Source organism: Hippoglossus stenolepis, chromosome 5 (assembly GCF_022539355.2).
Source record: "Hippoglossus stenolepis isolate QCI-W04-F060 chromosome 5, HSTE1.2, whole genome shotgun sequence".
NCBI lineage: Eukaryota > Metazoa > Chordata > Actinopteri > Pleuronectiformes > Pleuronectidae > Hippoglossus > Hippoglossus stenolepis.
In genome coordinates this window covers 6,267,123-6,555,480 of record NC_061487.1, presented here as the reverse complement: position 1 = coordinate 6,555,480, position 288,358 = coordinate 6,267,123, and the positions used below count along the sequence as shown (strand labels likewise).

The 288,358-nt window shown below is 40.9% G+C and overlaps 8 protein-coding genes across 22 annotated transcripts; 6 read left to right on the top strand and 2 right to left on the bottom strand.

Moving 5' to 3' along the window:
* The first annotated feature begins 1,952 nt into the window (after positions 1-1,952).
* On the top strand, positions 1,953-7,402 carry LOC118109622 (toll-like receptor 1). The gene is made up of 3 exons (XM_047339778.1): positions 1,953-2,857; positions 4,270-5,893; positions 6,830-7,402. The coding sequence occupies exon 3, from the start codon at positions 6,845-6,847 to the stop codon at positions 7,400-7,402; it is 558 nt and encodes a 185-aa protein (XP_047195734.1). The 5' UTR covers positions 1,953-2,857; positions 4,270-5,893; positions 6,830-6,844.
* A 26,862-nt stretch (positions 7,403-34,264) lies between these two features.
* avpr1aa (arginine vasopressin receptor 1Aa) lies at positions 34,265-36,644 on the top strand. The gene is made up of 2 exons (XM_035157678.2): positions 34,265-35,373; positions 36,034-36,644. Exons 1-2 carry the CDS (start codon positions 34,503-34,505, stop codon positions 36,315-36,317), a joined length of 1,155 nt encoding a protein of 384 aa, XP_035013569.1. The 5' UTR covers positions 34,265-34,502; the 3' UTR covers positions 36,318-36,644.
* Positions 36,645-56,997: 20,353 nt separating this feature from the next.
* ppm1h (protein phosphatase, Mg2+/Mn2+ dependent, 1H) lies at positions 56,998-91,815 on the top strand. 2 transcript variants are annotated; one of them, XM_035157667.2, is made up of 11 exons: positions 56,998-57,539; positions 66,280-66,445; positions 67,524-67,571; positions 69,193-69,549; positions 78,086-78,198; positions 78,388-78,472; positions 78,687-78,805; positions 85,878-85,941; positions 87,674-87,781; positions 89,404-89,555; positions 89,881-91,815. In XM_035157667.2, exons 1-11 carry the CDS (start codon positions 57,298-57,300, stop codon positions 90,026-90,028), a joined length of 1,602 nt encoding a protein of 533 aa, XP_035013558.1. In that variant the 5' UTR covers positions 56,998-57,297; the 3' UTR covers positions 90,029-91,815. The 2 variants fall into 2 exon arrangements, with proteins under 2 accessions (XP_035013558.1, XP_035013560.1); XM_035157669.2 differs by lacking the exon at positions 67,524-67,571 and having other exon boundaries at positions 57,000-57,539.
* Positions 91,816-101,327: 9,512 nt separating this feature from the next.
* On the bottom strand, positions 101,328-140,856 carry mon2 (MON2 homolog, regulator of endosome-to-Golgi trafficking). Of its 6 annotated transcripts, none has more exons than XM_035156079.2 (36): positions 140,344-140,856; positions 132,409-132,472; positions 130,041-130,168; positions 126,667-126,798; positions 126,329-126,458; positions 125,362-125,459; positions 124,842-124,967; positions 124,377-124,571; positions 123,834-123,958; positions 123,042-123,181; positions 122,431-122,584; positions 121,302-121,492; positions 120,484-120,565; positions 119,957-120,138; positions 118,869-118,981; positions 118,626-118,730; positions 117,760-117,840; positions 117,578-117,651; positions 117,177-117,267; positions 116,815-116,916; positions 115,612-115,614; positions 114,673-114,795; positions 113,829-114,004; positions 113,498-113,660; positions 112,734-113,027; positions 112,201-112,399; positions 110,235-110,878; positions 109,248-109,391; positions 108,345-108,362; positions 107,677-107,805; positions 105,066-105,256; positions 104,897-104,957; positions 104,353-104,476; positions 103,863-104,070; positions 102,418-102,500; positions 101,328-102,004 (listed from the first exon to the last, which is right to left on the bottom strand). In XM_035156079.2, exons 1-36 carry the CDS (start codon positions 140,449-140,451, stop codon positions 101,841-101,843), a joined length of 5,145 nt encoding a protein of 1,714 aa, XP_035011970.1. In that variant the 5' UTR covers positions 140,452-140,856; the 3' UTR covers positions 101,328-101,840. The 6 variants fall into 6 exon arrangements, with proteins under 6 accessions (XP_035011970.1, XP_035011972.1, XP_035011974.1 ...); XM_035156081.2 differs by having other exon boundaries at positions 114,685-114,795; XM_035156083.2 differs by lacking the exon at positions 108,345-108,362.
* A 2,890-nt stretch (positions 140,857-143,746) lies between these two features.
* On the top strand, positions 143,747-148,158 carry LOC118109206 (5-hydroxyisourate hydrolase). Its single transcript, XM_035156124.2, has 4 exons — positions 143,747-143,820; positions 144,900-145,036; positions 145,845-145,980; positions 146,569-148,158. Exons 2-4 carry the CDS (start codon positions 144,903-144,905, stop codon positions 146,656-146,658), a joined length of 360 nt encoding a protein of 119 aa, XP_035012015.1. The 5' UTR covers positions 143,747-143,820; positions 144,900-144,902; the 3' UTR covers positions 146,659-148,158.
* Positions 148,159-148,224: 66 nt separating this feature from the next.
* LOC118109203 (AFG3-like protein 1) lies at positions 148,225-165,152 on the top strand. The gene is made up of 16 exons (XM_035156116.2): positions 148,225-148,502; positions 152,123-152,207; positions 153,429-153,517; positions 154,322-154,471; positions 154,739-154,810; positions 155,241-155,365; positions 155,846-156,116; positions 156,659-156,796; positions 157,289-157,442; positions 157,532-157,639; positions 158,657-158,782; positions 159,125-159,235; positions 159,384-159,499; positions 161,303-161,503; positions 161,618-161,812; positions 162,837-165,152. The coding sequence occupies exons 1-16, from the start codon at positions 148,371-148,373 to the stop codon at positions 163,062-163,064; spliced, it is 2,301 nt and encodes a 766-aa protein (XP_035012007.1). The 5' UTR covers positions 148,225-148,370; the 3' UTR covers positions 163,065-165,152.
* Positions 165,153-166,015: 863 nt separating this feature from the next.
* On the bottom strand, positions 166,016-234,984 carry cacna2d4b (calcium channel, voltage-dependent, alpha 2/delta subunit 4b). 4 transcript variants are annotated; one of them, XM_035156113.2, is made up of 40 exons: positions 234,242-234,983; positions 227,841-227,922; positions 224,276-224,392; positions 221,782-221,841; positions 220,281-220,443; positions 219,801-219,932; positions 218,959-219,019; positions 216,485-216,635; positions 216,244-216,318; positions 215,265-215,354; positions 215,023-215,136; positions 213,602-213,680; positions 213,351-213,484; positions 213,089-213,106; positions 212,370-212,447; positions 212,178-212,258; positions 211,496-211,570; positions 211,213-211,299; positions 210,104-210,175; positions 209,217-209,278; positions 208,102-208,169; positions 207,902-207,947; positions 207,394-207,491; positions 207,056-207,146; positions 206,241-206,333; positions 205,640-205,761; positions 205,458-205,526; positions 185,083-185,144; positions 181,889-181,903; positions 181,416-181,460; positions 181,252-181,314; positions 172,502-172,572; positions 171,574-171,649; positions 171,307-171,359; positions 170,612-170,667; positions 170,280-170,300; positions 169,480-169,597; positions 168,490-168,605; positions 168,070-168,152; positions 166,016-167,302 (listed from the first exon to the last, which is right to left on the bottom strand). In XM_035156113.2, the coding sequence occupies exons 1-40, from the start codon at positions 234,325-234,327 to the stop codon at positions 167,201-167,203; spliced, it is 3,285 nt and encodes a 1,094-aa protein (XP_035012004.1). In that variant the 5' UTR covers positions 234,328-234,983; the 3' UTR covers positions 166,016-167,200. The 4 variants fall into 4 exon arrangements, with proteins under 4 accessions (XP_035012004.1, XP_035012006.1, XP_035012005.1 ...); XM_035156115.2 differs by lacking the exon at positions 170,280-170,300 and having other exon boundaries at positions 234,242-234,984; XM_035156114.2 differs by lacking the exon at positions 213,089-213,106.
* On the top strand, positions 194,726-204,446 carry LOC118109204 (leucine-rich repeat and transmembrane domain-containing protein 2). Of its 6 annotated transcripts, none has more exons than XM_035156121.2 (6): positions 194,726-195,189; positions 195,801-195,904; positions 197,866-197,904; positions 201,633-201,790; positions 202,061-202,741; positions 203,072-204,446. In XM_035156121.2, the coding sequence occupies exons 4-6, from the start codon at positions 201,706-201,708 to the stop codon at positions 203,551-203,553; spliced, it is 1,248 nt and encodes a 415-aa protein (XP_035012012.2). In that variant the 5' UTR covers positions 194,726-195,189; positions 195,801-195,904; positions 197,866-197,904; positions 201,633-201,705; the 3' UTR covers positions 203,554-204,446. The 6 variants fall into 6 exon arrangements, with proteins under 6 accessions (XP_035012012.2, XP_035012011.2, XP_035012010.2 ...); XM_035156119.2 differs by having other exon boundaries at positions 194,727-195,189; positions 201,628-201,790; XM_035156120.2 differs by lacking the exon at positions 195,801-195,904.
* Positions 234,985-288,358: the final 53,374 nt, after the last annotated feature.

The following is a 288,358-nucleotide window of genomic DNA, read 5'->3' as shown; positions in this document are numbered from 1 at the left end:
TCAACTCGGTTGTCTCTCCAGCGTTGAAACCCCTTACCGATTTTCACATGGGTCTTCACCCTTTTGTTATTTTGTAACTTTCAAAAGTAAATCGCTTACCCCACCTTAAATGTAAAGTGGTTTTAAAAATATCACATCGTTACCGAGGCTTCAGGTCTCTGCAGCGGCCCAGGTTCCATTCCGGCTTGGGGCCTTTTGCTGCATGTCACCCTCCATCCTATCAAAAAAAAAGGCCAAAAAGCACCACAAAAATATATACATTCATACATAATGTCACAAATCAACATCTGTGAAAACAATGTTCATACCTCACATTTGAATTTTCTTCTTTGTATATTCATCCTTATCACATTTCGTCGCATTACAGATTCTCTTCTGTCTCTCTTTGCCTGCGAACGTTGCTGCTCATCAGTTGTTGCGTAGTTGCACTTTTTCACAGCATGCCTTTTCAGACAAATGCACTACCCACCTCCACTGAAGACGTCTACTCAGTAGACTCTACTGTACGTATGTGTCAGTATGTTGGTTGTGAAAATGTCAACATAAATCCGTGTGTGTCAACCGCAATGAAGTGGTTCTCATTCTGTGAGCCTTTAGAGGTGTAGGTGCTCTACACTGTGTTTGGGTCGAGTGAAAGGTGTTAAAGCGTTCAGCATCCTCTCCGCTCAGTGCTCCTGATGATGGTTCTAGATTACAGCTACATTACATCGTTAGAGCTGCTTTCCTCTTCACCCTGAGGCAGTCTGTTCCCAAAAGATTAGCAGGGGTCTGTGTGTGAGAACACTGAAACTGAACAGAAATATGATTTTTCCTCCCTTGATGGCCAGAGCGTTTATATTTTCAGTTTTTTATCTGAGTGTAATGATTTGAAGAGCCTCTTTTCAGAGGGGAGATGGCAGTTTTATTTCCTCTGCTCTAAATTGTTCTTTAATGTCAGATGGGATAGGAAAGCCGTTTTAATGAATGAGATTCCGGTCAGTATCTCACTGATATTAAAATGGCCCTGGGTCATTGGCAGAGACAGCCAGTACTTATTATATATATATATATATATATATATACATATATATATATGTATATGTATCTTTATTGGGTCACTTCTCTTGATGACGGAAGACCCCCAGAGGAGAGTGTGAACCTTGAAGTTTTTATTTATTTTTTCTGCAGCTGTTTGGTCAATATACAGCGATCATACTGTCATTCAACAATGACCTCATACAAAACAGAAACAGTGAGCATTGAGCATTGAGTCAAATAAAAACACTGCCAAAATGTATCACTGCTGCATCGAAAACCTAGGCGCTCTCTCACCTCACCTCCCACCATGTAATTTGACCCATATTGAATGCTGATTGTGTTCATTCCCACTGCAGACAAAAGCCCAATGTAAGCGGGTGTTGTTTTCTTTTTGACCAGTGGACAAGTTCATTTTTAAAACTTGTTGATCAGCAGTGTTGTTACAGAGGGACCATGAGTGTTTTTTCTCACTGGTTCCCGGTCCAATGGCTTGGCTGAGTGCAGGTGAATCACCTTCACCTTTTCTCCGTCCCACTGCACAGGAAGTAACCCTGTTCCGATGCCACAACTGATGCACTAGATTCAACTGGACATGTTGAAGCACACAAACCCGACTAACAGGCTGAAACATGCAGGGTGATGTGAAGGTCACATGACTTTACAATTGTTGTCATTAAAGGTGCAGTCATTGTATTGGTTTTACTCATGTTACAAAGCCATTGGGCAAAGACAATATAATGTGCACTATGCCTTTAAAAGAACTCCAAGCAGTGCTCCATTTTACTTTTTATTTTCCTACTTCCGTGTGTTGCTGCTGACGACTCGTTGCTGCTCTGGTTAATGTTTATTATCTAAAGGTATGAATATACTTTACGATTTTTCCTGCTTTACCTTTGTGAAACGACTGATTTTAGCAAAAACAACTGCAGGACAATGATTTAAATTAAAGAATGACTAAAAGCATATATGATTTCTGATATTTACTTTTGTTAACACTGTTTTAGAGAGGTCTGGATCAAAGTACTTTTTTGTAGGATGTAGTTTATGGTCCTTTGTTTGTTCATATATACAGTATATTTCTGAATTTGTTTATATTTACATATATGGTTAAACAAGCTATACAAAAGTGATTGTCATAAGCTGATTTATTCAAGCACATTGTTTTAGCCTCAGTTGGCAATGGAGTACACACATACAGTGCTGTGAAAAAGTATTTGCCCCCTTCCTGGTTTCTTATTTTTTTGCATATTTGTCACACTTAAATGTTTCAGATCATCAAACAAATTTTAATATTAGACAAAGATAGCCCAAGTAAATACAAAATGCAGTTTTTAAATGATGATTTCATTTATTAAGAGAAAAAAGCTATCCAAACCTACCTGGCCCTATGTGAAAAAGTAATTGCCCCCCCTTGATAAATCATGAATGAACTGTGATTAACCCAATTTTTTGGAAAGCTGAGTTCAATTTCACTTGCCACACCCAGGCCTGATTACTGCCTAACCTGTTTAATCAAGAAATCACTTAAATATAACTTGTCTGACAAAGTGAAGTAGGCTAAAAGATCTCAAAAAGCAACACATCATGCCGCGATCTAAAGAAATTCAAAAACAGATGAGAAACAAAGTAATTGACATGTATCAGTCTGGAAAGGGTTACAAAGCCATTTCTAAGGCTTTGGGACTTCAGCGAACCACGGTGAGAGCCATTATCCACAAATGGAGAAGACTTGGAACAGTGGTGAACCTTCCCAGGAGCGCATCGACGACTCATCCAGGAGGTCATAAAAGACCCCAGGACAACATCTAAAGAACTGCAGGCCTCACTTGCCTCAGTTAAGGTCAGTGTTCATGATTCAACAATAAGAAAGAGACTGGGCAAAAATGGCATCCATGGGAGAGTTCCAAGGCGTAAGCCACTGCTGACCAAAAAGAACACAAAGGCTCGTCTCACATTTGCCAAAAAACATCTTGATGATCCCCAAGACCTTTGGGCAAATATTCGTGTGCGTCCCCTTACATCTGGCGTAAAACTAACACAGCATTTCATAAAAACAACATCATACCAACAGTCAAACATGGTGGTGGTAGTGTGATGGTCTGGGGCTGCTTTGCAGCTTCAGGACCTGGACGACTTGCCATAATTGATGGAACCATGAATTCTGCTCTACCAGAAAATCCTGAAGGAGAATGTCCGGCCATCAGTTCGTGACCTCAAGCTCAAGCGCACTTGGGTTATGCAGCAGGACAATGATCCGAAACACACGTCCACCTCTGAATGGCTAAAAAAAACAAAAAAAGAGGGTTTTGAAGTGGCCTAGTCAAAGTCCGGACTTAAATCCGATTGAGATGCTGTGGCATGACCTTAAACAAGCCATTTATGCTCGAAAACCATCCAATGTGGCTGAATTAAAACAATTCTGCAAAGAAGAGTGGGCCAAAATTCCTCCACAGCGATGTGAAAGACTCATTGCCAGTTATCGCAAACGCTTGATTGCAGTTGTTGCCGCACAACCAGTTATTAGGTTTAGGGGGCAATTACTTTTTCACATAGGGCCAAGTAGGTTTGGATAGCTTTTTTCCCTTAATAAATGAAATCATCATTTAAAAACTGCATTTTGTATTTACTCGGGTTATCTTTGTCTAATATTAAAATCTGTTTGATGATCTGAATCATTTAAAAAATCAGGAAGGGGGCAAATACTTTTTCACAGCACTGTATATGTATGTGTACTCCATTGCCAACTGAGGCTAAATATATATATATATGTATCTTGAAATTAGTTGCTACTTGTCCTATATCCAAACGATATTTAGAAGACAGTGAACGGACTTTGTTGGAAATACATGATAACATTTAATCTAAAGCAAATTTTTGAAGCTGTCTGGCACCAAAGCTAAAACAAATACCATACCATATATAAGGTGATGCATTACTACAACATTGCAGTGAAAATTACGATTATTTTGAATAAACATCTCTCTGACAAAGATTAGGATTTACATGTGTTTACGGTGTTGTATCCAACCCCAAAATTAATGAATTTAAATTTAAATCTCTCTTCCATACTCTCAGGTAGGGTCAACATGAATATGTATCTCAAAGAAACGTTAACTGCTGAGACACTGGGCCCTTTCTCCCATCTTCCTCACACACAGTTAAAGCAAATGCCTTTTATTAGCTGTTATTCATAAAGTATCCAGGGTTTTATAGTAGATGCTGATGATGTTCTGAATTCTGTCTTCTCTTTAGATCATGGAGCCAATGAGTTCACAGGAGACAGCAGACAGTCAGCCACATTCTGCTGTCTCACTGTCTCCCAATGTTCCTCCTGCACTGAGAGGTGCTGAGAGTTACCATGTCTTCATTAGCTACAGCAGCTCTGACCACCAATGGACCCACTCCATCATCAGCCAGCTGGAGTCCTGTGGCCTGTACGTCTGCTACCACGAGCGTGACTTCACTCCCGGCCGCACCGTGCTGGAGAACATGTCCCAGTGCATCCAGGAGAGCCAGAAGGTGCTGCTGGTTCTCAGCCCAGAGTTTGTGAGGAGCCGCTGGTGTCTCCTGGAGGCCAACATGTCTCTGTTCAGAGACTGTCTGGAGAGGAAGCCCATCATCCCAGTGCTGCTGCAGCCGGGAGTCTCGGTTCCTCTCCACCTCTGCCACCTCACCTACCTGGAGGCCAACGACCCCGACTTAATGAGTAAGCTGCTCAAAGTGCTGTGCACCCCAAACCAGCAGCTTCAAAGCTCCACTGTGATGCCCTTCCAGCCTCCCTCTATCTACAATGGGAAGGCCCTGCAGCCTTTGATAGCTGCCAATGATGAGGGACTCAATAAATGGGATTGTGGTCAGTTCAGTGACATGGAGGTGCCAGACCAACTGCGTCTGATCATTGAGGACCAGGAGAAGTACCGAGAAGCTTTGAGGATCATCAACAGCATCTCTCAAAATAAAGTGTGGCTCCGCCCACTCTGGCTTAGAGCAGTGATGTACATTATTGGTGTACTAGTGTTTACAGGCCTCATAGCTAATTTTGTATACATGATAGGAAATAATTGTTTCCTAAACCAAGAACCAGATGCATTTTGTTTTGTCAGTATCTCCAGTTTCATCAGTGTTCCTTTGGGGCTGATTATTCAGCTCTGTCTCTGGATGAAGGATGATGAAAAGTACATTGTGAGAGAGTTGCAGAAAGCTGTGGGTCAGGCAAACACAATCCTCGGTGAAGAGAAGCTGTTAATGGGCTGTCGGTCCAATTCAAAAATCTACCTGGTGTATGTTTCTCTAGATGGTTGCAAAGATGAGTTTGCAGAAACCTTTTCTGAGCAGGTTGGTGCTGAGGACATGTTTCACAGAGCTATGACCTTCTTCTCATCAGGTTACGCCTGCTGCCTCGCTAAAAGACACTTTCCTTTTCCTCATCCCAGCTCCACTGGTCACCTGGAGGGAGGGGTGTGTTTCTGTCAGTACGTCTCCCAGCAGCTCAGCAGGGGAGAATGGACATAGGGAGTAAGAATTTACAAAGATATCAACATGCATTAATTGTCCAATATATGTCAGGTAAATTGTCTCAAAAAATCACATTACTATTTAACACCAATTATCATGCACTCCCTCCATAATCCTGATACACCGGCAACCTGGTGACTTGCAGAGTGAGTGGAGTCAGATGAGCCACTGAGAGCTGTTAAAGGTGAAGTGACCTAAGTTATGTAAGAAGCCCTTGGCACAGTAGAACTGATTCGGTCCCTTTAACTACACCGAAAGCAGAACAGGTGCAAATTTTCTTTATCTGCACTTCCTGAGTTTAAGTTCCATTTGTTTCTCATCCACACAGTGCGACTACTCTTCATCGCTGTATCATCAATTGGTATGATTGTTCTTTACTCTGTACTGTGGGCTGTGTTTTTATTGTGTTTATAGTTTTTAGTCTCCAAAATATTTGTGGGAAAGTATTGTTTTCTTTTTTGTTCATTAGTTTTTTCAGTAAAATCAGTTGAAGCCTGAAAGCTGAGATGTCCCAGAGAAGTTATGACATGAATTTGCTTCAGTGATAAAAGTTTCATGTCTGTTTGTGTTTTTTGGACTTTGTAGTTCTCAATAACGTTTCACATTAGTTGATTTGATTACAGGATAACAGCCACACATCTTTTTGCATTTCTGGCTACTTACTGTATGTTTAGCCTCACTGAATTGCCTGAGTACTTTTTATTCTGCAGCAGGCGACATCACATTTTACTTTAAAGATTTTGAAATGTATTAATTTACTTGAAATTAAATGACCAAACTTGTTGTCTGTGTTTTGTTCTTCAATATATTGTGTTATGTGTAACCATCATTTTAATGACAAAAGTCACGTTTGCCATGAAGCTTCACTCTATTTGAGAATCTTTTGTACCGTGTTACATGAGGAACTAACAGAATGACTTTGTACCGTGATACTTGTGTCTGATTTATATCTGTTTCTAAGTGATTTGGATATTACTCTGTTTCATGATATTTACAATCTGTTTATACCAAAATCCAAAACACCATGAGCTTTGACACAACAGTGCATTCTTAACAGACCACATCTTTTACACAGCTCTTATTTCCACTTCAATTCATTATTTAATGTAAAACTTAGCTGTAACTTACAGACAATTAAACTTGAAGTAACTTCATTGCTGAGCAGCATGATCACTGAGCATCTTGAAATCAGTACTTTGTACTCTTGGAGTTACTCATATAAGACAACATGATATAAGAAATATTGCAAAAGATGTATTACATTTCATTTCTAACTTAACTTTTCTTCTGACTTTAGAGTTTTCCATAGATCATGGAGCCAATGAGTTCACTGGAGACAGCAGACAGTCAGCCACATTCTGCTGTCTCACTGTCTCCCAATGTTCCTCCTGCACTGAGAGGTGCTGAGAGTTACCATGTCTTCATTAGCTACAGCAGCTCTGACCACCAATGGACCCACTCCATCATCAGCCAGCTGGAGTCCTGTGGCCTGTACGTCTGCTACCACGAGCGTGACTTCACTCCCGGCCGCACCGTGCTGGAGAACATGTCCCAGTGCATCCAGGAGAGCCAGAAGGTGCTGCTGGTTCTCAGCCCAGAGTTTGTGAGGAGCCGCTGGTGTCTCCTGGAGGCCAACATGTCTCTGTTCAGAGACTGTCTGGAGAGGAAGCCCATCATCCCAGTGCTGCTGCAGCCGGGAGTCTCGGTTCCTCTCCACCTCTGCCACCTCACCTACCTGGAGGCCAACGACCCAGACTTAATGAGTAAGCTGCTCAAAGTGCTGTGCACCCCAAACCAGCAGCTTCAAAGCTCCACTGTGATGCCCTTCCAGCCTCCTCTATCTACAATGGGAAGGCCCTGCAGCCTTTGATAGCTGCCAATGATGAGGACTCAATAAATGGGATTGTGGTCAGTTCAGTGACATGGAGGTGCCAGACCAACTGCGTCTGATCATTGAGGACCAGGAGAAGTACCGAGAAGCTTTGAGGATCATCAACAGCGTCTCTCAAAATAAAGTGTGGCTCCGCCCACTCTGGCTTAGAGCAGTGATGTACATTATTGGTGTAATAGTGTTTTTAGGCCTCCTAGGTAATGTAGCATACATGGCAGCAGTTTTATTTAGTCATAATTTTATGAAAACCCAGGCCCAGCTGGATTATGTTTTGTCAGTATCTTTAGTTTCATCAGTGTTCCATTGGGGCTGATTATTCAGCTCGGTCTCTGGAAGAAGGATGATGAAAAGTACATTGTGAGAGAGTTGCAGAAAGCTGTGGGTCAGGCAAACACAATCCTCTGTGAAGAGAAGCTGTTAATGGGCTGTCGGTCCAATTCAAAATCTACCTGGTGTATGTTTCTCTAGATGGTTGCAAAGATGAGTTTGCAGAAACCTTTTCTGAGCAGGTTGGTGCTGAGGACATGTTTCACAGAGCTATGACCTTCTTCTCATCAGGTTACGCCTGCTGCCTCGCTAAAAGACACTTTCCTTTTCCTCAGCCCAGCTCCACTGGTCACCTGGAGGAGGGGGTGTGTTTTTGTCAGTACGTCTCCCAGCAGCTCAGCAGGGAGAATGGACATAGGGAGTAAGAATTTACAAAGATATCAACATGCATTAATTGTCCAATATATGTCAGGTAAATTGTCTCAAAAATCTCATTACTATTTAACACCAATTATCATGCACTCCTCCATAATCCTGATACACCGGCAACCTGGCGACTTGCAGAGTGAGTGGAGTCAGATGAGCCACTGAGAGCTGTTAAAGGTGAAGTGACCTAAGTTATGTAAGAAGCCCTTGGCACAGTAGAACTGATTCGGTCCTTTTAACTACACCAAAGCAGAACAGGTGCAAATTTTCTTTTCTGCACTTCCTGAGTTTAAGTTCCATTTGTTTCTCATCCACCAGAGCGACTACTCTTCATCGCTGTATCATCAATTGGTATGATTGTTCTTTACTCTGTACTGTGGGCTGTGTTTTTATTGTGTTTATAGTTTTTAGTCTCTAAAAGGATTTGTGGGAAAGTATTGTTTTCTTTTTTTGTTCATTAGTTTTTTCAGTAAAATCAGTTGAAGCCTGAAAGCTGAGATGTCCCAGAGAAGTTATGACATGAATTTGCTTCAGTGATAAAAGTTTCATGTCTGTTTGTGTTTTTTGGACTTTGTAGTTCTCAATAACGTTTCACATTAGTTGATTTGATTACAGGATAACAGCCACACATCTTTTTGCATTTCTGGCTACTTACTGTATGTTTAGCCTCACTGAATTGCCTGAGTACTTTTTATTCTGCAGCAGGCGACATCACATTTTACTTTAAAGATTTTGAAATGTATTAATTTACTTGAAATTAAATGACCAAACTTGTTGTCTGTGTTTTGTTCTTCAATATATTGTGTTATGTGTAACCATCATTTTAATGACAAAAGTCACGCTTGCCATGAAGCTTCACTCTATTTGAGAATCTTTTGTACCGTGTTACATGAGGAACTAACAGAATGACTTTGTACCGTGATACTTGTGTCTGATTTATATCTGTTTCTAAGTGATTTAGATATTACTCTGTTTCATGATATTTACAATCTGTTTATACCAAAATCCAAAACACCATGAGCTTTGACACAACAGTGCATTCTTAACAGACAACATCTTTTACACAGCTCTTATTTCCACTTCAATTCATTATTTAATGTAAAACTTAGCTGTAACTTACGGACAATTAAACTTGAAGTAACTTCATTGCTGAGCATCATGATCACTGAGCATCTTGAAATGAGTACTTTGTACTCTTGGAGTTACTCATATAAGACAACATGATATAAGAAATATTGCAAAAGATGTATTACATTTCATTTCTAACTTAACTTTTCTTCTTACTTTAGAGTTTTCCATAGATCATGGAGCCAATGAGTTCACTGGAGACAGCAGACAGTCAGCCACATTCTGCTGTCTCACTGTCTCCCAATGTTCCTCCTGCACTGAGAGGTGCTGAGAGTTACCATGTCTTCATTAGCTACAGCAGCTCTGACCACCAATGGACCCACTCCATCATCAGCCAGCTGGAGTCCTGTGGCCTGTACGTCTGCTACCACGAGCGTGACTTCACTCCCGCACCGCCCGTGCTGGAGAACATGTCCCAGTGCATCCAGGAGAGCCAGAAGGTGCTGCTGGTTCTCAGCCCAGAGTTTGTGAGGAGCCGCTGGTGTCTCCTGGAGGCCAACATGTCTCTGTTCAGAGACTGTCTGGAGAGGAAGCCCATCATCCCAGTGCTGCTGCAGCCGGGAGTCTCGGTTCCTCTCCACCTCTGCCACCTCACCTACCTGGAGGCCAACGCACCCGACTTAATGAGTAAGCTGCTCAAAGTGCTGTGCACCCCAAACCAGCAGCTTCAAAGCTCCACTGTGATGCCCTTCCAGCCTCCCTCTATCTACAATGGGAAGGCCCTGCAGCCTTTGATAGCTGCCAATGATGAGGACTCAATAAATGGGATTGTGGTCAGTTCAGTGACATGGAGGTGCCAGACCAACTGCGTCTGATCATTGAGGACCAGGAGAAGTACCGAGAAGCTTTGAGGATCATCAACAGCGTCTCTCAAAATAAAGTGTGGCTCCGCCCACTCTGGCTTAGAGCAGTGATGTACATTATTGGTGTAATAGTGTTTTTAGGCCTCCTAGGTAATGTAGCATACATGTCAACAGTTTTATTTATATATGATTTTATCAGAAACCCAGGCCCAGCTGGATTATGTTTTGTCAGTATCTTTAGTTTCATCAGTGTTCCATTGGGGCTGATTATTCAGCTCGGTCTCTGGAAGAAGGATGATGAAAAGTACATTGTGAGAGAGTTGCAGAAAGCTGTGGGTCAGGCAAACACAATCCTCTGTGAAGAGAAGCTGTTAATGGGCTGTCGGTCCAATTCAAAAATCTACCTGGTGTATGTTTCTCTAGATGGTTGCAAAGATGAGTTTGCAGAAACCTTTTCTGAGCAGGTTGGTGCTGAGGACATGTTTCACAGAGCTATGACCTTCTTCTCATCAGGTTACGCCTGCTGCCTCGCTAAAAGACACTTTCCTTTTCCTCAGCCCAGCTCCACTGGTCACCTGGAGGGAGGGGTGTGTTTCTGTCAGTACGTCTCCCAGCAGCTCAGCAGGGGAGAATGGACATAGGGAGTAAGAATTTACAAAGATATCAACATGCATTAATTGTCCAATATATGTCAGGTAAATTGTCTCAAAAAATCACATTACTATTTAACACCAATTATCATGCACTCCCTCCATAATCCTGATACACCGGCAACCTGGCGACTTGCAGAGTGAGTACAGTCAGATGAGCCACTGAGAGCTGTTAAAGGTGAAGTGACCTAAGTTATGTAAGAAGCCCTTGGCACAGTAGAACTGATTCGGTCCCTTTAACTACACCGAAAGCAGAACAGGTGCAAATTTTCTTTATCTGCACTTCCTGAGTTTAAGTTCCATTTGTTTCTCATCCACACAGTGCGACTACTCTTCATCGCTGTATCATCAATTGGTATGATTGTTCTTTACTCTGTACTGTGGGCTGTGTTTTTATTGTGTTTATAGTTTTTAGTCTCTAAAAGGATTTGTGGGAAAGTATTGTTTTCTTTTTTTGTTCATTAGTTTTTTCAGTAAAATCAGTTGAAGCCTGAAAGCTGAGATGTCCCAGAGAAGTTATGACATGAATTTGCTTCAGTGATAAAAGTTTCATGTCTGTTTGTGTTTTTTGGACTTTGTAGTTCTCAATAACGTTTCACATTAGTTGATTTGATTACAGGATAACAGCCACACATCTTTTTGCATTTCTGGCTACTTACTGTATGTTTAGCCTCACTGAATTGCCTGAGTACTTTTTATTCTGCAGCAGGCGACATCACATTTTACTTTAAAGATTTTGAAATGTATTAATTTACTTGAAATTAAATGACCAAACTTGTTGTCTGTGTTTTGTTCTTCAATATATTGTGTTATGTGTAACCATCATTTTAATGACAAAAGTCACGTTTGCCATGAAGCTTCACTCTATTTGAGAATCTTTTGTACCGTGTTACATGAGGAACTAACAGAATGACTTTGTACCGTGATACTTGTGTCTGATTTATATCTGTTTCTAAGTGATTTGGATATTACTCTGTTTCATGATATTTACAATCTGTTTATACCAAAATCCAAAACACCATGAGCTTTGACACAACAGTGCATTCTTAACAGACCACATCTTTTACACAGCTCTTATTTCCACTTCAATTCATTATTTAATGTAAAACTTAGCTGTAACTTACAGCCAATTCAACTTGAAGTAACTTCATTGCTGAGCATCATGATCACTGAGCATCTTGAAATGAGTACTTTGTACTCTTGGAGTTACTCATATAAGACAACATGATATAAGAAATATTGCAAAAGATGTATTACATTTCATTTCTAACTTAACTTTTCTTCTGACTTTAGAGTTTTCCATAGATCATGGAGCCAATGAGTTCACAGGAGACAGCAGACAGTCAGCCACATTCTGCTGTCTCACTGTCTCTCAATGTTCCTCCTGCACTGAGAGGTGCTGAGAGTTACCATGTCTTCATTAGCTACAGCAGCTCTGACCACCAATGGACCCACTCCATCATCAGCCAGTTGGAGTCCTGTGGCCTGTACGTCTGCTACCACGAGCGTGACTTCACTCCCGGCCGCACCGTGCTGGAGAACATGTCCCAGTGCATCCAGGAGAGCCAGAAGGTGCTGCTGGTTCTCAGCCCAGAGTTTGTGAGGAGCCGCTGGTGTCTCCTGGAGGCCAACATGTCTCTGTTCAGAGACTGTCTGGAGAGGAAGCCCATCATCCCAGTGCTGCTGCAGCCGGGAGTCTCGGTTCCTCTCCACCTCTGCCACCTCACCTACCTGGAGGCCAACGACCCAGACTTAATGAGTAAGCTGCTCAAAGTGCTGTGCACCCCAAACCAGCAGCTTCAAAGCTCCACTGTGATGCCCTTCCAGCCTCCCTCTATCTACAATGGGAAGGCCCTGCAGCCTTTGATAGCTGCCAATGATGAGGGACTCAATAAATGGGATTGTGGTCAGTTCAGTGACATGGAGGTGCCAGACCAACTGCGTCTGATCATTGAGGACCAGGAGAAGTACCGAGAAGCTTTGAGGATCATCAACAGCGTCTCTCAAAATAAAGTGTGGCTCCGCCCACTCTGGCTTAGAGCAGTGATGTACATTATTGGTGTAGTAGTGTTTTTAGGCCTCCTAGGTAATGTAGCATACATGGCAGCAGTTTTATTTAGTCATAATTTTATGAAAAACCAAGGCCCAGCTCCATTTTGTTTTGTCAGTTACTTTAGTTTCCTCAGTGTTCCATTGGGGCTGATTATTCAGCTCGGTCTCTGGAAGAAGGATGATGAAAAGTACATTGTGAGAGAGTTGCAGAAAGCTGTGGGTCAGGCAAACACAATCCTCTGTGAAGAGAAGCTGTTAATGGGCTGTCGGTCCAATTCAAAAATCTACCTGGTGTATGTTTCTCTAGATGGTTGCAAAGATGAGTTTGCAGAAACCTTTTCTGAGCAGGTTGGTGCTGAGGACATGTTTCACAGAGCTATGACCTTCTTCTCATCAGGTTACGCCTGCTGCCTCGCTAAAAGACACTTTCCTTTTCCTCAGCCCAGCTCCACTGGTCACCTGGAGGGAGGGGTGTGTTTCTGTCAGTACGTCTCCCAGCAGCTCAGCAGGGGAGAATGGACATAGGGAGTAAGAATTTACAAAGAAGTTTAGGCTTCCTATGTATTCGAATATCTATCAGAGTTTAACCTGCTTGGCACAAGTGTTACCAAGTTGCAGGTATATCTAAATATCTAGACTCACATGCAATGAAGCAGTTGAGTACACAATAACATTATTGAACCAGTCCGTCCCTTAATAATTCACACTAACACAGAGTTACCTTTTGGTTTAACTGTAGTGTTTTATTGTGTCTTTTTCCTTCCTTTATTTGTTACAAATTTTAAGTTATAACAATAAATACACATATATTGTGTCATATCCAACACTTCCTTCATTTTTGTTACAGGAATCACTGAATTTGGACACCTACTGGACATGAACAGAATTACACCCACAATCAGGACAATTTACTTAAAGTATTCCACACAATTCCTATCATTATCAAATTTGGCAATGAAATATCAGGAAAAGACTCATATGATTAACCAAATTGTGCAATATGCCAAACAAATTTAGCAGGGCAATGAGGTTCAGACCCAGTGTATTTCAACTGCAATTTTTAAATGTTGTAATCCATTATGAACACCCTGTTTTCGATTGGGGCTGATTGTTCAGCTCGGACTCTCGAAGAATGATGATGAAAAGTACATTGTGAGAGAGTTGCAGAAAGCTGTGGGTCAGGCAAACACAATCCTCTGTGAAGAGAAGCTGTTAATGGGCTGTCAGTCCAATTCTAAAATCTGCCTGCTGTATGTTTCTCTAGATGGTTGCAAAGATGAGTTTGCAGAAATCTTTTCTGAGCAGGTTGGTGCTGAGGACATGTTTCACAGAGCTATGACCTTCTTCTCCGTACAGCTGAGCAGGGGAGAATGGACATGTCAAATATGAGTCTGAAATAAAAAGCTATTAACTCCCCAATATACTGTACGTGAGGTAAATTCTCTGTAATGTGTTGGTTATATTATAAAGTACCTATTGATACCAATAACTCTTAAGCAAGCACTTTATAATTCTACATTTAGCCTGTAATATCTTGACTTATCGGTGCGATTAAAAGCCCAGTGACTTAATTTGTGTTGTAAGCTCTTCGCATAGCAGAACGCTGACTGTTCCTTTAACCAACTTAAAAGTGATGATAAGTTACAGTTTCTACTTCCTGATTTTATTTTTGTTTCATGCTCATCCACAGTGGTCTCACTCTCCAATAGATTTGCTTGACTTTCATGTATCACGAACATTGCTGTGTACAGTATGTTGTCCTTTTACTGTCATTTTTTTTCCATTTGTACAAAGTACAGACCTGTGTTTCTCTCAATATGTCTCCCAGCAGCAGAGAACATTGCATTGTAGTTATGTAAATAAAGGGTACTTACAAGAACTTTTGGAATAAAAGTTTTTTTTTTTACCAATATAATACTGAAAGTGTCAGCATTACACGTTTTGCTGAATGAGAAGTCCCAAGCTTGTGTCTTGTGAAACTGAGAGTGAGAGAGAGGAGTTTGGATTTTACTGAGAGAAACAATTATCTGTGTCGATGAAACCTTGACCGACTGATCAAAGAGCTTTTACCCCACTTTAAAGGAAAAATAACTAATTTCTGTGATTCAATTGATCCTGAACAGCTCAAACAAATCTCTGGAAAACCCTGGATAGATGCAAAAAGCAGCAAATCTGACTTTTCAGAAAACTTTAATGACACGTCACTATTTAGGACAAAAAACATGGACTCTGTGTGCAAAGACCTTTAGTCATGGGTCAGCATGTGCAGTACAGTGATTAGCACTCTCTCTCGACCTGTGCCTTTTCATTACCCACAATCCCAGACACTGGAACTTTACTCCATCGACCATTTTCTTCACCTGTGTCTGGGAACAAAGGCTAATATGAAATGCTGATTTATTTGTACATATGTATTCAATATACCCACAAGTCAATTTCATGTTGCTTTCTAATAGACAGTTTACTGTCCATCTGTCTGTACTGGTGTCATTTACAGATTCCCAAGATATGATGTCTTTTGAGCCATATAGCAAGTTTGACTGCATATACAGTACAGTGTAAACGTTATTATGGCAATACCCCATTAAATCAAACTGAATTAGGCCTTTGACAAGTAAGAATTAACAGCTGAAACCCAACGGCTCTGTTGTAGTATTTTGTCCTCTTGGTTACATGGTTTCTCGACAGTTACACAAGAGAAAGGTACATACTTTGAGTATTTTTTGGTGGGATTTAAAATAATAATGACTTTATTAAGAATGTATCATTGCAAGTGCACAATTCCTTTGCCTTTACAATGTTTACTTAACTGAGTGGGCAGAAGAATGAGTGGAATCCTTGAGGGGAGGGAATCAGGGAGGAGGGTATATCAGCAGCAAGGCAATCTCTCAAAGATATAATAATAAATAATAAAATAAGATATTAATCCTGACCTTTCTTTTAAAAAATACCACAATAATTGATTTAATAATTCAATATATCATTTGAAGGTATGGGTGATTAAAAACAAAAATCGCTCAGAAATCCAGCAAGCATTTTCTGGGCTACAGAGCATGTGTCATTTCAAGACTTCTTTTGTTTAACAACAACCAATAAGGTATTTATGAAAGCCTGATTTTGCTATGACTATATTATTAAGCTGAATAACACATAAGCTATCAGAAGGAGAAGAGTCTTCAGTCCTCATTAAATCCTATTCTCAGTCAGCGACACTGTAAATCTGACTTGTTATATAATGTTTCAATCTAAGCCAGGGCTGGGGTTGACAAAAGCCTGAGGCACGAGATTCTCTTCATCTATTGCTCTTTTGACAAAATGTAGTTAACCTTTTCCATCCATGACGTCTTATCTGAAGCAATGACCCGTTCGAGATGTGGCTGCTGCCGTGTACCACACAAGGAAGATCAATATTTGCTGTTCTTTATGACATTCACTTGCGGGATTCAGGATATGAAACAGAGGCATGACACTGTTGCCTGAGGGGGGTATGTGGCAACAAATCCTAACAAACAGTAAAAAGACACTGCTGGGAATATCAATCAGACCAAGATTACACATCAGTGGGGTGATTCCTGGGTCACACTGTACACATTCGATTCTCAGTGTGCCTGATGAGAGGTGGAAATGTGCTCTGAGTGCCGCAGCTCCATTAAAACTGAATTAGGATGGATTAAGTGTACATGTCTTAGGTTAAAGGGGGAAAAAACATATAATTACATAGTGTGCATGCATGCTGAAAGTGTAGCGTGGCAGGAGAAGCAGCAGTCATAACAAGCATGATCTGTATAATTCTCAACAATGTCACGCTGATTAAAACTCCAATTGCCTCCACTTGTGTCACATTTATTCAAGCTTTATCTCTTCCGTATTACTGCAGGTGTGTGTGTCCGTGTGCATGTGCAGGTGTGCTTGAGATGTGAAGATATTTCCTGCAGTCCGCAAGCGCCTTTACTTTGTTCAAATCACAGCATTGTAAAAGGCTCTGCTCCTATGTGCAAAGGGCCCTCAGTGGTGAAAATTGTATATTGCCCTAAATTAGCTCTTAGATGAGAGACGCACTTCGAATTTCAATAGAGTAAATCAGAACATTCCCCTGGTGTGAGGTTTAGTATGGAGATGTGAAAGAAAGATAGAATTAATGAAGATGATTTACACAAGAAAATATGTTTATTGATTTTCTTTTTAGCCTCAAATATTCACAGAGTGAACTAGAGAAGTGGCTAATAAAAGTTTGCGGCATCCTCCTTTATAGAACCCAAATTCTAACAGTAATAATTTTTTTCTTTTTACTATTTTCACCTTCTGTAAGTTGGCAGGTAACGCGCCGTCAATTGACAAACCTGGCTAAATTCAAATTCACTGGGATGGAACAGGGACAAAAAGACGTTTATGTCTTTCTATATTAAATTAATTCAAGATATACTGCACACTTAAATGTGCTATTATGACTGTTCTTTCATGAAATACATTAATTCTGGTTTTAAAATCACATATATTACCAAATTTATAAAAAAACGACATCTATGTGTTGAGTATCGCACATAACCCCCACCTAGTGTTTCAAACCATCTTGGACTTTGCAGGGCCAATTCTTAAATGAAGTCAACTGTTTGGGATGTCTCTACTTATTAAGATATTAATATATATGTAGATATATTTGACAAAAGTGACCTCTTCTCTGCAGCAGTTGAAACGGCTGGAGACGACTGTGGTCTTGGCCACCAGGGGACTCCGGAGGTAAGAATCCTCTCCTTCATACGACAAAAGCTACTGAACACGTGTTCTTACGGCCCTCGGCATTTTCCTTGTCACCGAGTAAGATGTGGGGGAGTTGCTCTTATTTTCCCACAGGTGAAGCACTCCTCCACCCTACGCACCTCCAGGGGATTCCTCCTGGAGCACCGCCCTGCACCGCCCACAGGCCATGAACCAAGTGATCCCCTGTTGTAGCTGGCTCCTCCTCCAATTACGCCAGCTAATCCGGTTCTCTTGTCCTCGTCGGCAAGGGTACAAAAAACCCTGTGTGATGTTGCCAGTGGCGGCTGAGATTTCAATTGATCAGTTCGCCTATGTGCGCTGTGAGTTAACCAGTGTGCTTTTTGTAAACGAGTATTGCTTTGCTTTGGGAACGATAATTTGTGAGGCAATAAGTGTTTGTTTGGTGGGCTATAATTTGTTATTTTCCTTATTTCATGGTACACGTCACTTTAGACTCCTTTTTGTTAATTCACTAGGTCTTATGGGTGGCAGCTTGTATGTATTTTGTGATTATATGAAAGATAGATAGTTTAGTTTAGTTGGTCAGACAGCTTGCATTTGTTTTATTGTGTGACACCATCCAGTTAGGGAAGTAAGACCAGGATTTAGGAAGAGGGCTTGTCTTTTGTCCACTGTTCACTGTTGTCAATGCAAAGCACTTGTAGCACTGTGACGATAAAAGGCTGCCTTGCCAGACACGCTGTGTTACTCCCCTTCCTCCTAGACAAAAACTGGGGCGTAACACGTGTGATGAAGCTTCTCACGTGAGTCGAATTCAGGAAATCACTTTTGGTGCTCTGCTTTTTTTTTTACAGGTTAAACAAAAGAGATATAATTAAGTAGTTACCATGGTTGATTTTTCCAAGGTTTTACTTCGAACATGTGTCTAACCAATCATGTTGAATACTTGTTGTTGTCACATTCAAACGAGCACAGCTCTGTTGACAACAGGACTGTCCCCAGAGTACTTACTTTCACTTCTTCAAACTTGGTGCCAGCTGTTGAAGAACTTCTTTAAACTGAAACTGAAATGTCCTGGATTTTTTTGTCTGTTGAACCAAGCAGTGAAATTCACCAATTTCTCCTTCTCTGTTGATTCCAGTTTTCTTTTCTCAAATTTTTTTTGTCATTCACCAAATGTGAATATTAAGGCACATTAAAATCATTTTTGTCTTTTGCTATGATAAGCTTATAGGTCTCTTCAAATTTCCATGGAAAGCAATGAGAGTACAATCAAACCTTTCTGCTAACTCTCTAAAATAAATGATTACCTCTTCCTTTTAAAGTGATCCGATATTCTTAAGAAACTGATACTGTTTCTCGCTGTTTTTGCCAATTAGTCCACCTCTTACTCAAAGTATCTGGCATTTACAAACACACATAATCAACGCTTCAAAATTATTCTTAATGCATCAGGCAAATTATATCATTAATTTATTTAATTTAATACTGAAAGATGCATTGAATGACTAAGGGTGCAGCATTGGTATGATGTGTTTTAAACATACTGACAGACCAAGTACATCAAGTAAACACACAAGGGTAAATATTTGTCATATCAAAAATTAATTTAAGCTCAAATAACTGTGGTTAAATGCTAATTAATAATGTATGATGTAATTAGATAGCAATGTAAGGAAATAGATGTTACGCCACTGTTTCAAGTAACCAAGTCAATCTTTCGATGAACTCCTGCATCAATCATTTGTTTCGTTCAGGATTTTTGTCCCGGGAATTTTGCAGACAGCCATGAGGCGTGTGGAGGCGTATATATATCAATGTGATGGACAAGAGCTTTTTTTGTTAGTCCAACATAAAACTAACAGCCACATGTCATGTGCACTGATAGCTGGTGAGACCAGAGGGTGGTTTATTTCCACTGGAACTCAGTCATAATGACTCCCTACACCTGAACTGTAATAGCAATCAAATAATGACAGGACTTTTGTGAGTAATTTGGGAATATTACAATGAAAAAAGAGTGTTTTTGCTGGGAAAACAGATCAGATCAGCTGCAAAGGCGAGACACAGTTAACTCGTCTGACCTTTGATTAAGTGTGGAATGTGATCCTTGAAGTATAAACACACTGGAATCAAAATGTCAGTGTTTTATTGATTTCCACTGGAGGCAACAAACTTTGTGTGAGCATGATATCAGTGCACAGAACAATATCAGCGAGGGCAAAACCATACTCGTGAGGAAGCATCTCTACTCTGCATCGCACATAAAAGTGTCCGTTAGCAGAGAGGCATATTCATGAGGAAGCATTTCTGCTCCAATCAGAGACTGGCTTGGGACGGGAGTGTTCGAAGTGACCAATCGAAGGATGAGAGCATCAGCCACTGTCCCCGTCTACAAAGTCTCAAGGTTCAACTTGACCAGCAAGCTACTGGTGGGCATTGTTGAGCAGTTGCGAATTTTGAGACTTAATAAATGCCATAAGAAACTGCTTGAATGTAGCAAGTAAAAGCTGGTTATTATTATCCGGAGTGGCTTTGGAGGGAAAAAAGTCAAAGTTTCACCATATAAACTTCCTTTAAACTGGAACCAAAAAGTTTAAAATAAATGGGTGTTCACCCCATAGACAGTGCATAAAGATGGACGACATGACGGCTCCCCAAAAATTAAGCCAAATCCCCTTGATCACCCCCTGGTGGCTGGCTGCAGGATAGGTCATAAACCCTGCCTCATAAACTGATGTTTTTCAAGTGCTAGTTTGGTTTTAGTTTGTTATTTGATGCTATAAAAAACAACTGAAATGTCTTGATTGACGGCTGAGACTGACTTGTGATTGGACAAGCGCGTGTATCGGTGGGACTTTGATACCACAGCTCCACTCCACGATCACTACTGTCCAGATTCTTGCTCTAAATTATGTCAAAAGCCCAAAATGTGTCTGGGATATATTGGCTTGGAGAAACCTCATCCAATCTATATATAACATCTGTGGTTTATTAAGGAGTGTCCATTGTTTTTCCAACCCACTTAACATGAGACCACGCCCTCCACCCTGCGAAAACCTCGACCGAACAACTTTAACCTGAATCCTATAACCCTAACTCCACAGAGAAGAGAGTGGTGTCTCATCTAAACTGGTTTGGAAAAAATATACTATCTAGCCATCAGGTAGGATTAAAAAAAATCCACTTGGATAGTTGGAAATATTTATGAGGGGAGCTAGAAGCAACACTAGATACTATGGAATAATTTAAAACGGACTTTCAACCACTGTGTGTGCCTGTGAAAATAGAGGTACGCCTCCACAATTTACAGCGTAATTAGTTCTGCCTCCACGCCATGTTGTTCGAGACTGGAAGATCAAGACAAACACGCTTCAGGAAACATAGCCTGTCCACTTAGGCACTTCAGCTGCCTGTGTCGGCATGAGAGGCACAGGAGGAAGATTAGTGGCAGAGGTTGGTTTTGAATTGCATACTTATTTCAAACCACTGAAATATTGTAATAATTATGCAGCAGAGCATTTTCCTTGCTGAATCTATAACTGTGATATTGCCTGTGGGTAAAGAGGCCGCTGAGGGGGGTGTATTGACTGTGCATTCATGTGTAAAGTTACCGAGGTCAGGTTGTGTGAAGACTTTGTTTTTTATCTACAACGTGACCATCAGCATTACATAAATCTTCATCATCGTCATTGTATATAATCAGCGCTGTGACAACAAACTGAGGTTAATATCACGCCTGATACTGAGCCAAGGTTTGACCACATATAAGATAAATAGACAAACTAAATCTCCCCCTCCCCCCCTTTAAAAAAATAAACCTCTTATCAGCTTGTGGCAAGACCCTGAAAGAGAACCACCCTGAGTCCAGTCCAGACCCTGCAGTGAACACTGGGGAGCCGCTCTGTGCACTGACACATTCAGTCCACACTATGGCAGTGACCCAATGCAACAGCTCCCCTTGTATTGCTCAGTGAGCGCTGATGTCAATCCTGAATCAATGGGCACCTTTCAGCGTTTGCCAGAAATCCACGTAGCACACGTCAAACACACAAGTCCGAATGGTTCATTTATTTATTTTCTAGCTCAGAAAATGACACGATACCAAAATGTTAGACTTTGATACAATACTGGTATTAACTTACAATACCTGATATCCCTTTCAATACCAGAATCAAAAAAAAAAGTACTGTTATTCCTCTTAATCCATAGTGAAGATAATTATTTTTATTATTATTATTAGTCCTATACAAAATAGTAAAAAATGTTGTTTCACTTCAACAAGGAAGATAATGCATGACTAATACTAATCTAATGATATAATACTATATCTGTCAGGAGGCATTTTTCTGCATAGCTGAGTACCTTTATATTTAATATTGAATGTACATCTCCCTGACTATGCATGCAGTGTTGTCTTTACTTTTACTTGTTGAAAACGTAGTGTTTTTACAGTGGGGTATTAGTACTTTTACTGACTCCCTCCCCCCTGTGCTGTAAACAAAATATGTGCAGTGGAAAAGATATACGTTACATCCTGCCTCTGCCTGCTGCACCCCCCCTCACCTGAACACTTCACCGATTTTTGTGTTGTTGTGAATGCGTCTGACCGTAGAATCTCTCGCTGAGAAAGTCCCAATTCTGCGGACATCCTCTGGAGTTCATGTTTAAAAATGGCTTGAGACTAGACTGAGCCAACATTAGACGTGCATCAGGGTTAAAAGGTCAAATTAATGATAGTTAATGTTTAAGTTACAGTATATTCTTCATTGTTAAAGCTTTCATATACTGTATATACAATCGAGATTAAAAAAATATGCAGGATGAGGTGATAACATCACTTCCTTGGCTTCTTGCTCATGTTCTAGTGCCTTAAATCTATTTGATTTATTATTATTCCACCTAAAGGAAAATGAGCATGCATAACTTACAGGTCTGAACTTATGTTGCTGTCTCATAGTGTCTCTGACAGACTCTGTTTGGGAAATGCTAAGATAAAGAGGGACACCGTTTTTGCAATATCTCAAAAAACTCAATGACACCTGTGATTCAGAAGATACAGTATACATCAATAGTGAAATCTGAATCTAAGCTATTCACATTGTTGGAGCCAAATTTAACAGCACCTAATAAAAACGTTTTTATGGCCTTAAAATAAGCCGAGTAAATCTCACAGAATCTCAGGTTTCAAGTAAAGTTGTTATTTCAGAGATTAAAGGTGAGTTTTATGGGTCTGTAGCTAAAAGGTCTAAAAAGAAATGGCAACTGTCTGGCACTGAAACACAGAAGGATCAGCAGCCGCATAGACAGAAAAGGTCAGAGAAAAACATGTTTCTTATAATGATTAGCCATTATTTTAAAAGTACTCCAACCACAGAGTAATCAAAACTTTATTAGCCATTGTTGCTCTTTTCCTCCATGAGATCTCCCACAAGATCAAGTCTTCGCATGGTCCCACAGAACAGCTTTCCATTTGGCATGGCACGCATCTCATCTGCTTTCCACTTCCATTTGTTGGGGAAGATACAGTCACACAATGTCAAGGGGCCAAATGGCAGCCATGGCTCACAGGCTCCGATCTGCAGGAAATGGTTTGGCAACGACTAGAGACAGAATTGATCCAGTGGTGAAACAGAGAGAGTTTTTGTAACTCCCCTAATAAATACTGACAGGCCTACTGGTGGCTACTGGTTGGCTTCTAGTGCATGTTTGTGTATTTTGGGGGCATTGTGACGAGAGGGTCGATGGGAGGGGTTAGTTATCAGTATGGCCTGCTCTTCTTAGCTTTTCCAACTCCAGCTTTAACTGCACTGAGATAGTGTTACCCTGTCCTCTACACACATATTAACTGCTTGTTCTCCCTGATTACATGTTGTAATCATATAAGGAAAAATTTGCCCGTTCAACGTGACCGTCACAACCCAACCTGAATATCATGGCAGGCTGGGGTCGGGTATCCACGCTAAAATTACCATTATGTTCTGCTATGATTTGTGTTTGGTGTTAATTAGCAAATGTTAGCATGGTAACGCATGTTGGTTCTTATTAAAATTCAGCATAAGTCCTTATTAGCATATTACCATGCTGACTTTAGCATTTAGGTCAAACAATATGATTTCATAGTGAAAAGTACAGTACGAGGGAATCCTCATGGAGCGGCTAGTCTGGTCTATACTCGTGTTATCCCAGAGATTATTCCTCCATCTCAAGAAGATGATGAAATTCCCTCATTGTGTGTGAGGGGGCTTTTTATTTCCCTCTGAGGACGACGTGGAGTGTGAGTCCTGAGCTGTTTCCTCTGTGAACCGGATCTCTGGGTCATCTTTGACAGAAAGCAGAGTCACCAGGGGCAAAGTGGCTGCTTTTCCATTCACTGCGACCATGCAGCCTGGGTTCAGTCAACCTCTCCAGCATTTTTACAATTTCACAAATCACTTTCTGCTACCTAGTCTTGTGTACTGTGCTGACGTGACTGGTCAGGAGCACCGTGTGGGCTGAAGACTGAAGTCTTTGGTTCAATCACTGAATGACACAGATGGGTGAGATACATTGTTTTTACATTTAAAACTTGAAATCCTAGAATCAGAATCTGAACCAGTGAATTCAAACATCTCAACAAGCTCTAACAGAATCAGTAATCAAAAGCCCTCTTTATACATCTGTTGAACAGATGTATAAAGACCAAACGAGACAAACATCCTCAATGGATTGTGTCTTTTTCCTTGCACTAGACTGTAGAAAAATATAAACATATAGGGTCTGTCAGATTTTGGGCATAGAGACGAGTGGATTGGAAATAAGATGACAACAGCAGAGATCTCTGTGGGATGTAATAGGATGATATAACTGTCAATTTCGCATTTCACATCTTACTAACTCCATAAGACAATTCAAAGGAATAGTTCAGCATTTCGTGAAGTATAATTTTACTTTGGTACTAATTCTTTCTCGTGTTTACAAGTCTACAGTGAGCAGCAAGTTAATTTAGCTTAGCATAAATTTCTTTCAGACATTCAGTGAACTCTAATCTCCTGAAATCATCCAGAGGTGCTGTATGTGAGAATACACAGGTTCCAGACATTCTCAGAGCTTCTCCTGACAGCCCACTAGTAAAAAGTGCAGATAAGGGGGAGGCCATCAACTCGTAAAGACAACGGAATTCAAGAGCTTTTTTTGGTGATTAGGGCCAATGTCAATGTTCTGTAAACAAAAACATGTGTTCTCCTCTGCAGCATTTATATGGCATGTCCTTCCTGCTGTGCCACCCCTTGTCTGAATGCTTCAGAGATTTTTCTATTGCTATGATCGCATCCGACCAGAGAATATGCTGTGTTCTTCATATGTGAAAGGCAAACACATTTTCCAGAGTTCTTGTCTGAGAATGGCTATAAAGACCAGAAACACTTCTTTTTAACCATTTCCAGTCGGCACAAACACCACAGCTACCGTGGCTTGCATGAATGGGCCGCAGCGGACAACACAGCGAGTCAATCATACTCAATGATAAGAGCTAGACGGAAAGAGTAGGAGGACCGTAATTGGGTAAAAGGCCAAGCTGGAGTACTTTGTGTGCCATTATCAGAAAGGTGGCCCCAAACAAGCAGACACGTCTATTTCTGTTTGCCCTTCAGCTCTCTCAATAGGGGAGGGCAAGTCGCCATGCAGCACCTTTTGATTCTGCGTAACACGGAAATGAAGCAGAAACTTCAAGAATATAAAGAAAAGGCTCCACTGTTTGTATAATTGTCTTTAACCTCTGCGTCAGAGAGGAATTCCTGGCATCCTGTTTTGCAGAGCAGGGTCAATGATGAATACAACATGTAGCTGAGGCCAACCACTAAATTTAGCCATATACTACAAGTTGTGTGTTGTGGTCACATGTTGGTGTGTTATACTGCTGCTGTTCTTTTAATGTATAGAAAACAGGGTGCCCAGAGATTTATTTCAGCTCCGGGCTATTTTGTTGTGTCCTGGCCTCTACCCAACATGTTGCTGGTTTCCCCTCTGAGCTGCTGCAGACAGCAAGCTGCTGCATGTCACTGGAGGGAGAGGAAATTCAGTGCTCCCTGTTGAGCAACCGGCAGAAAATCTAGATTGAAGCTGAAGTCACTTACTGCTAACATGTGTTGCTTCTTTGGAGGCTGGCAAATATAAATGTTACAATAATGATATCACTGGTATTGCTCAAATAATTTAAAGTCCCCCAATTCCCTGTGGTTGGATTAAAAGACAATTGAAACCATGACTTGTTGGCTGCATGGGTGGCTGCACACAAACAGCATGTGCTTGTGTGGGTGTGTGTGTGCCATGTCTGATGCATGGACCATCTGTATGCTAAAGATAGTGATGGTGAGAATGTAAACAAAACCAGGGATGTTTAACGATGCTCCATTTTACATTTTTGTGTAAACATACTCACATTTAGGCCAAAAACCTGGTTTTGTATTTTTACTCTAATGTTTATTTTAACTGTAAATTATTTACACTAACTATTGGCAAACACTTGGAAGGACATTATTCCTAGAAATCCTGCGAGTCATGCAATTTTTCAAAAATAAATCTACACCAGAGTCCACTGACCTTCTCGCCAAATTAATGGATGGGATCAGAGCAGGGCCTTGATTCTCCCTCCGAGACCTGATATTATTGTGGATTCAAAGAACCGACAGCATGAATATAACCGTCCACTTTCCTGATAGATTACAAGTCGTGCCGATGCCTCACAGTTTCCCATGAGCTCTGATTGCACGACACACATGCACACACAGGAACAACTGAACGCATATGTACATCTGCATCAATAAAGTCGCCCACGCACCCAGCCTGTATGTAATTTCCTCCTTAATCTGTCATCATATAAATAACTCAGCTTAATGTTTGCTGTTTATGTTGGGACTTTCTCATCAGTGGTGTCAGTGCATTCTTTTTCAAAGATCTCCCTTCATTTCTGACACGCCATGCTGTGAGTGACTGCAAAATTATGTGATGGGGAACCAGAGATTGGCGAAATCATTTATTTCTCACATTGAGGATTACAAATCAAGATTTCTTCCTGTTTGGAGGATGTCAGAGTCTCTTTACTCAACAACAAAGCTTTTCTGACTGATACTGACAACGGCAGTGGTTTCAAAGCATTTTTCTTGAGAGAAATAGGGTGTCAGTTTTATTCACGCGGAGAAGAACATGATCGCACCTCAAAACAGATGTTTCTGCGGCTAAAGTGCAAATGACTTGATCGCAGAGCTACACAGCAGAGAATGTTGCTCTTATACTGACTGGTGTATTATCTGTTGCAGTGGGTGAAGTTCAATAAATCAGACGATTCATCAGGCGCACTTGAAATTGCAGTCAATCTAGATTACTGATGTATTTCCTGTTACAGTAAATCAGGTTAAGTATTTAAGTTTACCACATGGTGGATGCCCTTGTGAACCCTCTGACATAAGATCCATTCTTTGTAGGGATGGAGGTGTGACGGACTTGAAATGTGAACGCACAGCTCAGTTTATTCCAAACCAAAATAACAAATGTGAAAAGGGCCTCGGACCAACAGACCAAATTTTTATCCGAGTAAAAGAGGTGGTCTCAGTCCAGATTAAGTGTTTGTATTGTTTACAGTGTGAAAAAAGCTTTTTAGGGTAGTTCAGACTTCTGACCTTGCAGGAAGTTAAGACAGCGTCAAACAATACAAAAAGAAAAAGAAATGGAATCCTTGCTGGTCTCTTTAGAAAGCGAGTGGTGCAGGTTTGCAGGATTGCTTGCAGTCTACACCTCGGACAATATATATAACGTTTGACAAGGACAAGGACACTCATTTGTTGCATTCAAACTTGTGTAAAGTACCATAATGATATTACCGGTTCATTCAGTTTCTCCACTCAAATGGAAATACTACTTTTATATGCGCTTTACTGTGAATAGTAATAATAGTAACAGCCAAATTGACAATAATCTCTGTCTAGTAAAGGTGATGACGTAGTACATGTATCATACAGAACTCTTCAGTACTCCCGCTAAATATCAACGTTAAACCAAAACTAACCGCATCAAATGTAACAAAGTCATGAACTGTGGTTTGGACTTTCAGGTGTGAGGAGAAGCCTGTAAATGTGAGGCTAATGGCCCAGTGATCATGCCAGAGCAGAGAAGCCATTCATTACACAGAGAGTGGATGTGAAGTCCACCTCCAGCTGAGGAAACGCTTGCAAACCTCTGAATCACTGAGAATGTCCGGACCATTAGGTGGAGCCCGGCTACTCGTGTATGAAAAGATTATCTCTAAGACAGTGAGATATTGAAAAACAGGTCATTTGATATCAAAGCAACAATATTACCATTTACAATAATGTGATAAGACCTGCTGAAAGGTTCCTGTCATTTCTCCAGAGTCGTTGCATAGTTGGACGACGAAAAAGCTGGAAAAACAAAATGAGGATAATCCTTGAAGCCCATAATCATGTTATGAGACCACAGAAAAAATGATTTGTATTTTCAGCAGCCACTGCACAATTGTAGTAAAATGACTTGTATTCAAAAGATCACAACTCAACTCTGTGAGATCCTGCTACACCGTCCAGGGTGTAGCCCACCTCTCCACCAAGTCCTTAAGAGGAGAATGGATGGATGTTTTAACCCTGACAAGACAGAGTGGTGGAGAAATTGGTGTCCCTTGGCTTTTGCTATATAACACATTTTAGGCAAAAGATTTTTTTTCTATTCCATACTCATTCAATTTCTGTTTCTCTTTGAGTGGGAAAATGTTAATTCTGCTTAATGTAGCAGATACAGCTAATTGGCATTTCTCGATGGCTCACCTATTCACCCTTTATGAATGAGTCACAGTTGTGTGCAGTGCTCCATTAAGTCCATTTGTTGGCCTCTGCTTCTTTCACTTCAAACATGCAACAGGCAAGAAACGCAAAAGCAGCTGCACTGATGTTCGTTACGTACGTAGCTCCAGGTTGCATAATGTGTGCTTGGTATGGATTTTCACAGATGTACACCTGAGCGCTGTGTTTACTTAAGCGGTGATTTATCATCACGCTGATGCCAAAGGAGGGAATGTAAACCGACACATAAACTTACATAATGGATGTGTTGGCCTCCGCAGAGCTACACTATTCATTGCCATAACGTTAGCCATAAAGCGGACACATAATTAAATGTTTAAACATGCAGGAGACAAACAGGGTTTATGAATGCTGTAAAGAAAAACTGGAGATAACTCTGGCTGCAGCAAGAGGTGCAGGCCACTGGCTGTTACACTGTAATAATGAAAACTTGAAATTGCCAATGATTATTAAATATAAAGAACAAGCAATATTAAATGGTTTCGTAAACTTAGCAAAGTATTTGCTTCAACTAACTACATTAAGTTTGGGATTTCTGCAGGGGTTTCACATGCTATAAGCTCTTCTCTTATTGCTCTTCAAGGAAAATGTTACGTCATGATTGTGAGTGATTTGGTTGAATATTGTTTTTAATTTGGATTATGCATTGGTGCTGTGGATCAGGAGATAGAGTGGGTCGGCCACTAAACACAAGGTCAGTGGTTCAATTCCCAGCTCCTCCAGTCGGCACGCTGAAGTCTCCTTGAACCCTAAACCGCTGTTCCGACATGTGTGATAGAAAAAGTGCTGCGTGTAGAAGCACTGTATGAATGTGTGTGTGAATGGGAGAATGTGACTCGTACAGAGAAGTGCTCTGAGTGGTCATTACGACTAGAAAGTGCTAGATAAATGCAGTCCATCCACCATTTTACAAGGTTTCATTCGGAAAAAATACAGTCATTGTTAATGATGAGTGACAAATTTCATCTACAATATATAATACAATATGCTGCAAATCCCCTGGATCCTGGTGATCAGTGACACTGACATTAACAATAACAAGAGTTTGATGATGTTGTGCAGCAGCATGGGATCATTGGAGTTGCTTTAACCACCATTTCCATTGCAAGTCTCTCTGAGATAAAACACTGGATGGCGAACAGCTTTCTCCAAATGAACCTCTCCAAATCCGATGTGATTGTCTTTGGTCTCACGTTCTGCAGGAATGATATCACGGCCAACCTTGGTGAACTTACACCCAAGTCCTCAGCTAGAAATCTGAGTGTAGTCCTTCACCAAAACCTGAGCTTTAACCAAACATTAAGAAGCTTGTGCAATGTGTTTTTATCATTTAAGACACATAGCCAAGGTTAAATATTTGATCTCACAAACAGACCTGGAAAAACTCATTCACGCCTTTATGTCCTCTCGCCTCGATTACTGTGACTCCCTTTATAGTGGTCTTACTCAGAAATCAATCCACCTTACAGTGGGTCCAGAATGCTCAGCTTTTAAAACAATCCAAAAAATGAAATTATATTACCCTTGTTTTAGCATCCATCGTTTCTTTTAGAATAGATTTTTTAATTATTTCAGTTAAAGCCAGGCACGGGCTGGCCCCTCCCTATATTTCAGACCTTGTATCTCCTTACGAGCCAGGACGCAGTCTGAGATCCTCCGCTAGCCATTCCAAAGTCTAGGCTGAAAATCTAAGAAGATAGTCTTTGCTGTGAGGGCCCCTACACTTTGGTACAATCTGCCCGAAGAGATTAGACTAGCAGAATCAGTTACCTGATTTATTTCTCTTCTTAAGACACATCTCTATAAAAAGCTTTTTCGCATGATGTCTCTGACTTTTATTATCTGTATGTTTACTTTTTTTGTATATTTTTTTTTTAACTCTGTGTGTTTGTGCTTTACTGGGAGAGTGCAAACAGCAGTGAATGATTGTGACCCATTACGAGTGACCAACACAGTTATAACACAGCCACAGTTAAAGAGGATATGACAATTAAAAGACGACCAAGATAAAACATCCTGTTACCTCGAATGACATTGGGAGTTTAAACATCGTTTAAACATTTTAGATGTTGAAAGTACACAAGTCAACCAAATATAACAAAGGTCTAGTTGTCTTGACATTTTAATTAAGAATTGAAAGATATTATATCTTTTACTTTTGACAACTATTATCAGAATTAAACATAAGTTGTTAGCAAAATTGATTTTCGTCAAAACTTAGGAGATTGAGTTGGGCTAAAAATGTAAAAGTTTTGTGCAGTGTGCATTTTGAGTTTTCCTAACCTTTTCATTTTAATAATAAACAATTCTTCTTTTATTTTTGGACTTTTATTCAATTTTTCCACAAACAGGTTTATCTGGTACAGCACAGCATATGTTATATAGCGTGAAAGATGAACTGAGGGGGGATATCACAGTCCATGAGGTGTTGAGGACATATGCCAGACAGAACAAGGGAAGCATGTATTTAGTTTGTTAAGAGTGGACATTCTTCTCGTGCATTAGGTGCCTTATACTGTAGCAGCGACATAAACAATTTATAATTCCTCAGAAGTAAAGTTCACCTTTTAGTAAAGCTCTGTTTTGTAATCACACACAACATCAAACTAGAAGAATTAGAACATGTGGTAATGAGGAAAAAAAGTTCAGTTTACCCCTTTGTGCCGACACAGTCACTTAAAAATGTGAGAAATGTGAGGAAAATTATGAATTCACTTCTGAATGCTGAAACATGTTTGACGGCCACAAAGCTTTCTAATAACAAATTTAAATCAAAGAGGAAAGACTTTCCGCTTTATAAAAGATGTTGACAAGATTTTACATTCCCAAAGGACAAAAGAGAAAATCCATCAATATTCTCAGTCTGTGCAGCAACAACAAAACCCTTAAGCTCAGGAGAAAAAGAGAAACATCAGAGACATTGTTCCAGTTGACTTCTTTGGCTATACTGGAGACAGTCTATGCATTATCATGATTCCCGTGCCCAGACGCATGATCCGCAGTTGAGGATGGCAGATAGGGTCTTGTTGTTCTGAAGCCGCTGGGACAAACCAACCCTGGAGCTGTAATAACAACACAGGACGTCTCCGGCAAGAGCGTCTTCAAAAACAGGAGATGAGGGTTAACGTGGTTCAGTCCAGTGAGAAGCGAGACATCCGCTCGACTGTCCTTGAACCCCGGGGATAAGACAAGACAGTAACACAGTGGATGGGAGAGGACAAAGCACACAATAGGGTTCCCATGGGAAGAGGCTGGTTTGCTGGTCAACAGAGGCCCACAGCAGCAGCAGAGGTTTCCCTTAGCTGTGGTTCTGATTGGAGGATTAACAGACATGGAAACAGGGATAATTGAGGGAAACTTCATTACTCCCCTAAGCCAGTTCAACTGGCCAGCAGGAAATGTAAGGTTGCACCACTTAATACAAGTACTATCGGAAATGAAAGAGAGCAGATCTGGACGGCGAATGCAAAGAGAACGCAATAAAGATAACTATCCTCACTATCAGCACATGGATCAGAAGAGCTGAATAGCTGCCAGTAGCCGCAGCCGGCCGGCAATCATGTGCTTTCACAATGGAAACTGTATCATTGTTATGGGTCACTTAGAAACTGAGGCGGCGGCGCTGAAGATGCTGAAGTGTGCGAGGGCGTGGAGCGGAGGGGACGCTCCGGCCAGGGACCATGAGAGAGACTAGGATGCAGATTAGCTGGTAATGTCAAGTTAAAATGTGAATGTCGTCCTCCACACAGAAATGGGCTTTACTTTGATTACTTATCGAAACTCTCACTGATGTATCGTCTTTAATCTGAGTTTGAGATGTGCATATGAGTTTGAGCCATTTGTCGTCCACCACAATAAACACAGGGGCCATGTGGAAATCTGAAATCTCTCTCAAATTCACACTGACTTTTGAGTGAACTGTTATTTCCAGGCATCCACAAGGACGCTGGCAGTAGAAGGGCTGCAGGGGCTCATTGGTGAGAGGCTGTAACTACAAAGAAAAAGTTTAATATAATACAATTTTCGTAGATAACATTTTTAGAGTGTTAGGTCAAACGCCCACCCATTATTGGTTTTTCATTCAGTGTATTTTCTGTGTTGCTCGACTTCAGTTGAAGAGTAATCCTGCATTTCAAGTGTGAACTGTCTATCGCTTAATATGGTACAATATTGTTTTAACATTCAAAGACTGGTGTCAAATCTTGGCCATTCATATTAATACAAAAATCCCACATATTGCACTGCTTTACTGCATTTAATATGACATCATTACATAAAGGTTCTCTCAGCACCCCCAACTGTGACTTCCAGTCCACGTAGATTCAGTTTTTTTTTTTTATGTGGAGTCACTTCTAATGATATCAGGCCATGCAGATAGTTCAGGTTTTATATTTAGGATTTTAGGTACAATAATTGCCTCTTCAGCTTTTTGCTCCAAAGCCAATATGTTCAGAGTGAATGGAATTTTGTTTGTGACACTCGAAGCACCGACAATATGACAATAGTTCACAGAAAACCCTGTGAAGGGCAGCTTTTATATGGACTCTTTCTTCATTTGGAGGCAGCTCCAATTAAAACTGTTAACTGAGGTCTGAGGATTACCCACAATAACTGAGACATCGTGTTTTAGAAAGACATGTTACTGAAGAGAATTTGAAATGCTGTGCTCATGGCTGTTAACGCCTCGGACTATAGGTGAGCGGATGATGAAATCTCAGAGATAAATCTGAAATCTGATCAGAAAGACTTTACTGCAAACAACATTAGAAATATACACATACTTAAACTGACAATAAATAGAATTGTAACATATAAATAAGAGGTATGTAAAAGAAATAAGACGTGATTGCAAATATGAGCATTTGTGCATTATACTTGAATACATGTATATCCAACATACTATAATACAGTTTATAACAACAGCTAAGTGGTTGTTGTAGATACATTAGAATAAATGATGGTCTAAATCCAGGGCCAGTCTATTGACTCACACTATCTGACACTCAATAGTCTGACTCCTAGTTAAGTCAAAGGTCAAGTCATCACCAACACTGCATGTAAATAAGTAAAAATAATCCTGTAAACAATCATTTGTTTAAATATTTTTGTTGGTTGTAAAGACTTTGTAGTTCAATACAATTTTATGCTAAAAGGGAATCTGGTTACTGATTGAATTAAAAGGTTCATCAGAGGCAGAACAACATGTTGGCACACAAACAAAAGAGCACCTTATGTAACACCTCATTTAAACGTTATTGCTAATTACAACTAGTTCCTTGCAGCTTAACCATTCAGTTTGAACTGTAACTGTAAATAGGAAACACTGAACTTGAATAAATCAGACCCGTTGGTTCCTCCAGCAAAAGCCACTTAAGATAAACCATTTAAACAAAATCTTCACTTGCTTTTCAAGGGTGATGGCAAACAGCCTTCCTGTGAGTTGATCAATGAATTCCTCATGAAGTAAATGCACTTTAAAGTTCAGGAGCCACATTAGAAATGTGTTATATTTCTAATGGAGATCATGATAACCATAAAGCAGGGACACTAAATTGACCCAACACTGTAAAATATGACTAATGCTCCTCATTATAAATATTTATGAGTTGGTCGTTTTAACTGTGGTTATCTCGGGAATTATGCAATTGTGTCTTGAGTGAATTATCAATGGGATGTAAAGACTGCAAACACAATGGGGAGGGCTTTAATGCGCACTGCAAAAATAATATTACCCAAGGTTCCACTGTGAATCGAGACTGTGCATCTTCAAACAAATCTGTGCGCACTGGAAACTTGGGGGAAAAAAGTTGTCAATGTATTTAAATGTTCATTATGTGTCTCATAGTTGTTGGTTTAAGGAGAAATCTATATCAGGATTCATCACCCCAAGTAACTGTGTGAGGTGCGTCATTTTTTTGCAGTGCGTCCTCTTTAGGCACGCGGTGGCTGAAATTTGATTCGAGTTTAAAAGGCGCAGACAGCAGCCGCAAGTCAGAGAGCAGCGTTTCCTCCCAGTGAGAGGCAGGTGGCACCTTATAGGGATTGGAGAGGCACCACACAGCCCCTCTAGCTCTGTATCTGCTCGGGCGCACAGAGGGGCAGTGCCATGCCCACTCCTGCTTAGGCGCTGCTCCTGAGCGGAGGGAACCAGTCTTTGGATTTCACTCCCACCGATGACCAAACGATGGAGATGCCTGGAAACATCACCCTCCACCCGAACGGCTCCGATCCGTTTGCGAGGAACGAGGAGCTGGCCCAGATCGAGATCATGGTGCTGAGCATCACCTTCGTGGTCGCCGTGATCGGAAACGTGAGCGTCCTGCTGGCGATGTACAACACCAAGAAGAAGATGTCGCGCATGCACCTCTTCATCAAACACCTGACCCTGGCTGACCTGGTGGTCGCCTTCTTCCAGGTGCTGCCGCAGCTCTGCTGGGATCTCACGTACCGCTTCTATGGTCCGGACTACCTCTGCAGGATCGTGAAGCACCTCCAGGTGACGGGGATGTTTGCCTCCACCTACATGATGGTGATGATGACCCTTGACCGCTACATCGCCATCTGCCACCCGCTGAAAACCCTCCAGCAGCCCACTCAGCGCTCCTACATCATGATCGTCTCCACGTGGATGTGCAGCCTGGTGTTCAGCACGCCGCAGTACTTCATCTTCTCCCTGAGCGAGATCAAGAACGGCTCGACGGTCAAGGACTGCTGGGCGAACTTCATCGAGCCCTGGGGCGCCAGGGCGTACATCACCTGGATCACCGGCGGGATCTTCCTGGTGCCCGTGGTCATTCTTGTGATGTGCTACGGCTTCATCTGCCACAGCATATGGAAAAATATCAAATACAAGAAAAGGAAAACGATGCCTGGCGCTGCGAGTAAGAACGGCCTGATTGGGAAGAATTCAGTCAGCAGCGTCACGACCATATCGAGAGCCAAGCTGCGGACTGTTAAGATGACTTTTGTGATAGTTTTGGCTTACATCATTTGCTGGGCGCCGTTTTTCACCGTGCAGATGTGGTCTGTGTGGGACGAAAACTTCCAGTATGCTGGTGAGTGCCGAATAAGTAACATTGTTAATCATTGTGGAGCTTGATTTAAAACTCTCTAGGAATCCTGTGATATACAGCCAGCGCGCGCCACCACAAATCCAAGAGCGCACAGCCTTTTACGCACGGGTTTGTTTGGAATACTAAAACAAATACATGCGTAAAGTTGCTATGAATGAAAACTATAAAACTAAAATAGTCAAACCAAGTACAGCGTTCACTCCACATAAGCAGAGTGCACTGTGTTGAGGCTTCAAAATTATACATTCACCGCAGGAACCCTCATGTAAAAAGTCCATTTGAGATGAAAGTAAGACTTGGGTATATATGACTTTATAATCTTTATAAAATGTAAATAAATTGGTCACCTCAGTCTCCTCAGCTGAGGGCTCTTGTGAACCAACACCTGTCACTCCATGTCAAGTTTAATCTTGTTTTTTAAAACGTATCTTTCACATGCAAATTACTTTCATCATATAAAGAAAATTACACTTGATTCAAAATATCAAAAAATACGTTTCATTTGCTACAGAAACTAACGAATTTTTATATTTCAACTTCACGTGAGCCATGCAGCTTCCACAGGCATTTCTGCAGCCTCGCTTGCACCAGATGTTTTTTGAATCCATCATCCTCTCCCTCTCTCCTCTCTCTGCCCTGTAGATTCTGAGAACACAGCGGTGACTATTTCTGCGCTCCTTGCCAGTCTCAACAGCTGCTGCAACCCGTGGATATACATGATCTTCAGCGGCCACCTCCTGCAGGATTTCATGAACTGCTTCTCCTGGTGCCGCAGAGCAAACGCAGACTTCAAGAAGGAGGACTCGGACAGCAGCATCCGCAGGACGACACTGCTGACTAAGATGACCAACCGCAGCCCCACGGGCAGCACTGGCAACTGGAGAGATCTGGACAACTCTCCCAAGACCTCCATTCAGATGGAGTAACAGCTGGGAAGATAAATGTTCACCGGGGGTGGGAATGAACACATGTGTTGCAGCGGCACAGAGGTACACTCACAGTATCAGCTCGTCTTAGCTGCAGACATGACAGACAGTGATGTAAATGTCCCTCACACCCCAGAGCCGTCATTCAGAGAGGAGAGATAGATTGAGAAGACATTTGGAAATGTCAACTTTTGCTTCTTCATGAGTTCTTGTTGCTTCACATAATCTCTGAAACAATATAAGAAAAATATTTGAAAAAGGTGTCATTCATTATGTTGGTAAATGCCATCTGTGCTTACAGTTGTGTTTTGCATAATACTCAAAAATCCAAAAGCCTCAACATGATTTCCTCTTTTCATGCTTTTGCGAGAAAGCAGTTTTCCAGGAATACGGGTGTTTTTACGGTGGTTATCCCTCCCTGCACTACCGCCGCAGAGGACCCTTTCCTGTCAAGGTGTTTGCAGAGATAAAACTTGCACAGCAGCCAAGTGGTGGTGAAAACGATAATTCCAGAACACAGGTCTCCAAGTAACTGAGGCTCATCCTTTGTGGTTAGCTTTCCATTTTGTTATTATTTCGCTCTGAGCCAGATTTTAGAGGGTTATATACAAAACACACCTTTACACCAACTTTTCCTTTGGCCTTTTACAGAAAAGACATTTTAATGCTTGAGGGATTTTGGCTGCATTTACCCACTGAGCCTTTTTCGTGCATCCACATATTTGTAATGGATTTGTTTCATGTTAAAGCAGGCAGCCCTAAAGTATAGCTTTCATTTCTGTTCAGCGTAGGCAGATGGAACATAGAGGGACATTCACTTCACACTCACACACTCACACACACACACACACACACACACACACACACACACACACACACACTTGGGTGCGAAGGGGGTGGCGGTGGTTTTGATTGGCCACAGTCTGCCTACCGACCCACAGACCCCTCCCACTGTTTACACAAAATGTTGGGGAGAAGCTCAAACATTCCACTAACACAACGTCAACACACTTCCTGATTTTTTTGGGACATCCTGCACTTCTGAGGGTTGTATGTTGGGGGGGTGGGGGGGGGGGGGGGGGGGGTGTCTGTGTTTTCGCTCCGTTTTTTCACGGCAGGCACAAACAATTCCCTGCACACATCTGTTATGTACAGCACCACTATGTCGCTCAGATCAGCCTGAGAACACCAGGAGGAGACGGACATTGTAATGTAGCCATTTTTATTCCTTTATTTGTACATAGAAGTCACTTGAATATCTGTAAATAAGGGAGGAGGCTAATATATGTAAATCTTGTTCCATGTGGATTCTATTTGTCTGTAAAATCTTGTGCACAAGATAATCAAAATATTCAATAAATATATGTTGAAATATACATATCGATGTACTGGATGTTAAGGCGTTTGTGTCCTGTTTTCAGAGCTTCGACACAGACGACGTCACTGCCGCTTCGTGCAGCTGCTGCACGACCATAGCAACCTCAGGCACTATTTTCCCTGAAAACTGGGCAAGTTACCGGTTATATATGCAGCCAATCTAAGAGCTAAAACCCTGAAAAACTCTAGGATTATGCAACATTTCAGCTTTGTTAATGAGAAGCTTCTGGTCATTAAGCTGTCCTCCCCCAGAATTTATAACATATTAGCAGCTGCTCTTATCGTGTCTCATGAAATAAAAATCCCTTTAATTTGCAAACGTGACACATGAAAGTTTCCCAAATTACCAAATGTTTTCTCTTCTTATTTTTCTTACAGCTATTGAGCCAAGGACAGTCTTTGATTTTGTATTTTTGTATAAGAATATATGGCTGCTGGCTGAAGAGTCATATTTACCAGTGAAAAATAAGTAAAAAAGGCCAAACTATTTTGGCAGCAGCAGCAACCGAGACGATCCACAGAGAGCACAGTCAACACTTTTCACAGGGTCAGAGAAAGTAGATCCAAAGAAAAGTGGTTACAAATCTGAATAAATTCAGGGAACATTGACAGTTTTACTGGAAAGGAGCTTTGCTGGTTTAAAAAAAAAAACCATTAAAATTTTTGTTTTACTCTCAGCACCACAGACAAAACGCAGTTCTACTCCATTTGTTTGAGAAGGGGCTATAAACGAACCACGACATCTGAATGGTGAGAAAATCAACAGACTGATACTTGAACTGTCTATTTAATGCTGATGGAGTCCATCACTTAATTTGAAAATAGAATTATGAAATATTCTCAAATAGTTATATTATCAGACTGGGTCATCACAATCTTCGGCTTCATTCAAAAAAATGTCACGCCTCCATACAATAGTAGGCCTACTTGCAGTAGTTGTTATTGATCATTGATTAACTTACTCTGTGCCATTATTAATTATCAAATAATACAAACTGATACTGAGAGGAATCATTTTTCAATGTCCTCTTAATAGTGACAGCTCCAATCCTCCACAGCTCAGTGTATAGTCCTGGGAATCATATCACACATGTATAGAGGGGGAAGTCCGACAGGAAGTTATGACTACTTCAGATAGGACCTGCCATAAAAGATGGATGTGGTCATTGTCAGCAATAAACAAAGAGAATAAAACAAGAATCCAGCAAATCGCTCCTGGCATCAACAGGGATTGTACAGCTATATACTTAGTGCCGATTGGTGGGATTACGCTGCATGTCTGATGTACATGAGGTCATCTGTCAGAGTCTAGACTGAGAAAACACTCGAGAAGGCAGCGATCCAGTTTCTCCTGACAGTTAGTATGATTACTCTAACGGGGCAGGCAGACAACAGACAGACGAAATGATCATAAAACGAGGAGCATTAGAAGAAGCTCTTGGTACCTGAAGTCTCTGCTCATTGAAACAGACACATTCCTCTCATTCAGTTCATAGTGTTGCTTTATTTCCTGTGGATATTTCTTTAATGCAATGACACTGGAGAACAATCTGTTTAATGATACGTGTGCGGTGCCTGTTCATCTGCCTGTTCTCCTGTCCTGTGTTAATGCTCCAGAGCTACTTCAGAATTATTCTGTCATCCGTGAGTCCTCCGCAAAGAGTTCTACAATAAACTGTCACTTTTTATTGTTTGCAGAGAATTTTCGGAAAAAGAAACTAAAATTGCGTAATTTTTTTTAAATTGTGTGGTTTATGAATACGTTTGAAAGATTTACTTAACATATTTTTTCAGACATTGCATATTGGCTATTTCAGAAATCTGTTAAGCAACTGACACAATCTTCAGACTCAAGTTCACAACTTTTCAAATTAGAATATGTGTAATTTAGCTCCATATAAAGCAGTATAGCAACAACACCAACGTTGTGCTTCTACTTTGAAGACAACTTGCTACAGAGGAAGTGATTCTATGAATATTGTTGCTATGACAGAGATCAGCACCTGTGAAATTCTGTGTCAGTGCAACAAGGTGAAATGAACATTTTAAAATTTAAAATAATCTGGTGATAATATATACCACCAGATCATAATATATCATCAGGTATTATTGGCCACAGCCTGCCAGTTGCTGACCACTTCTGTAGTTTACCTGAGGACATAGAGTAAAACATGTTCAACTTGATACATAAACTGAAGGCTGAGGTCCCGTCGCTTGTTCATTCAACTTTCTTTTGTATTGAACGTATCGCTATGGATGAAGAATGGAGGAAGAAACCTAACAGGTCTGTGAAGGGCGACAGCAGCAAAGAACTTCACATCCTTCAGTCCCCTTCCTGTGATGTATGCATCGACACTTTAGGGCATAAAAACACAGGCGGAGGGAAACCACTGAGGGGTCCGACACAGTAAGCGGAGACATGAGCTGCATGTATATGAAGGTCATTGTTCCCCTGCACACATCTGAGCCCTCGCTTCACACATACTTCACTCTGTCGTCTCTCGGGCATTGAACATGACTTCAGGCATCAGGCTGCTGTTTCCTGACAAAGGTTTAAAAGTCGAAAACGATCCTGGAGGCATGACTGCTTAATGGTGCTCTCCCTCTCTAGACAGGGAGATATTTAGATTGTGCATCATGTGGGACTAATGCCAAGAATATCCTCACTTCCTTACGCAGTAAACAACCTCCACCGGGCTTTCCTCACAGGAAACAAGTCCTGTTTTCTGTTACTCTCATTTGTGTCTCGTGTCACTCCCCCCACCACCTGACACCCTGGCCTTTTCCTTACGCTGTGTAGAAACTGTTATTGGCAGGTCAGCATGAACAAAACAGTGTAAACTAAAAAAAAAGCCAAGTTGCTATTCCAACAGCAATGTTGCCTTTTAACAAACTGAGATGTGCAGTTTTTTTTGGGTTTTTTTATTACACTACTCTCAGTTCTTAGTTGCTTAGACAGCAATAAGATTTAAATACAGGAAGTTCTCCTTAAACTTTATAATCAGAGGGGGTCATATGGGACGAGCCTCCCTTAGCGTCTTGCTGCATCTCCCTCAGATGCATATGGCCTCCCTCTTCCTGCTCCATTGTTCTCATTCAAATCGTCCTTGAAAATAACACATTTCTATCCAGCATTGTGTGGTTTTAATCTATTCCCAGAAGTCATTCACTGCATGCAAACAAGCAGGCCTGAACACACAAGTACACAAAATCTGGAAGTCGACATGTGTCACGTCCTGGCATCACGAAGGCATGAGTCAGAACACGCTGCAGATTTAAGGAAGCTTAGAAGATTAACAAAAAAAACGAAAAAAGACAAATAGCTGCATGTCCCGTCCCCCCCCCCTCTCCTTAGAAGAAAATGAGGTTTGCTGCTGCATGCTTTCTTAGACATCTCAGCTGATCCACTGGAGGTCTGCCTAACATAACATTTTTTAACTTGGTCATTACATTGTCAACAAAAGTGTTTTGTTTTGCAGAGTGCGTACAGCTGAATGTCTATTGTCTACTTTGAGTCTGAACTGTCAGCATATTTCTGGGGTCAGGTCAGTGTCTGTAAAGGATTGTTTCCTTCTAGCAAAGGGTTTCTGAGCTCCTCGAAAGGGGAAGGAGAGAATCTGAATCTGAAATAAGATCATTGAAGCTAAGGCACATTGTTAACTGTTTTCTTTGCGAATATTTCAATGGGAAAAAATCCTTTATGTTATATGATGATAGTAATTTGTTGCATTTTTCTAAATGTCCACTGTACAGAGGAGCTAAGGTGGAAGTGACTGACACGTTTACATGGACAACAATATTCTAATATTGACCTGAATAAAACCTGGTATTTTGTGATTACCTTAACCTGAATAAGATCATATACTCAGAATAAACAATAAACAAATTAGAACATGTGGAGTATTCTGACCTTAGTCACATTATGTACATATGTATACTTCTTACTCACAACATAATGTTGTTGTTGGAGTTTTCACTGAATTCTGCGTCATCGACATTGAAGCTTTTGCTAATTTTGGAAGAAAATATTCAAATGAGTAAATAGTAGCATTGTGCATTCAACTCTTTAAGGTTGAGGACTCATAATCAGTCTTTCCTCTATAACATGAAGCAGAAAGATGAATGGAATATTATATCAGCCAGTCCTGTAGACATAATGTGAATAATGTCTCCACAGAATAAGGTCAATAATCTGAATATTGCCATCTATGTAAATGTAGTCAATGTGACCGGCCACATCTGAAAGGCCTGAGGACCCGAGCGGTGAAAGGCCTGACGTTACAGGGAGAGGCAATCAGCAATATAGTCCTCCAGATATAAAGATGAGGGCATAAACATTCAAACAAGGACAGACCCTAGTTAACATGAATGCAGAAGCTTAATTTAATGTCGACTTTGGTGTTGACTCTGTCAATCCCAGAGCTGTATAGGGACGGAGCTCTGTAAATAGCAGCCAATCGCAGGTTGCCAGACGCCAGAAGCCAGACGGGGCCTTGACACTGTTGACAGTGTGGTGGTGGAGGGGTGAATCAGCAGAGACTGCAACGACAGCAGAATCAGACCAAGGTAAATGTTGTGCTGCTGGATGACAGGAGAACCCCCTTTTAGAGAGTGACTCAGTGAAATCACCTGATAATCACAATGAATGATCACAGAGAAACAACACACTTTAATATAAATAGCGGGGACAATTGTGTAGGCAGCGTACTTACCCCGGGGAGATTCTATTTCAAACCTCAATAGACTCCACCACGTTAGCACACTGCTCACTACCACTGCAACTCACACTGAGAGGACAAACAACAGTGTTCAAGTGACCACCACCCTTCAGGCCTACCACACTGCGGTCAAAGTGGTGTTCATCCCACGACTACTCCCCGCAGCTCGTCCAGCTGCCTTAAACAAGGAGAAGACTGAGATTCAGTTGGTGCAGGGTCACAATAAAAAAAACAAAACAAAAACAATCAATACAGTTATTAAAGGTCGAACAGTCCATCAGGAATGTGATGCATGAGACTTCGGAACAACATTATAAAACCAACTCAGAAACCAGTGGCCAGACCACACTGGTAAAGGCAAAGCAACAGCCTGGCACTTGATCTGCAAAGAGGGGGAGGCAACATCAGTCTTTAAACTGCAACCAAATACATTGGAGGGGATCACCCTGTACGTTGCTATTGAACGTTACCTTGCTCAATATGGGGCCCTACTCTACAGCGACAATGGACGGCTGACTCTGTGCTGTGGATCAAACAGGGAGAGGCAATCAGCAATATAGTCATCCAGATATAAAGATGAGGGCATAAGCATTCAAACAATCTCTCCTCAAACAAGGACAGACACCAGTTAACATGATGCATAAGCTTAACTTGACGTCAACTTTGGTGTTGATCCTGTCAATCCCAGAGCTGTATAGGGACGGAGCTCTATATATAGCAGCCAATCGCAGGTTCCCCCCTTGGAAGCCAGACGGGGCCTTGACACTGTTGACAGTGTGGTGGTGGAGGGGCGAATCAGCAGAGACTGCAACGACAGCAGAATCAGACCAAGGTAAATAATCACAATGATAATTGTGACAATGAAAATAGTTGACGGTTGTTTTCTTGTTCAACAGGGGCATCTGTGACAAAGTGGGGGAGATTGCTCTACTCACCATTGATCCCTGGCATCTTTTGACCACACGACAAAGTCCACTCATTAGTTTCTTTCTGTGACCCAACACCGTGTTTAGACGGACACATTTGTCTTTAAAACAGCATATGGGTCGTACTAGACCCCAATGACCTCAGTGTGCAGAGACACAATTAATAATGAGAGGACTGGAATGGAGGTCCTGAAAAAGGAAAAAAGATTTAGATGATTATAAGTAAAAACATTTATTTCCTAATGTTTATAAAAGCTAAAATAACTGAATTGCTGAGACCACAGAGAGACAACACACTTTAACATAAATAGCGGGGACAGTTATGTAGGCAGCATACTTACCACAATGAGATTCTATCCAAACCCCAATAGACACCAACGTGGGCAGTGGGCATGGACCCAATCAAACTTTTCCAAGAGTTTAAGAAGAGCAGGAGACGTGCATTCAGTTCACAATTAAATCTTTGCAACCAAATACATTAGAGGGGATCACCCCCTTTACGTTGCTATTGAATGTTACCTTGCTCAATATGGGGCCCTACTTTACAGCGACAGTGGATGGCTGACTCTGTGCTGTGGCTCAAACAGGGGAGAAGCGAAACCGGACTCTTCTACTCTCGAGCATTCAGTTGTGAGACAAAGCCACACAACTGAATGTACAAGATTTCAAGCAGAAAAATAAAACCCATCTCTTTCTCTCAGTCTCCCTTAGTAACTGTCCTTACAAAGACAGGGAGCGCTCCAATCCCACCTACCAGGGCAGTGCTCTATCTCCTAGCTGTCAGCCCTCACATAAATGTTCATTTTGTTATTATTTACCACTGCTTTAATACCATATATTGTAGCATCCCCGGCTGAATGATGGTCTGATTCTTTAACTGATGGTTCACATCCTTTTATTTCCATTTCCATACATGCTGTGATATATGAACACACCGTAAGAACTAGGAGGAAAACAAAACAAATATGACTTCCTTACAAACTCCATATCATATTATCATAAGCATAACGACAAATTACTAGTTTGAATGATTCAGTTTCAGTTTGAGCATACTTTGCCCCACATTGTAAATTTAACACAGACACACACACACACACACACACGTGTCCTTACACTTCTTACAAAGACATTTAGATTTAAGCCTATAATAATAACAACAACTAGGGCTACGTTGTAGCACTAACGGGCCCGAGCACAGGCATTTTCAAGCCTGTTGCGGTTAGTGAAGAGAGCGATCATTGAACAAGCAAACGTGTCCGCGTTGCATGCGTTTTGCGCACTGCGGCAAGGATAACCGCTTCACTTCCTGCGTCCGTTACGCGATGTCGATCCTTTCCTGCTTATTGCTCATTACGGTGCACGCTATCAATTGCAGATCACACTGTGAAAATTTGATGTAAATCGAATGATATTTGTAAAACAAAGCTTACTTCCTGTTGCCAGTAGGTGGCGCAATCACTATTATTACGTACAGACTAATATATCTGTTCAAGTAGGGGCTCTGATGTAGCGTGAGCAATTTTGTGTCAATTGGACAATGTTACAACAACTTAATTTTCACACTGATCAGTAGGTGGCGCTATGACCCTGAACTAATATTAATATATGGATGTGTTCAGGTCCGGATTGTGATCATAGGTCAGTAGTTCGGAGCCGGTTGGATAATGCAGAGTGCATTTACAAAGTACTTCCTGTTTCATGGCGAATCAGTAGGTGGCGCTATGACACTGAGGAAATATTGACACATAGAGCTGTTCAGGCTTGGACTCTAATCATATGACAGAAGTTTGGTAGTGATAGGACTATGCACACTGGAGTTATGACAACATCGTGTCCTTTGGCGAAGGATGATCCTTCGCCGCACCTCAATGTTTACACGGTTTGAGGAAATGTCACAATTCTGACCATGGTCCATTGACTTCTCTCAGCTCATTTGATCTCTATATTGTTAAGCAGCCAGGAGTAGTGCATCAAAGTATAAAACATGTCACTTCCTGTAGCCAGCAGGTGGCGCTGTGTTTTTAAGCCATGATTTCTGTGTAGATGTCATCAGGCCGGGACCCTTGTCTTACATGTCTAGTTTGGACTCGATTGGACACAATATGTCCGAGATACAGAACCTCATGTTTTGATGGCGTGTCATCAAAATGCTACGCCACGCCACGGTCACACCGTGTCATGAAATCAAATATACCGAGTCAGTTTATATCTCCATCTTGTTTAGATGACATTCCCAGAAGTTGAAGTTGATCTGATGAAAGCCCTGGGACAAGTACTTCAAAGTAAAAATGTGGAATATAGCCAAAATGGCCACTAAAGTCAAAATGGCAGGCTTCCTGTTTGGTCTAGCATATCTATCCAAGAGACTTATTTGTTTGTTATGAAAAGACACATGTCCCCATCGATTTTTGTACATGTCGGCCAATCGTGGTGCCGGGGCTGCCCTTTAGGGGGCGCTAGTCAGTTATTTTGCCACGCCCATTCCTTAAAACCATCTGAATATTTTCAGGGGGCGGGTGCTGATACACAAATGTAGTTTGAGGGAGGTTGAACCTCGAACACCGAAGTTATAGCAATTTCGTGTGTCACGGCGAGTTGGTGAACTTTGACGCCACGCCACTAATATGGCGTTTGACGAAAAGTCACAGTAATCTTATGCCTACATTATCAATATCTTGAGACCCATTTGCCACAGTTTGACATGGCTGCGGGCAGTGGCTGAGGAGGAATACATCCAAGTGGAAGACATGGAAAAAACAAGACATTTCCTGTTGCCACCAGGGGGCGCTGTGATTTTAAGTCACGATTTCTATGTAGATGTCATCAGGCCGGGACTCTTGTCTTACATGTGTAGTTTGGACTCGATTGGACCAAATATGTCCGAGATACAGAACCTCGTGTTTTGGTGGCGTGTAATCAAACTTTGACGCCACGCCACGGTCACACGGTGTGACGAAAAATTGAAATCCGAGGTAGTTTAGATCTCCATCTTGTTGTGATGACACTCATCTCAATTTGAAGTTGTTCTGATGAAGGCTTCCTGTTGTGTTTTTCATAATGCACTGAGAGACTTATTTGTGCATCTGGTCATGATACACCACTGTCCTCATTTTTGTTAGGATCGGTGAAAGCTAACTGAGGGGGCTTTCCGTAGGTGGCGCTGTTGAGCCATTTTGCCACGCCCATTTCAAATTACTCCAGAATGCAATTACTTTTTTGGGCTTTGTACTTCCTGCAAACTTTGGTCGGAATTTGAGCATGTCTAGGCCCTGAAAAAGCCCAAAATGGCAAATAATAATAATAAGAAAAATCCTTACAATTTCAATAGGGCCTCTCACCTTCGGTGCTCGGGCCCTAATAAACGAAATAATCACAAACCTTGTGCCTTTCTCAGCCAGGTGCTTAACAACTAATGGGAATACTTTTTCATGCAACAGCGAGGCACACCTGCCATTTAGCGATCTTTTCCGTTTTTCAGGAACTACCTTTCCAAAATAAAGTATAACATTTCTCCTTCCGTCTAAACCATTTCTAAATAAATGTATCAAAACCAATAGGGCATTAATAGGTCATTTACATATATCACTTACTATCCTGGGTTTGTTTGTGTTGGGCATGTGTTACAGTTCATATCTAAGCACATGAGTAAACACACAACCAGGAATTTGTTTAGTTACCTTTTAAGGAGGTTAAAAAAAATCATTTAATTGTGTTCAGGTTCAGACCCACCATACAGGGTACTGCTGCCCAGCACTTCCTGTTTGTTATACCCTTGGTCATGGATGACATCACTGGGGCAAACCAAGTGCAGGGGGTTTCTTTTGTACAGGAATGTCTGCTTTGGATTATCAGGTAGTATTAGTTATGCCTCGATAGGTGTAAAATAAGGTTAGAAGAGTGTCTGTGCCGGAACAAGACTGTGTCTATTTACCTGCTCATTATGGTTCAGACCAAAGGTGTGAAGCGAACACTATATATGTAGCTGAGTCGTGTCTTCCAGGGGACAAGAGGTGAAGAGATGTTGCCACTTGCCACCAGCTTTTGTTTGAGTATTATAGTTTGAAGTTAGGTAAGCACTGTAAATAAAACTATTCCCCTCTGAAGGAACAAGAAGTCTTTCTTTGACCCTTGAGCTAAGCTATCTCACAGCGTTGCAGCGCAGGCACAGCAGGGAACGGCCTGGGACTCCGAGAACTGATGGTGAGTTAGTTCACAGAAACGACACTAGTGTGAAACCCCCCAATGAGGCCCCATGTCACCAGCATTCTACATGTTTTAGAGGTTTGGTTGAAAACGTTCAATGAGGGGTTTGTTTTGGTTCAGTGTTGGGCCCCTTACAGGTCCCTTTTGACTGCGGCCCCCAAAGATTGCGAGAGAAATATTTCTCACCTCCCCAAATAAATGTGAATATGGGATTGTGTGTTTGAGAAAGATGAGAATTGTTTGACTTCCTCTCCAGCTTCAGAAAGGTGTTAGAGGAGGGGGTTTCAACTGGCACATACCGACACCTTTATGTAACATGACGTTTTCTCTGTCACCACCCTCAGGCCAAACCAGTGGTGAGGACAAAGACGAAAATACCATTGTCATCTCCACAAAACAATACCCAGTCATGAGATTACCAAAAACACACACCTAGGTAAAATGGAGGATAAATGGAGGAAACTATGGTGTGTTTACGATTTCTTTTCTGCTTTGCATAACACTTTCATGCAGCTATTAGTATATGCAGCTTGTTTGTCTCATTTCTCAAAGACCTGGAACTTATTAATCAAATATGTGCTTGAGCGTGCCAGAGGATCACAGCATGACATCATCATACCAGGGCTGCACACAGATAATAGACTCGCTCCGTGAATGTGCAAACCAGCTGGTAATCAAAGGCCGTGCGAGGCAGGTTTAGATGACAGGCTGCTGGAAATGTCATCGACTCCTTCCTCCAGTCTCTGTACACACAACACAAAACATGTGTGTAAGCACAAATACAGAGGTCACATAAAACACACACACGCTCAGTCACGTATTCAGTTTCTCTAATGTAATACATATATCCTAATAATGGATATGTGTTTATGTCACATAGCAATGTTGCGCTTCTTTATTTGAGAAACAAGTGACACACACACACACACACACACACACACACACACACACACACACACACACACACACACACACACACACACACACACACACACACACACACACACACACACACACACACACACACACACACAGCAACCACCAAAATATGTGATGTCTTCAAAGTGGAGTTGTTGCCTAGAAACCAGCAGCATGTCTGTGGCTCATACCTGCAGGTCAGGGGGAAAATGTACCCGCTGTAACTGTGAAAGCCGTAGTCACCAGCTCTTAATGCTCCTAATGCCTTCCTGTCTGGTTAGTGCTCCATGTTCCAGCCTCTCACCGGGACGATGCCTCCTCAGACACAAGCGCTGCATGCGACTCCTTTCAGCAGCCCTGCTCTGTGGGCAGTGTCGGGGAGTGAACGGGCAGACGTGGCTGAATGTCAAGTTCACAGCTACAAATTTGTAATGACCTTTACTGTGTCCCACGGAGAAGAGAGGAGTCACTCTGCAAATGTGCACATGTAAGATATGTCATGAGTCATCAGTTCAAACTGACTGAATCATCTATTGCAAACCAGGATGATAAGCTACTTCAAAACTTTCATCTCAGTTGAGGTATAAACTAGCTGACATACTGCTAAAGGTCTGCATGTAGCATTACATTGATTAAAATATCATTGTCAATATGAAAGATAGATAAATTCTTTATTACTTCTACTACTACAATATAATGATAATTATGGGCGGCATGGTGGTACAGCGGTAAGCACTGTCGCCCACAGCAATAAGCCCTCCTGTTTGAATCCCGGTTCCTCAGCCGGGTCTCTCTGTGTGAAGTTTAATGTGAGATGGTGGACCAAAACTTCTTGACAGTAGATTTTCCATAAACCTCTAATTAAAAAAAAATAATCTGTGCATTTGCTATAACTCGATCATTCCGTTTTTTCCCCTTTAATTTGTCACCTCTTTATAATTAGTTATCTTTAAGAGCGCTTTAAATGACATTTCAGTCAAAGTCAACTTTATTGTCATTTCTGCCATATGTACAGGACATGGACAGGATTTAAGAGTTAGAGATCTGTTGATGGTGGTAGTGGGGGGTGGGGGAATGGTACAGTCCTTGGAGGCGAGGGGAGAGTTCAGCGTCCTGACAGCCTGGTTGATGAAGCTGTTTTTTCAGTCTGGTGGAAGCTCCGGAATCATTTCCCAGATGGAAGGAGACTGAAGAGGGGGTGTGAGGGGTGGGTGGGGTCGCTCACAATGCTGGTGGCTAGGTGGGTGGTGAGGATGTCCAGGAGGGAGGGGAGTGAGGCGTGGGTGAGTTGGAGGCTCCTGCGGTTGGCGGCTGTGCAGCTACTCAACCACACAGTGTGGAGCTGGTCAGGAAGCTCTCGATGGTGCCTCGGTAGGAGGTGCACATGATTGGTGATGGTGCTGTTGTTGTTCATTTCTGCTCAGGATGCAGCTTTGCGGAAATGCAAAACCTTTTCCAAACGAAGCTGGAGCGATTCTCTGTAAATAAACATGGACTCCTAATACAATAATTTGTACCAGACTAAAAAATGAATCTCACAACTAATTGATACAATAATGTAAAAACGCCTCCTTAGACTTGCATTAGTAATGAATGTGAAGGCTTGTTATATTAATATATTTTATTTTACATGTTCAGGGAGTGTTTTTTCTTTCTCAATGCATTTTAGCCTTATAGAAAATAATCATAAGAGAGTTATAGATGTGACGTCCCCTTTCAATTGCTGTTTATGATCATCACACTTTACAATACATAACTGTCATAATTTTTTCCAGATATCCTGTGCCCCTTCATGACGTATATGGACACTCCACCATTCCCTCCAACACATTTTAATATCTAACTATGGTTTGTCTCTATGTTGTTATGAGTTTTTAGGGCAAGTAATATCCATAAAATACCCAACATGCAGTTTTTCTTCTTTTTTTCTCGATGTTTTGTTACGATGACTCACTATCTTTGATTGACTTCTGAAAGATACAAAGCACATCATTACTTCAGATGGCAGCAGCGTAACTCTGCTTTTTGTCTAAATTGCAAGAGGTGATTGTCAGATATGACTGTCTTATTTTAAATTGCATACAACAAACTAGCACGAACATAGCACTTATCATAATGGATTCTCTACTCGTTTTGTTTCATTTAGAAACATATAATCTTATAACTTGATAATTTGACCGACAGATGATCTTTTGTTGGCAAACTGCAACACAGCTAAAATAGTTATTTTTATAATGCCCATCTAAAATTATATTAGACCTGCACTTGATTGGTGAACATGTTCGAAATGCCTCCGAAAACAACACTTACAAGTTCAGAACCGCATCAACAACCCACCCTGTTCGTCTCCCTGTTTCCAGAGGCAGACCCCAGGTTTATCCTTTCAGGGGAAAGGCGTTGTTTACCAAAAAGTGAGAAAAGCAACAACAGAGACAAATGCTCAGAGCGGTCTCCCCTGGGGAGCGTCTGACCACCCCCAGCTTAAACTCTCAGAAGGAACAGAAATGAATCTTAGGGCCTGTTGACTCCCATAAATCCCTCACATTCACAGCTCAACTCTGCCACTGGCAGTTATGATGTGTGACCGACGTAATGTTATTTCTCACTGCGTCACACAAAAACAAACGAGAAGCATGTTTGGATGGGCATATAAGGCCATTTATTATTAATATTATTAATAATATAACACATGCTATTATATGCAAGTTTAAATGCATTTAAATGTAAATTCTGATGAGCTGCTCTGAGCAGAGTGAGTTGGAAGTTTTGGTGAAAGTCTGTAACAGACTTTTACAGCTCACATTTTGAACTTAATCATTCGAATGTATTTTTAACACTATAGCTTTTACTTCTTCTTTTATTACATAATGTGTCTCTCAGAGAAAATAGTGACACTTAATATCGTTCATGCTCAATTAGTACTAAACACGACCTGTTTCCTCAGTGCACTGGTGACATCTGCTGGTCAGAGACTAAAACACCTAAATATCAGGTTAAATTTAGCACTTCCTACCACTAGAGGGTGCAAAATATAGCATTGATAATTGATAACAAATAAAATGAATCAATGATAATTATTTCTCGAAAGTTCTATGTATGTGTTATATATATATTTAGTAAGAATATATATTATGCATTATGTGACTTCACATGTAAAACCAACAGTAATGAAAGTAAATCACAACAAATATCTACATCTACTTACTTTCAAATAACATATTATATTATATGGAAAAAGTCAAAGAAATCCAATTTTTTTAAATGCCATGATGTCTAGGTTTTATTCTGATTATATGGCTTTTTCATCTCCCTGTCTTTTTCCTACATGTCACTAATTAAAAGACAATAACACACAAAAGGGCAACTAATTTTCTGTATAATGTTTTCAAAATATGGTTACACAACATAGGTATAAGTTTAACAGTAGGAAAACCTGTGGAAGTAATAGGAACTAGTATTGCGTATTAGCAATAGTGTGGTAGGTATAGTGGTTCTAGATGTACAGTAATACTGGCAGTATACTACGTAGCAGTAGCTGCTGTAGTAATATCAGCACAACTAATATTTGTATAAATTGTTGAATCACAGGTGTTTTTCCTATCAGCTGAACACAAACAGTATAAGAACTGTCAGGTGTCAGTATTTCAGATAGAACCTGAAGTGAAAATACACATGTATGTTGTACTGACTGTCTCTCAGCTTCTCTGACAGATAAACTGAAGCCAGAGGCTTCACCACCTCCAGATTATCCTCTGCTACGGGTGTGTGTGGGCGGCTGTCTGTGTCCATCTGTGAGTCAGTCACCAGCTGGACGAGCAGACTGATTACACACACACACACACACACACACACACACACACACACACACACACACACACACACACACACACACACACACACACACACACACACACACACACACACACACAGCCTGGTATTACATTCTTTAAACCATCTTGACTCTGTCATCACGTCATTATCCTGCGATGAGTAAAACAGAGACAGCTGAGGAATAGAAACACCTTTCAGTAGAATTCATTACAGTAAATACTAATAATCTGCCATTATTGATTAATGCCAAAAAAATATATGTAACCTGTCAAATTGATTCATAAAAGAAATGCAGCTCAAAGAGCTTTACATGCAATATAGATAAAAATTAAAAACATGTTACAATGCAATTAACATAAGAAGAGAACAGACTTTAAGAAACATAAGAACAGGTTCAGATGATATTTAAAAGAAAATATAAAATAAAGGCTGAAGCAATGAGAAATGTTTAAAGTTTTCTTTTAAAGTCGTTCACTGAACTAGCTTGTCTCATCTCTTTATGAGAGAAACTAAAGTATGTAATTTCTTTTTAGCTGCTTCTCATTGTTTTCAAAATATTTTTCCCAGATAATATTAATGACTAACAGGTCAATGAATCCAACTCATTGTCTCCCCTTAATTGTTGCTTGTTCCAGAACGACAGTCTGTGGTGTTCACATCCTACAGCCCCCCCACTGGGGACCAGTCTTCTTTAATGATGAGAGGCAACACTCCTTCTGAAAAGGAGGTTGTTAAAAGGTTCAAAATGGATGAGCCGCACTGAGAAGGAGATGGAAGACTTACTGTCACTACACAGTAATATTAATTAGGAACTTCAGTTTCTCAGTATAAGAGAAGGTTTTCAGGTATTTTGGTCACTTAAAGATGACACTGGATAATTTGGTTTTATTTTAAAGAGATAAACAGTATGAATGGATGGACAGATGTCTCACAAAATGATTCATTTAAAGTTTTTGTTCAATTAAAGTACACAAAAGTTTGTAGACACAAAACAGTGTATGTGGACACCAAAGCTCAAATCACACTCATATGTGACGACTGATGAACATCTACTTTCAAATCCATGTACATCGATGTGCTCCAATAACAGCTGAATGTTTTCTACAGTACGTAAGAACCTGAGTGAGATCGGGACTTTCAGGTACAGATGCTGGGCTGCTAACCTCTGGCTCACAGCGAGTTTTCCATTCATTTAAAAGGTGTTAACTGGGGACTAGGTCAGGTCTCTCTGCAGGTCGGTCACGTCTTTCCACATCAAACTGGGAACATCCTTTCTTTATGGACTTTGCTTCTTGCAAAGAGGAGCAGTCATATTGAAACAGGAAGAGACTTTGCCCCAAACTGGCGCCACAACCGCAAATTCCCTTAAAAAGAGCTTCAGACTAAAAATACAGTCGGGTCCACACACTTCTGCTCAGATACGAATCATTTAAAAAAAATCATTAATGCGTTTCCTTTTCAAATTGTGCATGTCACCAGCAGGCTAAGGTCTAAAATGAATGACTCTAACGTATATTTATATTAACCCTTATACATCTAATATTATTGTATACTATATGTTTAATGTTGGTGACATGTGTATAGTATATCCATGTAAAATCTTGATTTCTGTATCGTAGAGCATGCACACATTCAGCTCCAGTCTCTGGATGTGTATCCTGAGGTAGAGTATATCACACCCTGCATCCAGACACACACACACACACACTGGCTGGTTGTGTTTGTAATTAGGTCGGTAGACTTCTCTTCTGGCAAATTCATGAATTATTGATCGGGTCCTGTCTGCCAATTTGGGGACTCCACTTACACTGCAGTTCATTTGTTTTCACTGACATTCTGTTTAATGACTGAGCTCACAGTTTTAATCATGTGTGTATGGTTGAAGATAATAAGGACTGAGTTGTAATTAGGGACTATGAGCTTGTATTCAGAAAGCCATGTTACACAGTATATTTATAGTAGGAAAAAATAATATATTTCAACTTTTATGATTAAGAATATGGACATTTTCTACTGATGAATAGAGTTCACACATGACAAAAATGCACATACTGTATATGTGCTCTCTCTTAGTCAAGTCAAAGTTTATTTATAAACAAAAAAATTGTAGAAAATACAACAGAAATAAAATGTTAAACATCATAAATAAAAAAAATCATAAATAATTCAGAATTTAAATATTGCACAATAACAGGTGAAATCAAGGTCTTGATTCGAATTGAAAGCCAGTGAGAAGAAGTGGGTCTTAAGCGAAGATTTAAACGTTACTAAGGTCAAGAGGTTCTGATATGAAGAGATAAACTGTTCCTGTTCTTAGTGATCCTCAGTATTTCACGCGCTTGGCTTTGAAATTCAAACAATTCGTTTTTGGACAGGTTTATGTGGACATGTGGAGATATTTCACTTTTACAGCCTGGTCTTATAAATTATATTATTATCGTTCTCTCCGGGAACACCTCCCTCCAAAGCAGGAAGCAGTTAAACATCATATCTCAGTGGAGAAGTGTAGATCTTTGGATGGGGGCATTAAACATTAAACATGGGTTTAGTCCTGTCTCCAACAAGTGTAAGATGACCACAAAAACCACATAGGGTTTTCAATATTGTGTCGGTATACTGATGACAAATAATAATCATGAATAGATATATATACAAGAGATACATCTATATTTATTATATTATTAGTGCTTATGATTATAATGCTAAACATGTGCTCTTCTGTCTGAAGGCTGATCAGACAGCTGCCAGCGCTCAGTACATTCAAACATGTTTTGATTTAGGTGTTGCTGATAGGAGGAGACAGTCCAAACGATTCCCTTTCCCCGTGAACTTTTCAACTAAATGATTTGAACGAATTTCCAGTCAAACAATGAATAATTTCTCAGAGTCCTGATTTTAGACTTCAGCTTTTAACAGGGGTATGAGTTCCTGGGAGTCTGATCTGTGAGCCGACTGATGTGCAGACTATTGAATAACAACACATCTTGTGAGGTGCACGTCTCCAAATGCAGCCATCGTAAGTTCACTAAGGTCTAGACACACACATCCTGACGGGCTGGCTGAACGCCCAGCTAATCAGATTTCAAGCAACTCCCAGGCCAGAACGAGCCGAAACAAGTTTATTTTTCATGAACTACTAAATAAAAATATAAAGTTACACGTGGTATTTCATCAAACTAACCAGATGTGTGGCATTTGCAATAACATCTCTTTTTAAGTCCCGTGAACTCACTTTGAGGAAATGCAGCTGTCCCAGTCAGTATAACATCTCAGACCTTTCCTTAAAATATACTTAAACATAATTATATTTATTGCTATGAGACAGATTATGCTTCATGTATATAAATTGCCTATTTGACCTCTGCTCAGTTCTTTGGCTGCCCGTTCCTCTTATTTACAATGACTGTTTTATCAGGTAGAGAGCATGCCAAAGTCAGCTGACTGCACTCACACTGTCTTCTCTGTCTGTTTGTGTGTGTGTGTGAGAGAGAGAGAGAGAGAGAGAGAGAGAGAGAGAGAGAGAGAGAGAGAGAGAGAGAGATCCTCTATCCTTTCTTATAGGGCAAATAAGCTGCATATATGAAGAATCCTTATTTTCAGTCTTGAAACAGTGATGAGGGATGGTAAACTCAGGATTATAGTATATCAAGTCTCTTTGGGAGGCAAAACGTGTCATGTTTGCTGGGCTCTGTTAAACAGCTGTTTGTTTTTATATTTGTGACATTTCTTCACATTTTCTTCATGTACAGTAATTGCTTGTATTTGCTTAAAACTGGTGACATGTTTCAGAAGTCTGATACATAAAATTATATTAAAATTACTTATGTTTGTGGTCTAAGGGCCCAGCTGGGGTTTCCACATTCTCTCTATATTTCATTTGTTTACGCAGCAGTATCCCCCCTAAATGCTAATTTCTTCTATATGAATTTCTGGCATTGGACTTCTCTGTTTTGTTCTTGGACCCCGAACATCAGTGATGTCACTATGTCTCTGTCAGACATATTCTTTTTGCATGAATACTTATATAAACACCTCTCCATTTCTGCTGGACACTGTCTTTTCTCATGAATGTTGTAAATATTGTCATTTAGTTGATGCTGCTTTACACAACATCTATTTTCACATCTTTTCTGTAGAAAGTGGCTTTTTGTCGTTTTTCCTCCCTCTCGTTGAGGGTTAATGTCAGAGGATGTCACATGTTGCACAGATTGTTAAACCCCATGAGGCAAGTTGTGATGTCTGAATATGGGCTATACAGATAAAAATGGATTGAGTGATCTAAAGATAACACTGAACATTCTGCGTATGACCTCTTGGTGAGCAAAAAGCCTGTAGTTTAGCCCACATAACATATAAATACATCTTTGTATCCTGTCATAACAATGTTTGGGGATTTTGTCACCTTCATCAAACCAGCAAGACAAGCCCAGTTTGTTGTACAGGGAATGGAAGTATAGCACCTGACCCTACATATGGCTCTTAATACAGAATCAGAATCAAATATGTATAGATGTCAACACAACAGAGATTGGTGATATTAGTATTGCAAGATGAATGAATGTGTGTGTTAGGTGAATGAGGGGTCCACTCCTCCGAACATGGGTCAGCACCCACTGCACCTTGCCCAGGGAGGGAGGCGTCTCTCTGGGATCCACTCACCTTTGACCTCCGGCAGTGTGAGTGGAACTAAGCTGCTCATCAGTGCGACGGAATCCACCAGCAGCGACCGGTTTGTCACATGACCAGCGAGCCTCCCTCCCTCTTTCCCTGTCTCTCTCCCTGTCTGTCTGTCTCTCTCTCTGTGTGTGTGTGTGTGTGAGTGTGTGTTTTAGTTCCGTGTTCACCGAGGGGCTGGATGAGTCTTCACGGCGTGTCTACCTTTTACGCCGCTGCAGGGATCGGTTGGGCGCGGGGAGCATCTTCCTCTTCCTCCTCCTCCTCCTCCTGCTCCTCCTGCTCCTCCTCCTCCTCCTCACGCAGTCGCTTCGCCGGGACCCACTCTGGACCATGCTCACGCGGGTGAAGTCTGCTGTGGCCAGCTTCATGGGAGGCGTGATGGCCGGGGGCACCAACGGAGAGCACCCAGGCGGCGGCGGAGGCTCGGACCTGCCGCTCCGGTTCCCGTACAGCCGACCGGAGTTCCTGGGACTCTCGCCCGACGAGATCGAGTGCTCGGCGGATCACATCGCGAGACCGATCCTCATCCTGAAGGAGACCAAGCGGCTGCCGTGGTCCACCGGCTACGCAGAGTGAGTAGACCTGTGTGCGTCCATGTTTTTCCACCGCATCCTTCCTGGACCAGAACCCAGTCATCAGGGCGTAAACACCAACACCAGCCGCTGTTTGTTCTCCTGTCTTCTTCCAGCAGGATCCATGCGGGGCCTAGATTACAGTAGAATCAAGCCAAGGTGCAGCAGATGGCCTGTGTATTCTACAACACAAACACCACTGTCTCCCATGGGGCCACAGCACATGATTAACCAGATAATCTATAATCTATAGTGGCCTCATCGGAGGACATCATTACCGTGGAAGCATAGCTGACGTCATTTGTTTATAATCAGGTCACTGGTGTTGACTCATTGTAGAATATGGAGTAAGATAGTGTTACATGATCAGATCAATAATAAACTACTCCATCCTAACCCAGACCTGTTACCAATATTTTACTTTAGGCTTTTCTTCAAATCTGCATGTGTCTGTAGAGCCAGTAAAACCGGATTACAGCCGTATAGACACATTGGATGGCAGCTTTTCTTCATTATTTGCTCAGTCAATGTTTGCCCTGTCACACACTGTTTTCCTCCTCCCACTGAATAGCTGAGTGCAGAGCTGCAGCCGGACCCATATGATTCACCTGTTGTGCTGTTGATATCACATATTGGAGAATCCATTGGGGTCCCTGGATCCTCCTGAATGCTATTTTAACACGTGGGCTTATAATCGTCAGAGGATATAATGCAGTGGCTCATGAAAAGTTGTTATGAACTGTGATGTTAGTGTGGCCTCTGCAAAAAATGGCTGAAATGAAGACTTGTATGGTTTATTTATTCATTTGATAGGGACAGAGCATGTTAATGAACATCAGTTTAAAAACACTCCATGTAAACATGCCAGATTCTAGCAAGAACGCTAATTTACATCTGTAGTCCCAAAGCAGGTAACAAACAAAGACAGACGCATCTCAAGCAACAACATACCAAAACAAACATAAACACCACACAAGTAAAAGAGGACAAAACACTGCCTGTTTTTAAACATGAACCCAAAAGTTAGATCTCGACATTTCCTGGACTTTGCCTTTCACATACAAGTCGGGAGATTGTGCGGTTAAGAGGCGTTCACAACAACAGGGATACGTCCGGCACCTGGGTAGAGCCTGCAGGGGGCAGAACAGTGGTGGTTCTAGGATAGTTCTAGATCAGGGGCCAGAAAGGGCCACAGAGGGGGCAATTATATGATCAACATCTGCGTTCAATTCCTCATTCAGTTAGGTGCACATTTTAAATCATATGATTGTGAATATCCTCAGATTTTTTTTGTGAAGGTCTCATGTCAGAAACGTCATCAACACATTTCTCACCTCACTGTCTCGCAGTGAATTTCCCAGACATTTTCCTGCTGCATTTTCACATGGACTCACTCAGACATTTTACTGATATTTTACTAGGGGGCTGGCATTTGCATACAGCTGAGAGAAGTATGCAAAGTCACTACACACAAACAAGAGTTTACTTTTCATGTCCGGGACATTCACCTTTGACAGGACACAACTTAGAAATATAATAAAGTCAATATATAATAAACTTTTTCTAGTTTTCTATCTTTTGCAATCTCCTGTGAATAATTTTCATCTGAAGACAGAAAAGAAAGGATGATAATTTGCTTCTTTGTTCAGAAACCATCTCCAACTCATATATGTTCTAAAGTGGGTTGAATGATGTTTGCTATCGTGTTCATATATATTTACCCGAGTTATTGTTGTTTTTGAATTTGAAGAACACACTGTGGTGTTTTTTCTTCTTCACATTTGCATATTGAAACAGGATATGGGATGAGTTGAACAACCGGACTTCATGAATGTGTGTGTGTGTGTGTGTGTGTGTGTGTGTGTGTGTGTGTGTGTGTGTGTGTGTGTGTGTGTGTGTGTGTGTGTGTGTGTGTGTGTGTGTGTGTGTGTGTGTGTGTGTGTGTGTGTGTGTGTGAGGGCGTGGCATCAGCCAGGACTATGACATGATCCATACAAATCCTCTCAGGACAGTTTAACATGGTCAGATACTGGATCACTCTGTAAAAAAGATAAATACTTGTAATGCATCTTGAGATCTTATGCTGGGTGGCAACTGTTTGCAGCTCTTCAGCCTGAAGGTAACAGAAAGTTATTCCACCCATCCATCCATGCCATGTATCCCTTTGTTGTTGAGGAGCTGGAGCCCACCCTAGCTGACATTGGGCGAGAGGTATAGGGCACACACTGGACAGACAGTAGATTGGTCCAGACGGTATTCATGTCTGACCAAATGACATAATATATGGTTTTAATTAATTCTTTGCACTGATGAAAAAATGGTTTGAGTGGAAAATATAAGTTGAGCACTGAAGGTGTGTGTATTCTGTCAGTTCTGGTAAAAATTGCAGTCATTCCCATAAAATTCTATGTGAGCAGTTACTTAGCACTGCTCTGCTAATGATGTGGCTCTAGGGGTGACAATTTAAGACCATCACTTGTCCACTACTTGCATGGACCGAAATATCTGTCAACTGCTGGATTGCTTTGGAATGCATACATACAGTATTTTCACGGTGCCCAGAGGATAAACCCTAATTTCTTTCGGGATCCCTGACTACGACTTGGCACACAAGCTTGTAAAGAAATTTGCGATTCCCAGACGATGCATCATTATGACTTCTCCTCTGGCACATATGCTGCCTGAAACTTAAGTTTCAGGCAGCCTAACACATTGGAGCCTAAACATTGTACTGGCTAAACATCACTGTTAGCTTGTTAGCATGCGGACATTAGAATCTAGCTCAAAACGCTGCTGTGCCTAAAGTCGCACAATCTCACAGAGCCTCTGACATGGCTTTAGTCCTGTTCATACCTGTTTGTTAGATGTAACATACAGTGATTAACATACAGTTTGTATCTAGTGACTTGAAAAAGAACAATACAAAATGGATGCTTCACAATCAGATCTTAGAAACCCTCACTTTTTGTTTTCCACCTTACACAAACATCCTGACTCTTTAACCCACGTGCTGAGACTGTGCACGATGAACTGCGTAGTCTCGTGCTTTCCTTCCCTCACACCCCTGTGTTTGTGTGAGCGGGCCTGTCTGAGCCTCAGGGTTATCCAGGGTCAGTGTGTTGCTCTCACTGACAGGAAGAGCAGCTCCGCTTCATGAGGAGGACTCCGATGCACAGTCTCTGTGAGTGGGCGCACTGTCAGGTCCAGTGAGCATGATCATTTGAATGGATCAGTGACGATTGCTCACTCTCACTTGCGTCACCCTTTCTTCTACTTTTACAGCGCACGTACAGGCCTCACTTCTGTAGACAGGCTACATTTACTGCAGCTGCCCTCTCCAGCACTGACCACTTACCGTGCTCTCTTTTGTTGCTTACTCTTTCTAAAAGTAGAGGGGATGCTGCCCTGGATGTCACCTTCACAGTATACACACAGGAAGTCTTTTCAGTTTTAGAGGGTTTCACCGAGGTGACCATGTCGACTCCCAATACATACCCAACTCTGCCATGAATATAAACTCCACGATATTTATAATATACTTTTTACGGTGGATTATTGATTCCGCCCACAGTCCAAAACCACGCAGCTTTGGTAAATTGCGGACTCTTGCCAGTAGGCGTGAATGGTTGAATGACTCGATAAACCCTGCATCCATCCTGAGTGAGTGATACAGTTGGACAGCGCTAAGTGCATGTGTGAGTGCACCCAAATGTATCCTCAATACGTCTATAGATCCGATCACACAGAACACAATCAGCCCTGCGATCGCTTGCGTCCTTTCAGGGGTGTGCCCTGCCCTTCACTCAATGTCAGCAGGGATTGGTTCCGGCTGGAGGGATGGATAGTACTTAGTTCTTTGTATGAGATCGGTGAACGTGGGACACAAAAAGCAACAATGGCCCCCATTTTATATCTATCTTCAGTTTAGATAAGAGTAGGTTTCAACACATTGTGCCCACAAGAATCAATCAAAGCAGACAGTTGGGATACAACACAAGCACAACTCCTTTGGTCCAGTCGTGCATGGGATGATAATGCCAAAGCTAATTCTTTTCTATAGTGTTCTGAAGAAGATGTTCACGGAGAAGCGTTAAATAATTTCAATTGTGATGATGGGAGCAAAAAACATGGTCCAAACACGCGTCGCCTTTTCTTCCTCAGCTGCTTCTTCCTCAACTAATCCAATTGCGTCTTGGCAGAGGGGAGTGGTGACACTGGGAGAGCACAGCAGAAGTTGTGACAAAGGTTTCCCACTGACTCGGTACCAATAACACATACCCCTCCAACCTCAGCAGCAATCCGATCAATGCCTAATCAATACGTCTGTGAGCGAAACACTCGCTCTGTGCACTGTGTGTTTTGGCTGCAGGTCAGCAGACATGATTGTGTTAGGGCACGTCGGTGCTGTGTCTGCATAGAAGGCAGCAAGGGGACATAGGTGGTGTGCAAGTCTGTGTGAAGGGAACAGAGACGAGGAGGGGAGATTTACAAGGTGTTTAACAGTGTGGTATCGGTGAAAGAATTCATGGAATGCATGTTTAACAAATCTAATCTAATTCCATGAACAGACCATGAATATGTGAGTTGTCCTTCTATATTTATACCTCTGCCAAGGAGGTAATTTTTTCACCCCTGCCTGTTTGATTGTAAGAAAGATTATGCAAAAACAACAACTTGGCGTATTATCATGGTGGAAGGGAGTGGTTTCCCGGGGAATAATTCATTGATCTTGATGAAATCTGACACATTAAGGGAACTGATATCTATGAGTGTGAAATTAGGCGCAACTTGATTGAATTTAAGGGGATTGTTGGTCCTTGGCGGAGGTATGTGCTCTGCTTAGTGTCATTCTACTGTAGTTAGAGTAGTTGGTCTTTTTCTCTAAGGTTCTAACATATTTTGTTCCATTGTAAAGGATCTTAATAAAGTTAGTGTTACCCTCAGCTGTGGAATGGAAGCACACGAGCGTCACTTCATTCATGCAAAGCTTCCCAGTGCTCAGTCACATGATGTAGCACATGTTCTCGAGTCGCTTCTGCTTCATCAACACAGAACCAACAGCATTCAGTGTGAGCTTTCTTATTGCACGGCTAAAGCAGTGTAACAATTTGTGCGCACCGCAATCTCTTTTTAGGATTATTTTAATCAATATCTTAAAATAACTCTTTTTTTGATCAAACAGTTTTTTTTTAAAGTGTAAAAACTCTATTATAGATAATGAAGTGATTCAATAGCTGGCATAAAAAGCTTTGAAAAATTACTGTTTTTTAGTAATTTCTTATGCTGTGAACAGTGTGTCTGTAGTAGTCATAGCCTTCGGGTCAGTTTATTTTTTTCAACAACTTGGTATTGCTCATGTTTGCTTTGGTTGCACAACAAGATGAATGAACCATTATCACTCTCTTACAAGTATTGTGTGTATATATATATATTACGTGGCATCTACTGCACTTCTGTCCGTCCTGGGAGAGGGATCCCTCACACGTGGCTCTCTCTGAGGTTTCTACCTTCTTTTTCCCCTGTTAAAAGAGTTTTTCTTGGTAGTTGTTTCTTACTCTTGTTGAGGGTTAGGGGAAAGGATGTCACACCCTGTTAAAGCCCTATGAGACAAATTGTGATTTGTGAATATGGGCTGTACAAATATAAAATTGGATTGATTGATTGATATAGGGCTACATTTCATGACTATTTCCATCACAGATAAAGCTTCTTATTATTTTTGCACAACTTGTTGTACAGAAGACAAAAAAAAAAAGCCCTTCATCATTTTGGAATAAAACCCGGGGATGGATCCAGAATATTTTTTTCAGTTTCATTACCATCTGTTCGGGGGACTGATATGTTGTGCAATTTGGTGCAGATTAACTTGGTGCGAAGTAAAAAAGTGATGAATGTGGTTACACAAGGGGACTGTTGGTGGAGGTATGCACTCTACCGAGTTCCCTTCTTGTTGCATTTTGAACTATTATGTCCGTATATGTAGGTTTATAATGTAATAATATCCCTAAAATGACCTGCGGGTTCCTGATTCTTTTGAAGCAGTGTTACTGAGGAAAAAAACAAAACAAAGCAAAGCAGGAGCACAGCGGACTCCAGCTCTGACAGGATAATTAAGGTCATGTGATGGTCTCGAATGTGAAGAAATGAAATGAGGTAACTGAATATGACAGCCCTGCTCTCAGATACAGCTCAGGCCTCGGGGATGTGGACGGCTTCTCGTCTCATATCAGAGTTGAAAAGCTTGAAAGCTCAACTGCTGTGAATCTTGTGATCTTCCAGGGTCAAACGGTCGTCATTCCCTGCAGTGCTCGGCCTCAGACACGCATTGTGGCGCATGAAGTTTATAGCCTCCTTTCGTAATATGAATTTCAGGAAAAGAGAAAGATCCCACAAACATACAGCGTGTACTTTACATCAGTGCTGACCATGTTTCAGACTGATTTTAAATGTTTTTTTTGTTTTTAAGCTTGTAGAAAAACTCTAACTGTATAAATAAGAGCTGGCAACTTTCTTTATGTAGGACTTGTCTCTCTGGCAACAAAGCCTGTGTAGTGATCTTATTCTCTAATACCAAACAGTGGAGATATTTTCTTTATCCTTCCATTACTTCACTGTAATAATAAAATCAACAATTAAGGCCAACTAAATGTTAACTGTGATAAATTATCCATCTTTATCAAATTATCAAATCTTTCCCATTTGATTACAAAAGTGAACTGAAACCAACGGTTACCTGGAAAGTTGGACATCTAAAAACATCTGTTGTGCTGTGGAACACATTCTGCAGTAAAGAACAATAAAACAGAAATACTTGGTTTTAAATATGAAGCAGGTTTGCTAATCTATTAATAAGCAACACCACAGTTAGATTTACAACTTGATTAACGGTGACATTTGAGTATGAAAGTTTATTCTTGACCCGGGAAATAATAGTGTTGCAGCAATAAATCTAAACTTAAGGTCGATTTATCTTTTGCTGGATTTTTTAACTACAGTGCATGGTCTGCATCACTGAATGCTGTGTGTATGGAGAAATGAATGCATGTAATGACAACAGAGCCATCTCCATTACAACTGAGCAGCCTCCACGTGTTGATGAAGACTTTGAGACGTGGTCAAAATCCCTAGAGAGAGATCGTAAGTGGACCTGAGAAATATGTAGCACGTGGACAGCTAGAACCTTTTCTGTCGAGCCCTGAAAAAAAGTCCAGACCAAAACCTGTTTTGTCTCATACACAAACACGGGGAGAACATGTAATCTCCACACAGAAAGACGCTGCTCGAACCAGGATTCAAACCGGGAACCTAACTGCTGCGAGATAACACTGCTAACCACAGCACCACCAACAACTTCACTGTGACGGGACGTGAAGCTCTTGCCTGGACTGTAATGAAAAGGACAACAGATATCCACAGTATCTGGGTTATAGCTGTGAGGGGAAAGCAAATGTTCCATTGAAACCTGTCTTACTGACACACTGTAGGGGAGTATGTTATTATTAGTCTTTAGCACGGGGGACGTGGAGAGCACGTTGTGTAACACACCAATCAAAATCAATCTTACTGAGTGAAGGCCTCCACAGTTAATATCCTGTGGTTTTGACGACCCAGTGTGTTTTCTTAGCTGTAGACGGACGATCTCTGCTCTGCGTGTTAGTCCCTGTGACCAATTAGGGCTATTTATATAGGATCCCCCATAGGGAAGTAATCATGACTGCCTCTCTGCAGACAATTAAGAATAGATGCAAATCTTGCTGTATTTCTGAAATTTCAATTGGTCTTTTGTGTCGTATAATTACAGAAGGAAAACAAGAAAAAATTGACCTAATTTCCACAAAGATACTTGTTTGTTTTTCACACTTCTTCCCGCATGCAGCTTGATTATTTAACTCCCCGTGCTCTAATTTCATAAGGTATTCTGTGCAGAGTTTTAAAAGGGCCACTGTGGAGTTAACATCTCCTGCGGTGTGGCTAAATTAAGAATGCCTGGAGTATTGTTAAGCAGCGTGTGCTTGTCCATGACTACAGCAGCTCGCAGCAGCGGTGCACCATCTGCCAGGTGTCGTATAATGCAGTATTCATGTGTCTTCCTGGCACTGGACTCAAATTGAATTGTGTGCGTTAGGTCAGTGTACATCTGCTGCCTTTCATTCACCGTATCTCACTTTATTCACTGCTGCCATGGAGGCAAACCCATCACATTTAGATGAAAGGTCATCTTCTATTGCCTGTAAATCTGCTGCATCAGCAGTCATGTGTCCAGCAGACGCGTTGAGCAAGAGTCCCGCAGCAGAGTGTCTGCGGGCGTCCCTCTGTCATCCCTCCACATTCAGGAGATTGTGTCTCTGCATTAATAAACACAGAGAGGCCCAGTAACCTTGTGAAAAGTTGAAATGAAGACGCAGCTGCTGCTGAACACTTTGTGATTCTGATGGAGGGCTGTACTTGAAGTGATGTGAGGGAAGATGACAGATGATGTCACAGAAATTGTTCGTCCCTCAGGGTCTCTTAGTTTTTGAACATATTAACTCACTTCCCTATTTATATCATGAATAGTACACACATAATGTCTGCTGGAATTATTGAAGGTATTGTAGCATTTTGATCTCATGACTCCAGTTTTTTAAATATTTTATTTGTTCATAATTCAAAGAGTTTTTGTTATCTCTTTATATCAGGTGAAGTGTTAAGATGAATCATGGCTTCAATATGTGTGTCCTGTTATCTTCTCTCCATCCAGAGTGATCAATGCAGGGAAGAGCACATTAAATGAGGACCAGGCCTGCTGTGAAGTGCTGATGGTGAAAAGGAGACCGGCAGGAAGCAGCACACCCAACCGGACCCCCCAGACCCGCAGGAGGTCCTCCCTGCCCAACGGAGAGGCCCCGGGTCCCCGGGAGAACCTGGTGAGTCAAATGAATGTGTCTGGATCCATTGGGAAGTAATCAACCATTCCACCTTATCCAACTTAACAACTCAAAAAATATAGGTTAACAAGTCGTATTATCCTTCAAGTACTTATAGTTATAGACAAAACATTTAAACAAGAACAAATAAGACCTCAGTTCTATACCTCAGCCTGAGAACTTAAAAGAACAGGGAACGAGTATTGGCTTGTTAATTCTGAGAATATGAGAATAAAATCGTAATATTATAAGAATTTAGTTGCACTTGATAAGACAGTTGTAATATTACAGGAATCTTTTCAAAAAAGAGCCAAAAGAAAATATATTGTTATTTGTGAAATCTATACTAAATGATAACTTCACAAGATGTTCCACATTCCTCATTTTAAAGCTTGCGACAGGCTGATCTTCTGATATTCCCCCTCTAACTTGACACTTATTATTATTATTACTTTATTTCCATAGATTTTCTACTATTTCTTGCAATAAAAAAACCTTATTTTGGTATTATTACTTTACTCGTTTAGTGTTTTCCCTTGAGTTGGCCCTGATACGTCGTAACCCTACGTTTTGATGACGTGTTAAAACTCTTCAAGAGCTTCTACATTTGAGCTCAGAGTGAATGTAAAGTCCTTGAATGTCCCTGGGGCCTGTTGTTGGGACCCACTGTCCCCTCATCCCGTCCCATCAGCAGTTTATTGGGGCATACAGTGACAGCCAAGGCAAACATGAGCACATTTACTCACTAAGAGGGAATTCAAGTTTACTTTGTGTTCTCGCACACAACACAAAATGTCATGCATGAAGGAAAACTACATGATTATAAAATGTGAAGCCACTTCTGTTTGTCTTGGGGAGCTGTGCACTTACACAGGATAATGACACACTTGGCTCAGTCACTGACTCTGTCGCTTTATACTGATGTGTATCTCACTTTGTCTTTCTGATTTTACAAGCGCACTGTGATTTATGTTTGCTCATTATATAGTTCTCTTAAAACACTTTGTAATTTGATTTGTAATATATTTAATTTCCTCATATCTATATAAGTAACACTGCTGCTAATGTTTACTCTCAGCCCCCCAGTACTTCACCAAGCCCTACCGAGAGCCTGCAGAAAACCCATGCAAGTACCTCATGACTCACTGCTGCAGTGATACTAGACCCATAAGAGTAGTGTCGAGCTGTTTCTAGTGCTCTTTGCTTCATAGCCTCACGCCATAGCTCCAGCATGCACTATATTTAGAAAATCTGAGCTTTAGTGTGTGCAGAAATAAGCAATGATCCACACTCAGTGACCAGAAAAATGCACTATACTGTGTAAACCCTGACCCTGCTGAACTCAGCCCCTCCCTTACATACTGTATGTTTCCAAGCACCTTCATGCACAGGGCTTAAGAGTTATTAGTATCGAAAGAATAAAAGCATGATCAGTGGTTGCAGGAGGGCGGAGGATGAGACAGTTGCGGCACTTTTTGAGGGCTCAAAGGCGTGTGATGAATGAACCACATCACAGGGGACTTTATGTATGACGTTATGTGGGAGGAGGCCTTGTGTAGATGGACTTTAGGAACATGCATGTCAGATCTATTAAAGCCTGTAGATTGAAGCATTGGTGCCAGAGGAAGCAGAATGAGTTCATCCATTCATGGACCTCTTGCACCACCAAGAGGAAGTACACGCTCAGATCCGAGGCTGTCATTGAAGTGACAGCTGCAGCCCCTGAAAGCGTTTCCACTGAACACCTACGGCAGTGGTCCTCAAATGGGAGTCTATGGACCCCCGCAAGACCATGAACAGTTTCCAGTTTCATCTTCTTAAATGATCATGATATCTGGGTTTTCTAGGTTGACATGGTGAAAATATTTTTAATAAAGTTTATCTCAAATTGTTATTCACGTAACTAAGTAGAATTGTAAAAAAAATAATGGCTGTCAAATGATTCCAAGGGACGTTAATTTGTCCTTGTGTTATCTTGAGTGAGGACCTTTGACCTATGGGACACATTTGGATACAGTTTCTGTAGAAAGGAGCTTTCACTCATTATTGTTGGGTAATGTGAAGCCCTGAAGTTGGCATGAATGTGCACCATGATGTGTGTGTGTGTTTTTGCATTCTGGTAACTGACAGTCTACACCTGTGGTTTCCGACCTGTTTGGCTTATGACGCTGTGACCTACTGCCACACACTGTGAACTGAATATAATGTGTTTGCAGTTCAGCCAGTGATGTCCTCCTCTCACATAGTTTCATTTAGGTTACAGTGGCCCAAAGAGGTCAAACTATCCAGTATTTCACAATGAAGCTAAGAAAAATAAGAAAAGAATATATTTTATAGATGAAATGTTTTTGTTTCCATTTCCTTTTTCAACCTGATGTTGACGCTCGTTAGTGGGTCCCAAGTCTCTGGGCCAGCTGTTCATCATATGACTGCAAGATAATTGTTTGTTTTTTTTTACACATAATAATGGATAAGTCATTAAACGTTATTGATCATTAATTATCCTGAATAATTGTAACTATCATGAGTCCCATTTGGAATAATTAACCTGCTGAAAACAACTTCTTAATAACTGTTGAGAAACCATTCTATATTTGAACCAAGGAAACTGCTTATGACCACAGAACGTTAAGCTACAGACAGAACTCCACTTAGATATTGTCAGATAAAACAGCTCAGAGATGAAAATGTTGACTCCTCTGATAACTGACACTGGGTTGGACTCTGTATCTGATGTCTGTATCCAGGACGGTTCTGAAGACCTGACCTTCCACTACTGGGCGTTGTTCGATGGCCACGCCGGCTCCGGGGCAGCTGTCATGGCCTCCCGCCGGCTCCATCACCACATCGCCCTGCACCTTCAGGAGGTGATGGAGATCCTCTGCACTCCGAACCTGCTGCCACCCACATGCCTGGGCGAGGAGCCCATCAATCACCATCTCACCCCCACATCCCAACGCGCCCTCACCAGGGCTGCGTCTCTCCGGGGCGCTGCAGGGGCTCCGGGGTCACCCAGCACGCCACCTACACGCTTCTTCACGGAGAAGAAAGTTTTGCACGAGAGCCTGGTGATCGGAGCCATCGAGAATGCCTTCAAAGACATGGTAAGAGACATGTCCTGGGTATAAAGGAGACATGTGATAAGGTCTTACATAAACTCCCCAATGTGAAATTCAAATACTACTCGCTCCATTCAAATGACAGAATATAAAAAACGTGTTCCTGTGGGACTGCTAAGCCTCTCGCACAAAGAAAACCAACAATTCAACTTCCGACAATCTTAAAAAACATTTAAGACATTTAGAGATTTGACAGAAGTGTTCTGCAGTACAGTGTGAACAGAAATCAGGGCAGCATGTTGGTGCAGTTTGTAGCACTGTTGCCTCACAGCGACCGGCTCCCTGTTTGAATCCCAGTTCGCCTGGGGACTTTCTGTTTGAAGTTTGAATGTTCCTCTTGTGTCTGTGTGGATTTTAGCTGGGAACACCAGCTTCCTCCCACAGGCCAAAGACATGTAGGTTGGGTTTGGTTCATTGGGGACTCTAAATTGACAGTATAGGTGTGAACATGAGTGTGAATGGTGATTTGTCTCTATATATAAGCCCTATGATTCGCTGGCGACCTGCCCAGGGTGTGTCCTGCCTCTCACCCAATGTCAACTTGGATTGGCTCCAGGTCTCACATGACACTAAAAGGATAGATCTCATTGATAATGGATAAATGGATTTGTTTTCTAATTTTTCATATCAAGGGTCAACACATATGGATAAGATATATTTAGTTTGCACTAATTTATTTCCTTTAGATTGGTTCCAATATTTGCTTGAAATTTCTAGATGATTATTGTCTTCTTTAATGTTTAAATTAAATAATTTGAAAGTCATTCATGTTGAAAGCAAATATTTCTACTTATGATCAGTTCACATGCCAACAGTATTCCCTTGACTGGCCTTTTTATACTATGCATCCTCCCTTTGGATATTTTGAATATATTTTACAGGGTAGTCCTTCACTAAACAGATTGTGGCAGAAAAAGAAAAATACAATAAGAAAAACAATTTTTTTTTGTAGCGAGAAGTTCCTACATTCTGTTAACCTTTAAATTTTCTATTTACCTTACCAACACAGCTTTAAATCATTTTCATGATGATAGAAACTTTTATATCTTTTATTAGCATTTAAACATTGACCAGTAACTGTGCACACATGGATCATTCAGTTTTACTTAACATCCATTCAACTAATTGCTTCCTAAGTCAATTTCTATTGATTCACTTTAATTAGAAGGACAAACTAAATGCACATAGACATCCCAGTGTCCTCTGATTGGTTATCAGATCAAACATGCTCAGTTAGACCTATACATGCAGAATACATAAAGTACACAACCTACACATGTAGTAATCATCATCATCACCATGTCCTAACCTGTTATGGAAATGGTATTTAAAATAACAGAGTTTCTGTATGTTGTGTATCAAACACTTATTATCTATAGGGGAGAGCTGTGGGTGTCGTTTTTTAAAATTGCAATTTGATTCAGATCCAAAAATAAATACAGATCTAGTGAATGTAAATGTGGTTTCATAAGGGGACGGTTGGGTCAGAGGTAATATGCACTCAAAGTGTAATTCTAGTTGTCTATACAGCCATCAAGCTAAAATTAGATGGGTAGTGTTGTATACATAAGGATTTGGGTGTCACCCTCCTCTGGCAGTCCTGGGTTTGTACCCTCATGGTTGAATGCACTTATTGTAAGTCGCTTTGTATAAAAGCTTCAGCTGAAATGAAATGTTATCTAATGAAATGTTAAGGTCGAAGGTGATGAGGTGCACCAGGGTGAAGTGTGGTCACACACATGAGACTGTACAAACACTCTGAGGACAGATACACACGTTCTTCTCTCACACTCCACCCTCTGCAAATTCATAATGTATGACTGTTTCTCTCAAGCTGGAAGCATGTAGTGTCAGTAAGTCAGCCAGCCAGCAAACAGCCAGGGGAAATGGTGCACTCTACCCCTTCCACACACACACATGCACATTCACACACACACACACACACACACACACACACACACACACACACACACACACACACACACACACACACTCACCATCTGGCTGTGTTGTAAGTGGATGAAGGAGACTTAACTCATACAGAGGCCAAAAGATCGAGACCAGAGCCAATCAAAACAGTGTGGACTTGCCTGACAGTCTTTGAGGGGGACAGGTCAAAGGTCACCGGCCTCAGTTTCAGCATCAGGGTTTTCCATCAACAGTCCCTGCTGGGTTTACCCTGGGCCGGGTCACGACAGAATAACAACTGTTACAGTGAAAGATTACATTTGCTCCAAAGGAAATAGTTGCTCATTTCCATCAGTCGAATAATAGTTTCAGCTGAAAACACATATACTAATACGTAATACTCATGTACAAAGTGAAAAACTGAAGCAATAAGGCAAATACACAGGCCCTGTGTGATAAAATTAAAAAATCTTCATAGATTTATGAATAATTAATTGAATAAAATCAATTAAGTATCTACTCTACATTGTTTTGCTGCTGCAAACCTGTCTGGCTTTGTAAATGATTTCAAACAGACGCTCTGAACGATCTTCCAGTAATTCTTCACCCATGTGTCCACATCACAAAGTCTTTGCTAAAAGCCAACATTTGTTCTGTGTGAGTGCTGGTGCTTCCACTTTTTAACCACTAGGTGGAAGTGTTCAGTTAGCTATTTGTACCAAGCTGCATTGGCCATAAAAAGGGATAAGTAATGAGTCTGTGGATCATTCAATAAAGGATCTATTGTGGATTTTGGGTCAATGATCAGTTTGTTCCACAGAGTCATGAGGATTGTGTTTATGTAAATACTTTGGATAATAATAGAACTACTGTCGGACAGTAACGTTGGTTAAAATAACATGGCGGAAATCCCGATTTTTGCACAGGATTCAGGTCACAGAATATAAAAATTACGGCCCACTTCTTACCCACAGTACATAATCTACCCTCACATTGCAATTACTTCTCTTTCTGTTTCTCTCTTTGTCCTTCTCTATTGCACAAGACTCAAAGCAGTCTGCAGGAATCCACGTTTCCCTCTGCTCCTCCTCTCTCCTCTCATTTGCCTCTCCAGCTCTTTATCCGGCTCTGAATCTGCACTTTTCACCCAGTGTCTCCTCTCTTTCTTAAAGGGGAATTGCACTGAAATCCACAATTTCAAGCTTTGCAACTTCAGTCACAGCCTCTTTGACTGTCATACAGCTAACCTTACAGCAACTGATCAGTGTTATACTTAGTTTTACCAGGTGGTTACAGCGTTTTTTATCTAAAGGCTTTATGATTCTCTGTCATTAAGTCATTTGAGAACATTTTTATATAATCAGGTTAAATTGAGTGATTAATACAATTAATAATAATATAATAAACATTATTAAACTTTCAAAACACAGATACAAGGTGTAGGAATGTAGGAATGTACCATTAGGAAACAATTATTGTAAAAGCAATTTGAGCAAGAAGAAAGCACACCAATAAAAATGTGTCTGTAAGAGTTTTCCAGTTTACTAGTCGACACTAACATCACCAACAGCCCCTTGTGTTTTATATATTTTTTTCCTGAAGCTCATTTAAAAAAAAAAAGGAAATGTCAAAGAATCTTTGAAAAGTGTGTTGCTCAAAGTCTCAGTCCGAGTTCACCGCGCCCGCAGTATCTTATCAGAGGGATCCACCTTTAATCCTCCTCTGACAGGACTCGCTGCATTCCTGTGAAAGTGGCCGGTTTGTGTGGAGTGGCTGCTCCGGCCTGATAAACACTCAGGGATAAACAGAAAAAAAAGAAAAAAACAACGTGTAGCTCAGAGCCAGAGTCTTATCACTCTGAGGGTTTGTTGGGCCAGGAGGGAAATGAGAGGAGCTCCTCGGCCTCCTCAGGGCAGCACATGTCGCCCCTGTGTGTGTTGAGGTTGAGGGAAACAGCCAGTGTGCCTATAGCCTATAAAGCTCAATATTTAACATGCTACATGAATTGAATTATATGTGTAAAAGTGTAAAAATAGCAAACTGCTCACAGTGTGGTTTCACAGCACACAGAGCAGAGTCAGTGTTAGTCACCAAAAACACATAACCCTGCGTACAAAACAATGTAAAACAATGTGTATTCTCTCTATTTTAGTTTGTTTATTGGATTAAATAAACATGAAATAACGTATATCAGTTTCAAAGGTGCTGCCATTTTAGTCTTAAAGTCTTATTTTTGGACAAATCCAGGCTAACTGTCCGTGATTGTGCTATTTCTCGGCCTTTGTGCTAATTTAGATAACCAGCCACTGGATGTAGTTTCCCATTTGCATTCATGAGATCAATATTGTCATTGAACATACAATGGCTTGTAAAATGTCAAACTATTCCTATATTTAGATGTGTTGTTGTGTTTTTTCCTGGACATTAGGAAAGAGTCACGTTACGCTGCTGTCTGGCCTCCTGGCTTCAGCTATGACAGACGTGACAGTTTTATCAATTTTCTGTCACTCTGACTGAAAGCAAATAAGCAACTCTTCCAAATGTTTCTGCTTTTTTAGCATGAGGTGTGTTGTTGTTTGCGGCGGTGAAAAGTTACAAATAAGCCTTCATAACCTAAAATGACAGAAACCATAATTGTACAACGACATTATAATGTGGTCCATGGCCAATAAAGATAGAAGGCATCGTAAATGACCTATACTGCACCGAGCCATCAGGTGGCGATCAAGATGTTAAGATAAGTTATGTGTTTCTAACACATAACTTATCATTAAGGAAGTAGCTCAAAGAACTAAAACTATTTTTCGATAATAGTTCGGTTGAGAGATACTTTTTAGTTTTTTACGTTTCCCTGAGGCTTTTTAAAATAAAACTTTCACTACATTAACATATAGTTAATCTAGTTTTATCGGGTGAGATGTGTGGGCGTGTACTGCATAATTACACTTTTTGTGCATGTCTTTGCTGTACTTTAGTGTGTCCCTGACCTTTTCCTTTTCCCTGAGTATATTATATCCTTGTTGCTAGAGTGACAGATTTGCTGTTATAATTGTGTTAGCTGGATGTGTTACAGCGGCTCCTTTACTCCGTTTCCAGCTTCTTTTGTCGCCTTTTTGGAGGACGTTTGTGATTCAATATTAAAAAATAAAAGCACTCGTGAAGATGCTTCACTTCCGTATAATAGCTTAGATTTATTGAGCCAAAAATAACAAAATATTCTCCATGGTTGAGTTTCAACAAAGGTATCAGGCTGTCATCCCTCCCTAATAATACACACGTGGATGACCTAATCAGAGGGAGGATTAGAACCTGCCATCATTATTATTTACAGGTATTTCAAATAATCTTGATCCATTATTTCAAGATCATAAACAATTTAAAATTTAGAAAATAATTGCCTGTCCATCAAATAATACCAAATCAGATTTACGGCTCCAACAAGATGATAACTATATGTAAAGTCAATTGATTTTGAATGGGTGATGTGATGTGATGTGGGAAAGCATTTTGCATTAGATTGTCAGGACAGTCTAGTAGAAGGAGATGTGTGTGTCTGAGCAGTGGCGTGCACGGCCTCAGTCTCTCTGTCTCTTATTTACCTCAGACGTCGGATGCTTCCTGGCAGAAGTGGAGAGGAGATGTTTATGCAGACATTTTCATTATTAAAGACTTGTGCCTGCAGCAAGAGGTACAGTGAGGATAAATATGTATGGCTCACTATGGATTCATAATTCATCCCGTGCGAAGGACACATTTGTTCACCTCCCTCCCACACGACTCACACACACACACACACGTCTATCCGTCCTCAATGCCCCTCCATGCCCTCTCGCTCCTGAGAAATGTGTTGCTTCTTCAAGCAGACAGCTGCAACATTTGAGAGTGTGTGCATACACACACAAAGACACACAGACTTTCTGACTCATACGAAATCGTACACAAAGCACACACACATACACACAGAACTATTTGTACACCCATGCAGTCGGATTCACGTACACAATGGACACCTACTCTACAGTCCTCCTTTGTTCCCTATGAGGTATAAAAACATGCATATACTGTACTTGCTGTAAACACACAGACACACAACTTTCGAGAGTGCGTAATTAGATGGAGGTCATCAGCAACAGAGCAGAAGGCGATGTGCTTCAGTCGCATCCATCATGGGAAAACATCTCACGGATGGACTAACCCATTTTTCACGCCATTCACTCTGTTGATGGTGATGGAAGGACGTGAGGGAAGAGGCCATGCAGGTCATTAATTTTCTCCGGTATAACTTCCTTCTTCTGTTCTGCAATTAAGAGCAGAGCAACAACAACCAGAGAGATGGAGAGAGAGAGAGAGAGGAGAGGTTAAAGCAAGCAGTGTGAGAAGCCAGGTTCAAATTTATGTGAGGATTTTGATTAATTCACTGACAGGTTAATTATTCATCTAATTAATGAATTAATAGCATGGTTTTTTTTCTTCTTCAGATCACTCTTTTGGTTTAATTAGCACCAAATTAATCTGGGCTAATTAACTGGTGTAATAACCAGCAGTCCTTCCAAACTTTCTCTCGTATCCTTTTGGTTTCCTTTTTGTTTTATTGCTCCTTGGCACTCTTGATGAATGAATTCATTATGTTGCTTTAATTAATAATGGCATCATGGCAGGTTTTAAGTAGCAGGGTAATATTTTACTCCGTATCAGGTTCTTGCTTAAATGCTATGTGCTGCAGCGTGATAGGAAAACATTTTTTTAAATGTGTTTTTTTTTTTTTGTCTTATAGTTTCTCAACGCCGTGGACTTTCAGTTTGAGACCAGAATGATTTGAGTCAGACTTTGCAATACTTTCACTCAAAACCCTACACTCCCACTTAAATAGCCACTGCTTGTGCTTAGATTTACTCCGCTTGTGCTCAACCTATGAGCTTGCACTCAGATATTTTGTTACTTGGACTGATTTCTTGTGCTCCAGGTTGAGCTCTTCTTCTCGTGCTCATGCAGCTTATGTTTGCATGTCCTCTGCTCTTGGATTTTTTTGTGCGACAAGTCTGTCAAATTTCCCCAGCCAATAGAATGCCAGGTGTAGTGATGACAAATTAAAATGTCCCGCTCTTGTTCTAGTACCTCTGTATTAGCTGCAGGATCAAGATGACTATTATTATTAATGTCAATGTCAACTTATAAAGCACATTTAAACAACTTGGTTGACCAAGTTAAAGGTATAACAAGAAAACAGCAACATGCAATATATCATCATACTAAAGATAATAAAATCTGCTTGGATAATAATGTTCTCAACTCGAAAAGAAGGCCAAAGAGAAGAGATGTGTCTTCAACAATGATTAGAAGCGTGCAAGAGAGGAAACCGATCTAATGTGGAGTGGTAAGATGTTCCACAAGTTTGGGGCGGCTACTCCAAAGGCTTGATCACCTCTAGTTATGAAACTAGTTTTAGGCAAATCCAGTAGCAGCTGAGTGGCTGATCTCAGCTCTCTAACATGAAGAAGTTCATCTAGGTAAGGCGGTATCAGTCCATTTAGAGATTTAAAAGTTAACAACAACATTTTCAAATCAATCCTGTAACGAACAGGAAGCCAGTGGAGGGAGCACAACACAGGTGTAACATGGTCCGTCTTCTTCTTTCCTGTCAGGAGGCGAGCAGCAGCATTTTGCACGAGCTGCAGGCGTTGAGTGGATGACTGGTCTAAGCCCACATACAAAGAATTACAGGAATCAAGTCGAGAAGTTATCAAGGCATGGATCACCCTCTCTAGATCTTTAGGAGGGAGATAGGCCTTTACCTTCGCTATGAGTCTCAACTGAAAGAAGCTAGTCCTAACAAGGGAGGAAATCTGAAACACTGTCAAAATAAACACCAAGACTCTTCACAGAGGAGTGAATATTAATGGCTATAAGGCCAAGGGTGCCCACATCCAGCAGTTCAGGGTTTGTCCAAACACAATGACCTCAGTCTTGTTTTCATTTAGGTTGAGGAAGTTCAAGCTCATCCATGATTTAATGTCATTCAGACAATAAAGCAGGGGCTGCAGTGAACCCTTAGTTTTTATATTCAAGGGCAAGTGGATTTGTACATTGTCCGCAAAAGAGTGGAAAGAGACATCACATTTCTCAATAATTTACGCGATGGGCAACATATTTAAAGAGACAGAGAAAGACGTCTATCTGTTAGGTTGGACTGAAACCACCTGAGTGCAGCACCTTTCATTCCTACAACAATCATTTCTAAGAAAATGTCATTAAATTTCATTCAACAGTTGTGGGTGTGTTAGCTTTACTTCTTTTAGAGTCCTGTGCGGGTGGTTACTTTGTTCGTAGTACATACAATAAATGTAATTTTATTTCAAAAGTTTTAAATGGAGCATGGGAAGTACATATGATAAGGACAAGCAGGCGCTATTTGTGTGATGGTTTTGAGTGAAAGCATTTCAAAATCTGAACGTGAAATCGATAAGTTCTGCTCTCAAACTGAAAGACCACACTCTTGAATGAAGATGAGAAGAAAAAAACTATATCATAAGCCGTGTTGATTAGACACATGATTATTTCCAGAGGATGAGTGTATTATGTTCCATCATTAAAAGGAATATGTGTGTTTGTTTAGGATGTACAGATTGAAAAGGAGAAGGCAATCTACAACATCTCAGGTGGCTGCACTGCTCTGGTGGTCGTGTATGTACTTGGGAAGGTCTTCGTTGGGAACGCTGGGGACAGCAGGTGAGAAACACCCTCACACACACACACACACACACACACACACACACACACACACACACACACACACACACACACACACACACACACACACACATCTAGGCCTTTTTTCACTCTTTCTCTCGCTGTTGCTCAACTTCTCCTGCCAGCTTAAAGTAACAGAGATTTGGTTTGTCTGCTCGTCACCCTCAGAGCGATCATCATCCGAGCCGGGGAAGTCATCCCCATGTCAGCAGAGTTCACACCAGAGTCAGAGAGACAGCGACTCCAGTTCCTGGTAAGAAAAAAAATCTCTTCTCTGCACGTTTCCTCTGAGAGCACAGCTGTCAGATATTAGCAGCACTGACCTCCCCTCCTGTTGAGACACCAGCCATGCTTTGCTCTCGGTCTCCTTCACACTGCCTGCTCTCTTTGCAAGCTTTATAGTCTATGGAATTGTTTTTCCTATCCCCTAGGCATGTCAATCTTATTTTTTTCTTTTCATATCAAAGGCGTACATGCAGCCCCACTTATTAGGGAACGAGTTTACACATCTGGAATTCCCCAGGAGAGTGCAAAGAAAAGAGGTTGGCAAGAGGATGTTGTACCGTGACTTCACCATGTCGGGATGGTGAGTTGTTTTACTATTTATTTCACCACTTAATCTAAAATGCACAGGGGACAGAGCATGCTAACTGTGAGGATGCCAATGTCTGAATTTGTTTTTGTATTGCTGTATTGTGTTCCTTCCTGTTACATTATTTAACTCCAAACACACATTAACTAGAATAACACTCAGTGGAGTTCATACCTCCACCAAGGCAACAGTCCCCTAAAAAAACATATTTAAATTCACTAGATCTTGATTTTTATTTGGATCTACACCAAATTTCACACACTCCCCTAAAGTCCCCTAAAAATGTCAGATTTTTATTTATCAAGATCTATGAATTTTTCTCTGAGAAATGGTGAAAAACACCCTATCTCACAATTTTGAAGAATGTGAAAATAAATTCCTGGATATGCCCTAAAGTTGAACGGGTTCTTCCCTGACCCATACTGCATCCTTCCACAAAGTTGTATGGAAATCTGTCCAGAAGTTTGTGTTCTTGCTCACAAATAAAAAAACAACAACCAATTAACAAATGGACTGGGGTGAAAACATAACCTCTTTGGTGTAGGTAAATATCCTGTTCAGTTTTTTTTACATCGTCTAACTTAGTGTTTATATTTGAGCAACACATAATGCAGCCAGTTTGAAAATAGCCCACAATAGCAATCTCTCTGTACAGGAATGGAAAAAGTCATTCAAACACTTCAGTGTCAGATGGAGGCCAGGAAATGGCCTTGACATTTCTGCTGGTGTGTGAGAAGAATGCTATTAGGAATCTGTGGGCACCGCAAGGACCCGACTTTTTATCTTACTGTGGAGAGAGTTTAAAAAAAAAAAAAGGTCAAAGAGACTGAGGAGGATGGTGTGGGAATAAAGAAGGAAGAAAAGGGAGAATACTTAAAGACAGAAACGTGAGAATAAGAGAGGAGAAGGAGGGAAAGGAGGAGACTCCATCATCGAAGAGATAAAAACGGACAGAGCGATTACACGAACAGCTTTAGGTGTCAATTTTTACACAGATAGATTCTGTAAAGCAATCATCACTACACAGCTAATCAAGTCACATGAGGCGTATGTGAGCAGAAATGTTCATGTTGTAGCCGATAAAGTGGAGATAATTCATATACTAACTGTAGTTTAATCCTGAGCAATATCTCATATCATCATATATGGATGGATGGATGGATAGATGGATAGATGGATAGATGGATAGATGGATAGATGGATAGATGGATAGATAGATAGATAGATAGATGGATAGATAGATAGATGGATAGATAGTGGCTACAGCTGTCAGATTCAATTCACTTACATTTTATTTGTATGGTGCACATTACAACACACATTATCTCAAGGCACCTTATGGAGTAAGTCCAAGAACTTACAGTCCTATCGAGAGAACCCCAACAGTTCCCACAGGGAGCAAAAACCTGTCAGTGTGGAGAGAGGAAGAAACCTCGAGCAGAACTCCCCTCCCGCATCCATCTTGCCTTTGGTTGAAAGCAAAGAAATAGCGGAGAGACATGAGACCGGGAACAGCTACACACACACACAGCTGTATTCTAGCTCTGTCAGACAAGCTGGTTTAAGGGCAGCAACAATAGCGGTAGCTACAGGTGTAGTTGTGTTATCAATAAAACACTAGCTATGATATTTGCACTAACTAGTAATAATAACTGAGAAGTAGTGTGATCTGGACCCTGCAGCTCTGGAGCCAGAGAGAGAGAGAAGAGCTCAGTGCATGATGGGAGTTCCCCTGCAGTCTAGGCCTATAGCAGCATAACCAAGGAACGGTTCAGGGATCACCTGATCCAGAACTAACTATAAGCTTTATCAAGAAGGAACTTTTTAAGTCTAACTCAAATGTAGAGATGGTGTCTGCCTCCCGAACCCAGAAAGGGAGCTGGTTCCACAGGAACCTGGTATCAGAAGGCTCTTCCTCCCATTCTACTCTTACAGACTCCAGGAACCTGTATTTGGAGAGTGAAGTGTTCTCTTGGTAAAATACAGTATCGTGAACTCTCTGAGATAAGATGGGGCTCGGTGATTAAGGTTTTTTTTGTAAAGATAAGGATTTTAATTCCAGCTACAGAGAAGCTTATATGGTAGACATGTGATCTCTTGTTTTTAGTTCCTGTTAATCCTTGTGCCACAACATTAAAATAGAAAATGTATAAATACTAGAAGTACCTCAAAACTGCACATAAATAAATTACTTGAGTAAATGTGAATCTTATCAAACTTGTTTTTGCTATGATGTTTTTTTTATTTTTTTATCTATGTTCTTTTTTTCATGAAGGGCTTTAATCACGTCCATCACTTGTCGAATGGGCCACGCGTATGTTTGCGTTTATGCATGAAGCTTTAGAGGAAGAAGGAAAGATGGTGAGAGCAACCTGAGGACAGAGCAGGTGACTGAGGACAGATGAACACTGAACAGTATGTTTCCTGACGCCACCTCCCTCTGGGTGTTTTGCGGCGCCGCTCGGTTGAGCAGATGTAGGTCAGTCGGTGGCTTCCTCAGAACACGCCACCAGTCGCCCGCCTGCTTTACTGTCTCGGCAGCGCGAACGGCCTGTGATGTATTTTTAATCAGGTTCTACCGACAACCCAGTTCCGTTTCAGTCTCACACGGGCTTAAGTCTTAGCCTTGAAATTAGTACCTTGTCATTCGGCGTGGAGGATTGCTCTGATGTGCGTGGGCGTGACTTAACCGTGTCGTCCTATAGGTGCTCCTCAGATGCTCTATAGGTAGAGATGATCATGTTTTTACGTCTCTGCAGCTGTCTGTCAGTGGATGTTCATGCTCTCCTGTAGCCTGTGTGCCCACATGCTGCGTGTGTGTGTGTGGGCGTAATCCAGCATCCATGATCAAGGCCGCGCTCTAATGAAGGCATACAGGCCTGTAGCCCACTTCTTTCTGTCTCCCTCCCTCGCATTCTTTACCTCCCCTCTCTCTCTGCCGGTGTGGCCACAGTGCGAGCTTCGGCTTTGGTGTAGCAAACAGTAATGGTTGTTGTTGTCAAGGGTGCAGGGCAAATTTTTTTGTTTGTTTTGCGAGGCGTCCAGGAGTGATAGATGTTGAGCAGTCAGCCGTTTACGACACAACCCAAATGCCATAGCAACACAGCCCAGCCAGGAGGAGGGAAGATGTGCAAGAAAGTGCTGGAGAGTACAGAGGGAGAGAGAGAGAAAGAGAAAGGGAGGGAGGAAGAAAAAGAACAGATGAGAAGGAAATTTCTTCAAAGACAGAGAGAAATGTAAGTAAAATGAGGTAAGCTGCAAATGTAGAAAAAGAGATAAAGGGGGGAGGGAACACTGAGGAAGAAAATGGTTGGTGAGATGTAAAGATGATGGCGTGTTGGCCACAGCGGAGGGAAGTGATAAATAGCGATGAACGGCACCTTAGTTGTGTCTCTTTAATGCCTTCGCCCACTGGAGGGTCTGTCCTCCCTCTGATCCTACAGACAATACATGAGAGAGGAGGGAGACTAACACATACCTTCATCACTGTCGTACGTTTACACCCCCTCTCTGCCTTTTCCTATCTTGCTTTCCCTCCTCCTTCTCGCCCTTTCTTTATCCACCATGCCTTGGTAGCAGCATGACTGATGCCCATAGTTTACAGTACATGTGGAGAGTCACTGGGTCACTTCCATTAATCCTGGCCTTTCTCTGCCCCTGAAAGCACCAGTGACTCGATGAAAGGCCCATCAAGGTCGAGCATACCGTTTATTGGTACGCAGCCGTCACCTGCGGCAATTTGTCTCACTCATTCGTTCCTGACACCACGTCCTTCTCAAAGCCTGTCAACAGGTGAGTGTGTCTGTTGTGTTCAGACACAAACGTCTTAGAACGTCTTAGAAAATAACGTGTTAGAGACGACACCAGTTGCTCAGAACTGTCCTGCTGTATTCTCACATGAGCTCAAGCCTTGTTTATACTCTGTGGCACCGTGACCTCCATAGATGGTGCAAACTACCAGCATGCAGAGAGGTGTTTATAGGTTAACGCGTTGCAATATGCTCCGGGGGCAAAGATACAGGAAATGAGGGAAAGAATGCTGCAGTCATTCCAGCTCCACCGGAATCAGCGCGGCTGCTTTGTTTCTCCCTGGGTTGCCACATATTTTTGGTTTCAATAAAGGGACCTCTCATGTTCCTCCACACTCAAGTGAAGTGTAGGGATGGGTATCGTTTGGTTTTTTTTCCCCGGTGCCTAAATCGTACCAGAACCTGTACTTTTTTCTCAAACAAAGCACAAAACAACAGTCTATGATAAAAGCGGCCATTTTTATTGCTAAGGCAGAAGCAGCAGCTAGTTCCAGATCTCTTTGCATTAAACACAGCCCGACTGTCGACTAACTGGAGGCTAACGTTACTGGCTGCCAGAGCCATGTAGAGAGTTTGTTGCCACCAGAGTTAGTGTAATGTTAATAGGCGCCAAAATGAGGTACCGAAATCTCTTTGATTCAGTCCATACCGGCCGTGTAGGTGCCTGGCTGTCACAGGATTTCGGTACCCAACCCTAGTGAGTGGCAATCTCTTTCCAAGATTCCAGCACCATAAGATTGTCTCTGTGGTCTCTGCAGGACGAGTTGACGAGATTCTTGTAAAGGCAAATCCACTCAGCCAGTCTTCCCCTCGAAGGCGTGCAAATGGCAGACACAAACATTCTGAGGTGCACGACCAAGTGCTGCAACCAGTTTTGGAGCCATTGCACTCATCGCAAAAGACGCCATGATGTCCTTTTTGGCCCATGCGCCCTCGCAACACTACAGCGACTATAAAGCGGCCTTCACTCATACATTTTACTCTCTGGAAAATGTCCCGCACAACTGACTATTTGCATTCTCACATACAGCCTCTCTGGAAAAATTCAGGAAAATGTCTGGACTTCAGTGCTTGTTTGAAAGCAGCTGTAGTGTGTGTGTGTGTGTGTGTGTGTGTGTGTGTGTGTGTGTGTGTGTGTGTGTGTGTGTGTGTGTGTGTGTGTGTGTGTGTGTGTGTGTGTGTGTGTGTGTGTGTGTGTGTGTGTGTGTGTGTGTGTGTGTGACGAGGATACTCAGCACACACTGCTCACATTTCTCTTTAACCCCCTCTTTGCACCCAGCTGAAATGACATCACCCCTCTCCTCTCCTGCCCGTCCCTCCACCTGCAGAGAGGATGATCCAAACACCCCCTGTCCTCCTCCTCCCCTGCATCCCTTTTCCTCCTCTCCCCTCCCCCGCTCGCTCGCTCTCTCTGAGTCAGTCGGACGCTGCAACGTGACCAAACAGCCCTTGGATATGAAAGCAGGAATATTATGGTCAAACAGCGCGGCCCCTCGAGCAGCTCTCTCCTCGCTTGTGTTTTTTGTTGGACTCTGTGTCCCAGTGCAGGGATCAGGTATCAGAACAGGATTAATGTGTGTCTTTCTCGTTCTGTCACACCACTCATTATCGCCGTGGCATTGGCTGTAAACACACATCTCGAGAGGGAGGCCGTCCCCGGCAGCAGGCTCTGGGGATTTCATCCAAGACCTCTCAGAAATAATGACAAGTGTGTGTCTCTGTGTTGTAGTTCCTTTATTTTTGGAGACTTATTGAAGGTGAAGCACTCAAGCGATAGATATGGCAGCAGAAATCGTGCTTCCCTTTCTGTAAATAGAGAAGGTAAAACCTGCACCAGTTTAATTAATGTCTTTCTTAATACTCGTTTTAATTTCATCATCAAACCGCCGCTTGAGTGAGCTTTTTTTCTTACATCATTACCATTGCAAACATTAGTGAGGAAACACTTCAAAAGCCTGTTTATGTCTCGCTGAGAGCAGAGACTCGGGCCGCACTCGACTGTATTTCACGCGGTTGTGGCTTTTGTTCGCTGTGATAGCCCTCCGCTCTGCACACTGTTAAAAAAGTGCTGAGAGCAGCAGCGCTCGCCTAAGGTGGAAACATATGGTCTCTCTGAGTGGAACCAGCAGTAATGTAAAAACCAATCCCGGCCGCTGCTAATCTGCTCCACAGCAGCTGAAACGCATCGGCTAAAGGTGAGCGGGGCAGGCCCGGGTCACATGATATTTGCAAAATAACACGTCAGGTTTGTCTGAAGCAACCTTTCATGCTGAATAGCTGCAATTTATTTGATTTGTTATGATCCAAAGACTTTAAAAACCATCTCATGACAGTTGTGAACGTCTTTCCTTCATTTCCTGGAGTCCAAAGGCTAAAATAAATAATATAATCCATTTATAAATGTCGACCCAGGTCAGGACTGTGACTTCATAACAAGCCAGATTCTCATATTCACAGCACCTGGTGTGAGTTGTGAATGGAAAACTTTGTCCGGGTAGCTGGAGTGAGGATTGGCTCACATCAGTGATGTTTCTGGGGCTGTATACAGACACAGCTGCTTCTTTTGAAGTCAAACCGTTGGGTGCAAACGGATGAAAAAAAGACTGTACTCACTCTAGTAGTTTGGAGCTGCAGAGGTGAAAAGTCTATATCGTAAGATCTGGCATGAATGCATATTATACAGGCTTCTTCTCTTTTTCTCCTCGCGCTGCAGCTCCGTCTGGTCCAAGTCTGAACATGGTAAATTATTCATCATTTGGGGAAGTTTAAACACCGCTCTGAGATCAGGGGAATGTGAACGTGGATACTCTTGCATCATTCAGCTCTTTTACATCCAGAATATTCAGATGCATACGTGCACACACACCCACACACACACACACACACACACACACACACACACACACACACACACACACACACACACACACACACACACACACACGACAGACAGAAACCAACGGTAAACCAAGAGTGTCTCAAATATCAATAGATAGCACACTTTTTGCCAATAGGAAGATTTTTACAAGATCAGTTAGAAAGAAAAAATAAGGAGGGTGTTATGCTGAGTCTCTGTGTGACGTCTGGGTGAATTTCTTTCCTCATTGTCTGTCTTTTTCCTCCGAGCATACTCTTTGTCTCGTCGCCTCGGCAGCAAGGCCTGCGGAGGGGCGGGGCGTCCATGTATCTCCAGGGCACGTGTGCACTGCCTGGCATAAACCAAAAACCCATTAAAGTGTCTTCTCTCCCCTGCGCAGGGCATATAAAACCATCGAGGACGATGACCTCAAGTTTCCCCTGATATACGGCGAAGGGAAGAAGGTAAGAAGCGCTCCGCTCTCTGATAGTTATTCCCACGGCCTTGTGCGCCTCGCCGGTAATCAAAGCTCGCCAGGGCGCCATTAGTCAGCAACCCCAACACTATCACTGTGTGGAGGAGCCTTTCACGGAAAAAGCCTCTCTTTCCACTGGGATTCATATCGTGCACCAACCTACGGCACAGAAAATATCTCTTCTCTGATGGCCTTTGTGCTTTTTATGTCCCCTAGCAGATAAAACGCAGCACTGAGGGTCAGTCGTGGGACGTTAGATGATGAAAATATGACACAAGACGGATGAAAAGCGCCCAGAAAGTGACATAAGTTAATTGGAATAGAACGTCGACAAAACACTGACTCGCAGGAGAATCTTGTCAGTGTTTTGACACGAAATGCAAACGAAAAGGTCAAAGCACGGTGCACACCGTTCATGACATTCTCCTCTCCGTCAGCGGTGCTGTGCGTGTGCAGCGTCTCGTCCTTGATGCATTGAAAAGGTCAGAGAGGAAACATGATGGATCTGAGTATGTTTTCTCTGTGGCCTTCTCCAGATTCTCTGTTTAATACAGACAGTATAGATCCGGGTTTGACTGATGACTGGGGTAGATGTCACCTCACAGTGCTCTCTGCCAGCAACCACGTTCAGGTTTACCTCCGCGCGGTCTGCCCTGCCCACGTCGCGTCCTCTCCCTTTGAAGTGCGTCGCGGAGATGGATGGCTAGATAGAGTGAGGGGGCTTTGTGCGAGGGAGAGGAATGCCAGAGCACTTCAAAGACCGGCACGCAGCCTGCTGGGCTCTAGCGCTCAACAATTAATCCCAGGATGTTTCCCCTTCTCCGCCGGAGGAGCTTCGCCGCCACTTTGAAACACACACTCCCTTTTTCTCTGCCTCTCTGTGCTGCATAGTATGCAGTGCATACTGATCCAAACTCAATCGGAATCAGGCCTCACTCGACCACGTGCTCCTCTCCCTGTCCTTTTGTGCCACTCTTTGTCACACACTGTACAGTAGATTAATTTAGCCCAGTTCCCCAGTTTAGTGCCAGCAGCCATTTTTAGAGGCTACGGTGGCAATCTGTGCAGACAAAGGAAATCAAAAGGAATTTTCACACAGCTTACGAAATAGTCTGAAGGCGTCTGGGGCTTGGAGAACAATCGTTTTGGTCTGGTTCAGCTTCAGTTTATACCTCTCTTACACCGAAATTAGTGGGCATATGCAGGTTTTTTAAACACGGGTAAACCTGCTTAAAAAAGGCGTTTGACTCCTTTCATTTGCGTTTCCCCCAGTGACTTGTGTTTGACGTCATGAATGCACTGAAAACTGAGGCGCTCTCTCACCTAGCCATCTGGCCAAATTAGGGCGTTTAACCAGGTGTCACGTTTCTATCGCTGACAATCGGAGCCGAAGTCGGAGCAGAATCATTTAACTCGGGAGAGAATGCTGTTTGTATCCATTTCCATTGCAGACATTTTTGTAGCTATGAGGCACGCTCACAAATTTCAGACATTTAAGTAATTTCAGTCTCATCATGATTAATAGAAATGATGTCTAAAGCAAACAATACAGACCTTAGCTCATTTAAGAACATAACATTTAAATAAAATAATAACATTTAAAATCGTTTGATTTATCTAAATAAAAAGCGCTCCATTAGAGAGGCTGAACCTGTCACACTGAGCTGAGTTCATTTCACTCATACTAAGGTTATGTCTTACATGCTTTCAATCTTCTGCAGGCTCGGGTGTTGGCGACCATCGGCGTCACAAGAGGTCTTGGCGACCACAATCTGAGAGTGCACGACTCCAACATCTACATTAAACCCTTCTTGTCCTGCTGCCCTGAGGTAAGCTCCGTTTCAGTATTACCCTTCATCATGTCCTTTTTATATATCCATGTGTGTTCTTGTCCAAATAAGTGAAATTTATGTGAAGTCAAGACAATCTCTGAGCCCATCTGCTATCGTCTGACAACGAGGTCGAACATTTTTCCACACAAACACAGATGACCACCAAAGCCTGCTCAAACATGATTGGTCAAACTAGACACAGAAACCAGAAGGCTCCCGAACCTCAAAATCCATAAAATCTCTATATTCGCTTTTAGAATCTGTCTATAGAGATTAGACTAAAGAGACAGAACCTCATGTTTATCATTTCTGCAGTAAATACAGAAAGCTATTTTTTTGTTCTTTACCTCATAACCTCGACCTCCTTGTAAAATGAGAGCTGATAGGTAGCAATGTGTAATGCCTTTGGCCATTCACAGTCCACACTGAGAACTGCACGGTCAACATAAAACACATGAACATTCATGCATGATCGCAGTGGACACAAAGCCCATGACTTCTCTTGATCTTTAACTTATTTCCCTCTGAGTTCAGTTGTAGTTCAGCCTCCGTTTCGATTTCAAATAAATTTTCCAACTTTTTCCATCCATGTTTATTATTTAGCACGGAACATAAACACATTATTAGCATATGTAAACCTGATTATTTGAGGTCCCGCTGTGTGTTAAATGCAGAAAACCCTTTTATATTTACAAAAAAATAAAAAATCTCACCCTGCAGGGTTCATGAAAAAAACCTTTTTGCGAGAGGTCATGTTAGAAATACTGAGACCTCTCAGGTTATGAATAAGCTCAGAAACAAAAAGCATGACCCTGACATTAGGAGTCATCAGATCATACATGAGCGATCATATGTGGGCGCCGGGTCAGAAACAAATGCTGCGGGCGTGACCCATCGAGTCGTCTAGAGTTTTTTTTTGACGCTGCTATTTTGAAATAGCTTCTGGGAACTACCAACTTCTTTCATTTTTAGTGAAATTTGTTATACCCTAAATAGTGCACTCACTGTTTCCCACAATGTATCATGAAAAAACGTACACAACCGATGGTCACTAACTGAGCAATATCTACCATCATGCATTGCACTCGCGGCAGAGACGAGAGGAGCGAGGGCAACAGGAACAACCCGACCCGTCTTATAAATATAAATACGAGCAGAGCATCACAGCACAGACTGCGGCAAACAAGATTATTTCTACATTTAAAGATGATCATTTAACATGTTTTTTACATTAAATTATTAATACTAAGTGTAAAATAAACATTTAAAATGTGGGATTTTCCACCGGCAGATGTTGTTGTTGTTGTAAGTTATAATCCTACGAGTAGTGTCCCAAATATTTTTGTTCTTTTCTCGATAAGCTCACTTTATAGTTCTCTATAAAGAAGTCAATATATATTGAAGCAGGGAATAGTGAGTGAGTGAGTGGGTGATTTTGGACGCAGCCATTGACATTTGTGGTTTGGTTCAAGTGTGAACATTCTACACATAGTCCCACCCTTCTAATAATTAGCATGTATACACTTGGTTTTTAAGTGTAAATATTTTTTGGGGGGGATCAGTGGAAAACCTATACAAAAATAAGTCCAAGTCCCCTCACCCCCTGCTCTATCCTTCAGGTCAAAGTTTACCCGATGACACAGTGCGAGCACGGAGCCGACGATGTCCTGGTTCTAGGGACAGACGGTCTGTGGGACGTCCTCTCCAACCAGGAAGCAGCTGAAGCTGTCACCTCTTTCCTGTCAAACTGTGACCCCGACGACCAACACAGGCAAGTTAGCACTCAATCACACAGCAGCAGCCGCCAGTCAGCGCTGAACTTCCTCTCACCCCCCTGTCGTATGCGGACAGGATGAACACTGTTATCTTGTTGCAATTATGCAAATTTCCAAACATTTAGATAAGTCATTTCTCTGATGTCAAGGAAAAGCTTGTAAGACTTCATTAACGGAGCTGCTCTGACTCTTCTTCTGCTCTGAGCTAAGACCAACAGTTCTGCTAAATGTTTTTCTCTGGCTGTGGGCAGATATATTCAGATTCAACCAGTTCCTTACTGTACATCACCATTAATCATTTATGGCTCTGTGTCATGCCAGGTACACGATGGCAGCTCAGGACCTCATCATGAGAGCGCGCGGCGTGCTGAAGGATCGCGGCTGGAGAATATCCAACGACAGATTAGGCTCCGGAGACGACATCTCCGTCTACATCATTCCCCTCATGTACGGCAACAAGCCGAATTAGCAGAGCGACTGAAACTGCAACACGGCACCAAAATATTCAAAATCCTGCCTTGAACTCCCAAATTTCACTTCTGCAGTTTCCCTCGTGCTCCGTTTATAAAAGTGCTTTAAGTATGGACTTCCTCTCTCTCGCTGAGGGATCCGACACTTCACTGGTCAGAGGTGGGATTTCGGCCCAGGCCATTTTTCCCCCGTTAATCATCTGAGGATGATTTTACCACCTCTTTTTTTTTCTCTTCTTTTTATAGATAGAAAAACTACCGGACGCCTACCTGCTGAATCATGAAAATCTGAACTACAGATTTCTCCCCTAATCTTTGGAATTCTGTATTTCACCGAGGAAGCCATCTGGAAAACCGAGATGGTTATATACATCTCAGGATCGCTGTTACTAACTAATGCACAATATTTATAAATGTGAACTTGTAAATACTCCCAGACGATGTAACACATTTGATAAGTGTATTTGGTTGAGCACCTGTACAGTGTAAAAAACTAGCCTGAGGACTGAAGTAACATGTTTGTGAAGAAAACAAACAAGAGGGGTCCTGTTTATCCTGCTTCCATCATCTCGTTGCACTGTTCAATGTAGCCCTGCGTTTAAATTCATTCTGAGTTCAGAAGGAAAAACATGTCAAAGTCTTTTCGGTTGCACTTTTTCACCATCAGCCATCTACCTCATAATGTTTGTCTGTTGTTGTCGACCTCCTCCAGTGGCTGTTTGCACACTACGTCCGCTGCGTCCTCAGCTGCTGCCTGTGCCATTATTAACTGACATTCCCATTTTTGCTTCTGTAGCTACAATATTTTGTGAAACAAAATGTATTCAGAAAAGCAGTAAAGCAAAAACTACAATTACTGTCCTGCAGTTGTATGCCTCTGCTGCCCCGTACAGTTTCAGTCCCTCCAGGTGTTCCTGACATCTATACTATGAGGTCACAGTGATCTTTAACTTTGAACCCCTGAAATCTAATCAATGAATCTTTGAGTTGAGTGATAACTGGTCAAAGTTTGAAGAAATTCCTAAAGGCAGACTTGAGACATCATGTTCAAGAGGCAAATACATGTTTTGTGAGGCCACTGTGACCTTGACCTTTGACCACCCAAATCTAATCAACCAATCAAGTCAAAGTGAACGTTTGTGCCAAAGTTGAAAGGATTCACCAGAGGCGTTCTGAGATGAAGCGTTCACAAGGCAAAAAGGGTTCTGTGATGTCACCTTGAACTTCAATCTTCAACCACCAAATTCATGATTTAATCCCTGAGTCCAAGTGACTTTTTGTACCACATTTTAAAGAATTCCTGGAGATGTTCCTGAGCTGATGGCATTCACAAGATCTAATATGTGTGTTGTAGGGGTCACAGTGACCTTGGCCTTTGACCTTCAACCAAAACATTCTAATCAGTCCATTGATGAGTGCAACTGAACATTTGTACCAAATTTGAAGAAATTCTCTCAAGGCATTTTTTTTTATATTGTGTTCACAAGGACGCAACATATGAGGCATACAAAGAGGAAAAAGCCCTTGTTATGAAGATAAAGTCATGAAGGTCCCTCTAAAGCTGCTTTCAGACATGCACTGGACTCCACAGTTCCTCCGTATTTTCTCCGGAGCATGTGTGAAGGAAAACAAGTGAGACGCTCCGCAGCAGTATAATGTCCGTAGAAATCCAGGAGAAGTCGATGTGAGAACACAGCAGGGGACCCCCCCGCTGGCTTCACCGCGAGCGAGTCGGGGGGTTGATGACACTTCTAACATGCGACAGATGCAAAAATGAAAAAACACACAAAAAAAAAATATCTCCCAGTAAAAAGCTGAGACGACACAGACAAAGATGTCAAGAGAGTTTGTGGTGATAAGAGCTGACACCGGTGTCGAGGTGATGTAAACATTATGACGTGATCTCCGCAGCGGAGTTAATATGTCACTTCCTGTCTCTGTCTGCTGCTCCACCTCTCGCCTGAAAAGCTGTTGTGAACGAGTCTGTGCAGAGAACCTCCTGCTGTGTTGTGCTTGTGTAAAAGGCAAACTGCAGGTAAATTCAGTAGCCAGTTCTCATCATGTCTGAAAACGGCTTAACAGTGAGAAATGCCGATTGTAACATGTCTGTTAAAAAGAAGTATAGATAAGATATTCCGTCCCTGATTCAGTTGTTTCCCACATTTCCCTTCATTTATCTGTACTTTTCAGCTTCTGTATGATTGTGTCTTACCTGCTGTACGAGCTGTTGAAGCTGGTGAAACACGAGTAAGTTAATTTAAATGTAAAAAAATGTGAATATCCTTTTCTCCAGTGGATTCTTTTCTCCTTTCCTTCACTGTAAGTGAAGCTGCATCTCTAACAAAAACGTAGGAAGTCATTTGTAACGTTTTGAAAAACTGGGAACAGTGTAAAACATTTTCCTTTTCTGCTCTTATTAAAAAACATCTTGACCTTTTCTTTCAAATTATTCTGCTGTGTCACTGATAAAAAGTTAATGTGATTTACACTGGAAATCACAGTGCAGGATGTTAACTCAGGTTTAAGGGAGTGTTGTGCAATAATACATTAAACGTGACACCATTAAATGGTGTGCCTTTGGGTATTCAATAAATGTTATCAGAAAAAATATTGAATATTAATATTACAAATATTAATATTTAATAATAACTTTAATTGATTAAATTTACCTCGGGGCACCACCCTTCAAAGGAAGGGAAAAGATAGCTAATTTATTGATTAAGTCTCATGAAAGTACTAACTACAAATTTGGAACTCTGATTAACAATTCAATTAATTTGGTTATAATTACTATAACCAAAATTACCATATAGATAGTTAGCTAAGTTGAAGGATAGAGAGTACTTGACAGTAGCGGTTGGCAAAATTCACACTTATGCAACATTCATTAAAACATTTGTGAAAGAAAAACATTTATTATGAAAATAAAGTATAAAAACACAAATTACTAAAGATGTACTTACTATATAAAGATGTGTATGCGTGTGTGTGTGTGTGTGAGTGAGTGAGTGTGCTTTCAAAATGGCGGCAGGCCACTATTTAGATAACGGGACTCCCCCCCCTGTGGGGGGGGGTCAGAGAGATGTGTGAAGAGATATGCGTGTGTGTGTGTGTTGGTGTCAGGTTAGAGAAAGCAGCTAGTGCGTGCAAAGAAAGACTGTGAAGAGCATAACATAACTAACATTAACTTTCAAATAACTTATAACCAAAATATCACAGCAACACAAATCAAGCTTATAAACATCACACAGAATCGAATAAACAGTCTTTGCTTAGCCTAGTATAATTATTAAGCCCAGTTGTGTTAGCCGTCCATGAAAAGGGGAAAAAGGTTGATGTGCTGTTCGAAGTCCAGTGAAGTCGTCTTGCTGGTTTATGGCTCCTGTTGTTGTGGTTCTGCTGTGCGATGCAGCTCTTGTGCTGAAGTTCTTAGGCAGGTCCTCGCGTCGCTGCCTTTTGGAAGGTTTTAGCAGTCTGATCCAGGCAGGCCTGCTTGAAGGTTGGTAGAGCTTGGATTGGGAGGGGGTTTCCCTGGTGAGGTGAGCTGCAAGCTGCACCTCTCCTCCATTGAAGTTGAGCAGAAAGAGATGTGAGCTGGAGAAGCCACACTTCTCCCCTTGGAGAGTTGAGTAGAAAGAGGCCAGAAGGAAGGGAGAACTGGGCTTATATTGGCCTGGTGACCTCATGGGTCATGGGGCCCAGAGTGACCAATAGTGGTTGAAACTTGTGTCCCCGGTCAGTTTTCACACCTCTGTGGGACGTTGAAGCACCCTGGGAGACTGAGTTCTGGAGGCTCTGGTTTGTCTCCAGAACAAAGAACATGTGCTCAGGGCTTTGGCTACACATGTAGGCCGAACTGTAGTTCACAAATACCCGGTCCCAAGAGGAGTCAACAGACGATTGTAATAAATAACAGAAAGATGACTCAATGTTTGTTGATGTCCTGTAAGCAAGAGGACTTTTATTTTGTAGGAGCTCTGTGCTTGAACTGGGACAAACTCAATCCCTTCCACCCCAGTAACTACATCGAATAAAGACGACACCAGTCAGACGAACTGTGTCAAGTGAGTCCCAAAGCAGTATGTGGATAAAGGATGAAGGGTATCAGTTCAATGGAGTATCCTGACAGAGGATTTCATGGTGGAGGCTGCTGCGAGGGGCTGTAATTCCACACTGGAGCACATACAGCCCTAAGTAATGAACAACTGATAGTAACGAAAAAAAAGAAGAACTGCACGAGATGTTCATCCTGACTTTTAGCTGCTCTCTCACTAGAATGGATGTGAAACAATGAGGAGTAATTTCCTGGTGATGTGATACCACATTCCTGAGAACAAAGACGTAAATCAAATGCAGAATTAAGCCGTCGTATAGTTCATGACACGACAGAGGTATCGTATGTGAAGTGAAAAGAGATGCATTCCAGAGTCTGGTGTTGTGAGAAGGAAAGAGGAACCTGCTGGGCCTCTGACACTCGACAACTCTTTAGTGCTCTTTGCTGCAGTGTCCTGAAGATTTATATTTTTCCTTCTTTGAAAGATCACACTGGATCATTTTTGGATGCCGCAGATAAAAGCCAAGATTTAGTTTCTTCCCTAGACTCAACTAAAATACTAAAAATGTGAAAGCTGCAGTTTTCGTAGTTAGAATGAGTTTAGTTTCACAAGACATAGCTTGATTTGAATCATGTTGTTATAATTGAGTCAACAATTGTACGTCAAACACTATCCACTGTCTGATTAGTTGGAACTAGGATAGTCCTCAGTAAAGTGGCACATACAATACCTTCGTCAAGGCCCAAAAGTCTCCTCATGAAACGACATTTAACTTCATTAGATCCAGATTTTTATTTGAATCTGCACCAGATTTCACACACTCACAAACATCAATCCACTAAACATGACAGATTTCTTTTCATTAAGATCCATGAGTGATTATCTGAGAAATCAATGAAAATTGTGAAAAACGTCCAATCTCTCAATGTTGAAAAAAGGAAATACATTTTTTTACTTATAAAGTTTGATCTGCCCCTTGATCCAGATCCACACCAAAAGGTAACAGGTTCTTCTTTGGGCTATTCACCACCACCCCTCCACTGCATTTAATGTAAATCAGTTGAGTAGTTTTTGCGTAATCCTGCCAACTAACAAACATACAACGCAGAAATGGTGGCAATAAAAAGTAAAAAATGGCCTTTTCACAGCAGACAGTTTAAACTGTCATACTATGAAAAACACATTCATTTTAACACTGGCTGTTTTAGTGTGACTATCCCATCTGAACTGCTGTCTCCAAATCATCCATGACATCTGTGTGTCAATCAAAAAGACACGCCCCCAACTCACTGCTCTTGAAACCTAATATCTACTCAATTATATTATTTTATTTTATTATTATTTAATCTCAACTTAGTATTTCAAGGGAACAGTTGGTGTTCTCTGAATGGCAGTCCATGGAGCCAGCCCCTGTTGGACTTCAATGGTATTGAACTTTTAACCACTTCCACATCCGCTGTATACGTGGGCCTCATCACTGAGGCTGTTTGAACCAGAGGACAATTCATAGGCACTGCTACACAATACAAGTTAATATATCCAGGTTATTTTGACTCAGTTGACCTTATTCTTGTGTTGGACGTTATATTGTCCCCCTTTGTTTGGGAGCAGGATTACACAAAATGTGGTGAAAGGATGTTGACTGGGTTGTGGGAAGAACCCATTTAGTTTTCCAACCAGAAATAGTTTTTCTCGCTTTCTTTAACACTGTTTTTTTTGGGGGGGGATATCTTCCCAAAAAAATAATGAATGGATCTACTTGAAACAAATCTGGGACGTTAAGAGGACTGTTTTTCTGGATGTATGTGCTCATTCTAGTTTTTTGTTGAATGTGGAATCTTTTGAATAGCTAAGTTTGACTAATCATGTCTACTATTGTAAATAATCCCTTTTAGAACTTGCGTGAAGAATTTTTCAATTCTTGGTTTCTATCAACAGGCGATGATTAGAATATAAGCATGTTAAACACACACACACACACACACACAACCTGCTCTAAACACACAGGATCATGAGGTGTTATTGTAGGAGTCTCACACCCCTGGGTCCTCTGCAGGAGCTGAAGGACCATCTGGTCCCACAGGTCCTCCTCCAGTCAGGCAAGCACTGATCTGGCACTCCACTCCCACTCTCCACCCGTGTGTGTGTGTGTGGTCCAGATTGGACGACGGCAGTGATGACACAGTCATTCCTGTGGGTGGCTTGCTTTTTCCAAGGTCGCAGCACTCCCACCCCACCCGTGGATAGATCTGAGGGAGATGCTGAGTGGGCTGGCAGCGAGATACTCACCTCTTGCACTGGAAGGATGAGTCTGTCTCTTAACTGCAGTGCAACATGGGAGAGCGGAGGCCACAGCCTTCAAACCTCTTTTCAGCTGAGGATTAAGTGAAAAGATGTTTCATATTGTTTGTTGAAATCCAGTAGGATTCCTGCAGTTCTGTCACTTAACAGTTTCATTATCAGTTTATCTGTCAACCATTTTGTCTATAAGATGAGTGCAAAAAAAGAAAACGCCATCACAATTTCTTGGAACCAAATGTGAATTTATTTTTATTTTACCAACGGCAATCAATCAACCAATCAAATTTCATTTATAGAACTCATATTCACAAATCCCAAGTTTCCTCATAGAGCAAGTCACGACATCCTCTGAACCACAAACCTCAAAACAGGATAAATTACATTTGAAAATGGTACCAAAGACTATTCATATTTTTGCTTGGAAAAACAAGAATTATTGATAGTTAAATAGTTTAAGATGAAAATCACGTCACTGGCTTACTCAAGTATTTGTTTCAACTCAACTATAAACAGTCCAAAACAAACCAAGGGCTGCAACAATCCATTGATCAATTATTTCAAAGAAAATGTAAGTTTTTGTGAAAACTGATCAAATATTTATATTAATCAAGCAGAATAAATAACAAAGTGAAGGTTCCAGCTTCTCAACCTTGATCTGTTGAGTTTCTTGGTCCTACGTCACAGTTATTTGAGTTTCTGTAAGTTACACAAAGCCACACTTTTAATGACGTCACACTGTGCATCAGGATTGTTTGACGGAACACTTTCTTGTGTTTCATATTTCAAACTACGGACGGTTGAGGAATTAGCAGAGAACTCAGTATAAATGATCTTACTAAGGGTGTTGGGACACCACGTACTGATATGTCTCTGCACTCTGGAGGAGGGTTTGAACACCATTCCATCCCTTTTGGCGTTTTGATGATGGAGGTGGAGAGCGCTGTCTCACACTTTGGTCCTAAATCTCCCATAGGTGCTCAACTGGGTTGAGACGAGAAGGTCCCACAGTAGAAGATGATTCACATTATTTTCATATGAAGCTGTTCAGTGACCCCCTGATGCCCGGAGGCACTGTCCTTGTGTTTCTAACCTGGTTTTCTGGTTCTCCCTTGAGTTTGTCAGCTGCCTGTGTTGATTGATCGACTGAGAAAATAATTGGCAGTCATCAATAATGAAAATTACCGTTGAAGGAAAACAACTTGCTGCATTACAGAAGCAGCAAAATTTGGAGAACACACGCACTCACACAGACATGAGTTTTGACGTCCTGTCAGGACAAAGGTGCGGCTGCTCCAGCCGTGCAGCTGTGATACCCACGTGAGCGGACAGATTTTCCACAGGGGGCTTTAATTTACTGCTCCAGGGCTTTGGCTGCCTCCAGTTTGATTTATCTGCAGCCCGGCTCAAATGAGAGCTCTGACACAAGATGGATGAGCAGGACACGGGCTGCCTCTGCTCTGCTCACTGGTCCATAGGCTGACTCTCTTTACCGCCACAACATGATAAATGATGTTTGGTTTTTATCCTAGAGGCTTTTTTTTTTTTTTACAACAGATACTGGTTTGAATGCATTTAATGCAGACCTCTGGGCTGCTGCTCAAAAAGTTTGAGGAGAACTAAAAGTCCCCTCTGTAGTTTGTTTACCGGTCCAGCTTCTTCTGCAAAAAAGGAACAGAACTCCTTTTCAACCCACGCCTTTCTCTACAATGAGTAGCAGGAGTAGGATTTATTGTGTAATATCTGAACAAATGCTGGTGGGAAGAAGTGAACATAACTCTGCCTAACACACTATCAAGTGTGTACTCATACATATTTCATGGGAACATCCTTGGAAGGTCAAACGCAGGATTCAATCCTCAGTGACCGGAGCGACGTGCTCCGATCTGAGCTACGGGGGTCTGAACTCAAGACTGCAGCCTCGGCATGGTTTCATCGACCCAGCCGGCGCAGCCTGGCACCCACAGCCTATCAAAGCTCATTATCCATTCCGGCCGCAGGCCGCAGCCCCCCCCCCATCAATGAAACCCTCCACAGGCCGTGCTAATGTGATACCGGAGCCGCCAGATGCTGTTGGGGCGGCGGAGGGAGGATTCCGAAAAGGTTAACTCACAGTGCATGACCCACATCGGTGCTCCCGCTTCCCCCCCAGACCCCAGAGAGGACATCACTGCTGGAAAACTCAGCAGGGGGTTCGAGTCATGTGGTGTGTCTGCCTTCCAAATACTGAGGCGCACGCACGCACACACACACACCACCCAGATTTAGCATAATAATCAGATTATTGGGTGAGCAGCACCAACAGCGCTGCACAGATTAATGTCTGAGCTCTGGCCAGCGGAGATGAATAGGTGCAGCAGTCTCTCACAGACACACACACACACACAATCTGTGTGTGATGGTATGCAGCATTATCAACAAAGGAAGTCGAAGCACAGAGGCAGCCTGTGTGCATGGGAGCAGATGTATTGTAGGATAGTTCTGTGGGCAGCAGGAGCCACGTCACTCCTCTCCCTCATAGCAACAGCACTGTTGACCTACATGCTCTCCACGCAGCCCACTCCGCCCGAGGTGCGAGAAAACGATGCAAATCCACAGCACATATCGACTTCCTCCTGCATGTTCAAAAGAAAACGAGCAAACCAAAAGGGTTCAAACTTGCATATCACATGCGCATCTATCACATGCACGATCCCTGCAAGAGAAAACACGGCTTTAGGGGAACCAGAGAAACCACACGGCTAAAATCTCACATTAGATCTGTGCAAAAAAATACAAACTGCGTACAAAGAAAGTCCACGTTCGCCTCACAGTCATTGTTTTATTTGCATGACACACGGTACAGTTCGGGAACACTTTCAGTTTAGGACATTTTTTTTTTACCGTTCAAAAGCAAAGCATTACACCGTCTCGCGTTGTTTGTACATCAGCGGTGCGGGTTACCTGCAGAGTCCGTGTTCAGAGCGCTGCGAGCCGGGCTCTCTTCTCCTCGGCTGACGCGGGGGCACCAGCACTAGCAAGGCAGTAGCTTGCGCAGTCATCTCCATAGCGGGCAGTGTCACAACCCAACCAACAGCACAAACTACTACCTCAGCCAGTGTCTGGCCACACAGCGAGGAGGCCGGCGGACAGGGACGACGGAGAAGCGGTAGAAAAATGAAGATGCGCAGCGCCTCGGACGCGACCGCGACATTCCGGGGCAGGCAGCCGGAGACCGTGCGTCCTTCTCCCGCTTCACTCGTCTTCTGTGCAGACTTAAAATATGAGGGAAACCCCGCCCAAGCAGACCCTCCTCCCCCCCTCTCTCTCTCTCCCTCCCTCCATCACCCTCCCCTTCTCTTCAGAGCAAACCAGCCCTCTCCCCTCGTATGACCCGCTGCAGGAGCCCAAACCCCGGCCCGGGGGCCTCCGGGGGACGCGCGGAGGGGTCCGGTGGGTCCTTACACACACCAGGGAGTATAGGGGCCATATTAAAGGAACAAACACATTGAGATTTCCACATTAAAGTCGTAATATCAACAGCATAAAATCATTATACTACGAGAGTAGATCGCAATCTAATGACAAGAGAAGCCATAATATTATTACAAGAATAAAGCCATAATATTACAAGGTTAAATTCGCAATATTAACAGAATAAAGGCATTATTACATTTTAAAAAGCCATAATATTAGACGCTTTAAGTTGAAATATTAGCAGAATACAGTTGCAATATCTAAAATAATACATTTGTGATATTACAAGAAAAGATTCATAATTTAATAAAAAAAGTAATTATATTATGATAGTTGTTATTTAATGACAATCTTCCAAAACAATATTATGAGAATTAAGTCATAATTAAAAAAAAAAAAACATTTCAAAAATAGATTTGTAATTTAATGTGAAAAGTCATAATATTTTTGATAAAAAATAAAGTAGGAAATCAGCAGCAAGGAGAACCCATGCTCGATGGAGTTCCACCCTTCTGGGAACAATATCTTGAACCCATCTCATTGCTTCTTGAGAAACCCCCTCACATCACAGTCGACCACTACCAAACATTTCCTCATCAAAAGAGGCAACTTCCTCCAAGTCTGTTTCTTTCTTTAGAATAAAAACTGTTTCTTGCATCATCTTTACTTTGATATTAGTTAGCAAGACGCTGCACATTCCTCATTCCAATGCAGGCGTAGGCTGATCTTCTGATATTCCCCTTCTAACATGACAAGTAGCCAAAAACTCAAATTTTATTCTCTTATCATTACAACTTTATTTTTGTAATATTACTTTGTTGAATTTTCACCATTTAAGTGGCCCTAACCCCCCCTACGGTATAGTATTTACACCATAAACTATAAAGACCCAGGGACTAAAGTGTAATGTTTAAACATTAAATAGAATTCAGTTTATGGTCATGTGTGACAAGAAAAAGCAGGAAATCATCAAACTTGAGAAGCTGCATCCAACAAACGCTTTTTACTTGTATCATTATTTGATTATTCAAATCATAGACTCTGTATGAAGATGGACGACATGACAGCTACCCAAGAGTGAAGCTACATCTTCTGGATGCAGTACAGGTCAGAAACACGTCTCCTCCATGTTAGAGGATGGGACGTGGACCAAACAAAAAAAATGAAAGTATACAACAAATACATTTTCCTCATTTTCTGTCATTTTAGGTTTTTCTTGTCACACTGATGTTTGTTCAAGTGTTTTTTTTCTTCCTGGTATGTTTGGTTTTAGTTATGTAGTTATTTGATGTTTTAAAAATGGGGTTTAACATTATGATCGACAGCTGAAATGGACCTGCCATTGCTTGGGAGCATGTATCGGCGGGACCTCGATATAAAATCATCCTTTTTTCATCAGGACAGTCAAGAATGAATCGATTTTTAATGCATTTTTGTGGTACGTGAGGAACTTAACACACACTAATTGAGCACACTCACAGCACACAGCTGATTGTAGAATTGTCCCATTTATTTTACACAGACGAGTACATCCCCTCTCAGATGGCTGGCTAAAGGTGACATGGAATGTTACAGTTAGATTTGTTGTCTTGCATAAAATCCTCACTGTTGAAAATGTTGCAAAAGTCTAAATATTTATTTTTACGATCAATATAGCCCCAGTTTTTGTCTTTTTTTTGTTTTCATCAACATCACCACCACACACCCAGAGGCAACACTGCAATTTATTTTTAAATCTCTGTAGTTAACACAAGAGTGCAGCCAGTCTGTATGAGAGGGGGGGCAAAGGCATAATCAGCTCACATGAGAAGCATACGATGATGCATATGAAGGGCGGGGAGCGGACCTCAGATCTCTCATCACTGTGTGGAGCTTCATGTCACCGTAGATGGGTCTCGCATGGAGTTCATGTCCGTGCACTTGTGACGCACGTGGGTCGAGAAGACACATTCAAAGACTTCTTCATAATAAAAAAGGACCAAAGAGCTCAGAGCCAGCCTGGTCAGGACTCCCCGTTCTGGACTCTGGAGACCGGGGGCTGCATAAAGTCTTTAAACGGCCCAAGGGCCTCTTTCAGGGCCGAGCTCACCTCAGATGAGGAACATGTGATGCACTCCACCAGGGTGGGGTACAGGGCAATTACCTGAGCCCACGTGTTGCCATCCACTGCAGGTGGTAACCAAAAGAATCGCAGAACAAGAGGAGCAAGAAATAGAAAGGAGGAGCGGGGATGGGAGAGAGAGGAAGAAAGACAATATGAACGGTGACAGAAGGCAATCAAATAAATCATTTCCTTTATGAAATTCCCACAGGCGAATGGAAATGAATCTTCAGAAATGTAATTTCACCACGTCTCCTTCCAATCTACTCTGGATAAATAAATCACTTCTTGTAATTGACCTCGCTGGAAATATAAACAGTTCTTCACAGATTGGAAATAAAAACAGTCCCAACTGTACTATGACACATTTAACTGAATGATAGGATGCGCTGGTATTATTGTGGTTTTAATACTTTTTTTCCCTTTACGTCTCCTTTATCCAATTTCTATTTAATCCATGACACAGTTTGATACTCACCATTTTCTGGCTGTGTCTTTTTAAGCGAGTCCATCAAAGTGCTGATAGCTTTCAAGATGAAGATGATCTCTGTCACTTGTTGCCTAAAATGCAAAATAAAAAACAAAGATATCATTTATAAAAACTGTAGATGCTACAACAAGGGCACCAGTAAAAGAACAAAGAGAGAGTGAACATCAAAATCTCTTATTGTTTCTTTTCAACACACTCTTATGAGTGAAATGACAGAATACATTAGGAAGAATAAGAGAATCATCAGTTTGTAAAAGCTGACGCAAAGATGTCTGAGGAAACTGACACAACACAGAGGATTTGGCTCTGACGAGCAGGAAAAAAGAACAGACAGAGAAAAGCATGTTGCTCAAACGATTCAATGAAATAAATAAGATAATGACTTAATACATAATATGTCTGGTCATATGAAATTAAAAATGAAAATGAATCTGCCCATATTAAGATCAGCACAGTGTTTACAAGATATCTGATTTATGTGAACAAAAATATTATTTGTATAATCAGGGTTATTTCCATTTCAACAAGCTAAATAATTTAAGACTTTTTAAGACATAATGAACCAAATGTGAAGTACGACACATAAGAAGGAATATCTGAGTCTCAGAATTACTTACACTTCCCCATCACTGAAGATAGAGTATAAGCATTGAGAATAAGCATTGATGTTACGTTATCTCTCAAACTACAGGCGAGGCATTCGGTATCAACAGTCTTTCCCACAGCCAAGCTGATTGTACTGAGATCAATTCAATGCTTTATTACAATGCTATTATCTGTGTTATTAATAAAGAACTACCACACAGAGTCATTACAAACTATACATAAACTAATTTTAAAAGGATGATGGAAGAAGGGTTAAATGAACATTAACATAAGTAAGACCTACCTGAATACATTGAAAATCTAGTACATGATACTTTAAAGTATAAAGACTTTTTAAGGCCTGAAATTCAGATAATCACATTTTTGACTTTTAAAGACCCCACATAAATACTCATGTTACCAATATCATTGTAAAACTATTTTAGTTTTCATATTTTCTTATTATACTTATTATGCCCTTTGGGTTGAGCTTTACACTGTAAGAATGATTTTCTCTCTGATTTTCTCTCTCTCAACATTTAAAAAAAAAAATATATATATATATATTCTAATTATGTGATTTTCTGAACAACCCCCATCATCTCATTTTCTGTCCTAATGCTGCTATTTCCCTCTGGACATCACTTAACTCTGTGTAATAGGAAAAAAATGTGCTGCAGTTAAGAGCTACACCAACACTGAAACATAGAGGGGTACAGTGGTTTTGGGTTGTTTACAAAAGAGAAGATGTATGAAGATTCATCATCTTTGTTTAGCATTGCAAAATATTAGTGTTTAAATCATGACGCTTACAGTCACGAGTGTCACAGTTCTATGGAAAGGTGTACCTGGGCAGGGGGCAGCGTCCACTCAGCCTCTCATCCTCCACGTAACGCCGCAGGACGTCCTGGGACCTCTTGAGGAGCACAGAGAGCGCCATACGGGAGATATAGCCCTCCTGCGGGGTGGACACCTTGTTGCTGAAGGAAAACTGCAGCAGCGTCTCAAAGCACACTTTGGAAAACTCCTCCCTCATCCGCACATCTATTTCTGCCTCTGAGGAAAGAGGAAACATTAAAATTTTTAGACATTTAGCAGATTCCACTCTCTGGAGTGATTTATATTGACAGGACAGACTTTACTCTGTTTTTTAAAAGTGCTATATAAATAAAGTTTATTATCTTCCTCAACACATTTTTGGTTCTGAGTCCCAGGGAGCTCTTTTGCAACGAAGCCAAAAACTTTAACAATTGCTGTCTCCCTGGTGTCCCAGTAATGGCAGAAATACAAGTAAACAACATAGCGGCAATAATTTGAGCTGCCAAAGTCACATCTTACCTGTGAACGAGGGAGACTGAGAGTGAATGGAACCTTTATTGAGCATAGTCATGATCTGGCCAACAAAGTCTTTGGGGATGAAATTGGCAAAAGGTAAAATCTCTGTGCTGATCAGCTGGACTACCTGAAATGAAGAAAACATAAAATAATAGTAAATCAGATAAATTCACAAAACAATAGCCGTTTTCAGATATCAACACCAGAGGATGGGCTCTGGACTTTCTCCAGAGTTTGCCTTTCCCACATGGACAGCACAGCAGGAGACTCTCTGCTCAGACATGTTCAAAACAACACAGACATTTACTACGGACCCTTCAGGTGAGGGGGGGGGGGGTGCAGCAGGCAGCGGCAGGACGTAATGTTTTAATTCTGCTGCGGAGATCCCATGCTTTTGTCTATATCATATCGACACTTGTGTGGGATCTTATCACCAAAAGCTCTCTTGACATCTTCGGCGGTGTCTTGGACGTGTATGACACTGCTTTTTCATTATAAGATAAAACAATACATGTTGCTTTACTGGATGTTCAGAAGGAGTATTTACCTCTACATCCACGGCTTCATTCTTCTGAAATTCCTGGATAGACAGGTTGTCTGGAGATGTGCTATAGAAGCAAAACAACCAAAACAATGAGCTTCGTACATATAAAATGATATAGATATATATATATAGATAGAGGCAGACTTGATGTTAAGGCTTTCTAAATCTGTACCTTTTGGTAAAAAGAAAGTCTTCAAAGGCATTGGCCAGTTCTGGCCACATGGTGTCGAACTTCCCAGATGAGGCATGCTGGCGTGCCACCGGCAGTCCAATAGACAAAACCTTTAGCAGGGACGAAACAGCAAGCTTCCAGGTGCTCTCTGACGGACAGGAATACTTCAAACCCAAGGGCATTTTTGAAGTCTTGAGGATAAGGGGATAAACAGAAAGAAACAGACAGAAATTATAAATCCTGAGCCTGTAACACAGAGCGAGACCACAAGTGAAAATCTATACAACTAATTGAGGTTATCGTGAAAGCCATTGACCACCTCTTTCAAATTGAAATTTGGAGAGACTTGAATTCATAGAGTTAACATCGAAGCAGTATTTGAGTATTTGCATCGGGCAGAGGTCCAGTTCAGGTTTCATTCCTCCAAACCAGAAAATTTAAGAGAGCATCTGGGTTCCCAAAGGCTGACGTTTTACAAGTATCACTTTGTTCTTCGGAGACAAATAAAAAAAGATGGGGGTGAAATGTTGTCTGTCCACTAGGAAACCTTCTGAAAAACATGAATTTCCAGACCAATTGATGGCACTTAGTCTGAAAGTGTTTCTCGCTGTTAAAACGGTTGTTGAAAAGCATTGGAGTCACCGGAGATCATGTGTTAACAACTGTTGTTTGAGGAGTCACATGAGGCCAGGTCATACTCTGACTTTCACAACTCACTGGAACAAAAGCACTGAGTTATCAGAACTCTGCAACACAGAGTTGATGATATGCCAACAAGGAGCACAAACACCTGAAGGAAGCACTTCAAACTTGTCTGTACCCTAAACGGACAAAACACTAACCCATGCTTCTAAATGTAGTTTGAAAAGCCTATTTTCACTAAATAACTTCTCTGGGGCCTTGTGGACAATTCTGCTAACGAGCCGTTTAAACCATTTACCACAACCACAGTCACACCCGACACCACAGTGCTCCCACTACAATAATCCTCCTTCAAAACTGTTAGCTTCATCTGTCGGCCTAAAAACACTGATCTTTGGCTCTGTTGCCTTATGATTAGTGCAGCTCTCACATATGGTTATCATTTACAAAGAAGTGAATCCATATAACGCAGTATGTCCAGCTAATCAACATTTTAAATTCAATGATTAATCAATAATCGGAAAGTAATGTATTGACAATCAATACATTACTTTCCATTTTACATGAATCCAAAGTTGACTGATAATCATTGCGTTGTTTTATTAGTATGTGTAATCATGCTTATATATTGTCTTTACCCAAACACTAAGAGTTCTAACATCTCTTACAACCATCATTAGAAAAGCCAGGAGCACTAATGAACCAAGTGACATTACTGGTCTTGACAACGAGCCCAGAAAGTGAAATACCTGAGGCTACATCTACCCTTCAACTGGTTCATACGTCTGCACATGATTGACACAACTACAATTACAATACTGTGATTGTCACAGGTCACTGTAACCTTTACCTCTGACAACTGAAACACAGTAACATGAGGTCATTGTGACCTTTGACCTCCAGGCACCAAAATCGAATCAGTTCATCTTTGAGTTCAAGTGAAAGTTTGAACTAAATTTAAAGACATTCCCTCAACTGATCTTAAGATATCATGTTCAAGAAACACATGGACATACTTGATGCCGCTCTGAGCTTGACCTTTGACCTTAGGCTACCAAGATGAAATCCAAGCTCAAGTAAATGTGCCAATTGTGAAAGAATTCCTTCAAGTCGTTTCAGAAATACTGCATTCACAAGGCAAAAAAATGTAATATGTGAAGTCACAGTGACCTTTGACCACCAAAATCTAATCAGTACATCGTTGAGTACAAGTGAATATTTGTACCAAATGTGAGGAAATTCTGTCAGGGCATTCTGGAGATATCGCGCTGGCGGACAACCCGAAAATATAATGCCTCCGGCCACTGGCTGTCGCCAGCACCTGGTTTTGATAACTGTCCCATAGATGTTGGTCTCCCAACAAGTAATTAAAAACTGAAGAAGCCTCTTTCTTTTTCAAACCTGATCCGTCGTGAGAGATCGGAACACAGGTGGACAGCCCCAAGCACATTTGTTCACACCTGGCAACATAATGTTTTCTAAATGTGTCTCCTGTGACCATTTGTGATCCACGTACATCATTTATGTTCGGAAAGAGTTACAAAGAGGGGAGAGAGCAGAGCCAACAGGGCCTGAGTGAATCAAACATAAGATTTAACTCTTTTGGAAAGAAAAAGAACATCATTGTCTTGTTATCAGTGTTGATATTTTCTCTGATTTTATATGATTACTGAAAAGTAATTCTTTCTGTTCAGTCCGGTCAGTGGTCCTTCAATGTGGCCCTGGGCACATTTGCGTTCACACTCCTATAAGAATTTGGCTACATGCATCTCTGACCACCTCCGAATGTGATTGCACCTCAAATACGTCCCCAATACGTCCCAGGTGCGTTCACACCACAACTCAGAGTTGTCCACTTGTGAATGGATGTTAACTCCAGGTCTGAATCCGAGTCTATGACAGTTCACTCCTGGCATTGAGATTTTTCTAACCTTGGAAACAGTGAAAAGCCCATTCTAGTAAAACATACCTTGATGATGTTCTGCAGAACCTTCTCACTGATGACAGCTTTGTGGCACGCTGTTTTGTGGTACAGGTCCACCACTACCTCCAGGGAGCGCTCAGCAAAGGGCACATAGTTTAAGGCAACCCATTCCGCCTGTAAAGGAAAGAAGATTTAACAAAAGAAAAAGAAAACACGGATCGACATTAGTCAAGGAAATCTAATAAAAACACTTTCCATACCTTTTGGCAGAGCCACACTGAAAGCAGTTTTTAAAGACACACTTTGTACAAGTACCACACGTTCATTTAAAAGTTACATTCATATTAAGTCCGTGTTAAAGTTTTAATATGTACATGAGTACAGCTGAGAAATTATAGACAAACAAATGAGTGAAAACAACAAAGTGTGTCTTTAAGAAATGATAAAACAAAACCACACGCGTGTATACGAACATCCCACAAACACAGAATCAACTGAAAATGGAACTGCACAGGGGCTGTGCACAGAGAGGCATCACCACCAGTTAGGCAGGCAGAGAGGGGGAGCATGGAGTGAGTGAGAGATGCAGATGAGACATGAGAGCCTACCATGCCATGTGATATCTCATATACCGCAGAGGGTAGGTAGGTCGTCACCATTCAGCACAGTTTAGTACAACTATAGAGGGGGCTGAAGGAGATGATGGAACTCACCGGTGCAAACAGCTGGATCTAAAATGGTTATCCAATGAGTCGTCCCGAGAAACAGAACGAGAGAAGATTGCAATTAAACATGTGCTTGTTTGTTTTTTGGATTAAATTTGCATTTGGTGGCATGTTGGCTCAATTAGACTCAATTATCAGGACTGATTCAGGGCAGAAACACTCACTCCCAGCACCAAGGACATTTGAGATGATCTGACATCAGCAAATAAGATGCAAAAAGGCAGCAAATACCACACATCACATCTGTTGGGGATTTAGTTTGACCCTAAACAAACAGTTCAATGAGTCTGAGGCCCACGTATAGGACTCACAGACTGAGGGTCAGGGTTTGAGATTTGTTGTGTGCAGCGCTAACATTTCCTAGCATAATTGTACCAGGCTGCCGGTTAGATCAAGAGAATTCGAAACATTCCCCTGAAGGCAGAGCACACAGCAACAAGGAGTGAGAAAGACACTGGTATCAGAACGATGTTGCAAACGTCGGCTCCTCACCACTTGTTTGTGGAGTGAATGTTAAACGGTGTTTGAGCAGTAAAGTAGTGAAACATTTCTCTGCCGTGTGGCCAGCATGATGAAGCATGAAGAAGGGGAATATGAGGACAACATGGCCCAGGACTGCTGATGGGGAGAGTCCAGAAAACCCTGTCAATCTCATATGGCGCCATGATGGGGCTTTATAAGGCCCAGACAGTAAGGGGGAGGAGGAGGAGGAGGGGGTTGCTTCATGAACATAAAAGAAAATGGATGATTTTGTTGAGAATGACCCGAGGAGAGAAGGATGATGAATAACAGTGAGCGTCAACCAACATTTTAATGAAACAAACATTAAAAAAATAAATAAATAGCAAATGAAAACTGAGCTGTTAGAAAGGCCAAGTCTACACCCCCTACCTGGTTGTATTTGGCATTGGCCACGTGTTTGGTTTCCATCCTGCCGTACTGAGGAGGCTTGCAGGAGAACTCCACGAAGAGTAGCAGCTGTTCAAAGATGGCTGGGTACATGACCTGCAGGTTCTCGGGGCCCACACAGATGGCCTGCAGCAGGGAGGAAAGAGAGGAACAAACACTGCTGACATCCACCGCACGACTGTGTGTTGCATAATTTAGCAGACTGACACGCTGCTTCATGGGCTGAGCTGACACAAAAATAACTTACACGTACAACTTCATTTCTAAAAGACACAGTATTTATGACTGGAGTTGCAGTATCCATTTAGATGTCGATTAAAAAGGTAAAAAAACAATCTGTACTAATTATAGTAAGTATTTAAGTCAAAAGAAAGAAAAACATTGGCAGGTTTGCTGGTTCCACAATTTGCTGCTTTTCTCTGTTTGAAATTATTTGAGAACCAAATTTTTAATCTTAAGAGAAATTGTGTGACAGCTGCGTTGCTGATCTGCTGCGTCTCACAGGCGTCTGTTGTTCACAGGCAGAGTGTGTTTGCTGCTGCGCTGCTACACTAAGGTTTCTGGTATGACTAATGTATTTCTTTGATTAAGCCTATGTACTGAACTAAATGCAAGGACTCTACAATGTAAAGCCGTGCATCTTCTAGTGTGCAATAATAGTAATAAAAACCCAGTCAACAGAAACACTAGAGTGATTTTACAGGTACAGGAAGTCTTACGTGTTGCACAGCTCATGTTGGCACTGTGGTTGCTCTAACTTGATAACATGGCGCCGAAATGAAAAGCAAGAGGGTCTGTAATGCACATGCTCCACTCAGGCATCAATTGTGGCCTGGGCATTTGACTCCTTGGCCCCAAGACAGCTCAACTGACTCGCATCTTAATGCTTTTTCAGATACTGCATAAGGTCAAACATTTACTATCATTTACTAAATCTTTTTGTTTTCACTTTCCATTTCCTTTGCCCACCTTTTGCAAAATATCCAGAGCGGTGAGCACAGCTTCCTGCAAGCTGGTGAGCACCGCCTCAGTGTAGGAGGGGAGGATGAAGGGTGAGGCATCACTGCTGATAGGCACAGACACAGCCCCGTGAAGGATGACCCCCAGCTTCTTCAGATCCTCCATGCTGAAGTTGGCCTTGATGTGCTGGTAGAGCGCTGGGAAAATCTGGATCAGCGCCGTGAGGAACGGCTGGCTGGGGATAAAGGAGAGCTTCTCTGTCGGGCCACTGGGCGGCCTCGTGCAGTCCGTTCCCGTTCGATACCACGTGTTCCACGCTGACCACCACAACGCAGAGTCCTCTAAGGCTGACTCCTCCCCTGGGGGAGGGGCCTGCAGTTCGGCACCGTTGTAACGTGTCAACCGCTCGACGAGCGAATCTGAACGCACCAGGGGTCTGCCAGGACCGGACGCCGAGAGAGGGTCTATGAGCACTGGGGGAACGCCCATAGCAGCAAGTGCATCGCATACTTTGTCTGAGTCTCTCACAGGTGTAACGATCTGTAGGATCTCTTGAAAGCTCTTGAGGGCGGCCAGGGAGACCTCGTTGTTTTTACTCAGAGCAGCCGACTGAATGTGGTTCAGCAGCACCTCCCACGCCTCAAAGAAATCACCTGTAGATACACAAGACGGAAGAATATGCGACTATCAGTTAGCTAGTGTGTAAACGCTGTAGATAAAATGTGACAAACTTAACTAACCACATAGTCGGAACCATGCCCAGTTGCACAGGTGTACCCAAGTGGTGCTTACTGCAGAGTCAGATGGGTGGGGCTGGATCTACTGCTGATCCAGCTCCACCTCTCTGCACCAAGTGAAGCTCCTCCCCTCTGAAGTATGTCTAAGGGCCCTGTCACGTTTACACAAAAGTGAAGCGAATATTGCGGGACCAGAGTTCACCGAAGTTGAACATGCGAACGAGCGCATTGATTTGCCACAGGAGGAAACTCACTAAAAGCCGACTCCCTCTCGCAGATTGGAAGTGAACGGAAGGTGAAGGTTTGCCTGAAGAACTCGTATATGACTGGGTCCTGATGCTGACCACACGATGTCATTATTACATTGTGCAATTGTCAGAAGATACAAATCTACTGTATTTACAATCAATCACAATATAATCATGACTTTTTCCCACCACCAGCATGTTAAGCATTGTCTCTGCAACAAATGGCATGACTAGATTCAATGCACATTATTGTATGAGAGAGAGAGACAGAAAGAAAGAAAGAGAGAGAGAGCGAGAGCGAGAGAGAGAGAGAGAGAGAGAGAAAGACAAAGAGAGAGAGAGAGACTTCATCTAAATCTCCCCCCGTTTCCAGATGCGCATCCTGTCACCAAAATACCAAATGCGCAGTTAGCATTTTACTGCGCTTTGCACGGTGTGCTGTGGCTTCCAAGTTCCAAGTTTGCCAGGTCTTGTTATTAAGGAACAAATTCATAACTCGTGGCCACGACTTATTATCTCGTTCCATGCGGACATGTGTCCCCCCCCAAACACTGATATTATATCACCAGCAGGTTATTTATTTTACCTGGGTTGTAAGTAGGAAGGGCAGGTTGGATTTTATGTATAGCAGGTTGTAAATATGCTGGATATTAATCACCCCTTGTAATTTAGCACCGGCTAAGATGACGTTCGGGGCAATGAGAGTAATTAATAAGGAGCTCATGTTCTATCAGTTCTATCTCCCTGGAATATTAATCCTGTCAGCAGGGGGCTTAATGTGACTTAATACCTAGTAATATACTAGCACAAACAGTCAGGCCGTTTGTAGACCTTTTCTACACTTGGCACAGATTTATGAATATTATTCAATATGTAATTTTCATTGTTTACCATTCTTTGACAGCTGTGATAAAGTGCAGCCATGTGTCGCAGTCTACTTTCTGTGCAGCAGCATTAGACACTGTGTCAGTGTAGATAATGAGTGCTCACCTAGTTGCTGGAGGAGATACCGCCGCGTGTTGAAAATGCGCGCCACCCCGGCGAGTGTGAGCACCCACGTTTCCGCCCACTGTTTCTCTGCCGTGTCGCGTGAGTGGTGAATGAGGATGTTGCCGCCTCCGGACTCGATCTTCTCCTTGTCCGCCGTGGTGGAGGACGTCCTCACGCAGCCGAGCAGTTGGAACAGCACCTAGTGGAGACACCAGAAAAGTTCAACCAGTAGCCATTTCTTCCACAAAGTGAAAACTGGTGCATGATGTAAATGACATATCTTCAAACAGTAACACAGAATAAGTAGAGCTATTTTTTGAGAACAATTAAAAAAAGGATAGCATTCACAAATATAGATTTAAAGTTGTCATTCACACGAAAATTTGATAAATAATATATATCCTAGATTTTGTCAGACCGTAAATCCTAAATGAAACCCTTTTTGTAAATTTTAACAAAGTAACAATGTAGATGATGGCCTCCTCTTGTATATTTAAATCAAATTAAAATAAGAAAAAATTCCTGCACGCTACCTTCCAGACAACAATATGCCATGTTGGCTGCTGCAGCAGGGTCCCGTGGGCAGCGATGGTGGAGAACAATGTCTGCCCGGCGCTTTTCCGCACAGCGGGCCGTGGGTCGACGCAGAGCTCGCCCAGCTTGGCGTAAAGGCACAGCCACAGGCAGTCGAAGGGAGGGGCGGGGTGAAACGGCCTGTTCAGGGTCTCTCCTTTCTCTTGCGCCTGCTTCTGCACCGCTTCTTCCTCCTTCTCCAACTCCTGCGTGATGACTTCACCTCTTTGGAAGAAGTAGTCTGAAATGTTCCACTGTGGGTAAAAAAAGGGATGAGGGGGCAGAGAGTGGAGAGGGAGGTTGGTAAAATGCCTCTGGTAGTTTGGCTTTTCTATTATCATAATGTAATCATGTCATCTCACAGGAGCTGACACACACCAACAGAAATTATCCAGCAAACAACAGATCAATAAATGGCTTTGCATGTCCTGAATACTGAATAAAGTATCAATGAAACGTCAGAGCTGCAGTTTAATGCTGTTCAATTAGATACAACAATGTAAAATAAGGACTTGTATTATGTTATAACTGTTAAAACATATTCAAAAATATGTTTCAGCAACCTGACCACAACCTGACTCCAGAGTGAACACTGGAATTGTTCAATTACAAAATTTCTACTGGTCGCAACTCCTAATATGCGACTAGGAGTTGAAAATGGACAACTTCCCTGTGGGTTTAAGCGCACATTTAAAAAAATAAAAGGCACAAGACATTATCTCACCAGTAGGCCGATGGAGGTGAGGCTGATGTTGAGCTCCTGGTTCTGCAGGCCAAAGCTGCCGGCTACATCCACCACTATCTGGAGGCACGTGCAAGGCATGGTGGGCAAAAAGTCTGTCACCACCAACTGCAGGCACTGAAAGGCTGTTCGGATCAATGACTCGCTGAAGGAGAAGAAGAAAACATGACATTTTGGTCGAGTTTATTTTCCTTAATTTACTTTTATTGCAACTGTGATTACAACATGAATAAAATATTAGCAATTTGCCTGAAAAACAAACTATTTCATCCATATAATGAGAATAAAGCTCTGTTTTTGTGCGGGCTCTTACCCTTGATCATTGCGGATGGCTCCTATGACCCCCAACACGAGGGGCCAGCCGGGCCCCAGGCTGTCACCCTGGCTCTGAAGGATCTGCAGGACACTCTCCAGCTGTTTCTGGCGGATGTCTGCATGGAGCACGTTGGACAACTCCTTCAAGGGGTTCAGCAACAGAAGCTGCAGCCGCTTGGGAATAAAGAGAAGGAGATAGTGACTGATGTGTTAGCTGTCAAACAAGTATCTGCACATTCTAACTTTATAAACTGTACTATTACAACATTGCAGAGCATGAGAGACATAACATATGATTAAGATATTCGAAATTCAGAATAGTTGAATGTTAAATAAACTAATTTATTACAAAAGGTTTGGGGACATACTGTACATATTAGATAAACTTATTGTGACATAAAAAACTAATGTTTACTTGAATTATTGTATAATTTCACTGTTTTCTACAAGAAAGCCATTGATTTAATGGCTATGAGCTGTTCTAATAGCATCAGTTCTTCTGTCTTGTTCTAGATGAGCACTACATCATTTCTTTTATGTTTTATATGTCAAAGACTGTGAGTTGGATTATATTATGTTGATTGTTTTGTGGACTGTGGGGTTAAATGGGCTTGTGAAATTTATAAATACATTTTTTTTTATCCTTTGTGAGGGTTGAGACAAATCTTATATGCCAAGAGAGAGTAGCCTGGCGGGAACCCCAAATACAAAATATATAAGATAAATACAAAAGTCAACCTGTAACAGTGATTGACAAGATAAAGTGACTGAGCTTTTCAGAGCAAGAATTTGGCCCGCAAGCTATTCAGCTTTTTTTTGTGTTCATGATCACGTCCACTTACAGTGTTACCAACCTGATTCTGGGCCAATGGGGGGTCATGTTTGTAGGCCAGTCCGGCTTTGATGAGCGCCGTCAACGCCTCAGCCCCCCACTCTCTCATCCTGGAGTTCGGGTGCTGGCACACCTGCAGGACATGACATTCATGCACACAAATGCACACACATGCCAGGAACAACGGAGATGATACAGAGGCTGTTCACAACAGTGTTTCCCAGCAGTGGTCACAGTGGGTGGGTGTGTGAAACAAGTGGGTGAAATAAACCATAGACTGTGTTTTAGAGACTGGGATCCCCTGTGATAACAGGATATGCCGTGACAGGCCGTATAATCATGAGAGCAAGTATACACACAGAGAGACGAGGCTCCGCAGAATAAATACTCTAGTGTGGTACAAAACCTGTCTTTGGCTTAAATAATCCCAATAAAAATTATATATTTTAGCACATCTGCAATCATAATGAATCATATTTAGTTTACAGGGAAGTTTGTCAAACTCTTATTTTATGAGAGTCAAACTGAATTCTAAGAGGAACCAACATGGTTAATGAAAGCCTATTCAATAATTTCTCATCCATAGATCTACATAATAATAAATGCCTTATATTTTAATCTTTATCTATCTACATCTGTACATAGAGACACTATTTGAATTCGAAAAAGCCTGCGAGGAAAAAGAAGCAGCATTTTATCTCAGCATGCAGTTCACTGTGCGGGTGCAGCTTTAGCTTCTGTGACAAATCAGAGCTTCATATTGCATTCTGCGCACGAGAACGTAAAAATCAAACACTGACAGCAAAGCAAATTCACTGTGGACACATTCTGACACAGCAACCTCTCAATTCCAAAACCTCGTTGCCAGATTGCGCAGGAAAGAGAACAGATTGGAACAAAAAGAGGGACGAGTAAGCTGATGATTGTGGAGGAAGACATCTGAACTTACCTTCTGTAAAACAGGATTGCAAAAGAGAGAGGGGAGACAGACAGAGAAAATGTGAAGGAAACCTCGAAACACACCTTTACACACACACATACAATATATAAAAAGACAACCCCACTGAATGAAGACAGGAGGACAACAAATATGGAGTGTAGTAAAAAACAGTAAGTGTTAGTAATTGCTGTATGGGCCGGTATTGTCCATCCTACAGCAAGCTTCTCCAAAATGTAGAAAAAACTATTTTATACTCTGCAACCACAATGAAACTGTTAAATTCATCAATATTAAATGTTAGACGCAGCTATAATTAAAATTTTACTCTACGGGCTCATGAGCTACAGATTCGATGGAAAAAAGTTATCATTGGAGCCTCAGTACTGAGTAAAGCAAACAAACAGAAGAGGACAATTATGTTGACATTCATTGAACGTCTAGCATTCATTATTTGAAATCATTCATGAAATCATCACCGTTGAAAAAAGTGGCAATTTCTGTTGCAGCTCTTAGAATTAAATTCAAACAAATGTGTCTCTAGTGCTAATTTATTTATTTATTATTCCTAAATTTCCCTTGAGATCAATTAAGTATGTATTAGGGGTGTAACTGTACAAAAACATCACGGTTCGGTACGTTTTCGGTACAGTAGAAACAAGGACCAGAAAATATGAAACTGATTTATTTATTTTTATACAACCCTTACTACAAAAGTAAAATAGTAAATAAATATCCATTAAGGTGCAGCATGTAGAAAATTAACTCTACTTAGACTTCACCGTTATTGTATTGTATGATTATCACTATTAATTGTATTTTAATTTTTTGACACACACTCCCGTTTGTCTGCGGTCGTTATGACCACGAGCCGACAGCACATCCGGTCCTTCACTAAAGGTCCGGACCAACTGAAAGGCCCGTACCGTAAAGGTAAAAGGTACCGTACTGTTCAAGGTCAAATTAAGTAATTATAGGTAATATAATATATAGGAATTATAAAATGTATTTTTTAAGTGTTAGCAATAATATTCCTGTAAAACCTTGTTTGGACTGTATCTTGTATAATACAGTGTATAGTGATGGAAACAGTGATTTTAGAACAGATATTTTATCTCTACACTTAATGGGCCTCATACTTCTTTATAAGCTCCTTGAGTAAATCAGTGTTTTGTGATGTTGGGCTATATTAATAAAATGTCCTTGACATGTTACCTCAAGTAAGTGGCCAGTCAGAGGCCTCCACAAGATCTCTATACGATCCATGTTGACGAGACCAGTCTCCAAGAGCTTGGCCACCGCGAAAAGAGACGGCTCCTTAATCAGACAAGAAAATAGAAACTGTCGGTGAACACTGGTTGAATACATATGGAGAGGCTGTGTGCATGTTTATTAACATGTTCCTTTAAGTCAAGTGCAAGTACTGCAGTCACAGGCATCGGCACAATGTTAAAAGTTCATAAAAAGTATAGAGAATTATCACTACTCAAGATGATTTCAGCAAAGCAAAAATGTGCAATATACAAAACATCAACAAACCAAGTTTAACTTAACACTGAACTACACTAAGTCTTTACCTTGTTGTTTCCATAAGCCATTTCCATGGCTTCCAGGGAGAGTGAACACAGAGCGTTGATCAGGTGATGCAGGGACACATCATCTAGGTATCTGGATTACACAAAAAATAAATGTTCTATACAGACAGACTTAGATGTTTAACAGGAAATACTGTTCTTTTTTAGAGCACAGTAGTTATTCTTCAGTTTAATCCAATACTTTCTTAAGTAAATGAACAGATCTTTTCAAAATATTCAAACTAATGTTTGATCATTCATTAAACTGCTTTGCAAACAACACAAAAATATTTGTATTCACCAGATATGAATCACAGCACAGGTGATATTTCTATTCAGATTAATAATTAGACATTTAGTTTGTTTGTAGTGTTTGTTTTCACAGATAAAGCACTGGTCCTTACTGGGAGCTCTCAAAAAGTCTGGACAGGATGTTGGAGATGACGGGCAGGTCTGTCATCACTGCTGTGGTCAGCACCTGTTGAGGTAAAAGACACAAACACAAACTCGACAGTTAGCTCATCGCCAACAATGAGTTGAGAAACTCACAGGGTAATGCATGTTAGGTTTCTAAAAAAACACTCACTGTGCTGGGTCCCTCCACAGCTCGGCCGGGCTTCAGGGCACCGCCCACCCCCGGCTTCAGTCCCAGGATCCACACCAAATGCTGGGTGAGAAAAGTGAGAAGCTGAAGGAAACTACATCAACATAATCAAAAAAGAAAAGAAAGTACACTGAAATACTGGTGGATACTGCTAATTAAATTAGGAGAAATATAAATAGAAGTCTAAACCTCCTCTTGTCTATTTCATATAAAAGTACAAACTAAATAAAAGCTTCAAAACAGGTCAAGTAACACATTTTGACATCTTGTTTATACTGAAGCTGCTTTCAGACATGCACTAAACTCTGGATAATCTCCTGAAATGAGGGGCTGTACGTGAGAACACAAAAGTCAGTTCCTCCAGAGTTTCTCTTGCCAGCACCATTCTAATAACTTAGAATGAGCCCATGTGAGAATACAGAAGGATATGATCTGAAGGATTCACTAGCGAGTGTGCACGCTGCTGACATTTCTAACACATGACGGACGCAAAAGAGAAAAAAGGAAAAGAATAAAAATATCTCAGGATTAAAAAAGGGGCTAAACACGGAGAAGACACTGACAAAGATGTGAGTTTATAATCTCTGAGGTGGAATTTAGACGTTAATCCTTCCTCCTGCTTCACCCATCGCCCGAACTCTCCAGAGATCTTTCTGTTGTTGTAAACAGGTCTGAGCGAGAATCTCCTGCTGCGTTGTTCATGTGTAAAGGGCAAACTCCGGTCAAAGTACAGACCCGATTGTACGGACATTTTCCGGAGTTCATGTGTAATATTTTGCCTAGAGTGTCTAATCTGGCTTCTCTAGTTAGATAAAGATGTGTATTCATGTGTGTGGTGATTGTAGTACCTGCAGTGTAGCCAGTACCAGCTGCCAGGACGTGCCGAGCACCGCCCCGTGGCAGTGTGCGAGGTTCAACAGGGTTCGCATACACTGGATGTTCTTTGCAGTCAGCTGCAAACACAGGAACAAACAGTTACACTATATTTTGATGCACAAGCCATCAAGAAGTTAGGTGAAACAGAAGAGCAATAGTAAATTTCAAGTGTAACCACAGTGTGTTCATAACTGTGTGTGCATGTGTGTCCTTACCATCACCGTGCCCTGGGGCTGGGCGTTGAGCGGCTGCCCCACAGCCACCACCTGCTGATGAGATTCACTGGAGGGGCTGATAATCTGCACGGTCTGGCCCTGGATAGAATAGGCTGCGGAGAACACACACACACACACACACACACACAACACACACACACACACACACACACACACACACACACAACACACACACACACACACACACACACACACACACACACACACACACACACACACACACCACACACACACACGGGAGTCAAGTCTTTCTGAGAGAGTCAGTACTACACACAAGCTTACGACATGCAAGAAAAGCTTCCTTAATTAACTCCAAGGCAAACATCCATCACAAGTTGAGACCCAATTTGCAGACTTTATCTCTACAAGCTAATATGCAAATAGTGAATGTCTAAGTGGTGGATTTGAGAGCAGCTGTGTGTGTGTGTCTGTCTGTGTGAGAGTGTATGAGTGTGTGTGTGTGTCTACATTCCCCAGACACACTCTCCTTGGTGTTCCTAATTAGGAGCCACAGTGAAAAGTTATGGATTAATGCAATAAGAGCAGGGCTATAGGGACAGGCAGGGTGCCAGCAGTTTACATGTTAAGCTCAGTTTAACAGAATGCACGTCGAACCATATGGGAGACGAGAGGTGCTCATTAATTTAACATAAATATACATGACCAGAGGCCATTCTCAGGGCTGGGAGAGGGAACTGGAAAGGGTGGGTGTATTAGCATTATTTTTGTTTCTGTCGTGATGCAGAAATACAAAACTTAGGCCTGAATAGTTTTTAGTGTTTCCCAGAAAAGGAAAGAAAAGAATAGAGGGAGAGAGACTAGTGGAGTGTGTGTGTGTGTGTGTGTGTGTGTGTGTGTGTGTGTGTGTGTGTGTGTGTGTGTGTGTGTATATATATAATGCATTTGTGTATGAGGCATCTGAGGCACCTGTGGGTAGACTTTGCCATTAAAACACAAACTAGAAGCCAGTTGCCCTTGACTCAGCTCATCTGGGATATTTCTGTTTCTGTGTGTAGTGGCAATGAAGTATTTTTAGTAAATCTTTGGTTCTCTATGCAGAACGGTACCTTTACTGGAGAGGTTGGCGGCATTGCAGCTCAGAAGAGTCAGAGCATAGTGCGGCGGCAGTGAGGCCTTGCAGATGGCTGTGATGAAGGCATCTCGGGGCGTCACCAGTCCCAGACGACCACACAGCGAGGCCATGGTCAGCTCCGCCTTCAGGATGTTCTCAGTTGCTGTCTCATCAGTGCTGAGAGACAAGAGGAAAAGGAGGATGGAAGACAGTGTGGTTTGATACTCATATTAATAATATTTTTTGGGATGTATCAGCTTAACTTTCTTCATCATGTATCAGCATTGACTTACACTAACTGAGTGGTAATGTCCCAAAAAATGTAATCAAGGCTGATTTTGATCATCATTAAAAGGAAGATATCCTTATCTGTCAACAACAGCAATATGTGCAATAACATTTCTACTACATTACATTTTTGTAGTGGGGAAATTTGTCCCGACTTGAAACCCTGACGTGAACACGTAACATGACTGCTGACTACAGAGAGCACATCTATCAGAAGGCAACAGGCAGATTTACCTTGCGTCCAGCAGCAGAGAGAGAGCAGCCAGTAGACCACACCAACAGGCACTGACCATCTCCTCCCACACCAGGTGGGCTCCTGACACACAAACACAAGCTTAATGAGATCTCATTTGAAAAAGTTAAAGTCACAGAGGCACTATAATGGCCACCAGCGGTCATTACAGTGTTTTGAACAAGGGGCAATCTTGGTTTGTGAACCAATTTAGAGGTTGCGAGTTTGGAATTTTGTCCGGTGCCATCTTGTTTTTCTGGAAGCAGAAGTAACCATATTTGGAGGAGAGGGTGGAGCCTCAGTGAGAGATTGGGGACACTGCACATCCACCACCCAAGTTTAAAGATGAACATCATGCTGTATCGAAGAAGTCTTAAAGCTAGTGATCGAGGCCATAAGCTCAAAAATGAAAATGTTAACTGATGCTATAAATCAAGTGAGAATAAAGTTCAATTTCTCTTCGACTTCTAAGAGACTCTTTTGTTTTTGCTACCAGTGGAGTCGCCCTCTGCTGGTCATTCAAGAGAATATAGTGTCTGTGTCCATTTTTTAATAGTCTATGGTTCTCACCGACAATCTTAAAGGGTTTGGGAATCATGCAGTCGAGTAAAAATACAACACGTATTGTAATTTCTCCTTAAGATCTTGCTTTTGAGTGAGATGCTGTATCTCTTATTGATTCATACAGTTAATATCTTTAACACACCACGCTAATGTGACTCTTAATTAAATTTAGTATGTACCCTCCTCTGAACATTACACTGCATTACGAGTGCTTGCTCGTCTACCGCCTGACACTGTGCCTCTTGCTCTTTCTCACCAGGTTGTGGCTGCCACTTCTGGTCAGGGTTAGCCTCCCTGAATTCAGCGGCCACCCCCTCCTCCGCAGCCAGTTCTCTCTCTATCATGGAAGTAATGCCTCTGACCAGGTCCAGCAGGGCACTGAAGGCCACAGACATGGCGTAGCCCTCGGGGATGGACGGAGGCTCCACCTTATCCAGCATCTCTAGACTGGTGGAGGAAAAAAAGAGGTACAGGACAAATGAGATAATGGTGAAGTGGGTGTATGTGCTAGAATCAGCAGAATTTTATGCATTAATTGTTAAAATGTTAGTATGAAAAAAAATGTTAAAAGAAAAACAACATTTTAGTTTAGCCATAAATATCCTGTCCTGTGTGTTGATGGGTTTACATCAGTTACTGTTTGACATTTAAACACCACCGTCCCCTACAATAATTACTCGAGTACGCCAGATGTCCCAAGTTTCCAGATGTATTTCATAATACTGATGTGCATCACTGTTATTTGAGCAATTCGTGTCGATTGTGTTCATGTACAAAACATGTCCGTTGCCTCTCAGCATCGTCTGACTCTTCCTGTCTGACCTTAATGTCGGGAGAAATGCCTGAAGCTGTATCACGGCCGCAGCTTTTTACCTGGATTCTGCTGCTTTGTCTCGTACAGAAAAAGCTGCTGCAGTGTTTATCTAATTCTCCTTCATGCTGAGTCTGCTCCAAAATCACCACCAAGAATCTTAATTACAGTAAACTGACTATTACTGTTGGAAAAGACAATTTAGAGAACACCTCCCTTTGTTACAGGAAGGCCTCTGGCAAACGTAACTCTCGGAATTTTAAACCTCGCTTTCCTGTGAAATATCAAAGACTAATTACAGCAGCGTTTTCACTCCTCGAGCAGGTTAAAGACCTTGATCATCTGTGGTTTGAAAAATATTTTGTTCTGCTGGATCACTGCTTCCAGGGTGAAACTAACTCAATTATTATACTGCAAACTCCATATACCCATTAGAAGCACAGAGGTGGTGTTTCCTACAACTTAACATATTCATTTGTTCTTTCTGTCTAAAGTCTTAAATTACACATGAAAGACAATGAATGAGGACGGGCCGAGAGGTGAATTATTAAGTATGTGTGGAATCATGACTTACTAAGTGGCCTTGGCGCTTCCCTGGACACTAACAGTCATGAGGGGGATCCAGGTGCCACGGTATTCAAATGCAGCCTGGGTCGTCAGGTTGCCGCCGACTCCTCCTGTCCCTGGGCCGCCCTGTGCGGTGCCCTGGGCCCCTGAACCAGAGGCTCCTTAACATAAAGTAAGATGAAATAAGTCAAACCATTATAACAAATATACATATATAACATAGAAGAACACAAAATATCCAGAACATCTTCATGACTTTATCCAGATATTATTATCCGGAGGGGTCTGTATGTGAGGGCGCAAATGTCTGAGTTTCCTGAAATTGTTCACGATTGTCCTGGTAGCCCCGAGTAAAAACTCCGGAGAAGAAAGATGTCAGGAGTTCATGTCTGAAAACAGAATTATTGTACCTGTACAGAAGTTTGCATTTCATCTTAAATAGTTTTCCTTTTCAAAACAGAATATGTGTTGAATGTTGTATTTTATTTATCAAGATCTGAATTTCAGGTGCATCTGAACACATTTCTTTGAGATCTACAGAACTTCATGATCATCTGTTCCTGAATATTCAGGAGGTCAACATAAGAACTTTGTTACTTGTAAATTCAGTGAACTGACCAGCAGGTGCACTGACGACAGGAGTGTTGCCTGCATTGGGGACAATGAAGAGGGACTGGATGAAGGAGCCCAGGGCATTGACGATGTCTCTGAATACCTTGGTGGAGTGCTGCTTCATGTCATATGACTGGCAGAATGAACTGGAAAAGGAAAACAACACAGAACATTTGATAAGGTCCCAGTTAGAAACTGGACATTTGGGTGTTGATATAGTTCCCTTTAGAACTATACTGGGAAGAGTGCAATTTCAGGACATCTCAGAGTTTGTTCGACTTGTTCAGGCTCAGATCTACGCTGTTAGACCTTGCTCAGCTTTCATTAGGTTTAGCTGTACATATTAGCTGTTAGCATGCTAATGTGTTAACGTTGATTAATTTTTGAACATGTAAATAAACTCCTCATTTTATGGAACAAAAAATGTCTTCATAAAATTTCATGGCAATCTAAGGCATGTAAAGACATTACATTCTAAAGCAAAGAGATCAGCAGATTAATTGGACCATAGAACTGCTAAAAATAATTTATACTATTTAACCTATCGTGCTGCCTGACAGCAAAGACAGTATATTTGTATTAAACGTAGAGATTGCCTACATAGAGATAATTTATGTTATTTGTATGATAGTGGAACGTGTGCGCGACATGTTTCTTGACCTCTTGAGGTAGATAAATCAGAAATTACATAAACATTTAGCTGTCATGAAGAGGGGAAAGTAATTTTCAAGTTGTGGTGCTCATTGACTAAAAGGTGTATTTTCGTTATTGAGTTTTTGAGATCTTAATATTCCTCACCGTAACAAATGTGGCTGCACACACAGCCTGTGGACTGATTCTACGGCCACTGCTCTCAGCCACTGTGGCTTCTCCCCGTCCAGAAACTTCACCAGTAGAGACAAAAAAATCTCACACTCAGTCACCTGCAAAACAAACACACACAGATCAGACTGGGGCAGAGTAGTGGCCTGTTATATAGACCGACTGTCCCGTTACTGGAAAACTGCCTCTGGCAACATCCCTGAATCCCTTCAGGCTTTGATGAAGGTGTTGACTGGACACGCCTCTTGACATGGGCAAAAAGACACAATTTTACCTCAGGGTTTGATACAATATCACTAAATAAAAACAGCTGCAGTGCTGAATTAATCAGATGCAGCTATGCTCATTGAGGTACATGGAGCAGAACTAAGACAAAAAGTACAGCTACGCTAATCCAATGCTAATCAGACCAAATCAATTAAGTGTATCAGCTCTGTTCTGGGGAAAATCCCTCTCTCATAAACCATCCATCAGGCAGCAGCTCTGGCCAGTCGACCGTCACGCAGATCGGTTCCTCACCAGTAGGGTGTAGAAGTGCTTGATGAGGACTGACACTACACGCAGGAGCCTCATGCAGATGGGAAAGTACGGTTTCTCCACAGGTGCCGGCGAGGCAGCACTGCTGCTGCCCTGACGGAACTTGATGTTGGGGGAGAAGAGCTTGATCACAAGTGGACACACTCGTTCCTTCAACAGGAAACTGAACTCCTGGTGCTGGATATGGAACAGAGAGAGAGAGGGACGTTAAGATCAGGTGTGAGATGCAAAGACACACAACTGTTACAAAACATTTGTTTCACTACACAATCTCTGACATTAAGACATTAAATATATACAAGAGGGGGATAAAATAACAGAAATATCTGATTATTTAAAAATAAAGAGTAAGTCTGTATTTTTATTATCCATCTACTCTGGCAGTTTGTACAATAGGCAAATTCCTTATCTAATAACACCACAACAAATATGTGACACAGTACATACCTGTAAGAATACACCCGGGAAATCATTGAGAACAGACTCCAGCAGCTCGAGGCCAAATGTCCGTGTCATCTCTGTCATCCCTACCAGCCAGTAGGGGGCATCAGCGTTGACAAGCTGGCACAAGTCCTGCACAGAGGCACAGAGCAGCATTCACAACAATGGCATGTTATGTCCTACACTCATCACAGTGGTTGAAACAGTGCAGTCACTGAGTTCTGCTGGCAGAACAAATCTCATCACAGAAAAGTACAGTGTGGGTGAGGAATGACGAGGGACTTGAGGACAAGGGACCTTTGACTTTGTGCAGATTTAATTTAAAAGCACAGATTCAAGAAATTACATGGTAGTGATGAATATTTTTAGCAGAAATGGGAACTACTCTGATTTCCTGTCTGTAGTCCACACACGATGAGGTCATGAGCCACGTTTCAAAGCCAGCTCAGACAAGGGTTTTACCCTTTGGCCAATGAAAGGAGAATGCAATGCTGTGTTGAAGGCTGCTGCCCCCTTGTGGGCTTACCTGGAACAGCATGTATGCATCTTTAGCACTGGGTCTCAGGGTACTAACAGACCGTCTGTTGGTGTTTCCCTGGACTGGAGGAGGATGCTCCACAATGCCTGAGGGGGAGGGGGATAATAATTTTAGGAATTTAAGAAATGTATTGATAGTACAACAGTAAAGCAGTTCTGTTAACAGAGTCAAAGTCAGATCAGACTACAGATTAAACTTCAGTGTATACAAGGAAATAACAGCCACCTTTTATTCCATATTCCATGCTTTCAAAATACGTGGATTGTACTCATATTTTATATTCTATTAAATAGTACAAAGAACTTTACTCATTGTAGCTACTAACTTTCTCTGGATTTAAACTCATGAATCCTGACACACTCAGTAGTCTCTATATAGATGAGCTCAGGATGTCTTACGTCCCATGATTCCTCAATTTTAGAAAATGAGATGAAGTCAAACTTCCCGTTTCTGAATATTTTGTATGCACTGACTCACTGAACTTCCATCACTATATACACTGTTCAGACCTGGTACATAATGTCCCGAGTGATGCGATCACAAATGTTTAACGCAAAGTACAAGAACGCACCCATGGTCTGAGATCTGATCACTCAGACCACATTTGAAGATGGTCTGGACTAAATCTTTTTACTGTGTGAACACATATCTGTCCTGGGCTGAATATGAGACCCGCCTGCCCAGCTGACGCACTCTGATCCGTACTCATATTGGTTAAAAATTAAATAAATATCTTGATCATCACGAACACAAACGACGTAGTGATTAATTGCATTTTGAGCGGGAAAGTGAGATGTGATCACAAGTGGTCACAGGAGACACGTTCAGGATGCATTCAGGTGCAAACTGAAGAACCTAATGTTGTCCACTTGTGATCGGATCTCTCAGGATGGATGTTAATACCAGGCTTATATTCTCTCCCCATTTCACCCAAATAGCAGCGCCAGCCTCCAACCTTTGAAACGCTCATCCTCTGCCACCATCCTTTCGAACACCACAGTGACGACCTGCCTGACGGTGGCGGCCGCTGTGTTGTTGGTGATGGTGTCCTTGGTGAAGTGGAGACGGAAACACAGCACAATGGCCTGGATAGACAAAGGCAGACGTGGAACATAAAAGGCATTGTGTGAACACAGTGGGACAGTTTGATAGATCATGAAATTTGGCACCGTGTTATAATGCTGCACATCCTATATTAAATACATGAGTCCACCAGTACAGTACATAGGAATAGATTCAACGGCGTGGCGCATGTAAAGAGTTGGGAGATTTAGGGGTGTGTTGGCCTGGTACCTTGGAAAGTACTTCATCATGTACAACTGTGTTGGTGGTCAGCAGGACGAGGACCGTCTGTAGAAGTTTCAGCTCCTCCAAACCATTTTCCATCAGCTGCCACAACATGTTGATGATGTTCCCCGCTGCTGCCTGTTACACACACAAAAAAACCTTCAATTACAGCACTCACGCAGATTTATAGTTGAACATCAGGAGGCAGTATCACAGTCACAGGCTTTTAATAGACAAAAAGCAATGAGATATCAACCTGAGGTCACACACACAGCTTATAATACCAGACATGCACAAAAACACACTTGAGGGAGCAGCTGGTGCTGCCTGCTCTGGGGGTCACTGAGTTCAAAAACACCAAATGTAGCTGCCAGTTGATATTATGTCACTTGATGCTGACTTTAAGTGACGCTGTGTCTCCTTTCTTGGGTCAAGCTGTCTTGTTGACTGACTGGCTGGAGACAAAGGAGCACGCTTTACTCCAAAAAATGGAAAAACAAATATATATAAGTTCGGTTTGTGTCCATGCTAGGACTGCAACCAACATCTATTTTCAATGAAGATTAAAATGTAATTTTTTGTTGTTTTAGCATTAATAAATAAAATAAAAAATCACTGAGACTATAAAACCAAAAGATAATAAATTTACAAGACTCGGAAAAAACAAAATCTTAAAATTCTCACGTTTGAGTGGATGAAACACTGATAATGAATTATCACTCAAACAATTGATTATCAAATTGATGTCTTATTGTTTTCCATCTGGTGATTTTATTTTTAGCTACACTACAGGATTTCACATGGCATGTTTCCCTGTTCAAAGAGTTTAAACTTTATTACCAAACAGTCCTACAGGCGTTTAGATGCAATTTGTGCACGATTTGCTTCAACATCGACTCAGTTACTGAATTTTATTGAATCAACACCAACAATTATGTTTCCAGACACATTTCACTATGTAGTTGTAGTTCAGGAGCACATCTGTTTTCACTGCAGAGGGTGAAACCTCTTCAAATCTTGTTACCACAAGATGCCATCAACAATTCAGTGTCTCTGCTGTCCTTTTACAACTTGTTCTTTCGAGACATTTGAACTTCCCCAAGGAAACAAAATGACATCAACTATCAACAAAGTCTCTCTCCGTCTGAGATGTTTCTCTGCAGTGAAACCTCAAGAATCAATACTACGGTAGTGTGAGGCCCTTAGGTAGCTGTTAAACCTTCAGAGCTGCTGTTAAAGTGGCATAAATATGTATATATATATATTTATTTATTTTAACAACATTTGAAATATTTTTCTCTATGGTTGTTAATCAATTATTATAAGGTTTTGAACTGTTGCTCAAACAAAGCAAAACGTGAAGATTTTAAATTGGGCCTTTTTTTTTTTTTAAATGAGCTTCTGATATGGTCCACAGCATGAATTAGTCATGATGATTAGCTGCTACCCAAATGTGCATAATATCGACTGAAGAGAAGAAAGACAGTGGTTAAAAAAATTTCACAGCACAGCCCTTCATGTCACACTTCTCTTGTGAGAGTATTTATTCCGGGAGTGAGCACTTAGGCTCCCCCACCAAAAGGCAGGAGCTTTGACACGTATGCAAGCCTAATTAAAAAAAAATGCCTGACATCAGAATGTGGAGAGCATGGGATGGCTCAATAAAGCTTTTAATAAAAGTCTTTTTATGGTGTATTAACAAGGCGCTTGTGCTGAAGCTCCAGGGTACCAGCTTTGAAACAGCTCTGATCTCTGCTCTGACTCCAGCTGAGTTGTTTGAAAGGTTCAAGACCTCTTTACTTATCAAGTGAAAATTATATTGAACCACACTGATGTTTGAGAAATTATTACAGTTACATATGTCCTGTAGATACAATTTTTCTAGGCCAATGGTTTCACAGAACACACAAACTCTGTAGATGACCCCATGAAAATCTAGAGGATGGACAACTGCAGGACAGAATGAGGAGTAGAGGGGGGGGGTGGGGGCACAGCCAGCAGTGAGCAATACATTCAGACTAACCATTCAAATATTAAAATGGCTGATTGGGTATTGATGAGTTGCATTGATTTCTGTATTGATCTGAATGAGCCAGCCTAAAATGGTAGGTCAACGCCAATTTGCAAGCCGATGTGCACAGAATGTTTCTTTAGGAACATTGAGTTCTATGTCAATATGGAATATTTGATAATTCAAGAATTGGTAAGCAGGAGTCAGTCCGATTGATAACTGATTGAAAAACAGTGGTCCTGTACTAAGTGTGACAATCCATAAGATACAAGTAATGCCAATATTTGATTGAGACAAAGCTAATATAGCTGGAAAAAATTAAGATCTACTCTGAATGATTAGTGGGTTTTATCATTTCAAACCCACAGTAGGGCTGGGTGATAAAATAACAGCAATAATTATAGCAACATATTCTTTATCAATAGCAGTACATATACTGTGTATGCACTGTGCAAGCATGATGAGGAAGTATAACACAGAATTGGTTTTAATGCTCTACCTCAGTTTTGAAAAACGTTTTCTGGGTGGCTGTGGGTAAGGATGAAGAGAGGGTCGTCCACTAACCAGAGGGTCAGTTGTGTGTGTGTGTGTGTGTGTGTGTGTGTGTAGACTTATTTGACTGATATGAAAATATCGCTAGCCCACATCGAGTCTGAAGATGTTTTCTCTGTATTCATGTTCTTCAGAAATTTAAATTTTCACAAATTGCTCAAATTTAGCATATCACACAACCTAATGGCAGATGACTTTATGCTAAATGACATACAACTGAGGGACCACACTCAAACTTGAGAACAGAGGGAGTCCTTGAAACACATACAACAAAAGTGCTGAATCTATTTAATAAGAAAGTGTTGGAGATCAGGTAGAGGAATGCACCAAAGTAAGTACTAGTCAGGCATGTAAGCGAGTTCGAGGTGAGAGGAGGTGCTCTGAGGAGAGATGACAGAGAAGGACGCCCCTGCACTGATAACATTCGGCAGCTCAACAAGAAATGCATTTCCTTCAGGACTACACAGGAAAATCATTTCCCAAAGGACACAGGTATTGGCTTGGCTCTCAGAAGATGATAATCACCAGGTTAGACAAATATACACATTCTGACTCAAGCTATATAACAACATATTTTGTTGCTATGAAAGTTTTACAGTATTTTACAACCATGAATCAAGAAAGGCCGAAAAGTGTTTCATATTTCAAATTACACAACTGTATGTTATTTTTTTCTTTTACCATATTCCATTAGGCTTTTAATATATGGATCTCTATTTTTTGCGTGTACATAAGTCAACTATGAACATAGGCCACAGGGTGCTGCATTTATACATCAGAGTTCATTTAAAATACCGAGCCAGCTCCCTGTCCTCACCTCAGATACCACTTCATGGGACATGAGTCTCTGGATGGCAGCCAGACACAGCTGGGTGATCTTTGGCTCTTTGGTGCCACAGCCCATCAGGAAAGGCTGCACCACCTCTGAGCTGTTCTCCTTCAGAGCTGCAGGGAAAGGACACAGATAAGGATGAATGTCACGATGCATTTTCTGGACATCTGTATACGGATATATTTTGGGAATAAAACCACATTTCATTTCAGTATTCTGAAACAACATATTCAGAAAATTAAGAAAATAAACAATTTATATTCATGCAAAATGAAAACGTAAATGCACAACTAAATCAGTCGGGCTAGATGGATTGTGGATCGCGGTGGCATCTGATCGTAGTGGCAGCTACTATGATTAGACTGCTTGACATACAATACGCCTACTCACATACTTGCTGATGTTCTCAGTTACAAGTGGCAACTATTACAAATTGTGATTTGTGAATATGGGCTATAAAAATAATATTTGATTGATTGATAGATTATGCAAAAAGATTATCCAATTACCTTTTACTCTAAAATATGAGATATATTCGTACTTTATTAAAATCATTATTATTATCATTAGTAATAATGTTATTATTATTAGTTCACAATGTCATGTAAAGACTATGAAATGAAAGTGTAGTATTTGTACATGTGGTCCGTCTATTCAGAACACAGTGAACAGGATTCAGTCTCTTCAATGATTCAGATGTGCACAACAAGTTTCACCAATCTTTTTCTAACAAAAAGCAAACATAGACAACAACTGCTGCAGTGAATAACAGTGCAGTTACTGTGGGGGCAGCTGGAGCTGGACAGTCGTCAGTGGAATTCAGAAAATGTTGGTTTTGTGTCAACTCTGCAAATGTTACAAAAAGCAGGAATTTGTTTATCTAGGCAGCACTGACACTATTTCCTATTCAAGTGATGAGAGACCAGTCACACTTGAAACGGCTCTATAGCCTCAATCAGGGCAACTAACAAACAAAGCTGAGGCCTGAACACTAATATTCATGAATATGCAGCTCTTCGTTATCTTACAGTTCAATGCGTGAGTAACCAATATGATCATATTGTGTTGTGAAGGAATCAAAAGGGTAATGTTCTTACTGTGAGATGTGCTTGACTCACCACAGACTGACTTCATTAAGTAACAAAGTAAATAAACCTATATAAACACATTAATATTATTGTTTGCTTGTATATATTCATTCATATTGGATAGTGTGTATTAATTAACCAACTAAAAAAACATGAACAGTATCAATAAAAATCTCATTGACATGTTCAAATTCTATTCAAACAACTCAAATATATACAATAACCTTGAGGGGGAATTCATGAAAATTACTCAATATAGTCAGTGGTGGTTAACCACCACCTAGGGCTGGGCGATATGGAAAAATGTTTTATCATGATATCTTTTTAAATATCAGTCAATATTAATATATATCACGATATATATCAAATCAGCGCAACTGCACTGAGGTGCATTAACAAGGGACTCTGCTCCTCTGATGTTTTCTCATCTCTCACATGTACTACTGATCTTTATAAAAACCTGTTGAGTTAATATTTATGTTCCTGGATAAACGAGGCGTCGCTTCTTCTGCAACAATGAAGTTAAAACACAGCATTGAGTCATAATCTGCGGGAAGAACTTCTCTTCTGTCTGCAGGAGAGTGTGTGTCGGATCATGACTCTGAATCGTTCTGGTCCCTTTAACCCTGATGTTCTGACGTTACGTCACGTTATGTCTCGTGTTGTGTAGCAGGTTGATACATGTGTCTCATAAACTCTACAGCGATTCAAACAAACACAAAGTAAACATCAGTTCTGTACATGTCCTAATAACTTGTGATCAGTGATGATGTTTATGGTTACAGTGTCATGTGAGTGCAGGTCAGAGGGGGAGTGAGGAGGAACCAGACTCTGACAGAGACTCTGACACAGGACGAGCGGACCTTTAATGTGTGTCTGTCTGATCCTGAAGCAGATGTGGTTATAATTATTCAGCGGCGGGAAATCGCTAAAACAATGAACGTAGTGGAAAACATGAATCGATTATGTTCTGTCGTCCTCCTCTCTGCAGGAGCCCAAACATTAACATGTGTGCTGCTGCTCCTACACTCTGCGCTGTGTGCGTCAACCTAACCTGATCTGGGTTTAACTATATTCTAGACACATGATTGGTTCGGCAAGGATTTATTCGCATTATCATTGGCTGTTTGTGTTGTCTGTCAAAACAAGGATGGAATGAGTTCTATCGACCATGTCTTAAATTTCTACCAAGGACAAGTTATCTTGCGATAGTTAATCGTTTTATCGCCCAGCCCGACCACCACCCTTCTCTCTTTCTCACTCACCTGCCAGTATGCCTGTATTCCTGGCTGCAATGGTCTTAATCTTCACAATGCCAGACTCTGCAGCCTGCAAGAGAGGGAGAGAGGAGACATTTAGGTTAACTCATGAATATTATGCGTATAAGGCGGTGCTGATGGTGAAGCACCACTATGCTACAGGTAGTAGACACCACTTGTGCTAATACATGGCAACAGGGGAGAAAGAGAAAGGACAGAGGGGGGCAGGTGAATCTACAAAGAAGGGGCTTCGACTTGAGAGGGATGCACCAGTAGAAAAGTGATTTCCCCAGTGAGGTGTCTGGCAGGGGCAAGATGCTAAGAATTAGAAAAGGGGGAAAGGAGGATTGTCAAGAGAGAGCGAGAGAGAGAAAGGGTAGGAGGAGGGGATGACATGGACACAGACTAAATGTGAATCAGTGTGTGTGAAAGAAAGAGATTTTCAGCATTTACCAGTCAAAATAGAAGCTCTTATCTTTCTACCACAAGCCTGTCATATCTCTGGAACCTCTTCTTCTCTCCTCAGTATTAATCCCCATCACGGCTCCGTCTCAACTGATTCAACCACTTTCGCTCTTCCCTCCCCAAACAGTCTTCTCTTCTGACTCGTTTTTTTTCCTTGTTACTACAAGTATCAGAAACTGTCAATTTTCATCTAAAAGATGCAACGTGTTACCCTGAGACGAAGAACTCACAACTGCAGAATAAAAGAGCATAATATTGAATATCTGGATGAGAACTTTTCTTGACATCTAATCTGATGACGCTTACAGTGAACAAAGGCGGTGTGCAAGGAATTAAAGGGATAGCTCATCGAAAATGAAAATTCACTCATTATCTATTTACCACTATGCACTAGACATTTTATGTTTATTTTTCTGTTTATTTTTTGTTATGTGGTTGCAAGTTACTTCAATTGTATTGGATGTGGCTGCAATGCTGTTTAGCCCTGAAACTCCAAAAGTGTTTTGTGGACTCAGACACTTCACCCACACATCCATCGGCATAGTGGTGAATGAGTGTATTTTCATTTTTTCTGTGAACTATCCCTTTAAGTAAATATGAAGTATTCACTATGTTTTTTTCATTGCCATAAAAATGGCACTCAGTAGAGCACATACCTCCACCAAGGCCTAACAGTCTCCTCAAATTCAACCAACCTAAATTGCCTCTCTGTTTTTTGTTTGATTCATGACCAGCGTCACAAGCGCAGCTGAACCAACGCGTTGGAAACTGTCTGTCTTGTTCACGTGTGTTGCATCTTGCACGACACAAATCACTGTTGCACGTCATTCCAAAGATGTAAACAGTAAGTAACCAACGTTCATGGCTATTTACATGCCTACGCCCAAAAGTTCAATACACGTCATAATGTCGCCGAAATAATAAAGAAGAAATGATCACCTTCACCTGGGTGTTACGTTTTCATGGCTGCCAATTGGAACCTGAGCCGATAAAGACATGTGTTTATTGCAGAGTCACTTGACTTAATTGTGGCCACATTGCAGGAGCTAATTATTAGTGGGGTTTTGTTATTGTTAAAAAGTGGCTATATCAGTCTTCTAAATGTGCCTGATTCCAGAAGTTAGTGGTCTTTTCCTTGACCTGTACCTCACCCTTCCACTAAGTTTAAATACATGTTTTTTGCATAGTCCTGCAAAGACAAATAAACAAGCAGCAATGAAAACAAGACTATCTTGGCAGATGTAACAACATTCATCACCACTGTAGATATAACGTCATATGCAAATTGCAGCATCTAGTCACATCAGTTACATAAAGTACCTGACATCTGTTTGCTCAACCGAACAAGCACGCAGTCAATGAGCAAATATTACCTTGATGTGTTTATTCAGGCAGCCACTATGTGGTCTGACTGCATTTCAAGCATGAATGTGCTATAACTCTTTCCATCCCATTGTCATATAAGGTCTGTGGTTACATAAATACAGCATCATTTTGAATTACAAGCCCTTTTATCTTCATGACCACTGAGTGACAATTTCCAATTCAACATGAGGAAAACAAAGCTGTAAGGCAATTTTACAATTCCACTCCCTTCTCTGTGTATATAAGATAAAAGTATAATGTAATTATGCGCAAATCATTCTACTTTTGATTGAACAGCCCTGATGGTGAAAAATACTGCCCAAAATATTTGGCCAACAATGCAACAGTCGCTTTAACAAGTAATTTGAACAGCCACAAGGTCAAGGCCCTTTAAAAGTCAACAACTCAGAACCTTCTGAATCGCTGGTTCACAAGCAGCCTCTGGCAAATACAAACTGAGAACTGGCCTATTACCATACAGCTCCTTAAAAAGTTAATCTTGAAAAAAATGCCAGGCTCCCTCTGCTCCATTGTTCCTCACAGAGGCCAAGTTCATTACAGGGCAATGAGGCGAACACAGAGAGCTTTTTAGTCCCAAATAACGGCCACCCTGTGGAGGCTGCTATTAATATAAACAGAGATTGAGACATTAAGATACTGCAGCTATGATGAATGACTATAAAGTGGCAGTACTGCAGAGTCTGGGAGAGAAGTGAGTTTATTTTTTAACAAACAACTTAAACAATACTATATAATAAATGCCTGGGAAATGTTTTCTCTCTCACTGGTCATATACATTTAAATTTATGCTATTTAGATTATAGCTGCTGTTTGATGAGTTTAGGGATGCATAAATGGATTATTTAAATTGATTTTTAGTCGAGTGAAAATTTTTAATTAAATTTTTTGTTCGTTTTGCATCATTGTTAAATCAATATGTTTGGGTTCTGCTCGTCAGACTAAACATTATATTTGAAGAAATTACTGCTGGGTGCTGCTGGTTTTCAGGTGTCAATCTAGTCAAACGAGAGGAGTCAACCAGACAATCTGCAGCCTCTGTCCCAAGGACAGCAGGACAGAGGAGCATGTTTTTTCCCCAATCACAGTGTTATAAATAAAACTATTCATAATCAAGTTCTAAATAGGGTTTCAAGTCCCCTTGAAATACTTGTGACAAGAGCCTCCTTTGTACTTAAGTGGCCATCTCTTTATAAAAACAGCGAGAATCAATTGGCATTGAGGACACGGTTGGCCCCAAGTATGTTCTTATATATGAAGGTGATTTAATGGGATTGAGTCCTCTTTGATTGGCTGAGGATGTGAACTGCACATCTCCTTCTGTTTTTTCTGCAGAAACTGTGTGTCAGTCCAATAAGAGAACGAGGAAACCAATAAATGCTTCAAATTAGAAGCTGAGTGTTTGAGTTCCCTCTTCTTTCAGCCTCGAGTGGAGCAATCATCCAGTGACAATAAATATCTGCATATGGCACATATTAAAAGTTTTGTGCACAAACATCTCTCCACAGTGAAAATCCATCTTGGCCTACTGGCTGATGGAGTTCAATGACGACTAAAGGCAGTGAAATCTCTCATTTTGCATGTTAAAACACTTTCCATCTACTTCCTCATAGAAAGTACTGTTTACGGTTTCCGTTGTAAATTATAGGCCTCACTTCTCTCTGAAACCTGTCTGCAGTGTGAAGTCACCACTATGTGTTGGGAAACACTCGCCCCTACTGATGTCACTTTAAGAGAGAGCATGAATAACAGACATATCCAGTTAATGGTATATCTGAAGATGGATTGCTCTAATCAGTCTTTCTGAAAAGCTAAAACCTGCGTCAAAAGGTTTTTTTCTATATTCAAGGGTAGATGGGTTGCTACAGTAATAACTGCACTAGATAGTAACATTTTAAAACGTTATTTTAACCAAGTTTGGAGGACGATCATTGTGTTTGCATTAAACAGCCAGTTAACCAGTGACGTTTAGAAACTGGCATGCTGTCAAGGCCTCAATGGTTGCTATAGCTGAATGTTTACAAGGTTGTACTTTTACTTTGCTTTAAGTCTCTAAGGATGAACTCACTAGGGCTTGAAAATGTGTTCAGTACCAGCTAATATGTATTCATAGAATCGGGTGTAAGAAGTATAGAAAATTGTCATAGCATGCTTATAGTTCTAGAGCGATGGTACATTTTGTTTAAAACAGGCAGTTTTATGATTTTGGTGATCTTATTTCATACAGTAAAATAATTATTCAAGTATTTCCCATGCCAATATTTCTATAATTCCACAAATGCAAACAATTTAGCTAAATACTGAACAAATTTGATTTGAAAATCTGAAAAACCGGACGATAGCGACATTAAATAATGTTCCAACCAGCACATGCTACTTCCTTAGTCAAGGCTGGTAACTAAAGCCCCTTTTCCACTGGTCAAAAACAACCACTAACACCAGGCTTCTCTCTTCAATGGGAATGGATACAACTGGCTTTCACTCCTGAGTCAAATGACTCTTTTATGCAATCTCTTATTTTTTCTGTTTTGTTCTGTGTTGTTGTATTCCCATGTATTTTGTAATTTTGTTTAGATAAATACCATAGAAAGATGAGTGCTATAGAAATTAAGTTTCATTATTGTTATTATTGTGTCAGGACCGGGCTGCAGCAGGAAATGCTCAGCAGATTCACTTCTTCTCCAGACCTTCATTTTGTGGAGATGCTCAAAGCTGAACTGACCCACGTCTGAGTGCCAGCTCATTTCTTCGCAAATCAACATTAGGGAAGCCCACCACAGATTGACTTCCTCAGAACACTGCAAGAGTCTCTAAACTCAGCAGTTTTTTGGAACTGACGTTGCATATAATGGAAAAGGATTATTCAGTTTCAGAGCTTCAGTGCAGACGTGTCAGTTCACCAAATCCTTGCAGGGTGTTGCTTGTAATTTTGTCTCTGTACAGCCGTCATGACCTGTCTAGCAAATGAGTTGAGCTAAGTGAGCCACACAAAGGTTCCCCGTGGTGCTTTCATTAATTCTGCAGGTTTTCCTCTGACAAGCACGCAGTCACATTTCACTGTGAGACGCATCCAGTTGACAGCACCTGACTCATCCACAGAGAGAGCGGAGGGATGTCTGATAGGTCGTTTTTTTTTTTTTCAACTATGCAAAAGCCATCAGAGCACAACCAAATGCAAAAGCCCTGATGGTTTCACTGACTGCTGCTCAATGAAAAGGAGGTTCTGAGTGTGAAGTTATGATAAAAGAAAAAGAAAAAAAATCTATGAGACATTCTTACCCCAGAGAAAACATTGGCTGTGGTGCAATGACACTGTGGGAGATGGACTGGGAAATTGGCTGGGAAATGAGGACAGGGCTTCCTTGGGCTTCTTTTGCAACAGGGATACAGTGCTTTGGTATTAATATTATATATCTATATATATATTACTATGATAGTTTAGGATCAAACAAGTTTAACCTAAAATTCTTTATTTAAATCTAGAAATTGAATACATTTAAATTAAATATTTGATTGATTAAATCACATTTCAGCACTGAAGTAAATGAGGAGCACACGGTTGTGCTGTAACAGCCGTACAAATAATTTCAATTCAAGCAACAGCTTGTGATCCTCAGCTTGTTTTGTTGGGGTAACAGCCAAGCTAATATATTATCATGATGGCCTAAATTGGAAAAAGGACATTCCAATCACACAACACTATCAACCACAGCGCTGGTGGGCTCAGGTTGTGGGTGACATCAAAGTGGTTCGCTGCCCTCCTGTGAGCCTTGAGGGAGAGATGCTTGTACGGACCAGGAAACCTGGGTGATGATAAATCGATATTTAAAGAAGATGTTTCTTAAGGGCTCCAGGCCAGGGCCAGCAAGCAGCCTTTTGACGTGAGACCAGCTGTGTGCTTTTCAAGGTTCTGTGTGACACCTCATTTCGAAGCATCCAGCTCTCAAGTCAAGGGATTGAATCAATTTGCAGTGAGAGGAACACAAAGGCACTAGGGAGCCTTCGCTGAGGTATTTCTCTCATTTTTAATATTATCTTTATCCAAGGTGGAGACCTGAGAGAAAACAAACCAAGCTGGCAGTTGATGCATATTTCCAAAACCGCAAATGCCCCAAATACAGAAGAACATTTCATGTTCAGACCTGTGTGACCTCTGTTACATATAGGCAAGTTAACAGTGAGCAGGCTATACATGGGGAATTACAGGGAATTAGGGTAAAGAGGCTCCGGCTGAGATGGTGTCAGTTGAACTGCATAACTTTGGCAAACACAAGCTATACCCTGTGTGCATTTTAGTGAGAAGAAAATGAAAGAACAGCAGCCTTCTGATTCGGAACCGCAGCGCTGTCAATCCACTAAGCAACAAAAAGTGAAAGGAGGTTGTGCCCAAGATCCTATGTCACCAACCTCATATTTATACATACATCTATTACTCTTTTAGTATTTTCATTCAGGGGTAATGAAAAAAACTCCAGATGTTAATCAACTCTGACCCAGCCCTGTGGAAGCAGCTGAGAGCCGAGCACATAATAAGTTGTTGATTGAGGCAAAGTGGTGTCATAAAAGCTGGGTTTACTGTCTTCTGCGTGTCACTCTTAACAAAACACACATATACGCTATAAAAGACATCGCATCCGTCCCCCTCCCACCACTCTGTGCCCACCAAGCCATGATGTCACGACAAAATGTAACCAGCACTGCTAAACAAGGAAGCCACTGAGCTCACACAAACAGTAAGTCACTATGACGAATGAATATATTAAACAAAAACACTAGTCAGTCATGGCTTTGGTTCTGTCAATACACCCACAACGTGCAACATGAGATCCTTGACAACCTCAGGCTAAGCATTGTATTTTTATAACAGAAATTAGAAACAATAAAGTTTCCTACAATAACTTAATTGGAATTTGTCTTAGGGAATCAATGCAACACTGCCACAGTATAAGAATAAAGAAATAAAGGGCTGCTTCTCACAAATGACAAGAAGAGTTCTCACTAAAGGTATCGATCCAACCATGATGATTGTTGTGGTCTTAGCTGGGGAAGTTCTGAGGTATTAATCTCTGATTTCTGCAGACACTCAAATAAAATGAACATATGCCTGAGGTACCCAAAGCAGTGGAAGATAACAGCAACATATCTAGTGACGATACCAAAATAATCAGAAATCAGAATGACCAACAGACCTTATGTACATGTCCACAAACCGTATGTGTATATCTTACTTAAGCAAGGATCATGATGGGGTGTATCATTTCCAAATTTGCAGGGCTCAACAAAAATGTGACTCCACCACACAGTCTCTTGTTGTAAATAATTGCAAAGTGGGAAATAAAGCTGCAAGCTACTGTTGTCTAATGACAGACAGGCTGGTATTTTGAATATGATCCTGTGATTGTGTTCCATATTGTCGTTGTGCTATGGCAACACAGGTAAAAGTCGTGCCAATAAAGTTCACTGAAAAAAAATGTAATTGAAATTGCCAGACTTTCAACTATATCAATAAAACCCACTATACGCTATTTCAAATGAAGATACAAGTCTTCATTGAAGGTTTGGTTTACCTAAATAAGTCTTACGTCTCTGGAAAATAATGTTAAGTAGTAGGTGTGGTCTTTTTTTCCCCTTTGGGTAATTTGGGGGGATATTACATTTAAGGAACTGCAGCTCCAAGTCAATTTCAATAACGGCAGAAGCATATTCACATTGAATAAACCTCGCAGTTCAAATGTGAATCAAACGTGAGTCAGTGGAGGTCGCGTTAGTTTCCCTGCTCTCTATGGAGGCTCCAGTCTGACACCAGTGACCAAACCGTGTGATACAGGCTATTAAAACACCGGTATGTTGTTGTACTGGAACTCCTGGTGCCTCAGAAGGAGCAGCAGCGGATGTAACTTTGAATTCGCCCCACACAGTGTGAGGACAGCTCGGTGTCCACATCCAGAGGCCTAGCGATGACAGAAGAGCCGCTTCACACAGGCTACTGTGGAAAATGCACATGACTACGTGTCTAACGTCTAATTCACAAACGACACCAGCGGCGCAGCACCGAGGTGGCGGCTCGGCGCAGCTAGCTAGCCGGGGGCTAACCTCTTTGACTGGGGGGAATTTCTTCTTGCACTCCATGGACAGGGAGCGCAGGTCCGTCTGCATGTTCTCCAGCAGCTTCTTCACCGCCTCGGGGCTGCTGACCGACATCTTGGTCGGCGGCGCCTTCGACTCTGGATCTCGAGGAACTTCACACGACGAGTGAATGCGGGAGAACAGTCGCCCCCCAACCGCCCATCCACGGCGGGGGAATTATAATCCGTCGCTACGTTATATTATTTTCTCCCCGGAGCGAGAAAACGAGCAGCGCCGCGGTCCATTGACACCGTGTCCCACTTCTCTGCTTCGGGCGCCCGTCCGCGGCTTAGCGGCGCTGACAGCGGCACATGTTCGGCCCCGTCACGGCGCGTTCACACCGGCTCCGTGAAGCAGCATCGTCCCGTCGGATGTGTGTTTTATAAGAGCGCTGACTGATCGAGGGGCTCTGGCAGGTTGGGCAGCCTGTCATCAGATGCCGTCAGCTCCGCTTCCCTTCCCACAATGCTCCGGTGCACAGTGACACGTCACGGGGACTTCCGTAAACAGAGACCGATGATTCAGAGTCGTGGCTACAGCGACCCCTGCCGGAAGAGCTGCATACAGCCTCCAATACAGCTCCCCCCCTGCACCCCAGTATCACCGACCCGCAGAGCCGGAGAGCCCCTGTCCAGCCCCCGTTCAACACGTACGCATGCGAAAACGTGTAAAAATGTATATATATATATGTATATATATATACATATATATATATATATGTATACGAATATAGTGTAATTTAACAAAGAAGCAGAATAAGAATTATTATTATTGATAGTTAACACTTTGCTGACAGGGTGCAAAAACTATTTAAACAAGAATGGTACCAACCGTTGTTTAAGCGCCCGTGGATATATGTCTGGGTGCATGTATGCTGGGGGTGTACTATTGTACAAGTACAATAATAAAGGGCCCTTTCATCTAATATTGGTTTAGGTCATTTGTAAATCCACCAATAAACATTCATAGCCATAAAGTACCATTGAATACATTTTTTGCATTTCCTTATCTACACTTAAACCAATAAACTACATTAAACTGAATCAATACAAGCTTATGTGCACATAGCACATGTGCCCTGCAACGCCATGCCACTAAGAGAAGGAAACAGAACATAGAACCTGTTTTAACCTCATCTAAACTGAAAATTAATTTCAGCACTCTATGATAGACAAATAAATACACTTGTGGCATAAAAGTGAAGTGGGTTGTAAGCCTATGATGTTCCTGCTTGTGGAATGTCAACATAAATGGTGGTGATGGGCCGTGGCAGGACGGGCCTTTGTCCTCCCGTCCTCACTGGCAGGTGGAGCTCCGCAGCCCGAGCAGGGGGCTGTATAGTGGGGATGCCATCCACCAGTGTGGTGAACTCCTGCCTGGTTGTGAAACCTTTGTTCCTGCACAGTGAACAAAGAACAGTTGTGTCGAACATTAGACATAATGACGTTAATGTGTCAGCAATTAACGTCATTATGATAAAGGTGATAAAGGTCTGAATCTGTGAATAAACTGTGAATAAAGAAGAGTCTCACCACTGAGAGAAGGTGTTCTGGTTCACAGAAAACAGCTGGATGCTGGTCCTGGTTGTGAGCGCCGGGTGGGAGCAGACTGCATTACGGATGGCGTTGTAGTCCACGGACTAGCGTGTGTGCCGGACACCCCTCACTGTTCTGCTGCAAGGGTGGAGGGCGTACGCACAGCTGTATGAAAATGGCCTCCACCAGCCGGCTGGTGTCAGGCCACGTTGCTGGGCCATGGCCAGTTCCGACCATACAAGCTGTAACCATGTAAAGACAGATATGTTGACAGAAATGATAGAAATTGACATATAAAGGTTGCCAAGGCAACTTTAATGTAAAGCGCTTTGAGTGGTCATCAAGACTAGAAAAGCGCTATATAAATACAGGCCATTTACAGACCATTTACCATTTACATCCATTCGTAACTTTCGCATCAAACAACAACAACAACCTGATCAACCGGCATCATGGAAAAGCCTGAGCTGAACAAACCGTTGAGCTGCTGACAGCATTGACCTGGGAAGAGACTTGGGGCTGCTGCTGCTGGGAGGGATCCAACCAGTCCAACAACTCATCAAATTCCTCCTCAACATCCTCCATGTGCTCCCTCTGCTCTCCACCATCCTCCTCATCCAGATCCAGCCCCTCACTCCCGTCAGGCTTGTCGGGTTCATCGGGGAAGTCCTTCAAGACCCGGTCCGTCTGTGTGTACTGGTACCTGATCCCGATCAGCTCCCTTGAAGAGGAAAGAAGAACACTACATTACAGTTGCTTCTGTTTATGTCTTCAGTGTTTTCAGACTGGAGTGAAATCTCTGAACAGTGAGGTCAGATTCAGATACTCTGTTTTCCTCAGTGTTTCATGGGAATTTAGTTTCTTGCTTAAAGCTGCTTTGGAATCTAAAGAACACCAGTGTTGTTAAATGTTAAATCTGAAAAACAGTTTTGTGGAGGAAGAAGAATGAGTAGGTGGAAGTGAGAGGCTTTACAATATTTACCAACAAAGTTTATGCTGGTAGTTAAAAATCAATTTGGAATTGCAAACCTGCCAAAATAGACTGCAACAGAAAATGACAATAATAAAAAATATGACAAGGAGCTGTAATGTGAAATGCACAGAATTGTGATTGTCTCCAACATCACAGCTTGTATTTCAATTCATTTTGTGTATAATACATATTTTTTTGTCTTTGGATTTCTCACTGTTTCTGGGTTTGCTTATTGTGGTAAATGAACCAATGTTCCAGGGTCTAGATTATCCCTGATGCTCATCTATTGAACCAATGATAGTCATAAGAAACAGCCCTGCATGAAATCCACCCTAAAATGTTCATTGTGATATATATGAATTAGAGTTGTTTTGGGTTGCAGTTTTAGCTCGCTGGTTTGTGCTTCTGCATATCTTTGCATTTGCAATAGTATTAATGGTCCCATCACCGCAATGTTAAAGAAAGGGAAAAAATATTCCTTGATCCGACCCCTTAATTGCATCTACTCTTAAAGTGACTGGGCCCTCTTCGGCTCATACCTCACCAGTGAACCATTTTCAAGTTTGAATAAAATCAGTTCAGCAGACAAACAGCAACGAATACATAACCTCCTCAGTAGAGGTGTCTATTGAAACAACAGCAATGCTGCTGAGAAGATAAAATATGTGACAGGACTATAATAAAAGAATGACTTTACTGTATGTTACACAGTCCTAATTAAATCAGTTAATCATCATCAGTCAGTTAATCACATGCTGTGGACTGAAGGAAAACTGCCCCCATGTTTTAATGATTTATTTGACTAAGGACAACCTTTGAGGTCTGTTTGCAGTGCATGCTGGGTAAGTGTCTCTGGGCAGTGGGCTTGTGCAACTGGTTGGATGAGTTTTGGTGACTAACTGAATTCGCTGCAGCAGAGAGGAGCACACTGCAGAGGTGAGTCTTCTCTCACAACAAACACTGAAACTCAGATGTTTCACATTATGCATTGGCATTTTATTATTATTCACCAGTATATTATAGACTGTATATACTCTATAAGTGTATATTATAGTGTTCTGACATCTAAAAATGTCTATTTTTTTTCTTTTTCCTCACATTATCTGTACAGATGCAAGTTGTTATTACTCAGCACAGTTCTCCTGCAGCGACCAAAAAGTTCAGAGTTGATCAGTCTTTAAGTTGAGAACCATCTTCCTCTTCATATGCAGAACAGATAGAAAGCAGCTCCTCTTGAAAGTAGAACAATAATTGACGATTCTAAATGCTGGATCATGAGATTTTTGTCAGTGGAAGTAAAGGGCCAAATGTTAAAGTCCTTGGACTTGTTTGTTTGACTGAGAAGCACAGGGCTTATGTACTCGTCAACCATTGATTTTCTTTTAAGTTTTGAAATAGATTGAATCATTTCCTACAGCATGATTTAAATATGTGTAATTGTGAATTTTGTAGTGGGTAGTTATTTTAGTATAGTATTAATTTATTTTAATATAGTATAAGTTTATCAGCATAGTAGAAATGTTGTCTCTTTTCTGTTTTCTCTTGTATTTTCCCTCATGGGCACATGTTTAATTTGTAAAGATGTAGATATGTGGACAGTGTGTGTTGGTGTTGGTGAAAATCCTCAGAACTTAAATAGTTTATAAATAGAGTGAGAGCTCTTAATGTTCTTTAACAACGTGGCTAAGCAGTTAATACAGATGTTAAAAAATAATTTTCCTACAATTCGTATCTAGGGGGCTGCATCTTACCAGGGATTTATTAAGAAACTCATTTTGTTGATTAGTTTAGTATAAATTTGACATTACAGAAAATCTGCTGTGTTTGATTCACCCAGCTATGCATACGAACAGACCCTGTTATCTGGTTGCTTGGTGTAACCATAGACTTAAACACACACGATGACCATAAACGTGCAACCGATAAATTCATAATGGTCATAGAAAATATGCTGTTTGAATGACCTGTAACAGGAATATACAGGTGAGGCTGACCTGTCCACTCCTCTCTGACAGCTCATGGCAGCAGCAGCATCCAACCCTCTGACGACTCACGTGCTGAACACTGGAGATGGCATCCCCGCAGCCAAGATGGCGGTCAGCCTGCATCGCCTAGACCCCGAGCTGATGATTTGGAACATGCTGAGTGTCGGGTAGGGTTTGAACGGGCGATGCTGAAACTGAATTGAAGGGAACAGTTAACAGCCGAACTTGTTATTTTGTGTAAGACAATTAAACCTCTAATCAAAATTTGTAATTCATCGTCAATGTTCTTATCATTACTATATAGCTGGGAATGAGGGGGCATGTCTCAATCACTTTATGTGAGGTTCATTCTCTCACTATCCCGCCGCCATAATCCAGAGTAGATCAGGGAAGTGTTTTGGCTGTTAGGGCTGCCAATATCCTTTTCATCCCCAGGTAATATCTGCATCCCAAAAGGAACAACTCCAGACATCACTTGGTTTTTCCATATTTCAGTCAAAATTCTCCAAACAGATACCAGAATTGATTAAAAGAACAAACCGAAATTTACACATATATTTGTAGCAAAGAATATATTTTTTTGTAGAAATCAAATAAACACCATTTGAAAGGATTTGTTGAAATGATTATGAGAAGGTATCCATTATTAGAGAAACAGTTTTGGGGGTCCTTCTGTTAAGTTTTCTTTGAGCAGCATGTACAGTAGCAGTCATTGTTTACCTTCTAAGTCACAGCATGTATCATCTGCAGAACACAGTAGATGTACAGAAATGCAAGCTCCACAGGGCAATGGAATGACTCTGACACTAAATCTTGTGTTTCAAGATGCTAAATATTATAATTAATGTTGTGCCATGTGTTGTTTGTCAATATAAAAAACTGAACGAATATAGGCAGGCCAAAGCTTTTCTTTGTTTAATGAGAGTTTCTGAGTTTCAATCAACCTTCACGACTCAGCAGTTTAATGATTTTTAGGACAACAAATGAAGATGGCCGCTGCCCAGGACTCATCAGCGCTGAGGCTTTCACCTCCGGCATGTACAAGCTGCGCTTTGAGACTGGTTCATACTGGGAGGGTCTGGGTCAGACCTCCTTCTATCCGTATGTAGAGGTGAGCTTCTGGATTTCACTTTCATAAACAATATGTTATTGTTAAATAGTCCAGTGCTGCTATTATGTTACCTTGTTGTTATTATTTTTAATGTCACTGTTTTTACCATCTTAAGAGCCTTTGAGTACCTTTTAAAAGCACGATAGAAATAAAATGTTTTATTATTATTAAGTGATTATTAGTACAAACCGTGTACAAACAGACATAACTCACAAAGGATCCACTTATCATAAGCCGTTTTCAGACATGACCTGCAGGTAAAGTCCAAAGAATTGGTTCCGGAGTTTACCTGCAGATTACCTTTCACACATGCACAACACTGTCACGTGTTAGAAGCTCCATCAACCCCCCCACTCGCTCGCTGTGATATATGAACCCAGCAGGATTCTCCTGACTTTCTACGGACTTTACACTAGGAGGCCAGGTGGAGAAAGGCTGCAAGAACTTTGGAGTGTCTCACTCGGACATTTGTGTTCACAAATACTGACTGACTTGGCATGTTTCAATATAAATAGAAAAATGTGTCCTGTGATTCTGTGTCTTTTTATTTAACATTTTTACTATCAGTACTTTTTTGTATGTTTTCAGGTTGTATTCACCATCACTGAGCCGCAGCAGAGGTTCCACATCCCATTATTGATGAGTCGGTTCTCCTACAGCACCTACAGAGGAAGCTGAAAGGGAACATTTCACTTTTTATTTTTTCTCTCTCAAGTGCAAAAAAAGTGTACAACAGCAGACAGAACAAGATCATGGCCATGCAGCATATATCATACATAACCAACAAGGCCCATGTTTACATGTAAACATCAACACACACAGCCTAGGTTACAGTTGACGGCTTTTCTATTCCCTGAGATACGTTTTTTAATTTCATTCATCAGAGTAGAAATTATCTTAATTATTTTTGTTGTGGTCAGGAAACCAAACAACACATTTTCCCTCTTCAGTGACAGATTGTTCCCAAAACTCCTAGAGCACTGGTAGCTCCAAAGCAGAGCTCAGAGGACAAGCGGCTGCAGCTTCAACACCCTGACCCAGCTATGGACATAGATGGAAAGTCACATTTTATTAATTTCTTATTGATATTAAAAGTTTCATTGAGTAAAAAAATGTGAAGCATCTGCCACAGCTGAAATCATTAGCTGACTTAATTTCCCTACTTTAGATTGATTATTCTAATTAGACATGGATAATGGTTCAACTTAAATTACAGTGACAAATCAATATTGCAGTCTAAAAGCATGGCACTGAAAATACAATGTTATCACTAAAATGGTAATTTATCTGGGGAGTATTTCAATATTTCAAGGTAATGACAAATATATTGTTGGCTCTTTACTCCACATGGCTGTGCAATTGTATCTAGAAATCAAGTGGAACCCAAGGGCTAAGATGATCAGTTGACATAAAAATTATTGACAGGTATGATGATTGATAAAAAATCAAAAATCAAAAAAAGGATTTTTATAGAAAATGCCAAATTATACCATTGGTCTGTGAATTAAGGCAGTTCCCTTGTTTTCTTTGATATAAAAAATTATGTGTTTTGGACTTTTGGTCAGACAAAGACCCATGACTGCTAACATGGGCTTCAGGAAATTTATCAAGGACATTTTCACTGTTTTCTGACTTTCTGAATCAATTAATAGAGGTCGCATCCTTAACAGTTCTCCTGTGATTGAATTATATGGCCCTTCACAATAATTCTGATAATTGTTTTACACACAGAAATAGTGGAAGAGGTTTCTTAAAATACAACTTTTAAAACAAAGGAGCAAAATATAAACATGTTAAATCCTGTTTTAATGTGACTGTGTGGTGTCACACATAACAACATACAAACAAGATGGAGGATGGAGAACCTCTTGCAGATGAATATTGAGTATTTCAGTGGTGCAAGTTTCCAATAACTTTGAAACATGTAATGATAATAGTGTCACCACGTGTTTTTGTAACAGTTACATGTAAGAGCATTAGAAAACGTCTCTGTCTCAGCCAATCAGAGTGAAGGTGTATTGTGGCTGACACACAGTGTTAGCCCATCTCATACCTGAATGTAATAAAGTCATATTTAAACAAAATACATGGATTTACGTACATCATGTCAGTTAGGTATATTATCTAATGGTAAAATTGTATTTTGTGATTCCAAATAAATTTTCAATCGCTAAGAAACATGCATTGTCACAATCATTTCAGACAGGCACGCGCAGAGACGGGCTCGTGGTCCTTTACATCATCGTCGTATGATCCCGTTGACATTTCACGCTGTTGCTCTTCTTCAATAACGTTTGCAGCAGCGACACAGCGAAGCTTCCTGACGGGAGTTAAACGAGCAGAACCGCGGGGGTTTGTGACTGAGCGGCTGGGCAGGCGACAGACGGAGGATGTCTCAGGTGCTGAGGCTCCTCTCGGCAGTCGCTCTGCCTCTCTGCCGGCCTGGGGGAACCCGGGCTCGGCTCTTCGCGGTGAGCGCAGGACGGCTCTTCACAGCAGCATATCGGAGCTCCGCTGCCCCGGTAAGTGAAGGTGGAGGATTGGGGGGGAAATGTTGAGTGAGAAACGGCCCAAAAGGCCGCAGTTAAATGTCCTCATGGAGTTAGATTTAATAAGGGAAATGTAGCACGTTCGAATGCGTGCTGCCAAACCTCGTTACAAAACCATTCCGTTTAGTGTACGTTTGTTTTGTTAGGAACAATATGACGAACCTTACGAAACAATTCAAGTCCTAATGCCTTCTATAAAACCTAGTTTTCCATTCGGCACAAGTCTGACTCATCAGAAAGCGTCTGTTACCAGAAGAATCCGATGTTTTCTATGTGGAAACACTGCTAGCTTCTAGCTGACCTTAATGCTGCGACATTGTTGTGACGCAATAGTTAGCTTTCTTTTAAAGCGACTTGCGAAGTGTCTGTCACTTGTAGTCGTACAACTACTACTTCTACTACTACGTCTACTACTACAACTACTTACACCAGTATTTAGCGTGGATATGATGCCAAAGAAATTTACACCAGTGTTGACAGAAAGTAGCTATGAGTAGCTAATAGCATAGTCAACCATTAGAAGAGCCTCTAAAGTCCCGATGGGTGATAGTATCACATTCAGAATCAGAATCAGAATTCTTTTTTTGCCAAGTATATTTACACATACAGGAAATTGCCTTGGTGTGGTTGGTGTATTTGGACATAAAAACAACAATCGGACATAAAACAACAATATATACAGAAAGAACAATAAGTTATGTTATGGGCACGTGCGGTGCTAAGGTGCAGTGATTGGTTCCGGGATAGTGCCAATAATATATAAGTTATAAATTATGTGCGGGGGGGCAGAGTCAGTGTGATGCAGGGGGCTTGTTTGTGAGCCCCACTGCCATTCCAGCACTTTGTGGATTTAGTTGCTTATTTGTTGGTCTGAGCTTCTTAAATAAAAGCTGACAAGTATTTGCGATACCTTCACTCTTTGCCAAATAAACTAAACACATATGTATATATAATAAACAAGTTATTGAAATAGATGACCTTGGATGAACAGTTTTTTTTTTCACAATTGTTTTACACACTTATAATAAAATAAGTGTAAGACGTAGCCCTGTTCCATTTGTTTTAGTCTTTTTAGTGTCTCTTGACATGCTCACAAAATTAAGGGAACACTTAATCATCACAGTATAACACCAAGTCAGTTAAACTTCAGGGATATCAATCTGTCCATTTAGGAAGCACAAGTGATTGTGAATCAATTTCACCTGCTTTGGTGCAAATGAAAGTAACAACAGGTGCAATGAAGAGGCAAAAGCAAGACAAGCCCTAAAATGGGAATGGTTTTACATGTGGTGACCACAGACGGTTGCTCTCTCCTTATCCTTCCTGACTGATTCTTCTCTAGTTTTGTGTTCTGCTAGTGTCCTTATCACTGCTGGTAGCATGAGGTGGTACCTGCAGCCCAATCAGGTTGCACAGCTAGTCCAGCTCCTCTAGGATGGCACATTTATACGTGTGGACTAAAGAAGGTTTGCTGTGACTCCCAGCACAGTCTCAAGAGCATAGAGGAGATACCAGGAGACAAGGAGAGCTGGACAGGGCTGTAGAAGGGCATCAACCCAGCAGCAGGACCAGTATCTGCTCCTTTGTGCGAGGAGGAGCACTGCCAGTCTTACAAAACGACCCTTCAGCAGGCTACTGGTGTGCATGTTTCTAACCAAACTGTATGAGGGCCCAAGGACCTCTAGTGGGACCTGTGCCCTGCACCGTGCAGCTCGATTGGCATTCACCATAGAACACCAGAATTGGCAGGTTGCCACTTGCGCTCTGTTTTCTTCACAGATGAGGGCAGGTTCACACTGGGCACATGTGACAGGCCTGAAAGAGTCTGGAGATGTGGTGGTGAAAGTTATGGTGCCTGTAACGTCATCCAGCATGACCAGATTGGCGGTGGGTGGCAGTGATGTTCTGGGGAGGCATATCCTTGGAGGGTAGCACAGACCTCCATGTCATAGCCAACGGTACCCTGACTGCGGTTGGGTACTGGGATGAAATCCTCAGAGAGATTGTCAGACCTTACGCTGGTGCAGTGGGCTCATGTGGCCAGATTGTTTCTGCGGTTCCTAGATGACAAACGCATTGATGCCATTGACTGGTCCTCACGTTCCCCTGACCTAAATCCAATTGAGCACCTATTGGATGTTTTGTATCGGTGTATCTGACGCCGCCACGTACCACCACAGACTGTCCAGGAGCTCCCTGATGCCCTGATCCAGGTCTGGGAGGAGATCCCCCAGCAGAGTGCCCAGACGTTTTCATGAGTGCATACAGGCACGCGGCGGCTATACACACTACTGAGTCACATTATGAGTTGCCGTGATGAAATTCACTAAAGTTGGATTAGCCTTTGATTCAAATTGTTTACTCTGATTTTCAGTGTGGTTTTGCATCCAGCCCTCAATGGGGTGATGATTTTGTTTTCCATTGACCGTTGATATGTCATTTTGTTCTTAACAAATTATACAATGGACATCAGTAAAGATTTTCAACTTGAATAATTTGTTATCAAGATCTGATGTTTGATTTATGTGTTCCCATAATTTTTTTTGGGCAGTTTATTTATGTCAGGGGTTATATGATTATCATATACATTATTTCTAGATTTAAAGTGTTATTGGTGTTTAGAACTTTTCATATAGACAATAATCGAAACATAAATGTCACTGAAGCCAATTTCATTATAATTGATGTTCAAATTCCCCGATCCATTTTAAAATCACTGAAGCTAATATGTGGCTTCAAGAGGAGGATGAATCGATCAATATTTTCCAGTGTAACATTCTTTTCAGGACCAGATTCCCTCATAATGTTAGTTTCCCTCTATTGCAGCTCAAAGCACAAGGTGTTTCATGCTAGAAAAGCCGTCACTGCAGAAGAAAGGCCCGACGTTTATATTCGACACGAAACAAACTGGACTTTTAGGCTTAAAACACAGTGTAAATGACGCAGCTTCGAGTCGAATATAAATGTCGGGGCTTGCGGACACTTGGATAACACCACACTAGCGGCATGTTGTGTATTTTTTGACTGGAAAAACAGTTCATGCTGTAGCCTTAGGATTTCCTCACAAACCCACTTAGACCAAAACAGCTCCAGCTTACAAAAGAATGTCTGTCAATCAATCAATCAATCAAATTTTATTTGTATAGCCCATATTCACAAATCACAATTTGTCTCAAAGGGCTTTAACAGGGTGTGACATCCTCTGCCCTTAACCCTCAACAAGAGTAAGGAAAAACTACTAAAAAATCCTTTTAACAGGGTAAAAAGAAGGTAGAAACCTCAGAGAGAGCCACATGTGAGGGATCCCTCTCCCAGGACGGACAGAAGTGCAATAGATGTCAATGAGGTTATTTACTTTTCTTTGGCTCTAGTGAATCAATAATTCTGAGCTAATTCTGACCTTGTTCCCTACATTTTAAGTATTCCACTGCTCACTGAGTCTAATGCAGTTCAGAGGTGAGGTCAGATGTTTTAAATAGAAGTGAAATTCAGAGAGAGTTTGTTTACCTGTCAGAGGTCATATTTGCACAGCCATACTGTGTGTATATATAGTAATAGACGAGCTGCACTAAAGGCAATGTGGTCTTTTGCAGAACGGCTATCGGATTCCAGCTCACTTCCCATTCAGTCGCAGATTCCAGACGGCACAGCGACGACTGTACTCCAGTGAACCCAAAGGTAAGAGCTGCTGTGTCCAAGACAAAGAAAGCTGGTGGAGTGTGTACATCCAAAAAGTTTTATCTTTGATTATTAAAGGTCTTGAAAATGAGATGGACCCACAGGATATATGTTGGTGCAAATTTTTATGAAAAGTTACCATGGCATGTTAATTTGTTGTTTCTAAAGTGTAAGGGTTTTGTTTCATGTAGGACATTTCCCTTTTAATGTATACATATGTTTTGCATGTATTGGCCACCATTCACCATGCTTTTAAATCAGTTCCAGCAGGTTGATTCACTCAAATTTACTTTAAAGGGATAGTTCACCGAAAATGCACCCATTATCTACCCACCACTATGCCCATGGAGGAGTGGGTGAAGTGTTTGAGTCCACAAAACACTTTTGGAGTCTCAGGGGTGACCAGCATTGCAGCCAAATCCCAAACAATTGAATTACTGGTGATCAATTTTTCAAAAGTAATAAAACAACAGAATATAACATACTGCTTGTGTGGTGTCATCCAAGTGTCCGTAAGGCCCCACATTCATATTTGTGTCGAAATGGTGTCATTTACACCGTGTTTTTAGCTGAAATGTCCTCTGATATCCTCGTTGCAGCAGCGTTCACACACACACACACACACACACACACACACACACACACACACACACACACACACACACACACACACACACACACACACACACACACACACTGCACACAAGCTCTTGCCCAAGGTCACGTGTGGGGTAAATGACAGCGCTTTGGGTCGAATATGAATGTCGGGGCTTCTGGACACTACACCAGCAGTATGGAGGCATGTTAGGTTTTTTTATGGACTCAAACACTTCACCCACCCTGCCATCGGCATATTGCGTAGATAATGAGTGAATTAAAATTTCCCGGTGAACTATCCATTTAAGACAGCAGCACAAACAACTAAATGAACAATATGTAATATCTAACCATTTCAAGCACTGATGTTAAAGATGAGAGCAAAGATGTATAATATTGACATTTTCTGTGTTGTGAGACTGTTTGATGTGACGCTGTTGATTCTTAATAGATGTTCTGGCTGCAGGTTGAGGTCTTTATGTTTCAAATGATGGAATCAGTTGAAAAAATAACATTGATTACTTCACTGAAAGAAGAGCTGGGATAGAATCATTCACAGAACTGGAAACCAGGCTGGAGATGGGTGTGACAGATGTATAATAGAACCAATAATCTGAGTTTCAGATGGAGGAGGAGGAGCTGGTGGAGGAAGATCAGGAGGAGGGAATAGAGGAGGAGGTTCAGGAAAAGACTGGTGGAGCCGAATGCAGAAGGTTTGTGAAGTCAAAATCTCATCACATTTAATGTATACACTTGTCAGTGAAAACAACAGTTCAGGGTCAAAAAGAAAACATTTGCCAGCCAGACGTCTAACCAGTGACCTGCTGCTCAAGACATATGCATTACATTACATTACATATCATTTAGCTGACGCTTTTATCCAAAGCGACTTACAATAAGTGCATTCAACCATGAGGGTACAAACCTAGAACAGCAAGAATCATGTAAGGACAATTAGTCTTCAAAAAACGCCAAACTACAAGTGCTACATATAAGTTCCATATATAAGGGCAACTAAACTTTATTTATTTAAAAAAATATATATATAAACACCAGAGTTGACGATGGTTATTAGGCATCATCTTCTTAACCAAGGTGTAGTCGGAAGAGATGTGTCTAGCTCAGGTGAAACGAACCCTAGACATTCAGTAATTCAAGTCACTCCACACTTATCTTTTCAATATGCAAGTGGAATCTAAAATGACAGCTGTGATGACATCAATTTTCCTTCTAATTGTAATAAACCTATTTATTGAGCAATTTTCTAAATCCATATTACAATGTGCTTTACAATGGCAGCAAATTAAAACAGGCCCGTCATAAAATCAACAGTTTTAAAATGGAACAGATGAAAAACAATTGCATAAAACCCAATATGGTATGTGGAAAGAGAAGTAGGGAAATTAGAACTTGGTAAGATCAAGGAACACTTTCAGATAAAAGTATGTCTTAAGAATGGACGGGGCGCTGGAATGAAACTTGTAACCTGTTTCTAACATTCACACCTGTCTCTTTAGGGTGACTTCCCGTGGGATGAGAAGGATTTCCGTTACATGGCGATCACCGTGGCCGGTGTCAGTTCAGCTCTACTCTACTTCTTCTTCAGGGACAGTGGCAGAGAGATCAGCTGGAAGGATTTTGTCCATCGATTCCTTGGCAGAGGCCTGGTGAGGAGCACTCTGGGACAATTATACTGTGATGTACTCAATCATTCTCTTCAGGCCAGGCATGATTTAGAATCCAGGTCAATTCTGAACATCCACAGACCAGAAATAAAATAAAACATCACCTTGGACCTCTGATGCTAATGGTCCTGTATTTACTACAAATCTATAGCTAAAGACTTGATTTCTCAGAAGCAAATGCATAGTTTCTAAGAAAAAAGAAGAGAATGAAAACCGATTTTTAAAATAATTTTCTTTTTTTATGTCCAGGTGGACCGGTTAGAGGTCATCAACAAACAGTATGTCAGAGTCATCCTGGTGCCGGGAGCTGATGCTGATGCGGTGAGAAAAAACTAAATGCATGTTGAAATGAAATCTGACATTGAATAAGAGATGTGAATTTAACTCCCCCAAAATTATATTTGGTACATTTATGAATGTCTGCTGCATTTTGGCAAATCTGAAATCACATTGAATCTGGTGTAACAAGGGGACCACCAAAGCATGGGGGGGGGGGGTCATGAAACTGACTTGTATTAATAGCACAAGGCCCCAAGCACATGTTCATTGTGCCTCACTAGATGCTTTTGTTTGTTGTTCATGTATTTGAATTATTATGTTGTGCAATGGAATTCATTTATTTATCCATTAATTACACACCAAAATCAATCCGCCATCAAAAGGTATTGGATGATGCTACATGTTATTGTGCCGTAAATAACATTACATGAACTATGTGACATCAAAAAGTAACATGAAATCATCTGTGCAGAGCTACGTTTGGTTCAACATCGGCAGCGTTGACACGTTTGAGAGGAACCTTGAGGTGGCGCACGCGGAGCTCGGCCTGGAGCCGTCCCACCGAGCCACCGTAGTCTACAGCACTGAGAGCGATGGGTGAGTTCAACACACGAACCCGTTTACGGTATGGGTCTGATTATACTGTAGGATGGACCCCACCCCCCTTTCCCAACATCTGTTTTTGAGAGAAACACTTTGACACACTTTTGTTGTTGGAGAAGTCTTCTTTTCATGTCATGATTCCACTACTGTTTTATAACATTATACCGTTCATACAGAGAATTGCCCCGTAATTTTTTCCCTCTGTGGGAGTGGGGCCTGAACAGGCAGTCTGTGGAAGTTGAACTTCCTCTACCTCCTCAGATAAATTGCAGCTGTGGTCGGCAACTGGCGGCCTGCAGCCAATAACATATGCCCCACCAAATTGTTTGGATAATTTAGTATTATTTTTATTTCACCATAATGGACTGACACAGACATTCACAGGTGTTGTGGGTACTGATCCCTGTCATGGCAACAATGTTCATCCTTTCATTGAACCACCCTAATAATAACTATTCCTCTCTGTTCTCTCAGCTCTTTTATGATGAGCATGCTCCCCACCCTGCTGCTGATTGGTTTCCTGTTGTTCACTCTGCGACGAGGACCAATGGGAGGAGGCCCTGGTGGCGGGAGGGGCGGGCCCTTCAGCATGAGTGAGTCAACAGCCAAAATGATGAAGGACAGCATTGACGTGAAGTTTAAGGATGTGGCCGGCTGCGAGGAGGCCAAACTGGAGATCCTGGAGTTTGTCAACTTCCTGAAAAACCCACAGCAGTACCTGGACCTCGGAGCCAAGATCCCCAAGGTATCCCTGTCTGAGGCTCTTGTTTTAGCTCAGTTTCTATCACTCTAGCGCTTCACCTTCTTTGCCTCCTCATGTAATAAGTCTCGTTTTGTATTGAGTTTCTACAGTCAATGCGAGTTGTTCAACCTCTGCCATTTGTGCAGCCTGGGGAAAACTGGAGAAAACAAAAAGGCTCTCCTTTTCATGTTTAGATTGTATGGGGGGGGTTAGGGTTCTCTTATTTTGTGCTGTAAATCAAGAAAAGCTTGGTCATGTGGTGGACAGAATTGTGGAGTGAAAGCATGGCTTATACAGATCCATTCTGAATGCAGAAGGTGTCATTAATCTAGAGCCATTATATTTTGCAATAAACATTTTCTATTATAAGGTAAAGTGAAACCCATATATCTTGCTACTTTAATTTAACAAAGCTTTAATAATAATGTTTTTGTCTTTGTTGGGTAACTAATGTGGTTTTGAAGTTGTAAATTTGTTTGTGCAGTTCAATGTCCAGAGCAGTGAAACGACATATGATGAATGACATGTTGTGTGTGGTATCCCAGGGTGCTGTGCTATCTGGTCCTCCTGGGACGGGGAAGACTCTGCTGGCCAAAGCCACAGCTGGAGAAGCCAACGTTCCCTTCATCACTGTCAACGGCTCTGAGTTCCTGGAGATGTTTGTGGGCGTCGGTCCAGCCAGGGTGAGTGAAGGAAATCACATCAGACGTGTACTGAACCAGACGACTGTGGTGAATGTGTAGTCAAGTTTCTTTTGTTTTCCTTAATAACTCTCTGGTTTAGGTGTGATGGATGGATGGATAGATAGACAGAAAAATTAACCCAGATTCCTGTTGCTTCAAAATGAATTTGACAGCATGTCCACAACACCTGAAATGTTTTACCATTAAGAGAATCACATTGTTAAAACATGTGTGGCTCTGGAACTAGAGCGGGTCATCCACTAATTAGAAGGTCGGTGGTTTGATCTCTACATGCTGAAGTGTCCTTGGGCAAGTTACTGAAACCCCAAAATTGCTCCTGATGACTGTGCCAGCAGAGTGTGACTTGTGTGTGATAGAAAAAATGCAGCATATACTTGTGCTGTGTGAATGTGTGTGTGAATGGGTGAATCTGGTCGATAAGACTAGAAAAACACTATAAAAACAGTTCATTACGAATTTTCTCTACTGAAGGTGAGGGACATGTTTGCCATGGCGAGGAAGAACGCCCCCTGCATCCTCTTCATCGATGAGATCGATGCTGTTGGGAGAAAGAGAGGAGGAGGGAACTTTGGTGGTCAGAGTGAACAGGAGAACACTCTGAACCAGCTGCTGGTGGAGATGGACGGTAGGCTGAATCATAACTTGAGTCCGATTCCTGATTTCAGCTCAGAAGTTTGATGGGGTCATTAAAATGTGAATCTCATGTACTTGCAGGTTTCAACACATCTACTAATGTAGTGGTCCTGGCTGGAACCAACAGACCTGACATCCTGGATCCTGCTCTGATGAGGCCGGGGCGCTTCGACAGACAGATCTACATAGGTACAGTAGGCATTGACAAATACACATCCTGAACAGACTTGAAAAATGCTTCTTAACTGAGCCGCTGACGTCACTTGACTATTTCTGGTTTGTCTTAACTTCTTGGCGTCTCAAGCAATATAAGAAAATAACAATGCTTTTGAATATCTTTAAAGTTTGATTTTGTGCTAATGTGATTCTCCTTTTAATTAATAGTTGACCTTGAATGGCTTGTTTCCTAAAATTAGCACTATGACGCCTTGCTGACAGTATCACAATATATTGCAAAATATTGAATTGTAACTCCTGTATCATGATGTGTATCACATCACCAGCACTTTGAGTGATTAACAGAAACAGAAGAATGCTTCATAAATGTACTCCTTTTACGATCAGATATTTTCTTGAAACCAATTTTATAAACTGATTTCAAGGAATAAAAAATTCCCCCAAGTAAATCATTAAAATGCTTTTTGGAATGATGAGTTTGTTACACAATGACGAAGTTGTTTAATCACTTGTATTACTGCCTTAGGGCCATTTGCCTCCACCAACTTTTCAAGATGCAGTGAACATCCATGTTACTTGACTTTTAGTTACATGTCTAGTCATCAGTTCAGTTTGAGAATTCCTGAGATGACATGTTTATGAGAAATGGACGGACAATACGAAAACATATTGGCTGTTGCTGGTGCAGAGGCACAAACATTTTCAAATATTTGATAAAATGCAGGTTAATGTGGTCTCAGGCAGCCAATGCACACAATGCAACACGTCAACAGTATCAGAGTGCTTCCTTTTAATTCTTCAGCTTGTTTCCTTTCAGCTGAAACATGAATGGACTACATTTATGTCGTGCTTTTCTAGTCATAACAACCAGTAAAGACACTTTACACTACAATTCACATTCAGCCATTCATACACACATTCATAAAGGAAGAGCCACGCAGGTACACTAGGCTTAACGTATAAGGTTGGTGAGTGTTTGTCTGAGACTGAGGCTTTACTCTTTTGTTAAATGAATGTCTCCTGTCTCAGGTCCTCCAGACATCAAGGGGAGGGCATCCATCTTTAAAGTTCATCTTACACCAATCAAACTGGACCCAACGATGGACAAAAACCATCTTGCCAGGAAGATGGCTGCTGCAACACCAGGATTCACTGGTCTGTAACAGTTCACAACCATTTTATGTTTCCATCATTCAAAGTTTTTGTATGAGAGTTATCAGCCTAAATACATGTTATATTATTAGAAATTATTTCATTACATTGAATCATAATTTCCAAGTTGCAGACACGTAAACAGATGAAAGCAAACAACAAAAAATACAAATGTATTATTTCAATAAACGAGCAAGTTCAAGACTAAATTGTAAATTGACGTGTTCAGTTTTAAGGAAACTAGATAAATCAGATAAATTGGTGATGAGGAAACAGCACCACCTTCCTGTGACTTTTGTTTAAGATGTGTCTTGATGGATATATTTCTCCCTGTGAATCAATCAGGAGCTGACATCGCTAATGTCTGCAATGAGGCGGCTCTGATTGCCGCCAGATACCTGAGCCCATCCGTCAACGGCAAACACTTTGAACAGGCCATCGACCGAGTCATTGGAGGTCAGTGTCATGTGACAATTTGATAAATCAGATTTAGCTTAAATTTGAACAATTTATTTTGTAATTTCCATACCTTTCATATGCACAGTGTTCACCAGCAGACATTACAGCTCTAATATCTGTAGATAAATTTTGGGTTTGTCCTCAGGTCTGGAAAAGAAGACTCAGGTCCTACAGCCCACAGAGAAGAAGACTGTGGCATATCACGAGGCCGGCCATGCCATCGTGGGCTGGTTCCTGCAGCACGCCGACCCACTGCTGAAGGTAGAGTTTACCAATACTTACACACACCTACACATAACTACACATGCGTTGTTATGAAAAGCTAAAAGCAATGCAGGCTAACACAACAGTCCAGCAGTAAATCCTCCATCATGAGGGTTATAATGTCCAGTGTGTGTTCAAACTCTGAGGAATTATTCTGGAGAATGTAGTTTGTGCTGCTGTTGAATTGTATTGTGTTACAGACAAAATACTAGTACATTAGTACTAGCGTTCTCAGAATAATCATAAAGTTAAATCCCCATGTCTGTTTTAGGTAGGTGTATCTAATAAAGTGATTCTTGTAGTGATAAACTGCCTGAACAAAGCTGAGCGTGGGTCAATCTGAATATTTCCATCGTGCAATTATAAAATCCAAATGTCTGTATAAAATCTTATTTTAATAATAAAGAATGAATTAATGTTCATGAAAACACTCAACATAGATTAGGTTTGCACTAAATAATTTAAACAAGTAAAAAGCTTCAGTTGGATAAATGTGCAATTTAAGTCAAAAGAAACAGGAAAGTAAAACAACAACAAACAAACCAAAAAATTACTAGTATAGTTGCCTTGTTGTTGGCTTTTTTTATGTGTTAATCGATAGATAATTAATCGCCTAATTTTTCCGCCATTAAAAAAAATTGCTGTAGTCATGGGTGGACAGGGATAATAATTCAGGCTGGGAATTTGACTATTTTCCTGCCCACCCTTTTCAAGCAAAGGCTAACCCTATTTGTTGATGTAACAGTTACCAGACTAGTAAACAAGAAGGCGGCACAGTAACTCACTGCCATCTGACATCTTTTCAATGGCGTCTGCAACACCCGCCAACGTAATAACAGCCAACAAACCAAATGAACCACAAACGTAATACAAATCTGCAGGTTTTAATGTAATATTTCCCACTAACGCAGTAGCTATTACATTTGCAGGGATTTGTTACATTTGTGGGAAGGTGAAAATCTTCAGCCTTTAAAATTATATAAGTATCAGTTGCATATTGGCAGCCTGCAGTGTAGCCTGCTCTTGCTAGTTTTCCAGGATTACCAACCCTAGCTTTTATGCGGTTCTTTGTCAAACCTCAGGCTAAACATAATAAGTTTGTTATCAGTTATAACAGTTGAGCCAAAACCAGACTTTTGAAGACACCAACACAGGCTATGGGAAATTATAATGACTTAAATTTTTTTTATTTATTTTACAATTCTTTGACAATTTATAAACAAAAAATAAATCAATTAATCCAGGAAACAATCATCAGATTAATCACTGTTTATAGCCTGAAACCAACCAAGATATGACCTTATTGATATAGTTGGAATCAAACCTTGATATCAGTTTATGAGAGAAAGGTGGAATTAAGTTTATATTTTATAACCATGGCTGCAACAATTAACATATCAGGAGTAATTCATATATCAGATGTGCTAAAAATAAATGACCACATTAGCTTTACCTTAGAATGGGTCCTTTTATATTCATTGAGGCCGCCATGTTTTTTACAGTTGACCAAACTGGACAAACTAAACACCTTTTGGAGTTTTTATGACAACTGAAGGTTAGCACAGGTTCTCTTTCATGTTTGGAAGGGGAGGGTGAGGTGAGGGGTATTCAGCTGCAACATGCAACTTCACCTGTAGATGTCACTAGACTCTAGACACTGAACCTTTTAAGCAATAGTCACATTAAATTGAAACTGCTCATGATGAAAGTGTAAATCATGGTACTGGTAATGTGTTACTGCTGCCTCTGGTGCTTTGAAGAACCAAAATGTCCTGCTCAAATGCTTCTGTTTTTGTCCAGGTGTCGATTATTCCACGTGGGAAGGGTCTGGGTTACGCTCAGTACCTGCCTAGGGAGCAGTACCTGTACAGCAAAGAGCAGCTCTTTGACAGGATGTGCATGATGCTGGGAGGGCGCGTGGCCGAGCAGGTGTTCTTCGGTCGGATCACCACCGGCGCTCAGGATGACCTGAAGAAAATCACACAGTCTGCCTACGCTCAGGTACACGGCACACACCTGCAGGGTCTGCTGGGCCTGTTGGGCCTGTTGGGCTCCTGATTCAGTGGAACAGGGTTTTTCCTGCTATGACGTCTTGTTCTCCTCTGTGCTCCTCAGGTGGTGCAGTTTGGGATGAGCGAGAAGGTTGGGCAGGTGTCATTCGATCTGCCCCGGCAGGGTGAGATGGTCCTGGAGAAGCCGTACAGCGAGGCAACAGCCGAGCTGATAGATCAGGAGGTTAGAGAGCTGGTGGATCGAGCTTACGCGCACACGATGCAGCTCATTCTGGAAAAGAAGGACCTGGTAGAGATGGTGAGACTCTGATACAACACCTGCTAATACTGGAGTGTTGTAGGATTATAAGAGCGGTGGGATTTGTATCATTTATATTCAATAAAAAGATTTCCAGATTCAAACAGCCACCATGCAGGCCAGGTACAAATAAGGAAAATACATTTTAATACACAAAAACATACAAGAGCTTCAGCATCGACATGTTGTGAAATATTGCAGTATTTCCATGTTTTCCTTGTATTGTTGTAATATTTAAACTTAACAAAAGGTTGAAATCTTCTGTAATGGTCAGGTTCTGCATTCACTTCATGTCTAACAGTTATTTAGCAAAAATATATATAAGAACTCTTTATCTCCTTCTTTATTTATGACTATACTGTACACTTTACATTGCTGTTTCCTGTGGTGATTTCAAGATACAGCCAAATCTTTCCACAAACATCCTCCATGTTTCATTTCAACTTGAGGTTGTCAGCTAGAACTGGACAGACCAATTTCTGATAATTAGTAGGATAGTAAAATAAGTAGTTGCTCACCTTTATTACCTTTTGCTATAGACCTTTCAACTAATTTACAATACAGATGATAAATGTCACCAATTACCAGTGTTTTTTAGCTTAATTGACATAATTACGATTCTTTAAATAACTTTTAAAGCCAGGCATGAACTGGCCCCTCCCTATATTTCAGAACTCATTTTGATTCTAGGCTGAAATCAAAAGGAGACATAACCTTTGCCGTCAGGTCCCCTACACTTTGGAAAAGTCTGCCGGAAGAGATAGCATCTCTTACCCGTTTTATTTTACTTCTAAAGAAACATTTTTATAAAAAAGCTTTTATCATGTGATGTCTATTGCTCTTTTTATCTGTATCTTTATTGTAATTATTATTATTATTATTATACGGATTGTGAGTTTCAAATTATTGTAAAGCACTTTGTTACTTGTGTTGAAAAGTGCCTTAATAATGACATTATTATTATAATCATTATTTTTTTTGGGACAAAAAAAACACAAGATTCAATCCTGATTTTTCTCATCAGGTGGGGCAGCGTCTCCTGGAGAAAGAGGTTCTGGACAAGGGGGACATGTTGGAGCTGCTGGGCCCGCGGCCATTTGAAGAGAAGTCAACGTACGAGGACTTTGTGGAGGGGACTGGGAGCTTTGAGGAGGACACAAGCTTGCCGGAGGGCCTCCGAGACTGGAACCAGGACAGAGGAGGGAATGCCGAAGAGACAAGCCCGGCTCAGGAAAAACAGCATGCTGTGTAGAGCAGGAAGTCATTTTTCATCTCAGCTGCAAAAACTCAACTCGGTGTGGATTTACTTTTACAGAGCCAGGGAGGTGATTCATTCATAAATGAGTAAGTTCAAAGGTCCAGTGTGTAGAATTTAGGGACATCTAGTGGTGAGGTTGCATGTTGCAGCTGAATGCCCCTGACCTCACCCTCCCCTTCCAAACATGGAAGAACAGATAGAATAGATAGGACCCGCTCCCAGTGTTAATATAAAGTATTTAAATATAAGGGGCTCATTGTAGGGTAAAGAAAAAAACAATTCGTACAATTTAGATGATTACACAATAGTGAAAACACAGGATTATTTTATGTATAGATTCCTTTCACCTAAATCTTACACACTGGACCTTTTTAATGATTCAAACCCTCAAATGAACAACTCCAATTCCTGATAGCAGCAAGTTCACAGCTTCATCCAGTGTATCCCCTCAACAGTTTTTTTATTTTATTTTTTTTCCTAATAAAAATGAAGGAACAGGGCAAATGAAATGACATGTTTCATTATTGGACATGAATTTGCTCCAGAATGCCTTAACACACCCATCAAACAGGAGACCAACCACGATCAGATTTTAATCTTCCTGAATGGACTGTAAATGATTCATATTTACAGTGTGATAACAGACTGATTATATCTTTTTATTTATTTCATAAAGGCAGTTCTGCTTTCTGACTGCCTTCCTTGTAATGAGAGAGGAGCCAAGTTCAACCTTTCTGCAGCTAATTTCAAAAACCTTTTTACAGGTTACAATATCTTGCGAGTTGATTTGACGTTTTTATTTATTTTTATTTTTTGTTTCCTGCAGTTGTATTTACAACATTTCAAAGTGGGTGCGGCTGTTTTCCTGTGTTAACTCCTAACACTGACATGTTTCAGTGAACAGGTCAGTTTGGATGTATTTTCTACAGAAACACCTCGATGCTGTAAAATGATGTGTAAATGTTTGTATAAATTCTGTGTGATAATGACTCGACAGGAAGCTGCTACATCACATCAGCCCAGTGAATAACAGCTTTAATTTTTCAGTGCTTGCCGAAGAATTTCTGCTGGAACATTTGCTGTTGAAACAAAAATCCCCCGAAAACATTGATCAAAAAATCTGTTTCTAACATCGTCAGGCATAGTGACTGCTTCATCTTCAACATGGATTTCTCTATCGGAGTAAAAGGCTTGCTGTATTTGTTTTTTGTGTTTTTACAACATTTCCCTTGAAGAGAGCATAACCAATTACACTTCTCTTCTCAACCTGATGTCTGCCTCTATTCTCCAGAGGAAATTCTAAACACTGCATTTAGTAACTAAAGCCTTTTATTACTTAGGACTTTCTCCTAAATGTGTACAGAAATGTAAAACGGAGTTATCACCTGTTATACGTAAAAACATCTTCCTCATAATTTTCTGATCTAAAGTAATTAAATTTAAACGTATTGCACATTTTTGACTTGATTGGATCTAAATGCAGCTACTTGGTATATTACAGGAGGACAAATCCACATGACAAATATATCCATGATGTTTAACAAAATTTAAGGCGTTCAAATTTTATTTTTAACAGACTTGTTGAGGCCCGTCCTTTACAAAAGGGATGAAATCACACAAAGGTTTGCGTGAACTTCTGTTCAAATCTTCCTGTTGCAGGCCTTTTATCAATAGGCATTCTGGGAAGTCTAGGAAATATTTGGCTGAAGTAGAAGTTACTGAGATCAGGGCCCACAGCATAAGTATTACCAATAAAAGTTACTATGGGGGATTTTTTTCTCCTTCTGAATGTATTGTCATCTTTGTCATTACTACACCTGTCCAGCAGGGGGTGACCTCACTTTATCTGCAGGAGGGTGTGACTGACACGTGAACGTTCTGACATTAAACAGCTGCTTAGTCTTGTTTTAAGTGAAATGTTTTAATGACTAATCGAGTTTCCAAGAATCTGAATCAGTCACACCCTCTCGTGCATGAACCGTGTCAAAGAGCTGAGGTCTGATTAGAAGAGTAACTTCTGTCAACTTAGTCAAAGCAAAATGACTGTGTTGAAATAAATTCCTTTGTTATATTTAACCTTGACACTTTTGATGTCTTCTCTCTGGCCGTATGGAATTTCATCACATCTGGCACAATTAACTGATTAGATTAGAGGTCAAAGTTCAAAGTGGTTTCAAAGAATGTGTTTTTGGCCTCTTGAATATATCTCGAGACGGCTTGAGGAAATTTCTTCAACTTTTGATCAGTTGTCACTTGGACTCAAAGATAAAAAATGGTGTGAAGCATTCTTGAGAATTTTTGAGTAATAATAATAACTATGTGTATGGCACTTATCTAAACAAGGTTACAAAGTGCTTCACACAAAAGTCCATGGCTAAATTAAGATTCGATTGAAATAAAAGATATTCTGTTGAGTCCAATTTGAGAGCCAAATCATAGCAAGATAGGGTCAAGACCTTAAATATTTTAGAGAAACCCACTATATATGATAAAACCTTTTATAACGTATAACTATATAACATACAACACTTTAACATGGAACATTACAATGAGTTAAAAAGAATTTAAGCTATGACCTTTTTAACTGAATAACCTGATGTTTGTGTGGCTCATACTGTGACATTTCTTCATAACTTTCTGCTGTAGCATTCTATTTAACTCACTGTGAGTATAATATAACAGCAGTACTTTGCAGAACATGGAAAATTTTCTGATAAATGTCTAAAAGGGTAAAATAATGACATTTAATCTCCAAAAGGTCGAAGGTCATCTTCACTGTGACAAAACACCTCTTTGGCCATAATATAAAACAACTCAGAATGAACAGAATGGGAACTGTGACCATATTGTATAAATCTTGAATGATTGGATGTCAACAAATTTGGACATTTTCATCCACTTGGTGCTGGAAAGTAAAGTGAAAGAAAAACAAACATACCAACAGGTAGAAGCAAAAAATGTATTAAGAATCCAGAATTAAAAGCCGTTAGACTTAAAGAGGACATCCAACATCTGATGGTTTCACTTAAAGGCTCCAGCTGATGCAGATACAGTATTTTCTCTCATACCTGAGTCATGTTTAATGTGCCGGGTAGTTCATCTACAATAGATCTGTTTTAAATAACAGGTCAACTGACGTCTCTAGTTGAATGCAGTGAAAACATGTTTAATACATCTAGGTGACATATAAGTGCTGTTTACACAGGAATTAGTTGCATCCCAATGAAGTTTGTTTAAATGTTAAAAGTTCTTGCTCTGCTGCATTTTTTGTAAAAAATTCTGACATATACAAAAACCATCCAATAATATCAAACCTAGACCAAATGTGCCTCTCTTTTAAAATAGGCAATATATTATTATATCTTTCACCTGAAAATCACCAAATCAGAGATTCCTGGGAAGTTTTCTGATGACTTAATAAGATGACTATATCAATACCATATCTTGTGTCCCATCATATGTAAAATATGAGACATGTAAAAGAAATGTTGGTGGAAATTTTAAAAGCTGTATCATATTTTAAGCTCTCTGTTCCTCTTTATGGGAAACCAGTCTAAAAACAAGCTACTATGTATTGTAGAAATCACCTTTCTGCCACTCACATTGACTTATACACCACAGTACATTGATGTCATCACCATCTGATTCTTTGTCTTGTAACTGGTTTTTTTTGGTAAATAATTTCAATGTAAAACTCTACTTTTATACAATATTTCTGTATCAAAAAGCTACATTCTTGTTGTGAGTAATGGCAACATTTCTCCAAACACAAGCTGCACTGTTTAAACTCCAGGTTCCTTCAAGAGTCTGTTCAGAGCTTCAGCAGAGTGATGACTCCTGATTCTCACGCAGCTCAGAGCCGCCTCTCAGCTTAGCTCCTTCTTCAGTTTGACTTATTCCAAACTGACAAATGAGTCCATTTAAAAAAAGAATAATCTCATAGCCCTTTGTCTCCACTGCAGAGTGAACTGCAGCATGTCTGAGCAGTGGGGGGACATCTGAGATATTCCATTGTCTCATGTGGCAAGTATTTAGAAAAACTTCCTTTGGCTATTTGGTCAGTGTTTTGTTATGGTACATCCTCGCTCCGGCTCCCCTGTGAGCATCCTGATTGGTGGGTTAGTCCTGGTTTACGTCCAGTGGTGGAGGACCAATGAGACGAGTGCAGAGGCAGAGAGAAGAGAAGAGGACAGGGAGATGGCCGACGCTCCGCCACATTCCTTAGCATTCTCCTGTTGAAGTTAAAGATGATATGTGTCTGTATTTGTTATTAATGTACAACATATCAGCATTTTATCAACTGCATTCACTTTTATTAGTTCAAGTATTATCTGTTTGTGATTAATGCAATGAATTGATGACTTAATATATGATTTCTTTCCTTTGCCTGTTTAAAGTGAGCTCTGTGCATTGTACATAAACCAACCAGTTGCATGCTAAACCCCGTACACACAGCTGAGTGCAACAGGAATGTTAGAGGAATGTTAATTTTCATTAGCCACATCAACAGCTTAGTATACATTGTCTATTAAAATGACTATTGTTTATTGTAACATTAAAGGATCATTTAGTTGAACACATATTAATAACACACTATAATGTTGCTATAAGCAGCAGTGATGGTATTTTTAATTGTTTAGATGATGTATTTGTAAAGATTTATAATTTCTCATTTCATCTGTGTTTAGCTACAGTACACTATCATTCAATATCTGTGTATGCAACACTGGAAGAGTTGTAGTTATTAACAAATACATGAACAGATAAACTATAGTTATTCATTTAAAATACTAACAGTGACTTAAAGGTAAGTGTTACCATGTTATGTTTTCTTATTTGTTTGTTGATAGTATTTTTTTATTAATTAAATATTTTTATAGTCATGAATCTAAAAAAGTCACACACAAGTCAGTTTGGTCAGTATCAGTTAAACGTGCTCTGCTTCAGAGGCTGTGTTTTAAATAGTCCATGTGTCCACCACAGCGTCAGCAGCGCTCACCTTCGGGTGGTAGGAGTGGCACGACTCCGGACGCCGCCGGACCTTCTGGGATTTCATCCTGTTGCATTTCACTGTGGCATTATGTTCACTGGAGTTAAGGAAAACTGAAAACTGCTCAAGAGAGTGGAATTCTAGGAAAATAAACCAAGACCAAAGACAACCGGCACGAATGAGAAGAAACAAATGAAAAGACAGACTGGCTCTTAACTGACGGACCTGACTAGTTGGAATATGGACACTTATCCCTCTGGGCTGCACTGAGGGGTATTTGAATGCACCACTCGCTCTTTACACGAGTTTCTATTGAACCAACACCATCAGCACCACACTGTCCAAATCACAAGGTCACAGCTGTGTCCTCCCTACAGCGTCTCCAGCAGGGGGCGGTGTTGTTGCTGCTTGTCAGTGACTGAAGGATATATTTGATCTCTTTGGGTTCCAGCAGGATCGCTCCATACTGACGGGAACAGTCACAGTCGGCCTGAGTCACAACCAGAACCAGGTTACTGTCAGGAATCTGCTGCACCACGAACATCCTGAAACACAAACACGTTACAGCTCATCAGTCAGTCATCAAACGTGTTAGATGTAGGTGAAAGGGAACTATTGGCAGATATTGAATATAAAATAATCTGTGTGATGTTTTTACTAGTGTGTTCCATCTAAAACACATCGGGTCCTCTCTATGGAGGCCGCCGTGTTTTTTTTTCCAGTTATCCCAACCTGGACAAACTAAACACCTTTTGAGTTTTTATGACAAGTGAATGCTACCACAGGTTCTCTTTCATGTTTGTGAGGGAGGATGGGGTGAGGGGTATTCAGCTGCAACATGCAACATCACCACTAGATGTCACTAGATTTTACACACTGAACCTTTAATAAACAATCACAGATCATATTCACTCAGTTAACAACAAATAGCTCGTGATTTGGAGCTATACAAATAAAATTGAATTGAAAATTGAATTGAATTGGTCTTCATCAGTCCAATTAACAAGCTTGTTAACTTCACTGTAACAATAATATATAGGCAACATAATAAAATATATAATAATAATATCTTTATTTGTACAGCACTTATCTAATCAAGGTTACAAAGTGCTGCACAAAATACATGGCAACAAAAAACAAATTAACACAAAATAAAAGGTAATCGAATATTAGGGACGTATTCAATTCAGTTCAATTCAATTCAATTTTAAGCACCAAATATTAAGGTCGAGACCTTGAAAATTATAGAGAAATAACAACAGACCTTTAAAAGATAATCAGTCACAATGTTTGGTAATTATAGGAAATAAACTGACAGATGATATTCCTTTTAGTAAATAGAGGAAGAGGATTTCATTTGTTTAGTTAAGGTCAGTGTGTGTGTGTGTGTGTGTGTGTGTGTGTGTGTGTGTGTCGTACTTCTGGCAGCGTCCACACTTGATGAGGCTGTTGGCTTCTCTGATAGATGAGTCGTACATGAATCCAGGATACTCAGTGTCACAGGGCTGCTGCGCCTCCACCTTCCTCTGCTTGTGAGCTGAAACAAACACACACACACACAAATTTGAATAATATTATATTTATAAATATAACAAAGGTGTTAGGGTAAGACCTATATTACTGGGAAAAGGTCAAATTTAAAAACCTCTGATCTGTTGTGTGTGAGGCTGTTAGTTAGTGTTTTGCAGAAGCAGCGGGGGGCAAGCAAAGGGAGTGATGGGACATTTTTGCAGCTTAAATAGGCTGCCAAAATGGGAGGGTGTGTAATGTAGAGGATTGTGGAAAATTAAACATATCACATGATTCGAGCTGGCTGCCTGAACTAGCTCGCAAGCTTCGCTCCCTATATTCAGGTAAACTCACTCTCTTTCTGCCATTTTAAAACACTTTATTGTAAACTTTTTTTTCCATGTCAGGATCCTGTAGGAATGACGACTCAGTCAACCTGTTAACAGGATATTTGTAATCTGATCCTCTAAGCCCCCGCAGCATCTGTTACCATGGTGATTTACCTAGGTTAACAGTGAACCAGCTTCCTGGTGCGGGATAGCCTGAGTTAAGTCCAAATCTAATCTTGATAAGAAGCTAAACCTGACGACCATCAAACCACCCCCACAGTGTGGACAGTTTTCATCGTTTTTCTGTCATTGTGAGGACATGTCCTCTTCATAAACACAAAAACATCAACACACACACACATACAGACATGATGAACTTACTTGTGTGATAACCAGCCTTGGCTGAGTGGATGAAGATGGATCACAGAGCAGACACAGGGAACACACCGAGGTGGTGATGAAGATCATGATGATCATGATGATGAAGATGAAGATGATGATGATGAAGATGAGACCGCCGTATTGGAGAGAGATGTTTGTAAATGAGATATAAATTGTGGAAAAACACACCATCAGCTGCTCTGGCATTTTTCAGCTTCACATGTATTTTATTTAACATCTTAACTTTTTTTAACTTATCAGTAATCGTCATCAAGCACCCGAGCATTGATGAACGAGTCGTTTTACTTGATTTGATCATCAGAGCATCTTACCGTCCACAAAGTAATCAGAGTGCCAGAGACCACAGAGGTTAAAGTCCAGCAGAAACCTGGCAGGAGACACAAACACCTCATTACAGATTATTTAGAAAATCATATGCAACATACCAAACATGTTTATTTTCTCATGGGATAGGCAGACGCTCATTTCTTTCACCTTGTTTAATACAAATTTTAATACAGGTGGTATTGGAAAGACTTTAACATATTTTCAAAAAAGGAAAAGTTAAATTCTGCACACTGGCTCATTAATATAAAATATACCCACTGGACATATTTCACATCCTGCTGATGCTGAGAAACTACCTGCAGCTCTGTCTTCATGTATGAAATTTGAATAGATTTAATATATTTGGGAACTTTGGGAGTTTATTTAAAACGGACAAATGATTTCCAGAGCAGAGTGAAGAGTAATCGATTCAACTTTTATTTATTCCCTTTATAACCTTGAGAAAATGATTGATTTTCGTCTTCACTCGCTGTGATGATTTGATAGGTTCACCACCACTGTTCAAGTATATAAAGTAGCCATGATTGTGAAATGAAGTCTAAGTTGTGTATACGTTAATATCTGAATTCACAGTTGCAGGAGTGCCTCATGTCACTGAAACATCCTGGATCCACATCAGCCTCTTTACCACAGTTCCTGTCAATTTCACTGATAGAAGTAAAAAACCCTCATCCCTTACATCAGTGTGTTGGAGAAGAGCCACTTTATCAACGCCGCAATGCAGTAAAATGGCTGCAAGAGGAAGAGAAACAAGAAGGGAATTAAAGAACTGAGGTTTTTTTTTTGAATTACTGGAAAATCAACAAACTCTTACTGCATATTTCTGTAATGACACTTGTTGCTTACGTTAAATGGACAAAACTGAACATTTAGTTGACTGATGCATTTATAATCAAGACCCATAAACTACATATATAGTATATGTTAGTGCAGTGGTGCGACTCACGCTGAGCAGAGGTCGGGCGCTGCTGGCGTGATGATGAGTGTTTCTACACATCGCCTGGTAGTCAAACAATGACACTCTGCAAACATGCAAACATTCAACTCAGTAACATGTGAGCAGAGAACAGCTCGGGAGTTCACACACAGTCATTCATCACTCTCAAAACAAAAACAATGACGTACATATGTTTGCAGGTTACACATCATTACTGAACAGAGTTAAGAAATGTATTTATATTTGTGTAGTTTTCTGTATGTAATGTCAATCAATCAATTGAATTTCATTTGTATAGCCTATATTCACAAATCACAATTCGTCTCATAGGGCTTATCAAGGTGGGACACCCTCTGTTCTTAACCCTCAACAAGAGTGAGGAAAAACTACCACAAAAACCCTGTTAACAGGGGAAAAGAAATGAAACCTCAGAAAGTGTCACAGGTGAGGGATCCCTCTTGTTATTTGAAATGTATTGTAACTCTCGGAAAAGACACAGTCAATGTGTGTAAAGATCTTTAACTGTACACATTATCATATTTTAAAATGCCACGACTTTGTGTGTAATTCTTTTTCTTCAAGACACATCATTCACATTGGTTGACATCAACTGAGCTTAGATTGGGTGACTGTGGCTTAGGAGGTAGAGCCACTAACCAGAAGGTTGTTGGTTCGATCCCTGTCTCTCCCAATCCCATACAGATACTGAACCCCATATTGCCCCTGATGGCTGTGCCGACAGTGTGATAGTGATGTATGATAGCAGAAGTGCATAGATGCATTGTTGGAATGTGTGTGTGAATGGGTAAATGGGAAAAACTTAAAATGTCTATAACTTGTTTAAAATGTTTAAGTTGGACGTGTAATGTGTTCGCTGTATTTCTAAAGAAAACATAATGTTGAGCTGATAAGAGATCAAAGCAGGGATCTTTCATACTTTTGAAACATGCCCATCTTGATGAGTGACGCCATGACAGACCCGTCCACCTCGCCAAAGAAGCGACCGACCTGGAAACGACAACAAGAAGGTACAGTTGAGATTTGTTCTTCCAGTTCAATGGAACATCCACATTCATCCACAAAGAGACAGTAATTTGTGCATCATCATTTATCAGTTGATATTACAATCAACGCTAATAATTAAAAGAGAAGTTTAATGTGTTAAATCAGTGTGTTATGATATTAGTTGGTATTTTTATGTCTGGACAACTCAAGAGAGTGTTATGACTTCTATTTCAAAACCAATCAGGAAATGGTTGATTGATAATGCCATTTCATTTCCCGTCTGTTCTGTTTAACATGAGTTCACAATTAATGTTTTCTGGATTGTTTTTCTCAAACCAAGCAATTAGACTGATGTATCTGTTTTAAAGAAAAAAAATTGTTAGCAATACATTTTCAGTCAACACAGGAGCTGTGGACTTAAAGGCCTTAAAATCTACAATTTGTTTGAATGAGTTTATGAATCTTTGCAATGGGATCTTACATTAAGCCTCTATGTCCCTCTATGTGTTACACAAATATTACAACAAATACTTGTTTCCCATCTTTTCTTTGCGCTCCTCACTGGTAGAAAATGGTGGTGTCATGTACTAAGATTTAACGACATCTGAATCAGGATCTGATGATTGTGATCTGTGGTCAGACTGTTCAGTCACTGTCAGTGAAATCTGATCAAACACAGCCACAAAGTTCTAATGATGTAGATTAGTTGAGTTTCGTAAATACTGCACCCATCTCCTGTGGAGTACCACACGGCACCATTGTAGGCCCTATTTTATTTTTCTAATAATTGCTTCTGTTAGTCTGCTAAGGACTAGTGAAGTACAAAGTTGGTTTTAGAATTATTTGATTTGTTTTTAAATCACTGCATGGACTGGAACTACATTACATCACCTACTCCACCTTCAGACCCATCAGATCTGCTGACCAATCACTGCTCTCCATTCCATGCCTCCAATTAAAATACGAGGTTGCTAAAATAAAATAAAGTCTTTACTTGTTGGTTGCTTTTCAAAATTATTGTTTGGAAAAGTACATTTAAAGTAAGATAAAAATTGATTTGTGTCTGACAACCAGTAGAGTCGCTCCACAGAGTACTCGTAAGATAGATACACTGTTCTTTGTCGAATAATTATTCCAGCAAATAAAACAACTAATTGTCACTTCAACATTTCTGTTTGGTCACAGATCAAACAAAGATATACAGTGTGTTAATCACCTAACTTTAGAGGTGTTGGTTGGTATGTTCATGAACTGTAGGGAGAGCCAGGCTAACTGTCTCAGGCTAACTGCAAATTCTGTTAATACACATGAGAAATTGGTATCAATGCTCTTTCCTCCCATTTAGCATGTTTCCCAAACATGTGAACTATTCCTTTAGGTAAAACAATCCTGACAGCTCAGTACTCAGAAAGCTGCTGTCCTCTTCCTATCTGCTTGATCACGTGCATCTTACTGAATATTTTATCATTATATTTTTTTCTGATCAATAATATTTTGGCTGTGCTTTCCTTGATGCTGTTGCACTTCAGCTTCAATTCATTTACCAGCAGTTATCTTAGATTCTCAAATCAAAGCAAATAAATTAAATTTCATATTATAAGTAGCTCTTACAAATATTAAAGTACTGCCAACAAACATTAAAATCCTTAAAGAGTGCCATCTTAAACCCTAAATAAAATGATCCTCACTGCACTTCATTACATTTCTTGAGGACATTTGTCTCTTGAAAGGCTCCTCCAGTCTACTGCTTAGACAGAAGACATGATGTACGAGTTTTAAAGATTACAATTTTGATGTAAGGGAAAAAAAATAAAAAGTCTGATTTGGTGGGGTAGCAGCTGGAATAAAATATTAAAACAAAGATTTTCACACTCTCTTTCTCACTCTCTCTCTCATGCTTTGTGTGTGTGTGTGTGTGTGTGTGTGTGTGTGTGTGTGTGTGTGTGTGTGTGTGTGTGTGTGTGTGTGTGTGTGTGTGTGTGTGTGTGTGTGTGTCCCTCCCTGACTGTTTTGCCTAAGCAGCTTTGTTCGTGTTTGCAAGCTGCTCTCTGCCCACACTCCATCTCTGTCTGGACTGGGTTTTCCCAGCAGCCTCAGAGGACTCACAGGTTGCTGAGTGTTAGCAGTCAGATGCTGCGTATGCTGATACTTCACCCTCTTGTCAAACTCCTGCCAGGAGCTATGCAGACATCTGGCACAGGAGCAGGCTCAATTATGATGAGTCTGTATGAGACTGCCATCAGAACTGGTTTACTGACTCAACCAACACCCTGAACATACAGCTTGCAGGACAACATCAAATCATTACATCAAAAACCTGTTCAAATATTCATTCTGAGAGAAGTGGACATGTTTTGGATGTTGATATGGTGGCCACAAACAAATCAATATGTGATCACTGAGATGCACAACCTTTCTTTGTATTCATTATGAAACAGTTCAGAGAAAGACATCTCCTTCAATGTGGTCCAGGAGATGTTCACATTCACACAGCTCAAATAATGTGGCCACATGAGACCCAGATCCCCTCTCAATGTGGTCATCAGATCTTAGGACGCACTCAGGATGCATGTGAGTGTGTTAAGACAAAAAGATTTGCGCTGTCCACTTGTGATCAGATCTCTAGATTGATGTTAATATCAGGTGTTAACGGGGTCAATGACACAAAGAAGCAGTGTTAGTGTGTTGACTAACCTCAGTGAGAAACTGGGCCTGGAAACAACAAGATCCTTTAATATCTTAACTTACAAATCTCCATTCATCCCAAAGCGCAGCTCACAAACACTGAGAGTTTCACCAAATGACACTGCAGAGCTGAGCCTGACCAGCTGAGTCAAGACACCCTAAATGGCCACTATATACTTAATTGCTTAAAATGCCTAGTAATTGAACAGAAGGTTTTCTCTTAGGTTTCTGTCCAGTGGTGCACATTGCAGTCCCATGGAGCTGCCATTGTAGCCACACACTATCAGTCTTGTTAATTTCAGAACTGACTACAGTGGATATAAAAAGTCTACACACCCCTGTTAAAAAAGTTAAACTAAGATAAATCATTTTAGAACTTTGCCATCTTTGATTTGACCTTATGCATAAAACCTATACAATTCAAGCATAAAACTAATCATTTAAGAAAATAAATAGATAAAAACCTTAAATGAACCTTTTGGTGTGAACATCTTTGTTTGATTGATTTGGACAAACTGTATGCTCTGGGTCATTGTCATGCTTGCTGGTGAACTGTTGTGTTTCTCTATAATTTAGTAGGATCTCGACCTTCCTATGTAAAGTGCCTTTACAGTGTGCGGTGTGATTTGGTGCTTTGCAAATAAAATTCAATTGAATTGAATTATGCAAATCCTCGGCTGTGTTCAAATAGAAGTATTTCAGCGGCCGCCATCATAAGAGCTGTTCAAATTCTTTGAAGCATAAGGCAAGGAGCTTCAATGCTTCCTAACTTATCTCCTTTAGCATTGGAAACATCAGGCCATTCTTTGTAAAAAGGAAAGGAGAAAATGCCGTCCCACAATTCTTTGCAGCTGCCATGCAACCTCATAGTTGCACCTGAACACACCCACGTAAATATAAATCTCCTGACACGATCCAAATCTAATGTGAATCCTCACATGATGTCTGAGCTACTGATTTCTTCTGTCACATCTGTCCCGTGAGGAATCACAATAAACAACATTTTAATCCCCTTACTGTGGAATGTACACAATAAATAATTTTCTCCAATTACATAAGGTTTGTTTTTACGTTCATCCCCCACAATATTATGTTATTTCAACATTTCAGTCCTGTTTGTTTATTTTCATTTTCAATTGAATCCCTTTTGTTGTTATTTCTTGTGAGTAAATTAGGTTAAATGTTTCCTCTGTATAAACTGAAACTATCTCTTCTCAGGAAGTGCCATTCTGTGTCTCACTGGAAACTTTATTATAACTTTCAGTGCACAGACTACAGCACTGTTCATTTTGTGCACATCTTCTGTTATAAATAAAGTATATACACCGGGTGTAAATGGATTTTCTCCGCCCTGTGTTTGTCCTTTCCTAACTCCCAATGGCTTCTCCTTCACATCTTTCCTTGACCTTGTGTTGTTCACACCCATCTGGTTTAAGGAATAGTGGTTATGAAAGGAGATGATTTGGATTCTCCGAGTGCACCCCTCCACTCGTAGGAGATATTCACAATTCTCTCAGTGCATCATGGTTTTAGCACCAAACACACTGTTTCTGATTAGGTCTCATCAGAAACATGGTTCTGAAGGACAAGACGTAGGTTTTCTTTTCATCACAAAACATTCCTCCGTCTTTCCACCCTTCCCCCGTAGAGCACACACATTAATGGTAAATGGTTTGTATTCATAAAGCACTTTTCCAGTCTTATCAGTCACTTGAGGCGCTTTGTCTATCACACACCATTCATACTCACTGCATGAATCATGCTGACTCTCTGATTGGTGGATGACCCTCTCTACCTCCTGAGCCACATCGGCCCACATATGAAGAACAAATGGAAATTGTTGTCACATGAATGGAGCAACCATCACTAGCCAGAAACTCCTTCATCCAGTTTGGTCCTGTCCTTGATAATGTGACTACTGTACCATAATGTCCTCACTGGGTTCCATCATAAATCGAAAGCCTTGGAAAATTCTTTTGTACCCCTCTTCTGATTGATGCTCTTGTACAATAGGATGCTGTCCATGCTCTGGAAGCTCTTTGTGGACCACAGCTTTTGCAGTAGTATGCAAACAAGAGGATGTAAGAAAAAATGTGAGATCAGTTTTATTTTACTTTTCCTGTTGGATATCAGAGATCACAGGTCATAAGAAAGGTGTGAAAAGTGCTAACATGTTTGACCTTGGCAACATTTTTTTACATGACAAAACCCTGACATTTTAACAGAAGTATTATATCCACTGCAGATCGTGTACATCCATCTGAGCGGCTGGCCGCCCTGAGGATGAGCTTCGCAGACAGGGACCATTGATCACACAGACATTTCCTCAGCACACGGCCCAACACCACCAGCAATAACCAGCCCTGTGTTTTGCTTGGTCACCCTGCACGCGCCACTTCCTCCCGCCGACGTATTTCTTGAACTCAGCACTGACCTACTTTCTCTGCTGATTAAATATTTACCGTGCCCTGCAACGACCTATGAGCGCCACCTTCACACCTCCAGAGGAGGATGCTGGGTGTTTCCACAGGCTTCCTGTAAAAAGTTCAGAGCTCAGCAAAATATGGAGGCAGCACTTCATCATAATATCTGCCTAGTAAGGCCATTGGGAATGCAGCAGACATGCAAATAATAAAAAATGAGCTCAGTTATTCGAGGTTTAAGGTTTCTCTACAGCACAACATTTTACTGCTGTTTGTTGAAATCTTTTTTTCCCCGTTCTCCACCAGTGTCACACCAATACTTTTAATTTGGATTATGCGACAAATATCTCGTTTGAAGTTGGAATCATTCCCAAAGAAAAGAAAAGCAAACACAAACTTTTAGGTGATGGAGTGCTCCGCTCACTTCGATAGGATATAAATGACCGTGTGGATTGTGTGACTGTCTGTATCAGTGTCTGTTTCTGACTGTGAGCTGATCATTGTATCATCTGAAAAACTCACCATATAAATACAGAGCATTTACCATGTTAACAGGTTAGAGCCGCAGCACAGCCTGCATGCCTCGCTGCTCAGTTTCAGCTTCTCACCTATTATTTTTTTTACATCTTATTGGCAACATGATATAAAATGGTCACTGGCTTCCATGTCTAGGGTGAAGGGCAGTAGTTTTCTGTGGAGGTTTAACCTCAAACACTCAAGCATCTAAACTCAAAGTCAACCTTGTCATTTCAAGGCCAAAGGAGGTTGTGTGACTGTTGATTAATCTGTTTGTCAGCTTCTGGAAGTTTGATCAACCCCCTTCTGTCGATCCTGAGATTGCTCCAGTTTCTCTTTTTTTGGCCACTTGGGGATGGGGGGGGGGGTGCAGAATCAAGCAAGTTCTAATTTGACATCCAGCAGACACAGAGCAACATGATGATCCCACTGCAGTTTTGTTCGTGAGTTAGTGAGTTGCAAAGATGACAGTTCATTTAAATGAGTCTTTCCTATTTAAGAGTAGAGACCAAAGGAAACGTCACGTCACTGTGTCTCTTTAACTTCTGGTTAGAAACTAAAGTACATGATCAGACTGTTCACTTTGTTTTTTACTGAATGGATCTACAGCCACAACAAACTGTTTCAGCTCTCTGTTTACAGCCCACTCACATTTACACAATATTACATAAGAGATGGAGTTTTCCACAGTGTTTCATTAAGAGAACGTAAACTACACATAACCTCCATTTGACCCTGACTGCCCTACAGATAGCTAAGCCTCATCTGGCCTCAGCAGATCCAGTTGCTGCTGCACATCTGGCAGCCTCACAGTCACCGAGGCTGCACTGTCACACACATATCACAGGTTCCACTCTTGGTAACGAACCAAACAACACGCTGGAGCTCTGGAGAGAGAGGAAATAAGTGAAATAGAAGTAATGTATTGGAGCTGAAGAGGAGATGTGGGGCATGAAGTGGTTGTGACTGCACAGCTGAGAGTGTGTGTGTATTTATCGAAGCATGGTGGGCTCAGGATTAATCCTCAGTAATATGGCTCCTAACAGGCTAAATTAATCCAGAGCTAACAAGCAGCTGTCCGATGGACAGCAGGGGGACACTCTGCACGTCTTTACACACACACTCAACTTTCCTTCTGTTACTATTTTGGCCAAGGACAGAAAATTGATGAAAAATAGGTAAAATCATGCGATACTAATAAAACATAATTGTGAGATAAGGAAATAATATTATTATTTCGTTTTTAAATAATTCAGTTTGCATTTACTACAATAATATTTACATTTTTCAATGTCAGACAAAGTTTTATATGACATGTGATTACCACTTCTGGTTATTTTATGATGAATACAAGATTAACAGAAACAAACTTATTTAAAACATAATTGTTAGCAGCACTCCTGGACTTTTAGCTGACCATCAGTTTTTTTTGATTTCATTATAATAAATAAGAATAAACCTTTTGTTTTTGTGTTATAGCATTTGGATGCTCCATTCCACATAGGAACAGAAACACAATGATGTGGCAGATAAAGAGAAGCTTCTGGTGACTGACATTAACATTATAATATTCTGTATGTAGCCCATTCTAGCAGAAATCAGAAAAACTGAAATAAATATTGTCATTATTTAAAATTAAAAAACTATAAATGAACAGAATAAAGGACAACACACAACATACATATAGACTGTAATTAAAACCCAAACCAATAATATGAATTTTATGTCTGTATGTCTGTATTTTTTATTCCACTCTACAGTATGAAAACATTTTTATTGTTGTTATTACTCGGTAAAATTGGATGTTTATTAAATATTCTGGTCATACGCAATTGATTCATGACAGATGGTGATAATGCACAAAGAAATGCAATGATGTAGAAGACTCCTGGCAAGCAAACGTGGAAATGATGTGCAATTTAAAACTATTTCATATCAAAAAAAATCTTTCAAATGTTTTGTAAAAAAGCAAATAGAATAAGCTACTAGTTAGAACTCAAGAAAACAACACATTTGGGGTCTTTTTTCCTTTCTGTGACAAAGAGCTCAGGTTCTCATGATACGTCTGAACACAGACAAAACAAAACATCACATCTGTAACTCAAACTAACACTTTAAAGGCTGCAATTATAAATACATGTTTTAATCCTGGGTCTCTGTGTTAATTGCTCATTTATCTCTTGTTAGTTGCCATGTCCAAGAGCTCTAATTGTAACTTTTAGATCTAAATCTCTGTCTTTTCTCTTCCTCTAAAACAGTTTTGAACTGTTTGATGACTCATCCTTCACTCATAGCTTAATTTTACCAGACAAATTATGCTAATTCAAATGGTGTTCTGACATCTGTTTCATGGGGTCTTTAATCCAACAGTTTAGGACTTTAATTAGGTTCAGACGAGTGTGACCTCCGCCTGGACAGATCTCGTCTGTCCTGGGTCTGGCGGCACACTCCGTGCCGGCTCAGCTCCACCCCCGGTCAGATAAGGTTGGCAGGTGCATCTGCTGCTATATTTCGCTGCTAACGCTCCACACACAGAGATTAAAACCATAACTGTCCTCAAATCCTGTGAGCCATCCAGATGTTGTTTATGAGCGCGTGAAATGATCCAAAGAGCCGGCGTGCAGCAGGGAAATCACCTCCTGACACTGACCTCATGGACACTGAACTTCATGATCAAAATAGAAATCTATTACTAATCTACCGACTCTGAGTGGATTAAAGGAGAGTGTTCACATTTAATCATCAGCTGTTATTTAGGTGTGTTTTCAGTTCATTTCAGTTTACCGAGAAAACCAACATCAAACCAGTTTACTCATGTCTCATTCTTTTGAACAGATCCCGTCTGCTAGTGCAGGGTTATCTGGGGAAATCACAGGGCGTGGCCTATCAATGCAACATCAGCAAGGCTGATGTTGCATTGATGATTAAGGCCACCTTAATTGGTGATGCGTTGGCCAATAACATTATTAAATCAGAACCACACAGAGAGCCCAGGTCATTTCCCAGCATCCTTTACACTGTGAGTTTTATTTTCTCCTGATCAGATTCTGGATCTCACCTCGTTCCTATCTTTGGACAGCAGGATGAAGCCGTTATTGTCGACCAGGAAACAGTTCAGGTCCTGGACAGGAAGTGACAGAAAGCAGCGTGTGTTTACATTGTTAAATATAAAAGCACTAATATTTGGTGGAAATCCTCGGTCAGGGGCCAGTTGGTACTTACAGCACTCTCACAGCTGAGTGGACACACGCCTTCAACGTTTGAACACTAAGACAAAAAAGAGGAGAGGAGGAAGCCTCACAAGGAGTGAGGAGAGGAGGAAGCATCACATTCTCACAAACAAGCTGAATCACTGATCAAAGCTGCAGAAGCTGATACACAGACCAACTCAACTAACTACCAGCTCACTAAATACATATTTCATGGTAAAAAATAAATGTTTTACAGTGGAAGAGCAAACCACATCTTAAAGAAACAAAGGATATGTGTCACTGAGGTGAATGGTGCAATGAACTCAATCCGTTTTTGAATAATGCTTACAAAATCAAAATGTGGCTTGCCAGTTTGAAATAGAAAAGGACTTTTTTGAACTATGAATCATGCAAGGCTGCTCTGGTGGAGTCCTACAATAAAAATCTAGAACTAGATACGAGCATAATAGATTTCCTTTAAGTCAGTAATCAATAATCACTTACGTCTATGTCGCTGGGCTGGAGACAACCATGTGAAGAGTCAAGGAAAAAAACAACAGAAAATCACATGAATATCAATATTGCTATTATCATATGAATTATAGTAATGTTAAGTATAAACTAAATAACATTTTGTACTCTTAGTGTTCAGTAACATTTCATTAGGACAGTCCACAGACAAAGAATCCACACAGTGTGTAACATTTCAACAGGGTCTTAGTTGAGATTCAACAATTCAACTGAGGCTAATACTATCTTTGCATAGACATTGTTGAATATCAGTTGGTCATTAGAATGTTCAGCAAAGATTAATGACATGTTAGTTCTTGTTTACCTTCTGCTTCATGATCACCTTCATGTTTACTTCCTGCTACATGTGAAGGAAACTTAAGATGACAGTACTAACAATTCACTGTCAAAGAAATCCACACAGGCCTGATGATGCAGTTTAGTTCAGTTTCACAAACACTGCACCCATCTCTTTTGGGGTACCACAAGGTACTGTATTAGGTCCTAGTTTTGAATAGAAAATTAATACACACAGTGAAAGCAGGGATTCCTTTGGTTTGAAAGCTCACAGAGGTGATCAGCTTTTTCACAATGTTTGGATCTGTATTAAATGGCCTTTACTTTGAATGGGGTGATGTCACGTTTTGATGAACGCATTGTGACTTTAAATGTGAAAAAGGAGACAGAGGCAGCTGGTGAACCTGGTGTTTGGATTTTATTTCCTGTGTCCAATGTTGCATTAACAGGTACCAAGGGACATTAGCATGAAAGCTCCAAGTGTCAGGTACGCCCACTGTCAAGCATTAACGCATACGTGTGAGTCCTGCATCCTGACAGCTTCAGTGCAACAGGACACAGATGGAGAAAAGGAATGTATTTAGGTCTTGTTTCAGGACAAAGACACAGAGACAAAATTAGACTGTTCAAATCAAGATAAAAACCTTGTTAATCCTAAATATTGACTCTGAAGTGGATGTTAGGCCGAGCCTTGTTTCAAATTGACTTTTGTTTTTATATTGAACAGAAGAAGCCTTGAATAAACCTCACCTCAGAAAATGTAAATCAGTGGTGACAGGATGTAAATGTGTGTTCAATGACTTTGACTCTTATGAGTTAATGTCGGCAGTGAATACATTAATCCAGCCTGTCACAGCTGTCTGCTCTCATTAATAACATTATCTACACCATCAACCTCCACAGGACATCTGCACACATTCAGCTGCAGCTCTGCGTCTGCTTCACTGAACTGCAGGAAATGTCCACAAGGTCGAACACCTGCGGTGTGTGTGTGTGTGTGAGAAAGTGACAGTGCGTTTTTGACGTCATATTTTTGGGCGAATACTGACACAAGACAAGAAGTCTGTGGACAATCGAGGGTCCCCAGGGCTGTAATGCTCATTACACCAGGAAACTAAATTGCTGGGGGGATTTCTTTAAGTAGGATCTAACCACTAGTGAGGCAAAAATTAAAATTACAATAAATTTGTCCTGAGGGTGGTGCCAGAGGAAAGGTCATGTTGTTCATGGGATGAAAAAGGTTTATGTAGGGTGACAGATTTAAGACATCGCAGACTTTCAACACCAGCTGTCCATTTTCAGTAGAATTACTGCAAATGGCAAATTGGTTTGCCATTGGGCAGTAAATCTGACCTGCAAATTTTCCCTCTTGACAAATGGCAAACCCTTTCACTGCTAACCTTCTCACTAACCGTCCAGTACATATGGGTGCTGTCGGTCCTTCAGCCTCAGTGGGTCAACTTCAGTTGGGTGCACCGCAATGAGGCGAAGGACATGTTGCACAAGAAAGTTTAGCATAAAAGACACAAATGTGAGATTTATTCTTAACTGTGCGACTCAGCTGTTCCTTAACTCACCTGTGCTATGATCTGATGGCTACATTTTGCAAGCTGATATGGGTTTTGCGAGTTAGCATTCAAAACTTTGTTTACATGCCTACAATATAACTGTTAGATGTATATGTGCAAATTTTGACCATGCATGTTCATTTGTACCTTTTAAATCTCTAAATTTAAATATGTTAGTAATTATTGTTATAATTACAAAGCCAATGTTACTATTAACAGCTGTTCATTAGCAAATGTAGCTATTACAGCAAATAGAAAATGTACAAATAGCTCTTTTAATGTCTCCACTTTCTCTAAACTGAAAAGACTAAGGAAGAGAAGGTTTAAATTGTATAATGAAAACTCTTACTCATGACACTATGAGCAGACTGAAAAGCAAAAGAAACTGACATTATCTTAATTTTCTTCTCTTCAGGGAGGAATCCTGTTGTTTTACATCGTAATTGGAATTTATTCTGTGCACATTCCTCTTAAATCTTAATGAAAAGTCTTAATGCCCAAAAAATTAATGGCCTCTGTTCCCTGCTGAATATAATGGAAGAATTAACCAATTAATACAGAGGATTACTGCAAAAATCATTCATCTGTCCTTGGAAACTCAGTGATGTATTCACTGTACATGCTCAGTCTTAGATATGTGTCTAACTGCGGATCATGCTGCATCTCTGTGCGATGCAGTTTATACACCCACAGAACAGCGTTATATAAAATATGATGATGCACCACAGCTAACGTAATAGTTTGCTTCATTCTTGGACACACACGGCTCTCTGTGTACTCACAGGTCAACAGTCAGGGCTTTCAGACAAAGAGTGCAAAACAAAACAGTTTGCACAAGGCCGCGTTCAGGATCAAGTTTAGCACCAAACTACAGACTACATCATAAAACACACACACACACACACACACACACACACACACACACACACACACACAGGTGGTGATACACAATCCTGTTGATTTTTTCTACAGGTGGTCAAAAGGAAGCAAATTCCTGAAGGTTTCAAGGTGTTTGCATATAAAGCATTTGCACAGATGTCAATCATCTGTGCAAATGCTTTATATGCAAATACCTTCAACATGTCTGTTAGGCCTCAAGGACACACACACAATAAGTGTTAGTGAGAAACTGACAGTAAACAAACCCTCGGTAAACTGCACTGTGTCCTTGTGATCAGCTTAGGTTTTAGAATCAAGAGTCACGTATCAAATCTGTTGACGGTAACATTAGTGTAAGCCTCTGGTAATAGACAGGTTTCAATGAAAAGTCCTCAATAATGACATGAGCCAACATGTGTAAGAGGGAGCGAGTCCTCCAGTCACCTGCTTTGTGATGGTCCAGAACATCTTCTCCAGCATATCCAAGGAAAGCTGCAACCCGATGGCTAAAAATAGAAAAGACACACACAAACACACACTTTTTGAGACAGACACAGGACAAGATGGACTGAGCAGTTTGCTGTGTTAGTGGAGGAAAGAGGGTGGAGGACAGGAAATCAATTCAACCCTGGGTTCACCTCTGTCGTGTCCTGATGCTAATGAAGGGATGTAAACACTGATGATCTTGATAGTGTGTGTGTGTGTGTGTGTGTGTGTGTGTGTGTGTGTGTGTGTGTGTGTTGTGTGTGTGTGTGTGTGTGTGAGTGTGCTCCCTGCAGGCTGGGTAATGACATGTCCCTTAGTAATGCACCATAGCAGCTTCATCACTGAGTATCAGAGTCAATGACACAGCGAGTATTTAGAGGCATGTTTGAAGGGTGAACTGTTGATAGTGGTGTGTCAAAGACTTCAGAAGACCCCATAAATCCCACCTCACAACAGAAACTGTCCAATCGCAGCTGGTTTATTACTGCAAAGTAAACCTTTTGAAATTGAATTTAATGGAAATCAAGTCCCAACATAAGGTTCAGGCTCATCTTTTCTAAGGTCCTTCTTTTTTTTACTGTGGCATGAAACTAAGATCTGAAGAGGTCTTGCACTGTAGAGTACTACTTTCTGAGGTTCAGTGTTGTCCTCATATTGCATCATCATTTCTGAGGTTTTTCATAAACTGGAAACATAAAAGTTGTTTTTACTTGTGTCCGGCACCAACAGGGGGTCATTTCACCACAGAGCAACAGAATATCTGCAACTCTTCCTGTCACATTGATAATGAAAACTCGTCTTCACACAGGCAGCTGGTCTACAGCGCACACACACACACACACACACACACACACACACACACACACACACACACACACACACACACACACACACACACACACACACACACACACACACACACACACACACACACACACACACACACACACACACACACACAAGGTACCACCACATTGAGCCTCTTGTGTACTGCTGTTATTGGAAAAGTAGAACAGCTGAACAGAACATTTCTGGTCACTGCTTGTTATTGAGCTTATAGTTATTGTCTGTTTCACGGACTGCAGATTCTCTGTGGATGCTGCTATACAAAAAACAAAACACTTCACATCAAACAGTTGCACATTTTTAATACTGCCTCTGCAGCCAAATTCAGTGATGCCATTTTCAATTACCCTTTTACCCTCTGAGAATCCAGACGAACCCTTAACCTCTTTTGAGAGTCACTATCTTTCCAATCTCGACTGTATTGCTCCACTAAAAATTTGAAAGTTAAAATCAAACACCCTCCCCTGGCTTAATGATCACACTGGATCATCGAGAGGACCAAGCAGAAAATTGGAACAGCAATGTCAGTTTAAAAAATACTACTCATGTATGATACACTACTAGAAAGCACTGAAAAATACAATATCAGCATAGTTTTCGAACCTATAGAAAAACAAGCATAATCCCCAAAACTTCATAATCAGTTCTGTTCCCAATTGCTCATTGAATGTCTTATATATCTCTAAAAAGACAGAGAATATTGCTGCTCCTTTCATTGTGAAAATACAGACCAATCAATTCATATAATGTATGATGGCATTTTATCACTGTATTCTTTTCCACCATCTAAATGTGGGTAGGGAACTCTGAGGAACTGCTTTATATCTACTAAGTTCATTCCTCTCCATTAGAACCTTCTTTGGCATTGGAGCAAATGCCTACTCCTCTGTTTAATTGTGGTGTTGAAGACTGCTCTAACCTGGGACCACAGCCATTTTCATTCTACCTGTTTCCTTTCTGCCATTCATTCAGAACCGAGGTGTCGCCCACCACTCTTATATAGATTGCTTGTTCCATTGCAAACCAACAAACCCACATTGATCATATGTTCGACTGCCTCAGTGACGTTAAATGCTGGTTGTCCCAAAACTTTTTGAAAATTCAACATTAATAAGTTTTAATTTTAACTCACTGGTCCCACAAATTCTACCAATCGGTGTCACTGTTAACTTGATGACTTAACCAAGAATATGAAGCCATCCCCAAAATATCTTGGCACTTTTTTTGATGCAAGATGTCTGTTTGATGCTCAATTTAAAACTAATTGTCCAGTCAGTCATATAAATTACGTTATTCCTGTCTCCTGCTGATTTACATAAGGCATATATGAATTTATTTCCCCTGTCTTGACTTTAATCCACACATTACTCCAATACTTATTTCTTCCTCCTTCTAGTTGAGAGTTTAGGACAGAGGATGTCACAACTTGTTTTGCTCTATAGGCAAATTGTAATTTCTGAATATGGGCAATACAAATAAATGCATCACAGCTTTTGACTAAGGGTAACGAGGCATTTGCTGTTAGAGACCACAAACAGGACAGGACCAGCCGACCTGTTGAGATCAGACATCGTCAGTGTCTTTATAAACTCTCGACACTGACATATCATCACCTATTCACATCCATACCGCTAAGTTGATGTGGTGAACTTGTTGGGAAATTTGTCACGTGTCCAGCAGTGACAGAGCAACTCAGGCATTCCTTTGGACCAGTGTTTGTGTCCACCTGATCAATCTACATCCAATATTAATTTTCTTTTAGCTATGTTTTGGGACTCCACCACCTTCTGCCTTCTGACAGTTGTCTGTCGACCATTTGCTTTTAAGTTGTTGGTGAACAGCAGCTTTTTACAGCCTCTCCTATGAAAACACCTGCTGCAACAGAAACTGATGCTTCAAGAGCGAAGCAGTAACAATAAAGCTTTGATCCTGATGGATAAACAATGGGCTGATAGTCATTATGAAGCTCGGTAAAGCTGAGCAGAGCTGCAGATTCAGCTGATGATTATCTACATGTTACTGCAGACACCTTTCACATTGTTTCTGCATTTGTCATCATTAGGGTTCAAGGGCTAGCTAAGTTAGCATTTTGATTCCAAATAGTTAATTTGTCAACGTTAAAGGTCAGTTCATGTGTTAGTAGAAAAGTTCAAATGTTATCTATATGGAAGATATCACTATGTTAAAATAACATTTGACTAATGTAGGCTGTGGTACTGGGACTGAATGTAATCAAAACTGTGGAAGTATCTTAGCTGAAACTCATCACTGAATAAAAACTCAGACAAAGAGCATGGAATGTGATTTGTTCTTCAGAGCGAGCTGTGACCTTTGAGTCGTGTAAACCTCTTAAGGCATCACTCTTCTTCAATCCTGTAAAATTGCTGCGGACTCAGTGGTCTGCAGCTTTGCTCTGCTGTTTCATTTCATTTCTCAGTTTTTTTTCTCCTTTCCTGTCAGCAGTGTCCTTATAGCCGCCCTTCAGCACTGCAGCTGCACTGTCTCTGCTGCAGTCTGCAAGGACATGTCCACGATGGGGCAATGTACACCTGAGACATTTATTCTCATTCATTTTCTGTTGATGTAGGAGCTTGTTTCTGAAACTATTAAAGTTTAATGGTTCAATTTATGACCAGCACCTACTCTCTTTGTAGGCTTTGTTCTCTTTCCATCCATCATGTGATTTTTTTTATCCATCTCCTCTCTCTGTGTCCGTTCACATGTTTATTTTGCTGCTGGTGGACGCCTCAGTGTGACTCTCTGATACTTCTCATCGCTGTTGTGTTTCCTAGTTTATTCTGCAGCTAATTTCATCACAGAGATAGTTTTATTATATTATTAAAATAATAAAAATGAAGTAATGACAACACAGACACAAACACTTGCTCTTGCCCTGCAGTTTTGACTCTAGTAATCTGCTCTGTTGAAGTGTCAGTTGTTTTGAGGAGTCTGATACATGATTTGATGTTGATTACAGTTTTTTTCGATTGCATAAACACTAAAATCAAAAGTATTACACAATTATAAAAACCTTACACCCAAGGAGCAAAACATGGGCCCAGATTTGCACCACTATAAGCACAATGTCAGCTTCACACTTTTTGCAAAACAATACACACAGTGATTTGCAAAACACTAAACACACTTGTATACATTAGACACAGAAGTATATCAAGATGTCCCTTCCTTGCAATTCCAAAGCACTGACTGTCAAATGACCACCCCTATGAGCCAATTGGTTCAACACAGCCATCAGGTACTCAAACACATGATTGCCAAAATGGAAGGAGTCAGAAGAAGAAGAAGAGTGAGGGTGAGGGGGGGAATCCACGGAGGAGGAGAAGAGGAAGAGTTGGAGGCCGTGCCAGAGGTAGAGGCCGAGGTGGAGGTAGAGGAAGAGGTAGAGGAAGAGGAAGAGGAAGACCTGAAGCAGGAGGAGAACGTGCTCAAAGAAGAAGAGGACCAAATTTACCAAATGAAATTCGCGCAACACTAGTTGACCATGTCGTGAACCACGGATTGACGCTGAGGGAGGCTGGACTAAGAGTTCAGATCTTAGCAGATATACAGTGAAATCTGTCATTGTAACCTGTACTGGATACAGAATTTTCTGTTTGTCTGATATTTGCTGAGCTTACAGTGTTACGCACACTACTGTAGTAGCAAGAAAACTGGGACATGTTTTGTTGTGATTCTCCATGTTGACATGTTGACTGATTTGGGTTTATGGAGAGAAATTAATTATAATTTCATCAGTCTGCAGCATTGGTCTTGTGTAGTGTTTGGTGAATTTATATTGTATATTTGCACTTTCTCTGTGTACTTCACTTACAGTACTCTAATCACTGAGAAGTAGAATTGCTAAAAGTGTTTTAGGTTACCAGTACCAGTGTGTAACTGGTTCAAACAGAATTAGGTCATATGAAACGTGTGTGTTTCATATGGTAACAAAATATGGTTTTGATAAATTAGTGTATAGTTTTTACAAGAGTGTTTCATTTTGCAAAGGATCTGTGGTGTTCTGCTAATTGGGTGTGTGGTTGTGCTAATTGTGTGTAGTGTTTTGAAAAACCGGGCCCTGTTTTAAAAATCGTGCTTAAGCAATCGAGAAAAACTATAAAGGTTCAGTGTGTAATATTTAGTGACATCTAGTGGTATAGTTACATGTTGCAGCTGAATACCCCTCACCTCAGCCCTCCCCTTCCACACATGAGAACCTGTGGTAGCCTTCAGTTGTCATAAAAATTCAAAAGGTTTTTAGTTTGTCCAGTTTGGGATACTGTAAAAAACATGGCAGCCTCCGTAGAGAGGACCTGCTCCTAATTTAAATATAGTATTTAAATATAAAGGGCCCATTCTATGGTAAAGAAAACAAAGATTCGTACAATTTAGTGGGCAATCCACAGTGGAAACATCACTAGGATTATTATTATAGATCAATTTCACTTAAATCTTAGACACTGAACCTTTAAGTAACACTCAATCAGCTAAAACTCAGATATATATGGGTCTTTGACGTGACGCCTATATTTTCTGTCCGACTGCATTTTATTCTGTTAAAAAAAGGTTTAAATACATAAAGAAATACCATATATATGTAGTACCTCTCCCGTATATGAACACACTTTAAATTTCCAAAAAACATTAGTTATTTCAATGTTTTTGTTTATTAAAGTGTCAAAATATCATGTGGTGCGACCGTCCAGCCATGACTGCTGTTGTGAATACTTCTTTGAAATTACTCAAAATCTATTCAAATTTATTTTCTGCCATATTTGGCATGATTTCCAAAGTCTTTTGTAGCCCTGTACAAAATTGCAAAGCATTTGCATTTATATTCCCATCATAGTATACAAACAAACTTTGCCCGATGATGTCCATTTTATGAAATATCATTTGGTGCGACCATCAAGAAAGGACCAATTTGGGACTTTGATGTTGAAATCCATTCAAAGACAGGAAGTTGCATCATAAACCGTTTTGCCAAGGACCCATGGAAGCATCAACAGGTTTGTAACTCTCTCTCAAATTTGGAAAAAAATAACCTTTTTCACAGCTGGTATGTAGTTGCCACATTTGGATATCATGTGGTATGACCTCAAAAAAAACCTATGAATTCTAAGTTATTTCTAAAAATATATATTTTGATTATAAATGTCATAGTGACCTTTTGTGCTGACCTAGTTTGTTTCTTTAGGTGGCCAATGCTGTGGCTGTAAATTTTGACTGAACTAGAAAATATCATGTGGTGCGACCAAATGTGGTGCGACCATTGCAGAGTGTTCTACATGATAGATATATGTCCTAGATTGGGAGTTTTGGGGCTTTTTTATATTCAATTAATGATTTACATACATAAAGTACTTTATTTTAGTATTATTTGGAAAATATTTCTATGCAATTAAAGTATTTTAGAGTTACGGTTTATGTAAAATTTTTGTACAATATCATGAATAATTACCACCCCAAAAATGTAACATGTAATTTCATCTCGGTTATTATGAATTTATTAGTAATTTATTATTTATTTGTGTTTATTTATTTATAACTGTTTAAATTTATTTTACCAGATGCCACTTCCAAGCAAAATAAAAAAACGCTCGCCATATGCAGCGTGTTCATTCTGACCCTGTAGCAAGAGTGGAGAACCTTGCTCAGAGAAGAGAAAGGTATGTTAAAACATTTTAAAAATGAAAACTACAAATAAAGCAACATGAAGTACATATTGCTCTTATGTGTTTTTCATTACTGGACGAAATGCATATTTGCATTAAAATGTTCATCTATCATTAGTCCAAAATAACGTATTGATTTATGGCATGACATTACATATCTTTTTCAGCTACGAGAGAAATAAACAGCAGGGAGAGATTCCATATGCCAAGTCAAGTGAGTTGACAGGGAGAAAAGATTCTATGAAATTTTAATAAAATCTGGTTTAAGTCAAATTTTTGTATGATATAATGATAGGAGGTTTTCATTTATCATCTGGAGCGACCACTCATCATGTGGTGCGACCAATAATACCAAGACCTGTATTAAATTTAAAGTAAAACATAAAATTTCTGTGGCTGAAATATTAATCACTGATACAGTATGCTTAAATGAATGGTATTTTGTAAACATTTGTATCAGTTTTATGCACTTTACCGGAAAAATAAGTCTGTTAACTACATTTAATAAGAGAAGGTGACATTATAGAACAAAAATATGAGATCATTATTTACAAAAACTCAAAAGAAATGCAACTACTTTGTTACTAATGACTTTATATTATTGAGAAATTGTAAAAAAAAATGTAAGCATAATAAGGAAATTAATTAATTTTAAGATAAATTACGGTCACACCACATTTTTTAAGGCCACGGCCAATTCATCTAGATGAAAAAACACTAAAATCTAATAATTTGACATTTTTGTATGATTTTATGTGTACACAACATTCCTAATGTTTGAATAATTTTAATAGATATTCTTTTTTTTTGTATTTTAAAATTGGCCTGTTGAAAATCCTTATACGTCATTGACCCATATATACGATTATTTTTAAATGGATTTTATATCTTAATGATAATAATTGAACTTGGGTAAGGTTTATCATTGTGTTCAAGCAAATGTTTCTGCAAAATTTTAATGGATTGACTCAAGGTGTTCCTGAGATATTGTGTTTACAATGTGTGTGGCCACAGCAACCTTGACCTTTGATCAGAAAAATCCAATCATTTCATTCTTAAGCCAGAGTGAATGTTTCTACCAGATTTGAAGAAATTACCTCTTAAGGTTCCTGGGATGTCGCCTCCACAATAGTGGGATAGATGGACAACTTAAGAGCTTCTCATCTATGGCTGTTGCCAGCATCGAGGCATAAAATCATCATCTGGTGAAAACTGCAATGTGTCTCACTGTGAGTAAATTGAATGCCAACAAATTCAATTTAACTGTTGCCATAGACAAACTGTACAGAACCCCGAATGGCCCCTCTCATATAAAGACTGCTGCCCATACATGCACTATACGAATGGGTGAATGACAAAAAAACTGCTTTGTCTCACACAGTATTTTTAATTCAGTCCTTTAGACTTAACTGGATCTAATATTGTAATAACAATATTGCCAGAGTGACTAAAAGAATGGAGGGAAAATGAAATCAGTACAATCATTAACAACAAAGGAAACAACCACATTACCTAGTTGGAAACATCTACATGATGAAATGTTCCCTGGATTTGGAATAAGAACAAAGTTAACAGTGAGAGCTGAAAATAAAAGTAAAATCAAAGTGATATTGATGGTTGCAGAGGATTAAATCAAGTTTTGGATAATTGGAGCCCTTCTAGGTGGCTGTTGCTCAGGTGGGAGAGTAGAGCGGATCGTCCGCTTTACAAAAGTTTGGTGGTTCAATCCCAGTCTCCCTCATTCTGGTTGCTAAGGTGTCCTTGGGCAAGATATTGAACCACTGACAGCAGTGTGATAGAGAAAGTGCTGCAAATAGATGCCCAATATGAATGTGTGTCAATACAGACCATTTAGCATTCTGTCTGTCTTCAGCCACATTGTGTACTGCTAAATATGCTGCAAGTCAAATAGAATCTAGTCTCTACTTTCATTTAGCTTCTTCAAATTCAGGTTTAGGGTCATTCTATATTTTTCTTTTGGTCAATAAATGCCATGTAAAACCTAAAATAATTAGCACTGGGAAGAAGTGTGTGTGTGTGTGTGTGTGTGTGTGTGTGTGTGTGTGTGTGTGTGTGTGTGTGTGTGTGTGTGTGTGTTTATGTGTGCCTAAAGCCTCATATATTCTTTTAATCTAAACCATAGAACTACTGAAAACACACCAGTGAGTTACAATGGGTGACGTGTTTCTTCATCACCTTCAACACACACACACACTGTAGTTTATTTTGACTCAGTCCAACACACAATTGTCCTGCTGCCCCAAACACTCCCCCAGAGGACCAAATGTGGATTTATCCGCCGCTGAAAATAGTCCCCAACAAATGCACCATTTTCTCCTGTTTAAGGAAACATTTAAACTATAGTGTGCAGCTGTTTTAGAAACAATTGAGCCCATCAGGCCTTGGAGAGTGGGAGTAAAACTGTGAATGAGAAAATCTATGAGTGATGTCAAGAGAAATTTGTAAAAAAAACTGTGGACCGATAGGTGCAGCTGTGCAGACTGCTATAGGACAACACACAGCGTCCTCTGACTGACCTTAGAGTTCAGATATTGTTTTCAGGGTGTACCCCACCTCTCACCCAATGTCAGCTCGGGTTTGCTGACCCTCAAAGGATAAGTGGTAGAGAAAATAGAAAAAAAAACTGTGGAACATGTTTGGAAGCTGCTGTGGTACACTTATACCACAAGGTGGCCCCATATCTGGTGAGGGTACATACTGTATGCTCCCCTCTGGTAACTATCTCTTTTTAAATATCATTTCTTAGTTTCTTTAATTTCATACAGGTTTTCTATTCAAATTCAAATCTGCTTAGTTGCCAACTATAAAAAGAGTATGACAGAGTCTCTCTCATACAAAGTGCACCACTCTCTCTTCATTCATTCAGAGCTCAGCCTGCAGCTGCAGCACACACTGCTGTTACTATTTCTGTCAAACTGCTATAATGCACATCACACACGCTGAACAAAACACAGAGACACACACACACACACACGCACACGCACACACACGCACGCACGCACGCACACAAACAGGCACACACACCATTAGCTCAGCAGCAGCATGTGGCTCCTCCAGCTCTTTCTCTCTCCCTCTCTATCTCGCTCTCTCTCTCTGTCTCAAACATACACAGAGGCTCTCTCCCTCAGTCGGTGGCTGGGTGTGTGTTGGACAGAGCTCTGAGGCAGTAAGAAGAGGCTGAGAGCAGCAACGTGGAGGAGGAGAAGGAGGAGGACAACAATGATGAGTGGCATTTGATCGGAATTCTAACTCCAGTCCAGCTTCTGGTTTCTGGGTTAAAGAAGCTTCCTGATTCTGGTTTTAATGAGGAACTGAGCTCCATGTGTTTAAAAGACTAGACCAGTTTCTGTCCTTGAAGAGTCCAGCTCAGCTCGGGCTCAGATTCAGATTCTGGTTTTAAAAGGGAAACCTTTGGTTTTTAAGCTGAATCTGGAATTTTTCCTTTTTCCTCTGAACGCTGCAGATGAAGGCGAGGGAGAACAGTTTCTCTGCTCTTTCTCAGTTTGAAGCCGCAGAACAGATGGTGAGCAGTGTGTGTGTGTGTGTGTGTGTGTGTAGCTACTGTATATACAGTAAAATGTGTCTTTGAAAGTGGCAGTGACTGTGTCTCTGTGCATGTACATGGCCAGAAGTAAGTGGACAACCTGTCTTCACACTTTAATGTACTTTTGGTGTGGGGTTGTTTATCATGGCTAGAGCTCCTTAGTTAACAGTGAACAGCACGCTACACCTGTAGCTAATGATTCTTTTCAGTATTCAAATTGTCTGTGAGTAACATAGACTATTTAAACAGATCTGTCAGTTGTTGGCTCACAGCAAGAAGGATTCTGTGTGTTCTGTCTGTGCCTGTGTGGGTTTTCTCTGGGTGCTCCAACTTCCACCCACAGTCCAAAGACATGCAACTTAATTGGCAACTTTGACTGGCCCATAGGTGTAAATGTGAGTGACACACTGGTAAACTGGCCAGGGTGTACCCTCCCTCTTGCCTTAATGTCAGATGGGATTGGCTCCAGCTCCCCTCCCACAACCCTCAAGGGTCAAGCAGCATAGTTTTAATGATTAGCCAATCATCAAATTTGTTGTCTATTTGTTGCAGCAGTATTTTAAACAGTACTGTGCCCCCTGTGTTTAAAGTGGCCCTATTAGGAAACGGTTTTCACAGTTTGGTGTAAGAAGAATTGCACAGACAACCTCAATGACCTCAACACCATCCAACACCTATGAACTGAACAGTGATTGTGAGTTACACCATTTAACATCAACATTACCACTGGATCACTTGTGTATGAGTGGGAGGAAGTCCCTCCAGCAGGATGAACGGCTGGTGACCGAAACCAGAAGTTTAACCATCGCTGTGGTCCACATAGCTTTGGCCATGTAGTGTACAACTCTATGCCCGTGCTTTTAATGAAGAGAGAGTCTGAAGGCATGTGGGAGTGAGCTTGAGTGTGCGAGTTTGGCGTGCAGTCAGTGTGTGTGTGTTTGGGTGTGTGTGTGTGTGTGTGCTCATTGTTTACATGCACGTCCTGCCTCAGTGTGGATGCTGCAGTGTGTTTGTGCTCTCTGCCTTTTGGACCAAGCGCTCGGCTGCCTCGTTTTCGGACTGTTGAGAGGAAAAGTGTAGCCACAGGAGGGACGAGGCCGCCTGTCAGAGGCCATTAAGCACCTAGCGGGATGCCACGTTAGAGCCCAGAAAAGTGGAGCGATGCACTGCAGATGAAGCAGGGGACATCATAGCGGCAGGACTTCAGTGACAAACTCCAAACAGCAGCAGAGTTTTGAATCCAGATAAATAAACCAGCACTTTTGCACATACAGAAGGAAGTGGCGTTTTTGCTGCTTTTTGTGACAAAGTTAGTTGTCACTAAAAATGCTTCAAAAAGACAAAATCCGTGCATTAGCGATATTTTCTAGATGTTTTGGAGGGGATCTTTTGAAGTCTTAACTAATCGCATCCTTGTTCATCACTTGCGCTATGATGTTCCCTGGGGTGGAAACCATTCACGCCTACAGTCACTTTAGAGTCTCCAATCAACCTAATCCCAATCTACATGTCTTTAAACTCTTGAGGAAAGTCCTAACATATGAAGCATGTACAGTTCACTGTTTACCGCTGGTACTGTGAAAGTGCTTTAAATGAAAACCTCTACAAAACAGCAGATGTGTGGTGATGGTACAACGGTAAAAACAGAAAAAAAGTGTGGGTGTGTGTGGGGAGGGGGGGTGTTCGCTGGGACCACTTGTTCCGATACCATCTGTCCCACTCAGGGATTGAAACCACATTTTTAATCTGTGACCTGCCGATGCTGCGCGGGCAGCGTCTAATCTGGCTGATGGTGCATTTGACAAGCTGTTTGCTTCCAACTAGTCTTGCACATGACATCCACGGTGAAGATGACGGTGATAAGACAAAAAAAACTAACCTCTAGAAAAACAATGATTTTGTGCCACATTGAGATCTCTCACATGTAGAACTTTTGTTTGATAGCCAGCATTTAGCCCAACACCAAGTATCACAAACATGTCACATGACGAAACCTGGGAATCTCTCCAGTTCTCTAGAAAAGCAATCTGGGGCCGTCCTCAAGATCAACCATATACTACTATTCCAGTGCCCACCCCAAGTAGGAGATCAACCTGAATCAGTTTGCTTGATGCACAAGGCAGCATGGAATAGTCTCAGTGAACAATTACCTGAATCCCACATCAGTATTATTTGTTACAAGTTAGTTTTATGTGAAGTTAGTGCATCATCCAGTTCATCAGTCATTTATACTTGATTAGAATAATATAGTCTAAAGGCCAACTTCAACTCAGTCTTTGAATTGGTGCTGCATGTGGTAGCTGCGTGCACTAAACCTTAGCTTGCTGTTCACCTCCCTAGAAATCGGACATGTTGTGGGGATGCAGACTGCAACACCGTGATTGGTCAACTTGTTATTATGTCACATCCATGTCTCTTATCTTTAGACAAGCACACAACGCTCTCTCAGCCTCTGTCAGTGTAATGGTCGTATACACCTCATCTTCTATTATCTCTTTCCTGTGCTACAGTTATTTTTGTTTCAAGTGTGTGTTTCAGTCACCATGGTTTGAAGTGTACTCACAGTGGCAGGAAACACATTGCCAACTGGCAGTTGACAGTGAAAAGTAACCCTGTTATTTCTTGTTGGTTTGTTTTTGATCTCTGCCTTGTAAGGTGACCTTGAGTGCGGTGAAAGGCTCCTATAAAGAAAAGGTATTGTTATTATTATTTTTTTTTATTATATGCACAACACAGCATATAGGCCCCATGCCTATAGGCTATATACTCTGCGTCAATCATATCTGGAAGTCACTGCAGGCTTTAGTGGTCAGAATAATTGTCTCCGCCGGTTTGCACATTTTTAGTCTCGTTAATCTCCTCAGTATGAAATTCTGAAAGATTATTCAGTCCCTTGTCTGAGAGTTAATTTTCTGCATGGCAGCACAACCCACTACAAGACCTGTCTGTTAATACTTTTTGGGGATGACCAACTACAGAAAAACATTAATTTAGACAAAGAAACTTAATCGCCTGTAGCTACAATTGAGGTAAAAAAACCTAGCCCTATAGTTGCGAGCCCTGCCTTAGGATAAGAGCATCACTTACACTCACAAGTCCAAAGAAAGAGATGCCAAGTAGGACAAGGAGGAGGGGTCTCTCAAAGAGACACATCAATGTAGGGAGAAATCGTGCTGAGCAGCAAAGTAGCACTTTTACACTCTGAGATGCAATCTTGCATTTGTTTGTCCCCATGTCTGCTTTCCCCTGAGCTCCACTGTCTTTTGGCTCAAAAGTAGTTGAAGCCATCAATGACCAAAACAAATGCACAATTTACCTTAAAAATACTACAATAGATTTTCCTTAGAAAGCTTGAAGACTTTAAGTCACCGATAAACCTGCTGGGTAAAGTTTGAGTTTAGGTGAAGCTGACATCCCCGACCGACACCCAGCAGCCTCAGCGCTCTCAGTTATGTCCTTAAAAGTCACGAGTCCAAAGAAAGACACGCAAAGTGGGGTGGAGGAGAGGACGCTCTCAAAGAGACGAATGAATGAGGAGATGTTGAATAGCAGAAAAGCCGCCAGGAGCAACTTCAGCTCTTGATAAACACAGGATGACATACCCACCCCTTCTTTTGCCTTTGCGTGTTGGAGTGTGTGTAGGTAAGCAGCGCTTTGTGTGTGTTTTGAGGCTGGACAATTTTGTGCAATAATCCTAAAGTAAAAGTCTCTAGATGAAGACATCATGGGGACGTTAAGTTTTTATAATTCAGCTCCATCAGCAGGATTTATGTGGCGCAAGATCGTGTTTTTTCTATAAATCCTTTCTCCTCATTCCATAACGTGTAGCATGACTGATTGCCATCTGTCGTTACGACCATCAGACAGTGTAAAAGGTCAAGTCATCTCCTCCATGAGATGCTCTAAGGTCTGATACAGGCCCCGCTCATCCTCTTACAGGATGCTGTGGTTGATCTACTGTTGCTGTCATTCAATGCCTGATCTGACTCACTGGGTTTGTAGAAATGTTTTTTTTCATGGTGCATTAGTTTCATGCTTCACTAATGCTGAACCTGAAACCTGCCAATAAGTTGTGACCCATTTGTTATCACTTCATCATTTGTTACACGTATGTGTTACATAATTACAATATGAACCCTTGAGTTATCGACAAACAATACGTGCAATCTTGTTTCATGTTCATCAGAGGAAAGACAAAATAAATATAGAAACGTAGAAAACAATCACCTCTAAAAATCTATTTGAATTGGTCCAATGACATTTGGGTCTGTTGTATTTAATTCATCTAGAGTCAGACAATATTGTATATAAATGGTGTATACACCAGTGTGAAGCAAATGCTTATATGCAAGTTGAACTGTGTTGAAACATTAGTTATTTTTATTGATATTGTTTTTCTGGTGAGAACTGTCTTCAAATGAGCATCAGCATTGACTGTGCATCACTATTTATCCTCTAGACACATGTAGGGGGTTTATTTGTGAAAATCTCCCGGGAACTATGTGACATTCTAATGTCTTCTCTCCTGTGAAGTGATGTCAGATATTCATATGTCACATTTGCCCCTCTCCACATCATCTCCCTGCTCCACCTGCATTCTAATTTCCCCTGCTCTGTAATGCCATTTGAGGCCTGAAGGCATTTTCCCTGCCTCACGCAGTCCTCAGCAGAGTGACTGGCATTTTTGTGCCAACTTAACAACAGAAGGACCTGCAACAAAAGAAAGACCCCGAGGCTGTGTTTCCCTGGCTCTTTAGAGCAGCTATACAGAGGGATGATGGAGTGACAGCACTTCTCTTTTTTCTCTTCAGCTTTATCTCTCATGTGCAATTCCCTCTGCATGTCAAAGTGGCTGAAACTACCAAAGACATCGTGACAAAATTGAAATCGAACGAATTATTAAAAGAAAACAGATTACTTGATATTCACTGTTTTCTTTTAATGATTCGTTCGTATGTGTGAGAACAATGCAGATGCCATACAGTAACTGCAGCGTACAGGAACTGTAGGTGGGTGTTAAGAAGACAGAAATTGGCATTGACTTTTCTCCGGTGTTGCTGGAGGAAAATACAGGTTTATTTTACTTCATCGTGAAGCTCCTTGTTTATTCTCTCTGAGTGAGAGCGAATGAAAAGGACAGAAGAAACAAGCTGTGAATGACAACACAACTCTGTAATAACGATAAACTCTAGATCGGCTCTGCCAGCGACTAAGCTGTTGATGTTTTTAAATCTGTACATTCAACGTACTCCACTTAATCCCACTCATTGAGTTGCACTCTTGCTGGCAGCTCTTGATGAGAGGTTTGAGAAACTGGCTCGTGAGATGAAAATCATCAGTTTCAATCGTGGACCAGACCATAAGTATAAAAGCTCGGAGAGGGAACGAGTAAATCTTTCATTTAAGACCGATGAAATGAATGAATGTAAACGCATGAGGAGCTGAAAGAGAGCAAAGTAAATCAAAACGAAGCTCATGAAGGATCAACATCTACAGTGGAGAAGAGAAGTGGGAGAAAATCCAATCGACCAATTTAGCCCAGTTTATCTTCTCATAATGTGATGAATGGTATTTTTGTATAATGCAGGAGATATAATAATTCATATAATCAATCATTATCATGGCTGAGTATTTCCACCTTGGAACTACAATGTACCAATGACAGTCTGAAAAGAAAAGATACAGACTGCAAGAATTTCACATTTCACGTAGCTAAGCAACAAATGTCGTGAACTTGCGGGGCTGTTCTTCCTTTAACGTTTCTCCATCGCAAACCTCTGTCACTCCTTATTTCACTGTAGCATTACGAAGTCCTGTGTAGCTATTTATCAGTACAAGCTAAGATAGCTAAGGTAGCTAAGTCAAAGCTGATGATCGTAACCAAGGTTTGGCCACACATCCTTAGAGCTGTTTACAACCGTAGCCACACCAAAGGCTCATCTGTACGTGTCGAAAGTTGTAGATATCAAGTTTCTTTGTTTGTTTTATGTGTTGACAGATTTTCTAATCTCTGAGATAAAATTACAAACGCTGATAAGTCGACATATATAAAAAGATATATGTGATTATTTTCATAATTGATCAGTTTACATAATTTATCAAGTAAAAGAGCCAAGCAATATCGAGTAGTATTAAAGGTGTAAGTATAATTGTTAGCTGCAGAACTGCATTGCCTCATAAATTCAGTTTTGAGGAGGTTGCAGTCTTTGGGAATGAACACATACGATTAACATAATTAAATTACATAATTGATGACTGTAACATTAGCCCTTATTACTGTTAAATTTGTGTCAAGTTTCTATGTTGACAAACGCCAACAACCAGTGGAAACTACTCTAAATTTAGCAGCACTTTCTGAAACACGTCCATTTTCCCTCAAATAACATCCTCTCCTTTCTTTATCTTTTCTGATGTCAGGACAGTCTCGGCAGCCAGATGTCAGCGTGACCCAATAGAAAGCGAGGACAGCCGGATGCCAGACTTTCTGCAACAGACATGAAGAACCTGGACCAGTATGGACGAAGTCACACGGAGACTCACATGGTTGAGGCTAGGCAGAAGATTCCTCCTTCACACAATAGTAATTTAACTCATGTTGAAATACAAACTCTCTTGGTCCAAAAAATAGAACAATGACTGTATCTTCCCAAAGATTACTGATGAGGAAGAGGTAGACAGGGAACCATTCTTATTAATGTTTAGCGTTGCTTTTCTGTGTTTGCTCGCTTATTTCCTCATTGTAGTGTTGCAGAGCTGTTGTGATATCACCACAAGATTATCATAGTTGTCTAGTTTATTAAAAATCCTGAGTTTTGTAGTTGATTTCATGTTTGTCTCTCATGTTTTCCAGTCTATGCAGCTGTGTCCAGCCTGGTGTTGGTTCTACTTGGCCTGTTGGGTTCAGCCCACAGTTGTCCCGGTGTTTGCACCTGCTACGGTAACACCACTGACTGCTCCTCCATCGGCCTCCTCTCTCTGACACCCATCCTCTCGCTGCTGGACCAGGACTCTCTGGTACTCCGCCTACCCCAGAACAACCTCTCCTCTTTGGGCAAGACAGGGCTGTCCAATCTCAGCAGCCTGGAGCTCCTGGATCTTTCCCAGAACCACTTTTCCTCCCTGCAGCCTGGAGCTTTCTCAGGCTTGAGCGGCCTTCGCTGGCTCAACCTCTCCACTAACTACCTCGGGGTAGGCCTGGTGTCTGACCCCAACAATAGCACAGATGCCACACAGGGCTTGAAAGGAAGCCAGGGAAGTGTGGGCTTGAGCAAGGAGGTTTTCAAGGGGCTGTGGCGGTTGCGAGGGCTCGACCTATCCTCCAATGGCCTCCTTTGGCTGCCTAAAGGCCTACTGAATGAAATGAAGAGACTAACCTGGCTGTCCCTAGCCAGAAACCAGCTTGTGGCCCTCGACAGAGTCACCTTTGAGCCCATGGTGGGTCTGCAGCAGCTCCAGCTGGCAGGAAACCCCTGGGAGTGCGACTGCAAGCTGAGGGACTTCAAGCACTGGATGGAATGGTTAATTTATAAGGGTGAGCAGGGCTTTAGCAGACCTCTTCAAATCTCAAATACTCTGAAGTTGATAGTTTTGGCAATCAGCTTACATGGTTTAAGAATGTGCAGGTGAAAATCCCTTTGTATTTCAAGTCTGTTCTTCAAAAGCTGTCTAATCGAAGCAATTAATCTCTGCTCTGCAGGATGGATTTGTATTGAGCAAAGACATCTAACAAAACCGTTTAATAACCCCGATCTCTGTCAATCCTGCCCTGTCTCCCTTCGTTTTCTGTCTTCCTCCCTCCCTCTTCTTCATCTTTACCTTCCTGCTCCTCTCCCTTCTGTTCCCCTTTCCATCTGTTTTACAGATGGTCAGGTAGATGGCATGCAGTGCAATCTTCCAGGGGATTTGAAGGGCAGGGACATCCGCAGCGTGCCAGCAGAGATGTTCAGCTGCTGCCTGCAGAGTCCAACAAAGGAGGGCGGGTCAGGTTATGCCACCTGGCCCCCCTGCCCACCCGGCCGGATCAGCAGTAATGAGGAATGTGTTCGGCAGCGTTACCGGCCTGTCAGTGTGCGCCGGGCACACGGCACGCAAATTGTTGCAGGAGTGGTTTGCGGTACGGTGTGTGTCATGATGGTGGTTGCGGCAACCTATGGCTGCATCTATGCCTTGCTGATGGCGAGATACCAGAGGGAGATGAAGAGCCGTGGGCAGCCTCTGATGGCCGAGTGTGGAGCTGAGACTGACATGGAGGATGGACAAATGTCCCCACTGAACTCGCCGAAGGAGACACCACCCAAAGAGGCCTGTGGCATTGTGCACGGGTATCGAATCAGTAGCTTTTGAAATACTGTTTTCTTTTTCCTGATTATTAATCCGACGTTTTGGCTCCTCTGCTCCGGACCTCCCATCACTGATGAGACAATGACAGGAGAGAGAAACCCTGCAGCTCTGCAATTGTGCTGAAAATCGATGGGTGGGACCGATTGTTCCACTAATGGACCAGACTAGATTCAGTGAAACAGGAATGTTGCAGCACTTCCTTTAATGTATGGGTGCTCTGTGAATTGTTATTCCCCACGCTGCATCTCTCAGCCAGCTCTAAACTCCTCTGAAGCTGCTGTTTTTGCACTTCTGAACCTTGACTCATCTTCATCTATGGTTTTGTTTCTTTCTTAGGAATATGAAACAACAATTTTTGTTTGAACCGTCTGTCTGTATCTGAGCCCGACAAGCACAAGTCCAAAAAGTTCAGTGCTCATGTCTGTGAAGCCCTGGAAATAATCCTTAATTAGTTGAGTTAATTTTAAGTTCGTTAACATCACCCGTTTAAAAAATGATTTGTACCTCTGTTAGGTGGATACCCTGTGGAACACTTTACTTTACATTATGTCAGAATCCTGCTGCTGTCAGGGAGATGCTGCTCTAAACTTCACCACTGAGATTAACTGCATCCCAACAGATAGTGGAGCTGTACTGCCTCCTAGAGGGCAAACCTTGAGCTACAACAGCTTGGAATCCAGCACACACAAACTCACAAACTCAATGAGTCCAACAGTTATATTCCCACCACAGCAAATTATGAGACCCTGACTGAGAATATCTGAGAATTTCCGCCCACATATATACTGTAACTTTCATATGTGTTCTTTAGTTTGTCCATATTTTCTGTGATAGTTCAGATTTAACTCAAGGACTGTTAATGAAGCTGAAGATAATAAACTCTATATTTCTCTAAATTATGTTTTATTTCCTTCTTAAAAATGCACAACCACTTGACATGACGACAGAAACCACAAATGGCTTAGAAATGTTTTTTCCAAATGATGGAGAGTCGAGAAAACCTGCAGACATCGTATTATGACAAATTAAGTGCAGGAAGGTTCATCCACACTCTGGATCTATAAAAAGTCTTCAGACTTGCCAGGCCTGTGAAACTCCACCAACACTCTCACCACCACAGCCCCTGCAAACATCACTAATTGTTGAAGGCAGCATCTTCTGTGTGTCTGAATGTGAATGTTCAAATGCTGGGAATCTTTACTTTCTGACGCAACAGATTCCTATATTATAAAATATATATATATCGATATGACAACAGTAACATTCTCATTTGACAGGCTTCCAAACACATAGCTTTTTCTTCAGGTCAAGCATCACAATATACAAGATTGAACCTTTTTACACATCCTGATCCACTACCACAAGAAGTCCAGAAGATACCCCAACCACCTCAATGGACGCCTTGTGATGGAAAGAAGCAGCTGCTCTACTACAAACTACCTCTGGAGCTCCTTACCCTCTCTGTAAGGCTCAGTCCAGACCCTCTGGAGGAAACTCATTTTGGCTGCTTGCATCTACAATCTCATCCACAACTCAGAGCTCGAGACAAAAGATGAGTGTCGGACAATTGAAAGATTTGCCTTGTGGCTCAGCTCCCTCTTCACCACAACTTTGTTAGTTTAGAGGTAAATAATATCTGACAGCCTACACTCCCGTGCAGAAACATTTTACAACGAGGCAAGAGAAAAAGTTTAGTAAATTCAAAATCTTTGTCATATGTTTTAGGCCTCTCATAAGGCTTTTGTTTATAAGGAACCTAAACTTGGTCCTTTTTAAGACTTTGTGAACAGAATGCAAGTGAATGCCTCAACCTGTTTGAGACGTCCCACAGACGAGGTGAGAACCAAAGCTGTTCCTCAGTTGGAATGCTGAGTGTTCAGAATCAGAGCTGCAGCAGTGACACTCACCTCCTGCCATGGCCGTCTTCCCTCCAGATGACACCGTCACTGATGTCGTTGCTATGACATACTTCACCCCTGTCGGGAGAGGACATTTAACAGAAGATTAGCTGATTAGAATTTTTTTTTTTTATGTTCCCACATAAAAAATAAGTCAAAATAGAAATAAATACTGAAGGTAAGAGACAGACCTTTGTCGTTGACAGGGAAGAAGAAGAAGCTTCCAGGAGTGTTTTCCACGGCCAGACGGTACCACAGAGGGAAGTGGTCAATGGTGAACAGGTTATCTTTATCAGCTGCAGTCAAGAACTTTCTGTTGGGTGAAATTTCATCTTCAGACAACATTTAACTTTGAAAGCAACGCTACTGAAATGTGATGGATTAAAGGCTTCACTGAGTAACTGGTTGTACAAATATCATTTCTGTAATCTCAGTGTAATCTACCTTCAACCACGAAAAGGGTTTAAAGGTAGAAAACATGAGCTTATCTTCAAGTAATTGTTTGACCTCAATAATATCAAAGACCAGTTTAAGTCTAACAGGTGCAGAGAACAGTTCCCAGCTATAAGAGTCCTCACTGGGACGTCCCAGTGGCCTAATGGTTTAGGACAAAGACCATGACACACCAGCTGCAGACTAGTATTTGATTGCCTAAATGTGAAGCAGAAAGACACATCAACTATTGTTCCTGCACGATAATAATAATAACATACAATAACAGTTCAAAGGGTTAGTTAGGTGCTGTTTGTATTTGTCCAACATGGTGTTTTGTTGTGAACAGTTTGAACTTACTTTGCCGATCTGGTCTCCACTCCTGCATATCTCATGATCCTCATCAGGCCGGAACGAGTACCGAGGAAGGCCGTCTCAATCCCCGGCTCCACCCTGCAGAGCCCAAACACAGGATGAGGATGAAGCTTCAATCAACCAATCAACCAATCAACCAATCAACCAATCAATCAATCAATTCACAAATCACAGTTTGTCTCATTGGGCTTAACAAGGTGCAACATTCTCTGCCCTTAACCCTCATCAACAATAGAGAAAAATACAAAAATAAACCTTAGATGCAGCAGACATAGTTTGTATCCTCCTGAACTCTGACCTTCGACACTAAAAACTTAATTATGGTAAAAACTAATTAAAATGATTTAATCATGAGGCTGCAACCTAACAAAATGTGGTTCTTCCACAACTTTCTGAATGAACGATGTAAATGTTATAATACAAATGTAATATCACTTTGAACAGAAAATAGTTTCCAGTGAAAACAGTGTGTATTAGGAACTGTCCCTTTAAAGGTGCTCTATGTAGGTTTTTGCTATTGCTACATTGCTATTGTTACAATGAACAGCTGTTTACTGATCTGTCTAACTGAAACTACACGAATTGAGCTTCAAACTTTATTTCTTTACTCACCAAGAGCTGTCTCCACTGCTGGAAAGCAACATTATTGTTGACTATGGTTTTCTTGTCTTGTGAAACAAACTATGGCTGAAGAAGCTCTTGGTAAGAGAGCATCATCACCACTCGCTCCCCAGAATGTTCGTAGAGAAAATGTACATAGAGCACCTTTAAAGCTTCAGAGGATGTTATATATATATCACCTGTCGTTGAGCATCAGTGCATTCCAGTAGGCCTCCAGTGGAGCTGTGACCACAGCGTCAAACAGCATCTGCTGCAGCAACAGCTCGTCACCTACACAACAAACAGCCTCGGTCAAATAAAGGTGTAAAGGTCAAAGAAATAGTCAATCATTCTGAGGCAGAACTTCTCAAGTTCTCTCAAAAGACATTTTCTTTACTTTTCTCTACTCCAAAGAGAGGCATCTCGGAAATACTACCTAAAATATTCAAAAGGAATTTCAGGAAAGTAGAGGGAATGCAAATTCATGGGAGCCTATGAAACACATATTTTATGCCTTTAATATTAAAAAAAAACCTACACTCGAGCTCGGGCTCCATCCCCAGCAGGTAGCGTATGGCGACCTGCAGCTGTGAGTATTTTCTGTGAGCGGGGTCGATGTCCGTCTCACAGTAAGTCCTGAGGAAAAAGGTTTATTAAATCAGGATAAACACACACACAGACACATTATGAGTATCAAATGTTTTCTCTTCACTGTGGAAACAAAGTGTTGGTAAAAAAAAAAAAGATAGTAAAACAAATTGATATATTAGAATAATGTCATGAATCTGCTTTTAAAGACATACATTATCCTGACTTTTATTTTTTACCTTTTTACACATGGCTGCAATCTCCTTTCATTTCACTACTTGGACTCTTGTTTCATATAAATGATTTAAGTTGTCTAATTAGCTTTTTTTTTTACTGCTGCTCTCAGTTGCTGATCACTGTGTCACAAATAAACTGACGTAAAGTTAAACTGCTGCATCTGGATGAAATCTGTTGCATCAGCTCATGTTTCACAGTCGTGTTTCAGGTGTCGGACGTACCACTCGGAGGCAATGCTCAGGTCTGGGGAGGTGAGGTCATGCAGCCCTGCAAAGGATGGTAAAAAGACTATACTTAGTAATTCAGTAATTCAAGTAAATCAAGAGCAATTCAACTGAATAGGTAACGTTTCTTTCTGATCAAACTCAATCATACAAAAGTAGGAATGCTTTTCATGTTTGGGAATTGTGGGAAATCGTACCTTCCTCAACAGACACGTTTCCGAAAAACATCAGACTTCCATGACCTTTCGTCAGCACCATGCCGAAGCTGCAGAGACACAGGGAGGAGGTGAGTTGTATATGCTGCTTTCTCTAGTGGTCACATCACACAGAGAGAGCTGCATGTGTCCACAACGTCAGGATGAAACAGTTTGACCCGAACTGACTTTTCGACGGTCAGGATTATCACTGATGTTGATATCGGACAGCGACAAATAAATGATCACAATGTATCAGCAAAAACATTTTATGAAAAGACAAAAAATATAAAAACAGTATGTTTGCTTGATTGAGAAAAATTCCAAATGGGTTATTTTGAGGGCCAGATATAGCTCATTCTAAATTTGTGATTCTTATGTTGTGTTGCAGTTTAATCTATTGACACAGTATCAACACAAACTACATATTTCTGCTCACGTTAACACAGGTTACTATTTTGCAAATCAAAAATGCAAGTTCAGGTTCACTACTGCCAACGTTGTCTCTGCTACACCGACAGTGGACCTGAGAGAAATTGAGTCCTCATCATATTATCATCTTATTATCTATACTTCAGATTTGACAGAAGTGGCTAACCTGCCTTTTAAATTGTGCTCAATTACAATGATGAGCTTCCAGGTACAGTCGCACATATACTTCTATCTTAAGATGTGGACAGAATAACTCAAGTTTTTTAAGTTTATGATTTCTACTATATCTGATACTGATATGAAAAATCACTGCATTAACCCCTCATCACAATTTTCACTTGGTATATAACATATAAAACAGGAAGAAAAAGCTTAAATCTAACATGTTAATACAGAGAGCTCAATAATAATAATAATAATAATAATAATAATAAGAAGAAGAAGAAGAAGAAGAAGAAGAAGAAGAAGAAGAAGAAGAAGAAGAAGAAGAAGAAGAAGAAGAAGATGCAGAAAAACTTTGATGACGATGATGATTATTATAATAATAATAATGATTACTATCATTATTATTATTACTTTGCATTGATCTTTTGTATGTCTGGTGTTGACTTTTGTGAAGTGACCAACTCAAATAAACAGACAGCATGTTTAAAGCAGTGTTACTTAAGAAATTCAAACTGATTTACCTGAAAGGTGTTTCATCAATGTTTGTGTAGAAGTAGTCATTGTCGATATACAGAGGTCTTTTCTAAAGAGAAGAGAAACATCAGTAAAGTCAGTGCCTCTCATTCACTGTCACTGTGGACTTTTGAACCTTTCATCCACTCATCCCCCAAAAAATAAAATAAACCAGCTGCACCTCTATTTTCTCCTTCTGAAAAACCAGGTCAAAATCTGTCATGCATGTTCATTTCTCAAACATGATGATGTAAATATTAACATTTGAATGTTAGCACCTGAGGGCTACTTTAAAGGTCCAGTGTGTAATATTTAGGTGAAATTGATCTATTGGTAGAAATTGAATGTAACATAATCCTAGTGATGTTTTCACTGGTGAGTAAATCATCTAAATTGTGGTTCACTTACAGACATGTAACATATGAAAACACCACAATCAGCTGCCAATGACATGAAGGCCAATAAGAGCATGGGAACCTTGTTGGGTTTCAGCAGCCTGCATTAACAGGCGCATTACTGCCAACTACAGTTCTGCTTTTCCTCTTTTTGTAACTTTCTAGGTTGGAAGAATCATCATATTCCAGTAAAAGTGAAGTGCACACAATTCCACAATGTTCAGCCTGAGATATTTGGTTTCTTTCTGAATGCTAGCTTGTCCCACTACAAAGTCAAATAAAGCTTTGTGGGTTCCAACTAATTGTGGCTGAACAGCGGTCAACCACGTACTGAAGGGTATGGGACAGTTTCATTTACGGGATAATTGAATTTGCGTCATTCCAACCTAATAAAATCCAGACTGTGATTCAAACAAAACAAACACTTGTTAGAAAATCATTCTGGGTGTTATATTAAAAAATCATTCATTCAACACTGTAAGAACGGACGGCTTCCTCACCCCTTTGTCCACAGATGCTCTGGTGCTGAGGCTCATGCTGCCGGTCTCTCCTTTCACCATCGCTGTTCTCAGCTGAAAAGGACAAGAAGAGACAAATCACTTTCTTGCTCTGCACATTTTTATTGATTGTTCGGATTGGTTTGTTGTGTCAAGCTTGGTGCTTCTATTCCTATGACTTGAATTCATATAGACTCAACTCGTGAAGTGATTGAGCACTACACAAAATGAAAAAAACATTTGTATCTTCACAAAGGAGGTCATCTTTTCATTTGCGTTTGTTTACTTGCCTGTTAGTTAGCAGGATTACACAAAAACTACTGGGGCGGCTTACAACAAAACATGGCAGAAGGATGCAGTATGCGTCAGGGAATAACCCATATAATCTTAATGTGTTTTTTGGATGAGGGGGCAGATGACCTTTTGTAATATTATGAGGTAGTGGCTTTATAAGTTTGTGCTATTTGGTGCAGATACAAATAAAAATGTGGATTTAAATATGGTTTGATAGGGGGAGTGTTTGGCCTTGGTGGAGATATGCACTCTATGAGTAGCATTCTAGTTGGAAAATGCATTTGTAAATAAAACAAATAAAATAACTTCAGTTGGGTCAGGGTTTCAGGTTGTTATTCGTCCATCCCGCAACCATCACAACTGACTGGATCTTAACCCTAAGAATGGGAATGTGAAAGGTCAACAAACTCAATCTAATCTCTATACTGAGTGAACTGAGTTCACTTTTGCAAAACTTTTTATCAACATGTAGCTCAGCACAACAGTTCCTCTCATCAAAATTGCATACTTATACACTCATACTAGCAAATTTGAGGATATACACGCATGTTCACACTGACAAGTATGCCAACATGCAGTGCACTGTAAGTACCTGGATGCTGGACTCAAAACATTCCAAAAGTGGATTGCCACCTACCTCTCACTTTGAAAAAGGGAATTCAGTCTAGAGAAATGTGAGTTGGAACTTGTAAAACAACAGCAAATACAAGTTTGCTTGTAACATATTTAAAAAAGTTTATTTTAGTCACTCCTCCACATTTTGTTATTTGATAATCATATGGTTATGTTTGTGTATGAGTGTGTATCTGTGTGTTTACCAATTCATCTGTATCCTCCCACTCCACCTCAGACATGTCCACACTGTTGTAGTTGGGCTTTGGCTTCAGTTTCTTTCCATCTTTATACTGTAGGACAGAGTGAGATACGGAATAACTGTCCTTATAAATACTTAATCGCTTTTCCCTTAATGTACCCTGCAGGACATCTGCTACACTGCAACACTTTAAACATTGATCGTGTGAATCAGAGTGGTTGCAGGGCTCCTGTGCTAAATTTGAACCGTGCAGTGACTTAAACGCTCGATCCAGAGGCAGAACTCACCAGAGGTCGAAGGTCGGGGTGAGCCAAGATGTAACCGTTGTTGGTGAGGAGGAAGGCGTAGCCATGTGCTCCCAGCTGAGGCAGAGGCAGGAAAACAGTGAAAAAAGAACAAATAAGCTCTCCTGTCACTGATTAAAACCCTGAAACTCACCTCTGTTCCTCAAAATTACATTATTTGAAGCTTTAAAAATAAAAAATAAATAATCCTTCATTGCCTTAAAATGTCTTGGATGTGACTTTACACATTGTCCTCATTTAGTAAATGCCAATCTATGACAGTAGACTTGGCTACCATAGCAAACCTGGTCTGTAAAAATGCTTATAAATATCTCCACCTGGCGACTCCTCTAATACTCTGATACTGTGAGATGTCAGAGGTTTGCTATGGAAAATTTAGAGAGAAACACTCCACAAGTTATCAGGATCGAGCTGTCTGAATCTTTTTCTTTTGATACATGGACGTTTCTGAGGTAGAAATATTCAGCCATTGTGTTGACTGATTCAATTGATTGTGTAATGTTATATCATATATGTAAAAAAAACAGCACACAGACATGTCAACTTTGGTCTTAAAAGTTTTTCCATTTGGTAAATCTGACAGTGGCTAGAATCAGAAGATTGTCTCAAATAATGTAGATTCCAAGAACCAGTATCTTTGACAGCTCAACAGGACTGAGCTCACCATGTATCGGGGCGCCAGCTTCATCACCTCCATCAGTGGGATGTCTGTGCCGACAACACCCAGCAGGATCCCGTGGGACAACTGGTGAGACAGGTCACAGGGTTATGTAAAAGCTTATGAAACAGCTTTTACCAGCAACAGTTACAGTTACTGAGACACACAGTAAGTGTCCTTCACTCTTTGGACACTGACCGTCTCCTTCTTCTTGCTGAACACCGGCATGGCCACAGACGTCATCAGCAGTAGACTCTGAGCCTTGGTGTAGAAGAGCTGAGAAAGGAAAAATATTTAATACAGAGTATTATTATCAAATCATTAAAAACAAACACCTACAGATCCAAGATCACTGATGTATCAATGAAAATATTAACGACTGTGTGACTCTGGCTGGATTAACGGTGCTGGGTGGTACAGGGATATTACAATCTGATGTGACACAGTCACATGCTGTATGTTTATGAGGCTTAAATTGATTTCTTTTGTTTTGTATTTATTCAGGTCAGAGGGTTTAGAGGGGACTCTGGGCTAAAGTTTCAAGTTGTTGTCTATTATTCTCGTTTTATAGTTTAGATTTCATGCTTCATTCTTTATGTTAAACAGTAAAAAGTTAGCATTAAAATGATATTGTTCTTTGTCAGTGGGATATACAATACTTATGTTTATGGCAACACTGTACGCAACTACTGCTGCTCCGTGGTGAAACTCCAGATGGCGATATAGGACTGCTGCACCCTACAGTGAACTTACTACAGTCACTACAATCTAGACCTGAGGCATGAAAGTCAAATAACTAAGTACATTTAAATAAATATGTTTTGGATTTTGTTCATTTTCAAGATATTTTCATTTTATTTTTTCCGCACAAATGAAAAAACTGCCTGTTTATCCAAAACTACAGCTTCTTTTTTTACCTCCTTAGTGCTGGGAAGCTGCCGGATCAATGGAATGGAAGGCCCAGAGGAACATGGGAGAATGAGGTGAGACACAAGGAGGAAACAGACACAGAGATGAAAGTGAAGTGACAGTGATAATGCAGATGAGGAACACCATACAGCATGATGGAATAAAGGAGCAGTTCAAAATGAAATGAGTTGAGAATTGACATCCTTTGTTATCTCTGATATGAATCATGAACTGCTTCTTTAAGCTCTCTGATTGGCTGCTCTGGCATACCACAGTGTCCATATAGGCTTCTGTCCAGATGATGTCATGGTCGTGGTTGATGACCATCGGTCGGCTGAGCACGTGCAGGTACTCCATGACGTTCTCCTGCACGTCTGCCAGTGTGGAGACGTGGGTGTAGTAACCTGAGAAAGCATACACAAAACAGTGGTAAACAGACGCACAAACACACACACACACACACACAGACAAACACACACACACGCTCACTCACACACACACACACACCGACAGCTGCTGACCTTTATTGTTGCACGCGATCCACTTAGTGTTCTGAGCAAAGGTCATCTCTCTGCCGATCAGGTAGGTGAAGACTCGCACCTGAGCAGAGAAACACACCAGTTCACACTCTGCTTTGTGTCCTGGATCTTTTCAACATCTTTGTGAGCTGCATATTTTTGACTTGTTGCTTCCTATCACAGTTAATTATTAATTAATAAAGATTAGTCTTTATTAATTGTGACTAATTTAAACTAAACTTTGCAGTGACCATCTTTGAATCATTCCAGTAACTTCACGTTACAAGTTTTTATTTGACCAGACTAGAATGACAGATTGTGGATTAGAAGGGAGGTTCTGCTTGTAAACATCTGAGTAGCAATACCTTATATACAGAGCAATACGAAAACCGACCAAAAGCTGAATCTGGTGTAGAACTAAAAACCTTTTCTCGATTTATTTTTGTTTGATACATTCTTTTTGTTCCAGAAATACTCCACCTGCAGAGGAGCCATTCACAGCCGGATTTGGGGGATGGAGGCTGCATGTCTGACTGAGCCACTTGTTGAACCGCTTGCACGGTTAATCTGTCATTGAGTTAGATCTTTGCTGGCATTCATTCAAACAAAATAGTTCCTTACAGCTGCCCTGTAAGCCTGCATCTTACCATGGAAATCAACAGATGGAAACAGCTGCGGGCTGAAAAGTGGAGCCACTTTCACGTGCACTACTCTATGACGACAGTGTGTTGAAATAAATTCTGAGCTGGGTGATGTGATGTTCTGGCTGATTTGGTCCAAGCTCTTTGACTCTGAGCATCTCTTGCAATGTTTTTCTGTGTTATTTTGAGCAATTTAATTAAATTTCATGAACTTTCTGCCCTTTCTTAACTGAGCTTTAAAAGCTGCTAATGTCTTAATTCATGGGACTAATAAGTTTGCTGCCACCTTTTGGGAGGTGGTATATAAAGCGGTTGAGGCACAGGAAGAATGTACATCAGCTTCTCCCCATCTCTTGTATTAAACAGGGGCCAATGCGCACAAACAACTTATAATGAGATTCACTGGACAAAGATTGTTGCTCCAAATGACGACATGATTCCTACCATATGATCAGAAATTATTTCTATAGGTAGAGATAATTCACAAAATAACATTTTACCTATGATGGCGTACATTTCTCACTTCTTTGGATTGTCTTCCTCACATCCCTTATGATATGACATCATATGATGGGGAATAATTCTCTGATCAATATAAACTCTTGATTGTCTCTTTTGCTCTATTATTTGTGGATATAAAAGTGTTTATGGACCATGTTAAAGTTGATAATGACAATGACTTTGACCTATCAGCTTCAAAGCTCAAAGTTAATCATGGACACCCCCCTCCCTCCCTATTGGGACCAGATCTCAGTTTTAAGGGCTCTGCCGACATTTCCTCACCCTGCGTTCAGGCCAGTTAAACTCCTCAAAGACGGACTCAAAGTCCTCCATGGCTCCGTCTGTGATCAGCATGATGGCCTGGTTACACATGCTGCCCTGGCCGTTCACCCTCACCTGCACACAAACACAGACCGACAACTTTCATCTGCTGGATGCCAGGCTGGATTACACCTGTTTCACTTAGGATGGAAACTCTTCATTTATATATACTTGAATGTGCTTTTGTTACACAGGACACAAACCTCATTGAGGATTTTGAAGGCTTCCTTCATGGCATTCTTGATCTTTGCTTCTCCTTTAACATGCAGCTCATCCACCAGCAGCTTAAAGTGCTGAGAGAAAGAGAGAAAGAAAGACGCTCTCTCTTCAAGCCTGCCAGCCAAGTGCACATAGATCATTTCTGATTTATTTGCAAATGCTCAAAAATAGCCTCTTAATTATGTGCTTCCATAGAAATATGATGAAACTGAATAAAATTCAATTCATGAACATAATGACAACAGGAATATTTGACTTCACACAGGAGGTAAGTTTTAAAACTGCTTGTTGTCCCCCATAGAATGATTTATACACTGCACACATGTAACTCACAACATTGTGTCCACAAGCCCCTTAATCCACCCATGACAACCACATTCCTATCCTAAAACCACGTTGGCCTCAAAATAAATGCACAAGTCTGTTAATAAAAGAAAAAACACAACGCACACACACACACACAACCACACACACAATGTCACTCTATAGAAGTGAGGACACTCAATGACATAATGCATTCCCTAGCCCCTTACCCTTACCTTAACCATCATTACTAACTGCCTAACCCTAACCTTAACCCTAAAATCCAAAATGTCCTCAAATTGATGATATTGAACCAAAATTGGCCCTCTTAACTATAGATAGACACACACACACACACACACACACACACACACACACACACACACACACACACACACACACACACACACACACACACACACACACACACACACACACACACACACACACACACACACACACACAAAGATCCAGAATGATTCAGTGGTTTCAGATGTCACTCCAGGAAGGAGTCCAAGAAGTTGATGCGAAGATGAGGGTATTCCTCTGAGTGTGTATGTGTGTGTGTGTGTGTATGGTGTGTGTGTGTGTGTGTGTGTGATGGCTGCTAAGACGCCTCCCCAGCTCTTTAAGCCTCCATGAAGCAGATAATAGTCTTACCTCTCTGTTATCCAAGTCAGCCTGGACCAGAGTTCCTCTGAAGCATGGCTCCACATAACGGACATAGTCAGTGTACTGCAGACAGCAAGACACACACACACACACACACACACACACACACACACACACACACACAGTCGTTGTTTTTCACATTGTTGGTCAGTATTAATCTTGATGATTACAGGCAGGTGTATGAATAACATAACACTTGGAGAAATATCCCATAAAGTGTATGCCTCACAGCAATGACGTTGACAAAGTCGTTCTCTCCCAGAGTGTCCAGGATGGTGTTGATAGTGTGTTTGGCGATAGTCATCTTCAGCCCCTTCATGCTGCCGCTGATGTCCACCATGATGATGATGTCCTTCGGAGATGTGGCTGCCTGGATGTACCTGTGCACAGGACAACAAAGGAACTTCGGTCATTATTTCATCGTATTACAAAAGAGTATTTATTAGGAAATCTAAGATAATGTTTAGATTGTTGTGGGTCAAAGAGGGTCAATCTGCAGTGTGATATCACGGTGAATTCATTTGGTGTTGGACGAACTGGGAAAGTCAGCGTTGTTGTTGACGTCATATACACAGGGCTGACAAAAGTCAATGTTTGAAACTTGAATTGCATCATCAAATTTACACTGAAATCAATGAACTGGAATTCAATATTCTTTACAGAGGTTTTTTGGTCAAAGATTAAATACTATAGTAATACAGCAATGTTTGTACCAATGCCACAGTATCTTCACTTCAATTTAACACTAACACACCAACCGGTTTTGCTGTAGTAAGATTCATATCACCTAAAAGGAAATAACCCAGAATTAGGCCAGTGTATTAAAGAATTAATGAATGGATTTGATGCTATTTTTGTGTTTCTAGAAAGCCGACGTGGTGCAGCTGGGTTGTGACTCTGTTGGAGCTCTTAAATATATTATAATACTTACATGTATTTTAAAATTTTAATCTCAATATTTCTTACACTTAGTTTAACTGTAAATCCAATGAAGAACACTAGAAACAATGAAGAAACGTGTGACTGTTTTCTCTACTTATGTAGATACATCTGTTTATTTGCGGCTGTTGGTGTATTTATTTCAGGACCAATTCTGAATATATATTCAGAAATAGGAACATTTGACCTAAATTCATGGGGGACGCTTTGTGATTACAAAATGCTCCTTGTGATTACAAAACGCTCCATTTTGTTTCTCTAAACAAAATGTTTAGAGAAAAGCTGTTTCACTTCACTGTTTACAAATGCAAACAAACCTTTAACAGTCAGTCCGTCTCAAAGCATGTCGCTGAGTTTCAGTTTCTGTGTCCCACAGACGCATGTATCAGGCTTTGGCAGCTCAGCAGCAGTAATGCGGCGTGACGAGGCGTTCAGGGACATATGCAGCTCTCTGGTATTATTTAGAAATGCATGAACAGTCGCATATGGTGCCATGTGGGCAGCGCTGACCCGGCTAAGGAGCAGCTTATCGTCTTTTCCAGGGGATCAGGGCTCCGGCTAGCCGCTGCTCAGCCGACACACAGCCAGCGGTACCACCACCTCAGACTGAATAAAACTAGGCGTTACACAGGGGTTTTAATGGTCTTGTTTCACTGAGTCTGTTGTTATGGGAAATACAGACGGGATGGAGAACGTAAAATGAATGCCTTACAACACAGTATTTGAGCATTAAACATGGTCTAGTAAAGTCCTCCATGCCTCTTTCATTGACTCTACTCGATGCAGACTGACTGACTGACTCACTTCCTTTCAGAGAGAAACTGAAACAAACAAAGAACATGGAAAACTGTATTTAAAAGAGGAAAACACTTAACTTAACACTCAAACTGATACTAGTTCAGTTGAGGTGGTAGAGGTTGGCTGAAGGCAGTATTATATACTATAGATAACTAGTGTAGAATCTGTGAAAGGATACATTTTACCCTATCTAGTTGCTTCAAGCCTCTTTTATTGCTGGACTCTATTTGCCTGTTGAGCTGCTGCTGGTGAGTTGACACACCTTTATTAACAGGCTAAATTTAGCAACCCATCTGTCCCAGTGTTTACAGCAGATAAGCATTTAATATAATCCATATCAGTAAACAGAGTTAATTCAGTTGGTTAGAATGGGTCATCAGCTAAGCTGGAATCTCTGCCAGCTCTGTGTATCTCCAGCAGAGCTAAAACTGGAAGACTTTCTGGTGTGTGTGAATGTGTGTGATCTCTTTTTTGACAAAATAGCAATTATAGTGACTTTATAATTACTGTTTCAAGTTTCAACATGACTACTTTATTTGTCAGTCCCCATATACCATATACCATCAAAATTGAATATTGTTTATCTCAGGAAAGTGCGGGGTTGTTTCTGGAACTAACTCTAAAGACTGTCAACACTGCTTCCTTTAACCATCACCTCCACTCCATACTAAAAAACTAAACTCAAACTAAAACGATCTCTCTCCACACAAGCGTTTAGGCTCCATATCAGTTTTAATCCCCATCCCCATCCACACTAATGCTAATATTTATGTAACGTTCTACACTGGTAGCTGAGGCTAATGCCAGTTGTTTTTTCCAGATGGGGGCCATGTGATAGAAGCCTGACATATCAGCTTAGGCTACGTCATGACTGGTGATTTGCAGCTGTCAATTGAATAATTGCAAAAGACACTGACAAAAACAGTTTTATTTAGATTTTACGACCTGTCGGTGGACTGAACTCACCAGTTTCGGTTCCTGCAGTCAAAGGCTGCCACTCCGTTGGAGTCCGGAGTCCATTTAATACCTGACGGAGAATAAATGGATTCATTCAAATCTGATTATTTTGAAAGTAGTAGCAAAAGAGTTTTCAATATAAATGACATGTGAAGGTTAAAGCACATTTGCGACAAAATGTAACTGAAAAAAGCACCATTGCGATGCAATGTGAGTTTAACTTTGGAATCAATCTTACGGATGTAAATGGTCTGTATTTATATGGCGCTTTTCTAGTCTTAATTACCACTCAACGCGCTTTACACTACAGTTTTACATTCACCCATTCCCACAAACATTCATACAGTGCATCTATGTGCAGCACTTTTCTCTATGAGAAGTGACAATTTGGGGTTCAGTATCTTGCCTCAGGACACTTCGGCATTCGATGTATAAACATGTTAGCAGTAATCTACTTTCTCTCTCGCTGAACATGGTCTCTTTTCGAGATGGTGATGGTGGGGATGATAATTTGAAAAGAGCTTCAGCCATTGTTGTATTTAAAAGAAAGGAGGGTATAACACGTCCTCTCAGAAGAATAACTTCTTTAGAGCAGACTGTACGTTACAGTGATTCGTGAGACTGGCCAGTCACCTCAGGGCTAGCTGGTTAGCATGCTAACTTCAGTCGAAGCAGTTAAGTTAACATTGGAGATACATTTTGTAAACGCTTCAGGGTTCCATTCAACCGGACTTAACTAGGCTGGTGTGAACCCGCCCTTGTCTAAGGGGAATCAGACAGGATACTGCTCAGCTGTTATTAAATGTACATTACACCTAGTCTCTTGGACAGTAATTAAAACATGAACCCACCAGGGTAGATCCTGAAGAAGCCAGTGGAGCTGCCAAAGAACTGCCATGTGAGCGTAGGATCTTTCTTGAAGTTACCGATGAAGACGTCGTTTAACGCCTCTGAGTTGTAGATGGCATTGAGGATGTTAGGATCTGCAGATAAAAGAAAGAGAACACAAATACAGTAATACACCGATTTTTAGATATGGTGCAACCTACACTTTCCAAGGCTGTTGTTATCTCATCTTTAACATGAATAAACATAAATAAAACTACTTCAAAGTCATATACAAATCGATACTCTTACAGCTCCAGAACTTGCCTGAGTATAATCTTTTTTTTAAGTTGTCTTCAGTATCATAGTAATACAGTGGCAGCTCTCTGCACATCATTTGCTACAATGCAACTAGAAGCTCTTGACAATTCAGGGCTAATTCAGCATACTTTTATTTGTGGCAAAATGTAAATAACTATACTATTTAAAAAAGGATAACCACTGACCTTTGTTGTAGACATTGGTGGGAACCTGGATGTCACTCTGCTGCATGTTCACCGGCAGATTGTTGAAATGTTCGTTCTCCTCAAGTGCAAACTCCCCGCCCAGTTCCATGTAGTTCCCGTCCTCGTCCATCGAGTTGATCAGCATGGAGTTATAGTAATCAAACTGAGAGGAGACATGATAAGAGTCTTTTGAGAATGAAAAAAACACCCAGTGCCAAAATAAAGCACCATAAATCAGCTGAAGTCGGTTCAGCGAGGGGCTGTGATTCGTCTCCAAAATCTTTGACCTGAATGACACCCGACCACATTGAGCTAAATAATGACAATTTAAAAAGCACAGTAGGAAACATAAGTAAAAATGCCAAAGTAAAAAGAATGCACATGAATGAGAGATTTTTTTGAATTTAAGCATTGGGTAATTCTGGCAATGTCTATTTGTACCGTTTTATTGGAATAAAAAATGAAAACAGGAATATTTGGATGTCTTGAGATTTCATGTAGAATTTCATGTAGAATTTTGATATTTTGTAATAGGAGATAATTTATGCAGCTTGCTATTAATAAGTTCTAATGGGCCATTAAGAGTAATATGGTGCTTTTCTATATTGTGTCCTGTCCTATTAAAATCAGCACTGAGATCCACTGAGTCATTCAGTTGAACATATTTAATATACATATAAATAATATCCTGATATTAATATTTATTTGTATTGTTGTTTGTATTTTGAGATATTATCTGCAAATGTTTTTGGAGATTTGTCTGTGAATCTGTGAAGGAAATAACAAATGTGAAATTTGATTTGTGCAAGTGTCATAGCAAACGCAAAAATGTACACAAATTTGGAAATGTAAGTACGATTTGAACACAATTAATTTAAATGTCTAAATACCAGTACTCAAAAAACAGAATGCAAATAGAACGTTTATAACACTCCCACTGTGTCTGACGTCAACTTACTATACAACCACGCAACTCGGTTTTAATAGTGTTGCATGTTCAAGCATGTGAACACAACTGCTGGAGATGATCTAGTTACTGTTAGTTAGTTAAACCAATAAAAAAAGCATACCATTTGTTGTTACACTTCCACATGAGTCACAGGACCTTATTGTGTCACAGTATGTGTTCTCTGTATGTCGAGTCTTTGCTGCGCTGTCGACCCAGTTTCCATGCAGGATCAGTGAAGTTTGATCTAATCTAATTTCAGGTGTAAGCTGAGGCTTTAAAGCGTCAATCTGCTGCAGTGTCCCTTGTGAAGTGGCCCGCTGTTGCTTCTGATCCAGACACTGATACGATGCTAGCACTCAGCTTAGAGACAAAGCAAAGCAAATTAAAGTTTGACTGATAGAAATGAGATGATTGTGGTGTATATTCAAATTTTGGAGGTTAATTTCAATTGTTTGGTATATATGAAGCTACTGGCCCTGACCTTGTCACAGACATGCAAAGAGCTGGGACAGCCCTGCAAATTTCAACTGGTCAAGACAAACAAAAACTAACCTTCATTGAAGCGTTGAAGTCATGGTAGAGGTCAGCATCTTCAGCCGACTCTGCTAACCTCTGTGGGAAGAAATAGAAATGAACAGATCAGACCGCAAAACACAGTACACATGTCTGTGGGGGAGAATTTTAAACGTTTGTACAATGTGAGGGATAAGGTATTATTTTTGACTGTAAATGTACTTGATTGTCGTAATAGATTTCATAAGACCATTAGCAGTTAACAGTAAAACCTAACTCGCATCTGTGTAATATTGTTAGAGTGCTTAAAGGGACTGACTTTGGTTTTTTTTCTCTCCCATAGTTTGTGCTCTCTCTCTCTCTCTCTCTCAATATAATTATTATCATTAACTGGTGCTGCTCATTATCAAAATCATTACATCTATACTCTTATTATATTGATTATAACAACCAGTCTGACATTGAGTCCTCATTGAGTCTGGTTCTGCTTCTCTTCTGTTTTTTCTCTCCACAGTCATCAATGTTTGCTTGTTGTGGGACCTGTTGGGTTTCTCTATAATTGTAAGGTTTTAACCTAAAGTGCCTTGATTTACTGTTTGTTGTTATTTGGCGCTATACAAGGAACATTTAATAGAATATACAGTGCATCCGGAATGTTTTGTTATGTTTCAGCCTTATTCCAAAATGGATTCAATTCATTTTTTTCCTCAAAATTCGACACACAATACCCCATAATGACTAAGTGAAAAAAGTTTGTTTAAAATGTTTGCAAATTTATTAAAAATAAAGAACGGAAATATAACATGTACATAAGTATTCACAGCCTTTGCTCAATACCTTGTTGAAGCACCTTTGGCAGCAATAACAGCCTCAAGTCTTTTTGAGTATGATGCTACAAGCTTGGCACACCTATTTTTTGGGCAGTTTCTCCCATTCTTCTTTGTAGGACCTCTCAAGCTCCATCAGGTTGGATGGGGAGCGTCGGTGCACAGCCATTTTCAGATCTCTCCAGAGATGTTCAATCGGGTTCAAGTGTGGGCTCTGGCTGGGCCACTCAAGGACATTCACAGAGTTGTCCCGAAGCCACTCCTTTGTTATCTTGGCTGTGTGCTTAGGGTCGTTGTACATTGCTGCATTCATCTTTCCCTCGATCCTGACTAGTCTCCCAGTTCCTGCCACTGAAAAACATCCCCACAGCATGATGCTGCCACCACCATGCTTCACTGTGGGGATGGTATTGGCCAGGTGATGAGCGGTGCCTGGTTTCCTCCAGACATGACGCTTGGCATCCAGGCCAAAGAGTTCAATCTTTGTTTCATCAGACCAGAGAATTTTGTTTCTCATGGTCTGAGAGTCCTTCAGGTGCCTTTTGCCAAACTCCAGGCAGGCTGTCATGTGCCTTTTACTGAGGAGTGGCTTCCATCTGGCCACTCTACCATACAGGCCTGATTGGTGGAGTGCTGCAGAGATGGTTGTCCTTCTGGAAGGTTCTCCTCTCGTCACAGTGCAACGCTGGAGCTCTGTCAGAGTGACCATCGGGTTCTTGGTCACCTCCCTGACTAAGGCTTTTCTTCCCCGATCGCTCAGTTTGGCCGGGTGGCCAGCTCTAGGAAGAGTCCTGGTGGTTCCAAACTTCTTCCATTGACGGATGATGGAGGCCACTGTGCTCATTGGGACCTTCAATGCTGCAGACATTTTTCTGTACCCTTCCCCAGATCTGTGCCTCGATACGATCCTGTCTCAGAGGTCTACAGACAATTCCTTGGACTTCATGGCTTGGTTTGTGCCTTTCCAAATCCTGTCCAATCAACTGAATTCACCACAGGTGGACTCCAATCAAGTTGTAGAAACATCTCAAGGATGATCAGTGGATACAGGATGCACCTGAGCTCAATTTTGAGTGTCATGGCAAAGGCTGTGAATACTTATGTACATGTGATCTTTTCGTTTTTTATTTTTAATAAATTTGCAAAAATTTAAAAAAAAAATATTTTCATGTTATCATTATGGGGTATTGTGTGTAGAGTTTTGAGGGGAAAAAAATAATTTAATCCATTATGGAATAAGGCTGTAACATAATAAAATGTGGAAAAAGTGAAGCACTGTGAATACTTTCCGGATGCACTGTAATTCATTGTGTGTCCACCTGATGAATCTGAGTCCAATATTCCCTCTCTTTTTGCTCTGTTTTTTGTCTCCACCACCTCAGGAGGAAAATATTTTGCACTTTAGCTGATTAATAGTGCCTGCCTCCGAAAACTCCTGCTGCTGCCGTGGTGAGAGTAAACCAGAAATATAAATATTTCGTTCTGTACAGATAAACAATGAGCTGGAACTCACCTTAAGCTCTGTAAAGTTAACGGGAGCTTTTGATTCAGCTGATAATTCTTTGCGGGTTCTTCACTACCACATCTTTTGGATTGTCACTGGCATTATTCTTATAAAAATGTAAATGAGAGCTGCTACTATAACTGCTGCTGCATACTGTTCAGATAACATGCTCCTTACATTTGAAAGTCTTCCTCATCCTCACCTTCACTGACTTCATCTTGCTTCCCAACATTCGTTCGATTTCATCTGAATAATCCTTCACCAAGTCATTTCCCTGAATCTTCACGATCTTGATGATGGACTCCACATCTTTCAGTTTCTGAGAGGAAACAAAAACAGATTTTAAACTTTAAACGTGACTTCAAAAATACCATAACCCTGTATATAAGCCCTTTGTATATCCCAGAAGTCTATGAGCTTATTTGTGTTTTCCATCATTAAACTAAACAATGTGTCTCAGGATATGATTTACAAACTGAGCCTGAGCTTCTGTCTCATGTTTATAGTGCAAATTAAACAATTTGGCAGTAATCTTACTTTGATGTGCTTCATTTCACCATATTTCCACAAACTGATCTCGTGCTGTTGGCAGATTGAATTATTTTTCAGACTTTGAGAAACCCTCAGAATAAATCTTTTACAGCAAGGTAATCAGGTCCCTTTCTCTGGATCAAGAAGCTACAGGCAGATCAGTGAGCTGAGAGAGAGGAGGGACGGCCCAGTCTGCTTATTTACACTCTGAATCATTCAATTAAGTCATCTACTAATTCCAATTAGTCCAAGCAAGCCTGAAGGGAATAGAGCAGGGCCAAACATTTGTGTAACGTCAGTGGAGGTTTCCTGTCTCTGATCCTGGAGGCTCGTAATAGAAAAAGAATCGTTTTGGCCACACATAATTTCTGTTTCTCTGACAGAAACATAATAATACCAGCAGTCATCTACTGCTACTGCTACTGCTACTGCTGCTACATCATCTACACAAACAGTGTTTCAGTGAATCTCTGTGTGAAGGTAGTGAGCTTAAAGGCCTTGAAAACCAATGTTCCTGATCAGCTTCCTACAAATGGAATTTGGGAAGATTTCCATGGTAACAGATGTCCCAAAGTCTTTTATATTCAAATAACATATACAAGAATGACAACTAAAAGGAAAATCCGCATAGTAGTGCATACCTCCACCAAAACCCTCCTGAGCATTTCTGTTTTTTGACAAGCAATTATTCTCTGAGAAATCAAGGAACATTTTTAAAATATCACTATCCTAAATCCATCGGTTGATCCAGATCTGCACCAAAATATAATGGGTTCTTCCCTGACCCAGACCACATCCCTCCACCAAGTTTCACAGTAACCTGTGCAGTAGTTCTTACCAAATCCAAAAAGACTAACACAGAGACAGACTAGTGCAGATGAAAACATAACCTTCTTCGCGGAGGTAATAATTATAATAATACTCATATCTTTATCAGATGCATATATTTAGAATTGCAATTAATAGTAAATTATTAAATTAAAGTTATTAAAATAATCAATTAGCAACTAACTATTTTCATACTTGATTTGTCATTTCAGTAATTTTTAAAGCAAAGCATGCCAATTGTCTGGTTCCAGCTCAAATGCAACTAGTTGCTCCTTTTTTGTCTTGACCTGAGAGGAAACTGAAAGTCTTTCTGGGCTGGGACTGTTGTCCAGTAACCATTATTTACAGGTTAAGAAAGTAATCATCTGATTTATCATTAACACAATAATTATCAGAAGCTTAATCATAATTATTATTTATTTATTTGATATTAGTTAAATATGCATGTGAGATGTAAATATTACATTAATCAGTTTAAATTATAATAAGCAGTTTTAATACGTTTAAGTGGGAGGATGTGAATCCTGCAACTGACCTGATGCAATCCACTAGTGAGCAGGTGTTTCACTAAGTGAGGTTGGGTTAAGACAAGCTCAGTGTCCATGTGTCACTCACAGCCTTAATACCTCAATTGTTTTTTGGGAGGTTGAGATTCACCTGCTTGCACCAGGAGCTAAGAACCAAGCTCCACTGTCAGGACCTGACTCATCATCCTCGTCCCCATCATCATCCTCCTTTGGATTATTGTTATCCACTGTTTACACGACTGCTCGACTTCAGTGTGTTCAAAACTGTAGCCGCCAGACCAAATCTCAAAAGCAGCTGACTGTGTGTTAATTGATTGAAACAGATTTAAAAGTGTTCCTGTTGAATCTTCACTGCATGATTTGGCACAGAGCTACTTGGCTGAGCTTCTAAATCAGTCCTCAGCAGCTTGTTGCCTGAGAACCTCTGATGAGACCTAAGAACAAGGATGGCTCTGCTGTCAGAGAACATTATCTCTATTAACATATCAAGGTGCACATCTTGTCCACACAACCTCTTTAGCATCATGGCTCCCTGAAAATTAGGAACCTGACATATACAAGTGAGAGTGGCAGGTACCTGGCCATGCAAGCAGACAAGTAGAAGTTAAAACTGAGGGAAAGGCTGTGTCTATGTTAATTATTCCACATCTTTAAAAAAATGTTAAATCTCTTTTCAAAGCCAGAGCCTTTGCCTCGCTTATTTAAGCTATTTGTTGATGCCACTAACTTTTTATCAGAAGGTCACAGAGCACTGCTGTGGTAAAGGAGAGCAGTGGTGCAAAATGAACAGGTTTAGTACAAAACTCATTGAAGTCAAGATTGAATATTTTTATTCTTGCCAATATGGAATCGTTAAATGATATGTGGTTCAGCCCTTATCTGGTTTTAAATGGAAGGTTTCTGTATATTTGTTTTATCTGTTCTCTCCTCATGCATCATGTCATTCACAACAAGAGAAAACATGCAGGAAAACAACTGCATGGAACTGGAGAGGGAAAACAATGACACGATCACAGGTTATTTTAGGATGGGTTTAGTTTCTTTACAGGCCTGTTGCTGCGTTGTGTGTTTTTACCACAGGAGGTGCTTTGTGTGTCTGAAAGCAGACACGCTGCAGGCAGCTTCTGATAAATCTAAATCTGACAGATAAATGGATGAATGTCTAAAATCAGAACAGGCCACAAATCCCGACGCTGGTAAAGAGGGCTCGGCCCTCAATCTGGGCATTACCATGATCTCTGTATGTGTGTGTGTGTGTGTGCATACACCCACGCAGATGGAAGCTATCACACACACAGACAGATGAGGATTCACACACTAACGCTCACGTTTGCCTTCTCCCCAGGTTATCCAGTCTGGTTGCAGTAGAATCAGTTTGTGATTTAAAAAAAATCACATTGTATCATCGCAGGACTGATTGTGACTTTAAGACACAAACTGTCAACCTGCTTCAGGATCTAAAGGAAAACACCCAACCCCAGCAAAGATTTAGAATGATGTTGTTTTCTTCTTGTTGTAATGAATAACAGACACATGTTAGGAAAATGACATGTCCAGCAAACCCAATGCAGTCTGTTATATAAAATGTTTCAATGACCATTAACCTCAGCATTCAATTTGACTATATTCAGCACATGTAGACACTCAGAAATCATGTGGGAAGAAAGTATTCACAGAATTTTCACCTTACACTTGTTTGCCTCAGCCAAGTAACAGGAAACACTATGGACTGTATTTCAAAGATGGACGACATGATGGCTTCACTTTTGATGAGCCATCATGTCTTGAATGCCACCTGGTAACTGGCTACAGCATAGGTCACAAACCCTGCCTCCTCCATGTTATTGGATTGGACATGAACCAAAGTTGGACTTGACTTACCTTCTGCAGCAGCATGGAGCCAGAGTATTTGGTGGTTATGTCTCGCAATTGAACGGAGAACATGGTCGCCCACTGCTGCACCCTGAAAGAAAACAGCCGTCAGTGGAACAGCATGATCACAACAATACAACAGTATCATCAACTGGAGGGATGATTAACATGTAAACACAACAGTGGAGAGCAAGACAATAAAGACCTCAGGGCATTGCTTCAGTGGTGGACTGTAACTGAGTACATTTACTCATTTTGTACCTAAATACAATTTATATTTTGACTTTTAACCATTTTGCTCATTGAGATTTTACACACAAAACATCTGAAAGTATGATGCATGATTGTTGTAGGGAAATTTAACAGTTAACCTGGTCTGTATTTATAAAGCACTTATCTAGTCTTGATGATGACTCAAAACACTTTTGCCATTCAACCATTCACACACACATTCACGCAGTGCATCTATGTGCAGCACTTTCTGTATGAAAACAGCACAGCCATCAGAGGCGATGTGGGGGTCAGTGTCTTGCCCAAGGACACTTCAGCAGAGTGGAAGGCTGGGATTGAACTTACTTCTGGTTAGAGGACGACCCGCTCTACCCCCTGAGCCACAGTCAACGGTCAACAATGAACAGTGAAAGCCAAGGACGATTATATTTACTTGATACTTCTGGTATATTTTACCATTAATAATACTTTCACTCATACTTTACTTAAGTGGTAGTTAGTTGAGTACTTGTCTTGGACATTTGGCCTGTCACACACATGTTTGCAAGACACTGACATTCAATATGTATGATACCCCAATAAGTATTTTATACTTATTGGGGATTCTTTGGTCATTGCTCCGATCACAGCTCAGTATCATAGATCAGTCTACTTGAGTATGATTACAGACATTTAATGTACAGCAGCAGACAGATAAGAGACAATGCAGGTTTACTAGCAGCATTAGCATTTTTATTACCTGACATTTTCCACTTTAATTGGCATTTTAGTTAATTTCCCACCCATACAATCTACAACTGGGGTATTTGTAGAAAAACACATACGAATTGTGATTGAAAGACTCTCTCACAATGAGCAGGTGATGAGTGTGAGGGATTGTCTTAAAAAGTGTTCATGTTATGTATTTCAGTTAAAAATGAATTGCGTGGGCGATATATTGTCATCTGATTTCTGAACACTGAACGCTGAAGCCTTAAATTGGCCTTAAGAATCCTGTATCAGTAATGTGGTTGCGGTTGTTATGTATGTATATTGTGTGTTGGATGTGTCCCTGTCATTTTGGTTGTCTGTTGCCAAGGCGACACTCTGCAGGAGCAGCGAGTTATGGCTGAAAAAAGGCTGTTAAATATCAGAGATTTAGATAATCTGTTGTTCATCTGGGTCACAGCAGAGAGCTGCAGGTGTTTGACCAGAACAAACTCACAATAACACAATGCAACACAAAAACAACACAACACAGAGAGCTGCAGGCAGTGTATGAATAACAGGGGAGGCATAGGGAGCTCAGCTCTATTTTATGGGACCTGAAACTAACTGAAAAAACAGACAAATAATCAATATTATTCAGCTCAGATCCTTTAAAGTACATTAGCAAAAGTATTTAATGAAAGCAGTGGTTATCTGAATGACATTATTATGCATGATAAATGAGCAGCATGTTTCTGTTGCAGTTGATGCAGCTGGAGCTGGTTTGAACTGAAGCCTCATTTACATGGACATCACATAAATCTGAGATGATTCATGGGAGAGGATAGAAGAGGAAGTTCTGATTCGTAAATCTCTTTTCAGTTTCTGGACTCTTTCCTTAAATCTTTGATCTTTGCTGTGATATTGGATTAAAATGAAACTATGTCAAACCAGACGTCATAGACATCTGACCCCAAAAAGGCTGTTTTAGTTTGGAATCTCCAGGGTTGTGTTTGAATGGGCAGAAACGGAGACTTTTAGAAATTAAGACACAGACACACAACCACTTCCAGATTGCTTCTTATCAGTCTGGACTTGATTCAACATCAACAATGAATGCAAACACTTTCTGTCAGTAACAGTTTCACCTTGTCGTCAGCCCCCCCCCCGCCCCCAAAAAATGTCCCCATTGCTGTTCCTTGTTTGTACTATTTTCTTTAACCAAACAACCAACTGCAGAGAGGACCATCAGTGTTTTTACTACTACACAGTGTGTGTGTGTGGAGTCAGAGCATAGGCTGTTTATAAAGATGGACAATGCATCTCCACTTCCTCCCACTACAATGATGCCAAAATATCCCGGATTCACTTGGAGCCTCAGTCTTTAGCTTTATCACTCTTTATCTTCGACACTAAACATACGTCAGTTTGATAGTAACTACTGATAATGAAAAAAATATTTGATTTGCACTTTGACATTTAATTTGGCCCATGTCCCATCCACTAACATGGAGGAGCCAGAGTCAATGACCTATTGATTGCGATGCTTTTGATTTGCTTTTGGGCACCTGTCATGTTGTCCATCCCAGTAGATGATTCATACTGGGATTGCATGAAAAGACAAAAGACAATGAAACAGAAAAACTGTGGCAGATACTAAAAACTCACAACTTTGTTTGCAGTGAATTGATGAACATTTTTGAAAAGCATCTCCACTTCTCCATCTCTACTTTTTGAGCCTAAAACAGGTCTGTGAAGCAAACTGTACCTGCAGTGACTTTCCATCTGTTACCAATTCCACCCCCCCCCCTGCTCACACACACACACACACACACACACACACACACACACACACACACACACACACACACACACACACACACACACACACACACACACACACACACACTCAAAATCAGATGATCCACAGTACTGAGGCTGATCTGTCAAACAGATTAAAGCCGAATCACAAAGACTGATAGAACACAGCCATCCTCTAACTTAGGAGGTCACAGTCATCTAATAGAAAAAAAAAACAGAACAAAAAACCACTGCAAGAAACAAATTTGTGTCAGAAATCACCAACGTTCATGAATGTTCAAAGAATAGAATTCTCAGAAAGCTATAACATTTCTAAGTTTAGAATGATAAAGGATTAAAAAAGCAACCAGAAATACCCGATGATTCTGTAATGTGGGAGTCGGGGCCATATTTTGTGCCTCACACGACTGAAACAACAAAGATTCTAATTAACTGTCAAGAATTTGAGTTTACTTGCATCTTTTTTTGCTTTAGCTGCGATATTGTACACAGAGCAACGCAGGACAACAGAAGACCAAGATGTAAAGGCTACAACCCAGGCTTGTCTCAAAATACCCAACAACAAAACTGAGTGAGTGGCATAACAAATGATGAACACAAGTAAAACATGAGATTCAGGGCTGGGTTGAACGTCCTCTAACCAACAAAGTTCATAACTGAGCTACCTCTTGTAATCGTAGGTGAGGTGTATTGTAGACAAATCTACGGTAACAACGGTGAGTATGAGGTGGAAGCTGTGAAAACTTTTCAGAGTTGTAAGATCCAAGCTCACAGTTTTATAAACCTTAGTCACAGGCACAGGCACATCTCTTCAGCTCTGGATTACTAAGCAGTAACCGCAGCTTTTCAGGGGTTTAGGTGTATCTGACAGTGGCCGTCTCTGTCTGGGCCTGCAGTGGTTGGTTGAATGGCGAATGTGGGTCAGGATAGAAGGTGACCCGGGCTGGCGGCATGTGGCCGGTGGCCAGCGAGCCATGCCGGCCCCACAGATGGTGATGCAGGAGGGAGATTGTGTCCTGCAGGAGGCTGCAGCGGTGCAGGACTGCAGCTGCAGGGAGCCTGACATGTTGATGCTAATGGAGTTGATAGCTGTGGGACCTCACTTCTACACCTAAATATATTACACTGTTAATTGTGTAACAATGTGTGTGTGTCAGTTTGAATGGCTTTTACCAGACAAGAGACTGTGCAAATCTGTGTATCATTTGTCCTTCTCATATTGTTTTGGTAATCAAAATCGGGAAAATAGAAATGTGATATCCTATCCTATGCTAATAGTTGAGCTACCTGGTTTCATGTAATGAATATGAGCTTGAACAACAACATAATTGTCTTTTTCCCAGCAAAGTATTTTGGAAAATGTCCCGTTAAAAATGTTCACAGATATAAGGGTCCATGTTTCCTTATATCTAAAGAATCTGATGTTGCCATGGATAGAGTGAGTTAGAATGGTATATGCTAAAGCTATATACCAATAGATACATTGACAATTAATTATTTGATAGTGAAGAACTTTCACAAACGAGAGGATTGTTAGGTTCTGAAGTAATTCATTTCCCACCCGTACAATCTACAACTGGGATATTTGTAGAAAAACACATATGAATTGTGATTGAAAGACTCTCTCACAATGAGCAGGTGATGAGTGTAATATTCACAGAACAGAAACGTCCTGTTGTAATCTTTGCTCTCTACACTCTGTTCTAGATCACTACCAATCTTTAAATCACTGCTTAAAACATTTTTTTATAGGAAAGCAGTTTTAACATTTTAAACTCCTCTATTTTTTTTATTTTACTCTTTTGCAAACAAATTTTGTTGCCTATGAGATTAGTATTTAGAAAAAAAGGCATAGATGTAATGATGTCTGATCTACTGAGCGGGCCACATGGCTTTCATAGCACTGCCACACAAGCCAGTAGCCAGTCAGATTTACCTTTAGCCTCAATGTACCCTCAGGCTCGGCTTTTAGCGTTATTACGATTAAAAGGCTGATACACCTGATGAAGCCAAGGTACAACTGAAGATTATTATTATTATATTCATTATAACAACCAGTGTGACAGAGCTTAAATATGATGGTACACAACTGTTCCTGGTCTCTCCCTACCCCCCCCATCTCTCTCTCTTCTCTCCCCTCTTCTCCACCCACCTCTTCTCTTCCGCATTTGTCTCCGCTCACCCCACCCAGTCGAGGCAGATGGCCGCCCACACTGAGTCTGGTTCTGATGGAGGTTTCCTTGAGTTAACGAGGGAGTTTTTTCTCTCCACAGTCGCCAAAGTGCTGCTCATTGTGGGAACTGTTGGTTTTTCTCTACATTTTAAGGTCTTGACCTTATTATGTTATGATTTGGCCCTTAAAATTGAACAGAATTGAATACCTTTTATTTTAGTCCATTTTTTGCCATGGATTTATTTTGTGGGAAGCACTTTGTAACCTTGTTTAGATAAGTGCGATACAAATTAAGGTATCATTATTCTTATTCTTATTCTTATTAGATCAAATGCAGGCTCAGACGTGTAAATATGGAGGTGAGAAGTTTTCATTTCCAATAAATGATCTTCTGTTTCTTAGTTTTAGTTACTCAGTTACTCAGTTTTACAGCTTCAGAGCACCCACACTGGTGAGAGGCGGAGCTCACACAGCACCTGGTGCCCTGCTGCATAACGGGAGGTTGGAGATAAATGAGGTCTTCTTTTGAATAAGGAATAATGCAAAGCTGCTCTAATAGAGTCCCAGAAAAAATACAGAGCTGCCAATGAACATGATAGATCTCCTTTAAGAAGTGTATCTCTCTGGTTAATTCCTGTAATGAGACAGCAGACATGAGATAACTGAAAGCAGCTGCAACAATCTCTGAGCTGTGTCATGGGCAGAGGAAAGCAGCTTTCTGTGAATCCAGAGGGAAATCTGCCGCCTGTGGACACAAACATATCCCCCTGGGGTTTTCGTGACAACAGAGTGCACCCTGGGAGTCTGTTGTCTCCAGCTCCATTTATCCAGAACAAAGTTTCTATAAGCGTCACATCCACACGGACTGAAACACTGACACTGGACGCTGCCCAACAACGCCTTGCTCAAAAGCACATGGAATACAACCTTTGAGCTCCACCAGGGAGCCAACCTAACTAAAACCCAAACCATGCACGACTAACTGAAAATACAGGAAAAACAAAAACCCTTTAGGAGGATATTAACAACACTGATGGCAATTAAATTCAATATTAAAATTGGACCTTAAGGCATGTTTCTATTTCGTCAAATTGTAAATATCACTGCCCGGATCCCTCCTATTTTAGACATATTGAATCATGAACTTCGGCTCCTTAATGTGACTTTACAAAACATAATAAGTCCATAACAACACAGCATTTATTCCCATCCCTTTGTATTCTCGTATTAGTACAGTTTTAGTCTAACTGACCTATTGATGCATCAGTCACACCCATCAAGCTTTGCTATCTCGATGAGATTTCAACGTTTCCAGAAAATACCAAATGTGTCAGGCTGCATTTTGGGGTGATGCTTCTACAATGATGAAAAATATATGGACCCCTTACTGCTAATATGTAGTGAAACGTAAATATTAAGGGGAAACTAGTAATCTGTCTGTGATTGTAAATTGTTTTCTTGCAGAGAACTAAGGTCCAAGTGAAGAATGGACACTTACGTCTCAGGTGGGATCTTCATCTGAGCCTGAGCTGTAATCCACAGGCAGAAAAATCCCAGAATCCTCAGGAACTTCCTGCCGTCCATCCCGCTTCTAAACTCGGAGCCCAAGCTCCCCACGGATCTGACTATAAAGTTCTGGAGGCAGTGTCACAACCCGAGATCAGCTCTGAAAGTTCAAAGAGATCATAAGGGGTTTGTAGTAAAAGGCTTCCTCATGTTGCTTCAGTGAGAAGATAGTGATGGTGACAGAAGTGGGTTTCTGACCCTGAATGCTCCCCTTCAGGTCTCCATAAAGCTTTTCTGCTGCTGGCATCCTCTCATCGTCTTCTGGGAAATTTACAGAAGATTTTTGTACTGACTTTAAAGTTATCCAGGTCCAACTAACAGGATGGAAAAATCTGTTCCAAAACAAAAGAAAAACCTCTTGTGGTTGAAGAGGTAAAGTGGTCCTTCTTAGAGGCTGCCGATAAAATGTGTCCAGAGGCGTTTCCTCTGCACCTGCCCCAGGTTCTTCAAGGTGTTTCCAGGTTCTTGCAGGTTACTCCTCAGGAAACCAGGACCAGTCACAAGTGGGTTGATATCTCCACCTTGCAGATATTTAGAAAGATACGTAGTCAGCAGCCTGCAGCAGATTTTGCAGCCACTCGTCTCCACTGTCGCCCAATTTGCAACATAATCCACTTGGATTAAAACATCTCTTCCCTATGGAGAGAGAGAGAGAGAGAGAGAAAGAGAGACAGAGAGAGAGCGACAGGGGGAGTGTTTGAGCAGAGGATTGGACGAGAGCTCTGTTTTATCTAAGAGGATTAGAGTAATTTCTGGAGACAGACTCTCCTGTGACCAATCAGAGCAGCCGAAAGAGGAAAAAACACAGAGGTTCTGTTTGGCTACTGAAAGGAAGCGAGAGAGTGAGGCCGGCAGCCAAGAGAGACATGATGCCCCAACACACAAACACACACACACAAACACACACAAACACATACAAACACACACAAACACAGTCATGTCGCCATGACTTCAGAGGACATTACATAGATTTTTTTCTTGGACACCAACCTTAAAACATATCTTCACCCTTCATCACACACACACACACACACACACACACACACACACACACACACACACACACACACACACACACACACACACACACACACTGTCTTGTCTCTGAAAACTTTGTCTTTCAAATGCAACAGCGGTGCCACTACAATGCATCTGGAGTCAATCCCATTTGACATTGGGCGAGAGGCGGTGTACACCCTGGGCATCCCCAGCGTATCACAGGGTTGACATACAGAGACAAGCAACCATTCACATTACATTTACACCTATGGACAATTTATTCTTCCATCAGCCTGCATGCTTTCGGACTGTGGGAGGAAGCTGTTGTTTTACACATCACACTTCTGATTCAGCATGCAATCTAAGATCACACAGGGGGGCGGCAATATGGTGGATTTGTCTGATTCAATGTAAAGTAACAAGCAAAGGCAAAATAATCAGGTTTCCCCTCGAATCCTGTTCATTCTGTTCCCTTGAGTTTTGGGCATATTTAGTCATCCTCACCATTTAGACTTTTACTCCGGACGATCAGGTTAAATAGTCAAATAAAAACTGAAACAAAGTTCATCTAGTTCTATTCCAGACCAACAATGAGCATTTTACCTCAAACTTCAGCAACATGCTTTCAAAAAAGATTTCATTCAATTGGAAAAATGCAACATTATCTGCTCCCTTGAGTAAGTGGCTTGATATTTTGTCTTCCTTACAGTTATCTCAGGGTCTGTGTGGTGGCTTCAGGTGTCTCCTCAGGTTTGTGATTTTGTTTGTGCGATCTCCTCCAGGCATCATGTTTATCTGTAAGACTGGGTCCTCTCAGAACTGATGTCAGTCTGATCATGTTGCTCTACTGGTATGATGAATCACCGGGGAGATCATTTGATTACACATTAGAAATGTGCAGCTCAACCGTTCAAGAAAGAACATTTACATGATGTCATTGTGAGAAAGAAAAGTGTAATTTTGTGTCATCTTTTTGCCCGCTTTTTTCATTAATATCATAAGTCTCTTTTTTTTTTCATTATATATATAGCAGGTTGATACAGTCACAGTCAATGCTTCATGGCGTTGGTGCCATCTTCTCATAATCTTGTCTTGGTAATGGAAAGAAAAGGTTGTCAACAAACAAATCTAATCTTTTTTCTGTAACCTAGTTAAGACAAATCCAGACCACATCTGGATGTTGTCTGGCTCACACTGAAATCAGATCTCAGCCAGAAGTGAGTGGCATCTTTAAAGTGAGGTGAAAATAAGCTCTCCATGCTACCTAAAGGTGAAGCCGTTGTAGTGGCAATGTCCCTTCTAAAAATATCAATATATGCATAAATGTTTTTAACACTTCCTTTACCCGTTTCAGAGTGAAGGCACTCCAGTGACTGAATCCATTCATTTGTTTAAAACAGGATTTCATTGGGAAATAATTGCAGGAGCGGAAGATGCAAGGCTTCTTACTGTATTGTACTGGTATTTAGGACTGCTTTAATACAAGGACATACTGTTGTCATACCAGAAACCTCAGAAAGGCTGTTGTTAAAAGCTAATGTAAAGAAGGTAATGGGCAGCAGTCGGACACCATGCTAAACACAATCTGATCGTCAAACATCCATGATGACACAGTCTTAGTGAAGCAATCAGTTTTTATAAAAATAAAAATCTTTACCACCATCATATCCAAAGTTTCAGGCTCCTACAGTCAGCTTGAGGCAGTTCTGCCTCTCAAACACTGTTCACCATCCTGAGCTCAACATTCAAAACATTTCAAAACATCTACATGAGAGCCACCGCCCTTCATCGTATCACTGCACCTGTCAGGACTCTAGTGTTATTATTCCTCTTAAAAGAAAAAATAAGTTTTATGTGAATAATATGAATAATAATATGACATTAAAGTGACTAACACAGGTAGCACGAATAATGATTCAGCAGCTCCCTCTAGTGTTTAAATGTTTAACATACAACTGGTGTACAATAACATGCTTATATACCTCTGTACTTCTATACTTGGTTTTACATAACCCTAAACATAATTTCAACTTTAATCTAAATAACAAGCACATAGAGCCAAAGAAAATGTCTTTACTTTCAAAAAAGGTCTCTATCCAACTTCAAATGGTCATTAAACATCAACACATAGAGGTCACACTGTGATGACTCCATCACATCATCAACAACACTTAAAGGGATAGTTTACCAAGAAATGATTATCTACTCACCAGTGTGCCGATGGAGGAGTGGGTGAAGTGTTTGAGTCCACAAAACACTTCTTTCTTTCGTTTCAGGGGTAAACAGTGTTGTAGCCAAATCCAATACAAATGAAGAAATTAGTGAACTATCTTCAGATGTAAAAAAAGCTACAGAAAAAAAACACAACATGCCTCCATACGAGTGTTCCTACTATCCCTTTAAGTAAAACATGGTCACACACTGTCTGACCTGCTGTCACACTATTAATGACTTTATAATATAATATATGTACAGTATAATATTTATTATATTATATAATATATAATATATAATATATAATATATATTATAACTCATATGGTTCCTTTCATTTTATTGTTCAGTTCTTTCACCATAGCACCAAAGCATCCAACAAGCTAAAAATAGTACAAATTCAAAAGCAATTGCCAGAGCACAGACTAATCCAAGCAGATAGGGACGCGATAAGCTTCAGTATTCTACATGTTGGAGACTCTGTGAGCAACAACAAGGCGTTATAACAGCACTTTGTCTTTTTGTGAGCAACAAAGCCACCGAAGCCCTCAGGCTCTTTGAAGAGGCCACTAAGGACGTTACAGAGAACGGATGCAGTCAGTGTAGAGCAAAAAAAAGTACGGTGCTGCGTCTAATTAACTGACCATGGAACATGGATCAGTACGGAAGCGTATTGCTGTCACTCCTAAAAAATTAAGAAAAACGTCCCGTATCAGATTATAATGTGAAAAATGTCATGTTATAATGTGAAAGTCTCCGGTTATCATATCATCAGGTCTTGGGTGGAGGTAGATCCCCATCACATGCACTGCGGCTGGCTCAAAACACTGCGGTAAAGTTGGACTACCTCCAATTTATATATTTTGTTTAAACATGTTAGAAATAAGTAGAGTAATAAATGAACTGAAATGAAGATGTCTTTGGAATTCCACTGTTGTTGAATGAAGCCAGTAAACAGCTTGAGAGTTTATTATGCAATGACTATTTCTGACAAAAGTTAGGTTGACAGCAACTAAAACCTGTCCACTTAACACACTGCAGGCCAAAGTGTGTGTGTGTGTGTGTGTGTGTGTGTGTGTGTGTGTGTGTGTGTGTGTGTGTGTGTGTGTGTGTGTGTGTGTGTGTGTGTGTGTGTGTGTGTGTATTAAAGTGCTGATGAGGTGGGTTCCAGGTCCTTCGGGTTTCATGGCGGATCTGGTAACAGTGTGGTCTCAGTGTCAGTGCTGAGAGTAAATCATACAGTTAAGAGTGTTTCACTGACACACACACACACACACACACACACACACGCCAGTATATTATATTTTGTCACTTTTTATGTCTGAGTGCGCACTATGACTATGTCTGAAAATGTGCACCATCATCACTGTATTTAAACAGGAACACACTTCCCACTCTCTCTGAGGGCTGCTTTGCTTAACTTCAAGTGTGAGAACAACTGTGAAGACTTTTGACGTGTGACATGGTAAAAAACAGTGCTGATCAATTCAGGATCATACTCTGATTCGGTGTGTTTCACTGTGTTCTGGTTTCATGAACTGAACCAAGTACATCACTAAAAATGCCAGATACACAGGTCTGTTAAGGTCTGGATTTAGGAATTTGTCTTTATCTGACAGATGACAGTTTAGAGAGAAACTGGAAGTAGGGGAACACAGGCCGAGGACACCCCATAACGCTGACTGGAATGTGAGTGTTTGTATACAAGAGATTATTATTTTGTCCTAAAAAAGAGAAAAGACGGGAACTGACCCCTTCAACCCCATCGCTCAGGTAAGTAGGTTTTCAACAAGATCCTCTGGGATTCGAGGCTGGAGTGCAGGACTATTACATATCAAACAACACCTGTTACGTTCAAGCTTCACACAATGCTGATTTACCAGCAACAGTTTTAAATCTGGTATCTGTGAAAACATTCCCTCAATGCCGCACCAGGAGCGATGCTTACTGGTTGGTGGACCTATGGTGGGAAAAACTAGGAAAACATTTCTCTCCAGATCTACGCTCAGAGGAAAGATCAGAGTCTACAAGAGGAAGTGGTCGTCAGTGGAGACAAACAGATTATCACTGTGTGGCTTTTCCTTATCAGAGCTCTGTTTGTGTAATTATTCTCACTGACAGAAGGGGGAGACAAAGGTTCCGTACTGTACCCCCTTTGAAACACTGAAACAAGCAATCAGAGCTCAGCAGGACTTAAAAATGTGGCAGAGCCAGGAACATGGCGATAGGTGTAGATTCGGGTGTTTTGAGTTGACTTATAGAAGTAACTCTTAAACAACAGAGGCTTTACACCTGCTTGGATGAGCGATTATGACGCGTGAAATGATGTCATCAGCTCAATCTTAATGTTAAATTAAGAGCACACAGCTTTAAAAGCTGAGTAATGAGATAAAAAAAGTTTCCCTGACGATTGATCCAAGCTCGCTCACAAGTTGTTGCTGAGGAGACACCCTCAGTTCACCTCTCCCTCCCCACAGTAGCAGTTGTGACACCTGAGTTGTGTGACATGTAGCATGACATGCCAGAGTGTCATCGGGTTCCTCTTGACACCCACACCGGGGGTCAGAGTTCAGGTGGTGTCCAAAGCAACATGCCAGTTACATAACCTGCTTCCCACACACACTCACACACAGTATTTGTGCTGTGCTGCTCTCACTTTCAGTAAATATTGATCGGTTTCCCAATTAAGTTACGTAACTATGGTCGTCGCTGAGTTAAATTTTAGCACCTCTTTGTGCTTCATTAACATAAACGTGTAAACGAACTGAGATCGACATGTTCTGTAAGTTACTGAATCATTCTGAAGGCCCCTCAATAATTATTTACACACAGCAAGTAGTTTAAAAATGAAAAATACAACAAGTTCTTCTAACATGGAATAGCCAGTCAGATAATAAATGTCAACTCACTCCTGGTGACTCCAGGTCTGTGTTTTTAACTCCTAACTTGGTATGAGAAAGTAACGGTTTACAAAATCTGTGCAATAAAAAAATGCAATGTGTAACAAATCAAGCCATGTTTTATACATATTGGTGGTGTAGGGATCACAAGAAGTGAGTGCAGAGAGAAATGGAAAGAGAACAATATCATTGCAGTATTTTGTGAGCTGTGGATTTTTCTCTTCTGCGTCTCGACACAGCAAACAGCTGCTGTGCAATCAAAGTCCAGTCCATCATCCTTAGCCTTGTGTTAACACACCGTCACACTCATGACCGCTGCTGTGTGTATATGTGTGTGTGAGGAGGGTTTCATCCCTCCGATATGGAGGGCTTAGCCCGCCCGAAACACAACAATGGTCGTATTGAGGAGGACGTTGCCCCGCGTGGCCTGGTGTGGATGAAGGGTTATTGAGGATTTTGAGGGGCTGGGGGTAATGGTGATGTGTTTTTGGTTGGGGGGTTGTTATGTGTAGAGATCCTGAGCCCTGCAGCTGTCGCCTGGCACGCTCCAGCCTCTGGAAGAACCAATAGCTCACGTCAGTGCCAAATGTCCTGCTGCGACTCAGAGCAGGGGCCTCTGTCATCGTGGGGCATCTGGAGAGGGGGTAAGCTGGTGGGGAGGGCAACCAATGACCACCACAACACCACCAACACCACGTCCCTCCCTCACCCCTGGGCTGCATGTCACCCAGCTGCTTCGCCCTCTCACGCCCTGTTAAAAGGAAACGTGTCACAGCTTGAGCGTCAAGCCGCTTATGCCGCCAGCACGAGCGTCAGAACCAGCAGCTGTCAATCTCAGGTGACTGGTCAGCCAGTTCGTTTTCACGAAACACTCATTTAACTTTCTCTGTGATGACAGGTCAGTGAGCAGAAGAGATCAGTAAACCTCTTGTCTAACAATTAATCTTATTAATCTGCATTCAAAGAGTTTTAAATTAAAAACAGTGGGTCACGTCAAATAATATGCTACTGTCTGCTAAGATGCTTCAATGACAGTGTGGAGATTCTGAATTTGAAGTTCATGTGGTACAGTGACCAGTTAACTGTTTAGAACACACTATAATGTAGGCGTATGCAGATTTAGTAGTATCAAATTAAATAAGCACTTTGATCTGCTTACAATTATATTATAGCAAAGGGCTCACAGGTGAGTCCCCCCCTCTCACCCCTGGGCAGTTGTTTCAGGATGTGGTTTGAGTGACAGAGGCGAGAGCCACAACCTCAAGTGACACCAGAGGAACAAAAGCTGCATGTATACAATCACCAGACATCTGGTAAAAACAGCTTCAAAAGTTAAAGGTTTAAAACTCTCTTGCCAACAAGTTATACCTCCACCAGGCATGTACAAGGTTTCAGATGCAACGACACGATATGTGTCATGCAATCTCAATCTGTGATGTTATTGACTTTACAATTAGGTGATTTGTTGCTCCTTTACAACACTTCTGATTATAGTGTATTGTAAACCAGTTATGTATATAAAATTCATATATTCATATATAATATGCTTCAAAGCCCATACATAGGCTCTATACTCAAACATTCAAAAATAATAAACAACACATTTGAACAACTGCATCATTTGTGGATAAAAATAGAAATGTTTAATTTACACATGAAACGAGTTATGAGTAAATGTGCACAATGAGTAAAACATGATCTCTCTGCGAATCCTGTCCAGACATGGTTCCTGACTGGATTTGCCCTCTCTCTCTCTCTCTCTCTCTCTCTCTCTCTCTCTCTCTCTCTCTCTCACACACACACACACACACACAGCTTTACTGAAATTTTAGATAAAAGTAACTGTGGAGTCAAGTTGAGTCAAATATATTTCTAGGAAACATTTGAAGCAGTGAGCAGCGTCCAACAAACACCGGTAAAATGCATAAAAAGAATTAACAAATGAGCCACTAAAAATGGTTGATAAATACAAAAGGTTAGTTTTCAGCTAATACAAGAGGGAAATGGCAACACATTTGATATCGGCTGGGGTTGGATTTTAGTAAATAAAGTCAAACTCCAATTTCAGTTAATGAAATCAAACTACATGTTATGTAGTCAACATAGTGAATAAGTGCAAATAAAAAGTACAAGAAATGTTCTCCAACATTGAGGAGTTCTGCACTTGTGTGACATTACTGTGGTCGATGACCTTTTACATGGCCTCCTCAGCTTATTGGCTGCTCCCTCCACACATTACATCACCGCCGTCCATATCGGATTTCTTGAAAAAGTTGAAATATTCACGGAGGCATCTGTTTAATTAAAACTCCAGGCCTGAACGATCCATGCCAAACCATAAGTGCAGAGGTTTGAACTGCTGCCCTCCTTCTACATCACCTCTTGTTCTCTGTTCTGTCAGAGGAGCAGCGCCCACAGTTGGTTTATTATTTATCTTCCGGCGTGAGGCCAACAGTTGCTGCTCAGCCTCTCTGAAGCCCTGCGCTGCCACCTGGAGCTGTCACTTCACCTCACTGCTGCTGCTGCTGCTGCTGCCGCCGCTGCCGTCGCCGCTGCTGCCGCCGCCGCCGCTGCCGCCGGCCGCTGCTGCTGCTGCTGCTGCTGCTGCTGCTGCTGCTGCTGCTGCCCACATCCAAAAACCATCTCGCCAGGAAAACATGGTGGATTGGATTCAAACTGGCTGAAGGTTTTAGTAGGAAGTCAAATGCTCACGTGTAGTTATATCGCATTCAGATAAAAACAAAAGTGTGATAGTTTCTCAGATGCAGCTGGACGTCCTGAACATCCTGATTTCAAAGTGAATTCACACCATCCTCTCATCATTACACACTGTGATGGCTGATGTAAAACTAACCATAAAAAGGACCCTGTGGACCATAGACTATGTTTACATGAACACCAAAATTCTGAGAAAATAATTCATGAAAAGACATTATTTTGACTGTGGTGTTTACATGAGTTGCTAATACAATATTCCATTCATATTCCTGTTAACGTCTTACATAGCATACTCTGATTATGACTCACGTCCTTACGTCCATTACAACCTTTTTAATCAGGTTAATCGCGTAATATTTGTGTCCAGGTCAACATAGTCAATGTCGATTTGAATTCCCATATTTAAATGGGTTTGTTATGGATATTGATTGATATTTACAACAGCACTAAAGTAACTACAGTAGCAGCTTATCATGAAATACCATGACGCCAGCCAGCCAGCTCTCTGTATGAGTATGAAGTGGAAAGAGTAGGTCCCTGTGTGCTGGTCGCTAACAGCATTTAGAATTTATAGTTATAATTGGATGCAGAATGAGTAAATGTCCCTGAGTGCATTGAAGATGTTCAGTGTCTTCTGAGCATTATCCACGTTGATGTAAAAGCTGATGCAATGAAGTAGTTTTAGTTGCTTTTGAAACCAATAAAAGTGCTTGTTCAGGACAGGGGAAGAAGGTGTGTGGTACAATCCAGCCCAGAATAAATAATTCAATTCAAAGACAGAAGGTGGTTGTTGGTCTGTTTGATTAAGGTTCGGGTTTGTGAGCCTTGGCATGCTGGATCTTTTCATGCGTAAAGTAAAACAGAGGAATAACTGTCAGGACTTGTTGGGACTCATCCTGACCAAGGAGGAAAGGTCATTCCGGCTCCGATGATCTGATGACTTTCAACATCCATAACTGCAGCAGTTGTTCGTCTGTTAAACCTTAAACATCATCCTGAAGACGCCAGCACCTCCTCCCCGAGTCCACCTGATCCTCATATCTACCTCTTCTCTCTGTGTTTTCAGAGGCTGTAAAGGACCCCAACAGACTCGCAGTAAAGATCGGGGCCCTCCATCAAACCAGGGGGCCGCATGCCCGCTGCCTCCTTGTGTGGCCACCCATAAACCCATCCTCGTGGCGAACGCGTAAAGACACCTCGTTAAAGAGCCTTTTACCTTCGGCTGGCGTGGTGCTCCAAGAAAACAACACCTCACAAATACTGGCACACATGGTTTTCCACTTCAGAGCGCACTCAATAAACAAATGTAACCCGATAACAAAGAGCCATCGCTGCTAATCAACCGTCGGATGCAGTTTCATTCACCTGTTAAAGGAAACATGGGATCGAGTTGTTTCAGTCGGGTTGTAATGTCTTCACGTACCCACATAAGATGGCAAAGGTGCTTTTGTCTTCAGTGTTTTTTCTATGGAAGGCAAACTAATGTGGAGGTTGAAGTGGAAAGATTGTATCAGCACAAGTAAAACCAAGTTGTGTGGCTGTGATGGAAGAAGAAGAGGTTAGCCTCCCTCTCCGACCACATGGTGTCTGCCCCCCTTGGCAGCTACAACACAGATTCCTCCAAACTGAATCAGAGGTCAGTTCGTCATGGTGATGATTCGGTTTCACTGTTGAAATGTTTCTGGTCTTTGTCAGAGCTTCTGAATGTTAAAACAGAAACTCAGATGTTCTTCAACAACATTTACTATTTGGCACAAAGATGTCTGCAGCACAAAGGCCTGATACAGTATCAGTCACAGGTCTGTGTCAGATCATAAAGATGTCACGCTTTCCACAGTCCTGTTTTTACACCTGTAATGGTGAAAGAAAATAAACATTTATAGGTGCACTGTGCACAGTTATTCACAGTGAATCAAATACTAGGTTTTCACCTCCAGCTCTTTAAGGTTGCTTCATCGTGATGAATCTCTTGTCGATTTATTTCTTTTCACCAGTGGCTTACCGTCAGGGCAAGCGAGCCAAGCAGTGATTGACTGGTAAATTCTAAAAGTAAATATCAATTAGATGATACCTAAGTGGAAGCAATATTTCTCCTTACATCTGGTCCCAGAACAGCACTGTGACTCATAAAGGATCAGCTGTTGCCTGTTTACATTCATTTTAAACTTGTGGCGCAGAATGTTATTGTCTCGGGCAGCTAGCTTCTATCTTTTCTGTCATTTTGGTGGGTATGACCGTGGCCCATTGGCAAAGGCTGGAGCTTGTCAAGCAGAAGGTAGAGCAGCTTGGTCTGGACTTTGTGCATTGGAGATCAAACCTTGGATCTCTGATGGCAGATTGACTACAGACTGAGTGCTTGTCAAGCTGATGTCCTCTGAAAAATGCAAGGCACCTCTGTGCTCCTGTCAAACTATCTCCTATCAATGAGAGGCACCAAATACCAGTCCCTAGTCCTTCTTGGCCACCTCCCTCAATTGCGCCAATCATATTATTTATCAAGCCAAAAAAAATAGAGTGTGTAGAATAATAGAACACAAAACGAAAAAGAAGACTAAACCTTGACCTTTCCCTCAGGTCAGAGGTCACTTCCAGCAGAACAAACCTGGCTTCAGACCAAATCAAGATTTAAAAATCTGGCAGGGCCTTGACCTCCCGCTCTGCCCCTTCAAACTATCAATAAAAGGATTCCGACTTGGCACGGCGCGCAGATTCTGCAGATTGAGCGGACGATTAACACACAACAGGCTCTCAGAGAGGCAGAAATCCCCTCTCTGCTGCGTGGTGTCCTATTACCCACCACGATTTTCAGGGGTTTTAGCGTCTTCCTGTGGAAATCAATATATTCTCTGTGGTAAAAATGATTCACAGTGAAGGTCTGACCAAAGCAAATCCAGTACTCAGCGGATGCCTACTGCTGCTGCTGCTGAAAGTCCATACTTCAAAGTGCTCATCCAGGGACCTTCAGATTAACCCACCACAGCTCAGCCAGCAGTGTTGGTATTTGTTGGGTTTTTACTATATTGGTGCTAAATAGATACTTTAACAAAGGTAGTGCTGCATTTTTCCCCCAAACGAGACACAAAACAATGGCTTTTTATTGATGAGTTAAACTGGAAGTTGAAATTTAACATATTAATTGCTAACAGTTTAAAGTTCACTTAACTTAAATATACAAATGTGCGTTTGGGCTGTGATGCAGTGTCAAAAAACTGGCCAGGCCAGTTTGATTGTTTAATTATGAGAAATGGCACATTTTTCTATTCATATTTTCATCCTCACAAGAACATGTCTTGCGATGGTCTTCTCCGGCAGCTGCAGTTTTTTCAGTTTGTTTGGTAAAAAGATGAAAGTGAAGTTCACAGTCTTCTGCCAGAGATTCTGGTCCTGGTCCAGGACCTGCAGGACCTCTGGTTGCACAGGGTTAACAGGCCCCAGGAGACCAGAGGTGCACGCGCACACACACAGACAGAGTGCACCAGCTTAATCCCCCCCCCAAAGCAGCAGCTTTAGTGTAATTCACGCCGCAGCTGTCTACTGCTGGAAGAATCGAGAAATTGTCCTGCACATGTTCAGCTGCAGGAACAAATGTCACGGAGCGAGGCAAATGAAAAAACAAGATGGACTCCTGAGCCTCCCACCCCCTATTACACACACATACACCCCAATACACATATATACGTATAAACATACACATGCTAGTGTTGGCATGATGTAGAGGGAGGCAGGTGGGGGCTGCCTGTGGTTTTATGGCACAGACAGCAGAGAGTGTCTCTGTAACTCTCTGTGTGTCCATCTATCAAATTACTGGATTTCATTTTATGTCACATTTTTGAAGAAATTAACCCAAACATACATACATACTAACACTTAAAGCATAACTCACTCTTTCTTGCATCAATAAAACTTCATATTTCACTGTTTCTAGTTTTATTTTTTTAAATTCTCTCCAATAATTGTGTGATGTGTGTGATATTTGCTGTTTGGTCATTATATAGCCGTTTTCAGACATTAACTTTGGAGAATGTTGTACAATTGGGTCTGGACCCAATTTACTTTTACTAAAGTCTACCTTTCACACATAAACAACTCAACAGGAGATTCTCGGGTCAGAGGTGTTTGGTACAAATAATTTGTACTCAAGGATGAACTGATTCAATCTTGGTGGTCAAAGGTCAAGGTCACAGTAACCTCACATATCACATTTTTCGCCTTGTGAAGGTGATATCTCTGGAACACCATCAAGGAATCCTGGCACATACATTCACTCAGAATCAAGCATTAACTCACTCTATTTTGGTAGATATAGGTCAAAGGTCAAGGTCACGGTGGCTTCACAAAGTATGTTTACTCAAAGACGAACTGATTACATTTTGGTGGTCAAAGGTCAAGGTTACATGGCCTTGCGTTGTTTTGAACTCAATGTATCAGGAATGCCCAGAGGGAACTGCATCACATCTGGCACAAACATCCCCTTGGAACCAAGGATGACCTGAAAAGAAAATGGTGGACAAAGGTCAAAGGACAAGGTCACTGTGACCTCACAAAGCAAATGTTTTGCCTTGTAAATGCAATATCTCTGAAACACCTCGAAGGAATTCTTTCACATTTGGTAGCAGGTCACAGGTCAAGGTCACAATGAGCTCATGTTACTGTATTTTAGTTGTCAAAGGTAAAGGTTACAGTGACCTTTATATGACAAAAGGTACGTAAAAAATATGTACACAGAAACTGCACCGGTTAGTAGGCATTCAACTGCAGTGTGTTAATTGTAGTTGACACAAGCATCGGCCCTTATCACCAAAACGTCTCTACACATCTGCGAGTATTCTATGGCACCACTTTTTCATTCTGAGATATTTGTATTCTTTCAAGTGTTTTTTAGTTTCACTTTTTTTGCGTCTTCTCATGTGTTAGAAACGTCATAAACACGCCCACTCACTCACTGTGAATCCTTGGGAGGATCTCCTGCTGTGTTCGCTGGAGTTTTTACAGGGGGCTGGCAAAAAGAAACTCCGGAGCCTCTCATTCGAACATTTACTTTTTTACATATAGCCACTTTGAGAATGTCTGGAGATTCTCCGGAGTTCAAGTGCATGTCTGAATACAGCTCAAGGGGTCAAGCTGCTGAAAACCCCTGCGCCAGTGGGACAAAGATCCCAAAATGATTTTACACCCACATATGTCACTTCCAAAATATGGTGTTTGTTCTTTGGTTGGAAAGTAGTCTCAGCACTAACAATGTAACGGCAGCAGTAGTCGCTGTCTGACACACAGCTCCTCGGCCTGTGGGGATTGAGCAGCTGTTATAGGCGGCTGGTGGTTTAGCATTACAATGAAACTGCAAGTAGCTAAACTAGAGAACAAAAAACAATGCAGTGGCATTTAAACAATGTTGCTTTCTGCTAAAGGAGGCACCAACAGCCATTACATTCATAACAAATACATACTCTAACTGGTTACTCAGTCCGGGGAGTTAGAGCGGCTCTCAGTGAGCACAATGAGGTGCACCACACATCACACACCTGAAACCTACTTGGTGATCAAATCTGGGACTGCATACACTGTGCATTACTGCTCCTCCGAAGGTCCCATTTCCCAAGTCGTGAAGTTGTTGTTCCAACTTCGTTATGTTCATGTGCTTTGTACGTCAGAATTCGGAAAATAATTGGGCGCTGTAAGTAAAATCTATGGATTACTGTGTTTGGAGCATTTCAACAACACCTTAACATCTCTTACAAAGAACAAATAAAATGATCAGGAGTGACAGACATATAAATAATTTTAACATATGAATGTTAATCATAAATACATCTGTACCTGCTAAAAATGTGTTAGGTGCTTCAGAGAGATGGATTTATAGTTTGCAAGTGACAAACTGTAACATTTGATTATTATTATTAAAAGCTACAAGTTAGAGCTCATTGTAAAATATGTTATGTTATGTTAATTGGTTTACAAGTGATGACGTCAGCTGCTCAGCAACTTATGTATCAATTTTTTTATTATTCTGACACCACATAAATGCACAGATAGATGTGTATATAAAGATGGATGTAATGACAGCTCCCAAAAGTGAAGCCAAATCATCTCGTTTGCCCCCTAGTGGCTGGCTACACACATTCTACAGCACGCCACATTCTCAGTCTTGGGGAAAACATAAGATTAAACAGAAACTGTGACTTAATTTATGCATCAAAAATATTAATTTTAAATGTGCACGTTAATCATAAATAAATCTGTTTTGGATTAAAAGTGGTGTAATGTGCTTGTGGATATGCAGATTGCAAATGTTGAAACATTTGACAAGCTGAGTTAATTTGTTTAAATAAAGATGGGTAGCATGACAGCGGACAAAAGTGAAGCCAAATTATCTTGACTGCCCCCTGGTGGCTGGCTGCAGTTTTGGTCATAAACGCCACCTCCTCCATGGTAGCAGATGGGACATGGACCAAACTTTGTACAGGACACTGCACTTTCAGGCTTGAGGGAAACTTAAAGGTAGAGTTTGTCATTTTGGGGGACGAATGTTGATATTTGAAAACAAATACACCTCTCCCTTCCAGTTCCTTCAGAAGCTCAACCCCCTCCCATTCATATCTGCACATCGCAGAATGTTGTAATTAGCCACCACAGTCATTTAATACAACCTCTGTATTAACACAGGTGGACAGTGTTTGTCTGCCCGAGAACAAACAGACAGTCAGACACTGATGTACATTACCGCTGCAATATCGATGCTCGGGACTGGTCCGATCGGAGGACATTACATACATGTGTGTCGTCTCCAAGCTGGCAGCATGGTCTGGAAGCAACTCATAGTGGTTTCTCCTCTGTTGAAATGGCTAAAAGATCGCATTTGGAGCGCTACTGTGGAAATGATTGTGGATATAATGTCCTGTGAGAGACAGATTTGACCTGACTTGCCTAAATTCAAAAGAGAATCTTTTGAGCTTCATTGTATGATTTAGAATTGATATTGAGAAACAAGAATACGTAGAAAGCTTTTATATCTTTGTTACTTCACGCCTCTGAGAGTCCGTGCATGTGTTGAAAGCAGAATGAGTTGAAGCTGCTCCGGTCACACCTCATTGTATTTTTGGCTCAAGAAAGCTTCTGTGAAAATCGGTGCTAAAAGAGATGGCACTGGCTGCTGAGATAAAAAAGGAGAAATATGATGAGACGTATTAAATCTTGAATCAAGACCGTGATAGAAGTTTAGAAACAGCAACTGTTGGCTGTATAACTCAGATCCCAGCAGAAAGCTATCTGACAACTGAGACTCTCATGGTGTTTTTGAATTATTTCTATTCAGAGTAAAATGAGCGGTGAAAGAGTTTATTTATTTTGCTCTCATGCACTCTGTTAGCAAACATGCTACCGCTAAAATGTTATCATTTACTCTGAGTATTTTTTTGAAAGGCTGGCTCTGTGTGTTATTGTTCATGGTGAATATGTCCAGTACTTTTGCATTGTGTGTTAATATGCGGTTTAGGTGTACAAGTTTAGCCACTAATACTGTTATGCTGTCCTAGGGATACTACAGAGTACATGTGAGTGTGCATTTATACTGGTCTCCAATAACTGTCACAGGCCTCAGGTTTTTTCGAATATTTTAAACATTCTTACAAACCCCTGTAATTCTTCTTCTATTCTACCTACATCTGTCCTCTGTGACTCTTTTCTTAAATTCTTTATTGAAAAGATGTCAGTCCTTCAATCTTCTTTAACCACGCCCATTGACCATGACCCCTGTATTCCTCATGTGCCCAGGTGTCTTGGGTCAGTTTGAGCCCATATCAATCTCCTCCCTATCCGAGATGGTCCACCATATGCAGCCCACAAATTGTCCCTCAGATAGCTCATTCATGCTTGTCTTCTTAAGGAAGTCTTTGACACCGTTGACCCATGTATTCTGTCATTGATAAATACCTTTCTTCTCTCTGGTTGTGTCCCAGCTGCCTTTAAACATGCTGTTGTGCAGCCCTTGTTAAAAAAGAAAATTCTCGACCCCTCTGTTCTTTTTAACTTCAGGCCCATTTCTCAAAATTGTAACTGTTGATTCAGGAGACTCTGACATCCTGGTGCTCTTAGACCTGACGGCTGCTGGCGACACTGTAGATCACTCTATCCTCTTGCCATGTTTGGAAAATTGTGTAGGAATTAAAGCTGCTTCACTCAGGCGGTTTCAGTCCTACCTAACAGAAAGGAGTTTCTCCGTCTGCCTGGGTGATATTCCTCTGAGACGTCCCCACTTACCTGTGGTGTCCCTCAAGGTTTTGTTTTAGGCCCCATCGTAGTAACCTTATATATGCTGCCGCTGGCGAAATTTTTTGAGAAATGTGATGTCTCTTCCCACAGTTTTGCGGACAATGTACAAATCTACTTGCCCTTGAATTTAAAAACGAAGGGTTCACTGCAGCCCCTGCTTTATTGTCTAAATGACATTAAATCATGGATGAGCTTAAACTTCCTCAACCTAAATGAAAACAAGACTGAGGTCATTGTGTTTGGACAAACCCTGAACTGCTGGATGTGGGCACCCTTGGCCTTATAGCCATTAATATTCACTCCTCTGTGAAGAGTCTTGGTGTTTATTTTGACAGTGTTTCAGATTTCCTCCCTTGTTAGGACTAGCTTCTTTCAGTTGAGACTCATAGCGAAGGTAAAGGCCTATCTCCCTCCTAAAGATCTAGAGAGGGTGATCCATGCCTTGATAACTTCTCGACTTGATTCCTGTAATTCTTTGTATGTGGGCTTAGACCAGTCATCCACTCAACGCCTGCAGCTCGTGCAAAATGCTGCTGCTCGCCTCCTGACAGGAAAGAAGAAGACGGACCATGTTACACCTGTGTTGTGCTCCCTCCACTGGCTTCCTGTTCGTTACAGGATTGATTTTAAAATTTAGTTGTTAACTTTTAAATCTCTTAATGGACTGATTCCGCCTTACCTAGATGAACTTCTTCATGTTAGAGAGCTGAGATCAGCCACTCAGCTGCTACATGAAATGCCTAAAACTTCATAACTAGAGGTGATCAAGCCTTTGCAGGAGCCGCCCCAAACTTGTGGAACATCTTACCACTCCATATTAGATCTGTTTCCTCTCTCGCATGCTTAAGATCATTGTTGAAGACACATCTCTTCTCTTTGGCCTTCTTTTTGAGTTGAGAACGTTATTATACAAGCAGATATTATTATCTTTAGTATGATATATTGCGTGTAGCTGTTTTGTTTTTATACCTTTAACTTAAAGTTGACATTGACATTGACATTTGCAAATATGGCCAAAACGTAATTGGAAAAGTAAATGTAGAGATATCGAAATGAAAGAGACAAGATAGGTGTTGTTTAGTGTTTGAATTTTATTATTTTTGTGTGTATGAAGATGGAAAATGTGTCTGAAGAGACAAAAGGTGTGCAGTAGTGTAACTGCTGGTGAAATAACCAAGGGACAATGCATACAGTAGACAGTGAAGGAAATGTTAATAAATATAGATGTGGAGAAGGCAAGCCACGTCTCTGTGTCTCATCATTCTCTCCTTTAATTCAGAATACAAACTTCAAAGCTGTTTATGGTTGCTGCCACCCAGTACCCGTGAAAAGGGACACTGGAGACACGTATCAACACCAGGTGTAAAATCAGGTTAAAATCATATACTCTGGTTATGAAATGTATTTTAATATAGGTGTAAATGGAGTATTGTTGACGTATGAAACTCTTGTTTACAGAGATGATTAGAAATGATCAAAAATTTTAGATTTATTTGATCGTCATTCCGACCATAAACAAAAGTGCACAGTGGAACAAAATTACGTTGCATCCAGCTCACAAATGTAATTTTGAATTCCATGGGTTTCCTAAATAGATATAACAAATTATCTCAAGTAAAAAAAAAAAAGCGGTTATTTTGTATACATAGTGTAAACACATAACACATAAATAAGATGTAAACATACATTAGAAATATTGGACAAATTGGATTCAATTCCAGGCACATTATAGTTTTTTTGTGGTGTGGTGTAATGTACTGTACCAGAGAGTATATTGCACACTCCGCTACATTGAAAAATCTTGATCAAAATATCTAACTGAAATCTATAGCGGTGTAGTGTATGGAGTATAAATATAAATTAGAAATCCTACAGTAAAGTTGTATTTAATACAGTACTTGAGTAAATGTAGAAAGTTACTTACCAATACTGATGATTTATGTTGTAGATGCAGCCTCTGAGGGTCCGAAACTGAGAATGTCTGACACCCAAATAAAAATACATGTCATAACTGCAGATCATGTCCCAGCAGCAGAACCATGAGAAGTTCAGGTGTCTCAGCTGAGACAGGATTCTTTACATTTAAACGCATCACGACAGAGCAACATTTTCTCTTCATGTGTCAGCCTGATAAACCCAGTGAAGCCTGCAGTGTGTGTGTGTGTGTGTGTGTGTGTGTGTGTGTGTGTGTGTGTGTGTGTGTGTGTGTGTGTGTGTGTGTGTGTGTGTGTGTGTGTGTGTGTGTGTGTGTGTGTGTGTGTCATACATTCTCAGCATGTCGTTGGTCTTACTGAGCATTAGCGAATACATTTACCAACATGCCAGGCAACTCAGGAAAAACTCTGCAGTATTAGCCGCTGCCTCAGGGGGGAACCACTCAGCTGACAGAGTCTCTGAGGCTCCACATGGTGACAACACTTGAATCTGAAAACGAAATAAAATCCACAGGTTTGTAAAAAAATTTAATATTTTCCTGCTGCATCTAAATCATATTGAAGATGCATTATGGGAAACGTAGGATCCAGTGATTTTGGATATCTTGGTGTGTGATACTTGACCCTCCCTTTTTCATCTCTCTTATGAGATATTTACTTGTTTTCCCTTATTAAGTAAACAACAAAAAATGTGAGCCTGTAAACGTGGGTTTGGAAAGCTTATGATGGAATTTTCTCTACTTTTTCAGATTTTATGGACCAAACAATTTATCAATCAAATAATTGACATGAAAATCAAATGTAAAAAAAATGTTGCAACCATACTCAATATGACTTCAGCGTCCTCCTGCAACTGCTGTTTGTTATTGAGGCGTATACAGGCATTTTCATGTGTTTTTGTATTAGTTTGTTTAGCTTTATTTTGGCATCCTGGATCTGCAGCTATGTTAATAGCTTGTTTCTTTCAAATTGTCATTTGTGAATATGGGCTACACAAAAAACTGTGGATTATAATTGGCATGGCTGCTCCCTTCATCTCTGTCAGACATTTTCGTGAGAGACAAATTGTGAATATGGGCTTAACAAATACAATTTGACTGATTGATTGATTGATCGATTGATATTGTATTATACACTGCTCAAACAAATTAGGGGAACACTCAATCGTCACAGTATAACACCAAGTCAGTTAAACTCACGTAATTTTGAATCAATTTCACCTGCTTTTGTGCAAATGAAAGTGACAACAGGTGCAATGGAGAGAAAAAGCAAGACAAGCCCTAAAAAGGGGTTTTGCTTGTGGTGGCCATTGCTCTCTCCTTATCCTTCCTGACTGATTCTTCTCTAGTTTTGTGTTCTGCTAGTGTCCTTATCACTACTGGTAGCATGAGGTGGTACCTGCAGCCCAATCAGGTTGCACAGCTAGTCCAGCTCCTCCAGGATGGCACATTTATACGTGCGGACTAAAGGTTTGCTGTGACTCCCAGCACAGTCTCAAGAGCATAGAGGAGATACCAGGGGACAAGGAGAGCTGGACAGGGCTGTAGAAGGGCATCAACCCAGCAGCAGGACCAGTATCTGCTCCTTTGTGCGAGGAGGAACAGGAGGAGCAATGCCAGAGACCTAGAAAATGACATCCAGCAGGCCGCTGGTGGAGTGCCAGAGAGATTAGGCAGTTCCTGGATGACAAAGACATTGATGCCATTGGCTGGTCTTCGTGTTCCCCTGACCTAAATCCAATTGAGAACCTATGGGATGTTTTTTATCGGTGTATCTGATGCCGCCGAGTACCAGGAGCTCACAGATGTCCAGGACACAATCCGCCGACTCATCAGGAGCATACCCAGACGTTGTTGGGAGTGCATACAGGCACGCAGGGGCCAAACACATTACTGAATTATGATTTGCCTTGATGAAGTTGGATCAGCCTCTGATTTAAATTTTTTACTTTGATTTTCAGTGAGGTTTTGAATCCAGTCCTCAATGGGTTGATGATTTTAGCTTGCGTTGCCAGTTGTTATGTCATTTTGTTCTCAAAAAATTATACAAAACACATCAGTTAAGATTTTCAACTTGAATAATCAATTCATCAAGATCTGATGTTTGAATTAAGTGTTCTCATACATTTTTGGAGCAATGTGTATTTTATTGCATGCATGTGGTTTAATGAGAGTGTCATTGAAAACAACAAGTATTCGATTTCTTTTTCCATCTGACACACAGCAGCTGCAGGTGTTTGATGGGTGGTATATTTGTATGTGTAATGTAAACGTCTAAAATGCTAAATCATAAAGTAGCAGATAGGGATCTTTTAAATGTATCAAAGTACTTCATACTGCAAAATAAACAAACATTTGTCCTTGTTAAAAAACTTTTACAGACTGTACCTGAAGTATCTCCGTGCCACGTCATCCTACACAAGCTGCCCAGTGTCCTGCCAAAGGAGCGACATCTAAACGCCTCTTAAGAAGATGATTTGTGCCGCTGTAACTTGGCTCTGAGACAAGCTGCTCTCTCATTTTTCATTTCAGGCATTTCGCTGACCCCCTTTACCCAAAATGACTCCCCAGCAGGGCAACAGGAGAATTATAAAAACACATGTCGTGTTGTACTGTGAAGGGTTGAGAATTTTATCCTCGATATATCTTACGGTATCAGGATCAGATACTGCTTTAACATCTGGGGATCCAATGGGAATAGAGGCTCGCTGAAGTCATCCTCCAGGCCTTCACAGCCATGCTGGAAAACCAACATGAGCTCTTAGGGGCTCTCGATGTAATGTGACCACATACCTGTCGGACAGAGAAGTATTTGGGCGAGAAATAAGATCCATGGAAAGCAGGTTGTAGTTTTGTTTTTCCATCGACAGTTCCATGACGCAGCCCTGCCCCCCCCCTTGCTGAGCTTTGCATACCCAACATGTTCTTGTGGATTCATTAAACTTTCATACTGACGCATCTTTTCCTGACAAGACATATCCAGAGAAAGGTCACATACCCGGGCCCGGGCAGCATGGCCCTCTGTGACGCTCTAGACTAAAATAGTGTCATAAAGTCATCAATCAAGCAAGTAGGCCAAGGGTCAGTAACGAGCCAGCAGCAGAGGGGGGAACCACAGAGGTAAAACCGAACCCAGACCAGAATACACAACAATTTTTAGACTGTAAAATTATTTTAGACTGGTTTCCTTTCATGCAGACAGACATTGCAGCCACTGGGCTCAGTTCATTCCCAAAAGAAATCAGCCTGTAGATACTTGAGAGATGCTCTATAACAGTCAGCATCAAGACTGGCAAATTTACAGTGTGAAATCCTAATCTGATGAAACTGATGATGAAACTGAAATAATGTCAGACCAATATGGCAAATGCCGTTCTGACCAAGTCCTATATCCCAGATCCACACTAATAATACACAGCACAATATCAGGGGATAGCATTATAGTGTGTGTGTGTGTAAAATGTGCAGCCAATCTTGAAAGGATTGAAAGGATTAAAACCTACATCTCTGACTCTGACTCCTCCATTATAACAAGACAGACCTGAACTGACCTCTGACTATAAGCTTTATCAAATAGGAAGGTTTTAAGCTGACTGTTAAACATAGAGAGGGTCCCTGCTCCCCGGAGCTTGATAGCTTCTCTGGCTCCTACTCTACTTTTGGAAACTGTAGAGGCGACAGTAAAGATAGTTCAACTGACACTGTTTCAATTAAAACCACAGAGAATGGAAGTATCATATCATCTAAGAAACAATAATGTGTCGACAAAAAGTCCAATAACGGTTTGATGGATGATGCTAAGAAAGGTCAGGGTGTCACCAGAGACACCAGGATTCATCCTCTGGGGACCACTGATTGTTAGTGCACAAACTCAAGGCAATGGATCTGGTAGAATCGAAGGGGTCCACTGACCAACTGACCATGCCATCCTGGCTCTAGGGATAAAGCCATGTGCTTTAGCTTTGCTTGTTACACACATATACGGTCTGCTCATGTGCAATGGCTGTGCATTGTGCACCCACTAGGTTTAGGTTCTTGATAGCACTGACTTCAGACCAGGTTGTTATTGCTCAAAAGAGATTTCTCTTTCTGCTGCCTCATGATAGCAATGTTCCAACAATGTACCAAACCACACCTTATTTTAAGAGCAATGCAACCAAGGAAGATGGGTGCAAGTGCGTTTGCAATTTACTATGTGGGAGCTGGACATGAAATTGACAACTGAGTCAGTCCTAAACTAATAAGGACAATTTGTGCCTGATGTAAGATACGGCACTAAATGTTTGCTGTAATGACTTAGAAGCTGGATCTGTAGTTTCTGGAAGAATGAAGAGTTTAACTGTCTTGCTTCCATTTGACTGTGGTCGTCAGCGTTGAACGTCTGACAAATAGAAACCCAGCAGCTCCGTGTCCTTCACTTAAAGTAAGAAAATGAATGGTCAAGGTTAAGATGATTAATATGAGGAGTCAGTATCAGTAGCTTCAGTCAGTGCTGCTGCACTGTCCTGTGACAGACGTGAATCCCATCACACAACTCCATGTGCTGTGAGTGAGAGCTGATCCCGCCCTTTAACTTTAATCTGACTCCAGACACTCGGAGGGAAGGTGCAGAGCTCCAGTCTGGGAGTTAGGGTTCGCCAGTCTAAGAAAACCCTCCCTCCCTGCGTCTGTACAGAGAGACAAAGGGCAGACATGTCTCTGTCTGAAACTGATCCCTGCTGTGAACCAAAAACAAAATGAAAACTAAACAAATCACAAGCCTCTTCCCATGCTCCCTCCATTCATATTCATCCCATAAGAAAATAACAAACCTATTAGTGCTGATCATCAACCATAAATATCAAACAATCGCCGGGCCCAGATGGGGGGGATTATGTCGCCTTAAGTCATTACCATCACATCCTCTCCTTAAGCTTCCAATTCCCCCTCTCAGCTGCATTGTAATACCCCACCACGGATCACTTTCCCATATTAAACTCACTGTTTGCGGATGAGCTTATTAATGCTTTTGTTTCTCTGTGCCAAAACAAATGCCCTCCACTCATAAAAGTCCTGAGCGTGATTAATCTGTTTTAGCTCCAGTTTGGTCACAATGCTGTGGAAACTGGCCGCTTCCTAGGTGGCGACGGGACGTTTTTTTTTCTTGACGCCCGCCTCCTTTGAAGTGAGGACAGTGCATGTTTCACGCCGAAACTGAATGTCAGAAGTCGGGCCGGGCTTACAACAGGCCGTAACCTGAGAGCACAGAGGGGCTTAGGCTTCCCCCGCCAGAGTTTTGATATCAATTAGATTTGTGGTCACCTGATACGACCGAGGGCCCGGCACTGAACATCTGCACAGGATAATGAGAGGAGGAGGAGGAGGAGGGCTGGAGCTGTGCTGTGGTACCCTGGCACTGCTGGAACACACATAAAACATCAGGCCACATCGATCCACAGATCAGGACGATGACATCGATTCTTACAGAACCTTAAATAAACCACCAGCAGATGTGTTTGTCTGCTTTCTAAAATCTTTGTTCTGTACACCTGCATACAGCTTACTGTGTCCGCTTGTCAGCTAGATAAAGTTTCTGTAGTAACTCAATTTCTTTCACACACTTTTTGAGCTCATCATTGTAATTCTTTGCTGTTTGACAAATTGTCCCATTTCTGCACTAAGGACATCAGGAGATGAAGAGAAGGAGTTTTCACTTGTCATGAATGTAGTTCAGTCACACAACTCAGTAGAACATGTTAGTGTTCGGCGTCTAGGCTCCAACTTAATCCCTCCCCCCGATATGATTATAAAGATATGATGGGACTGATGAGCAAATACTTATAACCCCCCTGTCGGAGCCTACAGGTGGATGTCGGGGTGGTGGAGGGGCTGAAGCAACTGGCAGCAATACTGACGCAGCAGCAGAACAAGCAAAAAGAGACCGCCTAATATGGTGGGTGTGTATTATAGATGATCGTGGAGAGTGAGGTGTGTCACGGATAAACACACGCTTAATGATGCAAAATGATTTATTTCTGACTACTTCCTCATTTCACAGATTTTGGGTATAGAACATATCATGAAATAAAAAAACGCATTCAAATGTTGATTTGGATGTCTAGTACAATGGCAATGGTCAAGGTTTCAAAAGCATCCGCATCAGCCCAAGTATACACAAAGACAGGAAAATGCATGTGCATTCTTTTTCGTCAGAAAGACGTATATGTTCTTTCAAATGAACCCCTAGTCAGAAAAAAGAAACTACAGGATTAAAGTACAACCTCCAAGTGCATTACTTATTTTACAACAACAAACTCCTGAACGAAACCGATTTTACAGCTGAAAATGAAGACGCAGCTTGACAGTTAAACACAGAATATGAATTCAAAAACAAATATACACAAAGTCCTTCCTTTAAAATAAAAGTGGAATTCTCTAAAGAGTTCACTGGGGCAGCATCATGACAATAAAAGGAGACATCCTATCTCATCCCCTGAATATTAATGCAGATGGGACAGACATTTTTATTCCAGACAATATTACTGCAACTTTTTTGATCGTTAACTTGAACCTAGTGTAAACACAGTATAGAAGAAGCTCATACTACAGCTCATACTACAGAGGTTATGAGAATCCTCATGTCATGGGTAACTTCATATCAGAGTGTGGATTGGCAGGATTTTTGTTCTCTGCTGCTCACTTCTCCTGGTCAGTTCAGTCCTTGGAAGCCCGAGAGGCCGAGCCACTTTAGAGGTACACTGAGAGTTTGGAGAGCAGAGCTGAGGCTGGACAAAAAGTGGGAAGTCCTGCTCCCTGGGGACGCTGGGCGAATCTGTCCCATAATTAACGTCCTCCATGTTACTTTGCCAACCGCTCGCAAATGGTACGCAAACAACCCTGCAGCCGTCTCGAGTTTCAAAGTCCTCGGCACCAGCTGTAGAACAGAGCACTTCTTTCCGCCTATCTGAGAGGAGAGAGAGGATGAAGACTGAGGAGCGAGCACGTCTGATAAACTGCAGATGTCCTGCAGGATAATCTGAAGCTGCTGACAGGCCCTCTGAGCACCGACAGCCTGCACAGCAGCAGCTCCACACTGCTTGTGGCAAGTTGTTAGCAAGCATAAAGCTTCCTCCGTAAAAGACGCAAAAACTACTGGACAGATTTTCACTGAATTTAGTGAAATTTGAATTTTCTGGTTGACATTTCTGTATGTTCCACTTTTTAGAGCCGGATGAGACATTTTCACATTTGGTTTTTAAGACAAATCAGGAATCTGCATGAATCTTATGAAACAATGTGTTTCTTTAGATTTTTTCTGTTGGTCTTAGTCTGCAAAAAAGTAAAGGTTAAGGTAACGGCTGACGAACGGAGCCGGGGGAGCGACACTGAAGCAGAGTGCAGCAGTTACATGGGGGAATGATTCAGACCCAATTAAACAAAATAAGCTTTTATTCCAACTCATTGACCTTGCCGTAATTATCACAAAAATTAAAAAATAATAATCTTCCAAGCAAACCCCAAATATTTAAAGCCTCCACTTTATAATCTGATCAACAAAAAAAATTACATTTGAGATTCTAAAACCCGCTCATGTTTGACATTTTTACTTGAGAATATGCTGAAATGATCATCAAAATAGCTTCAGTTAAATTTTCATTGAGTCAAAAAATCAATAATTGACTGGTTCTAATTACCACAATAATAAATCTGAAGTCTGAAGTCACCCAGCTTTTCACTGAAGTCAGTTCTACAATGTGTTTTAAGATAAAACAATGAGAGTCATTGATCGTGATGATTAAAAGTGTTTGATGAAAGAGGTTCACAGCACCTTCATCCAACATCTGTCCTGCATCCAGACGTTTAGACTTTACACTTGACATTCCCTCTTTTCCCTCTCAGTAACCCTAACCTTGGCCGACCCCTCCCCTCACTTTTGTCCTCGGTGACCCCCTCACCGGAGCAGAGTTGAATTTACATTCTTCACCAATCCTTTAAGCTCGGCGACCAAGACGCTCTCATCCCCTGATCAAAACAGGCCTGTTGACACGTCCAGCCAGGTCCCAGGACGCAGTTTGTCCTCCTCAGCTCTTCTAATTGGCTCACTGAGAGGAAAAAGATGTTGTACGGGGACATGAGGGCAGGAGGATACATGCCATTGTGCTAAATCTTCTGGTTGTTGCTAATTGTTCCTAGTGACAAGCACTGCAGCTTCATTAGGAAGGGATAAACAGAGGTGGGAGTAGTGGGTCAAAGGTCAGGGATGATGTCATGAAGTAGAAACACCTGCACAGTGAAGCTGTGGAGATGAGAACCAGCTCCAGCATCGCAAATCAACAGGAACGTTCATCTCCATTTGGAAAACAACCTACAGACTCAGTAAGTATAACTGCTACTAAAGCTGTGACTCGTGAGATTAGCTGGACTCCACTGTATTTAATGTGTGGGGACACAGTGGACAAGTGATGAACACAAGCATGACTTGTAATTTCTCAGTTGATCAGAAAAGACTCATTAAGAAAATGGTCCGTATGAAGTATTCTGGAAACACTGTTTCATAAACAAAGTTTTTGTATTTATTGTAAAATTAACTTCTCTACACTATTAGAAACTATGTATTCACTAATTACCAGGCATTTGCTGATTTGTTCTTTTGTCATTTCTTGCAAACTACTCCATAAGTTTGTAATACAAGTAAAACAAGATTCCTTTCCGTTTTAAAGCTGTTAACGATGAGTTGAAAAGTGAGTTTTACAGATATTGTTTGGGAAAAAGCAAGTTGCTTGAATCTAAAGAGTTCATGTGATCAAATAACTGGACTTTTTTCAGAGAGTTGACTTGCTTCAGGGAGTCTTACTGTTTACATAGGAAAGAGCAGGCTTACTTCCATGTAAGAGAAATTTCCTTTTCAAATTTAATTTTGTATAAAATATGTGTGTGTTTCCATCATCTGGGTTGGAGCAATCAGACTAGGCTGTCAGGTTATATCTGATGGTGGTGCTTTGGTTTATGTCACAAACAGCTGTAAGGAAAAGAGTAGAAGCACTAAAGGCTGCGAGCCAGAATAAGTGGAATAACTATATGTAAACATATTTAACCATATATAAAGTAACATAAAAATACAGTTTCACCATTCAGGCACATGGGCCACATCAATTTGTCTGAGCAGGTCCCTGGTGCTGTGCTTCAGCCACTATGCAAACTGCAATGATGCTGGGTAGCCATGGTAACAGCACAGGTATGGAGACGTCACACAGTCCACTGCTGTGGTCCAAGCTGACGTGACATAGAAGGAAATCTATCAAATAACGTTATCATCTACCAGGTGGATTAATAGAGGTGCAACAATTAGTCGATTAATTTACCAAGAAATCAAAAGATAATAAATTTGCATATATAAGATATTTTTTTCAAGCAAAATCTATTTTGTGTAACAATTTCTTATTTATTTTATAATTATTTCTTCTAAGCTCGTGGTTGTTTTCCCAGTCACTTCAATACAGTCAGTTTTATGACTGAAAAGTCAGTGGCCCCCTGAGGAGCTGCAACCAAACATGCTCCTGCTCTGACTTGTTAGGTGTTTACCTCTTGTTTGTGACCTCTGGCCTCTCTGAGAAGAGTGTACAAGTGAGGTGTAAAGCATCTGACCTGAAACAAGATCTGTGCATGAATGATGACAAATAGTGAGCTGATGATGCTGTGAAGTGCCTGAACTCTGACTGGTAATCCTGCCACGCAGTGACTCATCATGGTGATATCAAGTCTATGAGGGGTTCTCATTCCCCAGTCATTCCCATTTCTCCTCTCTCACTGTGAGTAACCAGGATGATGACGGCAGTATTCAGGTATTAAACAGCCGTTAAACAGCCGTTAGGTACACAATGGAAACTTGGCTCTAACAATACGTGTTACCTTTCTCTGTTTGATGCTGTACTTTGGTCTGTTTGAGGAGAGGTTGCTGCAATTACTTAGTCTCCAGTAGAGGGCAGTAAAAGCAGTAAGTGATAGTTACTGATAACTGAAGGGGTTCCTAGCATTTCATCTTGCAAAAATTAGTGGGTCTTATTTGCACTCACTATATCACATATTCCACTTAACCTATCCAACAATGACTTTAAAGCTGAAACAATGACGTATTGCAACTATAATGATTCTAGATTTAGAATCGTTTTTTCAAGAAAAAGTGCCCAAAACATCCAGCTTCTTATTTTCTTTCTTTCTAAGTGTTTTTTCCCCCCACATGGGACAGTGGGTTTTGAACTACAGGTCACATTAAAACAAGACAGGTTTTTGTAAATTGTGTTGAACAATTTTTATATTGTTCAACACAACACAATCATGTGATTGATTTGGAAAATAATAAAAAATATATATGTGTTTAGTGTTGTTTTTTTATCTTTTTATTTTTCTTAATTGTATCTGTTGTAACTCAGTGTTTTTGAAGCCTTGTAGCTCGATTTTATAAGCACGTTCCTTTAATTGGGCTCTCAGTCTCCATCGGTCCCAATCATTTATCATCATTTACATTTCAGGAAGTTTCCAGTTGGTCCACAAAGTGTTGGGACTGAGAGCTACTGTCTGATCGCTGGCTGCGGCTGGATGCCTGAAGCCCTGCTGTCATAAAACTCACTCTAATCAATTAAAGCATACAGCTGCAGTGTGTTGAGCTGATCGTGTTTCCCTGTTCAGAGCACCTGCTATCAGCCTTGATCACGGCTCTGCGGCCCAAAACCCACTGACTCACACCGGCCTCACAGTTGGCCCGTCCTCTGACAGGGCATCTACACACACGCACGCATGCATATCAGCTTACACAGCGGCGTGCGTGCCAACAGCTAACACGCTCCTCCACGCACAGCCACACAAACTTTGCCATTTTATTTTCGTGCCCGTCACAATTTCACACGTCTTTTCCGGGCGTGGTTGGATAATCCCTCGCAGGGCGAATGCCTGCAGGCCGGCGGGGGCCGCGGCGTGCCAAGCTAAGACCATCACGACCTCTAAAAAAAAAATGACTAAAAATGACACAAGGCATTGTGGGTGCTTTCTATATTCTAAAGAGAAATTCCATCTGACATTTCCAGGAGCTTTTCTTACAGAGGATTGAATGACTCTTAACATGATCAGTTAAACTCAAGCTCTGTGAAGAGACGTGAAGACGACCTTAACATAAGAAAAGTAGAAAACTGTCACATTTGTACATAATTTACAAACACTCTTTTACAGTGTATTTAGTATTTAGTCTTACATTAATCCCCAAAAAGTTTTTAGGTCTAGAAATTGTCATGAATGTCAAGTGTTTTTAAATTGTCTTGTTTTTTTAAGATTTTGGATAAAACCTCAAGTGGAAACACAAAAAATATGATCAAAATCTATTTGGCCCTGTTTATAAAGTGGCCCCACATAGGACCCCAACCCAAATGTTGAGAAACTCTTGGACAGACATCAGTAGTTATACATTGGGCCCCAGTTAATTAATTAACAGAATCAACAGAAAATTGATTTGCAACTATTTTGATATTAATTCATTAGTTTTGATGATACAATTAAAGATTTAAGACAAACCGCCAATCATTCTCCTGTAGTAACTTGTAAAGATGTGCTGCTTCTCTAAGTTTCAAAACAAGACATATGCAGAGCTGATCTTCTTCAGAAACTTGTGATGGAAATATTTTACTATTTCCTCACATTGTATTAATTATTTAATTAATCGTTTGAAATTGAGAAAAACAATAAAATCAAAAGTCAGTGTGGAATGTGTGAGAACATGTTGAAATGTAAATTTGCTGAAGCTGATTTAAGCTTTAAAACGAATGTTAAAATGAAACACAAAGAAGAACAAAAACCCAGTGACAAAGAGACTCAATACTTTTTAACTAGCTCAAAGTCAGGGTTTTAAAACCTCAGAGGGTTCCCTGATGTCCCCCTTGTGGAATAATATAGTATGTCTGCATATAGTGGGCAGTAAAAATGTGAGCATGTCCATCAGTCTCGGTACATGAATCACAGTAAAGGCCTCCTGGCTGGGGGACTCTAGAGAATAATCTTGTCCAGCAGTTTGTCTTTTCTCTGCAGTTACAACTCATCACTGTGAAAACACGCTCATGCCTCGAGAGTGGAGTCAGAGCTTGTTAAAAAACAGAATTACCTCACCCATTCTGCACGGTAAAGAGGCCGAACTCTCCGACAGAGACATTCTTTCTAGTCTACTGTCGGCACGGGGATGAGCCCACCACCTCCGACATGAAGACAGAGAACATGGAAACTCTCAGAGTTGTTGGTTAATAATGTTGTCGTCTCAGGAAACGGATACAAACTGTTGGACTGTGGAAACCGTGCGAGAGAGCTCTGTTAGCATCTCCAGTGGCAGTAGTTGTTATGTTCTGAAACAGTAGCAATAGTGTCCTTTGTCTGAACTGTTCTGTCTCTAAACAATAGTTCACATCTCATAGAAACAGTTGTTTTACGACTCAGCCCAGTTGTCATGGTCAAAATGAAAGTTTTTTCATATAAAGTTTGAAACAATTAAACACAAACCAATGATAATTAAAGGACGGAACAGGAGGGATGGAAGCTGTAGAAACAGATATAACATAAAGATGACAGAACTGCACCTCCAGGTCTCCAGGCTGTGTCCAATCAGCTGTGAGCTTTTCACACATCCGGTTTTACATTTCAGAGACAGGTTAAATACATGAGGGGGAGAGGAGTGGTGCTTGCTTTTACAACAGCACTTTTAACAATTCTCAAAGACATAAGAGAATCCTTCTTAGTATAGTAAACATCACAAAAGAGGCAGACTATTTACAGCAAGTAAAATCTGTTTCAATGTTGTCATGGGAATCTGACTATTAGATCTGAAAAAAAAGAGCTAATCTTTCAAAAAGGCCCTCTTTGTACTACACACACTCATAAAGTGTATATATATATATATCATATAACTCATATAACCTATTAACTTAATTAACTTAATTAACTTAATACATTATTCAAATTCTAAATCCTGAAATAGATACCTCATCATCTTATTTTTAATATGACACTTTGCAAACCCAACTCTTCAGGGTCATTTTTTAACCACTAAAGTAGATGAGAGATATGTGACCTTGCACAACTTGTTTTAATCGAGTCTAAAGTGTCCAAAGTCAATTTAAGTCATCGACACCAACGGCGAATATAACTGACCCCCGGCCAACAGACTGACAAATATGAGAGGCAAACTGCAAACTAAGTGACTCCATGCAAAGTAAAGCTGATTTATGGACAGTTTGACGTAATCGGACCAGACCATCTCTCAAGGCATCATTGCCGTAAACATGGCCATAAATAAATAACACACGTTACCAGACAAAGTGGGGTCCTTACTGTACTGTGTCTGCAGCTATCCAGCGGGGGTGGGGTGGGGGCAGTGGTCAAAGGTCGTGGGTGACAGGGGAGGCTGTAAACAGCAGTGGTGGGCCACAGTGGGCAGGTACGGCAGAGTTTTATTTATGAAGCTGCAGCCCAGGTCACGGTTGCCAGGGGCGACTCAGGGTCGTTACCGTGCCCATGGGGATAGGAAGTTGGTCACAGGGTCAGGGGGCGAGGGGGTGGGGTAAAGGTTTGGGTTTGTGGGCAAGAGGGGGTCAGATCGACAGGTGGGACGCTGCTGCAGACCAGCCACACCTGCCCCGCCTGTCAATCAACGTGCTGCCATGACTGTGTGTGTGGTTACAGTGAGAGAGTGTGTGTGTGTTTTGTGAATGAAATGACATAGAGAGATAGGCCGGCAAACCGATTACTATTTTAAAAAACTGTGTGTGTGTGTGTGTGTGTGTGTGTGTGTGTGTGTGTGTGTGTGTGATGTCTTGTCTTGTCTTGTCTTGTCTTGTGTATTGTTTGTTTGATACATTCAAAACAAAGTAGCCAAAAGGCAGCACAGGACTGTATATGATCAAGGGTAGTTTTCACTTGTTAGTATTGTTTGATATTTTTGATCTGTATGTCCACAGGTTATAAAAGTAAAATAAATGAATGTGAATAGAATGTGTTTAGAGTCGATTAGCGTTCAACTGTTAAGCATTATGCGATAGAGATACCAGTTACTGGAATGTGGCTCCGAGGGTACTGTTTATTTTTTTGGTACTTTACTCTCTCTGCATCATACTATTTTCAAGACTGGTATTGGTTTATACGATTTTGGTGTTTATTTTCAAAGATTCATAAACACGAACTATCATGTTGGTTGACATTTTGTACACAGTAAGTGGTTAATAGTAAGTAACAAGGTTACCAAAAATGCCCAGTGATCTCCAACATCATGAAATTCTGTCTGTCAATAGATGCAGATGAAGTTGTGGATTATACCTCAGTTTATGATTTGTCATCCGTAAAGGTTTCAACTTCTCCGGTGCTCGCTGCAGGCATGTGTAACGAAAGCTGTTTTCACTGCAGGGGGCAGCTTTTACACATATTTTACAATACAATACAACTTTATTAATCCTGGAGGCAATTTAATGAAACAACAAGATACAGAAATTCACTGACAGATATTCATTAAATATTAACACAACAAAACACCATAAAAGCGCTGCTCAGTGGTGCACAAAAGTGCAACTTCTTTTGTGTTTGAGCAGATGTTTCCACAGGTTATAGCTCCCTGGACAGCTTTGCATCGTCCATCAATATTGCAGGAAGCTTTAAGTGCCTTGACTTTGTGTCAACAAGTGTACCAACCTCTTTCAGTTTGCAATTTTACTGACTCACCATGACGTGACTCTCTCAATCTGTGCCCTGTTACCTTTTCACCAGATGTTTGATTGACAGTGAATTGGTGTTCTATACTAGCAATGATTTGATCAGTGCCCTTAAAAACACTCAGCACCCAAACCAAAGTTAAATTTATTCCATGAACAATTTACAAAAACGAATTGAATTGCAATCAATATATTCAACATTTTACTATTAACTATTGTGTAATTCTTATTACTTTAATAATGCAGGAACTAAAATCTCTCTTCAGGTGAAAAAGTAGCGAGAGGAGGTAGGAAAAGAAAATAAGCTCAGAGATGAGGAGATACAGGAGCGAAGAAGGGAAAAGAAAGTGGAGAAGGAAGAAATATGAAGATGATCATTAGTTATCCGAGGAAAACTGTCAACTAGCTACCAGTTGGTTTCCCAGCATGCCCTGCAGTCGGCCAGTCGGGCGCTCGGCTCCGTCTGGCTCTTATGTAGGCCGGCTGTGTATGTGTGTATGTGTGTGTGTGTGTTGTGTTGTGTGCGTAGTAGACGTACATTTGCTGTGTCAGTGGCAGGTGCAGATTAGGCGGGTCGTTGTCCTGACAGTTGCAGTCGACCCAAAACAACACATGCAACACACACATACACACACACACACAAAGCAGCCTCTGTGAGTCAGCACTCTACACTTTCAACGAAACAGATTTAGAGAGAAGCTTCATCAGAATAGAATATTTAACATTATATTTTCCTTTTTTATATTGAGTGTTATGGCTAGTTTTTTGTGTAAATTTACATTTTTTAAGCACATCTTCTTACATTACAGTACAAACCAAGGAATTTGTCATCTATTGCTCAAACTCAACAAATACATTTTGTCATGGAAACGTTTTCCTTCTAAATTTCTTATATTAATTCATCCACAACAATCGGTCAGATAATAGGAACATTTTACTGAAGTATTTTCTCTTTAGGGAGACATTAGTCCTGCACGTTTCTGTGTTTTGTACTTTGGTTAAACTTTGGTTAAAGGTTCAGGGTGTAGAATTTAACAAAATCTCTTGGTGAAGTTGCATGTTGCAATTGAATACTCCTCACCTCCCCCTTCCCTTCCAAACACATAGGAGAACCTAATGGTAGCAAAAACTCAAAAGGTGTTGAGTTTGTCCAGTCTGGGCTACTGTAAAAAACATGGTGGCCTCTATGGAGAGGACCCACTCCTGATGTAAATTAAAGTATTCAAATATAAAGGCTTATTCTAGGGTAAAGAAAACCCTACGATTATTTTATATGTAATTTCTGCCAATAGATCCCTTTTACCTAAATCTTACACACTGGACCTTTAAATTCTGCCTCATACACAGTTACTCTCTGCCCTCTGGTAGTTTCTCATTAGAAAATACATTAAAAATGTAGCTCTGTATCAGCAGATTCGTAAATATCACACACTGAGTTTATCCTCAGACATGTTAACATGTATGAATATGATCTTGTGCTTTCACCCTGCACCAGTGAGGACACACATGAAGGACAGACACAGTATTCTGTGCAGGGGGAAACACAACCCTGTCGTCTTTAGAGGGCGCTAATCATGCTGTACTGGCCAGTGTGTGTGTGTGTGTGTGTGTGTGTGTGTGTGTGTGTGTGTGTGTGTGTGTGTGTGTGTGTGTGTGTGTGTGTGTGTGTGTGTGTGTGTGTGTGTGTGTGTTTTGAAGGCCATGAGGGACCCATGGGACTCTCCAGTTGCAGGCCTGCAGACTGGCTGGCACCCTCAAAGTAGCTTCTTCATCCTGGAGACAGCTGTTGTCTCCGTGACGACACGATTGGCCAATGCGGGAGTGGGAGGGGAGTTGGATTGCCCCGTATGTGTGTTTGTGTGTGTGTGTGTGTGTATGTGTGACTGGTCATATCGAGTGGTGAGGGTCTAGTACAGTCAGATTTAGTCGTAAATAGAAAGACAGAATATAATGAAACCTGCGAAATTAAGATTCTGAAGTGTGTACAGGTTGTGTTTGAATTGTGTGTGTGTGTGTGTGTGTGTGTGTGTGTGTGTGTGTGTGAGAGACAGAGAGAGTCCAGTTGGCTCCGTGCAGTAAACACCATTCCTTCAGTCCCACTGTGGCAGGAGAAAAGACTCTATATAGATTGAGCAACGAGGAAACATAATTCTGGGTCTGATCCTGCAGTTAGCAGCTGGACGTGTAAAGAGCCTAACGGGACCAGACGCAGGTTTCTCTAAAACAGTGTTAGCTTACATCCAGCTCATGGACCTGACCCGGCTGAACTGTTTGTCCAAATATGAACACACAAACATATCTGTGTCTGTGAGGCCTAATGCACCCATAAACATAATTTACAGTCAATTCAGCAGCTGGCTCGGCATTGATTCTTGATTAAATGTCAGTTAAATCCAAAAATGTTAATATACTATCAAATAAGATGAAGTAAAGTTGTCAATCCTCACAAATGACAAGATGCAACTGTTCGGAATGTTTTCTTGATAATTGACTTAAATGATCAATCAATTATAGATCAATGAATCAATCAAATCATCACATTTAGGGAAAAGGGGGTTGGGATGGGGATGGGATGGGGATGGGATGGGGATGGGATGATGGATGGAGGGATCCCTCTCCCAGGAGAGTGATGGTGGAGCCTGATCATGGTGGTGGATTGTGGATCATGATGGTGGATTCTGATCTTGGTGGCGGCTGATCGTGGATGATGATTACAACTAGAGCCACACGCAACACCTTTTGCACTTTTGTCCGCCCTGGGAGAGGGATCCCTCCCATGTATTTCTTCCCCTGTTAAAGTTTTTTTTTAATAGTTTTTCATTTCTCCTGTTGAGTGTGTAGGACAGAGGATGTTGAAGTATAATAGATGCCACGTGTAGTAGAGCATGTCAATGAAATAAGATTTACAACATTCATTAGAAAAGACAGTGCCTATCATGACATATCAAGTGGAGAGATGTATCGATGTTTATAAAGATTTTAAAAAATCGAATCAATAGCCAAGTAGAAACTGCTGGCTCCCTTGTTTTGTCTTGAATGACCCAACAGCTGAATAGTTAGGGTGCATACTTGGCCGTATACACCTCCAGCAGCATATCTCTGGTTGGACTCCTGGCCACCCAGCCCAGTTAGCATCTCACATCCACCAACAATCTCTCGCCCTGTCACTGTCTAATCTTAACTGTTCTTTCAAATAAAGGCGTAAAAATGTCGTGGTAAAAAAGTCACAATAAAACAACCGAGGAAACGACTGATGTAGGAAGTAAAGATGCAATTTAGTTATTTATATTTGTAAAAAAGTTTTGACCTCATTTATATGTGTATGTTTAAAGATGTTTTCAGACATTCATTTCGGGTTGATGCACACGTCTTATCACCACAACCTCTTGACATCTTGGTCGGTGTCTTCTTCGTGTATTGCATCACTTTTCAATCAAAGATATTTGTTTTCTTTTTTCTTTTTTGCATCTGCTGCATGTTCCAAGCATCATCAACTCCCCACTTGCTCGCTGTGAATCCTGTTCTCACTTCGGCTCCTCCGGACTTTATCCTGAGTTTTATCCTGAGGTAAATTTCCACTTCCAATTTGCCTTAGCACTAAAAAAATTGGAAAAAAGTGTTGGTTCTGGCCCCGTTGAGGCACCGGCACATTTTAAAATCAGACTATAAGCAATATGACGAACATAATCTTAACTCTTATGAGGTTTGATCTAGAAAATAATCAGCAGATTAATCAACAGTGGAATATATCATCAGTTGCATCTCCAGTTCAGTGACTGTAAGTCAGAGGAGGTCAGTCTGTAGATGGGAACTCAGAGGAGACAGCTGCTGTTTAAGTGTCTGAGATAATGAATCCTCCATCAACTTGAGCAGACAGTTGGAGTTCAGAGATAAAATGAAAAAAGAAGTCACAGCTATTTTGAGTGAATGAAGGACAAACTGTAAAGTGATGGACCAGATGATGCAGTGACAGAGCGTGACATTTGCTCCTCAGGATGTGACCCTGCACCTCCGAACACAATGTCCGCTGAACCCGTGACCTTCCGCTGGAAAAACTGATGATGTGGTTTGAAGTAGGCAGAGGACTACGACTCGTGTTCTTCAACGCACAGAGACAGGTGTGTGTGTGTGTGTGTGTGTGTGTGTGTGTGTGTGTGTGTGTGTGTGTGTGTGTGTGTGTGTGTGTGTGTGTTACAGAGTCATGGATTCTGACTTTAGATGGGTACTTTATTTAACAATAATGATAAAATAACTACAAAATGGCTGAGGGACATAAAAACACAAACAGGCCTAAGAAAGAAAAAAAGATGTTAAAGCCTCCTTACCAGGGACGCTAGGACACAAACACACACACACACACACACACACACACACACACACACACACACACACACACACACACACACACACACACACACACACACACACACACACACACACACGTGCCTGCAGTAAACAAAAGGTAAAGGTAATCAATAAAAGTCCTTAAAACAGTTAATCAAGGTTAATGGAGGCAGTCGTCTCTAGGTGCTTGCCTGCAGTGAGAGGCAAGAAGGGTGGGCTTCCATGAAGGAGGAAATATGGGATGGGGACATTACTAGGCCCAAAGCCCATCGAATGTGTTTGTGTGTGTGTGTGTATGTGCGTGTGTGCGTGCGTGTTTCCTCATTTCTTTTTTTTCAGTCACTTTCAGACTTTGTCAAGTTGTTAACACACCCAAACACACACATACAATTCTTGAAAATAACTGTATTACATGAACCAAGGGGTATTCCACTGGAAACATTTAAAAAGTGTTGAGGAGTTCAAACATAAAATCACTTGTTAAATTGAACTTTTTTTAGACATGTGTGCAACTCCATCTGCTGTCCCAGCATCCTCTGCTTTCTTACACGTAGCCAGACAGAGAAACAAAACACTAACTAGTCAGAGGGGGGAGGTCAGGCCGGGGTCAAGGCCATCATCCAGATATCATCGGGAGCAGCTGATGATCAATGGGCTCGAGGTGTTGCAGGACACGGGTTTGACCCTGAAACTCTCCCAGTGAGCGCAGTCCAACACGTCTGCTGCTGCTGCTGCTGCTGAACACTTGAGGGATTCTAACATTACATCTGCAGGTAGGACAGATTCAACCATGATTGCTGCAGGAAAACATTTCACCCCACCCTACAGGTGCCTGACCATGTATAGAGAATCAGATACCTTCACCCTACAGATGTCAGCAGCAAATAATAATGTTTATTGGACCAAACAATTCTAACACAGAGGTCACTTACTAGGTTTTTAAAAAGCTATTTACCTATTCAACACTTTATCATTGGATGGGTCAAGAATTCATTTTCAGTCCCAATTTTCAGTTTCCACCTAAAAAGTGACCTCCATGGAAGAAAATATATATGTATCTTTAACAACTTGTTAGAGATGGTGAAGTCTGTGTTATGTTAAAATAATTTTTTTACCATCTACATACAGATTTGGCAAATAAATGATGGCGCATAAAAGTCACATGATTAACAATATTCAAGATGCTGCAGGAGAAAATGGCAGCAGATGGAAAACTGATCACATGTGAAGTGATTAAGAGACTGTTCACAACCACAGAGTGCGTTGGAATAGTCCATTTTACTGAGGAATCTTCCTAAATAAGTGAAATGACCGTGAAGTGTTTCAGCGGCCGCCATAATAACAGCTGTTCGAATTCTCTAATTCACTGTTTACGTTTGAAAAAGTGCACCCAGTTACTTCAATTGGATTGGATTGGGCTACACTCTGTTTACCCCTGAAACGTTAAAACACAACAGACATATAATATAAAATCCATACTGCTCGTGTGGTATCATCCAAGTGTCCGTAAGCCCAGACATTCGAATTCGACCCGAAACTCTGTCATTTACACCAACAAAACCTGACCCTAACCCTTACGGACACTTGGATGACACCACAGGAGCAGTATGGAGGCATTTTTTTTTCTTTTGTTCTATTACATTCGAAGGATCGGCCATCCATTTACTCCAATTGTATTGGATTTGGCGGCAATGCTGTTTACCCCTGAGTGTCAAGAAGTGTTTTGTGGACTCAAACACTTCACCCACCCCTCCATCGGCATAGTGGTGAGTAGATAATGAATGAATATTCATTTTCGGGTGAACTTTCCCTTTAAGGACAGGGGATGCCACAGCTTGTTAAGCTCTATGAGACAAATTGTGGTAACATTTAGATTGATTGATTGATATTTTTAAAGAAAGCTCACCACTCAGACTGGGCTGAAGCTTCACCCTCCAATTGACAAACAAAGGACACAGCCAATACACCACAGCAGTGGTTCAGGGACAAATCTGTGACCTGCTAGAGCCTTGAATGGAGCTAGAAATGTCTGTCCACTGATGGTCTCCATTCAACCTGACAAGAGCTTGAGAAGATTTGCAGAGAAGAACGGAACAACATCCTTCAGTCCAGGGGTGCGGAGCGTGTTCATAAAGAAAAAGACTTGAGGCTGTAACCAAGTAAAGGGTTTATCAAAAATAATAAATCAGTACAGATTGAAGAATTATTGAAATGATTTTGGCATAAGGCTGCAATGTTACACAATGTGAAGACATTGGGTCGACTGAATACTTTCTGAATCCACTTTATGGCAGGATTTGGACACACAGCCGTACCAGTTCTAAACATGCCTGTTTGGAACGGGCCATTTGCCGGGCCTGTGGTGATGCTGGTTGCAGCTTCCTTGGACAGCAAAATTGATTAAAGCAATTGTGGACTCTGAGAAGTCACGTCGCATTCTATAGCAGAAGCTGTTTCATGTTTATTCCAAGTTTAGTGAAATTCAACCGAGTAAGCAGGAACCTGAGTTGGAGAATCAGTTGTGGCGAACGCACCTTTGTCATGAATGTGCCCCTTTCATTGATGAGTCCCTTGCTGCAACAGAGCGCCGTCAGCCTGTTTATTTAAAAAAAATTATAAGTATTGAACATGTCACTTGTCCAGATTGCACCAAATATTCAACACATCGTCCAAGTTTAAAGATGGATGGATGGTTTTTTGAGATAGGCAAATTAGGCATACAGACAGAGATTGCTTGCATTATAATAAGATGTAAGATGCACTGGTAGGTGACATTTTGTGCTGATCTATCCATTTAATTAATTAAAAACAAGAAAAATCACCATGTCAGTAAAAGTGCAGCATTTCCCCAGAATATTTAATGATGTGCAGTGAGCATCAGACAAAGTTCGATTTGTTTTCATCTTGATGAGATGAGAGTCTTCATTATCAGTGCTGGGCTGCTGAACTTCACCTTAGCAATGAAGCTCCCAAAGTCTTAAGTCTCCTCCTCACGGATTGATTACCCACGACCCCCTTCTGTTTCTGGGACTTCCTGGTCAGAAAGTCATTTGTCAGTATTAAGGTGGATCAAGTCAGGAGCCACCGTAGGTACCAAGGTTAGGACACAGCAGTTGAGTAAACAGCAGTCAGGGTATCACTTTCAGTCCGGCTGCTGGCCTCACCTCAGGGTAAACAGAGGCAGAGTCCGAGTTCTGCTGCTCAGGTATCAAACTGACCCACGCTGGAAAACCTTCTCCTTTCTGTTAGACTGACTCAGACTCTCACAAGGAGGAGTAGGAGACGCAGAGGGAGCAGACAGATGATGGCTGAGTGTTTATGTCTCCTCTTTGTTAATCGTACTATCTAGTGTCCTGTCTGAGTGGAGGCTTTCACTGCAGGGCAGTCTGTGACCTGCTGGACCTGCACCGCCCCAAACACCAACACAGGCCAGTAGAGTCTCACATTGATCCATGTCTGCACTTTCTGTTGAGGAAAATAAGTTTGGTTAAGAATAAAGTCCAGGGCCAAGCACTGGAAATCACTTGAATATTTTGGATGTTGTAAGCCCCAACATGATTCTGTCTAAACATACAACAAAATAAAAGTGAAAGCTGTCTTCATAATACAACAGCATGCTGCAAACTGTCGAGATTCTAAAACTCAAAAAAGTTTGAGTTGATTAGATTCACAAATGTGTTTAACCATTTTTGCCAACCAATTTAAACACATGTGAAACAATTTCACGACCTGAATAAATACTATGTTACTATGTTAATACTATGATAAATGGTAGTACAGATTTTTAACTTCAGTTTCATAGATCTGATAATTTTACTCTCAAAAAGCTTCCTGTGTAAACAGATGTCTAAAAATAAGTGTGAAATTATATTTTTTTATTATTTAGAGATTGTTGAATATGTAAACATGGATTAGTTTATATTAGTTTTTGGAGTTTTGAGACTTTTTGTAACAGTCATCACCGCTTAAACTCATGCTCAGTTTAGTTTACAATAAATTCAAGCGTGACCTCAAAGTTGGAAAGAGATTTTTTATATTCAGAATGGGTTGTGACCACTCAATTAGAACACATAAATATACACCATATATAAATATATGGTTTGATAAACTATTGGGGGCTGGTGGACTCATTCTTCTGCTGGGATAATAACCATTAAAATAAAACTAAAAATCTGTGATGTCCAGCCAATATGTTCAGGAAAATCCACATGTTTTGAACCATTAGCCTCAAACTGATAGTTCACCCAAACATGAAAATGCACTCAATATCTACTCACCATTATGCCGATGAAGGGGTGGGTGAAGTGTTTGAGTTTCAGTTGTAAACAGCGTTGCAGACAAATCTACACTGTGTTTTTAGCCTGAATGTCCTCTGTGATCCATTCGTGAGCGTGGCCCCAGAGGAGGATATCAGAGGACGATGTAAATGACGCCGTTTCGAGTCGTATTTGAATGTCGGGGATTAAAGAAACGTGGATGACACCACAGGAGCAGTATGGATTTGATCTGTTTTCTGTTGTTTTTAGACGTTTGAAGAAGTGGTCAGATTCGGCTGTTACTAAGTTTACTTCTGAGACTCCACAAGTGTTTTGTGGACTCAAACACTTCCCCTCCATCAGCATAGTGGTGAGTAGATAATGAGTGAATTTTCATTTTTGGGTGAACTATCCCTTTAAAGGCCTAAGAATGGTAAAGTTGTCTCTCTATTTTTTCATCCGCGCAACAGTTCTGTGGTGTGTCATGAATATGAGAACATTTCTAATGCAGCCTCTTACATAGAAGTGCTTAAATGTTCTGTTGGAAACTCCCTGCATGTATCTGACCTCTGGCAGCATATTGTCATCATGAAGTCTAACCATCTGAGGATTGATTAAGGAGATACAGATGCTGACTTTGTAAGTTAACTTACAGCACAGATGAAACAAAGGAGACACCACCAGTGAATGAAACAGGAGTTTCCAAGTATACAGCTTATTTAAAAACCAGACTAAGCAGTTTGATTAGTCTTATTAACATTAACCAATTACATGTCAGTTTGAACCAATTCTTACTTGGTTAATTGAAAAATAACAGCCATTGTGGTTACAGACCAAACTTTTTTGTTGGAACATGTGATTTGACATCTGCATATTCTCATTTCGGATGATGATATTGAGAAAATAAAAATACAAACAATTAAGACCACCCTCTGTCTTATTTACAGTCTGTTTTCACTGGACAATATTTTTGAAAATCTTTATGAAATTCAGACCAGTGTTAACACAACCTGTCCTGCAGTAATTAGGGTTTATCCTCTGGTCAGTGAGTCAGGAACTTGTTTTGTTTGTGTTTCTGAATTCCCAGCTGGCTTTGAAGTACCCACTCCCTTAAGCCAAACAGAGGAAATGGTCAGAGAGGTCACCACCTTTTCAGCCGTCGGGTTCACGTCCAATCAGAAGGTCACAGACACTGACAAGGGATTCAGTGTTTCCAAGTCTGTTAGTGCATTCGTCCAAACCTGTCAGGAAGGGTCCAGAACTGCTTCACTCCAAGGTTTCTCTAAATGAGATAAGATAAGATAGATGAGATAAATGTACTTTATTGATCCCAATTTGGGAAATTACTGTATCACAGCAGCATGACAATGGCAAAATATTTCACATAGAGCAAAGAAAAAAGGCTAGATGCCAAAGACGACAAAGAGACAAGCGTGCTAAATTGTAGTATTTGTATGAAACATGACATAAATATGACTATTAGATGTGCAGTACAAAAAAACAAGTTCACAGTTATTGCAGGAGTAATCCGAGAGTTTTGGTGTGGATAGAAACTATAAGAGATGTTCCACCTTGTGTGATTTACTTTATTTATTAAACCTTAAACTTAACAGATGCAAACAATCAAAAGATGAAATTATAGTTGATTGATCTAATTGATTTGTTAACAATTTACTGATAACACTTTCTTAACAAGTTAAATATGTGCATAATATATTCCTCAGTGATCACATGTCATCATCTTTTAATCAGAAAGCTTTATTTAATCTTTCATACTTAACTCATCAAATCCTATCCAGCAAACATGAAGATTCTGAATAGTCAGTGATTTGTAATGAATACACAAATTGGGAAGTTTGAGATACAAGGAAGCCATTCAAAGTAAGGTTCTGTATATCTTAAAATTTTGTTTTAACCATTATTTTTTTGTTATTTCAATGTCAATATGTTTCAGTGTTAAAAGCCTTGTCCTTGTCCATTCCTACGATGATCAAATTGTCCTCAAAGTTATTAATCTTAAATTAATCCTAAATTTAAGCTGCATTATTAGCTGTTTTGCATACAGAAGCTGTAAACATCACTTTTTGATTTTTTTTCTGGTCTGGTTTGGCATTGAACTTGATGTCCCCCCACATGTCTGTAGTCCACTGTTTGACACTTAACTATCACATTTCCAAAACAGCAGTGACTCGCCTTGTGGCCGATGAAATGTTCAATGATGCTTGGGTTTCAGCTCTTCAGCGGCCTGATTCCTGGGGCTCACACTGTGGTGTCCCCTGGGTGCCCTACCCTGCCGGACCAGCAGCTCCACAACCGTAGAGTTTGGACCTTATCAGTAGGAAGCTGGCCCCTGGGAGCCATCTATAAACCAACCCTGAGCTTGCAGGGCTGTGCTTGTTCTCCTCACTCTCCTCTGCCAGGTGTTAAAAGAGAGATTCGTAAAAATGGAGCAGCCATACGTGCGGCCGCACGGAGCTTTAAATGAGCTTTTCATCGAGGTGGGGGTGGATATTCCTTTTCTTACAGCCCGAAGCACTCAGAGCCAAGGCCAGCTGCCTGCTGACAGGTCGACCATCATGGGGGATTTTGTGTGGTGATGTTCAGGTTTTCATGTTTACGTTGGTCTTCTAAATAAAAAATTAAAAAAGTTCATGAATACTCATGGTTTATTTGCGCTCCCACACAAATCATACAAATAACACAAATAAACAAAACCGGTATGAAGTATTTGCAGTAGCCAGTAACTGGATGAAAAAAATAAATAACGCTTACTCAATACAGTCTGCTTTAAAGGGGACATAGCATGCCCATTTTACCACAAGTTGATATGGTTCCTTGGGGTCTTAATGAAATGTCTGTAACATACTTTGGTCAAAATACCACAAGGATCATTTAAAACAGCACCCTTTTTACCCTGTATAAAACAGCCCTCCACAGAGTGACCTGTTTTGAGTGACTGTTCCTTTAAATGGCAGTGAGCCAGCTCCCCCCTCCCCCCTCTCCCCCCATGATTTTAAACGATATAAATTACATATTTTATATGATATAAATTATCAAATATGCATCCCATACTTTGTATTCCCCTTCTGTTGTCCTGGAGTTTTAATTTTCCCAATCACATAATTAAATGTCCCCCTCTGCCCATCCACTACAAGCACACAAGCAGACAGACAGAGAGAGAAAGAGAGGGGTGGGGGGGGGGGTGCTATGAAGACCTTCATTTACCCCCGAACCCCGACATTCAACGGGTACAACAACAAGCGGAGAAAGCAGAATCGCGGGCTGACCTTATATATACAGTCTATGGGGCTGACCAGCACGGAGAAATGCGCGTCCCGTGTGAACAGCCAGGCGGCTGCGTGCTGGAGAACGCTGGAGAACGCTTCCGCGTCCGGTGTAAACCCGGCGTAACGAGTGTGGGGGCGGGAGGGATGAGGTGGGGGGTAAATTTAAAACAATTTACATTAGTTAGCTTGGCATATATGTGTATAAAATAAGGTCAACAGTTTATTTCGATTTTTAATGATGTGCTAAGCATATGTTTATTATACAAGTAGCATTTCTAGACACAAGCAAAATTGCCTGCATGAAGTTATGATAAAGCAAATGTGGAGGAAGTCTCAACAGTTTAGTCAATCAATCAATCAAATCAATCACATTTTATTTGTATCGCCGATGTTCATAAAATCACAATTTGTGTCATAGGGATTAGTCTTTTTATCAGACGTAGTTTCTTTAAAGTTAAGTTTTGTGTTGAAATCTTCCAACAAATGTTCTATGTTTTTACAACTGTGGTGAACTTCAAAGTCTTTAGAAGGAAATGTTGTGCTCTCAGGTGACTTCTGAGGTGTTTACAGTGAAATCAAAGAGATAAATCTAAATGTTCCACTCAGTTCTTTTGTGTTTTCAATGCACTTGAAGTCTTGAAAGTTTGTAAGCAGTCAACGTACATGCAATGCGGGTCCATGCAGAGTGGGGCCAGTGCCTCAGGCAGTAGAATTTCAAAAAACAAGACATTGGCGACACATCATACGTGGAAAGACCTGCTATAAAAATTTAAGACAAGACACAACAAACAGAAGAAACGAACAATCACCAATCTATTGCTCGACAGCAGTCCACATTAGATATGTGATGATGTGGCAAAATATAAGAGGAAGAATTATGCAATATTACATTCCAATAGTGAGTGGACAGCCAGTTGGGTTGCTATCACAGAACCTATAAATGTGGATTTTTAATACAATTATTACTGGGTTTTCTAATATTCACCTAAAGGGCATAACAATATCATCTTTCAGTCACAGGAGTTTTACTTGTCGCTGTCCCTGCTCAGTGTGCTTGTAAATCATTGGACCCTCACTCAGTGACAACTCAGCCCATCAAACTGATTTACAGTTGTAAATGCTGAAGGATTGTTGCAGAGGAGTGACTGAAGGAACATCCCGTTGAGATGAGAGGTAGAATATTTTATCTATCACTCTCTACAACACCAGAGACATAATGGTAACAGTTAAATTTGCCTTTCACTTGACTATGTTATCAGACATCTAACGACATGTTGCTGTAATGTCAGATAAACCTTGCTCCTGATCACCAGCTCTGACTTAGCTACTTCACCTACTTTAGTTTTTAGAATATTGATGCTCTGGCTTCTCCCTCGATACCTCTCATAGTGCTACAGTCAAATGAGGGGTATCAAGGGCTGGACATGGAGAAACGTTATGGAAAGAGTTGACTGATTGTTTCACTCATGACATGTCTGTCACTGTATGTAAAACACCATGCGACATGTCAACAGGGTTAAAAAATAGATTTTTATTGGAGAGCATCTTTGAGGTCGAATGGTGGGTGGAGACCAAGGTACCTGACGGAATTCCAAAGCCGGATGAAAAGAGACCTGCGTCTGTTGTCTCAGTAGTAAACTATTTTTATTGGTGAATGTGCGGCAGTGAGCCGCAACAGAGGAAGATGTTTAGTGGAGGTGAGGACGGGGAAGCTACATTTCTCTCTTGACTATACACACACACATATACACACACACACACATACACTCAAAGTCACTTTGTATACTCAAACACATACTGTACATACAGTACATTGACAGACAGGTCTAATTACTGCTAAACACTTACACATACTGACAGTAACCCAACACACATTGCTGAAGTCCAACTTTGAACCTTGCTGCTCTTCCACACCGGTGTTATTCTGTTTGACTGGACCTGTGATCAGGTCAACAGGCAGGTGGAGCTACAGGTTTGAATTGTGCCAAATTCAAGACTATTCGATTATCGTTGCGTGTGATGGACGTTTCCTGACCATTACTTACCAGCAGAGAACGGAAGGTCAATGTATCATCTATAATTAAGTCAATCCAGAGGAAAAATGCAGAGCTCAGCCACTAAAAACTGCATTTCTGTGGGTGAACAGTCTCGCCTTTTGTTTTCTGACAGCCGATATACTTATTACTGACAAAAATGATCGACAACTACAGAGATAAAACCCAACTTATAACCAGAATTATCGTTTAAGAAGCTTATTTATTATTTGTAGCCTACAAACATTTCTTGATATTCACCAAAGACACTAATGACTTAACAACGGAAAGCTTCATTGAAACAGGAGTGTGAGCAGTGAGTCGGGATAACCGTATGTTCCCGAAATAAAGCCTTGGGTGCCTCTGGTTGGGAATGTGAGCTATGGAGGCCCCTCTAAGCCCCTGGACCAGATTCCTCCTTAAAATAGCGTCCTGGGTGAGAGACGTTCTGAGGCCACGGAGCTGCTTTCTGCAGGCATTCACACTTCAGTTAATTTGCGGTTTCTTCATAGCATTCGTGAACTGCATGGAGAAGCAGGAATATCTGGGATATCTGTTTAAAAGGCATGTCTTGACCTCTGACCTGTTAGTGTTGGCCTCTTGTAATGATAGTGATGGTTGGTGATTGTTTTTCATTACCTGCAGGAGTCAGATGGGATTCACAACACAAAAGAAAGACAAATGGTCTGTATTTAATTAGAGATTTTCTAGTCTTGATGACCACTGAAAGCTCTTTACAGTACAGTTTTTGCCATTCACCCATTCACACACCCATTCATATAATGCATCTATAGGCAGCACTTTTTCAATGAGAACAGCACAACCATTTGGGGTTAGCCTTTACTGGTTACCAGTGGCTGCCTGCTTCAAGACACTAGTACTTGCGTACCGTGCTGCGAACGGATCAGATCCAGTCTACATCCAGGACATGGTTAAACCTTACACCCCAGCCCGTCCACTCCACTCTGCATCGACCAATCGACTTGCTGCTCCCTCACTGCGAGGGACAGCTAGCCACTCAACTAAATCACGACTGTTTGCTGTCCTGGCTCCCAAATGGTGGAACAAGCTCCCCATTGGCATCAGGACAGCAGAAAGTCTGCCCATCTTCAGAAAGACAGATCTCTTCCAACTACACATTGGCGAGCATAGAAGATAGTCTAAGTCAAGTTGCACTTATATATTGCACTTACATGTAGCACTTGCGGTTTGGCTTTTTTTAAGCAAATGTACTTACATGATTCTTGCTGTTCTGAGTTTGTACCCTCATGGTTGAATGCACTTATTGGAAGTCGCTTTGGATAAGAGCATCAGCTAAATGATATGTAATGTAAAATGATATGTAATTTGGGGTTCAGTACACTTCGGCATTAAGAATGCGAAAGACTGGGATCAACCCGCAGACCTTCTGGTGAGAGGACGACCCGCTCTATCTCCTGAGCCTGTGGCTTGCTAGAAGACACAAAATATTGCACTTTCAAACAGGACTATTTTAAATCAGATTGGTAATAAGATAGAATGTCAGTGTAATGTTAACTCAGGTTAACTGTGGTAACATGGGTGAGAGGTGCAAACACAGTTTATCACCTGAAACAGCGCTGTCCATACACAGAGCCCTGTCTACACAGAGCATCATCAGTGACATGCACAGAAGGAGGGTAGTAAGCAAACCAAAATGAATGAGAGCTTAAAGCAGTGGTCAACAACCCGTCGATCGCGATCTACCGGTCGATCTCGTCAGTCTTCACTGTCGATCCCTGTAACTCTCTGGACTCACTGGCTGTGGTTGCTCTGCAGATCAGCTGTGTGTCGGTTGTCTGTTGTTCACACGGTTACTGGTGGCTTCAATGCAAGTCGGATTATGTAATGAACTTAATGTCAGGACTCTACGGTATGATGACGTGCATCTTCAGGTCAGAAGTGTTGTAAATACGTTTGTGTCATAGACAGATAAACATTGTGTTTCACTGCAGAATAAACAGAAAAAATTATATTTCATGGCCATATTCAACTCAAAGCCTATATGTTAAAACATTGTGCTGCAGAAGCAGCTCCTCTGCAAAAGATGTTGCGAACTGTGAAGCTCATATTCAATTCAACACAAGGTAATTTGGGGGACCAGGAAAGCAAGCCTCTCCAGGAGGGCCGGGGTCCACAAGAATCGACCTGTAACTTAAGGTCTATCCCCCAAACATAAGCCTGAGAGAGCAGACAAAACATCTGTGAGGAAACCACTTCTCCCAGTGATGAAGATGAATGACTAGTGGTGGGAAACGTCACTTACACAGACGAACGATTTGACTGAAGGATCATTAGAGGAGCTTCAAGTGTTACTCATGTAGCCAAATACCTAAGTGAAATCATGTTTTAAGAATTTCTTTTCATTTTCATTTAAATATTCCAATAACATGGCCTTTGGCAGAAGTTACAGCTTCCAGTTTTCTTGTGTAAGTTCCTACAAGCTTTGTGCTCCTGGGCAGTTTATCCAACTCAGGCAGATCCTCTCAAGCTCAATTAGATTGGATTGGAAGAGTCTGTGCATGACCATCTTCAGGTCTGCCCACGAAGGTTTTATGTGGTTTAAGTCTGATTAATAAAGTGCTGCAGAGAAGGTCGCTTTCCAACAGGTTCTCCCATCTCTAAAGACGAATTCTGAAACTCTGTTTCAGTGACCATTAGGTTCTTGGTCACCTGCCTAACCAACACTTCTTTTCAGGTTACTCAGTTTGTCTAGATGTTGCTGTAGGAGTCATGTTGGTTCCAAAATGTTTCTCTTTCACACTTCGTCATCGTGTTTGTTGGGAACAATCACAGCTTAGGAAAGCTTATTGCTATGGTCTGATTTATGCCTTTACATGGGCAGCAGGGTGACACTGACTTGACAAAAGTGACTTGCAACTCGACTTGGACTTTAATACCAATGACTCAAGACTTCACTCTGACCTCTTTACTTGTAATGGCCTGACATATTTCAAAGGTAAAAATATTACATTTATTTATATTATCAAAATGTGTGCAACTATTTTCTGCTGGTATAGTCACTCATCAAGAGAAGCGGTGGCTGCCTGTGTTAAAGCTAGGTGTGGTTGCCAAGCAACATTGCCACTGGTCGTGGGAAAGTAGTGATGTGTCCATTAGCTGTTACTTCCTGTGCGAGTTCTCCACTATTAAATCTTTGAACCTTTGGTCTTCTGCATTAGGTCCTTAAAAAACCCCACAATAAATCAAATAGTAGTCACCCTCATCCTGCACTAATTTAAGAATACATTTGTCTAATTGTAAATCAGCTTTGATGGTGATTTGTTCATGTTTCAAATTTTAGCCCATTTTTAGGCCTGATTTAAGAAAAAATATAAATCCTTGTTCATTATTCGGCAGTTTCAAATGTGTGTTTTTGTGCGTGTGTGTGCGTATGCGTGTGTGCGTCCAAATCTACAAACAAATGTATCAGTCTAATTCTAAATTGGATTTGAGGGTGATTTGTTCATGTTTACATTTTCAGGCAATGTATAGTGTGTATCCATGTACGTGTAGACAAGAAAGAACAAAATATCCATCCCTTTTCAATTCTTTCTCCATGGTGGACAGTTTTAAATGATTTTATATATTTAGGACTAATTAAAAACTAAGATTTCTTCTCATTTCAGTTGTCTTGTGCTTTGCTGTGTATTACCATCCCTCACCAGCTTCCCTGTAAAATAGTGCTTTCAAATTAACAGGGAGTTTACCGAATTCATATGTCAAACATTGATTTGTTTTCAATGAAATGTTAATTCTCAGTGTGATGAATAAGAACATTATTACATTATGTAAAACTGACTCACTCCCCCAAACACACCTCACTCACTCAACCACCCACTAATATCAACTTGCTCTATTAGCATGACTGTTAAGATACAGTACAAGTAAGTATTCAGTACCAGTCAGAAGCAGTATTCTGTATTCACTCTCATTTGTCTTGTCTGTGAGAGAATGTGTGTGTGTAATTTGAAAATATGTGTAATTTGAAAATAGGCTGTTAAATTTGTGTTTTATTTGTAAAGTTTATTTGAAATGATAAATATTTTAAAAGTAATTCACTATTTGTGTTGATTCAGTACAGTAAGTGTTACTCTTAGAGCAAGAGTGCACAATGACTTGAACAATAAAGTCAAGCCCTTGGACTTGACTTTATTGTTTATTGGTAATCCTTGACTTGGGACTTACTTGGGACTTCTCTGTCTTTACATTTGACTCGGGAGTTTATCATTAGGACTTGAGACTTACTTGTTACTTGACAAACAATGGCTTTGTCCCTCCTCTGCTTCCTCTCATCAATGTGTGGGTCCTGGAACCTGGGATTGGCTCCAGCCCCCCTCCACCTTCAAAGGATGAGCTAATGGATGCATGTGTCAAATACTTACACACTCCTTTCATCATGTTTGCCATACAAAATTGGCCTAACCATAGACACTGCAGAAGGGCAGCTGCTCCGTCTGAGGCTCTTTTCTGAAAATAATTTTTTTTTATTTCAAAGTCTAAATGTGAGCATAAAATGTAGAGTTAAAGTTTGGAAGATTTGTGCAACATGTTTTGATTTCAATGGTCTAATGCTGGGCTGCACCCTGTGAGTGTGTTTTAGTAAGAAGTTAGAAAGTCAAAGTATTATTTTGCTTAATAAAGTAACAGCTCGAGTTAATTTGAGTCCTGTCAGACACTGGTCACTGAGAGAAAAGGCAACTGCACTTTTAGGCACTGTTGCGTCACTGTGTGGTTTCTACAACTCATCATGTTACAAAATATTATGTAGTTTTTATTTTGTAAGGAAATGAATAGAACATATTAATTGTGTCTATCTACAGTATATGTCTGTCTGCCATGTTTATATGTCTCAGAGTGGAACAGAGCTGTTATGTGTTTCACAGATGGACAGACACCTGTCGTACTGAGACAATGACCCCCAGTCAGGAGGTCAAAGGTCACAGAGCAACACAAACACACTGGCCCACTTCCGTTGGTAAATCATATAGGTTTGCTCTCATTTTATAGATGTAGAAATATAATATATTTATAATACATATATACAATTTATGTATTATACATAATATATGTATTATGTATCAAATGTGTGTGTTTGTGTGTGTAAATTTCAACAAACAATGTTTAATCAGTTCGTCAAAAAATAAACAATAATAATAAACAGATTAATACTGACAAATTACACAACACACTATATGCTGTATATGTCACATAGATAGATACTCATACAGTATAGTGCAACTTTACAGGAATCTCATCCTCAATGTTTTCTCTGAGTTGGCATGGATGTTGATACCTATACAGGAAGTCTATTTCAAAGGTCAGTCAATTTTGAAAACATATTTATGTATATATTTACACACTCATGTTATAATATATCTATGCCTTCATTAGATCACAATCGTGGTGAGAGGTTCCCCAATTGGGTTCATGTTTCATGTTTGTCATCTTAACATCAAACTTGTAGAATTCCCCAATGACTGAAAGATTGATCGACTGAAAGAAACAATCAAGAGATGATGATGATTAACAAAATCACAGGGAGTGGCTCTAGTGTGTCAATACCAGACTTGGGGATGAGTTGGTAATCACATGCAGCAAAACTAAAGCCAAGCAATATTAGAACATTTAAAAAGTGTGAATGAGAACAGGAGATTATAAGAGACAATAAACCGTAAATCGTGGACCTTAGTGTACACAAACAGCCTGAGGCTGCAAAGTCAGCAGTCCAAACACTGGTGGAGCATCTGGAAACTACATCCACTTCCACCTCTGACACTGCTTCCACCCTGAGCCCGGGACACTGCCGGGTTTAGGGCCTGGAGGGGGACAGCAGCCAGTCTGAGGACCTGAGGGAAGTGTCCAGGGGGGAAACTCCCACGGGGGACAAACGATCCTGCCATGTTACCGGAATGGACACTGCGACCTGGAAGTCTTGTTTTCCACATCAGACTCAATATGGTAGACCAATCTCTCCACGGACGCCATGGGAACCCACAACACTGTCCAAGTACAAGGGAACGTTTTGGTTATGGTGAGACCTGGAAACACTGAACTGAACACACTCAGTGAACATGACTGAAGCTGTAGCCAATATTCATACCTGAAATAGACTGACATTAAATGAAGTGAAAGACTTCACAGAGCAAGCAGTGAAATGTCCCCACTGTTTTACTAAGAAAATAAAATCTTGTGATAGGATAATCTTGTGGAATCAGAAGTATTTTCAGAGGTGTAACAGAAAACAATCTGGTCCCTGGTCTGCCTGTCCCTGATTTTACCTCAATGGTTTTACAGAGCTCGTCAGAGATGATGTGTTCAGGCCAAGCTGCAGCACAAAGAGCTGCTACCTAATTTAATTTATTAGAT

Coding starts and splice junctions, on each gene's coding strand:
- LOC118109622 (XM_047339778.1), top strand. CDS start 6,845: ATGGAGCCAATGAGTTCACTGGAGACAGCAGACAGTCAGCCACATTCT.
- avpr1aa (XM_035157678.2), top strand. CDS start 34,503: ATGGAGATGCCTGGAAACATCACCCTCCACCCGAACGGCTCCGATCCG. Junction 35,374..36,033: donor CGAAAACTTCCAGTATGCTG/GTGAGTGCCGAA, acceptor TCTGCCCTGTAG/ATTCTGAGAACACAGCGGTG.
- ppm1h (XM_035157667.2), top strand. CDS start 57,298: ATGCTCACGCGGGTGAAGTCTGCTGTGGCCAGCTTCATGGGAGGCGTG. Junction 66,446..67,523: donor CGGGTCCCCGGGAGAACCTG/GTGAGTCAAATG, acceptor GTTTACTCTCAG/CCCCCCAGTACTTCACCAAG. Junction 78,473..78,686: donor GACAGCGACTCCAGTTCCTG/GTAAGAAAAAAA, acceptor TTCATATCAAAG/GCGTACATGCAGCCCCACTT.
- mon2 (XM_035156079.2), bottom strand. CDS start 140,451: ATGTCGGTCAGCAGCCCCGAGGCGGTGAAGAAGCTGCTGGAGAACATG. Junction 123,182..123,833: donor GTGCAGCCACATTTGTTACG/GTGAGGAATATT, acceptor TTCCTTTTCCAG/TTCATTCTGCCAGTCATATG. Junction 117,268..117,577: donor AGACTTTTTGAGAGCTCCCA/GTAAGGACCAGT, acceptor TGTGTAATCCAG/ATACCTAGATGATGTGTCCC.
- LOC118109206 (XM_035156124.2), top strand. CDS start 144,903: ATGGCAGCAGCAGCATCCAACCCTCTGACGACTCACGTGCTGAACACT. Junction 145,037..145,844: donor TGGAACATGCTGAGTGTCGG/GTAGGGTTTGAA, acceptor AATGATTTTTAG/GACAACAAATGAAGATGGCC. Junction 145,981..146,568: donor CCTTCTATCCGTATGTAGAG/GTGAGCTTCTGG, acceptor GTATGTTTTCAG/GTTGTATTCACCATCACTGA.
- LOC118109203 (XM_035156116.2), top strand. CDS start 148,371: ATGTCTCAGGTGCTGAGGCTCCTCTCGGCAGTCGCTCTGCCTCTCTGC. Junction 154,811..155,240: donor CGGGAGCTGATGCTGATGCG/GTGAGAAAAAAC, acceptor TCATCTGTGCAG/AGCTACGTTTGGTTCAACAT. Junction 156,117..156,658: donor TCGGAGCCAAGATCCCCAAG/GTATCCCTGTCT, acceptor GTGGTATCCCAG/GGTGCTGTGCTATCTGGTCC.
- LOC118109204 (XM_035156120.2), top strand. CDS start 201,706: ATGAAGAACCTGGACCAGTATGGACGAAGTCACACGGAGACTCACATG. Junction 201,791..202,060: donor GATTCCTCCTTCACACAATA/GTAATTTAACTC, acceptor CATGTTTTCCAG/TCTATGCAGCTGTGTCCAGC. Junction 202,742..203,071: donor GGAATGGTTAATTTATAAGG/GTGAGCAGGGCT, acceptor TCTGTTTTACAG/ATGGTCAGGTAGATGGCATG.
- cacna2d4b (XM_035156113.2), bottom strand. CDS start 234,327: ATGGACGGCAGGAAGTTCCTGAGGATTCTGGGATTTTTCTGCCTGTGG. Junction 219,933..220,280: donor CACCAATGTCTACAACAAAG/GTCAGTGGTTAT, acceptor TTTTATCTGCAG/ATCCTAACATCCTCAATGCC. Junction 172,573..181,251: donor TGTCCAAAGATAGGAACGAG/GTGAGATCCAGA, acceptor TGTCGTTTCCAG/GTCGGTCGCTTCTTTGGCGA.